Raw genomic sequence first — 288358 nt, forward strand, 5'->3', positions numbered from 1 at the left:
TATGCAGTATAGTCTTAGAAAACAGTGCAAACAATGTATAGTTACAATAGGATGCAAAGGGGACACATAGGGATAGGGTCAACACAAACCATATACTCCAAAAGTGGAATGCGAACCACAAATGGACCCCAAACCTATGTGACCTTGTAGAGGGTCGCTGGGACTATTAGAAAATAGTGAGGGTTAGAAAAATAGTCCACCCCAAGACCCTGAAAAGTGAGTGCAAAGTGCACTGAAGTTCCCCAAAGGACAAAGAAGTCGTGATAGGGGAATACTGCAGGAAAGACACAAACCAGCAATGCAACAACGATGGATTTACAGTCAAGGGTACCTGTGGAACAAGGGGACCAAGTCCAAAAGTCACAAGCAAGTCGGAGATGGGCAGATGCCCAGGAAATGCCAGCTGTGGGTGCAAAGAAGCTTCTACTGAACAGGAGAAGCTTAGGTTTCTGCAGGAACGACAAGGGATAGAGACTTCCCCTTTGGAGGACGCATCTCTCACGCCGTGGAGAGTCGTGCAGAAGTGTTTTCCCGCCGAAATACTGCCAACAAGCCTTGCTAGCTGCAAATTGTGCTGTTAATGTTTTTGGATGCTGCTGTAGCCCAGGAGGGACCAGGATGTCGCAAATTATGTCAGGAGACAGAGGGGACGTTGAGCAAGAAAAGGAGCCATCTCAGCAGCAGGTAGGACCCAGAGAAGTGCCATAAACAGGCACTACGAGGATGCGTGAAACAGTGCTCACCCGAAGTTGCACAAAGGAGTCCCACGTCGCCGGAGACCAACTTAGAAAGTCGTGCAATGCAGGTTAGAGTGCCATGGACCCAGGCTTGGCTGTGCACAAAGGATTTCTGCCGGAAGTGCACGGAGGCCAGAGTAGCTGCAAAAGTCGCGGTTCCCAGCAATGTACCCTGGCGTGGGGAGGCAAGGACTTACCTCCACCAAACTTGGACTGAAGAGTCACTGGACTGTGGGAGTCACTTGGACAGAGTTGCTGGATTCAAGGGACCTCGCTCATAATGCTGAGAGGAGACCCAGGGGACCGGTGATGCAGTTCTTTGGTGCCTGCGGTTGCAGGGGGACGATTCCGTCGACCCACGGGAGATTTCTTCGAAGCTTCTAGTGCAGAGAGGAGGCAGACTACCCCCACAGCATGCACCACAAGTAAAACAGTCGAGAAGCCGGCAGGATCAGCGTTACAGAGTTGCAGTAGTCGTCTTAGCTACTTTGTTGCAGTTTTGCAGGCTTCCAGCGCGGTCAGCAGTCGATTCCTTGGCAGAAGGTGAAGAGAGAGATGCAGAGGAACTCGGATGAGCTCTTGCATTCGTTATCTAAAGTTTCCCCAGAGACAGAGACCCTAAATAGCCAGAAAAGAGGGTTTGGCTACCTAGGAGAGAGGATAGGCTAGCAACACCTGAAGGAGCCTATCAGAAGGAGTCTCTGACGTCACCTGGTGGCACTGGCCACTCAGAGCAGTCCAGTGTGCCAGCAGCACCTCTGTTTCCAAGATGGCAGAGGTCTGGAGCACACTGGAGGAGCTCTGGACACCTCCCAGGGGAGGTGCAGGTCAGGGGAGTGGTCACTCCCCTTTCCTTTGTCCAGTTTCGCGCCAGAGCAGGGCTAAGGGGTCCCTGAACCGGTGTAGACTGGCTTATTCAGAAATGGGCACCAAATGTGCCCATGAAAGCATTTCCAGAGGCGGGGGGAGGCTACTCCTCCCCTGCCTTCACACCATTTTCCAAAGGGAGAGGGTGTAACACCCTCTCTCAGACGAAGTCCTTTGTTCTGCCATCCTGGGACAAGCCTGGCTTGACCCCAGGAGGGCAGAAACCTGTCTGAGGGGTTGGCAGCAGCAGCAGTTGCAGTGAAACCCCAGGAAAGGCAATTTGGCAGTACCAGGGTCTGTGCTACAGACCACTGGGATCATGGGATTGTGCCAACCATGCCAGGATGGCATAGAGGGGGCAATTCCATGATCATAGACATGTTACATGGCCATATTCGGAGTTACCATTGTGAAGCTACATATAGGTAGTGACCTATATGTAGTGCACGCGTGTAATGGTGTCCCCGCACTCACAAAGTCCGGGGTATTGGCCCTGAACAATGTGGGGGCACCTTGGCTAGTGCCAGGGTGCCCTCACACTAAGTAACTTTGCACCTAACCTTTACCAGGTAAAGGTTAGACATATAGGTGACTTATAAGTTTCTTAAGTGCAGTGTAAAATGGCTGTGAAATAACGTGGACGTTATTTCACTCAGGCTGCAGTGGCAGGCCTGTGTAAGAATTGTCAGACCTCCCTATGGGTGGCAAAAGAAATGCTGCAGCCCATAGGGATCTCCTGGAACCCCAATACCCTGGGTACCTCAGTACCATATACTAGGGAATTATAAGGGTGTTCCAGTAAGCCAATGTAAATTGGTAAAATTGGTCACTAGCCTGTTAGTGACAATTTGAAAGAAATGAGAGAGCATAACCACTGAGGTTCTGATTAGCAGAGCCTCAGTGAGACAGTTAGTCACTACACAGGTAACACATTCAGGCACACTTATGAGAACTGGGACCCTGGATGACAGGGTCCCAGTGACACATACAACTAAAACAACATATATACAGTGAAAAATGGGGGTAACATGCCAGGCAAGATGGTACTTTCCTACAGGTGTTGCATTGTTTCTTCAGTCGCGATGCATCGATCTCCCAGCGGCAGTGCAGGTGGAGCGTCAATTTCAGCTGCAAAGCGGGTTTTGCGTTGTTTAACAGCCACATGGTAGATGGTGCGTTGAAAATTTCCCTGAACGGTGTTCTGTGCGTGGATTTCAGCTCTTGTTCTGCCAACTTCACCTTTCAATGGCCCAGAGAGTGGATAGGGCATCACTTGGCAGGGCATGAGTCCCAGCAGAGAGTACCCGGTGCTGGCAAAGGAAGTCTTTGATGGCCCTGAGACTTCAAAACAGGAGGCACGCTCAGTTCAAGCACTTGGAGATTCTTCTTCAAGCAGGAATACACAACAAAGTCCAGTCTTTGTCCCCTTTGTCTCCTTTCACAGGCAGAAGCAGCAACTGCACGATAGCCCAACAAGGCACAGTCACAGGCAGGGGCGGCACTTCTCCTCAGCTCTTCTCCTTGGCAGAGGGTCCTCTTGGTTCCAGAAGTGATGTAAAGTGTAGGTTGGGTCTACTACTTATATCCCTTTCTGCCTTTAAAGTAGGCAAACTTCAAAGGAAAGTCTCTGTTGTTCACAAGATCCTGCCTTGCCCAGGCCAGGGACCAGACACACTAAGGGGTTTGGAGACTGCCTTGTGTCAGGGCAGGCACAGCCCATTCAGGTGTAATTGACCATTCCTCCCTCCACTCTACCTTAGATGGGTCATCAGGATATGCAGGCTACACCCAAGCTCCCTTTGTGTCACTGTCTAGAGGAGATTCACAAACAGCCCAACTGTCACTCTGACCCAGACAGGAAATCCACAAACAGGCAGTCACAGAATGGTTTAAGCAAGAAAAATGCCTACTTTTTAAAAGGGGCATATTCAAACTAACAATCTAATAACCAACTTCACTAAATTGTGATTTAAGAACTTTTAATGGCAGTCCCCATGTTAACCTATGCGAGAGATAGGCCTTGCAGCAGTAAAAAACAAATCTGTAAGTATTTCACTGTTAGGACATGTAAAACACATAAGTAAATGTTCCACCTTTAACATACATTGCATGCTGCGCATGGGGCTACCTAGGGCCTACCTTAGGGGTGCCTTACATGTATGAAAAGGGAAGGTTTAGGCCTGGCAAGCGGATACACCTGCCAGGTCGAATTGGCAGTTTAAAACTGGACACACAGACACTGCTGTAGCAGGTCTGAGCCATGTTTACAGGGCTACTAATGTGGGTGGCATAGTCAGTACTGCAGGCCCACTAGTAGCATTTGATTTACAGGTCCTGGACACCTCTAATGTACTTTACTAGGACTTACTAGTAAATCATATATGACAGTCATGGAAAAGCCAACTACGCATACACATTACCCAGGAGCACTTGCACTTTAGCACTGGTCAGCAGTGGTGAAGTGCCCAGAGTACCAAAAACAGCAAAAACAGAGTCCAGCACAGTCAAAACATGGGAAGCAGAGGCAAAAAAAGACAGGGGAGACCATTTGTCATCGTGCTGCATGGACCTCTCTTACACCGTCCTTGTCCCCATGCTGAGGGACTCCTGTGCACGCTGCCTGGTCTTCTGTGAGCTCTTTGAGTTGCTGAGAGACCCCTTCGACTCCACCTGGTCCTTCCCAGGCAGCGAATCTTTCCGCTAACTGCGAGCTTTTCGTATGCCAAGGCTTGTAGGCGGACTCCAGCGATGCAAACCAGACTGCAACCCTCCATCCAGTGTGGGACATCACTTGCACCAAACAGGAACCCGGGCCCATCTTCTTGGGTGCAGTAATGACTGTTCTTCTTCATCAGTGGGTTTTCTTTTGCACCTTCATCTGGGTTAGCAGGGGCTCCTGTTCTCACTGGACTCTTCTGTGCTTCTTGGACTTGGTCCACTTCTTCCACAGGTCCTCAGGTCCAGGAATCTACTGTTGGTGTCTTGCAGTCTCTTCTGGTTCTTACATAATCCTTCTTTTCATTTGTGTGTGTGTACTGGGAATGTTAGTTTGTTTTACTCCTACTTTCCTGGGCACTGTGGTCGGATATAATACTTACCTTTGGGGTTCTCTAGTACTCCCAGCTCCCCTCTACACACTACACTTGCCTAGGTGTGAGACTGACTTTCGCATTCCACTTTTAGTATATAGTTTGTGCTCCCCCTAGGCCCATTTCTAACTCTTGTGATTTTCACAAATTGCACTGTTTTCTAACTGTTTTTATACCTATTTCTGCACACTAGTATATACATTACCTCCTAAGGGAGTATAGTATCTATGGTATTTTTGGTAGTTGTGTCACCATAATAAAGTACTTTTATTTTTGTAACACTGAGGCCCATATTTATACTTTTTTAGCGCCGCATTTGTGCCGCTTTTTGACGCAAAAACAGCGCAAACTTGCAAAATACAATTGGATTTTGCAAGTTTGCGCCGTTTTTGCGTAAAAAAGCGGCGCAAATGCGGCGCTAAAAAAGTATAATTATGGGCCTGAGTATTTTCTTTCATGTGTGAGTACTGTGTGACTACAGTGGTATTCCATGGGCTTTGCATGTCTCCTAGATAGGCCGTGGCTGCTCATCCACAGATACCTCTAGAGAGCCTGGCTTCTAGACACTGCCTACATTTCACTAATAAGGGATAACTGGACCTGGGTTAAGGTGTAAGTACCATAGGCACCCACTACAAACCAGGCCATCTTCCATGTACGGGGAGGGTTCTTCCAAGGATCTTGTACCTAGTAGCCCCAATAGTGAAGCTGATAGTGGGAGGCGAAGCCACACAAGGAGGTTTCATTTTACACCCGGAAGACAGGTAGCTAGGGTCACAAAGACTAGGGAAAGATCCACCTCTGCCAATTTCTGTATCACCTCCATGTCTGAGTGGTCACACTCCAAAACCCCAGGGGATGACTCCATAGATAGGGAGCTCAGAAACTTGAGACTGGAGGAGACCAGCCTGAGTCTACAGAGCAAAAGCTAGCCCTAGATAGGGAGGCCTTGGCAGTGGATAGGGAAAGGCAGGGGTTGGGGTTAGCACCCCATGGTGGCAGGAGCAGCAGTTTCAGGGATTATAGTGTCAGGGAGGACCACATAGATTCCAGAAACCTGCACAAAATTGTTCCATCATACAAGGTGGGGGATGAAATATACAAGTGGCTTGATGCACTTGAGAGGGCCTGTAAAATTCAGAGGTCCCTCAAAGGCTGTGGGCTGCTATTCTCTGGTTGTTTTTCTCTGACAAGGAGAGTGATAGACTTCACACTGTCAGAGAAAAGGATGCAGGCAACTACAGTATTTTAACAATTGCCCTTTTAGAAGGTTTTGGTCTCACCACTGAACAATATAGGATCAAGTTCAGGGAGACCAGAAAAGAGGTCTCACAGGATTGGGATGACTTTGTGGACTGTTCTGTTTTAGAAGCTTTAGAAGGCTGGTAACATGGCAGCAAAGTGCCAGACTATGGGGGCTTGTGCAATCTGTTGTTGAGAGAGCATATTTTGAATAACTGTGTGTTTGTCTTGTTGCACCAACACTTGGTAGACTCAGATCTGACCTCTCCCCAAGAATTGGGAAAGAAGGAAGACAAATGGGTCAGAAGAAGAGTGAGTAGAAAAGCTCATATAGGGGGTGGCAAGGGCAAGAATAAGAATGGTAATTTACATGACAAAGGTGGGGACAAAGATAAAACCAAAGAGCCAGATGTATCAAAGAATTTTGCATTTACAAATGGTGCAAATCACCTTTCTGAATGTAAGAAAGGTATTTGCAGTGCAATTTTAATGAATGGCTAAAAATAGCGATTCCTTAAAATTGCGACCCCATTTAGAGAATCGCAAATTGCGATTCTCTAAATAAGAAATCACAAATAAAGAATCCTTATTTGGGATTTCTTAAGCACATGTATGAAGCAATTCCTTAATGCGAATTGGGCATTAAGGAATCGATAATTACCACCAAGTTGAACTTGGTGGTAACCAGGGGAAAATTGAAAAATTTATTTAAAATGACAATTTTGGAAATGCAAAAAATTTGCAGATATGACCCAACAGGCCCATAGCTGCGAATGGGGCCGGTATTGCAATTTGCGATTCGGTAATAGCATTTGCGATTTTTAAGAAATCGCTATTACCAAACCGCAAATGTGATACCAGGTACTTTGCGAGTCAGAAATAGCGATTTCTTAAAAATCGCTATTTCCGAATCGCAAAGGACCATGATGATACATCTGGCCCAAAGAGTCTTCATCAAGCCCACAAAAATCTTTTGGGGGTAGGTCTAAATTCTCTTCTCACAACCATAAGAATAAAAAGCCTTGGTACTATATCTGTAGAAACAAAGGCCATATGGCAGGAGACAGCTCATGCCCTAAGAAAAGCACCAAGCCTCTCACCACCACTACCCCCACTGCTACAACTAGTACCCCTAGCAATAGCAGTGGTAGTGGGAAAAATAATACTACAAATAGTCAGCCCAAGGGTGTAGCAGGGAGCACTCTGGGAAATATAGTGGGGGTTGGTTTAGTTAGGGAACCCAATGAGGCTGTTTTAGTCTCTGATGATGGCGTTGACCTTTCCACCCTTGTTGCTTGTCCCCTTAATATGGATAGTACAAGCAACAACCTATGATAAATGATGTTCAGGTTGAGGCCTACAGGGACCCAGGTGCCAGTGTCACCATAGTGACTGACAAACTGGTGGCCACTGAGCAACACCTACTTGGTCATCAGTACCAAGTGACTGAGGCCCTTAACAACACTTTACGCCACCCCATGGCTGTTGTTGATCTCAACTGGGCGGGGGTTACTGGTCCTAAAAAAGTGGTGGTATCCACAGACCTGCCTGTTGAATGTCTACGAGGGAACTGATTGGAGACTTCAGCTTGGGCTGAAGTGGAGTTGAAGGCCCATGCAGCCATGCTGGGCATTCCTGGGCATATCTTTGTTTTGACTAGAGCTCAGGCCAAGAAACAAAGAGGAGAGGGAAACTTGGATCCTGAAACTATGGGCCAAGAGCTTCCCTAAGCAGGGGTAGAAAGGGTAAAATGTTTTCCACTATCCCTCTCTCCACTGATGGTTCCCCTTTTGAGGAGGAGAAATCAACTCCCTGGAGAGAACCTACACTTGAAGAACTTTAGGCTGATACAACTGAACTCTTAAGTTCAGGGGCCTGCCAGGGAGGAGTTAAGTGTGGCTCAAAAGACTTGTCCCACACTTGAGGGTTTGAGACAGCAAGCTGTCAAAGAAAAGGTAGGGATTATCACTGACACCCACAGGGTGTACTGGGAGAACAACCTCTTGTATGCAGAAGCAAGGGGACCCAAACCTGTTGCCACCAGGAGATTGGTCATCCCTCTGTAATACAGCAAATTTGTGTTAACCTTGCACATGATATTCCCCTTGCTGGACATCTGGGGCAAAGTAAGACCTTGGACAGACTGGTCCTTCACTTTCACTTGCCTCACATGTCGGAAGACACAAAAGAGTTTTGTCGCTCTTGTGTCACTTGCTAAGCCAGTGGTAAGACTGGTGGTACACCAAAGGCCCCTTTAATCCCACTGCCAGTGGCATTAAAGGGGCCTTTTAAAGGGTAGGGGTTGACATAGTTGGCCCCCTTGAGCCTCCTACTGCTTCTGGCAATAGGAGTATCTTGGTGGTAGTGGACCATGCCAATAGATATCCAGAAGCAATACCTCTGAGGACCACTACAGCTCCTGCAGTGGCAAAGGCCATCCTGGGAATCTTGTCCACAGTGGGCTTCCCAAAAGAGGTGGTGTCTGACAGAGGTAGCAACTTTATGTCTGCTTATCTTAAAGCAATGTGGAAAGAGTGTTGGTTAACCTACAAGTTCACCACACCCTACCATCCACAGACAAATGGGTTGGTTGAGAGATTTAATACAACTCTTAAGGGCATGATTATGGGAGTCTCAGAAAAACTCTGAAGGAGATGGGATGTCCTGTTACCATGCCTCTCTTTTGCCTACAGGGAGGTACCCCAGATGGGAGTGGGCTAAAGCCCCTTTGAACTCCTTTTTGGTCACCCTGTTAGGGGTCCATTACCTCCTGTGAAAGAGGGGTGGGAGCAACCCTTGATGCCCCTAAACAAGATATAGTGGACTATGTACTTGACCTAAGATCGAGAATGGATGAGTACATGAAAAAGGTCACTAAAAACCTTCAGGCAAGCCAAGAGTAGCAAGAACAATGACATGACCAGAAGGCTTTCCTGACAGTGTACCAACCAGGATAGAAGGTGTAGGTACTGAAGCCTGTGGCACCAAGCGCACTCCAGGACAAATGGAGTGGTCCAAACCTGATAGTGGAAAAGAAGGGTGAGGTCACTTATTTAGTGGACCAAGGCACTCTCAGGTTTCCACTTAGAGTACTTCATGTGAACCGTCTGAAACCCTACTATGATAGGGCTGACTTTACCCTACTCATGGCCACAGATGAGGGACAGGAAGATGAGATTGACCCTCTCCCTGATCTATTTTCCAACATTGCAGCTGATGGCTCAGTGGAAGGAGTTATTCTTGCAGACTGCCTTTCTGAAGAGCAGAAGGAGGATTGCAGGAACCTCCTAGGACAATTTTCTGAACTTTTCTCTCTGACACCTGGTCAGATCACTTGGTGCGAACACGCCATAGATACTGGAAACAGTTTACCTGTCAAAAGTAAGAATTATAGACAGCCTGACTATGTCAGGGACTGCATTAAGTCAGAGGTTCAGAATATGTTGGACTTAGGAGTGATTGAGAACTCAGATAGCCTGTGGCCAGCCCACTGGTGCGTGTACCCAAACCTCACTCTCAAAATGGGAAAAAGGAGATGAGGTTCTATGTAGTTTATAGAGGGTTCAACACAGTCACAAAGACTGATGCTCCCCCTATCATGGCTAGTCTTATTGTCCTTCGTTTGGGGGGTGGGGGGTTGTGTAGGAAAGTACCATCTTGCCTGGCATGTTACCCCATATTTCACTGCATATATGTTGTTTTAGTCTATGTGTCACTGGGACCCTGCCAGACAGGGCCCCAGTGCTCATAAGTATGTGCCCTGTATGTGTTCCCTGTGTGATGCCTAACTGTCTCATTGAGGTTCTGCTAACCAGAACCTGTGAGAAAGTAGCCTCTTTCTAGCCTTGTTACCCCCACTTTTGTTCTGTTTGTGAGTATATGTCAGGGTGTTTTCACTATCTCACAGGGATCCTGCTAGCCAGGGCCCAGTGCTCATAGTGAAAACCCTACGTTTTCAGTATGTTTGTTATGTGTCACTGGGACCCTGCTAGGCAGGACCCCAGTGCTCATAAGTTTGTGGCCTATATGTATGTGTTCCCTGTGTGATGCCGAACTGTCTCACTGAGGCTCTGCTAATCAGAACCTCAGTGGTTATGCTCTCTCTGCTTTCCAAATTGTCACTAACAGGCTAGTGACCAATTTCACCAATTCACATTGGCATACTGGAACACCCTTATAATTCCCAAGTATATGGTACTGAGGTACCCAGGGTATTGGGGTTCCAGGAGATCCCTACGGGCTGCATCATTTCTTTTGCCACCCATAGGGAGCCCTGACAATTCTTACACAGGCCTGCCACTGCAGCCTGAGTGAAATAACGTCCACGTTATTTCACAGCCATTTACCACTGCACTTAAGTAACTTATAAGTCACCTATATGTCTAACCTTCACCTGGTGAAGGTTGGGTGCAAAGTTACTTAGTGTGTGGGCACCCTGGCACTAGCCAAGGTGCCCCCACATTGTTCAGGGCAAATTCCCCGGACTTTGTGAGTGCGGGGATACCATTTCAAGCATGCACTATACATAGGTCACTACCTACGTATAGCGTCACAATGGTAACTCCGAACATGGCCATGTAACATGTCAAAGATCATAAAATTGTCACCCCAATGCCATTCTGGCATTGGGGAGACAATTCCATGATCCCCCGAGTCTCTAGCACAGACCCGGGTAGTGCCAAACTACCTTTCCCGGGGTTTCACCGCAGCTGCAGCTGCTGCTGCTGCCAACCCCTCAGACAGGTTTCTGCCCTCCTGGGGTCCAGCCAGGCTTGGCCCAGGAAGGCAGAACAAAGGACTTCCTCAGAGAGAGGGTGTTACACCCTCTCCCTTTGGAAAAATGTGTCAGGGCTGGGGAGGAGTAGCTTCCCCCAGCCTCTGGAAATGCTTTGATGGGCACAGATGGTGCCCATCTCTGCATAAGCCAGTCTACACCATTCAAGGATCCCCCAGCCCTGCTCTGGAACGAAACTGGACAAAGGAAAGGGGAGTGACCACTCCCCTGACCTGCACCTCCCAGGGGAGGTGCCCAGAGCTCCTCCAGTGTGCCCCAGACCTCTGCCATCTTGGATTCAGAGGTGTGCTGGGACACTGGACTGCTCTGAGTGACCAGGGCCAGCATGTGACGTCAGAGACTCCTTCTGATAGGCTCTTACCTGTGTTACTAGACTATCCTCCTTCCTAGGTAGCCAAACCTCCTTTTCTGGCTATTAGGGTCTCTGCTTTGGGGAATTCTTCAGATACCGAATGCAAGAGCTCATCAGAGTTCCTCTGCATCTCTCTCTTCACCGTCTGCCAAAGGATCGACCGCTGACTGCTCAGGATGCCTGCAAAACCGCAACAAAGTAGCAAAGACAACTACTGCAACCTTGTATCGCTTATCCTGCCGCCTTCTCGACTGTTTCCTGGTGGTGCATGCTCTGGGGGTAGCCTGCCTCCTTCTTGCATCAGGAGCTCTGAATAAATCTCCCGTGGGACAACGGAATCTTCCTCTGCAACCGCAGGCAACAAAAGACTGCATCACCGGTCCTCTGGGTCCCCTCTCAGCACGACAAGCGTGGTCCCTGGAACTCAGCAACTCTGTCCAAGTGACTCCCACAGTCCAGTGACTCTCCAGTCCAAGTTTGGTGGAGGTAAGTCCTTGCCTCCTCACGCTAGACTGCATTGCTGGGTACCGCGTGATTTGCAGCGGCTCCGGCGCCTGTGCTCTCTTGCAGGATTTCCTTCGTGCACAGCCAAGCCTGGGTCCCCGACAATCTAACATGAAGTGCACAACCTTCTGAGTTGTACTCAGGCATCGTGGGACTCCCTTTTGTGACTTTGTGTGGACTCCGGTTCACTCCTCTTCTAAGTGCCTGTTCCGGGACTTCTGCAGGTGCTGCCTGCTTCTGTGAGGGCTCCCTGACTTGCTGGGAGCCCCCTCCTGGTCCCTCCTGGGCCACAGCAGCATCCAAAAACCCTAACCGTGACCCTTGCAGCTTGCAAGGCTTGTTTACGGTGTTTCTGCATAGGAACACCTCTGCAAGCTTCTTCACGACGTGGGACATCCATCCTCCAAAGGGGAAGTTACTAGTCCTCTTCGTTCTTGCAAAACAACAGCCTTCTTCCATCCTGTGGCAACTTCCTTGCACCCTCAGCTGGCATTTCCTGGGCTCCTGCACACTCTCGACACTGTTGCGACTCTTGGACTTGTTCCCCTTGTCTTACCGGTACTCAGGTCCGGAAATCCACTGTTGTTGCATTGCTGGTGTTGGCTTTCCTTGCAGAATCCCCCTATCATGACTTCTGTGCTCTCTGGGGGTTGTAGGTGCACTTTGCACCTACCTTACAGGGTCTGGGGTGGGCTATTTTTCTAACCCTCACTGTTTTCTTACAGTCCCTGTGACCCTCTACAAGCTCACATAGGTTTGGGGTACATTCGTGGTTCGCATTCCACTTTTGGAGTATATGGTTTGTGTTGCCCCTATACCTATGTGCTCCTATTGCAATCTACTGTAACTTTACATTGCTTGCATTACTTCCTTTTGCTATTACCTGCATGATTTTGGTTTGTGTACATATATCTTGTGTATATTTCTCATCCTCATACTGAGGATACTCACTGAGATACTTTTATCATATTGTCATTAAAACAAAGTATCTTTATTTTTAGTATATCTGTTTATTGTGTTTTCTTACAATATTGTGCATATGACACCAGTGGTATAGTAGGAGCTTTACATGTCTCCTAGTTCAGCCTAAGCTGCTTTGCCATAGCTACCTTCTATCATCCTAAGCTGCTAGAAACACCTCTTCTACACTAATAAGGGATAACTGGACCTGGCACAAGGTGTAAGTACCTCTGGTACCCACTACAAGCCAAGCCAGCCTCCTACAATGTATCAACCTTCTGCTGATAAAAGCAACTGGTTGATCCTGGCCCTTAGAATTCAGTTGTGATAAGACAGCCCCTACCCCTAATTCAGATGCATCAGTTTTAACAATGAATTCTTGGAGTAACATGGGCTTTTTAGGACAAGTGCAAAGCACATGGCCTGTTTGAGCTCCTCAAAAGCTTTCTGACAGCGAGCTTTCCACAATACCTTTTTAGGCATCTTCTTACTTGTGAGATCATTAAGAGGGGCTGCTATGGAGCCATAGGGGGTCATTCTGACCCCCGCCAGCGGCGGAAGCCGCCCGTCTGGCGGGAACCGGCAGAAGACCGTACCGCGGTCAAAAGACCGCGGCGGTCATTCTGACTTTCCCGCTGGGCTGGCGGGCGACCGCCAAAAGGCTGCCCGCCCGTCCAGCGGGAAAGCACCAGCAACGATGAAGCCGGCTCCGAATGGAGCCGGCGGAGTTGCTGGTGTGCGACGGGTGCAGTGGCACCCGTCGCGATTTTCAGTGTCTGCTAGGCAGACACTGAAAATCAATGTGGGTCCCTGTTAGGGAGCCCCTGCAGTGCCCATGCCATTGGCATGGGCACTGCAGGGGCCCCCAGGGGCCCCACGACACCCGTTACCGCCATCCTGTTCCTGGCGGTGAAAACCGCCAGGAACAGGATGGCGGTAAGGGGGTCGGAATCCCCATGGCGGCGCTGCAAGCAGCGCCGCCATGGAGGATTCCCTGGGCCAGGGGTAAACCGGCGGGAAACCGCCGGTTGCCCTTTTCTGACAGCGGCTTTACCGCCGCGGTCAGAATGGCCCCGGAAGCACCACCAGCCTGTTGACGGTGCTTCCGTCATTTTAGCCCTGGCGGTCGCCGACCGCCAGGGTTAGAATGACCCCCATAGTGTTTAATGAATCTCCTATAATTCCCAGTGAGGCCTAAGAAGGCTCTCACCTGGGTCTGTGTTGTAGGGTGAACCTAATCCATGATTGTTTGGATTTTCCCCTTAAGTGGTGCAATCTGTTCTCCACCTACCGAGGTGTCCCAGATAAACCACCTTTCCCTGCTCTATCTGGCACTTTGAGGCATTCCTTCCACATTGCCTTCAAGTGTGCAGACATGAAGTTCCTACCCCTGTCTGATGCACCCTCTTTAGGGAAACCCACCCTGGAAAAGATTCCCAGGAGGGCCTTTGCCACTGCATGTGCTGTAGTGGTCCTTATAGGAATTGCTTCAGGATTTCTTGGCGGCATGGTCCACAACCACCAAGATAAACCTATTGCCTGAAGCAGTAGGAGGGTCAAGGGGGCCAGCTATGTCAACCCCTACCCTTTCAAAGGGTACCCCAACAACAGGTAGTAGAATGAGGGGAGCCTTTGGGGTGCCACCAGTCTTGCCACTGGCTTGGCAGGTCACACAAGACTTGCAAAAATCTTTTGTGTCCTCTGACATCCTAGGCCAGTGAAACAGGGGGACAAGCCTTTCCCATGTTTTGATCTGGCCCAAATGCCTAGCCAAAGGAATGTCATGTGCAAGAGTTAGGGGGAACTCTCTGTACTGCAGGGGAATGACCAATCTCCTGGCTGCTCCAGGTTTTGGGTCCCTTGCCTCGGTGTACAAGAGGTTGTCCTCCCAGTAAACTCTATGTAAGTCACTGACATCCCCATTTTGCTGTTTGACAGCTTGTGGTCTGAGACCCTCTAATGTGGGACAGGTTTGCTGTGCCACACTCAGCTGTTCCCTGGCAGGCCCCCCTCCACCCAAAAGCTCAGCAGTGTCTGCTGCCAGCTCATCTGGTGAAGGTTCTGCACAGGGAGGAAATTCTTCTTCCTCAGAAGGAGAATCATCTGTAGAGGGAGGGATAGTGGGTAGGGATTTACCCTTGCTACCCCTAGCTTTAAGGAGCACTTGGTCCATTGTTTCAGGATCCAAGTTACCCTGTCCTTTTTGCTTTTTGGCCTTAGCCCTTGTCAAAGCAAAAAATATGCCCAGGAATGCCCAGCATTGCTGCATGAGCCTCCAACTCCACTTCTGCCCAAGCTGATGTCTCTAAATCGTTCCCTAGTAGACAGTCTACAGGTAAATGAGAGGCAACCACAACTTTCTTTGGACCAGTAACCCCCCCCACCCCAGTTGAGATTCACAACAGCCATGGGGTGGCTAAGAGTGTTGTTATGAGCGTCTGTCACTTGAAACTGCTGACCAAGTAGGTGTTGTTCAGGGTGCACCAGTTTCTCTATCACCATGGTAACACTGGCACCTGTGTCCCAGTAGGCCTGAACCTCAACACCATTTATTAGGGAAAGTTGCTTGTACTTATCCATATTAAGGGGCCAAGCAACCAAGATGGCCAAATCAATGGCACCTTCAGAGACTAACACAGCCTCTGTGGTCTCCGTAACAAGACCAACCACAACTAAATTACAAAAAGTGAGCCCAGCTACTCCCTTAGATTGGCCATTAGTAGGTTTGCTCCCACCACCACTGCTACTACTAGGGTACTGTAAATTGCAGTAGGGGTTGTGGTAGTGGGAGGTTTGGTGTTTTTCTTTGGACAACTGGCATCAGTTGTCCAATGGCCTTTGACTTTACACAAATAACACCAAGGCTTTCAAGGTTGATTTGAAGAGGATTTGGACCCACCACCCCGACCAGAGGATTTTTGTGTACCTGATGAAGACTCAGTTTTACTTTTGTCCCCACCATTGTCAGAAGACTTACCATCCTTCTTCTTGCCTTCCTTGTCACCCCCTGTATGAACTTTTGTGTTCACTCTTGTTTGGACCCATTTGTCTGCCTTCTTACCCAATTCTTGGGGAGAGGTCAGATCTGAGTCCACTAGATATTGGTGTAACAAGTCAGACAGAAAGTTATTCAGAATATGCTCTCTCAGAATAAGATTATACAGGCTTTCATAGTCAGAAACTCTACTGCCATGTAACCACCCCTCCAAGGCCTTCACTAAACAGTCTACAAAGTCTGTCCAGTCTTGTAAGGACTCTTTTCTGGTGTCTCTGAACTTAATCCTGTATTGTTCAGTGGTTAAGCCAAATCCATCCAAGACTGCATCCTTCAAAACTGCAAAATTGTTAGCATCACTTTCTCTAACGGTAAGGAGCCTACCCTGCCCTTTCCAGGGAAAGATAGCCACAATATAGCAGCCTACTGCCTTTGAGGGACCCCCTGTACCATACAGGCCCTCTCAAGTGCAGCAAACCACTTGTTGATGTCATCCCCATCCTTGTAAGGGGGGACTATCTTGTGCAGATTCCTGGAATCATGCTCTCTAACAGGATTACTATCAGGAATACTGCTGCTGCCACCATGGGATCCAAACCCCAATCTCTGTCTTTCCTTCTCCAGGTCTAGGGATTTCCTATCTAAGGCCAGCTGTCGCTATTTAAGCTTCAGTCTGGTCTCTTCAACCCTCAAATTTTTGAGTTCCCTTTCTAACATGTTGTCTTCAGGATGGGTGGGTTGGGAATGCTTGGACACAGAAGATAAATTGGAAACAACAGAGGGGGATCTGTCCCTAACTGAGTGAACCCTAGCAATTTGGCATCTAGGAATAAAGACTTCCAACTGTGATGGGAACCTCCATTACTACCAACATTACTGGGTGTCTTGTTAGAGGGATAATCCAGATCAGAACCCTCCCTACCTGTCTCAAGGAGATCCCCTGAGTCAGAGTGGGAACCTTCTATTAACCTCTCATTTGAAGTACCTGCTTGGGACTCATCATTCACAATAAGCATGTTAAATAGAAATTATTTGGTAGGGTTCTTTCCTATCACTAAACCTCTCTCTAAGCAGAGACTCATTAGGCTCTTATAATTCAAATTGTCATAAGTAGTATTGACCATTTTAAGAGTAAAATCTTCTGTAGACATAATAGTAAATGGTCTAGAAATAGTGAGAAGGAAGAAAAAGTTTCAGAACTTTTTAAAGAAAAGAAAAACACGTTTTCTAACTTTTTAGAAACTTTTAGAAGTTTAGAGAAACTTTTCAGAACTTTGTAAAAAGTTTAAGAGGAGAAAAGCAAAACCTTTTTTGGTTAGCTGTAAATACACTGAACTTGTTTTGTATATTATTCTCTTATGAAAAGTACACAATGACGAAGTGGTAAGTAGTTACAAGTACTTATCCCACCGCTGCACAACCAATGTAGGAGGCTGGCCTGGCATATTGTCATAAAAATAAAGTACCTTTATTTTGAGTAATTCTGTGTATTGTGTTTTATCATGATATTGTGCATATGACACCAGTGGTATAGTAGGAGCTTTACATGTCTCCTAGTTCAGCCTAAGCAGCTTTGCCATAGCTACCTTCTATCAGCCTAAGCTGCTAGAAACACCTCTTCTACATTAATAAGGGATAACTGGACCTGGTACAAGGTGTAAGTACCTCTGGTACCCACTACAAGCCAGGCAAGCCTCCTACACAATAGCTCTAACTCAAGAAAATGCAAATGCTTGTTTATTTTTGAGGGCTGTAGTTTGCTGCCAGACTGCTCCGCACACAAAGAAAATGTCAGTCATGTCAGACTGCTGACATGCACATATATAGTGCCAAATAAGCATGCATTCATCATTACGCATGTGTGGGCTAGTAGAATGATGTGGCAGCCAGGAGCAGAGCATCACTGTGCCTCTTTTTTTTTGCCAATGCTGCATAGCATCTGCAAGTGCTTTCTACTGATGTTGTATAGTCAAATGTTTGACTAGGCAAGACCTGTTAGCTTTTCCAATCTTTGTTGAACAGTGGAAGAAATTATAATGGAGATCAAAGATCTCCTCGACAGACACAATGTCATACACTGTCTGATGTCTCATAAGCATGAGGTAAATCATATATTCTGTGGGACAGATGCCCTTGCCAAGGTGACAGCAGCCGTGAATCAACAGCATCACCCATTCCAGTAAACAGCACCAACTGCAACTGCAGCTAGTGAACCAGTGGAACACTTAATCATGTGTGTTTCCAAGCGCTATTGAGTGGTAGGCAGAGGTACAGCCTGGTCCTGTAAGACAGGACTGAGCCTGGGACAGAGAGGCTAATGGTGGTGCCAGCTGACTGATCATTCATGTAATCGTTCAGACACTGGCACAGAACAGCCACAAACAGCGCTCCTCGACCCACCAATAGTGCCTTAGCTGATTAAACCTGAAAAGAAGGAGCAGAAATCCCCAAATATCAAATATACAACCAACCTGGGGGGGGGGGGACAAGAACTAAAGGACAGGAATTTCAGCCAATCTATTTTAGCCAGCAGCACGCCACCAAACCAATTGTGTCCTTCAAATGGGCCAATTTGTGAAGCCAGACTTTCCATGATCCCGCAGCACCTCATCTTTTTATAGGTTAAGCATTCACTGTGAACAAGGACAGGAAAAGAAATGTGAGCATACAGTAGGTTAGTAGAGACTGGTCTTCAGCAGAGAGGGTTGAAGCGTCTACATCAGGGGAATTTGTGTGACACCTTTCGTAGAAAAATCTAAATCCTCTATACTATTCCAACCAGAACTTCTCGACCCAACCTTAGTCTCGCAGGTCACAGGTCTCTTGCCTGGCTCCTTCGACCTTGTTGATTGTACCTGGAATATTTCTGCTTGTCACATGCTCGTCTCCATAATGCTCTGTAATGTCCACTCACATGAGTATGCCTTCAGAACTAAAGAATTATTGACAAAGCTCAAATGTTTTTGCCTGCCAGTTTACACCCAGAACAGAATATGGGAGCACTTTTCCATCCTGAAAAAATATTAGGCAAGAAGGAGGGTCTGACTGCTAACACTGTATTGAGCCAAGCATGTGAAAGACTTGAATGTGTTTGGATTTAAAACCCAGAAAAGGTTCTGTTTTATAGTGAACAAACTTTATTTCTAGTACAATGAGGCTCTCCAGCTTTCGCTTGTAGTCTCAAAAGGAGTGATGGCAAAAGATTGCTAAAGGAACAAAAACTGCCAGAGGAATAAAAGATTGCCAAAGGCAAAAAATAATTAAAAGGAACGATTGGGCCACAAACCATGGGAAAAAACACTTGGAGCAAGTGGCAGAAGTAGGCTGAACCACTGCCCCATGTTGCTTACTGTGGTGGGCGGACACAAAGAGTGGAAGACAACGGAGCAGAGCACCAGCTGAAGTGGTTTGACAAAAAGTATCCATTATGTTTTATTTCCTAAAACAGTAGTCTGAGAAGACAACTAAAGCTCTATCAAAGGCCAGACCTAAAAAGTGGGAGTCTGCTACACACCACTGCCTGCAGGATTGCAATGTGTATCTGTGAAGAATTTGGTGGTGATTTCTGTGTACCCGTACATCAAAGGCCAGGTTTATCCTACATGGTTTGTGTGAAGTGAGGGGGCCCACTGTGTAACTACCCAGAGGGAAGTGGTTACTGGAGTGGCCATCACCAACACCTCCTGTTGACCTTCTACAGGAAGAACAGGAGCTAAGAGCACACGTCACTGACCAGAGCTACAGCTGAAAACCTTCAGTGGTCTTGGAGAGTAACTCACCTCTCCCTGACCATGATCAAGGATTGAGGGAGGAGCCTCGTACAGAATCCTAATGCTAAAATGATGTAAGTCTGGAAGGGGTCAATGAACTACTTTACTCATGGGTGAGCTCTCCCATACAATATCCATGATAACACCACAATTCTGGTTGCCACAGTGTTCCCACGGTGCCCTTACCTGACAATGATAGCTGAGTATATCACTAATGTCATAAGTGCGATCCACTCTGCTCAAGCTTGGTGCGCTGAGAGGATTTCACAAGTTTGGACAATTGTCCTTGCACTGGTCTAGCTTGCTTTTGTCATAGATTGAGGCTCATGGGCCAGGGGTAACAACCAAGTCATGCGCCGAACTTTTTTCCAAACACATGACCTCCATCAGCTTCCGATAGGCTTATAGCGATTATGTTTAATTCATTCAATATTCAATACAGGCCTCTTAATTACAGCACGTCAGTGAGCATGGAACATGTCCTAATTGTAGATTGGTCAATGTTCTATCATAGCCTGCTTTTGAGCAGTTACTGCTGCATGGCATCTGCCTGTAGCATAAGGTGGCCGCAGGCCAATGCCTTCCACAGTAACCCAGACTATGTGTCATGGTGCATCCCAGGGAGTCCTCCACATATTATGGAAGAAGAACCAATGCATCACTCAAGTGTGCGGGCTTCCATGATGGGCAGCCAAAGGGTGAATTTAGCAGAGGCAAACTTATTGAAGGTGTAGGTGGCCTGGAATCCCTTCAGGATCTCTAATGCATCACTCTGAAACTAGAGTAGCAGGGACCTCCCAGTGGAGGTCACCACTGGGACTATTGTAGATCCACAGTATTTGCCCACAATGGGGGAGGTGGTCCTGGCACCATTGGAAATAGACAAGGAGTCAAAATAGCAGTTTACGTCATCCTCAATGTCAAAAGAGGTGTACGTCAAAAATACCTATGTGTGACATAAAGAAGAAATATGTTAGCTCTCCATGTCAATCTCTGTCAATGTATTTCCTGCCAGCGGCTACACGGTGACAAAAGCATTAAGAAGCATGTGATGGATTGTGAAAACCATTCCTGTCCTGCCAGCAGAAGGTGGTGGAACACATGGAAGAAGCACAGTGCGTCAACCTTCTCCGCTCAACTGTGCCCTGCCAACAGTGGGTCCTACAAAGAGTTCAGGGCCAGGCCACTTTTGGTATCAACAGTAGTTTGTTTGGTTTTGATGGTATTTCACTGGTAGTATTGGCACACCCACAGCGAAGTCATACATCAGCGCCTTCCTTTGAAGGCATCTGAAAGGTACCCTATTCATTACTCCCACTACGACTGATCTAGCATGCAGGTGATACTGCCATTGCCAAATGCCTGTGTTCATACTTGTTGTATGTATCTAAAATTTAAATTCAAAGGCATCCCAGAGCTGTAGAGAGTGGGGGTGTGTGCTAGTTTACTCTGTGCTCTTCTGTGTGTGCAGTTAGTAAAGTGGTTTGTAAGTTGGATGCTCTTGGGAGGGAGTTGCACATTTTGTGTTCAGTTATTGAAGATCTCCTTACCCCACCACAGCCTTATGGTAGCTGAGATTAATACTGTGATCTGCTCTCTGTATCCCATGGGTTTGTATAGTTTTACCATACTTTAATGAGAAAGAACCAAATGGCGGTGCTGCTTTGAATCTGATGTTTGAGTCACATTAAAAGCAATGCAGTTGTATACTTATGAGAATGTATGGACAAACGTGCTGGTACAACCCGAGCATCCAACAATGGGAGCCTCATTTTAACAGCTGCCTTAGGCAGGCGTTAAAAATGATACTAGAAATGGCACAGTGGAATCTCATAGATTCCACTGCTCCATTTTTCTGGGCCTCCTAACGCCGGAACGCCCCCATTTGCACACATTATGCCTGGCGCAGGCATAATATGACGCAAGGGTTTACAAAGTGGTGCAATGCGTGATTGCGCCACTTTGTAAATATGGCTTCGCATTTTTGCCAACCGATCACATTAGCGTCAGAAAAATGATGCTAATGTTGCGCAAGCTGGCACAAGGGGCTTCTAAATCTGGCCCAAAATACCTGTGTTGCTACTGTATCCCTCCAGTAACATTTCTCATTCTCATGTCTTTTTTAGTTCCTATGAAACCAGATGAAGAGAACATACACATTTCCAACACCATTATTGAGAAGATATAGAGTAACTGTTCAAGAAAAGTTCTGGAAAGTTCTAAGGTGCCTCTGAGTATGGATGCTCACTGGATTATTGTGGTGTGCCGCTTCTCAGTGCAGGATTAAACCTTGCTAGTGGGAGATCCGTCTGGAGCAATGATGTAGCAGCCGCAGTTTATATTGTCTGAGTAATTATTAGAGAAATTTGGAGATGAGACGGTTCCCGGAGAACTGGTAAATGTGTAGCCGCAGAGCTCTGAGAAATAAACAAAAACATCATGTGAAGGAACTGGTGGTTTGAGTTACTACACAAAACTGTAAAAAACCACACATCACTTCATTACTACCCAAAAATTGACCCTTCCTCTGGCACTTGGCCAGCCTAACTTAGCACCATCAATGCTCACAATAGAGAATACCCCTGCTGCCTTTCACTAGTCTGTCTCACCAATATCACTGCTCATTACGGATTAAATGTCATTTACCCATACCTGGCCTATCTCTGCTTGACCATTGTCCAGAATAGGATATCCTATGCCCATGATTGCAACCCTATTCCAATTCCATCACTGCTCCAATAATTGGAGATTTCCCTCTTGCCCACTGCGCTCAACTTGATAATTGCTCAAAAAAGAAAATCTACATGTTGCCAATTACTAGGCAGCTCAATCATTGCTTAAAATAGGGGACTTGTTTGTTTCTATGAATAGCCTTCTCAGTTTTATCACCACTCAAAATCAGGGATTGTTCGGGACCCATCAGACTCTCATAACATTATGGGACCAGTCTCGGAGTGACCAATAACTAGAATACAGGATCTACCTGTCAGTAGCATGAGTTAGTCCACTTTTTTAGTAGTGTTCCCTCCCATTTGTTGTTTTTGATCTCTGCAGTGGCTGAGGCCTGATGAGTAAGTCTCAAAACATATGCTGTATTTCATAATCATCATAAAATCTGCCAAATTATGACCATAAAAGAGAGTTCAAAACTGTGTAAAAGAAACAATTTTCAGAAAAAGCTTGTAGCTGAGTCAGCTCTAATTCATAATTACACATTATAGCAGCATTATTCATCACTACCATATTTACAAGAAGACTGGCAACAGATCTGGGCAAGCGAATGTATTAAGGCCCATATTTATATTTTTTGACGCAAACCTTTGCTAGCACAGATTGCGCCAAAAAGTATAACGCCGGCTACCGCCATTTCAACGCGCCAGCCGGGTGTCATATTTATGGAATGACGGTAGCCAGCACTGTGGCCTGGTTAGCGTCAAAATAAATTACGCTAACCGGGCAGCGGAGGTGTAGGGAAGATGGGGATTGTGCGTGAAAGAATGGTGCAAGTCAGGTTAGAGTAAAAAATGTTGACTCTAACCTGACTAGCGTCATTTTTTGACGCACAACCCCCATGGAAATGACTCCTGTCTTAAAGACAGGAGTCATGCCCCTCTGCCCAATGAACATGCCCAAGTTAGACCTCCCATGCCACTTTAAAAAATAAAATAAAAAATACATACCTCTACTTACCTGTACTTACCGTAGATGGGTCCACCCATCCATGGGTGTCCTCCAGGGGTGAGCGAGGGTGGCAGGGGGTGTCCCTGGGGGCAGGGAAGGGCACCTGTGGAGTTCTTCCATGGTCTCCCACCATGGAAATGAGCCCACAGGTCCTCTAACGCCTGCCCTGACCCAGGCGTTAAAAATGACTCTAATCCGGTTTAGCACCATTTTTTAAGGCCCTCCCCCTCCTGTGCGCCATTATGACACGGGAGTATAAATAAGGCGCAAATGCCTTTGAGTCATTTTTTGCCCGGGAACACCTACCTTGCATGTCATTAACGCAAAGTAGGTTTCCACAGTAAAAAAATTACTCTAATTCCATAAATTTGGCGCTAGACGCGTCTAGCGCCACAGTATAAATATGGAGTTAAGTTTGCGCTGAATTTGCATAAAAACAAATTACGCAAATCCGGTGCAAATAGAGTACAAATATGCCCCTAAATATGCAAATGTTAAGATAAACATACATAAAATTGGCTAATAGATTCGTCATTTCATAAAACCACCAGCAAATACTTTTAACAAATTCTGTTGACAGACAGCATAAAATGCTCTATTTAAAAGGGCAGCTGTGTTTTGTCTAAAGTTGCCATACCTGCTACTATGGTCATTAGTTGAAAGTGAGCAGACGTGTGCAAATGCTTTACACATTTTTACAAGTGCAGAAATGGAGTGTTTGATTGAAGGAAAACCTATAACGTACTATGGGCCTCATTTACAAAAATATGACGCATTGGAGAGTTGGATTGCTAGCGCTGGCCTGCGCTCCCCTAACAACACCTTGGATGCGCTGTATTACAATACAGAGCTCCATGGCGAACATTTTCACAGATGCAACAGAAATTCTATTGCTAAAGTCGCACATTGCTGGACTAGCATCAAAAAAATGATGCAAATCCAGCCATACCCGGAAGGCTCCCATGTTAAAAAGCCCTAGGTCAGTTTAACGCCTTGTTAGAAATGGGGTTTCTGGTTGGCTAAGGTATGCACCTATGCCAGGCAGAACCCACCCACTCAAGTCAGGGTAAGAGAGTTACACACCCAAGATAACCCCTGCTCACCCCCTTGGTAGCTTGGCATGAGCAGTCAGGCCTATCCATGTGTAAAGCGTTTGCACAACACACGTGACACACGTGACACACTATCCCCACCACAAAGGAAACACAACACCAAGTTATATAAAAATAAACTGTATTGTACACAACATTATTAGACAAAACACATGTCAGTAATACCCTGCTACGCAAGCAGTTGTCAGAACGTTGCTAATACAGTTACTCTGCAGAGATCAGCAGTAGTCACACCTAACACACAGGTTACTTATTATTCTGCAACATAAGCAGTAGTCAGGAAAACATTACTACAGAAATGCACTTGTCATAAAAATATCATATTGCCCTGTACCAGGCACATTAGAAAACATATGGCAAGTCATAAAAACATATTAGCATAGAATGCCCATAAAAGGAACATTAGTAAATATATGGTGCATCATACCAAAAACAGGTTAGTATAACTGTCCCAGCAAGCCCATAAAAGGAACATCAGGAAAAGACAGGCAACACCTGAGCAGCAGCCATATCCCTGTAAATGCTTCCAAAAGTACCTGTTCTTATGATGTAAAGGCACCTCTAGTGCCACGATGTAACAAGGGGGCCCCCGGCACTCCTCTGTGCCAAACGGAGCCACTCTGGTGATTGGGGGGAGGGGGTGGCAAGCACCTCCTCCACTTCTTATATTGGGGCCACTCCTGGGACCCCCGATCTCTGGGGCCCCCCGGGCCACGTTATTTAACAGCCATTTACCACTACACTTAAGTAACTTATAAGTCACCTATATGTCTAACCTTTACCTGGTAAAGGTTGGGTGCTAAGTAACTTAGTGTGTGGGCACCCTGGCACTAGCCAGGGTGCCCCCACATCGTTCAGGGCAAATTCCCCGGACTTTGTGAGTGCGGGGACACCATTACACGTGTGCACTCTACATAGGTCACTACCTATGTACAGCGTCACAATGGTAACTCCAAACATGGCCATGTAACATGTCTAACGTTGGGAGGCAAGGACTTACCTCCACCAAACTTGGACTGAAGAGTCACTGGACTGTGGGATTCACTTGGACAGAGTTGCTGAGTTCCAGAGACCATGCTCATTGTGCTGAGAGGGGACCCAGAGGACCGGTGATGCAGTCTTTTGTTGCCTGCGGTTGCAGGGGGAAGATTCCGTCGACCCACGGGAGATTTCTTCAGAGCTCCTGGTGGAAGAAGGAGGCAGGCTACCCCCAGAGCATGCACCACCAGGAAACAGGTGAGAAAGCCGGCAGGATGAAGCGATACAAGGTTGCAGTAGTCATCTTTGCAATTTTGTTGCGGTTTTGCAGGCATCCTGATCAGTCAGCGGTCGATCCTTTGGCAGAAGGTGGAGAGGGAGATGCAGAGGAACTCTGGTGAGCTCTTGCATTCGGTATCTGAAGAATTCCCCAAAGCAGAGACCCTAAATTGCCAGAAAAGGAGGTTTGGCTACCTAGGAAGGAGGATAGGCTAGTAACACAGGTAAGAGCCTATCAGAACGAGTCTCTGACGTCACCTGCTGGCCCTGGCCACTCAGAGCAGTCCAGTGTGCCAGCACACCTCTGAATCCAAGATGGCAGAGGTCTGGGGCACACTGGAGGAGCTCTGTGCACCTCCCCTGGGAGGTGCAGGTCAGGGGAGTGGTCACTCCCCTTTCCTTTGTCCAGTTTCGTGCCAGAGCAGGGCTGGGAGATCCCTGAACCAGTGCAGACTGGCTTATGCAGAGATGGGCACCATCTGTGCCCATCAAAGCATTTCCAGAGGCTGGGGGAGGCTACTCCTCCCAGCCCTAACACCTTTTTCCAAAGGGAGAGGGTGTAACACCCTCTCTCTGAGGTTGTCCTTTGTTCTGCCTTCCTGAGTCAAGCTAATAGCCTTATATGTTACTGTGGTCGACTGCTGCTAAGAATGAGCAATTTTTGTGACACCACTTGGCGGGGTATCTCGCCTTGACTACATCAAAGCATATAGGATTGTTCTCTATCATACTTATATCTCTTCACAAAATTGTAAAAGAAGCCCTAGATTTTGGTCTTTCAGATCATAAAATGTTGCTTTCATGCATCTTCTAGAAAAGTTCACCCGGTCTCCAACAAATTTCTGTTCTGCTCAATATGCGCTAATGTAACTTTATATGCTCCGCATCTTATACTTAACCTTCTGAGCCACGCTAATTGCCTTTTTATAAATGCTCGAGATTTCCCATGCACACACACAAATACATTCACTTTATAAATGTATGGCTCATGACAGTTAAAAAGTTTATATGTGTGGGCATGTGTGTGTGTGTGCGTATTATGTGAGTGTGGGTCTCGGTGTGTATGTGCCGGTGTCAGCATATGCATGTCTGGATCCTGGGTGTGTGTTTGTTTGTGTGTGCCAAATCTTGATCACCGATAAAACAAGCAATGGCAAACCCAAGGAATCTTGCCTTTGTGATCCATTGGTTGTGCCCATGGTTTTTAGCCATGCCTCACAGCATCATGTATGAAGTTAAAGAAAAAAAAACAAAAGTCTTTGATGCACCTGTCTATATCACTCTGAAGTTCCTCAACCGACATGAGTTGATTGGTAACTATAAAGGAAATACAACAGCCAAAATGGGCAGCCCAGTCCTAGGAAGGCAGAACAAAGGATTTCCTCTGAGAGAGGGTGTTACACCCTCTCCCTTTGGAAATAGGTGTGAAGGGCTGGGGAGGAGTAGCCTCCCCCAGCCTCTGGAAATGCTTTGATGGGCACAGATGGTACCCTCCATGCATAAGCCAGTCTACAACAGTTAAGGTATCCCCCCAGCCCTGAACTGGCGTGAAACTGGACAAAGTAAACGGGAGTGACCACTCCCCTGGCCAGCACCATGTGCCAGAGCTCCTCCAGTGTGTCCCAGATTTCTGCCATCTTGGATGCAGAGGTGTGAGGGCACAATGGACAGCTCTGAGTGGCCAGTGCCAGCGGGTGACATCAGAGACCCCTCCTGATAGGTGCTTACCTTTCTCTGTAGCCAATCCTCCTCTGAGGGAAATATCTGGAGAGTCCATCTGCAGTGGAGTGGGTACCCCCAGGTCTATGTTACACTGTATAGTCCTTTCCCTGTAGGGATATGGAGCACCTCAAGAATTTAGGGTTTTCCCCTTTCATTTGTTTTAGCCAAAGTAGAGGTTTGTGGTCTGTCTGAACAATAAAGTGAGTACTAAACAGATATGGTCTCAACTTTTTCCGTACCCAGACCACAGCAAAGCCCTCCCTCTCTATGGCAGACCAACGCTTTTCTCTAGGGGTCAACCTCCTGCTGATAAAAGCAACAGGATGATCCTGGCCCTCGGTATTCAGCTGTTATAGCACTTCCCCTACCCCTAATTCAGAAGCATCAGTTTGTACAATGAATTTCTTGGAGTAAAAAGGGCTTTTTAGGACAGGTGCAGAGCACATGGCCTGTTTACTCCTCAAAAGCTTTTTGACAGCTAGCTGTCCACAATACCTTCTTAGGCATCTTTTTGCTAGTGAGATCATTAAGAGAGGCTGCTATGGAGCCATCATTCTTGATGGATCTCCTATAGTACCCTGTGAGGCCTAAAAAGGCTCTCACATGGGTTTGAGTTGTAGGGGGAGCCCAGTCTATGATAGTCTGGATCTTCCCCTATAGTGGTGCAGTCTGCTCTCCACCTACCAGGTGGCCCAGATAAACCACTTTCCCCTGCCCTATCGGGCATTTTGAGGCCTTGATAGTGAGGCCCTCCTTTTGCAGGGCCTCCAAAACTTTCCACAGGTGGACCAGGTGATCATCCCAGGTTGAGCTAAATACAGCTATATCATCTAGATATGCTGCACTAAAAAGCTTCCAACCCTTGCAGGACTGTGTTCACCAACCTTTGAAAAGTGGCAGGTGCATTTTTCAAACCAAAGGACATTTCTGTGAATTGATAGTGCACTCCAATGGTTGAAAATGCAGTCTTTGGTTTAGCATCTTCTGATAACCTAATCTGCCAATACCCTGCAGTTAGTTCAAAAGTGCTTAGATACTTGGCAGAAACCAGTATATCAATGAGCTCATCTGCCCTGGGTATAAGGTGAGCATCTGTATTTGTTACTTGGTTGAGCCCTCTATAATCAACACAAAACCTCATCTCTCTTTTTCCATCATTGGTGTGAGGTTTTGGGCCAAGCACAACTGGGCTAGCCCAGGGGCTTTCTGAAGGTTCAATCACCCCTAAGTACAACATTTTCTGTAATTCTTGTTTAATGCAGTCCCTGACATGGTCAGGCTGCCTATAAATCTTACTTTTGACAGGCAGGCTGTCTCCAGTATCAATTGTATGTTCACACCAAGTAGTAGTACCTGGTATAAGTGAAAAGAGTTCAGAAAACTGACTTAGGAGATTAACACAGTTGTCTTTCTGTTCAGCAGTAAGACAATCTGCTAAAACTACTGCCTCCACTAAGCCATCAGCTTCAGTGGTGGAGAAGAGATCAGGGAGAGGGTCACTCTCTTCTTCCTTTCCCTCATCTGTTGCCATGAGCAGGGTGAGATCAGCCCTGTCATAGTAGGGTTTTAGGCGATTGACATGGATTACCCTAAGGGGACTCCTAGCAGTGCCAAGGTCTACCAAATAGGTAACCTCACCCTTCTTTTCAACAATTTGATGGGGTCCACTCCATTTGTCCTGGAGTGCTCTTGGTGCCACAGGCTCCAATACCCACACCTTCTGTCCTGGGTGGTACTGAGTCAGTACAGCCTTCTGGTCAGGCCATTGCTTTGCAGGTCCTGGCTGGCCTGAAGGTTTTTACTGGCCTTTTTCAAATACTCAGCCATTCTTGATCTTAGGCCAAGTGCATAGTCCACTATGTCTTGTCCCATTATCATACCTTTGAGAGTTTATTAAACATCTCAACCAGACCATTTGTTTGTGGATGATAAGGAGTTGTGAACTTGTAAGTTACACCACACTCCTTCCACATTGCTTTGAGGGGTGCAGACATGAAGTTACAACCTCTGTCTGACACCGCTTCCTTAGGGAAACCCCCTTTGGAAAAGATTCCCAGGAAGGCCTTTGCCACTGCAGGAGCTGTAGTGGTCCTTAAGGGGATGGCTTCAGGGTACCTAGTTGCATGGTCCACTACCATAAGGATAAACCTATTGCCTGAAGCTGTTGGAGGGTCAAGGGGGGCAACTATGTCAACCCCTACCCTTTCAAAGGGCACCCCAACCACTGGAAGTGGAATTAAGGGGGCCTTTGGAGTGCCACCAGTCTTGCCACTGGCTTGGCAGGTCGCCCAAGTTTTCGTCTGGCCCAAATGCCCAGCCAAAGGAATGTCATGTGCCAGGGTAACAAGAAACTCTCAGTACTGCAAGGGAATGACCAATCTCCTGGCAGCTCCAGGTTTTGGGTCCCTTAACTCTGTGTACAAGAGGTTGTCTTCCCAATACACCCTATGGCTATCACTGACATCCCCATTCTGCTGTTTGACAGCTTGCTGTCTTAAACCCTCTATTGTGGGACAGGTCTGCTGTGCCACACTCAGCTCTTCCCTAGCAGGCCCCCTGCAGCCAAAAGCTCAGCAGTGTCTGCTGCCAGCTCCTCTGGTATAGGTTCTGCACAGGGAGAGGATTCCTCTTCCTCAAAAGGGGAATCTTCTGGAGAGGGAGGGATACTGGGCAAGGATTTACCATTCGTCCATTGTGCCAGAATCCAAGTTACCCTGTCCTTTTTGCTTTTTGGCCTGAGCCCTTGTTAAAGCAAAAATATGCCCAGGAATGCCCAGCATTGCTGCATGAGCCTCCAACTCCATTTCTGCCCAAGCTGATGTTTCCAAATCAGTGTCTAGTAAGCAATCTACAGGTAATTCAGTGGCTACCACAACTTTCTTTGGACCAGTAACCCCCCTCACCCCAGTTGAGATTCACAACAGCTATGGGGTGGCTAAGAGTGTTGTTATGAGCATCAGTCACTTGGCACTGCTGACCAAGTAGGTGTTGATCAGGGTGGACCAGTTTTTCTATCACCATATTTACACTGGCTCGAGTGTCCCTGTAGGCCTCAACCTCAACACCATTGATTAGGGGTAGTTGCTTGTACTTATCCATATTAAGGGGACAAGCAACCAAGGTGGCAATGTCAATGCCACCAGCAGAGACTAAAACAGCCTCTGTGGTCTCCCTAACAAGACCAACCCCAACTACATTGCCAATAGTGAGCCCAGCTACACCCTTGGATTGGCTATTTGTAGTAGACTTCCCACCACCACTGCTATTACTAGGGGCACTAGAGGTTGCAGTTGGGGTTGTGGTGGTGGGAGCTTTGGTGTTTTTCTTTGGACAAGTGAAATCACTTGCCCAATGGCCTTTTACTTTACATAAATAACACCAAGGCTTTTTCTGAATGTTTGAAGAGGATTTGGACCCACCACCCCCAGAGGATTTTTGTGGGCCTGATGAAGACTCAGAATGTTTACTTTTGTCCCCACCGTTGTCAGAAGACTTACCATCCTTCTTCTTGCCATACTTGTTGTAGGAGGCTGGACTGGCTTGTAGTGAGTACCAAGGGGTACTTGCACCTTGCACCAGGCCCAGTTATCCCTCATTAGTGTATAGGGTGTCTAGCAGCATAGGATCATAGATAATGGTAGCTTAGCAGAGCAGCTTAGGCTGAACTAGGAGACGAGTGAAGCTCCTACAGTACCCCTAGTGTCACTTGCACAATATCATAAGAAAACACAATACACAGTTATACTAAAAATAAAGGTACTTTATTTTTATGACAATATGCCAAAGTATCTCAGAGTGTACCCTCAGTATGAGGATAGCAAATATACACAAGATATATGTACACAATACCAAAAATATGCAGTATAGTCTTAGAAAACAGTGCAAACAATGTATAGTTACAATAGGATGCAATGGGAACACATAGGGATAGGGGCAACACAAAGCATATACTCCAAAAGTGTAATGCGAAACACGAATGGACCCCAAACCTTTGTGACCTTGTAGAGGATCGCTGGGACTATTAGAAAATAGTAAGGGTTAGAAAAATAGCCCACCCCAAGACCCTCAAAAGTGAGTGCAAAGTGCACTAAAGTTCCCCAAAGGACTTAGAAGACGTGATAGGGGAATTCTGCAGGAACGACACAAACCAGCAATGCAACAATTATGGATTTACAGTCGAGGGTACCTGTGGAACAAGGGGACCAAGTCCAAAAGTCACAAGCAAGTCGGAGATGGGCAGCTGCCCAGGAAATGCCAGCTGTGGGTGCAAAGAAGCTGCTACTGGACAGTAGAAGCTGAGGATTCTGCAGGAACGACAATGGCTAGAGACATCCCCTTTGAAGGATGGATCCCCCACGCCGTGGAGACTCGTGCAGAAGTGTTTTCCCGACGAAAGACCGCCAACAAGCCTTGCTAGCTGCAAATCGTGCGGTTAGGGATTTTGGATGCTGCTGTGGCCCAGGAGGGACCAGGATGTCGCCAATTGCGTCTGGGGACAGAGGGGGCATAGAGCAAGACAAGAAGCCCTCTCAAAAGGAGGCAGCACCCGCAGAAGTGCCAGAACAGACACTACGAAGAAGAGTAAAACGGTGCTCACCCAAAGTTGCACAAAGGAGTCCCACGTCGCCGGAGACCAAGTTAGAAAGTCGTGCAATGCAGGTTAGAGTGCCGTGGACCCAGGCTTGGCTGTGCACAAAGGATTTCCGCTGGGAGTGCACGGAAGCCGGAGTAGCTGCAAAAGACGCGGTTCCCAGCAATGCAGTCTGGCGTGGGGAGGCAAGGACTTACCTCCACCAAACTTGGACTGAAGAGTCACTGGACTGTAGGAGTTACTTGGACAGAGTTGCTGGAATCAAGGGACCTCGCTCGTCGTGCTGAGAGGAGACCCAGAGTACCGGTAATGCAGTTCTTTGGTGCCTGCGGTTGCAGGGGGAAGATTCCGTCGACCCACGGGAGATTTCTTCGGAGCTTCTAGTGCAGAGAGGAGGCAGACTACCCCCACAGCATGCACCACCAGGAAAACAGTCGAGAAGGCGGCAGGATCAGCGTTACAGAGTTGCAGTAGTCGTCTTTGCTACTTTGTTGCAGTTTTGAAGGCTTCCAGCGTGGTCAGCAGTCGATTCCTTGGCAGAAGGTGAAGAGAGAGATGCAGAGGAACTCTGATGAGCTTTTGCATTTGTTATCTAAGGAAATCCCCAAAGCAGAGACCCTAAATAGCCAGAAAAGAGGGTTTGGCTACTTAGGAGAGACGATAGGCTAGCAACACCTGAAGGAGCCTATCAGAAGGAGTCTCTGACGTCACCTGCTGGCCCTGGCCACTCAGAGCAGTCCAGTGTGCCAGCAGCACCTCTGTTTCCAAGATGGCAGAGGTCTGGAGCACACTGGAGGAGCTCTGGACACCTCCCAGGGGAGGTGCAGGTCAGGGGAGTGGTCACTCCCCTTTCCTTTGTCCAGTTTCGCGCCAGAGCAGGGCTAAGGGGTCCCTGAACCGGTGTAGACTGGCTTATGCAGAAATGGGCACATCTGTGCCCATGAAAGCATTTCCAGAGGCTGGGGGAGGCTACTCCTCCCCTGCCTTCACACCATTTTCCAAAGGGAGAGGGTGTAACACCCTCTCTCAGAGGAAGTCCTTTGTTCTGCCATCCTGGGACAAGCTTGGCTTGACCCCAGGGGGGGCAGAAACCTGTCTGAGGGGTTGGCAGCAGCAGCAGCTGCAGTGAAACCCCTGAAAAGGCAGTTTGGCAGTACCAGGGTCTGTGCTACAGACCACTGGGATCATGGGATTGTGCCAACTATGCCAGGATGGCATAGAGGGGGTAATTCCATGATCATAGACATGTTACATGGCCATATTCGGAGTTACCATTGTGAAGCTACACATAGGTAGTGACCTTATAATTCCCTAGTATATGGTACTGAGGTACACAGGGTATTGGGGTTCCAGGAGATCCCTATGGGCTGCAGCATTTCTTTTGCCACCCATAGGGAGCTCTGACAATTCTTACACAGGCCTGCCACTGCAGCCTGAGTGAAATAATGCACACATTATTTCACAGCCATTTTCACTGCACTTAAGTAACTTATAAGTCACCTATATGTCTAACCTTTACCTGGTAAAGGTTAGGTGCAAAGTTACTTAGTGTGTGGGCACCCTGGCACTAGCCAAGGTGCCCGCACATTGTTCAGGGCAAATTCTCCGGACTTTGTGAGTGCGGGGACACCATTACACGCGTGCACTACACATAGGTCAATACCTATGTGTAGCTTCACAATGGTAACTCCCAATATGGCCATGTAACATGTCTAAGATCATGGAATTGCCCCCTCTCGGTTGTCCCCTGAATATGGATAAGTACAAGCAACTACCCCTAATAAATGGTGTTGAGGTTCAGGCCTACAGGGACACTGGTGCCAGTGTCACAATGATGATAGAGAAACTGGTCCACCCTAAACAAACACCTACTTGGTCACCAGTACCAAGTAACCGATGCTCACAACAACACCCTTAGCCACCCCATGGCTGTTGTAAATCTCAACTGGGGGGGGGGTTACTGGCCCAAAGAAAGTTGTGGTTGCCTCAGATTTACCGGTAGACTGTCTATTAGGGAATGATTTAGAGACATCAGCTTGGGCAGAAGTGGAGTTGGAGGCTCATGCAGCAATGCTGGGCATTCCAGGGCATATTTTTGCTTTGACCAGGGCTCAGGCCAAAAAGCAAAAAGGACAGGGAAGTTTGGATCCTGGAACAATGGACCAAGTGCTCCCTAAAGCTAGGGCTAGTAGAAGTAAAGCACTACCTACTATCCCTCCCTCTACAGTGGATTCAACTTCAGAGGAAGAAGAATTCCCACCCTGTGTAGAACCTTCACCAGAGGAGCTGGAAGCAGACACTGCTGAGCTTTTGGGTGAAGGGGGGCCTGCCAGGGAGGAGCTGAGTGTGGCACAGCAGACCTGTCCCACACTAGAGGGTCTAAGACAGCAAGCTGTCAAACAAGCTAATGGGGATGTTTGTGACTCCCACAGAGTTTACTGGGAGGGCAACCTCTTGTACACTGAGGCAAGGGATCCTAAACCTGGAGCTGCCAGGAGATTAGTGATTCCTCAGGAGTACAGAAAGTTCCTCCTAACTCTTGCACACGACATTCCCCTAGCTGGACATTTGGGGCAGATGAAAACTTGGGACAGGCTTGTTCCCTTGTTTCATTGGCCTAGAATGTCTGAGGACACAAAGGAATTTTGTAAGTCCTGTGAAACCTGTCAAGCCAGTGGCAAGACAGGTGGCACCCCAAAGGCACCCCTTATTCCACTGCCTGTGGTTGGGGTTCCCTTTGAAAGGGTAGGGGTTGACATAGTTGGCCCCCTTGACCCTCCTACTGCTTCAGGCAATAGGTTTATTTTGGTGGTAGTGGACCATGCCACCAGATATCCTGAAGCAATTCCTCTAAGGACCACTACAGCTCCTGCAGTGGCAAAGGCCCTCCTGGGAATCTTTTCCAGGGTGGGCTTCCCAAATGAGGTGGTATCAGACAGGGGAAGCAATTTCATGTCTGCTTACTTACTTAAAGGTAGGTCGCTCCCCCTGCCGCTGCAGCTCCTCCAGGTTCCTGAGTTCCTGAGTTCCTGAGACCCACCTCACAGTAAATACCCCCCCTCCCAGCCCCTCGCTCTGCCCCGCGGTACTCACCCTCTCTCCTGCTCCTGCTTCTTTTCTTCTTTTCTTCTTCTCTGTTCTTCTGTTCTTCCTCCTCGCTCCTCGTCTGTAATCTTCTTATGTACTCTTCTTTCTCCCGTCTTCACTCTTCTTCTCTTCTTCCTCATCTTCTTCTGTGGTCTTCTGCCCTCTGTTCTTCGTTTTCTGTATCTTCTTCTGTGTTCATCTGTGTTCTTCTGTGTTCTTCTGTGTTCTTCTGTTCTTCCGGTCTTCCTTTCTTCTCTCCTTCCGGTCTTCTGGTCTGCCTTTCTTCTCTCCTTCCGCTCTTCTGTTCTTCTGTTCTTCTGTTCTTCTGTTCTTCTTGTCTTCTGTCTTCTATCTTCTGCCTTCGGCTCTTCTGCCTCCTCCGTCCTCCTCTCCCCCCGCCTGCCCTTCTGCTCCTGCCTCATCCCCCTCCCTCACTCGCATCCCCCTCTCTATCTCCCCTATCTAACCCGTTCACTATCTACCTCCCTCACTCCTCCTATCTACCTATCTCTCTATCCCACTATCTAACTCCCTCACTCTCCACCTCCTCCTATCTTCCTATCTCTCTATCTATTTCCCTATCTATCGATTTCCCTATCTATCTATTTTCTCTATCTATTTTCTCTATCTCTCCCCCCCTCCCGCCACCCCCTCTATTACCTATCTTCCTATCCTCTCACTCTACCTCTCACCCTCACCCACCTCTTCAACCCCCCCTCCCCTATCTTCTCAACCCTACTCCTATCTTTCTCCCTTATCTCCTAAACCTCCTAACACTCACCCCCCTCCACCCTTAAACCCCCCTCCCCCAGCTCTTCTCACTCTACCTCTCCCCCCCTCCCTCGCGCTTTCCCGCCGCGAACTCCTGCACGCCCCCAGCTCCCATTTGCCCCCAGCTGACCCCTCCCCCCCTCCTACCTCATATGGCAGCCGCTGCGCGACAGAGGTAGCGACCCTTGACCCAAGGGTAGGTCGCTCCCCCTGCCGCTGCAGCTCCTCCAGGTTCCTGAGTTCCTGAGTTCCTGAGACCCACCTCACAGTAAGTACCCCCCCCATCCCAGCCCCTCGCTCTGCCCCGCGCTACTCACCCTCTCTCCTGCTCCTGCTTCTTTTCTTCTTTTCTTCTTCTCTGTTCTTCTGTTCTTCCTCCTCGCTCCTCGTCTGTAATCTTCTTCTGTACTCTTCTTTCCCCCGTCTTCACTCTTCTTCTCTTGTTCCTCATCTTCTTCTGTGGTCTTCTGCCCTCTGTTCTTCGTTTTCTGTATCTTCTTCTGTGTTCTTCTGTGTTCATCTGTGTTCTTCTGTGTTCTTCTGTGTTCTTCTGTTCTTCCGGTCTTCCTTTCTTCTCTCCTTCCGGTCTTCTGGTCTTCCTTTCTTCTCTCCTTCCGGTCTTCTGTTCTTCTGTTCTTCTGTTCTTCTGTTATTCTTGTCTTCTGTCTTCTATCTTCTGCCTTCGGCTCTTCTGCCTCCTCCGTCCTCCTCTCCCCCCGCCTGCCCTCCTGCTCCTGCCTCATCCCCCTCCCTCACTCGCATCCCCCTCTCTATCTCCCCTATCTAACCCGTTCACTATCTACCTCCCTCACTCCTCCTATCTACCTATCTCTCTATCCCACTATCTAACTCCCTCACTCTCCACCTCCTCCTATCTTCCTATCTCTCTATCTATTTCCCTATCTATCGATTTCCCTATCTATCTATTTTCTCTATCTATTTTCTCTATCTCTCCCCCCTCCCGCCACCCCCTCTATTACCTATCTTCCTATCCTCTCACTCTACCTCTCACCCTCACCCACCTGTACAACCACCCCTCCCCTATCTTCTCAACCCTACTCCTATCTTTCTCCCTTATCTCCTAAACCTCCTAACACTCACCCCCCTCCACCCTTAAACCCCCCTCCCCCAGCTCTTCTCACTCTACCTGTTCCACCCCCTCCCTCGCGCTTTCCCGCCGCGACCTCCTGCACGCCCCCGCCCCCCAGCTCCCATTCGCCCCCAGCTGACGCCATCCCCCCCCTACATTATATGGCGGCCGCTGCGCGACAGTGGTAGCGACCCTTGACCCAAGGGTAGGTCGCTCCCCCTGCCGCTGCAGCTCCTCCAGGTTCCTGAGTTCATGAGTTCCTGAGACCCACCTCACAGTAAGTTCCCCCCCCCTCCCAGCCCCTCGCTCTGCCCCGCGCTACTCACCCTCTCTCCTGCTCCTGCTTCTTTTCTTCTTTTCTTCTTCTCTGTTCTTCTGTTCTTCCTCCTCGCTCCTCGTCTGTAATCTTCTTCTGTACTCTTCTTTCCCCCGTCTTCACTCTTCTTCTCTTCTTCCTCATCTTCTTCTGTGGTCTTCTGCCCTCTGTTCTTCGTTTTCTGTATCTTCTTCTGTGTTCTTCTGTGTTCTTCTGTGTTCTTCTGTTCTTCCGGTCTTCCTTTCTTCTCTCCTTCCGGTCTTCTGGGCTTCCTTTCTTCTCTCCTTCCGGTCTTCTGTTCTTCTGTTCTTCTGTTCTTCTGTTCTTCTGTTCTTCTTGTCTTCTGTCTTCTATCTTCTGCCTTCGGCTCTTCTGCCTCCTCCGTCCTCCTCTCCCCCCGCCTGCCCTCCTGCTCCTGCCTCATCCCCCTCCCTCACTCGCATCCCCCTCTCTATCTCCCCTATCTAACCCGTTCACTATCTACCTCCCTCACTCCTCCTATCTACCTCTCTCTCTATCCCACTATCTAACTCCCTCACTCTCCACCTCCTCCTATCTTCCTATCTTCCTATCTCTCTATCTATTTCCCTATCTATCGATTTCCCTATCTATCTATTTTCTCTATCTATTTTCTCTATCTCTCCCCCCCTCCCGCCACCCCCTCTATTACCTATCTTCCTATCCTCTCACTCTACCTCTCACCCTCACCCACCTCTACAACCCCCCCTCCCCTATCTTCTCAACCCTACTCCTATCTTTCTCCCTTATCTCCTAAACCTCCTAACACTCACCCCCCTCCACCCTTAAATCCCCCTCCCCCAGCTCTTCTCACTCTACCTGTCCCCCCCCTCCCTCGCGCTTTCCTGCCGCGACCTCCTGCACGCCCCGCCCCCCAGCTCCCATTCGCCCCCAGCTGACCCCCCCCCTCCTACCTCATATGGCGGCCGCTGCGCGACAGTGATAGCGGCCCTTGACCCAAGGGTAGGTCGCTCCCCCTGCCGCTGCAGCTCCTCCAGGTTCCTGAGTTCCTGAGACCCACCTCACAGTAAGTACCAGCCCCTCGCTCTGCCCCGAGCTACTCACCCTCTCTCCTGCTCCTGCTTCTTTTCTTCTTTTCTTCTTCTCTGTTCTTCTGTTCTTCCTCCTCGCTCCTCGTCTGTAATCTTCTTCTGTACTCTTCTTTCCCCCGACTTCACTCTTCTTCTCTTCTTCCTCATCTTCTTCTGTGGTCTTCTGCCCTCTGTTCTTCGTTTTCTGTATCTTCTTCTGTGTTCTTCTGTGTTCTTCTGTTCTTCCGGTCTTCCTTTCTTCTCTCCTTCCGGTCTTCTGGTCTTCCTTTCTTCTCTCCTTCCGGACTTCTGTTCTTCTGTTCTTCTGTTCTTCTTGTCTTCTGCCTTCTATCTTCTGCCTTCGGCTCTTCTGCCTCCTCCGTCCTCCTCTCCCCCCGCCTGCCCTCCTGCTCCTGCCTCATCCCCCTCCCTCACTCGCATCCCCCTCTCTATCTCCCCTATCTAACCTGTTCACTATCTACCTCCCTCACTCCTCCTATCTACCTATCTCTCTATCCCACTATCTAACTCCCTCACTCTCCACCTCCTCCTATCTTCCTATCTCTCTATCTATTTCCCTATCTATCGATTTCCCTATCTATCTATTTTCTCTATCTATTTTCTCTATCAATCCCCCCTCCCGCCACCCCCTCTATTACCTATCTTCCTATCCTCTCACTCTACCTCTCACCCTCACCCACCTGTACAACCCCCCCTCCCCTATCTTCTCAACCCTACTCCTATCTTTCTCCCTTATCTCCTAAACCTCCTAACACTCACCCCCCTCCACCCTTAAACCCCCCTCCCCCAGCTCTTCTCACTCTACCTGTTCCACCCCCTCCCTCGCGCTTTCCCGCCGGACCTCCTGCACGCCCCCGCCCCCCAGCTCCCATTCGCCCCCAGCTGACCCCATCCCCCCCCCTACATCATATGGCGGCTGCTGTGCGACAGTGGTAGCGACCCTTGACCCAAGGGTAGGTCGCTCCCCCTGCCGCTGCAGCTCCTCCAGGTTCCTGAGTTCCTGAGTTCCTGAGACCCACCTCACAGTAAGTTCCCCCCCCTCCCAGCCCCTCGCTCTGCCCCGCGCTACTCACCCTCTCTCCTGCTCCTGCTTCTTTTCTTCTTTTCTTCTTCTCTGTTCTTCTGTTCTTCCTCCTCGCTCCTCGTCTGTAATCTTCTTCTGTACTCTTCTTTCCCCCGTCTTCACTCTTCTTCTCTTCTTCCTCATCTTCTTCTGTGGTCTTCTGCCCTCTGTTCTTCGTTTTCTGTATCTTCTTCTGTGTTCTTCTGTGTTCTTCTGTGTTCTTCTGTTCTTCCGGTCTTCCTTTCTTCTCTCCTTCTGGTCTTCTGGTCTTCCTTTCTTCTCTCCTTCCGGTCTTCTGTTCTTCTGTTCTTCTGTTCTTCTTGTCTTCTGTCTTCTATCTTCTGGCTTCGGCTCTTCTGCCTCCTCCGTCCTCCTCTCCCCCCGCCTGCCCTCCTGCTCCTGCCTCATCCCCCTCCCTCACTCGCATCCCCCTCTCTATCTCCCCTATCTAACCCGTTCACTATCTACCTCCCTCACTCCTCCTATCTACCTCTCTCTCTATCCCACTATCTAACTCCCTCACTCTCCACCTCCTCCTATCTTCCTATCTCTCTATCTATTTCCCTATCTATCGATTTCCCTATCTATCTATTTTCTCTATCTCTCCCCCCCCCTCCCGCCACCCCCTCTATTACCTATCTTCCTATCCTCTCACTCTACCTCTCACCCTCACCCACCTCTACAACCCCCCCTCCCCTATCTTCTCAACCCTACTCCTATCTTTCTCCCTTATCTCCTAAACCTCCTAACACTCACCCCCCTCCACCCTTAAACCCCCCTCCCCCAGCTCTTCTCACTCTACCTGTCCCCCCCTCCCTCGCGCTTTCCCGCCGCGACCTCCTGCACGCCCCTCCCCCCAGCTCCCATTCGCCCCCAGCTGACCCCCCCCCCCCCCTACCTCATATGGCGGCCGCTGCGCGACAGTGGTAGCGGCCCTTGACCCAAGGGTAGGTCGCTCCCCCTGCCGCTGCAGCTCCTCCAGGTTCCTGAGTTCCTGAGACCCACCTCACAGTAAGTACCAGCCCCTCGCTCTGCCCCGAGCTACTCACCCTCTCTCCTGCTCCTGCTTCTTTTCTTCTTTTCTTCTTCTCTGTTCTTCTGTTCTTCCTCCTCGCTCCTCGTCTGTAATCTTCTTCTGTACTCTTCTTTCCCCCGACTTCACTCTTCTTCCTCATCTTCTTCTGTGGTCTTCTGCCCTCTGTTCTTCGTTTTCTGTATCTTCTTCTGTGTTATTCTGTGTTCTTCTGTTCTTCCGGTCTTCCTTTCTTCTCTCCTTCCGGTCTTCTGGTCTTCCTTTCTTCTCTCCTTCCGGACTTCTGTTCTTCTGTTCTTCTGTTCTTCTGTTCTTCTGTTCTTCTTGTCTTCTGCCTTCTATCTTCTGCCTTCGGCTCTTCTGCCTCCTCCGTCCTCCTCTCCCCCCGCCTGCCCTCCTGCTCCTGCCTCATCCCCCTCCCTCACTCGCATCCCCCTCTCTATCTCCCCTATCTAACCCGTTCACTATCTACCTCCCTCACTCCTCCTATCTACCTATCTCTCTATCCCACTATCTAACTCCCTCACTCTCCACCTCCTCCTATCTTCCTATCTCTCTATCTATTTCCCTATCTATCGATTTCCCTATCTATCTATTTTCTCTATCTATTTTCTCTATCTCTCCCCCCTCCCGCCACCCCCTCTATTACCTATCTTCCTATCCTCTCACTCTACCTCTCACCCTCACCCACCTGTACAACCACCCCTCCCCTATCTTCTCAACCCTACTCCTATCTTTCTCCCTTATCTCCTAAACCTCCTAACACTCACCCCCCTCCACCCTTAAACCCCCCTCCCCCAGCTCTTCTCACTCTACCTGTTCCACCCCCTCCCTCGCGCTTTCCCGCCGCGACCTCCTGCACGCCCCCGCCCCCCAGCTCCCATTCGCCCCCAGCTGACGCCATCCTCCCCCTACATTATATGGCGGCCGCTGCGCGACAGTGGTAGCGACCCTTGACCCAAGGGTAGGTCGCTCCCCCTGCCGCTGCAGCTCCTCCAGGTTCCTGAGTTCATGAGTTCCTGAGACCCACCTCACAGTAAGTTCCCCCCCCCTCCCAGCCCCTCGCTCTGCCCCGCGCTACTCACCCTCTCTCCTGCTCCTGCTTCTTTTCTTCTTTTCTTCTTCTCTGTTCTTCTGTTCTTCCTCCTCGCTCCTCGTCTGTAATCTTCTTCTGTACTCTTCTTTCCCCCGTCTTCACTCTTCTTCTCTTCTTCCTCATCTTCTTCTGTGGTCTTCTGCCCTCTGTTCTTCGTTTTCTGTATCTTCTTCTGTGTTCTTCTGTGTTCATCTGTGTTCTTCTGTGTTCTTCTGTGTTCTTCTGTTCTTCCGGTCTTCCTTTCTTCTCTCCTTCCGGTCTTCTGGTCTTCCTTTCTTCTCTCCTTCCGGTCTTCTGTTCTTCTGTTCTTCTGTTCTTCTGTTATTCTTGTCTTCTGTCTTCTATCTTCTGCCTTCGGCTCTTCTGCCTCCTCCGTCCTCCTCTCCCCCCGCCTGCCCTCCTGCTCCTGCCTCATCCCCCTCCCTCACTCGCATCCCCCTCTCTATCTCCCCTATCTAACCCGTTCACTATCTACCTCCCTCACTCCTCCTATCTACCTATCTCTCTATCCCACTATCTAACTCCCTCACTCTCCACCTCCTCCTATCTTCCTATCTCTCTATCTATTTCCCTATCTATCGATTTCCCTATCTATCTATTTTCTCTATCTATTTTCTCTATCTCTCCCCCCTCCCGCCACCCCCTCTATTACCTATCTTCCTATCCTCTCACTCTACCTCTCACCCTCACCCACCTGTACAACCACCCCTCCCCTATCTTCTCAACCCTACTCCTATCTTTCTCCCTTATCTCCTAAACCTCCTAACACTCACCCCCCTCCACCCTTAAACCCCCCTCCCCCAGCTCTTCTCACTCTACCTGTTCCACCCCCTCCCTCGCGCTTTCCCGCCGCGACCTCCTGCACGCCCCCGCCCCCCAGCTCCCATTCGCCCCCAGCTGACGCCATCCCCCCCCTACATTATATGGCGGCCGCTGCGCGACAGTGGTAGCGACCCTTGACCCAAGGGTAGGTCGCTCCCCCTGCCGCTGCAGCTCCTCCAGGTTCCTGAGTTCATGAGTTCCTGAGACCCACCTCACAGTAAGTTCCCCCCCCCTCCCAGCCCCTCGCTCTGCCCCGCGCTACTCACCCTCTCTCCTGCTCCTGCTTCTTTTCTTCTTTTCTTCTTCTCTGTTCTTCTGTTCTTCCTCCTCGCTCCTCGTCTGTAATCTTCTTCTGTACTCTTCTTTCCCCCGTCTTCACTCTTCTTCTCTTCTTCCTCATCTTCTTCTGTGGTCTTCTGCCCTCTGTTCTTCGTTTTCTGTATCTTCTTCTGTGTTCTTCTGTGTTCATCTGTGTTCTTCTGTGTTCTTCTGTTCTTCCGGTCTTCCTTTCTTCTCTCCTTCCGGTCTTCTGGTCTTTCTTTCTTCTCTCCTTCTGGTCTTCTGTTCTTCTGTTCTTCTGTTCTTCTGTTCTTCTTGTCTTCTGTCTTCTATCTTCTGCCTTCGGCTCTTCTGCCTCCTCCGTCCTCCTCTCCCCCCGCCTGCCCTCCTGCCTCATCCCCCTCCCTCACTCGCATCCCCCTCTCTATCTCCCCTATCTAACCCGTTCACTATCTACCTCCCTCACTCCTCCTATCTACCTATCTCTCTATCCCACTATCTAACTCCCTCACTCTCCACCTCCTCCTATCTTCCTATCTCTCTATCTATTTCCCTATCTATCGATTTCCCTATCTATCTATTTTCTCTTTCTATTTTCTCTATCTATCCTCCCTCCTGCCACCCCCTCTATTACCTATCTTCCTATCCTCTCACTCTACCTCTCACCCTCACCCACCTCGACAACCCCCCCTCCCCTATCTTCTCAACCCTACTCCTATCTTTCTCCCTTATCTCCTAAACCTCCTAACACTCACCCCCCTCCACCCTTAAACCCCCCTCCCTCAGCTCTTCTCACTCTACCTGTCCCCCCCTCCCTCGCGCTTTCCCACCGCGACCTCCTGCACGCCCCCGCCCCCGCCCCCCAGCTCCCATTCGCCCCCAGCTGACCCCTACCCCCCTCCTACCTCATATGGCGGCCGCTGCGCAACTGCGCAGCGGGCGCGCCGCTGGCGCGCCAGAGGCGCACCAGAGGCAAGCCCGTCTGCGCCCGTCCGTGCCTGTCCCGCGCCCAGCGCCACGACCCCTGGTCCCCAGCCCTCCCAAGCCCCGCTGTCCCGCTACGACCCCACCACCCTCCACGCCCTCAACCCAGGACGCTCCAACACCTGCTTCCAAGCTCACCCCAAACGCACCCATGGACCCTTCACCTGCAACTCCTGCAAACGCATCTTCCACCACGCAACAACCACGACCACAAGCCCACGCGCCATCAACCACCTCAAGTGCATCCTAGTCAACGCTCGCTCCGTCCACAAACACGCCGTTGAACTCTGGGACCTCCTGGACTCCATAGCACCGGACGTCGCCTTCATCACGGAGAGCTGGATGAACGCCTCCTCGGCCCCTGACATCGCCACTGCCATCCCCGAAGGCTACAAGAGCTCCAGAAAAGACCGCACCAACCAAGTAGGAGGAGGTATCGCCATCGTCTTCAAAGACTCCATCAGCGTCACCACCTCCACCGAAGACACCCCTCTTGCCGCTGAACACCTGCATTTTCAGATTCGCACCGACCTGAGGACCACCCTCAGAGGATCCCTAGTCTACCGTCCTCCCGGGCCATGCGCCCCTTTCAGCGACGCCATCGCCGACTTCATCTCCCCGCACGCCCTCGCCTCTTCGGACTACATCCTCCTAGGCGACCTCTACTTCCATCTGGAACAAAACAACGACCCCAACACCACCACCCTGCTCGACAACCTCGCCAACCTTGGCCTCAAACAACTGGTGAACACCGCCACCCACATCGCCGGACACACGCTTGACCCCATCTTCTCCGCCAGCAAACACGTCTTCTTCAGCCACGCCTCCGCCCTACACTGGACCGACCACAGCTGCGTCCACTTCACATTCCGACGCGAGACCCGCCACCTCCGCACCCAACCCATCCCTCGTCGACAGTGGAACAAGATCCCCGAAGAGCAACTCTTCTCCGCACTCGCCGCCAACCAACCCACCCTCACCACCGACCCCAACGACGCAGCCCTCAACCTCACAAACTGGATCTCCAACTGCGCAGACATCCTTGCTCCCCTCAAACTCACGCATCGACTGACCAACACCAAAAAACCTCTCTGGTTCTCTGACACCCTCAAAGAATCAAAGAAAACTTGTCGCGCCCTTGAGAAAGCCTGGCGCAAGGACCACACCGCTGACAACATGACCGCCCTCAAGAACGCTACCCGTGAACACCACCACCTGATCCGCGCTGCCAACAGGAACTTTTTCACCCACAGACTGGACAAAAACAGACACAACAGCAGAGAACTCTTCAGCATCGTCAAGGAGTTCTCCAACCCCAGCGCCAACGCCAACGCCGTCACGCCCTCACAGGATTTGTGCGAATCCCTCGCCACTTTCTTCCATCGCAAGATTAACGACCTCCACGACAGCTTCGGACACCAGACCCAACCAAACACAACCGAACCGGCATCCACGGCCATCACCCTCAACAACTGGACCCACATCAACACGGAAGAAACCAAATCCATCATGAACTCTATCCACTCCGGCGCCCCTTCGGACCCCTGCCCGCACTTCATCTTTAACAAAGCCGACGACATCATCGCCCCGCACCTCCAGACCGTCATCAACTCTTCTTTTTCTTCTGCTACATTCCCCGAATGCTGGAAACACGCCGAAGTCAACGCCCTACTAAAGAAACCTATGGCTGACCCGAGAGACCTGAAAAACTTCTGCCCCATCTCTCTTCTGCCTTTCCCAGCCAAAGTAATAGAGAAGACCGTCAACAAACAGCTGACCACCTTCCTGGAAGACAACAACCTGCTCGACCCCTCACAAACCGGATTCCGAACCAACCACAGCACTGAAACCGCCCTCATCTCAGTCACTGATGACATCAGAACCCTGATGGACAACGGTGAAACAGTCGCCCTCATTCTGCTCGACCTCTCGGCTGCCTTTGACACCGTCTGTCACCGCAACCTAATCACCCGCCTCCGCTCCACCGGGATCCAAGGCCAGGCCCTGGACTGGATCGTCTCCTTCCTCGCAAACCGTTCCCAAAGAGTTTACCTCCCTCTGTTTCGCTCAGAACCCATTGAGATCATCTGCGGCGTACCCCAAGGCTCATCACTCAGCCCGACACTCTTCAATGTCTACATGAGCCCCCTCGCCAACATCGTACGCAAGCACGACATCATCATCACCTCCTACGCCGACGACACCCAACTTATACTCTCCCTCACCAAGGACCCCGCCAGCGCCAAGACCAACCTACAAGAGGGTATGAAGGACGTCGCAGATTGGATGAGGCTCAGCTGCCTAAAGCTGAACTCTGAAAAAACGGAAATCCTCATCCTCGGCAACACCCCGTCCGCCTGGGACGACTCCTGGTGGCCCACGGCCCTCGGCACCGCATCGACCCCCACAGACCACGCCCGCAACCTCAGCTTCATCTTGGACCCTCTTCTCACCATGACCAAGCAAGTCAACGCTGTGTCCTCCGCCTGCTTCCTCACCCTCCGCATGCTCAGCAAGATCTTCCGCTGGATCCCCGCCGACACCAGAAAAACCGTGACCCATGCCCTCGTCACGAGCCGCCTGGACTACGGCAACACCCTCTACGCCGGGACCACAGCCAAACTCCAAAATCGCCTGCAACGCATTCAAAACGCCTCGGCCCGCCTCATCCTCGACATACCCCGCAGCAGCCACATCTCCGCACACCTGAGACACCTGCATTGGCTCCCAGTCAGTAAAAGGATCACCTTCCGACTTCTCACCCACGCACACAAAGCCCTCCACGACAAGGGACCGGAATACCTCAACAGACGCCTCAGCTTCTACGTCCCCACCCGCCTCCTCCGCTCCTCTGGCCTCGCACTCGCTGCTGTCCCTCGCATCCGCCGCTCCACGGCGGGTGGGAGATCTTTCTCCTTCCTGGCGGCCAAGACCTGGAAGTCCCTCCCCACCAGCCTCAGGACCACCCTGGACCACTCCGCTTTCCGGAGACTCCTAAAGACCTGGCTGTTCGAGCAGCGATAACCCCCCCTTTTTCCCCTAGCGCCTTGAGACCCGCACGGGTGAGTAGCGGGCTTTATAAATGTTAATGATTTGATTTGATTTGATTTACTTAAAGGCCATGTGGAAGGAGTGTGGTGTGACTTACAAGTTCACTACACCCTATCATCCACAAACAAATGGACTGGTGGAGAGATTTAACAAAACTCTCAAAGGCATGATTATGGGTCTCCCTGAAAAACTCCGCAGGAGATGGGATATCCTGTTACCATCCCTCCTTTTTGCCTACAGGGAGGTACCCCAGAAAGGAGTGGGCTTTAGCCCCTTTGAACTTCTTTTTGGACACCCTGTTAGGGGTCCCCTCACACTTGTTAAGGAGGGTTGGTAACAACCTTTAAAAGCTCCAAAACAAGATATTGTGGATTATGTACTTGGCCTCAGATCAAGGATGGCTGAGTACATGAAAAAGGCCAGTAAAAATCTTCAGGCCAGCCAAGAGCTCCAGAAGCAATGGCATGATCAGAAGGCTGTTTTGGTTCAGTACCAACCAGGGCAGAAAGTGTGGGTCTTGGAGCCTGTGGCCCCAAGAGCACTCCAAGATAAATGGAGTGGACCCCACACAATTGTTGAGAAAAAGGGTGAAGTCACCTACTTGGTTGACTTAGGCACTGCCAGGAGTCCCCTTAGGGTGCTCCATGTCAACCGCCTGAAACCCTACTATGACAGGGCAACTGATGAGGGACAAGAAGAAGACAGTGATCCTCTACCTGATCTCTTCCCTTCCACAGAACAAGATGCTCTAGTGGAAGGGGTAGTTTTGGCTGATTGTCTTACTGCTGAGCAGAAAGACCATTGCATAAATCTACTGGGTCAGTTTTCTGAACTCTTCTATACTGTGCCAGGTACCACTTCTTGGTGTGAGCACACTATAGATACTGGAGACAGCTTGCCTGTCAAAAGTAAAATCTATAGGCAGCCTGACCATGTCAGAGACTGCATAAAACAAGAGGTGCAGAAAATGCTTGAACTAGGAGTGGTTGAGCACTCTGAAAGTCCATGGGCTTCTCCTGTGGTACTTGTACCAAAACCCCATTCCAAAGATGGAAAGAAGGAAATGTGGTTTTGTGTAGACTACAGAGGTCTCAACCAGATAACCAAAACTGATGCTCACCCTATACCCAGGGCAGATGAGCTCATAGATACACTGGCATCTGCCAAGTATCTAAGCACTTTTGATTTGACTGCAGGGTATTGGCAGATCAAATTATCAGAAGATGCTAAACCTAAAACTGTATTTTCAACCATTGGAGGCCATTACCAGTTCACAGTAATGCCTTTTGGATTGAAAAATGCCCCTGCCACTTTTCAGAGGTTGGCGAACACAGTCCTGCAAGGGCTGGAAGCTTTCAGTGCAGCATATTTGGACGATATAGCTGTCTTTAGCTCCAGCTGGGATGATCACCTGGTCCACCTATGGAAAGTTTTGGAGGCCCTGCAAAAGGCAGGCCTCACTATCAAGGCTTCAAAGTGCCAGATAGGGCAGGGTAAGGTGGTTTATCTGGGACACCTTGTTGGTGGGGAACAGATTGCACCACTTCAGGGGAAAATCCAAACAATTATTGATTGGGTTCCCCCTACTACTCAGACTCAAGTGAGAGCCTTCCTAGGCCTCACTGGGTATTACAGGAGGTTCATTAAGAACTATGGCTCCATTGCAGCCCCTCTTAATGACCTCACATCCAAGAAAATGCCTAAAAAGGTATTATGGACAGCAAACTGTCAGAAAGCTTTTGAGGAGCTGAAGCAGGCCATGTGCTCTGCACCTGTCCTGAAAAGCCCTTGTTACTCTAAAAAATTCTATGTCCAAACTGATGCATCTGAATTAGGAGTAGGGGCAGTCCTATCACAACTTAATTCTGAGGGCCAGGATCAACCTGTTGCTTTTATTAGTAGGAGGTTGACCCCTAGAGAAAAGCGTTGGTCTGCCATTGAGAGGGAGGCCTTTGCTGTGGTCTGGGCACTGAAGAAGATGAGGCCATACCTGTTTGGCACTCACTTCATTGTTCAGACAGACCACAAACCTCTACTTTGGCTAAAACAAATGAAAGGTGAAAATCGTAAATTGTTGAGGTGGTCCATATCCCTACAGGGAATGGACTATACAGTGGAACATAGACCTGGGAGTAGCCACTCCAATGCAGATGGACTCTCCAGATATTTCCACTTAGACAATGAAGACCCATCAGGGAATGACTAGTCTTATTGTCCTTCGTTTGGGGGGGGGGGTTGTGTAGGAAAGTACCATCTTGCCTGGCATGTTACCCCCATTTTTCACTGTATATATGTTGTTTTAGTTGTATGTGTCACTGGGACCCTGCCAGCCAGGGCCACAGTGCTCATAAGTGTGCCTGACTGTGTTACCTGTGTAGTGACTAACTGTCTCACTGAGGCTCTGCTATCCAGAACCTCAGTGGTTATGCTCTCTCATTTCTTTCAAATTGTCACTAACAGGCTAGTGACCAATTTTACCAAGTCACATTGGCATACTGGAACACCCTTATAATTCCCTAGTATATGGTACTGAGGTACCCAGGGTATTGGGGTTCCAGGAGATCCCTATGGGGTGCAGCATTTCTTTTGCCACCTATAGGGAGCTCTGACAATTCTTACACAGGCCTGCCACTGCAGCCTGAGTGAAATAATGCACACATTATTTCACAGCCATTTTCACTGCACTTAAGTAACTTATAAGTCACCTATATGTCTAACCTTTACCTGGTAAAGGTTAGGTGCAAAGTTACTTAGTGTGTGGGCACCCTGGCACTAGCCAAGGTGCCCCCACATTGTTCAGGGCAAATTCCCCGGATTTTGTGAGTGCGGGGACACCATTACACACGTGCACTACACATAGGTCAATACCTATGTGTAGCTTCACAATGGTAACTCCGAATATGGACATGTAACATGTCTAAGATCATGGAATTGCCCCCTCTATGCCATCTTGGCATTGTTGGCACAATCCCATGATCCCAGTGGTCTGTAGCACAGACCCTGGTACTGCCAAACTGCCTTTTCAGGGGTTTCACTGCAGCTGCTGCTGCTGCCAACCCCTCAGACAGGTTTCTGCCCCCCTGGGGTCAAGCCAGGCTTGTCCCAGGATGGCAGAACAAAGGACTTCCTCTGAGAGAGGGTGTTACACCCTCTCCCTTTGGAAAAAGGTGTTAAGGCAGGGGAGGAGTAGCCTCCCCCAGCCTCTGGAAATGCTTTCATGGGCACAGATGGTGCCCATTTCTGCATAAGCCAGTCTACACCGATTCAGGGACCCCTCAGCCCTGCTCTGGCGCGAAACTGGACAAAGGAAAGGGGAGTGACCACTCCCCTGACCTGCACCTCCCCTGGGTGCCCAGAGCTCCTCCAGTGTGCTCCAGACCTCTGCCATCTTGGAAACAGAGGTGCTGCTGGCACACTGGACTGCTCTGAGTGGCCAGGGCCAGCAGGTGACGTCAGAGACTCCTTCTGATAGGCTCCTTCAGGTGTTGCTAGCCTATCCTTTCTCCTAAGTAGCCAAACCCTCTTTTCTGGCTATTTAGGGTCTCTGCTTTGGGGAATTCCTTAGATAACGAATGCAAGAGATCATCAGAGTTCCTCTGCATCTCTCTCTTCACCTTCTGCCAAGGAATCGACTGCTGACCGCGCTGGAAGCCTGCAAAACTGCAACAAAGTAGCAAAGACGACTACTGCAACTCTGTAACGCTGATCCTGCTGCCTTCTCAACTGTTTTCCTGGTGGTGCATGCTTTGAGGGTAGTCTGCCTCCTCTCTGCACTAGAAGCTCTGAAGAAATCTCCCGTGGGTCGACGGAATCTTCCCCCTGCTACCGCAGGCACCAAAGAACTGCATCACCGGTCCCCTGGGTCTCCTCTCAGCACAACGAGCGAGGTCCCTTGAATCCAGCAACTCTGTCCAATTGACTCGCACAGTACAGTGACTCTTCAGTCCAAGTTTGGTGGAGGTAAGTCCTTGCCTCCCCACGCCAGACTGCATTGCTGGGAACCGCGTCTTTTGCAGCTACTCCGGCCTCTGTACACTTCCGGCGGAAATCCTTTGTGCACAGCCAAGCCTGGGTCCTCTGCACTCTAACCTGCATTGCACGACTTTCTAAGTGGCCCTCTGGCGACGTGGGACTCCTTTGTGCAACTTCGGGTGAGCACCATTTCACTCCTCTTCGTAGTGCCTTTTCTGGCACTTCTGTGGGATCTGCCTGCTTCTGAGAGGGCTCCTTGTCTTGCTTGATGCTCCCTCTGTCCCCAGACACAATTGGCGACATCCTGGTCCCTCCTGGACCACAGCAGCATCCAAAAACCTTAACCGCATGATTTGCAGCTAGCAAGGCTTGTTGGCAGTCTTTTGACGGGAAAATACTTCTGCACAACTCTCCACGGCCTGTGGGATCCATCTTCCAAAGGAGAAGTCTCTAGCCCTTGTCGTTCCTGCAGAATCTTCAGCTTCTACTGTCCAGTAGCAGCTTCTTTGCACCCACAGCTGGCATTTCCTGGGCATCTGCCCATCTCCGACTTGCTTGTGACTTTTGGACTTGGTCCCCTTGTTCCACAGGTACCCTCGACTGGAAATCCATCGTTGTTGCATAGCTGGTTTGTGTCTTTCCTGCAGAATTCCCCTATCACGACTTCTGTGCTCTTTGTGGAACTTTAGTGCACTTTGCACTCACTTTTCAGGGTCTTGGGGTGGGCTATTTTTCTAACCCTCACTGTTTTCTTACAGTCCCAGCGACCCTCTACAAGGTCACATAGGTTTGGGGTCCATTCGTGGTTCGCATTCCACTTTTGGAGTATATGGTTTGTGTTGCCCCTATCCCTATGTGTCCCCATTGCATCCTATTGTAACTATACATTGTTTGCACTGTTTTCTAAGACTATACTACATATTTTTGGTATTGTGTATATATATCTTGTGTATATTTGCTATCCTCATACTGAGGGTACACTCTGAGATACTTTGGCATATTGTCATAAAAATAAAGTACCTTTATTTTTAGTATATCTTTGTATTGTGTTTTCTTATGATATTGTGCAAGTGACACTAGTGGTACTGTAGGAGCTTCACTCGTCTCCTAGTTCAGCCTAAGCTGCTCTGCTAAGCTACCATTATCTATCAGCCTAAAGCTGCTAGACACCCTATACACTAATAAGGGATACCTGGGCCTGGTGCACGGTGTAAGTACCCCTTGGTTCTCACTACAAGCCAGTCCAGCTTCCTACAAGATGCAATTCCTGGGATATGGCCTACATGGCTATGGTGGACATCTGCACGCATGGATGCCACAGGGGCATGTATACCTGTACTTGGCCCTCTATTGAGGTGGGGTGGAGTGGCACATGGCCTGCATTACGGAGGGGCCTAGCCTACGTAAGTTGCCCTGGCTTAGGGAAACCCACAGCCCTCCTCCCACACCCGCACCCCTCCACTGCGCGCAAAGTCGCCGCACTTCATCATTGGCTCCTGGGACCCATAGGGTCCAATGTTAACCAAAGCAGCATTGCGCTGCGGTCTACGACCGCCTACCGCGACGGTGTACAATGCCAGCGCAGATACCTCACATCCCATTGTCCCAGTTTAGAGGTGAGGCAGCCACCATTTCAGGGGCCCACATGGCTTCATTTACTACTGCGTCACACATACCTACGCCTACACTCGACACACATACAGGAAGAGTTTTGTCTTTGGTGTCGTGTTCTGTGTATCTGTAGGTACATACCTGGGATTTTGTTGACTCTGTGGCCGCTGTTGTCCTTCCTAGGCACCGTCAGCTGGGACATGTGAGAAGATGGCGGAATCCTCCGGTGTACCGACCGCTGGTGGACCTGTTGACAATGGAAGAGCGACATTTAATCATCACGTACAGGTTTGACCGTAACACTATCCAGGAACTATGTACCCAGTTGGAGCCAGGCCTGATGTCACCAATCCGTCATCCCACTGGAATCACCCCTGACGTGCAGGTGCTGTCAGTGCTCCATTTCCTTGCAAGTGGGTCTTTTCAGACAACATTGGCCATGGCATCAGGGATGTCCCAGCCTATGTTTTCCAACGTGTTGTCCAGAGTGTTGTCTGCCCTGCGTAAGGAGCTACGTCGTTTTCCCTCAGGTGGAGGATTTGGCTTCAGTGAAAGGTGACTTCTATGCCCTTGGACATATCCCCAACGTCATAGGTGCTATTGATGGGACCCACGTAGCTCTGGTCCCCCCCCACAGGAGTGAACAGGTGTACAGGAACCGGAAGAGTTATCATTCCATGAATGTACAGATGGTATGTTTGGCAGACCAGTACATCTCCCAGGTAAATGCTATGTTGCCTGGCTCTGTGCATGACGCCTACATCCTGCGGAATAGCAGCATCCCTTATATGATGGGTCAACTCCAGAGGCACCGTGTGTGGCTAATAGGGGACTCTGGTTAACCCAACCTGTCCTGGCTATTAACCCCAGTGAGGAATCCCAGGACCAGGGCAGAGGAAGGCTACAATGAGGCCCATGGGCGGACTAGGAGGGTGGTCGAACGCACCTTCGGCCTCCTGAAGGCCAGGTTCAGGTGCCTCCATATGACAGGTGGTTCCCTATTCTACTAACCGAAGAAGGTGTGCCAGATCATCATCGCCTGCCTGATGCTTCACAATCTTGCTTTGCAACGCCAGGTGCCTTTTCTGCAGGAGGATGGTCCAGATGGCGGTGTTGTGGCAGCTGTGGAGCCTGTGGACAGTAATGAGGAGGAAGCTGAGGAAGAAGACATAGACAACAGGGAGTCAGTCATACAGCAATATTTCCAGTGACACACAGGTGAGAACATTTTTTTTACTATTACATTCACTTTCACACTTCTACCTCTATCCTGTCTGTCATTTAATAGCAGTATTTGGTCACTGAGTTGTACCTTTCCATTACGGTTTCACAGGTGTGGTTACCAACATGTGTCATCTGCTTGCATCCTTCAAGGACTTGTGATGTGTGACATTGGTATGTTGGCTTTGCAATTGAGAACGCATTTTGACACTGTCATTGATGATACAAATTTAACAAATCACAGACTGACTCCAGATTGTTTTGTGGTTCAAGGGTGTTTATTTAAATGCTCAAAAATGGAGGGGGGTTGTCATATGGTGATGGGGGACGGTGGAGGAATGTCCATGGCAGAGTCCAGTCAATTGGTCACACAGGTGCACTGCCCATATGGGCATGGGAAGTGGAGCTGGGGCAGTTTAAGTATGGACAGGGTAACAAAGTGGGACAGTGGGAGGACAATCAGGGTAGTCTCATTTCCTGGCGGGGGTCTTGCCATCTTGCTCTGTCCTGTTCCTGGATCTCAGGGACCGCTTGCGTGGTGGTTGTCCGTCTGCAAGGGGTGGGGTGCTGGTGTGGTGGTCCTGTGGCGGTGCCTCCTGTCCACTACCGCCGGCAGAGGTGGTGGGCAGTTCATCGTCCAGGCTAGTGTCAGGGGCCCCTTGGAGTGCCACGGTGTCCCTCATTGTCTTTTGTATGTCCTTCAGCACCCCTACGATGGTGCACAGGGCGGAGCTGATGGTTCTGAGCTCCTCCCTGAACCCCAAATACTGCTCCTCCTGCAGGCGCTGGGTCTCCTGAAACTTGGCCAGGACCGTCGCCATTGTCTCCTGCGAGTGGTGGTATGCTCCCATGATGGAGGAGAGGGCATTGTGGAGGGTGGGTTCCCTTGACCTGTCCGCCCCCTGTCGTACAGCAGCCCTCCCAGTTCCCCTGTGTTCCTGTGCCTCCGTCCCCCGGAACGTGTGCCCACTACCACTCCCCCCAGGTCCCTGTTGATGTTGGGGTGGTGGGTTATCCTGGGTTCCCTGTAGTGGTGGACACACCGCTGATTGACGTGTCCTGGGTACGGAGGTATGGGCCCGCTGGGTGGGTGCTGTGCTGGTTTTACCAGAGGGTGGAAGGTCAGTGTTGGGCTGTGCCTGTGCGAGAGGAACTGACTGTCCCGAGGCCCACGATGGTCCAGTCTGGTCATCAGGATCCAGTAGGGCAGAGCTGCTGTCGTCACTGTGGGCCTATCTGTGGGTGGAGTGGAGATGTCTGGACCCCCCGGTGTGGTGACGTTCCTTAGTGGTCCTGCAGGGATATAAGAGCATGATTATTGCATGTATGTGTGTAATGGTGTGCAATGGGTGGGTGTTTGTGTACCCCAGTGCAAGCATTCCTGTGTGTGGGTTTGTGTGATGATGGTTAGGGGGTTGTTCTGGGTATGTGCAGTGAGCATGCTTTGGTGAGGGGTGAGCATGATTAGTTGTGTCATGCAGGGCTTGGTGTTGGGATGAGTGGTTTGTGTTAATAGTACATTAGTGAGGAGTTTGAGTGATGGGGGAGGGGGTGAGGGTGGGGGAGTGTGATGGCATGCAGGTAGGGTGGGGTATATGATAGTTAAGATTTGACTTACCAGTGTCCATTCCTCCACCGACTCCTCCGAGGCCCTCTGGATGCATGACGGTCAAGACTTGCTCCTCCCATGTTGTTAGTTGTGGGGGAGGAGGTGGGGATCCGCCGCCAGTCCGCTGTACCGCGATGTTGTGCCTGGAGACAACTGAACGCACCTTCCCCCGTAGGTCGTTCCACCTCTTCCTGATGTCCTCCCGATTTCTTGGATGCTGTCCAACAGCGTTGACCCTGTCAGCGATTCTGCGCCATAGCTCCATCTTCCTGGCTATGGAGGTGAGCTGCACCTGTGAGCCAAATAGCTGTGGCTCTACCCGTAGGATTTCCTCTACCATGACCCTGAGCACCTCCTCGGAAAACCGTGGGTGTGTTTTGCGTGACATGGGGTGGTGTGGGTGATGTGTGGGGTGGTGTAAGTGTAGATGTGTGTGGTGATGTGTAGTGGTGTGTGGTGTTTTGTGCATGGAATGTTGTATGGGTGATGGTGTTGTGTGCCTGTAGGAGGCTGGACTGGCTTGTAGTGAGTACCAAGGGGTACTTGCACCTTGCACCAGGCCCAGTTATCCCTTATTAGTGTATAGGGTGTCTAGCAGCATAGGCTGATAGATAATGGTAGCTTAGCAGAGCAGCTTAGGCTGAACTAGGAGACGAGTGAAGCTCCTACAGTACCACTAGTGTCACTTGCACAATATCATAAGAAAACACAATACACAGATATAGTAAAAATAAAGGTACTTTATTTTTATGACAATATGCCAAAGTATCTCAGAGTGTACCCTCAGTATGAGAATAGCAAATATACACAAGATATATATACACAATACCAAAAATATGCAGTATAGTCTTAGAAAACAGTGCAAACAATGTATAGTTACAATAGGATGCAATGGGGACACATAGGGATAGGGGCAACACAAACCATATACTCCAAAAGTGGAATGCGAACCGCGAATGGACCCCAAACCTATGTGACCTTGTAGAGGGTCGCTGGGACTATTAGAAAATAGTGAGGGTTAGAAAAATAGCCCACCCCAAGACCCTGAAAAGTGAGTGCAAAGTGCACTAAAGTTCCCCAAAGAGCACAGAAGTCGTGATAGGGGAATTCTGCAGGAAAGACACAAACCAGCAATGCAACAACGATGGATTTCCAGTCGAGGGTACCTGTGGAACAAGGGGACCAAGTCCAAAAGTCACAAGCAAGTCAGAGATGGGCAGATGCCCAGGAAATGCCAGCTGTGGGTGCAAAGAAGCTGCTACTGGACAGTAGAAGCTGAGGATTCTGCAGGAACGACAAGGGCTAGAGACTTCCCCTTTGGAGGATGGATCCCGCACGCCGTGGAGAGTCGTGCAGAAGTGTTTTGCCGCCGAAATACCGCCAACAAGAATTGCTAGCTGCAAATCGTGCTGTAAGGGTTTTTGGATGCTGCTGTGGCCCAGGAGGGACCAGAATGTCGCCAATTGCGTCTGGGGACAGAAGGGGCATCGAGCAAGACAAGGAGCACTCTCATCAGCAGGCAGCTCCCACAGAAGTGCCAGAAACAGGCACTACAAGGATGCGTGAAATGGTGCTCACCCGAAGTTGCACAAAGGAGTCCCACGTCGCCGGAGGACAACTTAGGAAGTCGTGCAATGCAGGTTAGAGTGCCGAGGACCCAGGCTGGAGTGCGCACAAAGGATTTACGCCGAAAGTGCACGGAGGCCGGAGTAGCTCCAAAAGTCGCGGTTCCCAGCAATGCAGTCTGGCGTGGGGAGGCAAGGACTTACCTCCACCAAACTTGGACTGAAGAGTCACTGGACTGTGGGAGTCACTTGGACAGAGTTGATGGATTCAAGGGAACTCGCTCGTCATGCTGAGAGGAGACCCAGGGGACAGGTAATGCAGTTCTTTGGTGGTTACAGGTGGAAGATTCCGTCGACCCACGGGAGAGTTCTTCTGAGCTTCTAGTGCAGAGAGGAGGCAGACTACCCCCACAGCATGCACCACCAGGAAAACAGTCGAGAAGGCAGCAGTGTAGGAGGCTGGACTGGCTTGTAGTGAGTACCAAGGGGTACTTGCACCTTGCACCAGGCCCAGTTATCCCTTAGTGTATAGGGTGTCTAGCAGCTTAGGCTGATAGATAATGGTAGCTTAGCAGAGCAGCTTAGGCTGAACTAGGAGACGTGTGAAGCTACTACAGTACCACAAGTGTCACTTGCACAATACCATAAGAAAACACAATACACAGTTATAATAAAAATAAAGGTACTTTATTTTTATGACAATATGCCAAAGTATCTTAGAGTGTACCCTCAGAGTGAGGATAGCAAATATACACAAGTTATATGTACACAGTACAAAAAATATACAGCATAGTCTTAGAAAACAGTGCAAACAATGTATAGTTACAATAGGATGCAATGGGGACACATAGGGATAGGGGCAACAAAAACCATATACTCCAAAAGTGGAATGCGAACCACGAATGGACCCCAAACCTATGTGACCTTGTAGAGGGTCGCTGGGACTATTAGAAAATAGTGAGAGTTAGAACATTAGCCCTCCCCAAGACCCTGAAAAGTGAGTGCAAAGTCCACTAAAGTTCCCCAAAAGACAAAGAAGTCATGATAGAGGAATAATGCAGGAAAGACACAAACCAACAGTGCAACAACGATGGATTTTCAATCTAGGGTACCTGTGGAACAAGGGGACCAAGTCCAAAAGTCACAAGCAAGTCGGAGATGGGCATATGCCCAGGAAATGCCAGCTGTGGATGCAAAGAAGCTTCTACTGGACAGAAGAAGCTGAGGTTTCTGCAGGAACGAAAAGGGCTAGAGACTTCCCCTTAGGTGGACGGATCCCTCTCGCCGTGGAAAGTCGTGCAGAAGTGTTTTCTTGCCGAAAAAACGCCAACAAGCCGTGCTAGCTGCAAATCGTGCGGTTAGCGTTTTTGGATGCTGCTGTGGCCCAGGAGGGACCAGGAGGTCGCAAATTGGACCAGGAGGTAGAGGGGACGTCGAGCAAGACAAGGAGCCCTCTTAGCAGCAGGTAGCACCCACACAAGTGCCAGAAACAGGCACTACAAGGATGCATGAAACAGTGCTCACCCGAAGTTACACAAAGGAGTCCCACGTCGCCGGAGACCAACTTAGAAAGTCGTGCAATGCAGGTTAGAGTGCTGTGGACACAGGCTTGGCTGTGCACAAAGGATTTCCGCCGGAAGGGCACAGGGGCCGGAGTAGCTGCAAAAGTCGCGGTTCCCAGCAATGCAGTCTAGCGAGGTGAGGCAAGGACTTACCTCCACCAAACTTGGACTGAAGAGTCACTGGACTGTAGTGGCTACTTGGACACAGTTGCTGGATTCGAGGGACCTCGCTCGTCGTGCTGAGAGGAGACCCAAGGGACTGGTAATGCAGCTTTTTGGTGCCTGCGGTTGCAGGGGGAAGATTCCGTCGACCCACAGGAGATTTCTTCGGAGCTTCTAGTGCAGAGAGGAGGCAGACTACCCCCACAGCATGCACCACCAGGAAAACAGTCGAGAAGGCGGCAGGATCAGCGTTACAGAGTTGCAGTAGTCGTCTTTGCTACTTTGTTGCAGTGTTGCAGGCTTCCAGCGCGGTCAGCAGTCGATTCCTTGGCAGAAGGTGAAGATAGAGATGCAGAGGAACTCTGATGAGCTCTTGCATTCGTTATCTAAAGTTTCCCCAGAGACAGAGACCCTAAATAGCCAGAAAAGAGGGTTTGGCTACTTAGGAGAGAGGATAGGCTACTAACACCTGAAGGAGCCTATCAGAAGGAGTCTCTGATGTCACCTGGTGGCACTGGCCACTCAGAGCAGTCCAGTGTGCCAGCAGCACCTCTGTTTCCAAGATGGCAGAGGTCTGGAGCACACTGGAGGAGCTCTGGACACCTCCCAGGGGAGGTGCAGGTCAAGGGAGTGCTCACTCCCCTTTCCTTTGTCCAGTTTCGCGCCAGAGCAGGGCTAAGGGGTCCCTGAACCAGTGTAGACTGGCTTATGCAGAATTGGGCACATCTGTGCCCAAGAAAGCATTTCCAGAGGCTGGGGGAGGCTACTCCTCCCCTGCCTTCACACCATTTTCCAAAGGGAGAGGGTGTAACACCCTCTCTCAGAGGAAGTCCTTTGTTCTGCCATCCTGGGACAAGCCTGGCTTGACCCCAGGGGGGCAGAAACCTGTCTGAGGGGTTGGCAGCAGCAGCAGCTGCAGTGAAACCCTAGAAAAGGCAGTTTGGCAGTACCAGGGTCTGTGCTACAGACCACTGGGATCATCGAATTGTGCCAACAATGCCAGGATGGCATAGAGGGGGCAATTCCATGATCTTAGACATGTTACATGGCCATATTCGGAGTTACCATTGTGAAGCTACATATAGGTATTGACCTATATGTAGTGCACGCGTGTAATGGTGTCCCCGCACTCACAAAGTTCAGGGAATTGGCTCTGAACAATGTGGGGGCACCTTGGCTAGTGCCAGGGTGCCCTCACACTAAGTAACTTTGCAGCTAACCTTTACCAGGTAAAGGTTAGACATATAGGTGACTTATAAGTTACTTAAGTGCAGTGTAAAATGGCTGTGAAATACCGTGGACGTTATTTCACTCAGGCTGCAGTGGCAGGCCTGTGTAAGAATTGTCAGAGCTTCCTATGGGTGGCAAAAGAAATGCTGCAGCCCATAGGGATCTCCTGGAACCCCAATACCCTGGGTACCTCAGTACCATATACTAGGGAATTATAAGGGTGTTCCAGTAAGCCAATGTAAATTGGTAAAATTGGTCACTAGCCTGTTAGTGACAATTTAGAAAGAAATGAGAGAGCATAACCACTGAGGTTCTGATTAGCAAAGCCTCAGTGAGACAGTTACTCACTACAAAGGTAACACATTCAGGCACACTCATGAGCACTGGGGCCCTGGTGAACAGGGTCCCAGTGACACATACAACTAAAACAACATATATACAGTGAAAAATGGGGGTAATATGCCAGGCAAGATGGTACTTTCCTACACAACCCCCCCCCCCAAACGAAGGACAATAAGACTAGCCATGACCTGATGAGTCTTCATTGTCTAAGTGGAAATATCTGGAGAGTCCATCTGCATTGGAGTGGCTACTCCCAGGTCTATGTTCCACTGTATAGTCCATTCCCTGTAGGGATATGGACCACCTCAACAATTTAGGATTTTCACCTTTCATTTGTTTTAGCCAAAGTAGAGGTTTGTGGTCTGTCTGAACAATGAAGTGAGTGCCAAAGAGGTATGGCCTCAACTTCTTCAGTGCCCAGACCACAGCAAAGGCCTCCCTCTCTATGGCAGACTAACGCTTTTCTCTAGGGGTCAACCTCCTACTAATAAAAGCAACAGGTTGATCCTGGCCCTCAGAATTAAGTTGTGATAGGACTGCCCCTACTCCTAATTCAGATGCATCAGTTTGGACATAGAATTTTTTAGAGTAACAAGGGCTTTTCAGGACAGGTGCAGAGCACATGGCCTGCTTCAGCTCCTCAAAAGCTTTCTGACAGTTTGCTGTCCATAATACCTTTTTAGGCATCTTCTTGGAAGTGAGGTCATTAAGAGGGGCTGCAATGGAGCCATAGTTCTTAATGAACCTCCTGTAATACCCAGTGAGGCCTAGGAAGGCTCTCACCCGAGTCTGTGTAGTAGGGGGAACCCAATCAATAATTGTTTGGATTTTCCCCTGTAGTGGTGCAATCTGTTCCCCACCAACAAGGTGTCCCAGATAAACCACCTTACCCTGCCCTATCTGGCACTTTGAAGCCTTGATAGTGAGGCCTGCCTTTTGCAGGGCCTCCAAAACTTTCCATAGGTGGACCAGGTGATCATCCCAGCTGGAGCTAAAGACAGCTATATCGTCTAAATATGCTGCACTGAAAACGTCTAGCCCTTGCAGGACTGTATTCACCAACCTCTGAAAAGTGGCAGGTGCATTTTTCAAACCAAAAGGCATTACAGTAAACTGGGAATGTCCTCCAATGGTTGAAAATGCTGTTTTAGGTTTAGCATCTTCTGACAATTTGATCTGCCAATACCCTGCAGTCAAGTCAAAAGTGCTTAGATACACTGGCAGATGCCAGTGTATCTATGAGCTCATCTGCCCTGGGTATAGGGTGAGCATCAGTTTTGGTTACAAGGTTGAGACCTCTATAGTCTACACAAAACCGCATTTCCTTCTTTCCATCTTTGGAATGGGGTTTTGGTACAAGTACCACAGGAGAAGCCCATGGACTTTCAGAGTGCTCAACCACTCCTAGTTCTAACATTTTCTGGACCTCTTGCTTTATGCAGTCCCTGACATGGTCAGGCTGCCTATAGATCTTACTTTTGACAGGCAAGCTGTCTCCAGTATCTATAGTGTGCTCACACCAAGAAGTGGTACCTGGCACAGTAGAGAAGAGTTCAGAGAATTGATCTAGGAGATTTATGCAATTATCTTTCTGCTCTGCAGTAAGACAATCAGCCAAAACTACACCTTCCACAAGAGCATCTTGTTCTGTGGAAGAGAAGAGATCAGGTAGAGGATCACTGTCTTCTTCCTGTCCTTCATCAGTTGCCATGAGCAGGGTGAGATCAGCCCTGTCCTAGTAGGGTTTCAGGTGGTTTACATGGAGTACCCTAAGGGGACTCCTTGCAGTGCCTAAGTCAACCAAATAGGTGACTTCACCCTTTTTCTCAACAATTGTGTGGGGTCCACTCCATTTATCTTGGAGTGCTCTTGGGGCCACAGGCCCCAAGACCCACACTTTCTGCCCTGGTTGGTACTGAACCAAAACAGCCTTCTGATCATGCCATTGCTTCTGGAGCTCTTGGCTGGCCTGAAGGTTTTTACTGGCCTTTTTCATATACTCAGCCATCCTTGATCTGAGGCCAAGAACATAATCCACAATATCCTGCTTAGGAGCTTTTAAAGGTTGTTCCCAACCCTCCTTTACAAGTGTGAGTGGACCCCTAACAGGGTGTCCAAAAAGAAGTTCAAAGGGGCTGAAGCCCACTCCTTTCTGGGGTACCTCCCTGTAGGCAAAAAGGAGGCATGGTAGAAGGATATCCCATCTCCTGCGGAGTTTTTCTGGGAGACCCATAATCATGCCTTTGAGAGTTTTGTTAAATCTCTCCACCAGTCCATTTGTTTGTGGATGAAAGGGTGTTGTGAACTTATAAGTTACACCACACTCCTTCCACATGGCCTTTAAGTATGCAGACATGAAATTGCTTCCCCTGTCTGATACTACTTCCTTTGGGAAGCCCACCCTGGAAAATATTCCTAGGAGGGCCTTTGCCACTGCAGGAGCTGTAGTGGTCCTTAAAGGAATAGCTTCAGGATATCTTGTGGCATGGTCCACTACCACCAAGATGAATCTATTGCCTGAAGCAGTAGGAGGGTCAAGGGGGCCAACTATGTCAACCCCTACCCTTTCAAAGGGAACCCCAACCACAGGCAGTGGAATAAGGGGTGCCTTTGGAGTGCCACCTGTCTTGCCACTGGCTTGACAGGTTTCACAGTACTTACAAACATATTTTGTGTTCTCAGACATCCTAGGCCAATGAAACAAGGGAACAAGCCTGTCCCAAGTTTTCATTTGTTCTAGATGCCCAGCTAGGGGAATGTCGTGGGCAAGAGTTAGGAGGAACTTTCTGTACTCCTGAGGAATCACTAATCTCCTGGCAGCTCCAGGTTTAGGATCCCTATGCTCAGTGTACAAGAGGTTGTCCTCCCAGTAAACTCTGTGAGAGTCACTGACATCCCCATTAGCCTGTTTGACAGCTTGCTGTCTTAGAACCTCTAATGTGGGACAGGTTTGCTGTGCCACACTCAGCTCCTCTCTGGCAGGCCCCCCTTCACCCAAAAGCTCAGCAGTATCTGCTTCAAGCTCCTCTGGTGTAGTTTCTGCACAGGGAGGGAATTTTTCTTCCGCTGAAGTAGAATCCACTGTAGAGGGAGGGATAGTAGGAAGTGGTTTGCTTCTACTAGCCCTAGCTTTAGGGAGCACTTGGTCCATTGTTCCAGGATCCAAGCTTCCCTGTCCTTTTTGCTTTTTGGCCTGAGCCCTGGTTAAAGCAACAATATGCCCTGGGATGCCCAGCATTGCTGCATGGGCCTCCAACTCCACATCTGACCAAGCTGATGTCTCCAAATCATTTCCTAGTAGACACTCTACAGGTAAATCTGTGGCTACCACAACTTTCTTTGGACCAGTAACCCCCCCCCCAGTTGAGATTAACAACAGCCATGGGGTGGCTAAGTGTGTTGTTGTGAGCATCGGTTACTTGGTACTGGTGACCAAGTAGGTGTTGTTCAGGGTGGACCAGTTTCTCTATGACCATAGTCACACTGGCACCAATGTCCCTGTAGGCCTGAACCTCAACACCATTTATTAGGGGTAGCTGCTTGTACTTATCCATATTAAGGGGACAAGCAGCTAAGGTGGCTAAATCAATAGCCCCCTCAGAGACTAACACAGCCTCTGTGGCCTCCCTAACAAGGCCAACCCCAACTAAGTTACCAATAGTGAGCCCAGCTACTCCCTTGGATTGGCTATTAGTAGGTTTGCTCCCACCACCACTGCTATTAGTAGGGACACTAGGTGTAGCAGTAGGGGTTGTAGTGGTAGGAGGCTTGGTGCTTTTCTTTGGGCAACTGAGATCTGTTGCCCAATGGCCTTTTACTTTACAAAAATAGCACCATGGTTTCTTTTCCTTGTTCTGATTAAAAGAGGATTTGGGCCCACCACCCCCACCAGAGTGTTTTTGTGGGCCTGATGAAGACTCATTTTTAGATTTGTCCCCACCCTTGTCAGAAGACTTACCATCCTTCTTTTTGTTGCCATCTTTGTCACCCCCTGTATGAACTTTTCTGTTCACCCTTGTTCTGACCCATTTGTCTGCCTTCTTTCCCAATTCTTGGGGAGAGGTCAGATCAGAGTCCACCAAGTACTGGTGCAACAAATCAGACACACAATTATTAAGAATATGCTCTCTCAGGATCAAGTTATACAGGCTTTCAAAGTCAGTGACCTTACTGCCATTTAACCACCCCTCCAAGGCCTTCACTGAATGGTCAATGAAATCAACCCAGTCTTGTGAAGACTCCTTTTTGGTCTCTCTGAACTTTATCCTGTATTGTTCAGTGGTTAAGCCATAACCATCCAGGAGTGCATTCTTAAGAACTTGGAAATTATTGGCATCACTTTCTTTCACCGTAAGGAGCCTATCCCTACCTTTTCCACTAAATGATAGCCAAAGGATAGCAGCCCACTGCGTTTGAGGGACATCCTGTACAACACAGGCCCTCTCAAGTGCAGCAAACCACTTGTTAATGTCATCCCCCTCCTTATAAGGGGGAACTATCTTGTGCAGATTCCTGGAATCATGCTCTTTTACAGGATGACTATGGGGAATACTGCTGCTGCCACCATGGGTTTCAAAACCCAATTTCTGTCTTTCCCTCTCTATTTCTAAAGACTGTCTATCCAAATCCAGCTGTTGCTTTTTAAGCTTCAGTCTGGTTTGTTCCACCCTCAACTTATTGAGTTCCCTTTCTAACAATCTGTCATCAGGGCTGGTGGGAGGGACATTTCTAGATACAGAGGTATGATGGGAATGAACAGAAGGAGACCTGTCCCTTACAGAGGCCACCCTAACAGCTTGGCTGACAGTGTAATGTGAGAGCACATCATCTGTATGATGTGACTCCACCTCAGTACCAACTATGCTAGACTGTCTAGTAATGGGAAGGCTAAGAAGTTTCTTTCCTGAACCTTTTCCTGGGGGAGTCCCAGGATCAGATTGAGAACCATTAGCTACTTTTTCCACAGATGGGGCACTTATGACCTTATCTTGTTCTCTAAGCATGTTAATTAACAGTTCTAAGGAAGGATTCTTCCCTACACTCAAACCTCTCTCTATGCAGAGACTCCTTGCTCCTTTCTAGCTAAGGTGATCATATGCAAGTTTGGACAGCTCAACATTTTGGCCTGTGCCAGACATTTTTAGAGAGAGTTAAAGTGATAGAAAAAGAGAAAAAAAAAGTTTTCAGAACTTTTTAGAAAGACAGAAAAAAAACTTTTTAAACTTTTAAGAATTTTTTGAAAGTTTAGAAGTACTTTTCAGCACTTAGAAAACAGTGAAAAGAGGAAATGCAAAACTTTTTAGCTATGTGTACACACACTGAACTTGTTTTGTATATTTTTCTCTTATGAAAAGTACAATGACAAGAGTGGTAAGCAGTCTCAAAGCACTTATCCCACCGCTGCACAACCAATGTAGGTGGCTGGACTGGCTTGTAGTGAGTACCAAGGGGTACTTGCACCTTGCACCAGGCCCAGTTATCCCTTATTAGTGTATAGGGTGTCTAGCAGCTTAGGCTGATAGATAATGGTAGCTTAGCAGAGCAGCTTAGGCTGAACTAGGAGACGTGTGAAGCTACTACAGTACCACAAGTGTCACTTGCACAATATCATAAGAAAACACAATACACAGTTATACTAAAAATAAAGGTACTTTATTTTTATGACAATATGCCAAAGTATCTTAGAGTGTACCCTCAGTGAGAGGATAGGAAATAAACACAAGTTATATGTACACAATACCAAAAATATGCAGTATAGTCTTAGAAAACAGTGCAAACAATGTATAGTTACAATAGGATGCAATGGGGACACATAGGGAGAGGGGCAACACAAACCATATACTCCAAAAGTGGAATGCGAACCACGAATGGACCCCAAACCTATGTGACCTTGTAGAGGGTCGCTGGGACTATTAGAAAATAGTGAGAGTTAGAAAAATAGCCCTCCCCAAGACCCTGAAAAGTGAGTGCAAAGTGCACTGAAGTTCCCCCAAAGACAAAGAAGTTGTGATAGAGGAATAATGCAAGAAAGACACAAACCAACAATGCAACAACTGTGGATTTCCAATCTAGGGTACCTGTGGAACAAGGGGACCAAGTCCAAAAGTCACAAGCAAGTCGGAGATGGGCATATGCCCAGGAAATGCCAGCTGTGGATGCAAAGAAGCTTCTACTGGACAGAAGAAGCTGAGGTTTCTGCAGGAACGAAAAGGGCTAGAGACTTCCCCTTTGGTGGACTGATCTTTCTCGCCGTGGAGAGTCGTGCAGAAGTGTTTTCCCGCCGAACAATGCCAACAAGCGTTGCTAGCTGCAAATCGTGCGGTTAGCGTTTTTGGACGCTGCTGTGGCCCAGGAGAGACCAGGACGTCGTAAATTGGACCAGGAGGTAGAGGGGACGTCGAGCAAGACAAGGAGCCCTCTCAGCAGCAGGTAGCTCCCGGAGAAGTGCCAGAAACAGGCACTACGAGGATGTGTGAAACGGTGCTCACCCGAAGTTACACAAAGGAGTCCCACGTCGCCGGAGACCAACTTAGAAAGTCGTGCAATGCAGGTTAAAGTGCTGTGGACCCAGGCTTGGCTGTGCACAAAGGATTTCTGCCGGAAGTGCACAGGGGCCGGAGTAGCTGCAAAAGTCGCGTTTCCCAGCAATGCAGTCTAGCAAGGTGAGGCAAGGACTTACCTCCACCAAACTTGGATTGAACAGTCACTGGACTGGGGGAGTCACTTGGACAGAGTTGCTGGATTCGAGGGACCTCGCTCGTCATGCTGAGAGGAGACCCAAGGGACCGGTAATGCAGCTTTTTGGTGCCTGCGGTTGCAGGGGGAAGATTCCGTCAACCCACGGGAGATTTCTTCGGAGCTTCTAGTGCAGAGAGGAGGCAGACTACCCCCACAGCATGCACCACCAGGAAAACAGTCGAGAAGGCGGCAGGATCAGCGTTACAGAGTTGCAGTAGTCGTCTTTGCTACTTTGTTGCAGTGTTACAGGCTTCCAGCGCGGTCAGCAGTCGATTCCTTTGCAGAAGGTGAAGAGAGAGATGCAGAGGAACTCTGATGAGCTCTTGCATTTGTTATCTAAAGTTTCCCCAGAGACAGAGACCCTAAATAGCCAGAAAAGAGGGTTTGGCTACTTAGGAGAGAGGATAGGCTACTAACACCTGAAGGAGCCTATCAGAAGGAGTCTCTGACGTCACCTGGTGGCACTGGGCACTCAGAGCAAGATGAGATGTTTCCAAGATGGCAGAGGTCTGGAGCACACTGGAGGAGCTCTGGACACCTCCAGGGGAGGTGCAGGTCAGGGGAGTGGTCAATCCCCTTTCCTTTGTCCAGTTTCGCGCCAGAGCAGGGCTAAGGGGTCCCTGAACCGGTGTAGACTGGCTTATGCAGAATTGGGCACATCTGTGCCCAAGAAAGCATTTCCAGAGGCTGGGGGAGGCTACTCCTCCCCTGCCTTCACACCATTTTCCAAAGGGAGAGGGTGTAACACCCTCTCTCAGAGGAAGTCCTTTGTTCTGCCATCCTGGGACAAGCCTGGCTTGACCCCAGGGGGGCAGAAACCTGTCTGAGGGGTTGGCAGCAGCAGCAGCTGCAGTGAAATCCCAGAAAAGGCAGTTTGGCAGTACCAGGGTCTGTGCTACAGACCACTGGGATCATCGAATTGTGCCAACAATGCCAGGATGGCATAGAGGGGACAATTCCATGATCTTAGACATGTTACATGGCCATATTCGGAGTTTGTAGGAGGCTGGACTGGCTTGTAGTGAGTACCAAGGGGTACTTGCACCTTGCACCAGGCCCAGTTATCCCTTATTAGTGTATAGGGTGTCTAGCAGCTTAGGCTGATAGATAATGGTAGCTTAGCAGAGCAGCTTAGGCTGAACTAGGAGACGTGTGAAGCTACTACAGTACCACTTAGTGTCATATGCACAATATCATAAGAAAACACAATACACAGTTATACTAAAAATAAAGGTACTTTATTTTTATGACAATATGCCAAAGTATCTTAGAGTGTACCCTCAGTGAGAGGATAGGAAATATACACAAGATATTTTTACACAATAGCAAAAATATGCAGTATAGTCTTAGAAAACAGTGCAAACAATGTATAGTTACAATAGGATGCAATGGGGAAACATAGAGATAGGGGCAACACAAACCATATACTCCAAAAGTGGAATGCGAACCACGAATGGACCCCAAACCGATGTGACCTTGTAGAGGGTCGCTGGGACTATTAGAAAATAGTGAGAGTTAGAAAAATAACCCTCCCCAAGACCCTGAAAAGTGAGTGCAAAATGCACTAAAGTTCCCCTAAGGACAAAAGAGTCGTGTTAGAGGAATAATGCAGGAAAGACACAAACCAGCAATGCAACAACTGTGGATTTCCAATCTAGGTTACCTGTGGAACAAGGGGACCAAGTCCAAAAGTCACAAGCAAGTCGGAGATGGGCAGATGCCCAGGAAATGCCAGCTGCGGGTGCAAAGAAGCTTCGACTGGACAGAAGAAGCTGAGGTTTCTGCAGGTACAAAAAGGGCTAGAGACTTCCCCTTTGGTGGACGGATCCCTCTCGCCTTGTAAAGTCGTGCAGAAGTGTTTTCCCGCCGGAAGGACGCCAACAAGCCTTGCTACACGCAAATCGTGCGTTTGGCGTTTTTGGACGCTGCTGGGGCCCAGGAGGGACCAGGAGGTCGCAAATTGGACTTGCAGAGAGAAGGGACGTCGAGCAAGACAAAGAGCCCTCACTGAAGCAGGTAGCTCCCGGAGAAGTGCCAGAAACAGGCACTACGAGGATGTGTGAAACGGTGCTCGCCGAAGTTGCACAAAGGAGTCCCACGTCGCCGGAGACCAACTTAGAAAGTCGTGCAATGCAGGTTAGAGTGCCGTGGACCCAGGCTTGGCTGTGCATGAATGATTTCTGCCGGAAGTGCACAGGGGCCGGAGTAGCTGCAAAGTCGCGGTTCCCAGCAATGCAGCCCAGCGAGGTGAGGCAAGGACTTACCTCCACCAAACTTGGGCTGAAGAGTCACTGGACTGTGGGGGTCACTTGGACGGAGTCGCTGGATTCGAGGGACCTCGCTCGTCGTGCTGAGAGGAGACCCAAGGGACCGGTAATGCAGCTTTTTGGTGCCTGCGGTTGCAGGGGGAAGATTCCGTCGACCCACGGGAGATTTCTTCGGAGCTTCTGGTGCAGAGAGGAGGCAGGCTACCCCCACAGCATGCACAAGCAGGAAAACAGTCGAGAAGGCGGCAGGATCAGCGTTACAGAGTTGCAGTAGTCGTCTTTGCTACTATGTTGCAGGTTTGCAGGCTTCCAGCGCGGTCAGCGGTCGTTTCCTTATCAGAAGGTAATCGCCATCGCACACAAAAGCTCCATCAGCATCTCGACCCACACCGACAACTCACTTCCCAACGCCGAACACCTCCACTTCGCGATCCACATCGACCCCAAGACAACCCTAAGAGGCACCCTCATGTACAGACCACCAGGACCCCGCACCAAGTTCAGCGAAGACATCGCAGACTTCGTCAACCCCCACGCACTCTCATCCACCGACTACATCCTCCTAGGAGACCTCAACTTTCACCTGGAGAACCACACCGACAACAACACCACCGCCGTTCTAGACAACCTCGCCAACCTGGGACTGAAACAACTGGTCAACACCCCCACCCACTACGCCGGACACACGCTCGACCCCATCTTCTCCTCAAGCAAACACATCACCTTCAGCCACACCACCGAACTCACATGGTCGGACCACAGCTGCGTCCACTTCAGCTTCAAGAAAACCACCGTGCATCACCACACCAGGCAACCACCAAAAAGACACTGGAACCGAATCACCACAGAACAACTCGCAGCAACGCTTTCCCTGAACCAACCCACCAGCACCAGCAACCCCAACGAGGCCGCCAACAACCTCACCAACTGGATCTCCGACTGCGCCAACCTCCTGGCCCCTCTGAAGATCCAAACCAACACCAACAACCACAAGAAAAGCTCCTGGTTCACCACCGAACTCAAAAACTCCAAGAAAGAATGCCGCCTCCGCGAGAAGACATGGCGCCTCAACCCGACAGAGGAAAACCTGACAGCTCTCAAGGACACCACCCGCCAACACCACCAACGCCTCCGCACCGCACGAAAAACAGCCTACCAGAACAGACTTGACAACAACGCCCACAACAGCAAGGAACTATTTGGCATCGTCAAAGAGCTCTCCAACCCGGACGCAGAAACCAACCCCATCCCTCCCTCTCAGGACCTCTGCGACTCCCTCGCGACCTTCTTCCACCGCAAGATCGCCGACATCTACAACAGCTTCACGACCACCAACATGAACCCGCCCCCGGAAGCCGCAAACGACATCTCCACCATCCTCGCCTGGAACCCTACCACCACCGAGGAAACCACCCGCGTCATGAACTCGATCCACTCGGGATCACCCTCCGACCCCTGTCCTCACCACATTTACAACAAGGCCGACAACATCATCGCACCCCACCTCCGAGACGTCATCAACGCCTCCCTCACCACTGCCACCTTCCTTGAAAGCTGGAAACACGCAGAACTCAACGCCCTCTTAAAGAAACCTACAGCAGACCCCACCGAACTCAAAAACTTCCGGCCTATCTCCCTCCTACCGTTCCCCGCCAAAGTGATTGAGAAAATCGTCAACGCTCAACTCACCGCCGCCCTGGAAACCTCCGACTCCCTCGACTCCACTCAGTTCGGATTCAGGGCCAACCACAGCACCGAAACCGCCCTCATCGCAGCCACGGACGACATCCGAGCCCTGACCGACAAGGGTGAAACCGTGGCCCTCATTCTCCTGGATCTCTCTGCAGCCTTCGACACGGTCTGCCACCGCACCCTGATAGACCGCCTCTGCAGCGCCGGCATCAGAGGCAAGGCCCTGGAATGGGTTATCTCCTTCCTCTCCGGAAGGACCCAGAGAGTCCGCCTCCCCCCCTTCAGATCCGCAGCCACGGAGATCATCTGCGGCGTACCCCAAGGATCCTCCCTCAGCCCCACCCTATTCAACGTCTACATGACCCCCCTGGCAAACATCGCACGCAAACACGGACTCGACATCATATCCTACGCCGACGACACCCAGCTCATCTTATCCCTCACCAACAACCCCACATCAGCAAGGACCAGACTGCACGACGGCATGAAGGAAGTAGCGACCTGGATGACAGACAGCCGACTGAAACTGAACACAGAAAAAACGGAGGTCCTCATCCTCGGCCCTACCCCCTCCGCATGGGACGACTCCTGGTGGCCCCCCGCCCTAGGCAGCACTCCCCAACCGACCAACCACGCACGCAACCTCGGCTTCATCCTGGACTCCTCCCTCTCGATGACCAGACAGGTCAACTCGGTGACCTCAGCGTGCTTCAACACCCTCCGCATGCTCCGCAAGATCTTCCGCTGGATCCCCATCGACACCAGGAAGACCGTCACCCACGCCCTCGTCACCAGCCGCCTGGACTACGGGAACACTCTGTACGCCGGCATCACCACCAAGCTGCAGAGGAAACTTCAACGGATCCAGAACGCCGCAGCACGACTCATCCTGGACATACCTCGCCACCACCACATCTCCGGACACCTGAGAAAACTCCATTGGCTCCCGGTCAACAAGAGGATCACCTTCAGACTCCTCACCCACGCACACAAAGCCCTCTACAACCTCGGACCCAAACTCATCAACTCCCGCGTCTCCTTCTACACTCCTCCGCGCACTCTGCGCTCCACCGGCCAGGCCTTGGCAGCCGTTCCCCGCATCCGCAAAACCACCGCCGGAGGAAAATCCTTCTCTTTTCTGGCAGCGAAGACCTGGAACTCCCTGCCCAGTCACCTTCGCGCCATACCCGAACACCTCCCCTTCAGAAGGCAGCTCAAGACCTGGCTCTTCGAGCACTGACCCCCTCCCCCCCAGCGCCTTGAGACCCTTATGGGTGAGTAGCGCGCTTTATAAATGTGATTGATTGATTGATTGATTGATTGAAGGTGAAGAGAGAGATGCAGAGGAACTCGGCTGAGCTCATGCATTCGTTATCTAAAGTTTCCCCAGAGACAGAGACCCTAAATAGCCAGAAAAGAGGGTTTGGCTACCTAGGAGAGAGGAAAGGCTACTAACACCTGAAGGAGCCTATCAGCAGGAGTCTCTGACGTCACCTGGTGGCACTGGCCACTCAGAGCAGTCCAGTGTGCCAGCAGCACCTCTGTTTCCAAGATGGCAGAGGTCTGGAGCACACTGGAGGAGCTCTGGACACCTCCCAGGGGAGGTGCAGGTCAGGGGAGTGGTCACTCCCCTTTCCTTTGTCCAGTTTCGTGCCAGAGCAGGGGCTAAGGGGTCCCTGAACCGGTGTAGACTGGCTTATGCAGAATTGGGCACATCTGTGCCCAACAAAGCATTTCCAGAGGCTGGGGGAGGCTACTCCTCCCCTGCCTTCACACCATTTTCCAAAGGGAGAGGGTGTCACACCCTCTCTCAGAGGAAGTTCTTTGTTCTGCCATCCTGGGCCAGGCCTGGCTGGACCCCAGGAGGGCAGCTACCTGTCTGAGGGGTTGGCAGCAGCAGCAGCTGCAGTGAAACCCCAGGAAGGGCAGTCTGGCAGTACCAGGGTCTGTGCTACAGAACACTGGGATCATGGAATTGTACCAACAATGCCAGGATGGCATAGAGGGGGCAATTCCATGATCATAGACATGTTACATGGCCATATTCGGAGTTACCATGGTGAAGCTACATATAGGTAGTGACCTATGTGTAGTGCACGCGTGTAATGGTGTCCCCGCACTCACAAAGTTCAGGGAATTGGCTCTGAACAATGTGGGGGCACCTTGGCTAGTGCCAGGGTGCCCTCACACTAAGTAACTTTGCACCTAACCTTTACCAGGTAAAGGTTAGACATATAGGTGACTTATAAGTTACTTAAGAGTAGTGTAAAATGGCTGTGAAATAACGTGGACGTTATTTCACTCAGGCTGCAGTGGCAGGCCTGTGTAAGAATTGTCAGAGCTCCCTATGGGTGACAAAAGAAATGCTGCAGCCCATAGGGATCTCCTGGAACCCCAATACCCTGGGTACCTCAGTACCATATACTAGGGAATTATAAGGGTGTTCCAGTAAGCCAATGTAAATTGGTAAAAATGGTCACTAGCCTGTTAGTGACAATTTGAAAGTAATGAGAGAGCATAACCACTGAGGTTCTGGTTAGCAGAGCCTCAGTGAGACAGTTAGGCACCACACAGGGAACATATACATGCACACCTATGAGCACTGGGGCCCTGTGTGACAGGGTCCCAGTGACACATACATATAGGCCACAAACCTATGAGCACTGGGGTCCTGACCAGCAGGATCCCAGTGACACATAACAAACATACTGAAACCATAGTGTTTTCACTATGAGCACTGAGGCCTGGCTATCAGGATCCCAGTGAAAACAGTGACAAACACCCTGACATACACTCACAAACAGGCCAAAAGTGGGGGTAACAAGGCTAGAAAGAGGCTACCTTCTCACACAACCCCCCCCCCAAACGAAGGACAATAAGGCTAACCTTGGCCAGTTGAGACTTTATTGTCTAAGTGGTGATAAGTAGAGAGTAGCTCTGCAATAGACTGGTTACTCCCTTTATCATCCACTATACGGTTACTTCCCTGTGGGGATGTAAACCACCCTGTTTGAAGTTTTTTAGCTAAGCAACAATGTGAAGATGTATTTTCAGAGTTTCTATCAGTAAGTTTTAGTTTAGAGCAGTGGGAATTGTCCACTGAACCTATTTGTAGTGAAGGAAATGCCAGACAGGGATGCTGTCTCAGAAAAGCCATAGCTGGGCAAAAACTTTGTCCATATGGCTGGAAGAGAGAACAGGGATGCTGTTTCTCTTGGGTTGGAGCAGGGCAGGGATGCTGTCCTATCAGCTCCACACTAGGGCAGGGATGCTGTCCTAAGTGTTGTGAGGCAGTGCAGAGTTTCTGCACTAAAGTTTCTCTGGGAGGGTTGGAGGGATGCTCCATGTTAACTAAAATGGTGCTCTTTTTCTCACCAATGTTAGTTATCCCACAGAGAGGTACTTCCACCTCAGGGAGTCCAGCTTTGCCAGCTGATGATTCCCTTGGAACAGGTGCCACCCCAGGAGAGGTTTCTCCCACCACAGGAATAGTATCCTGAATGGTAGGGTGGTTAGGGGATACTGTGATACCCTTTTTACCTGTTGATGGAGAGGGATCCTGAGTTTTCAGGCCTTCTCTCCTTTGCTTTTTCATTTCACTTGAAATGAGAGGGAACAATTCCTCAGGGATGCCCAGCATGGCTGCATGGGCATAAAACTCTACATCAGCCCAACCTGAGGCCTCTAGGTCATTACCTAAGAGACAGTCTACAGGTAAGCTAGGTGATACCACCACCTGCTTAGGGCCAGTAACTCCACCCCAACTAAACTGAATTATAGCTAAGGGAAGAAACTTAGTGGAGTTATGGACATCAATAATCTTATACTGTTGTCCAATGATGTGTTGTTCAGGAGGCACTAAGTTTTCAGTCACCAAAGTGAAACTGGCACCTGTGTCCCTGTAGGCCAAGGCCTCAACACCATTTATTGTAACTGTCTGCCTGTACTTATCCATTGTAAGGGGACAAGCAGCCAGTGTGGCAAGGCCAATGCCACTAGGTGTGACAGAAACTGTCTTGGGACTGATGACATCAGTTTTCACTATGGACCCATAAGTGAACCCAACTACACCCTTTGCTTGACTGTTGCCAGCAGTCCCACCACTAGTACCACTACTGCTAGGGGCACTAGAGCTTGATGTATTAGTGGTGGTAGGCTCCGGGGGTTTACCTGGACAGGACTTATCCCCTGGCCTATGGCCTCTGTTTTTACACACAAAGCACCAAGGCTTTTTAATGTGTGCAGGTTGGGAAGAAGAGGAAGAATTTGTTTTATCCCCACCCTCTGAAGAGTGTTTAAGATTTGAAGTGGGATCTTTGGTTTTACCCTTATCCCCATGCTTATCTTGAGATTTTTCACCATCTTTCTTCTTATTGCCATCTTTGTCACCCCCTGTATGAACTTTTCTGTTCACCCTTGTTCTGACCCATTTGTCTGCCTTCTTTCCCAATTCTTGGGGAGAGGTCAGATCAGAGTCTACCAGGTACTGGTGCAACAAATCAGACACACAATTATTAAGTATATGCTCTCTCAGGATTGTGTTATACAGGCTTTCATAATCAGTAACTTTACTGCCATGTAACCACCCCTCCAAGGCCTTCACTGAATGGTCAATGAAATCAACCCAGTCTTGTGAAGACTCCTTTTTGGTCTCTCTGAACTTTATCCTGTACTGTTCAGTGGTTAAGCCATAACCATCCAGGAGTGCATTCTTAAGAACTGTAAAATTATTGGCATCACTTTCTTTCACAGTAAGGAGTCTATCCCTACCCTTTCCACTAAATGATAGCCATAGGATAGCAGCCCACTGCTTTTGAGGGACATCCTGTACAGCACAGGCCCTCTCAAGTGCAGCAAACCACTTGTTAATGTCATCCCCCTCCTTATAAGGGGGAACTATCTTGTGCAGATTCCTGGAATCATGCTCTTTTGCAGGATGACTATGGGGAATACTGCTGCTGCCACCATGGGTATCTAAACCCAACTTCTGTCTTTCCCTCTCTATTTCTAAAGACTGTCTATCCAAATCCAGCTGTTGCTTCTTGAGCTTCAGTCTGGTTTGTTCCACTCTCAATCTATTGAGCTCCCTTTCTAACAATCTGTCATCAGGGTGGGTGGGAGGGACATTTCTAGATACAGAGGTATGATGGGAATGAACAGAAGGAGACCTGTCCCTTACAGAGGGCACCCTAACAGCTTGGCTACCAGTATAATGTGAGAGCACACCATTAGTATGGTGTGATTCAACCTCTGTACCAACTATGCTAGACTGTCTAGTAATGGGCAGGCTGAGAAGTTTCTTTCCTGAACCTTTTCCTGGGGGAGTCCCTGGATCAGATTGAGAACCATTAGCTACTTTTTCTACAGATTGGGCACTTATGGCCTTATCCTGTACTCTAAGCATATTAATTAACAGTTCTAAAGAAGGATTCTTCCCTACACTCAAACCTCTCTCTATGCAGAGACTCCTTGCTCCTTTCCAGCTAAGGTGATCATATGCAAGTTTGGACAGTTCAACATTTTTTCCTGTGCCAGACATTTTTAGAGAGAGTTAAAGTGATAGTAAAAGATAAAAAGTTTGTCAGAGCTTTTAAAAAGACAGAGAAAAAAACTTTTAAAACTTTTTAGAACTTTTTAGAAAGTTTAGAAGTACTTTTCAGCACTTAGAAAAGAGTGAAAAGAGGAAATGCAAAACTTTTTGGCTATGTGTATATACACTGACCTTGTTTTGTATATTTTTCTCTTATGAAAAGTACAATGACAAGAGTGGTAAGTAGTCTCAAGCACTTATCCCACCACTGCACAACCAATGTAGGAGGCTGGACTGGCTTGTAGTGAGTACCAAGGGGTACTTGCACCTTGCACCAGGCCCAGTTATCCCTTATTAGTGTATAGGGTGTCTAGCAGCTTAGGCTGATAGATAATGGTAGCTTAGCAGAGCAGCTTAGGCTGAACTAGGAGACGTGTGAAGCTACTACAGTACCACTTAGTGTCATATGCACAATATCATAAGAAAACACAATACACAGTTATACTAAAAATAAAGGTACTTTATTTTTATGACAATATGCCAAAGTATCTTAGAGTGTACCCTCAGTGAGAGGATAGGAAATATACACAAGATATATATACACAATAGCAAAAATATGCAGTATAGTCTTAGAAAACAGTGCAAACAATGTATAGTTACAATAGGATGCAATGGGGAAACATAGAGATAGGGGCAACACAAACCATATACTCCAAAAGTGGAATGCGAACCACGAATGGACCCCAAACCTATGTGACCTTGTAGAGGGTCGCTGGGACTATTAGAAAATAGTGAGAGTTAGAAAAATAACCCTCCCCAAGACCCTGAAAAGTGAGTGCAAAGTGCACTAAAGTTCCCCTAAGGACAAAAGAGTCGTGTTAGAGGAATAATGCAGGAAAGACACAAACCAGCAATGCAACAACTGTGGATTTCCAATCTAGGGTACCTCTGGAACAAGGGGACCAAGTCCAAAAGTCACAAGCAAGTCGGAGATGGGCAGATGCCCAGGAAATGCCAGCTGCGGGTGCAAAGAAGCTTCGACTGGACAGAAGAAGCTGAGGTTTCTGCAGGAACAAAAAGGGCTAGAGACTTCCCCTTTGGTGGACGGATCCCACTCGCCTTGGAGAGTCGTGCAGAAGTGTTTTCCCGCCGGAAGGACGCCAACAAGCCTTGCTACACGCAAATCGTGCGTTTGGCGTTTTGGGACGCTGCTGGGGCCCAGGAGGGACCAGGAGGTCGCAAATTGGACCTGCAGAGAGAGGGGACGTCGAGCAAGACAACGAGCCCTCACTGAAGCAGGTAGCACCCGGAGAAGTGCGAGAAACAGGCACTACGAGGATGCGTGAAACGGTGCTCGCCGAAGTTGCACAAAGGAGTCCCACGTCGCCGGAGACCAACTTAGAAAGTCGTGCAATGCAGGTTAGAGTGCCGTGGACCCAGGCTTGGCTGTGCACGAAGGATTTCTGCCGGAAGTGCACAGGGGCCGGAGTAGCTGCAAAGTCGCGGTTCCCAGCAATGCAGCCCAGCGAGGTGAGGCAAGGACTTACTGTAGGAAAGTACCATCTTGCCTGGCATGTTACCCCCATTTTTCACTGTATATATGTTGTTTTAGTTGTATGTGTCACTGGGACCCTGGTAACCCAGGGCCCCAGTGCTCATAAGTGTGCCTGAATGTGTTACCTGTGTAGTGACTAACTGTCTCACTGAGGCTCTGCTAATCAGAACCTCAGTGGTTATGCTCTCTCATTTCTTTCCAAATTGTCACCGACAGGCTAGTGACCATTTTTACCAATTTACATTGGCTTACTGGAACACCCTTATAATTCCCTAGTATATGGTACTGAGGTACCCAGGGTATTGGGGTTCCAGGAGATCCCTATGGGCTGCAGCATTTCTTTTGCCACCCATAGGGAGCTCTGACAATTCTTACACAGGCCTGCCACTGCAGCCTGAGTGAAATAACGTCCACGTTATTTCACAGCCATTTTACACTGCACTTAAGTAACTTATAAGTCACCTATATGTCTAACCTTTACCTGGTAAAGGTTAGGTGCAAAGTTACTTAGTGTGAGGGCACCCTGGCACTAGCCAAGGTGCCCCCACATTGTTCAGAGCCAATTCCCTGAACTTTGTGAGTGCGAGGACACCATTACACGCGTGCACTACATATAGGTCACTACCTATATGTAGCTTCACCATGGTAACTCCGAATATGGCCATGTAACATGTCTATGATCATGGAATTGCCCCCTCTATGCCATCCTGGCATTGTTGGTACAATTCCATGATCCCAGTGGTCTGTAGCACAGACCCTGGTACTGCCAAACTGCCCTTCCTGGGGTTTCACTGCAGCTGCTGCTGCTGCCAACCCCTCAGACAGGCATCTGCCCTCCTGGGGTCCAGCCAGGCCTGGCCCAGGATGGCAGAACAAAGAACTTCCTCTGAGAGAGGGTGTGACACCCTCTCCCTTTGGAAAATGGTGTGAAGGCAGGGGAGGAGTAGCCTCCCCCAGCCTCTGGAAATGCTTTGTTGGGCACAGAGGTGCCCAATTCTGCATAAGCCAGTCTACACCGGTTCAGGGACCCCTTAGCCCCTGCTCTGGCGCGAAACTGGACAAAGGAAAGGGGAGTGACCACTCCCCTGACCTGCACCTCCCCTGGGAGGTGTCCAGAGCTCCTCCAGTGTGCTCCAGACCTCTGCCATCTTGGAAACAGAGGTGCTGCTGGCACACTGGACTGCTCTGAGTGGCCAGTGCCACCAGGTGACGTCAGAGACTCCTTGTGATAGGCTCCTTCAGGTGTTAGTAGCCTTTCCTCTCTCCTAGGTAGCCAAACCCTCTTTTCTGGCTATTTAGGGTCTCTGTCTCTGGGGAAACTTCAGATAACGAATGCATGAGCTCAGCCGAGTTCCTCTGCATCTCCCTCTTCACCTTCTGATAAGGAATCGACCGCTGACCGCGCTGGAAGCCTGCAAACCTGCAACATAGTAGCAAAGACGACTACTGCAACTCTGTAACGCTGATCCTGCCGCCTTCTCGACTGTTTTCCTGCTTGTGCATGCTGTGGGGGTAGTCTGCCTCCTCTCTGCACCAGAAGCTCCGAAGAAATCTCCTGTGGGTCGACGGAATCTTCCCCCTGCAACCGCAGGCACCAAAAAGCTGCATCTCCGGTCCCTTGGGTCTCCTCTCAGCACGACGAGCGAGGTCCCTCGAATCCAGCGACACCGTCCAAGTGACCCCCACAGTCCAGTGACTCTTCAGCCCAAGTTTGGTGGAGGTAAGTCCTTGCCTCACCTCGCTGGGCTGCATTGCTGGGAACCGCGACTTTGCAAGCTTCTCCGGCCCCTGTGCACTTCCGGCGGAAATCCTGTGTGCACAGCCAAGCCTGGGTCCACGGCACTCTAACCTGCATTGCACGACTTTCTAAGTTGGTCTCCGGCGACGTGGGACTCCTTTGTGCAACTTCGGCGAGCACCGTTTCACGCATCCTCGTAGTGCCTGTTTCTGGCACTTCTCCGGGTGCTACCTGCTTCAGTGAGGGCTCTTTGTCTCGCTCGACGTCCCCTCTCTCTGCAGGTTCAATTTGCGACCTCCTGGTCCCTCCTGGGCCCCAGCAGCGTCCAAAAACGCCAAACGTACGATTTGCGTGTAGCAAGGCTTGTTGGCGTCCATCCGGCGGGAAAATACTTCTGCACGACTCTCCAAGGCGTGTCGGATCCATCCTCAAAAGGGGAAGTCTCTAGCCCTTGTCGTTCCTGCAGTATTCACAGTTCTTCAGCCTAGTAAGAGCTTCTTTGCAATAACCGCTGGCATTTCTTGGGCATCTGCCCATCTCCGAGCTGCTTGTGACTTTTGGACTTGGTCCCCTTGTTCCACAGGTACCTTCAGACAGGAATCCATCGTTGTTGCATTGCTGATTTGTGTTCTCCTTACATTCTCCCTCTAACACGACTATTTTGTCCTTAGGGGAACTTTAGTGCACTTTGCACTCACTTTTCAGGGTCTTGGGGTGGGTTATTTTGCTAACTCTCACTATTTTCTAATAGTCCCAGCGACCCTCTACAAGGTCACCTAGGTTTGGGATCCATTCGTGGTTCGCATTCCACTTCTGGAGTATATGGTTTGTGTTGCCCCTATCCCTATGTTTCCCCATTGCATCCTATTGTAACTATACATTGTTTGCACTGTTTTCTAAGACTATACTGCATATTTTTGCTATTGTGTATATATATCTTGTGTATATTTCCTATCCTCTCACTGAGGGTACACTCTAAGATACTTTGGCATATTGTCATAAAAATAAAGTACCTTTATTTTTAGTATAACTGTGTATTGTGTTTTCTTATGATATTGTGCATATGACACTAAGTGGTACTGTAGTAGCTTCACACGTCTCCTAGTTCAGCCTGAGCTGCTTTGCTAAGCTACCATTATCTATCAGCCTAAGCTACTAGACACCCTATACACTAATAAGGGATAACTGGGCCTGGTGCAAGGTGCAAGTACCCGTTGGTACTCACTACAAGCCAGTCCAGCCTCCTACATTGGTTGTGCAGCGGTGGGATAAGTGCTTTGAGACTACTTACCACTCTTGTCATTGTACTTTTCATAAGAGAAAAATATACAAAACAAGGTCAGTGTATATACACATAGCCAAAAAGTTTTGCATTTCCTCTTTTCACTCTTTTCTAAGTGCTGAAAAGTACTTCTAAACTTTCAAAAAGTTGAACTGTCCAAACTTGCATATGATCACCTTAGCTGGAAAGGAGCAAGGAGTCTCTGCATAGAGAGAGGTTTGAGTGTAGGGAAGAATCCTTCCTTAGAACTGTTAATTAATATGCTTAGAGTACAGGATAAGGCCATAAGTGCCCAATCTGTAGAAAAAGTAGCTAATGGTTCTCAATCTGATCCAGGGACTCCCCCAGGAAAAGGTTCAGGAAAGAAACTTCTCAGCCTGCCCATTACTAGACAGTCTAGCATAGTTGGTGCAGAGGTTGAATCACATCATACTGATGATGTGCTCTCACATTATACTGGTAGCCAAGCTGTTAGGGTGCCCTCTGTAAGGGACAAGTCTCCTTCTGTTCATTCCCATCATACCTCTGTATCTAGAAATGTCCCTCCCACCCACCCTGATGACAGATTGTTAGAAAGGGAGCTCAATAGATTGAGAGTGGAACAAACCAGACTGAAGCTCAAGAAGCAACAGCTGGATTTGGATAGACAGTCTTTAGAAGTAGAGAGGGAAAGACAGAAGTTGGGTTTAGATACCCATGGTGGCAGCAGCAGTATTCCCCATAGTCATCCTGCAAAAGAGCATGATTCCAGGAATCTGCACAAGATAGTTCCCCCTTATAAGGAGGGGGATGACATTAACAAGTGGTTTGCTGCACTTGAGAGGGCATGTGCTGTACAGGATGTCCCTCAAAAGCAGTGGGCTGCTATCCTATGGCTATCATTTACTGGAAAAGGTAGGGATAGGCTCCTTACTGTAAAAGAAAATGATGCTAACAATTTCCAAGTTCTTAAGAATGCACTCCTGGATGGTTATGGCTTAACCACTGAACAGTACAGGATAAAGTTCAGAGATACCAAAAAGGAGTCTTCACAAGACTGGGTTGATTTCATTGACCAGGCAATGAAGGCCTTGGAGGGGTGGTTACATGGCAGTAAAGTTACTGATTATGACAGCCTGTATAACTTGATCCTGAGAGAGCATATTCTTAATAATTGTATGTCTGATTTGTTGCACCAGTACTTGGTGGACTCTGATCTGACCTCTCCCCAAGAATTGGGAAAGAAGGCAGACAAATGGGTCAGAACAAGAGTGAACAGAAAAGTTCATACAGGGGGTGACAAAGATGGCAACAAAAAGAAGGATGGTAAGTCTTCTGACAAGGGTGGGGACAAATCTAAAAATGAGTCTTCATCAGGCCCACAAAAACACTCTGGTGGGGGTGGTGGGCCCAAATCCTCCTTTAATCAGAACAAGGAAAAGAAACCATGGTGCTATTTATGTAAAATAAAAGGCCATTGGACAACAGATCCCAGTTGTCCAAAGAAAGGCACCACAGCTCCTACCACTACAACCCCTACTGCTAAACCTAGTGTCCCTACTAATAGCAGTGGTGGTGGGAGCAAAACTACTAATAGCCAATCCAAGGGAGTAGCTGGGCTCACTTTTGGTAATTTAGTTGGGGTTGGTCTGATTAGGGAGACCACAGAGGCTACTTTAGTCTCTGAAGGGGCTATTGACTTAGCCACTTTGGTTGCTTGCCCCCATAACTTGGAGAAGTACAAGCAACTAACCCTAATAAATGGTGTTGAGGTCCAGGCCTACAGGGACACAGGTGCCAGTGTCACAATGGTGATTGAGAAACTGGTGCACCCTGAACAACACATACTTGGACACCAGTACCAAGTAACCGATGCTCACAACATAACACAAAGCCACCCCATGGCTGTTGTAAATCTCAACTGGGGGGGGGTATCTGGTCCAAAGAAAGTTGTGGTAGCTTCAGATTTACCTGTAGACTGTCTATTAGGGAATGATTTGGAGACATCAGCTTGGTCAGATGTGGAGTTGGAGGCCCATGCAGCAATGCTGGGCATCCCAGGGCATATTTTTGCTTTGACAAGGGCTCAGGCCAAAAAGCAAAAAGGACAGGGAAGCTTGGATCCTGGAACAATGGACCAAGTGCTCCCTAAAGCTAGGGCTAGTAGAAGCAAACCACTTCCTACTATCCCTCCCTCTACAGTGGATTCTACTTCTGAGGAAGAAGAATTCCCTCCCTGTGCAGAACCTACACCAGAGGAGCTGGAAGCAGACACTGCTGAGCTTTTGGGTGAAGGGGGGCCTGCCAGAGAGGAGCTGAGTGTGGCACAGCAAACCTGTCCCACATTAGAGGGTCTCAGACAGCAAGCTGTCAAACAGGCTAATGGGGATGTCAGTGACTCACACAGAGTTTACTGGGAGGACAACCTCTTGTACACTGAGCATAGGGATCCTAAACCTGGAGCTGCCAGGAGATTAGTGATTCCTCAGGAGTACAGAAAGTTCCTCCTAACACTGGCACATGACATTCCCTTAGCTGGGCACCTGGGTCAAATGAAAACTTGGGACAGATTGGTACCACTGTTTCATTGGCCTAGGATGTCTGAGGACACAAAAGAATTTTGTAAGTCCTGTGAAACCTGTCAAGCCAGTGGCAAGACAGGTGGCACTCCAAAGGCACCCCTTATCCCACTGCCTGTGGTTGGGGTTCCCTTTGAAAGGGTAGGGGTTGACATAGTTGGCCCCCTTGACCCTCCTACTGCTTCAGGCAATAGGTTTATCTTGGTGGTAGTGGACCATGCCACAAGATATCCTGAAGCAATTCCTTTAAGGACCACTACAGCTCCTGCAGTGGCAAAGGCCCTCCTGGGAATATTTTCAAGGGTGGGCTTCCCAAAGGAAGTAGTATCAGACAGAGGAAGCAATTTCATGTCTGCATACTTAAAGGCCATGTGGAAGGAGTGTGGTGTAACTTACAAGTTCACAACACCCTATCATCCACAAACAAATGGACTGGTGGAGAGATTTAATAAAACTCTCAAAGGCATGATTATGGGACTCCCTGAAAAACTCCGCAGGAGATGGGATATCCTTCTACCATGCCTCCTTTTTGCCTACAGGGAGGTACCCCAGAAAGGAGTGGGCTTCAGCCCCTTTGAACTTCTTTTTGGACACCCTGTTAGGGGTCCACTCACACTTGTAAAGGAGGGTTGGGAACAACCTTTAAAAGCTCCAAAGCAGGATATTGTGGACTATGTACTTGGCCTCAGATCAAGGATGGCTGAGTACATGAAAAAGGCCAGTAAAAACCTTCAGGCCAGCCAAGAGCTCCAGAAGCAATGGCATGATCAGAAGGCTGTTTTGGTTCAGTACCAACCAGGGCAGAAAGTGTGGGTCTTGGAGCCTGTGGCCCCAAGAGCACTCCAAGATAAATGGAGTGGTCCACACACAATTGTTGAAAAGAAGGGTGAAGTCACCTACTTGGTTGACTTAGGCACTGCCAGGAGTCCCCTTAGGGTGCTCCATGTCAACCGCCTGAAACCCTACTATGACAGGGCTGATCTCACCCTGCTCATGGCAACAGATGAGGGACAGGAAGAAGACAGTGATCCTCTACCTGATCTCTTCTCTTCCACAGAACAAGATGCTCTTGTGGAAGGTGTAGTTTTGGCTGATTGTCTTACTGCTGAGCAGAAAGATAATTGCATAAATCTCCTAGGACAATTTTCAGAACTCTTCTCCATTGTGCCAGGCACCACTTCTTGGTGTGAGCACACTATAGATACTGGAGACAGTTTACCTGTCAAAAGTAAGATCTATAGGCAGCCTGACCATGTCAGGGACTGCATAAAGCAAGAAGTTCAGAAGATGTTGGAACTAGGAGTGGTTGAGCACTCTGACAGTCCATGGGCTTCTCCTGTGGTACTGGTACCAAAACCCAATTCTAAAGATGGAAAGAAGGAAATGAGGTTTTGTGTAGACTATAGAGGTCTCAACTTGGTAACCAAAACAGATGCTCACCCTATACCCAGGGCAGATGAGCTAATAGATACAATGGCATCTGCCAAGTATCTAAGCACTTTTGATTTGACTGCAGGGTATTGGCAGATCAAAATGTCAGAAGATGCTAAACCTAAGACTGCATTTTCTACCATTGGAGGACATTACCAGTTTACTGTAATGCCTTTTGGTTTGAAAAATGCACCTGCCACTTTTCAGAGGTTGGTGAACACAGTCCTGCAAGGGCTGGAAGCTTTCAGTGCAGCATATTTGGATGATATAGCTGTCTTTAGCTCCAGCTGGGATGATCACCTGGTCCACCTTTGGAAAGTTTTGGAGGCCCTGCAAAAGGCAGGCCTCACTATCAAGGCTTCAAAGTGCCAGATAGGGCAGGGTAAGGTGGTTTATCTGGGACACCTTGTTGGTGGGGAACAGATTGCACCACTTCAGGGGAAAATCCAAACTATCATTGATTGGATTCCCCCTACCACTCAGACTCAGGTGAGAGCCTTCCTAGGCCTCACTGGGTATTACAGGAGGTTCATTAAGAACTATGGCTCCATTGCAGCCCCTCTTAATGACCTCACATCAAAGAAAATGCCTAAAAAGGTATTATGGACAGCAAACTGTCAGAAAGCTTTTGAGGAGCTGAAGCAGGCCATGTGCTCTGCACCTGTCCTGAAAAGCCCTTGTTACTCTAAAAAATTCTATGTCCAAACTGATGCATCTGAATTAGGAGTAGGGGCAGTCCTATCACAACTTAATTCTGAGGGCCAGGATCAACCTGTTGCTTTTATTAGTAGAAGGTTGACCCCTAGAGAAAAGCGTTGGTCTGCCATTGAGAGGGAGGCCTTTGCTGTGGTCTGGGCTCTGAAGAAGTTGAGGCCATACCTGTTTGGCACTCACTTCATTGTTCAGACAGACCACAAACCTCTACTTTGGCTAAAACAAATGAAAGGTGAAAATCCTAAATTGTTGAGGTGGTCCATATCCCTACAGGGAATGGACTATACAGTGGAACATAGACCTGGGAGTAGCCACTCCAATGCAGATGGACTCTCCAGATATTTCCACTTAGACAATGAAGACTCATCAGGTAATGGCTAGTCTTATTGTCCTTCGTTTGGGGGGGGGGTTGTGTAGGAAAGTACCATCCTGCCTGGCATGTTACCCCCATTTTTCACTGTATATATGTTGTTTTAGTTGTATGTGTCACTGGGACCCTGGTAACCCAGGGCCCCAGTGCTCATAAGTGTGCCTGAATGTGTTACCTGTGTAGTGACTAACTGTCTCACTGAGGCTCTGCTAATCAGAACCTCAGTGGTTATGCTCTCTCATTTCTTTCCAAATTGTCACCGACAGGCTAGTGACCATTTTTACCAATTTACATTGGCTTACTGGAACACCCTTATAATTCCCTAGTATATGGTACTGAGGTACCCAGGGTATTGGGGTTCCAGGAGATCCCTATGGGCTGCAGCATTTCTTTTGCCACCCATAGGGAGCTCTGACAATTCTTACACAGGCCTGCCACTGCAGCCTGAGTGAAATAACGTCCACGTTATTTCACAGCCATTTTACACTGCACTTAAGTAACTTATAAGTCACCTATATGTCTAACCTTTACCTGGTAAAGGTTAGGTGCAAAGTTACTTAGTGTGAGGGCACCCTGGCACTAGCCAAGGTGCCCCCACATTGTTCAGAGCCAATTCCCTGAACTTTGTGAGTGCGGGGGACACCATTACACGCGTGCACTACATATAGGTCACTACCTATATGTAGCTTCACCATGGTAACTCCGAATATGGCCATGTAACATGTCTATGATCATGGAATTGCCCCCTCTATGCCATCCTGGCATTGTTGGTACAATTCCATGATCCCAGTGGTCTGTAGCACAGACCCTGGTACTGCCAAACTGCCCTTCCTGGGGTTTCACTGCAGCTGCTGCTGCTGCCAACCCCTCAGACAGGCATCTGCCCTCCTGGGGTCCAGCCAGGCCTGGCCCAGGATGGCAGAACAAAGAACTTCCTCTGAGAGAGGGTGTGACACCCTCTCCCTTTGGAAAATGGTGTGAAGGCAGGGGAGGAGTAGCCTCCCCCAGCCTCTGGAAATGCTTTGTTGGGCACAGAGGTGCCCAATTCTGCATAAGCCAGTCTACACCGGTTCAGGGACCCCTTAGCCCCTGCTCTGGCGCGAAACTGGACAAAGGAAAGGGGAGTGACCACTCCCCTGACCTGCACCTCCCCTGGGAGGTGTCCAGAGCTCCTCCAGTGTGCTCCAGACCTCTGCCATCTTGGAAACAGAGGTGCTGCTGGCACACTGGACTGCTCTGAGTGGCCAGTGCCACCAGGTGACGTCAGAGACTCCTTGTGATAGGCTCCTTCAGGTGTTAGTAGCCTTTCCTCTCTCCTAGGTAGCCAAACCCTCTTTTCTGGCTATTTAGGGTCTCTGTCTCTGGGGAAACTTCAGATAACGAATGCATGAGCTCAGCCGAGTTCCTCTGCATCTCCCTCTTCACCTTCTGATAAGGAATCGACCGCTGACCGCGCTGGAAGCCTGCAAACCTGCAACATAGTAGCAAAGACGACTACTGCAACTCTGTAACGCTGATCCTGCCGCCTTCTCGACTGTTTTCCTGCTTGTGCATGCTGTGGGGGTAGTCTGCCTCCTCTCTGCACCAGAAGCTCCGAAGAAATCTCCTGTGGGTCGACGGAATCTTCCCCCTGCAACCGCAGGCACCAAAAAGCTGCATCTCCGGTCCCTTGGGTCTCCTCTCAGCACGACGAGCGAGGTCCCTCGAATCCAGCGACACCGTCCAAGTGACCCACACAGTCCAGTGACTCTTCAGCCCAAGTTTGGTGGAGGTAAGTCCTTGCCTCACCTCGCTGGGCTGCATTGCTGGGAACCGCGACTTTGCAAGCTTCTCCGGCCCCTGTGCACTTCCGGCGGAAATCCTGTGTGCACAGCCAAGCCTGGGTCCACGGCACTCTAACCTGCATTGCACGACTTTCTAAGTTGGTCTCCGGCGACGTGGGACTCCTTTGTGCAACTTCGGCGAGCACCGTTTCACGCATCCTCGTAATGCCTGTTTCTGGCACTTCTCCGGGTGCTACCTGCTTCAGTGAGGGCTCTTTGTCTCGCTCGACGTCCCCTCTCTCTGCAGGTCCAATTTGCGACCTCCTGGTCCCTCCTGGGCCCCAGCAGCGTCCAAAAACGCCAAACGCACGATTTGCGTGTAGCAAGGCTTGTTGGCGTCCTTCCGGCGGGAAAACACTTCTGCACGACTCTCCAAGGCGTGCGGGATCCATCCTCAAAAGGGGAAGTCTCTAGCCCTTGTCGTTCCTGCAGTATTCACAGTTCTTCAGCCTAGTAAGAGCTTCTTTGCACCAACCGCTGGCATTTCTTGGGCATCTGCCCATCTCCGAGCTGCTTGTGACTTTTGGACTTGGTCCCCTTGTTCCACAGGTACCTTCAGACAGGAATCCATCGTTGTTGCATTGCTGATTTGTGTTCTCCTTGCATTCTCCCTCTAACACGACTATTTTGTCCTTAGGGGAACTTTGGTGCACTTTGCACTCACTTTTCAGGGTCTTGGGGTGGGTTATTTTGCTAACTCTCACTATTTTCTAATAGTCCCAGCGACCCTCTACAAGGTCACCTAGGTTTGGGGTCCATTCGTGGTTCGCATTCCACTTCTGGAGTATATGGTTTGTGTTGCCCCCTCCCTATGTTTCCCCATTGCATCCTATTGTAACTATACATTGTTTGCACTGTTTTCTAAGACTATACTGCATATTTTTGCTATTGTGTATATATATCTTGTGTATATTTCCTATCCTCTCACTGAGGGTACACTCTAAGATACTTTGGCATATTGTCATAAAAATAAAGTACCTTTATTTTTAGTATAACTGTGTATTGTGTTTTCTTATGATGTTGTGCATATGACACTAAGTGGTACTGTAGTAGCTTCACACGTCTCCTAGTTCAGCCTGAGCTGCTTTGCTAAGCTATCATTATCTATCAGCCTAAGCTGCTAGACACCCTATACACTAATAAGGGATAACTGGGCCTGGTGCAAGGTGCAAGTACCCCTTGGTACTCACTACAAGCCAGTCCAGCCTCCTACACTTACCTCCACCAAACTTGGGCTGAAGAGTCACTGGACTGTGGGGGTCACTTGGACAGAGTCGCTGGATTCGAGGGACCTCGCTCGTCGTGCTGAGAGGAGACCCAAGGGACCGGTAATGCAGCTTTTTGGTGCCTGCGGTTGCAGGGGGAAGATTCCGTCGACCCACGGGAGATTTCTTCGGAGCTTCTGGTGCAGAGAGGAGGCAGGCTACCCCCACAGCATGCACAAGCAGGAAAACAGTCGAGAAGGCGGCAGGATCAGCGTTACAGAGTTGCAGTAGTCGTCTTTGCTACTATGTTGCAGGTTTGCAGGCTTCCAGCGCGGTCAGCGGTCGTTTCCTTATCAGAAGGTGAAGAGAGAGATGCAGAGGAACTCGGCTGAGCTCATGCATTCGTTATCTAAAGTTTCCCCAGAGACAGAGACCCTAAATAGCCAGAAAAGAGGGTTTGGCTACCTAGGAGAGAGGAAAGGCTACTAACACCTGAAGGAGCCTATCAGCAGGAGTCTCTGACGTCACCTGGTGGCACTGGCCACTCAGAGCAGTCCAGTGTGCCAGCAGCACCTCTGTTTCCAAGATGGCAGAGGTCTGGAGCACACTGGAGGAGCTCTGGACACCTCCCAGGGGAGGTGCAGGTCAGGGGAGTGGTCACTCCCCTTTCCTTTGTCCAGTTTCGTGCCAGAGCAGGGGCTAAGGGGTCCCTGAACCGGTGTAGACTGGCTTATGCAGAATTGGCCACATCTGTGCCCAACAAAGCATTTCCAGAGGCTGGGGGAGGCTACTCCTCCCCTGCCTTCACACCATTTTCCAAAGGGAGAGGGTGTCACACCCTCTCTCAGAGGAAGTTCTTTGTTCTGCCATCCTGGGCCAGGCCTGGCTGGACCCCAGGAGGGCAGCTGCCTGTCTGAGGGGTTGGCAGCAGCAGCAGCTGCAGTGAAACCCCAGGAAGGGCAGTCTGGCAGTACCAGGGTCTGTGCTACAGACCACTGGGATCATGGAATTGTACCAACAATGCCAGGATGGCATAGAGGGGGCAATTCCATGATCATAGACATGTTACATGGCCATATTCGGAGTTACCATGGTGAAGCTACTTATAGGTAGTGACCTATGTGTAGTGCACGCGTGTAATGGTGTCCCCGCACTCACAAAGTTCAGGGAATTGGCTCTGAACAATGTGGGGGCACCTTGGCTAGTGCCAGGGTGCCCTCACACTAAGTAACTTTGCACCTAACCTTTACCAGGTAAAGGTTAGACATATAGGTGACTTATAAGTTACTTAAGTGCAGTGTAAAATGGCTGTGAAATAACGTGGACGTTATTTCACTCAGGCTGCAGTGGCAGGCCTGTGTAAGAATTGTCAGAGCTCCCTATGGGTGGCAAAAGAAATGCTGCAGCCCATAGGGATCTCCTGGAACCCCAATACCCTGGGTACCTCAGTACCATATACTAGGGAATTATAAGGGTTTTCCAGTAAGCCAATGTAAATTGGTAAAAATGGTCACTAGCCTGTTAGTGACAATTTGAAAGTAATGAGAGAGCATAACCACTGAGGTTCTGGTTAGCAGAGCCTCAGTGAGACAGTTAGGCACCACACAGGGAACATATACATGCACACCTATGAGCACTGGGGCCCTGTGTGACAGGGTCCCAGTGACACATACATATAGGCCACAAACCTATGAGCACTGGGGTCCTGACCAGCAGGATCCCAGTGACACATAACAAACATACTGAAACCATAGTGTTTTCACTATGAGCACTGAGGCCTGGCTATCAGGATCCCAGTGAAAACAGTGACAAACACCCTGACATACACTCACAAACAGGCCAAAAGTGGGGGTAACAAGGCTAGAAAGAGGCTACCTTCTCACACAACCCCCCCCCCCCAAACGAAGGACAATAAGGCTAACCTTGGCCAGTTGAGACTTTATTGTCTAAGTGGTGATAAGTAGAGAGTAGCTCTGCAATAGACTGGTTACTCCCTTTATCATCCACTATACGGTTACTTCCCTGTGGGGATGTAAACCACCCTGTTTGAAGTTTTTTAGCTAAGCAACAATGTGAAGATGTATTTTCAGAGTTATCTATCAGTAAGTTTTAGTTTAGAGCAGTGGGAATTGTCCACTGAACCTATTTGTAGTGAAGGAAATGCCAGACAGGGATGCTGTCTCAGAAAAGCCATAGCTGGGCAAAAACTTTGTCCATATGGCTGGAAGAGAGAACAGGGATGCTGTTTCTCTTGGGTTGGAGCAGGGCAGGGATGCTGTCCTATCAGCTCCACACTAGGGCAGGGATGCTGTCCTAAGTGTTGTGAGGCAGTGCAGAGTTTCTGCACTAAAGTTTCTCTGGGAGGGTTGGAGGGATGCTCCATGTTAACTAAAATGGTGCTCTTTTTCTCACCAATGTTAGTTATCCCACAGAGAGGTACTTCCACCTCAGGGAGTCCAGCTTTGCCAGCTGATGATTCCCTTGGAACAGGTGCCACCCCAGGAGAGGTTTCTCCCACCACAGGAATAGTATCCTGAATGGTAGGGTGGTTAGGGGATACTGTGATACCCTTTTTACCTGTTGATGGAGAGGGATCCTGAGTTTTCAGGCCTTCTCTCCTTTGCTTTTTCATTTCACTTGAAATGAGAGGGAACAATTCCTCAGGGATGCCCAGCATGGCTGCATGGGCATAAAACTCTACATCAGCCCAACCTGAGGCCTCTAGGTCATTACCTAAGAGACAGTCTACAGGTAAGCTAGGTGATACCACCACCTGCTTAGGGCCAGTAACTCCACCCCAACTAAACTGAATTATAGCTAAGGGAAGAAACTTAGTGGAGTTATGGACATCAATAATCTTATACTGTTGTCCAATGATGTGTTGTTCAGGAGGCACTAAGTTTTCAGTCACCAAAGTGAAACTGGCACCTGTGTCCCTGTAGGCCAAGGCCTCAACACCATTTATTGTAACTGTCTGCCTGTACTTATCCATTGTAAGGGGACAAGCAGCCAGTGTGGCAAGGCCAATGCCACTAGGTGTGACAGAAACTGTCTTGGGACTGATGACATCAGTTTTCACTATGGACCCATAAGTGAACCCAACTACACCCTTTGCTTGACTGTTGCCAGCAGTCCCACCACTAGTACCACTACTGCTAGGGGCACTAGAGCTTGATGTATTAGTGGTGGTAGGCTCCGGGGGTTTACCTGGACAGGACTTATCCCCTGGCCTATGGCCTCTGTTTTTACACACAAAGCACCAAGGCTTTTTAATGTGTGCAGGTTGGGAAGAAGAGGAAGAATTTGTTTTATCCCCACCCTCTGAAGAGTGTTTAAGATTTGAAGTGGGATCTTTGGTTTTACCCTTATCCCCATGCTTATCTTGAGATTTTTCACCATCTTTCTTCTTATTGCCATCTTTGTCACCCCCTGTATGAACTTTTCTGTTCACCCTTGTTCTGACCCATTTGTCTGCCTTCTTTCCCAATTCTTGGGGAGAGGTCAGATCAGAGTCTACCAGGTACTGGTGCAACAAATCAGACACACAATTATTAAGTATATGCTCTCTCAGGATTGTGTTATACAGGCTTTCCTAATCAGTAACTTTACTGCCATGTAACCACCCCTCCAAGGCCTTCACTGAATGGTCAATGAAATCAACCCAGTCTTGTGAAGACTCCTTTTTGGTCTCTCTGAACTTTATCCAGTACTGTTCAGTGGTTAAGCCATAACCATCCAGGAGTGCATTCTTAAGAACTGTAAAATTATTGGCATCACTTTCTTTCACAGTAAGGAGTCTATCCCTACCCTTTCCACTAAATGATAGCCATAGGATAGCAGCCCACTGCTTTTGAGGGACATCCTGTACAGCACAGGCCCTCTCAAGTGCAGCAAACCACTTGTTAATGTCATCCCCCTCCTTATAAGGGGGAACTATCTTGTGCAGATTCCTGGAATCATGCTCTTTTGCAGGATGACTATGGGGAATACTGCTGCTGCCACCATGGGTATCTAAACCCAACTTCTGTCTTTCCCTCTCTATTTCTAAAGACTGTCTATCCAAATCCAGCTGTTGCTTCTTGAGCTTCAGTCTGGTTTGTTCCACTCTCAATCTATTGAGCTCCCTTTCTAACAATCTGTCATCAGGGTGGGTGGGAGGGACATTTCTAGATACAGAGGTATGATGGGAATGAACAGAAGGAGACCTGTCCCTTACAGAGGGCACCCTAACAGCTTGGCTACCAGTATAATGTGAGAGCACACCATTAGTATGGTGTGATTCAACCTCTGTACCAACTATGCTAGACTGTCTAGTAATGGGCAGGCTGAGAAGTTTCTTTCCTGAACCTTTTCCTGGGGGAGTCCCTGGATCAGATTGAGAACCATTAGCTACTTTTTCTACAGATTGGGCACTTATGGCCTTATCCTGTACTCTAAGCATATTAATTAACAGTTCTAAAGAAGGATTCTTCCCTACACTCAAACTTCTCTCTATGCAGAGACTCCTTGCTCCTTTCCAGCTAAGGTGATCATATGCAAGTTTGGACAGTTCAACATTTTTTCCTGTGCCAGACATTTTTAGAGAGAGTTAAAGTGATAGTAAAAGATAAAAAGTTTGTCAGAGCTTTTAAAAAGACAGAGAAAAAAACTTTTTAAACTTTTTAGAACTTTTTAGAAAGTTTAGAAGTACTTTTCAGCACTTAGAAAAGAGTGAAAAGAGGAAATGCAAAACTTTTTGGCTATGTGTATATACATTGACCTTGTTTTGTATATTTTTCTCTTATGAAAAGTACAATGACAAGAGTGGTAAGTAGTCTCAAGCACTTATCCCACCACTGCACAACCAATGTAGGAGGCTGGACTGGCTTGTAGTGAGTACCAAGGGGTACTTGCACCTTGCACCAGGCCCAGTTATCCCTTATTAGTGTATAGGGTGTCTAGCAGCTTAGGCTGATAGATAATGGTAGCTTAGCAGAGCAGCTTAGGCTGAACTAGGAGACGTGTGAAGCTACTACAGTACCACTTAGTGTCATATGCACAATATCATAAGAAAACACAATACACAGTTATACTAAAAATAAAGGTACTTTATTTTTATGACAATATGCCAAAGTATCTTAGAGTGTACCCTCAGTGAGAGGATAGGAAATATACACAAGATATATATACACAATAGCAAAAATATGCAGTATAGTCTTAGAAAACAGTGCAAACAATGTATAGTTACAATAGGATGCAATGGGGAAACATAGAGATAGGGGCAACACAAACCATATACTCCAAAAGTGGAATGCGAACCACGAATGGACCCCAAACCTATGTGACCTTGTAGAGGGTCGCTGGGACTATTAGAAAATAGTGAGAGTTAGAAAAATAACCCTCCCCAAGACCCTGAAAAGTGAGTGCAAAGTGCACTAAAGTTCCCCTAAGGACAAAAGAGTCGTGTTAGAGGAATAATGCAGGAAAGACACAAACCAGCAATGCAACAACTGTGGATTTCCAATCTAGGGTACCTGTGGAACAAGGGGACCAAGTCCAAAAGTCACAAGCAAGTCGGAGATGGGCAGATGCCCAGGAAATGCCAGCTGCGGGTGCAAAGAAGCTTCAACTGGACAGAAGAAGCTGAGGTTTCTGCAGGAACAAAAAGGGCTAGAGACTTCCCCTTTAGTGGACGGATCCCGCTCGCCTTGGAGAGTCGTGCAGAAGTGTTTTCCCGCCGGAAGGACGCTAACAAGCCTTGCTACACGCAAATCGTGCGTTTGGCGTTTTGGGACGCTGCTGGGGCCCAGGAGGGACCAGGAGGTCGCAAATTGGACCTGCAGAGAGAGGGGACGTCGAGCAAGAGAAAGAGCCCTCAATGAAGCAGGTAGCACCCGGAGAAGTGCCAGAAACAGGCACTACGAGGATGCGTGAAACGGTGCTCGCCGAAGTTGCACAAAGGAGTCCCACGTCGCCGGAGACCAACTTAGAAAGTCGTGCAATGCAGGTTAGAGTGCCGTGGACCCAGGCTTGGCTGTGCACGAAGGATTTCCGTCGGAAGTGCACAGGGGCCGGAGTAGCTGCAAAGTCGCGGTTCCCAGCAATGCAGCCCAGCGAGGTGAGGCAAGGACTTACCTCCACCAAACTTGGGCTGAAGAGTCACTGGACTGTGGGGGTCACTTGGACAGAGTCGCTGGATTCGAGGGACCTCGCTTGTCGTGCTGAGAGGAGACCCAAGGGACCGGTAATGCAGCTTTTTGGTGCCTGCGGTTGCAGGGGGAAGATTCCGTCGACCCACGGGAGATTTCTTCGGAGCTTCTGGTGCAGAGAGGAGGCAGGCTACCCCCACATCATGCACAAGCAGGAAAACAGTCGAGAAGGCGGCAGGATCAGCGTTACAGAGTTGCAGTAGTCGTCTTTGCTACTATGTTGCAGGTTTGCAGGCTTCCAGCGCAGTCAGCGGTCGTTTCCTTATCAGAAGGTGAAGAGAGAGATGCAGAGGAACTCGGCTGAGCTCATGCATTCGTTATCTAAAGTTTCCCCAGAGACAGAGACCCTAAATAGCCAGAAAAGAGGGTTTGGCTACCTAGGAGAGAGGAAAGGCTACTAACACCTGAAGGAGCCTATCAGCAGGAGTCTCTGACGTCACCTGGTGGCACTGGCCACTCAGAGCAGTCCAGTGTGCCAGCAGCACCTCTGTTTCCAAGATGGCAGAGGTCTGGAGCACACTGGAGGAGCTCTGGACACCTCCCAGGGGAGGTGCCGGTCAGGGGAGTGGTCACTCCCCTTTCCTTTGTCCAGTTTCGCGCCAGAGCAGGGGCTAAGGGGTCCCTGAACCGGTGTAGACTGGCTTATGCAGAATTGGGCACATCTGTGCCCAACAAAGCATTTCCAGAGGCTGGGGGAGGCTACTCCTCCCCTGCCTTCACACCATTTTCCAAATGGAGAGGGTGTCACACCCTCTCTCAGAGGAAGTTCTTTGTTCTGCCATCCTGGGCCAGGCCTGGCTGGACCCCAGGAGGGCAGCTGCCTGTCTGAGGGGTTGGCAGCAGCAGCAGCTGCAGTGAAACCCCAGGAAGGGCAGTCTGGCAGTACCAGGGTCTGTGCTACAGACCACTGGGATCATGGAATTGTACCAACAATGCCAGGATGGCATAGAGGGGGCAATTCCATGATCATAGACATGTTACATGGCCATATTCGGAGTTACCATGGTGAAGCTACATATAGGTAGTGACCTATGTGTAGTGCACGCGTGTAATGGTGTCCCCGCACTCACAAAGTTCAGGGAATTGGCTCTGAACAATGTGGGGGCACCTTGGCTAGTGCCAGGGTGCCCTCACACTAAGTAACTTTGCACCTAACCTTTACCAGGTAAAGGTTAGACATATAGGTGACTTATAAGTTACTTAAGTGCAGTGTAAAATGGCTGTGAAATAACGTGGACGTTATTTCACTCAGGCTGCAGTGGCAGGCCTGTGTAAGAATTGTCAGAGCTCCCTATGGGTGGCAAAAGAAATGCTGCAGCCCATAGGGATCTCCTGGAACCCCAATACCCTGGGTACCTCAGTACCATATACTAGGGAATTATAAGGGTGTTCCAGTAAGCCAATGTAAATTGGTAAAAATGGTCACTAGCCTGTTAGTGACAATTTGAAAGTAATGAGAGAGCATAACCACTGAGGTTCTGGTTAGCAGAGCCTCAGTGAGACAGTTAGGCACCACACAGGGAACATATACATGCACACCTATGAGCACTGGGGCCCTGTGTGACAGGGTCCCAGTGACACATACATATAGGCCACAAACCTATGAGCACTGGGGTCCTGACCAGCAGGATCCCAGTGACACATAACAAACATACTGAACCCATAGTGTTTTCACTATGAGCACTGAGGCCTGGCTATCAGGATCCCAGTGAAAACAGTGACAAACACCCTGACATACACTCACAAACAGGCCAAAAGTGGGGGTAACAAGGCTAGAAAGAGGCTACCTTCTCACAGAGTTACCATTGTGAAGCTACATATAGGTATTGACCTATATGTAGTGCACGCGTGTAATGGTGTCCCCGCACTCACAAAGTTCTGGGAATTGGCTCTGAACAATGTGGGGGCACCTTGGCTAGTGCCAGGGTGCCCTCACATTAAGTAACTTTGCACCTAACCTTTACCAGGTAAAGGTTAGACATATAGGTGACGTATAAGTTACTTAAGTGCAGTGTAAAATGGCTGTGAAATAACGTGGACGTTATTTCACTCAGGCTGCAGTGGCAGGCCTGTGTAAGAATTGTCAGAGCTTCCTATGGGTGGCAAAAGAAATGCTGCAGCCCATAGGGATCTCCTGGAACCCCAATACCCTGGGTACCTCAGTACCATATACTAGGGAATTATAAGGGTGTTCCAGTAAGCCAATGTAAATTGGTAAAATTGGTCACTAGCCTGTTAGTGACAATTTAGAAAGAAATGAGAGAGCATAACCACTGAGGTTCTGATTAGCAGAGCCTCAGTGAGACAGTTAGTCACTACACAGGTAACACATTCAGGCACACTTATGAGCACTGGGGCCCTGGTGAACAGGGTCCCAGTGACACATACAACTAAAACAACATATATACAGTGAAAAATGGGGGTAACATGCCAGGCAAGATGATACTTTCCTACAGCAACCCACCCACTGTAGAGACTTGAGAGACTGTGGCTTTGCACTCCCCAGGATGGTACAGTGGGCAATCCACCCACTGTAGAGACTTGATAGACTGTGGCTTTGCACTCCCCAGGATGGTACAGTGGGCAAGCCACCCACTGTAGAGACTTGAGAGACTGTGGCTTTGCACTCCCCAGGATACATCAATGGGCATGGAGCCCCGTCGTGGATCTGGTGTGGTGCTGTAATCCGGCTGAGGTGCCCCCCCCTTTCCTTCCCCCTTAGGTGCCTGTTGTATTTCTATCTGATGCCCCTGCAGTGTTCTCTCCGTTTGTGGACATGTATCTAGTGTGGGCCTCGCCCATGGATTTTTGGACCAGTGGTGCACGGACATTGATATGTGCATACCTGCACTACTTCTCGTAATGTATATAATTTTGAATGTGTATATATATCTGTATATATTTGGTAACTGTATTTTGATACATTACAATGTTTGAACTGATTTCCTTTTGTCTTTGCATTCTTCCGGGGGGGTTTGTGGGTTGTTACTGTGATGTTTGGAAATGCATTGGTGTGTGTGTTGTAATGTGCGAGGGTGGGGGTAGGGGTGTTGCGTGTGTGTCCCCCTGACTTTTGCCTCCCCCCTCCCCTATGTCGTAGGTGCAGTACTCGCCGTTGTCTTCGCCGCCGCCGTTGCTGGTGTTCGTAGATGAGCAGGAAAACAAGGGCAGTGAGTATTTGTAATTCCGGCTCCATGGTGTCCTCCTTCCTCGTGGAGTGTGTTAAGGTGAGCGTTTTCCCATTACAAAAGCTGTTTCTGCCGTGTTTTTATCCACTGTGAATCTGCCCCGGAAAAGGTGGTGGATTGGCGGGTTGTGATACCGTGGGCGGTACATTGTCTCCCGCCTGTCTGTTGGCGGTGACCGCCTCGCTGCTTGTCTGTACCGCCGCGGAGGTCGGAGTGTTAAAGTGGCTGTCTATGTTGGCGGTTTCCGCCATGGTCATAATTCCCTTTTTTTGTCCGCAGGCCTGTTTGCGGTATTACCGCACCTTTAACACTGTCCACCAGGGTTGTAATGACCACCATAGTTGTTAGAAAGGGTTTAGGACAGAGAGAGAAAAGTTTTAGAAACTTTTTAGAGAAAAGAAAAAAACTTTTCAAACTTTTCAAAACTTTTCAAAACTTTTTAGAAACTTTTTAGACAGTTTTTAGAAAGAGAGTTAAACTGTTTAGTTTAACTGTGTATATTTTTAAGTATTTGGAATATGTTTTTCTTATAAAAAACGCCAATGACAAAGTGGTAAAGCAGTTACAAGTACTTATCCCACCGCTGCACCACCAATGTAGGAGGCTTGTCTGGCTTATAGTTATCCCTTATGAGTAGATTAGTAGTGTTCTTGCAGCTTAGGCTGATAGAGATAACTATAGCAGAGCAGCTTAGGCTGAACTAGGAGACATGCACAACTCCTACTATACCACTTATATCATATAGCACTATATCAAAAGAATCACAATACTCAGAGTTACTAAAAATAAAGGTACTTTATTTTAGTGACAATGTGCCAAAAATATATCAGAGGATAAACTCTCTTAGGAGGTAAGTAGAACACACAAAATATACATGTAAACCAAAATCAGGTAAGTAAACAGTTAGAAAAGTAGTGCAAACACTGTACAACACCATAGAATGCAATAGGCCTAGGGGCAACACAAACCATATACTAAGAAAGTGGAATCCGAACCACTTAGGGACCCCAGGCCTAGTGTAGTGTCTGAAGAGTCACTGGGAGTGTAAGAAAACACTAAGGGTGTCCAAGATACCCCATCCCAAGACCCTGAAAAGTAGGAGTAAAGTTACCCTACTTTCCCAGAAACACACTAAAGTTGTGATAGGAGATTCTGCAAAGACCACAACTGACTGCAAAGTACTGAAGATGGATTACTGGACCTGAGGACCTGCAAAGGAAGGAGACCAAGTCCAAGAGTTACAAAAGTGTCCGGGGGGCAGGAGCCCACTAAATCCCAGATGAAGGTGCAAAATGGCTGCCTCAGGGTGGAAGAAGCTGAAGATTCTGCAATAATGGAAGATGTCAGGAACTTCTCCTTTGCACAGAAAATGTCCTACGGCATGCTGGAGGATGCAGAGTTGCTTCCTCACAGAAAGACATCAAACAAGTCTTGCTTGCTGCAAAGGTTGTGGTTAAATAAAATGGGTGCTGCCCGGGCCCAGGAAGGAACAGGAGGTCGCCCCTTGGAAGAGGAGACAGAGGGGGTGCTCAGCAACAGAGAGAGCCTATGCAGAAGCAGGCAGCACCTGCAGAAGTACTTGAACATGGGTTGAAGAAAACTGAGCATGGTGATCATCTCAACACTACAAAAGAGGGTCCCACGAAGCCGGTGGTCAAGTCAGTGAGTTGAGCAATGCAGGACACAGTGCTGGGGACCTTGGCTGTGCTGTGCATGAAGGATTCCTTGCAAAAGTGCACAGAAGCCCTAGCAGCTGCAGTTCACACTGTACACAGGATTACTGTCTGACGTGGGGAGGCAAGAACTTACCTCCACCAAATTTGGACAGAAGGACCACTGGACTGTCATGGTCACTTAGATCCAGCTCCTGTGTTCCAGGGACCACGCTCATCGCGATGAGAGGGGACCCAGAGGATGGGTAAAGCAGACGTTTGGTGCCTGCATTAGCAGGGGGAAGATTCCGTTGACCCACTGAAGATTTCTTCTTGGCTTCTAGTGCAGGGTGAAGGCAGACAGCCCTCAGAGCATGCACCACCAGGAAACAGTCGAGAAAGTCGGCAGGATTAGGAGCTACAATGTCGCTGGTAGTCTTCTTGCTACTTTCTTGCAGTTTTGCAGGCGTGCTGGAGCAGTCAACAGTCGATCCTTGGCAGAAGTCGAAGAGGGAGATGCAGAGGAACTCTGGTGAATTCTTGCATTCATTATCTGAAGAGAAGCCCACAGGAGAGACCTTAAGTAGCCCTCCGAGGAGGATTGACCACCTAGTCAGTTAAGCACCTATCAGGAGGGGTCTCTGACGTCACCTGCTGGCACTGGCCACTCAGAGGCCTCCATTGTGCCATCACACATCTGCATTCAAGATGGCAGAGGTCTGGGACACACTGGAGGAGCTCTGTGAACCACCCCTAGGGTGGTGATGGACAGGGGAGTGGTCACTCCCCTATCCTTTGTCCAGTTTCCTGCCAGAGCAGGGGCTAGGGGATCCCTGAACTGGTGTAGACTGGCTTATGCAAGGAGGGCACCACCTGTGCCCTTCATAGCATTTCCAGAGGCTGGGGGAGGCTACTTCTCCCCAGCCTTTAACACCTATTTCCAAGGGGAGAATGTATAACACACCGGATAGTGCATACAAGTATATATTAGTCGCTGTTGATTCTTTCTCCCAATTTTTATGGGTGTGGCCACAACGCTCGGCTGACGCTCGGACTGTTATTAAAGATTTGCAAGTCTTTATCGGTACATATGCGGTTGCGGCTTTCCACTCGGACCATGGCCCTGCTTTCACCTCAGGGGCATTCAGGGACGCCGTGGGTTCATCGGGGGTCCAACTCCAGTACTTGTCTCCATTTCATCCCGAGGGAAATAGTGTTGTAGATCGATTAAATCATGATTTAAAGCAATCCTTAACAGCCCGAGTCTTAGGTACGGGTCGTAGTTGGCTTAATCACCTGTATGGAGTTCAGAGAGCACTTATTAATCCGCCTATAAGGTCCCTGGGGGGTCATACTTCATATGAGTGCCTGTTCAGAACTCAAATGTTTGTTCCAGATCTTGATGGTCCTGGCGTGGAGGCTGCAGAAACACCTTTTGACAAAAATGAACGTGTCACTGTCTTACAGGAATTGAAACAGTTCTGTGATGATAATTATTCTATCAGTGCTGCCTCCATAGGAATCAAGGCCGTACCTGTAATGCCTACCGGCTGGATTTCCAGAGTCAGGGATCTTATACGTGAAAAAGTTGCTGTGAAAAAGGAATTTGGCCCTTACTATCGAGCACCAGTCCCAGTTTTGGGGATACACGGTACCAGAACTGTAACTCTATCACCGTTGGCAGGTGCCAATGAAAATCATTTTGTCTTCATCGACAATGTCAAACTACACCATGTGGCCGATCCTGCACAGCAGACCAAGAGGAACATCCAGTAGTTCCCTCAAAAGTCCCTCTACAAGTTGTTAACAGCAACCCTGACACCTCTTTGAGCTTGGGGAGGGTGGAAAATGATCTTGCATTGGTTCCGCTAACATCGAACAATACAGAAATGATTAACTGATTTGACTCAACTTCAACACAAACAGTTGGTGCTATTTATTGTGTACCACCACGGGAAACACCAACTCCACCAATGACCACAGCTCCAGCTTTTGCAACTGAATTGTCAAAACACGTAAGCTAACGAACTGGCTTAAAAACACATATTTTATTTTTCCATGGAACTATCTATGGCTTTCCTTGTCTGTCCTAGCTTTCCTACTTTGGATTGGTTTTGTTATTACTTTTTTATTGTCAATACATGGTCATTTTCTCCCTGAAAAATCAACAGTTGAATTGGTGGAGGAGGTCTTAAAACCACATTTTTCATCACACAAGGACCGAAGAGACTTATCCTTTATGAACATTTCCGCAGTTCCAATTCCTGACGGGATTGTTTGGGATAAAGTAATATTTTATATATACGGTCCCACAGAAGTTATTCAAATACCATATGTGTTCAAACTATCAATGAATGATATACTAATACCAGGCATTGTTGCTGATGATTGGGATGTAAAAACAGTTGACTCTATGATGACTGAATTGCAGTATTTGAAAACGAAGATGTTTATCAATCTAAAGAAAATTATGGTGATGAGTTTTGCTTTAATTACTATGGGCACCATTTCATACACAGAGCTAGCAGCCCGAAAAATACTTTTAATTTTACACAATGGGAACATTGTCCGACTCCACCACAAGGGAGTTCGAAAACATATTCTGAAAAGTTTACATATTTTTCTGGGCACAATGTAAGTATAGCTGAGCTGTATTACTTTAAATTGCCACATACTAAAGATATACGTATAGGGGGTTATTACAACTTTGGAGGAGGTGTTAATCCGTCCCAAAAGTGACGGTAAAGTGACAGATATACCACCAGCCATATTACGAGTCCATTATATCCTATGGAACTCGTACTACGGCTGGTGGTATATCCGTCACTTTACCATCACTTTTGGGACGGATTAACACCTCCTTCAAAGTTGTAATAACCCCCATACTGTTGACAAATACAAAATGTATATATTCGGAATCCTTTGTTTCCCGGTTGTCTATAGAAGGCTATGAATGTTGGCTGAAGTCAACTGACTTGAAAAGTGTTTGGAGAACTAGACATTGGCAAATTAGGGGAAAGGAAGCTTTATTTAGAGCATGCCTGATACCTGTACAATTTATATTCATAAATGAAACAGTAGAACAAACAAGGTGTTTAAGCTAAGATAAGAATAAGGAATTAAACATGCCCAGTATACCTGACCCTGCAAAGTTTTATAAATAGCAAAAATATACAAATGCAAATGAAGATCAGCTCGACGAATCAGTCCAGAATGCTACATTTAGGGGGTCATTACAACATTGGTGGTAAAAGCCGCTTACCGCCGTGAAGAAGACCGCCAATACACCGCCATGGCCACGGAATTCCGCCACAGCTATTATGACCCACATCTCGGAATCCGCCGCAATTCAGAAACCCACACAAGTCCACCACAACAAAGGTCAGTGATAAACTGGCGAAAACAAAACCTCCACCGTCACGCCAACAGAAACACACCCATGCTATCACAACCCACGAATCCACGTGGCGGTCTTTCAACCGCGGTATTCCATTGGGGGTACACACCGCCGTGCTCAAAATACACACACATCTCCAAAACACCGCCATATTGGACAATTCCAAATACACACACCTGATACACATACAAACACCACTCCCACACACCCAACACAATATAAAACACACATCCACAAACCCCTATGACCAAAAACTGAAGACGAAGGCGACAGACAGAGACTACAGCAATAGACAACCCCACCACACAGAGGCACACAACACCATCACCCATACAACATCCACGCTCAAAACACCCCACACCACCACACATCACCACACTCATCAACACATACACCACCCCACACATCACCTACACCACCCCATGTCACACCAAAGACACCCCAGCTTTTCCGAGGAGGAGCTCAGGGTCATGGTGGAGGAAATCTTACGGGTAGAGCCACAGCTATTTGGAGCACAGGTGCAGCACACCTCCATAGCCAAGAAGATGGAGCTATGGCGAAGAATCGTCAACAGGGTCAACGCTGTGGGACTGCATCCAAGAAATCGGGAGGACATCAGAAAGAGGTGGAATGACCTACGGGGGAAGGTGCGTTCCGTGGTCTCCAGGCACAGCGGACTGGCGGCGGACCCCCACCTCCTCCCCCACAACTAACAATATGGGAGGAACAGGTCTTGACCATCATGCATCCAGAGGGCCTCGGAGGAGTCGGTGGAGGAATGGACACTGGTAAGTCAAATCTTAACTATCATATCCCCCACCCTACCTGCATGCTATAACACACCCCCACCCTCACCCCCTCCCCTTCCCCTATCACTACAACTCCTCACTAATGTACTAATTACACAAACCACACATCCTAACAACAAGCCCTTGTAGGAGGCTGGACTGGCTTGTAGTGAGTACCAAGGGGTACTTACACCTTGCACCAGACCCAGGTATCCCTTATTAGTGTATAGGGTGTCTAGCAGCTTAGGCTGATAGATAATGGTAGCTTAGCAGAGCAGCTTAGGCTGAACTAGGAGACGAGTGAAGCTCCTACAGTACCACTAGTGTCACTTGCACAATATCATAAGAAAACACAATACACAGATATACTAAAAATAAGGGTACTTTATTTTATGACAATATGCCAAAGTATCTCAGAGTGTACCCTCAGTATGAGGATAGCAAATATACACAAGATATATATACACAATACCAAAAATATGCAGTATAGTCTTAGAAAACAGTGCAAACAATGTATAGTTACAATAGGATGCAATGGGGACACATAGGGATAGGGGCAACACAAACCATGTACTCCAAAAGTGGAATGCGAACCACGAATGGACCCCAAACCTATGTGACCTTGTAGAGGGTCGCTGGGACTATTAGAAAATAGTTAGGGTTCGAAAAATAGCCCACCCCAAGACCCTGAAAAGTGAGTGCAATGTGCACTAAAGTTCCCCAAAGGACATAGAAGTCGTGATAGGGGAATTCTGCAGGAAAGACACAAACCAGCAATGCAACAATGATGGATTTCCAGTCGAGGGTACCTGTGGAACAAGGGGACCAAGTCCAAAAGTCACAAGCAAGTCGGAGATGGGCAGATGCCCAGGAAATGCCAGCTGTGGGTGCAAAGAAGCTGCTACTGGACAGTAGAAGCTGAGGATTCTGCAGGAACAACAAAGGCTAGAGACTTTCCCTTTGGAGGATGGATCGCCCACGTCGTGGAGAGTCGTGCAGAAGTGTTTTCCCGCCGAAAGACCACCAACAAGCCTTGCTAGCTGCAAATCAAGCTGTTAGAGTTTTTGGATGCTGCTGTGGCCCAGGAGGGACCAGGATGTCGCCAATTGCGTCTGGGGACAGAGGGGACGTCGAGCAAGATAAGGAGTCCTCTCAGAAGCAGGCAGCACCCGCAGAAGTGCTGGAAAAGGCACTACGAAGAAGAGTGAAACAGTGCTCACCCGAAGTTGCACAAAGGAGTCCCACGTCGCCGGAGACCAACTTAGAAAGTTGTGCAATGCAGGTTAGAGTGCCGTGGACCCAGGCTTGGCTGTGCACGAAGGATTTCTGCCGGAAGTGCACAGAGGCCGGAGTAGCTGCAAAAGATGCGGTTCCCAGCAAAGCAGTCTGGCGTGGGGAGGCAAGGACTTACCTCCACCAAACTTGGACTGAAGAGTCACTGGACTGTGGGAGTCACTTGGACAGAGTTGCTGGAATCAAGGGACCTCGCTCGTTGTGCTGAGAGGAGACCCACAGTACAGGTGATGCAGTTCTTTGGTGCCTGCGGTTGCAGGGGAAAGATTCCGTCGACCCACGGGAGATTTCTTCGGAGCTTCTAGTGCAGAGAGGAGGCAGACTACCCCCACAGCATGCACCACCAGGAAAACAGTCGAGAAGGTGGCAGGATCAGCGTTACAGAGTTGCAGTAGTCGTCTTAGCTACTTTGTTGCAGTTTTGCAGGCTTCCAGCGCGGTCAGCAGTCGATTCCTTGGCAGAAGGTGAAGAGAGAGATGCAGAGGAACTCTGATGAGCTCTTGCATTCGTTATCTAAAGAATCCCCAGAGACAGAGACCCTAAATAGCCAGAAAAGAGGGTTTGGCTACCTAGGAGAGAGGATAGGCTAGCAACACCTGAAGGAGCCTATCAGAAGGAGTCTCTGACGTCACCTGGTGGCACTGGCCACTCAGAGCAGTCCAGTGTGCCAGCAGCACCTCTGTTTCCAAGATGGCAGAGGTCTGGAGAACACTGAAGGAGCTCTGGACACCTCCCAGGGGAGTTTTCACTCCCCTTTCCTTTGTCCAGTTTCGCGCCAGAGCAGGGCTAAGGGGTCCCCTGAACCGGTGTCGACTGGTTTATGCAGAATTGGGCACATCTGTGCCCAAGAAAGCATTTCCAGAGGCTGGGGGAGGCTACTCCTCCCCTGCCTTCACACCATTTTCCAAAGGGAGAGGGTGTAACACCCTCTCTCAGAGGAAGTCCTTTGTTCTGCCATCCTGGGACAAGCCTGGTTTGACCCCAGGAGGGCAGAAACCTGTCTGAAGGGTTGGCAGCAGCAGCAGCTGCAGTGAAACCCCAGGAAAGGCAGTTTGGCAGTACCAGGGTCTGTGCTACAGACCACTGGGATCATGGGATTGTGCCAACTATGCCAGGATGGCATAGAGGGGGCAATTCCATGATCATAGACATGTTACATGGCCATATTCGGAGTTACCATTGTGAAGCTACATATAGGTAGTGACCTATATGTAGTGCACGCATGTAATGTTGTCCCCGCACTCACAAAGTCCGGGGAATTGGCCCTGAACAATGTGGGGGCACCTTGGCTAGTGCCAGGGTGCCCTCACACTAAGTAACTTTGCACCTAACCTTTACCAGGTAAAGGTTAGACATATAGGTGACTTATAAGTTACTTAAGTGCAGTGGTAAATGGCTGTGAAATAACGTGGACGTTATTTCACTCAGGCTGCAGTGGCAGGCCTGTGTGAGAATTGTCAGAGCTCCCTATGGGTGGCAAAAGAAATGCTGCAGCCCATAGGGATCTCCTGGAACCCTAATACCCTGGGTACCTCAGTACCATATACTAGGGAATTATAAGGGTGTTCCAGTAAGCCAATGTAAATTGGTAAAATTGGTCACTAGCCTGTTAGTGACAATTTGAAAGAAATGAGAGAGCATAACCACTGAGGTTCTGGTTAGCAGAGCCTCAGTGAGACAGTTAGGCACCACACAGGGAACCCATACACATAGGCCACAAACTTATGAGCACTGGGGTCTTGACTAGCAGGGTCCCAGTGACACATTACAAACATACTAAAAAACATAGGGTTTTCACTATGAGCACTGGGCCCTGGCTAGCAGGATCCCAGTGAGACAGTGAAAACACCCTGACATACACTCACAAACAGGCCAAAAGTGGGGGTACCAAGGCTAGAAAGAGGCTACTTTCTCACAGCCCTGCATGACACAACTAAGCATGGACACCCATCACTAAAGCATGCTGTAGGAGGCTGGACTGGCTTGTAGTGAGTACCAAGGGGTACTTGCACCTTGCACCAGGCCCAGTTATCCCTTATTAGTGTATAGGGTGTCTAGCAGCTTAGGCTGATAGATAATGGTAGCTTAGCAGAGCAGCTTAGGCTGAACTAGGAGACGTGTGAAGCTACTACAGTACCACAAGTGTCACTTGCACAATATCATAAGAAAACACAATACACAGTTATACTAAAAATAAAGGTACTTTATTTTTATGACAATATGCCAAAGTATCTCAGAGTGTACCCTCAGAGTGAGGATAGCAAATATACACAAGTTATATGTACACAGTACTAAAAATATGCAGTATAGTCTTAGAAAACAGTGCAAACAATGTATAGTTACAATAGGATGCAATGGGGACACATGGGGATAGGGGCAACACAAACCATATACTCCAAAAGTGGAATGCGAACCACGAATGGACCCCAAACCTATGTGACCTTGTAGAGGGTCGCTGGGACTATTAGAAAATAGTGAGAGTTAGAAAATTAGTCCACCCCAAGACCCTGAAAAGTGAGTGCAAAGTGCACTAAAGTTCCCCAAAAGACAAAGAAGTCGTGATAGAGGAATAATGCAGGAAAGACACAAACCAACAATGCAACAACTGTGGATTTCCAATCTAGGGTACCTGTGGAACAAGGGGACCAAGTCCAAAAGTCACAAGCAAGTCGGAGATGTGCATATGCCCAGGAAATGCCAGCTGTGGATGCAAAGAAGCTTCTACTGGACAGAAGATGCTGAGGTTTCTGTAGGAACAAAAAGGGCTAGAGACTTCCCCTTTGGTGGACGGATCTCTCTCGCCGTGGAGAGTCGTGCAGAAGTGCTTTCCCGCCGAAAGAACGCCAAGAAGCCTTGCTAGTTACAAAACATGCGGGTAGCGTTTTTGGACGCTGCTGTGGCCCAGGAGGGACCAGGAGGTCGTAAATTGGACCAGGAGAGAGAAGGGACGTCGAGCAAGAAAAGGAGCCCTCTCAGGAGCAGGTAGCACCCGGAGTAGTGCCAGAAACAGGCACTACGAGGATGCGTGAAATGGTGCTCACCCGAAGTTACACAAAGGAGTCCCACGTCGCCGGAGACCAACTTAGAAAGTCGTGCAATGCAGGTTAGAGTGCCGTGGACCCAGGCTTGGCTGTGCACAAAGGATTTCCGCCGGAAGTGCACAGGGGCCGGAGTAGCTGCAAAAGTCGCGGTTCTCAGCAATGCATTCTAGCGAGGTGAGGCAAGGACTTACCTTCACCAAACTTGGACTGAAGAGTCACTGGACTGTGGGGGCCACTTGGACAAAGTTGCTGGATTCGAGGGACCTCGCTCGTCGTGCTGAGAGGAGGCCCAAGGGACCGGTAATGCAGCTTTTTGGTGCCTGCGGTTGCAGGGGGAAGATTCCGTCGACCCACGGGAGATTTCTTCGGAGCTTCTAGTGCAGAGAGGAGGCAGACTACCCCCACAGCATGCACCACCAGGAAAACAGTCGAGAAGGCGGCAGGATCAGCGTTACAGAGTTGCAGTAGTCGTCTTTGCTACTTTGTTGCAGTGTTGCAGGCTTCCAGCGCGGTCAGCAGTCGATTCCTTGGCAGAAGGTGAAGAGAGAGATGCAGAGGAACTCTGATGAGATCTTGCATTCGTTATCTAAAGTTTCCCCAGAGACAGAGACCCTAAATAGCCAGAAAAGAGGGTTTGGCTACCGGGGAGAGAGTATAGGCTACTAACACCTGAAGGAGCCTATCAGAAGGAGTCTCTGACGTCACCTGGTGGCACTGGCCACTCAGAGCAGTCCAGTGTGCCAGCAGCACCTCTGTTTCCAAGATGGCAGAGGTCTAGAGCACACTGGAGGAGCTCTGGACACCTCCCAGGGGAGGTGCAGGTCAGGGGAGTGGTCACTCCCCTTTCCTTTGTCCAGTTTCGCACCAGAGCAGGGGCTAAGGGGTCCCTGAACCGGTGTAGACTGGCTTATGCAGAATTGGGCACATCTGTGCCCAAGAAAGCATTTCCAGAGGCTGGGGAGGCTACTCCTCCCCGCCTTCACACCATTTTCCAAAGGGAGAGGGTGTAACTACCTGTCTCAGAGGAAGTCCTTTGTTCTGCCATCCTGGGACAAGCCTGGCTTGACCCCAGGGGGGCAGAAACCTGTCTGAGGGGTTGGCAGCAGCAGCAGCTGCAGTGAAACCCCAGGAAAGGCAGTTTGGCAGTACCAGGGTCTGTGCTACAGACCACTGGGATCATCGAATTGTGCCAACAATGCCAGGATGGCATAGAGGGGGCAATTCCATGATCTTAGACATGTTACATGGCCATATTCGGAGTTACCATTGTGAAGCTACATATAGGTATTGACCTATATGTAGTGCACACGTGTAATGGTGTCCCCGCACTCACAAAGTTCAGGGAATTGGCTCTGAACAATGTGGGGGCACCTTGGCTAGTGCCAGGGTGCCCTCACACTAAGTAACTTGGCACCTAACCTTTACCAGGTAAAGGTTAGACATATAGGTGACTTATAAGTTACTTAAGTGCAGTGTAAAATGGCTGTGAAATAACGTGGACGTTATTTCACTCAGGCTGCAGTGGCAGGCCTGTGTAAGAATTGTCAGAGCTCCCTATGGGTGGCAAAAGAAATGCTGCAGCCCATAGGGATCTCCTGGAACCCCAATACCCTGGGTACCTCAGTACCATATACTAGGGAATTATAAGGGTGTTCCAGTAAGCCAATGTAAATTGGTAAAATTGGTCACTAGCCTGTTAGTGACAATTTGAAAGAAATGAGAGAGCATAACCACTGAGGTTCTGATTAGCAGAGCCTCAGTGAGACAGTTAGTCACTACACAGGTAACACATTCAGGCACACTTATGAGCACTGGGGCCCTGGAGAACAGGGTCCCAGTGACACATACAACTAAAACAACATATATACAGTGAAAAATGGGGGTAACATGCCAGGCAAGATGGTACTTTCCTACACATGCCCACTTCACATACCCAGAACAACCCCCAACCATCATCACACAAGCCCCCACACAGGAATGCTTGCACTGGGGTACACGCACACCCACCCATTGCACACCATGACACACACACATGCAATAATCATGCTCTTATACCCCTGAAGGACCACTACGTAACGTCACCACACAGGAGGGTCCAGACATCTCAACTCCACCCACAGAAGAGGCCCACATTGATGACAGCAGCTCTGTCAAACTGGATCCAGATGACCAGCCCGGACCATCGTGGGCCTCGGGACAGTTGGTTCCCCTGCACAGGCACAGCCCAATACTGACCTTCCACCCTCTGGTAACACTGGCACAGCACCCACCCAGCTGGCCCATACCTCCGTACCCAGGACACGTCAATCAGCTGTGTGTCCACCACTACAGGGAACCCAGGATAACCCACCACCCCAACAACAACAGGGACCTGCGGGCAGTGGTAGTGGGCACACGGTCCAGGGGACGGAGGCACAGGAACACAGGGGAACTGGGAGAGCTGCTGTGCGACAGGGGGCGGACAGGCCAAGGGAACCCACTCTCCACGAGGCCCTCTCCTCCATCATGGGAGCCTTCCACCACTCCCAGGAGACGATGGCCACGGTCCTGGCCAAGTTTCAGGAGACCCAGCGCCTGCAGGACAAACAGTATTTGGGGTTGAGGGAGGAGCTCAGAACCATCAGCTCCGCCCTGGGCACCATCGTAGGGGTCCTGAAGGACATACAAAAGACAATGAGGGACACCGTGGCACTCCAAGGTGCCCCTGGCACTAGCCTAGACGATGAACTGCCCACCACCTCTGCCGGCGCTAGTGGACAGGACGCCCCGCCACAGGACTACCACACCAGCACCCCACCCCCTGCAGATGGACAACCACCCTGCAAGCGTTCCCTGAGATCCAGGAACAGGACAGAGCACGATGGCAAGACCCTTGCCAGGAAATGAGACCACCATGATTGTCATCCCACTGTCTCACTTTGTTACCCTGTCCAGATTGGAACTGCCCCAGCTCCACTTCTTATGCCCATATGGGCAGTGCACCTGTGAGACTAATAGACTGGACTCTGCCATGGACATTCCTCCTCCATCACACATCACCATTTTACCACCCCCTCCAATAATTAGCACTTAAATAAACACCCTTGAACCACAAAACAATCTGGAGTCAGTCTGTGGTTTTTAAAATGTGTATTACCAATTACAGTGACAAAATGCGTTTTCAAATGTAATGCCAACATACCTATGTCACACATCACAAGTCCATGAAGGATGCAAGCAGATGACACACGTTGGTAACCACACCTGTGAAACCGTAATGGAAATGTACAACTCAGTTACCAAATACTGCTTCTAATTGACAGACAGGATAGAGGTAGAAGTGTGAAAGTGAATGTAATAGTAAAAAAAATTGTTCTCACCTGTGTGTCACTGGAAATATTGCTGTATGAATGACTCCCTGTTGTCTATGTCTTCTTCCTCAGCTTCCTCCTCATCACTGTCCACAGGCTCCAAAGCTCCCACAACACCGTCATCTGGACCATCCTCCTGCAGAAAAGGCACAAGCAAGATTGTGAAGCATCAAGCAGGCGATGATGATCTTGTACACTTTCCTTGGTGAGTAGAATAGGGAACCACCGGTCATATGGAGGCACCTGAACCTGGCCTTCAGGAGGCCGAAGGTGCGTTCGATCACCCTCCTAGTCCGCCCATGGGCCTCATTGTAGCGTTCCTCTGCCCTGGTCCTGGGATTCCTCACTAGGGTCAATAGCCATGACAGGTTGGGGTAACCAGAGTCCCCTAATAGCCACGCACGGTGCCTCTGGAGTTGACCCATCACATAAGGGATGCTGCTATTCCGCAGGATGTAGGCGTCATGCACAGAGCCAGGGAACATAGCATTTACCTGCGAGATGTACTGGTCTGCCAAACATACCATCTGTACATTCATCGAATGATAACTCTTCCGGTTCCTGTACACCTGTTCACTCCTGCGTGGGGGGACCAGAGCTACATGGGTCCCATCAATTGCACCTATGATGTTAGGGATATGTCCCAGGGCATAGAAGTCACCTTTAACTGTAGCCAAATCCTCCACCTGAGGGAAAACGATGTTGCTCCTAACGTGTTTCAGCAGGGCAGACAACACTCTGGACAACACGTTGGAAAACATAGGCTGGGACATCCCTGATGCCATGGCCACTGTTGTTTGAAATGATCCACTTGCAAGGAAATGGAGCACTGATAGTACCTGCACTTCAGGGGGGATTCCTGTGGGATGGCGGATTGGTGAGATCAGGTCTGGCTGCAACTGGGTACACAGTTCATGGATTGTGGCACGGTCAAACCTGTAGGTGATGATCAAATGTCGCTCCTCCATTGTTAACAGGTCCACCAGCGGTCGGTACAAGAGAGGATTCTGCCATCTCCTCAAATTTCCCAGCTGACGGTGCCTAAGAAGGACAACAGCGAGCACAGAGTCAACAAATTCTCAGGTATGTACCCACAGCTACACAGAACACGACACCAAATACAAAACTCTTCCTGTATGTGTGTTGAGCCAAGGCCTAGGTATGTGTGACGCAGTAGTAAATGAAGCCATGTGGGCCCCTGAAATGGCGGCTGCCTGATCTCTAAACTGGGACAATGGGATGTGAGGTATCTGCGCTGGTGTTCCGTCAAAGTAGGCGGCCCAATGCTGCATTGGTTAACATTGGACCCTATGGGTCCCAGGAGCCAATGATGAAGTGTGCCGGCATTGATGATACGCACCGCCGCGGACGTCACCGCCGCGGACGTCACCGCCATTTTCTATCTGTTTAATCACTCGATACCTGATCTTCGACAGGAGAGGACCTACACTGCAAGTGCTGCTGTGACCTCGGTCTGGAAGAGACAATGGCTGCTGCGTCTGGGGAAAGGGCCCCTGCATTCACTGCTCAGGAGTAGGAGAAGCTCGTGGACGGGGTCCTCCCCCAGTACACACTACTCTACGGTCCTCCAGACCAACAGGTAAGTACACAGGGAGCAGGTTGTATGGGCCATGCTGGGTGGAGAGGGCTGGATGTCAGTAGGAAGGGGGCAGAGTTCTGCTATCATGAAGGACTGTGAATGCATGTGCCACATGGCAAGGGTCGGGATGGGGGCCACTCACTTCAACGGTGCAGTTGCTAATGACTTGTCTTCTTCCCCTGTACATGTCATGTAGGTCAGCGCCCACCAGAAGAAGGACATTTGGCGTGCCATCGCCAAGGACGTCCGGACCCTGGGGGTCCACCAGAGACGGGGCACCCACTGCCATAAAAGATGGGAGGACATTTGCCGCTGGAGCAAGAAGACGGCAGAGGCTCAGCTGGGGATGGCCTCCCAACGTGGGAGGGGTGCCCATCGCACCATGACCCCCCTGATGTTCTGGATCCTGGCGGTGGCCTACCCTGAGTTGGATGGGCGCTTGAGGGCATCACAGCAGACACAAGGGGGTGAGTACACTCTCATTCTCATGACTTTGCGCGCAGTGGAGGGGTCTGGGTGGGGGAGGAGGGCTGTGAGTTTCCCTAGGCCAGGGCGAGTTACGTAAGTTAGGCCCCTTCGTAAGGCATGGCCCTGTGGCCCTCCACCCCACCTCTGTAGAGTGCCAAGTACAGGTATACATACCCCTGTGTCATCTATGTGGACAGATGACACTCATAGCCATGTAGGCCATATCCCAGGAATTGCATCTGTAGAGGCGAAGAGCACGGCGTAGTGCAGGGGGCTGCTGTGTCTGTATTGTCCACCAACGGTAGCGGTAAGCCATGCACTCAACCTGTCTTTCTTCTGTCGTCCCCCACCCTTTTTGTGTTCTCCCTGTTCGCTTGTGCATCAGCATCATCAGGCGGAGGTACAGTGGCACCGGAGCACGAGGGAGCTGCATCCCACATGGCCATGAAAGGCCACACCACAGACTCCGAATACACCAGTGGGACTGAGGGTGAGGGGAGCTTCACGTCAGTCACCGGATCAGCAAACAGTGACACGGACTCGTCCGCCGATGGGAGCTCCCTTGTGGTGGCAGCACCATCTGTGCCCCCCACTTCTACAGGTACAGCTGCCACCCCCCCTACCAGCACCGCCCTCCCAGCAGCCCCTCAGCCTTCGCTCCGTGCCCGCTCACCCAGGAGGGTGGGCATCACCTTCGCCCCAGGCACCTCAGCCCCTGCCCCTGTCACCTCTGCTGCCCTCAGTGAGGAGGCCATTGACCTCCTCAGGTCACTCACTGTTGGGCAGTCTACCATTGTGAATGCCATCTAGGGTGTAGAAAGGGAGTTGCAACACACTAATGCATTCCTGGAGGGCATTCATTCTGGTCAGGCTGCCCATCATCGAACCCTGCAATCTGTGGCCTCAGCACTGATGGCAGCCATTGTCCCTGTGTCTAGCCTCCCCCCTCCAACTTCCTCCACCCAGACCCAATCCCCTGTACCCCAGCCTATCCCAACCACACCATCAGACAAGCATGCACACACCTCAACACACAAAAGTAGCTCAGGCAAACATAGGCACCACACATCCCACAGGCACTCACACAAGCATCACCCACATACAGACACAGCATCATCCACTGCCTCCACTGTGTCCCCCTCCTCGTCATCTCCCTCCTCCCTCCCAGTGTCTTCTACACTCTCACCTGCATGGACTACATCTACAGGCACTAGGACTTGCACCAGAACACCCAGCACCACACCCTGCTCACCTGCACTCACCACTACCATTTAAATGTCCCCTGTGTCCACTCCCAGTGTGTCTGTGACGCCCCCTCCCAAAGTACAAAACGCGGGCACCCACTCACCCAACATCCATCCACCTCACGACAGCCTCCAGTACCTGCACCTGCACCCAAATCACCTAAAGTTACACCTCCTACAACCATCTCCTCTTCCTCCACTCCCAGACCCCCTCCAGCTACCCGTCCCAGTGTTCGTCAGAAACTCTTCCTCAGCAACGTTGACCTCTTTCCCACCACCCCCACCCCTCCAATTCATAGGTCCCGTAGTAGCACCTCAGCCAAAAAAAGTCAGGTACCAGTAGTGCGTGTTAAAGGTGTGTGGAGTGCACCGGCCACCAGGGCAGCCAGTGTGACACGGAGCCAAAGCACTGCCAGTCCACCCCCTGTAAAACACCTTAATTTGGAAAGTGGCCGACGGGAGAGGGTGAAGACTCCTGCTGGGAAAACAGCTCACAAGGGTCCCGGGGGGAGTGCAGAGTCAGCTGTGACTCCTCCCAAGGTGGTGAAGGGGCAGAAGAAGTCTCCAAAGTCTGGTAAGAGCAGCACGGCGGAGAAGGCCGCCATCCTCCCCACCGGCCGGGACGCCACTGCCAGCACTGTTGTCACTGGTCCGGAGACCACCGCCAGAGTCAGTGCCCTGGAGGGCAGCAGTATCGTCACTGGTCCGGAGACCACCACCAAAGTCAGTGCCCTGGAGGGCAGCAGTATCACCAGAGTAAGTGCCCTGGAGGGCAGCAGTATCGTCACTGGTCCGGAGACCACCGCCAGAGTCAGTGCCCTGGAGGGCAGCAGTATCGTCACTGGTCCGGAGACCACCGCCAGAGTCAGTGCCCTGGAGGGCAGCAGTATCGTCACTGGTCCGGAGACCACCGCCAGAGACAGTGCCCTGGAGGGCAGCAGTATCGTCACTGGTCCAGAGACCACCGCCAGTGTCAGTGGCCTGGAGGGCAGCAGTATCGTCACTGGTCTGGAGACCACCGCCAGAATCAGTGCCCTGGAGGGCAGCACTGTCGTCACTGGTCCGGAGACCACCACCAGAGTCAGTGACCTGGAGGGCCCCGGCAGCCACAGCCCCGCTGGGCACTGAGGGACCGTCTGTGAGAAGGTAGCCTCTTTCTAGCCTTGTTACCCCCACTTTTGGCCTGTTTGTGAGTGTATGTCAGGGTGTTTGTCACTGTTTTCACTGTCTCACTGGGATCCTGATAGCCAGGCCTCAGTGCTCATAGTGAAAACACCATGTTTTCAGTATGGTTGTTATGTGTCACTGGGATCCTGCTGGTCAGGACCCCAGTGCTCATAGGTTTGTGGCCTATATGTATGTGTCACTGGGACCCTGTCACACAGGGCCCCAGTGCTCATAGGTGTGCATGTGTATGTTCCCTGTGTGGTGCCTAACTGTCTCACTGAGGCTCTGCTAACCAGAACCTCAGTGGTTATGCTCTCTCATTTCTTTCCAAATTGTCACTGACAGGCTAGTGACCATTTTTACCAATTTACATTGGCTTACTGGAACACCCTTATAATTCCCTAGTATATGGTACTGAGGTACCCAGGGTATTGGGGTTCCAGGAGATCCCTATGGGCTGCAGCATTTCTTTTGCCACCCATAGGGAGCTCTGACAATTCTTACACAGGCCTGCCACTGCAGCCTGAGTGAAATAACGTCCACGTTATTTCACAGCCATTTTACACTGCACTTAAGTAACTTATAAGTCACCTATATGTCTAACCTTTACCTGGTAAAGGTTAGGTGCAAAGTTACTTAGTGTGAGGGCACCCTGGCACTAGCCAAGGTGCCCCCACATTGTTCAGAGCCAATTCACTGAACTTTGTGAGTGCGGGGACACCAGTACACGCGTGCACTACATATAGGTCACTACCTATATGTAGCTTCACCATGGTAACTCCGAATATGGCCATGTAACATGTCTATGATCATGGAATTGCCCCCTCTATGCCATCCTGGCATTGTTGGTACAATTCCATGATCCCAGTGGTCTGTAGCACAGACCCTGGTACTGCCAGACTGCCCTTCCTGGGGTTTCTCTGCAGCTGCTGCTGCTGCCAACCCCTCAGACAGGCAGCTGCCCTCCTGGGGTCCAGCCAGGCCTGGCCCAGGATGGCAGAACAAAGAACTTCCTCTGAGAGAGGGTGTGACACCCTCTCCCTTTGGAAAATGGTGTGAAGGCAGGGGAGGAGTAGCCTCCCCCAGCCTCTGGAAATGCTTTGTTGGGCACAGGTGTGCCCAATTCTGCATAAGCCAGTCTACACCGGTTCAGGGACCCCTTAGCCCCTGCTCTGGCGCGAAACTGGACAAAGGAAAGGGGAGTGACCACTCCCCTGACCTGCACCTCCCCTGGGAGGTGTCCAGAGCTCCTCCAGTGTGCTCCAGACCTCTGCCATCTTGGAAACAGAGGTGCTGCTGGCACACTGGACTGCTCTGAGTGGCCAGTGCCACCAGGTGACGTCAGAGACTCCTTGTGATAGGCTCCTTCAGGTGTTAGTAGCCTTTCCTCTCTCCTAGGTAGCCAAACCCTCTTTTCTGGCTATTTAGGGTCTCTGTCTCTGGGGAAACTGGAGATAACGAATGCATGAGCTCAGCCGAGTTCCTCTGCATCTCCCTCTTCACCTTCTGATAAGGAATCGACCGCTGACCGCGCTGGAAGCCTGCAAACCTGCAACATAGTAGCAAAGACGACTACTGCAACTCTGTAACGCTGATCCTGCCGCCTTCTCGACTGTTTTCCTGCTTGTGCATGCTGTGGGGGTAGTCTGCCTCCTCTCTGCACCAGAAGCTCCGAAGAAATCTCCCGTGGGTCGACGGAATCTTCCCCCTGCAACCGCAGGCACCAAAAAGCTGCATCTCCGGTCCCTTGGGTCTCCTCTCAGCACGACGAGCGAGGTCCCTCGAATCCAGCGACACCGTCCAAGTGACCCCCATAGTCCAGTGACTCTTCAGCCCAAGTTTGGTGGAGGTAAGTCCTTGCCTCACCTCGCTGGGCTGCATTGCTGGGAACCGCGACTTTGCAAGCTTCTCCGGCCCCTGTGCACTTCCGGCGGAAATCCTTCGTGCACAGCCAAGCCTGGGTCCACGGCACTCTAACCTGCATTGCACGACTTTCTAAGTTGGTCTCCGGCGACGTGGGACTCCTTTGTGCAACTTCGGCGAGCACCGTTTCACGCATCCTCGTAGTGCCTGTTTCTGGCACTTCTCCGGGTGCTACCTGCTTCAGTGAGGGCTCCTTGTCTTGCTCGACGTCCCCTCTCTCTGCAGGTCCAATTTGCGACCTCCTGGTCCCTCCTGGGCCCCAGCAGCGTCCAAAAACGCCAAACGCACGATTTGCGTGTAGCAAGGCTTGTTGGCGTCCATCCGGCGGGAAAACACTTCTGCACGACTCTCCAAGGCGTGGGGGATCCATCCTCCAAAGGGGAAGTCTCTAGCCCTTGTCGTTCCTGCAGTATTCACAGTTCTTCAGCCTAGTAAGAGCTTCTTTGCACCAACCGCTGGCATTTCTTGGGCATCTGCCCATCTCCGAGCTGCTTGTGACTTTTGGACTTGGTCCCCTTGCTCCACAGGTACCTTCAGACAGGAATCCATCGTTGTTGCATTGCTGATTTGTGTTTTCCTTGCATTCTCCCTCTAACACGACTATTTTGTCCTTAGGGGAACTTTGGTGCACTTTGCACTCACTTTTCAGGGTCTTGGGGAGGGTTATTTTTCTAACTCTCACTATTTTCTAATAGTCCCAGCGACCCTCTACAAGGTCACATAGGTTTGGGGTCCATTCGTGGTTCGCATTCCACTTCTGGAGTATATGGTTTGTGTTGCCCCTATCCCTATGTTTCCCCATTGCATCCTATTGTAACTATACATTGTTTGCACTGTTTTCTAAGACTATACTGCATATTTTTGCTATTGTGTATATATATCTTGTGTATATTTCCTATCCTCTCACTGAGGGTACACTCTAAGATACTTTGGCATATTGTCATAAAAATAAAGTACCTTTATTTTTAGTATAACTGTGTATTGTGTTTTCTTATGATATTGTGCATATGACACTAAGTGGTACTGTAGTAGCTTCACACGTCTCCTAGTTCAGCCTGAGCTGCTTTGCTAAGCTACCATTATCTATCAGCCTAAGCTGCTAGACACCCTATACACTAATAAGGGATAACTGGGCCTGGTGCAAGGTGCAAGTACCCCTTGGTACTCACTACAAGCCAGTCCAGCCTCCTACATTGGTTGTGCAGTGGTGGGATAAGTGCTTGAGACTACTTACCACTCTTGTCATTGTACTTTTCATAAGAGAAAAATATACAAAACAAGGTCAGTGTATATACACATAGCCAAAAAGTTTTGCATTTCCTCTTTTCACTCTTTTCTAAGTGCTGAAAAGTACTACTAAACTTTCAAAAAGTTCTTAAAAGTTTAAAAAGTTTTTTTCTGTCTTTCCAAAAAGTTCTGAAAACTTTTTTCTCTTTGTCTATCACTTTAACTCTCTCTAAAAATGTCTGGCACAGGCCAAAATGTTGAACTGTCCAAACTTGCATATGATCACCTTAGCTGGAAAGGAGCAAGGAGTCTCTGCATAGAGAGAGGTTTGAGTGTAGGGAAGAATCCTTCCTTAGAACTGTTAATTAATATGCTTAGAGTACAGGATAAGGCCATAAGTGCCCAATCTGTAGAAAAAGTAGCTAATGGTTCTCAATCTGATCCAGGGACTCCCCCAGGAAAAGGTTCAGGAAAGAAACTTCTCAGCCTGCCCATTACTAGACAGTCTAGCATAGTTGGTACAGAGGTTGAATCACACCATACTGATGATGTGATCTCACATTATGCTGGTAGCCAAGCTGTTAGGGTGCCCTCTGTAAGGGACAGGTCTCCTTCTGTTCATTCCCATCATACCTCTGTATCTAGAAATGTCCCTCCCACCCACCCTGATGACAGATTGTTAGAAAGGGAGCTCAATAGATTGAGAGTGGAACAAACCAGACTGAAGCTCAAGAAGCAACAGCTGGATTTGGATAGACAGTCTTTAGAAATAGAGAGGGAAAGACAGAAGTTGGGTTTAGATACCCATGGTGGCAGCAGCAGTATTCCCCATAGTCATCCTGCAAAAGAGCATGATTCCAGGAATCTGCACAAGATAGTTCCCCCTTATAAGGAGGGGGATGACATTAACAAGTGGTTTGCTGCACTTGAGAGGGCCTGTGCTGTACAGGATGTCCCTCAAAGGCAGTGGGCTGCTATCCTATGGCTATCATTTAGTGGAAAAGGTAGGGATAGGCTCCTTACTGTGAAAGAAAATGATGCCAATAATTTTACAGTTCTTAAGAATGCACTCCTGGATGGTTATGGCTTAACCACTGAACAGTACAGGATAAAGTTCAGAGAGACCAAAAAGGAGTCTTCACAAGACTGGGTTGATTTCATTGACCATTCAGTGAAGGCCTTGGAGGGGTGGTTACATGGCAGTAAAGTTACTGATTATGAAAGCCTGTATAACACAATCCTGAGAGAGCATATACTTAATAATTGTGTGTCTGATTTGTTGCACCAGTACCTGGTAGACTCTGATCTGACCTCTCCCCATGAATTGGGAAAGAAGGCAGACAAATGGGTCAGAACAAGGGTGAACAGAAAAGTTCATACAGGGGGTGACAAAGATGGCAATAAGAAGAAAGATGGTGAAAAATCTCAAGATAAGCATGGGGATAAGGGTAAAACCAAAGATCCCACTTCAAATCTTAAACACTCTTCAGAGGGTGGGGATAAAACAAATTCTTCCTCTTCTTCCCAACCTGCACACATTAAAAAGCCTTGGTGCTTTGTGTGTAAAAACAGAGGCCATAGGCCAGGGGATAAGTCCTGTCCAGGTAAACCCCCTGAGCCTACCACCACTAATACATCAAGCTCTAGTGCCCCTAGCAGTAGTGGTACTAGTGGTGGGACTGCTGGCAACAGTCAAGCAAAGGGTGTAGTTGGGTTCACTTATGGGTCCATAGTGGAAACTGATGTAATCAGTCCCAAGACAGTTTCTGTCACACCTAGTGGCATTGGCCTTGCCACACTGGCTGCTTGTCCCCTTACAATGGATAAGTACAGGCAGACAGTTTCAATAAATGGTGTTGAGGCCTTGGCCTACAGGGACACAGGTGCCAGTTTCACTTTGGTGACTGAAAACCTAGTGCCTCCTGAACAACACATCATTGGACAACAGTATAAGATTATTGATGTCCATAACTCCACTAAGTTTCTTCCCTTAGCTATAATTCAGTTTAGTTGGGGTGGAGTTACTGGCCCTAAGCAGGTGGTGGTATCACCTAGCTTACCTGTAGACTGTCTCTTAGGTAATGACCTAGAGGCCTCAGGTTGGGCTGATGTAGAGTTTTATGCCCATGCAGCCATGCTGGGCATCCCTGAGGAATTGTTCCCTCTCATTTCAAGTGAAATGAAAAAGCAAAGGAGAGAAGGCCTGAAAACTCAGGATCCCTCTCCATCAACAGGTAAAAAGGGTATCACAGTATCCCCTAACCACCCTACCATTCAGGATACTATTCCTGTGGTGGGAGAAACCTCTCCTGGGGTGGCACCTGTTCTAAGGGAATCATCAGCTGGCAAAGCTGGACTCCCTGAGGTGGAAGTACCTCTCTGTGGGATAACTAACATTGGTGAGAAAAACAGCACCATTTTAGTTAACATGGAGCATCCCTCCAACCCTTCCAGAGAAACTTTAGTGCAGAAACCCTGCACTACCTCACAACACTTAGGACAGCATCCCTGCCCTAGTGTGGAGCTCATAGGACAGCATCCCTGCCCTGCTCCAACTCAAGAGAAACAGCATCCCTGTTCTCTCTTCCAGCCAGATGGACAAAGTTTTTGCCCAGCTATGGCTTTTCTGAGACAGCATCCCTGTCTGGCATTTCCATCACTACAAATAGGTTCAGTGGACAATTCCCACTGCTCTAAACTAAAACTTACTGATAGAAACTCTGAAAATACATCTTCACATTGTTGCTTAGCTAAAAAACTTCAAACAGGGTGGTTTACATCCCCACAGGGAAGTAACCATATAGTGGATGATAAAGGGAGTAACCAGTCTATTGCAGAGCTACTCTCTACTTATCACCACTTAGACAATAAAGTCTCAACTGGCCAAGGTTAGCCTTATTGTCCTTCGTTTGGGGGGGGGTTGTGTGAGAAGGTAGCCTCTTTCTAGCCTTGTTACCCCCACTTTTGGCCTGTTTGTGAGTGTATGTCAGGGTGTTTGTCACTGTTTTCACTGTCTCACTGGGATCCTGATAGCCAGGCCTCAGTGCTCATAGTGAAAACACCATGTTTTCAGTATGGTTGTTATGTGTCACTGGGATCCTGCTGGTCAGGACCCCAGTGCTCATAGGTTTGTGGCCTATATGTATGTGTCACTGGGACCCTGTCACACAGGGCCCCAGTGCTCATAGGTGTGCATGTGTATGTTCCCTGTGTGGTGCCTAACTGTCTCACTGAGGCTCTGCTAACCAGAACCTCAGTGGTTATGCTCTCTCATTTCTTTCCAAATTGTCACTGACAGGCTAGTGACCATTTTTACCAATTTACATTGGCTTACTGGAACACCCTTATAATTCCCTAGTATATGGTACTGAGGTACCCAGGGTATTGGGGTTCCAGGAGATCCCTATGGGCTGCAGCATTTCTTTTGCCACCCATAGGGAGCTCTGACAATTCTTACACAGGCCTGCCACTGCAGCCTGAGTGAAATAACGTCCACGTTATTTCACAGCCATTTTACACTGCACTTAAGTAACTTATAAGTCACCTATATGTCTAACCTTTACCTGGTAAAGGTTAGGTGCAAAGTTACTTAGTGTGAGGGCACCCTGGCACTAGCCAAGGTGCCCCCACATTGTTCAGAGCCAATTCACTGAACTTTGTGAGTGCGGGGACACCAGTACACACGTGCACTACATATAGGTCACTACCTATATGTAGCTTCACCATGGTAACTCCGAATATGGCCATGTAACATGTCTATGATCATGGAATTGCCCCCTCTATGCCATCCTGGCATTGTTGGTACAATTCCATGATCCCAGTGGTCTGTAGCACAGACCCTGGTACTGCCAGACTGCCCTTCCTGGGGTTTCTCTGCAGCTGCTGCTGCTGCCAACCCCTCAGACAGGCAGCTGCCCTCCTGGGGTCCAGCCAGGCCTGGCCCAGGATGGCAGAACAAAGAACTTCCTCTGAGAGAGGGTGTGACACCCTCTCCCTTTGGAAAATGGTGTGAAGGCAGGGGAGGAGTAGCCTCCCCCAGCCTCTGGAAATGCTTTGTTGGGCACAGGTGTGCCCAATTCTGCATAAGCCAGTCTACACCGGTTCAGGGACCCCTTAGCCCCTGCTCTGGCGCGAAACTGGACAAAGGAAAGGGGAGTGACCACTCCCCTGACCTGCACCTCCCCTGGGAGGTGTCCAGAGCTCCTCCAGTGTGCTCCAGACCTCTGCCATCTTGGAAACAGAGGTGCTGCTGGCACACTGGACTGCTCTGAGTGGCCAGTGCCACCAGGTGACGTCAGAGACTCCTTGTGATAGGCTCCTTCAGGTGTTAGTAGCCTTTCCTCTCTCCTAGGTAGCCAAACCCTCTTTTCTGGCTATTTAGGGTCTCTGTCTCTGGGGAAACTGGAGATAACGAATGCATGAGCTCAGCCGAGTTCCTCTGCATCTCCCTCTTCACCTTCTGATAAGGAATCGACCGCTGACCGCGCTGGAAGCCTGCAAACCTGCAACATAGTAGCAAAGACGACTACTGCAACTCTGTAACGCTGATCCTGCCGCCTTCTCGACTGTTTTCCTGCTTGTGCATGCTGTGGGGGTAGTCTGCCTCCTCTCTGCACCAGAAGCTCCGAAGAAATCTCCCGTGGGTCGACGGAATCTTCCCCCTGCAACCGCAGGCACCAAAAAGCTGCATCTCCGGTCCCTTGGGTCTCCTCTCAGCACGACGAGCGAGGTCCCTCGAATCCAGCGACACCGTCCAAGTGACCCCCATAGTCCAGTGACTCTTCAGCCCAAGTTTGGTGGAGGTAAGTCCTTGCCTCACCTCGCTGGGCTGCATTGCTGGGAACCGCAACTTTGCAAGCTTCTCCGGCCCCTGTGCACTTCCGGCGGAAATCCTTCGTGCACAGCCAAGCCTGGGTCCACGGCACTCTAACCTGCATTGCACGACTTTCTAAGTTGGTCTCCGGCGACGTGGGACTCCTTTGTGCAACTTCGGCGAGCACCGTTTCACGCATCCTCGTAGTGCCTGTTTCTGGCACTTCTCCGGGTGCTACCTGCTTCAGTGAGGGCTCCTTGTCTTGCTCGACGTCCCCTCTCTCTGCAGGTCCAATTTGCGACCTCCTGGTCCCTCCTGGGCCCCAGCAGCGTCCAAAAACGCCAAACGCACGATTTGCGTGTAGCAAGGCTTGTTGGCGTCCATCCGGCGGGAAAACACTTCTGCACGACTCTCCAAGGCGTGGGGGATCCATCCTCCAAAGGGGAAGTCTCTAGCCCTTGTCGTTCCTGCAGTATTCACAGTTCTTCAGCCTAGTAAGAGCTTCTTTGCACCAACCGCTGGCATTTCTTGGGCATCTGCCCATCTCCGAGCTGCTTGTGACTTTTGGACTTGGTCCCCTTGCTCCACAGGTACCTTCAGACAGGAATCCATCGTTGTTGCATTGCTGATTTGTGTTTTCCTTGCATTCTCCCTCTAACACGACTATTTTGTCCTTAGGGGAACTTTGGTGCACTTTGCACTCACTTTTCAGGGTCTTGGGGAGGGTTATTTTTCTAACTCTCACTATTTTCTAATAGTCCCAGCGACCCTCTACAAGGTCACATAGGTTTGGGGTCCATTCGTGGTTCGCATTCCACTTCTGGAGTATATGGTTTGTGTTGCCCCTATCCCTATGTTTCCCCATTGCATCCTATTGTAACTATACATTGTTTGCACTGTTTTCTAAGACTATACTGCATATTTTTGCTATTGTGTATATATATCTTGTGTATATTTCCTATCCTCTCACTGAGGGTACACTCTAAGATACTTTGGCATATTGTCATAAAAATAAAGTACCTTTATTTTTAGTATAACTGTGTATTGTGTTTTCTTATGATATTGTGCATATGACACTAAGTGGTACTGTAGTAGCTTCACACGTCTCCTAGTTCAGCCTGAGCTGCTTTGCTAAGCTACCATTATCTATCAGCCTAAGCTGCTAGACACCCTATACACTAATAAGGGATAACTGGGCCTGGTGCAAGGTGCAAGTACCCCTTGGTACTCACTACAAGCCAGTCCAGCCTCCTACACCGTCATGCCACACACCGCTGCACAGGTCAGACACAGCAAAGGCACGCACCGTTGAACAGGGCAAAGGGCGCCATGGTGAAGACCGATGAACAGGGCAAAGACCGCCATGGTGAAGACCGCTGAACAGGGCAAAGACCGTCATGGTGAAGACCGCTGAACAGGGCAAAGACCGCCATGTCAAGGCACCACTGAACAGGTCAGACACAGCAAAGGCAAGCACCGCTGAACAGGGCAAAGACCGCCATGGCAAGGCACCGCTGAACAGGTCAGACACAGCAAAGGCAAGCACCGCTGAACAGGTCAGACACAGCAAAGGCAAGCACCGCTGAACAGGGCAAAGACCGCCATGGCAAAGCACCGCTGAACAGGTCAGACACAGCAAAGGCAAGCACCGCTGAACAGGGCAAAGACCGCCATGGCAAGGCACCGCTGAACAGGTCAGACACAGCAAAGGCAAGCAACGCTGAACAGGTCACACACAGCAAAGGCACGCACCGCTGAACAAGGCAAAGACCGCCATGGCAAAGCACCGCTGAACAGGTCAGACACAGCAAAGGCAAGCACCGCTGAACAGGTCAGACACAGCAAAGGCACGCACCGCTGAACAGGGCAAAGGGCGCCATGGTGAAGACCGCTGAACAGGGCAAAGACCACCATGGTGAAGACCGCTGAACAGGGCAAAGACCGCCAAATCAAGCATCGTTAGCCCATGTGCAGCTGGGACAGTGACGGAACTGGGACCGTCACGGGGAGCGTGATGCACTCTGGGCACCATTCCCCCTCCAGAACCAGTGGAGACCTGCATCCACTCTGTCTGTCCTTCACAGGATGAAGCACTCTGGGCACCAGTCCCCCTCCAGAACCAGTGGAGACTGTTATCCACTTGAGAGACTGTGGCTTTGAACTCCCCAGGATGGTACAGTGGGCAAACCACCCACTGTAGAGACTTGAGAGACTGTGGCTTTCCACTCCCCAGGATGGTACAGTAGGCAAACCACCCACTGTAGAGACTTGAGAGACTGTGGCTTTGCACTCCCCAGGATGGTACAGTGGGCAAACCACCCACTGTAGAGATTTGAGAGACTGTGGCTTTGCACTCCCCAGGATGGTACAGTGGGCAAACCACCCACTGTAGAGACTTGAGAGACTGTGGCTTTGCACTCCCCAGGATGGTACAGTGGGCAACCCACCCACTGTAGAGACTTGAGAGACTGCGGCTTTGCACTCCCCAGGATGGTACAGTAGGCAACCCACCCACTGTAGAGACTTGAAAGACTGTGGCTTTGCACTCCCCAGGATACATCAATGGGCATGGAGCCCCGTCGTGGATCTGGCATGGTGCTGTAATCCGGCTGAGGTGCCGCCCCTTCCCTTCCCACTGAGGTGCCTGTTCTATTTCTATCTGATGCCCCTGCAGTGTTCTCTCCGTTTGTGGACAGGTATCTAGTGTGGGCCTCGCCCATGCATTGTGGGCCCAGTGGTCCACGGACATTGATATGTGCATACCTGCAGTACTAATCGTGATGTACGATTTTCGATTGTTTTTATATATCTGTATAAATTTGGTTACTGTATTTTGATACATTACAATGGTTGAACTAATTTCCTTTTGTCTTTGCATTCTTCCGGGCGGGTTGGGGGTTGTTACTGTGGTGTTTGGAAATGCATTGGTGTGTGTGTTGTAGAGGGTGAGGGTGGGGTTGGGGGTGTTGCGTGTGTGTGTCCGTGACTTTTGCCTCCCCCCTCCCCTATGTCATAGGTGCATTACTCACTGTTGTCTTCGTCGCCTACGTTGCTGGTGTTCGTAGAGGAGCAGGAAGACAAGTGCAGGGAGTATTTGTAGTTCGGGCTCCATGGTGGCCTCCTTCCTCGTGGAGTATGTTTTCCCATTGCAAAAGCTGTTTCCGCCGTGTTTTTATCCACAGTGAATCCGCCCCGGAAAAGGTGGCGGATTGGCGGGTTGTGATACTGTGGGCGTTACATTTTCTTCCGCCTGTCTGTTGGCGGTGACTGCCGCGCTGCTTGTCTGTACCGCCGTGGCGGTCGGAGTGTTAAATTGGCTGTCTATGTTGGCGTTTTCCGCCACAATCATAATTTCCTTTTTTTGTCCGCCGGCCTGTTTGCGGTATTACCGCAGCTTTAACACCGTCCGCCAGAGTTGTAATGACCACCTTAATGTTTCACTGACACGTCCTGGTGGGTGGTTATTGTGGCCAATAGATACCAATGGGTGTCAACAACGTTTTATCAACTCCCCAGGGGGTTTTAGGACTAGTAGGCCAGACCCTCGCTATATATCATCCGAACATGCGGGTATAGTTACAACATATAGGTGGTCATTACAACCCTGGCGGTCGGTGTTGAAGCGGCGGTAAGACCGCCTACAGGCTGGCAGTAAAAAAAATGGAGTTACGATCGTGGCGGAAACCGCCAACATGGACAGTCACTTTAACACTCCGACCGCCACAGCGGTACAAACAAACACAGCGACGGTCACCGCCAACAGACAGGGAGAGGACAATGTACCGCCCACAGAATTACAACCTACCAATCCAGCACCTTTTCCGGGGTGGATTCACCGTGAACAAAAACACGGCGGAAACAGGACTTCGAAGGGAAAACGCTCATCTCTGCACACCCCACAAGGAACCAGGACGCCATGGAACCAGAGCTCCACATTTTACCAGCCTTTATCTTCTTGCTCCTCTACCAGGAGCACGAACGCCGGCGGCGAAGACCACAGTGAGAACTGCACCTACCACACGGGGGGGGAAACAGTGACACACACATGCAAGACGCAACACCCCCACCCTCACCCACGACAACACACACACTAATACAGCATGATACATTACAGTTACAGCCCCCAACCCCCCCGGAAGAATGCAAAGACAAAAGGAATTGAGGTAAATGATTGTAATATATTAAAATTCAGTATTAAAAAAATATACATACACTATTTACAAATATATACACCAATAATATTAGTCCAAGGTATTCCACCATTAAAGTCCGTGAACCACTGGGCCCAAAATGCATGGGCGAGGCCCACACAAGATACCTAAACAAGACGGAGAAAACACTGCAGGGGCATCATATAGAAATAAAACAGGTACCTCAGGGGGAAGGGAAAGGCTGGGCACCTCAGCCGGTTGAGTGCATGACACCAAATCCACGAGGGGGCTCCATGCCCACTGTTCAATCCTGGGGAGTGCAAAGCACAGTCTCATAAGTCTCTACAGTGGGTGGTTTGCCCACTGTTCAATCCTGGGGAGTGCAAAGCCACAGTCTCTCAAGTCTCTCCAGTGGGTGGGTTGCCCACTGTTCAATCCTGGGGAGTGCAAAGCCACAGTCTCTCAAGTCTCCAGACTTGTGCCCAGAGTGCTTCATCCTGCCAAGGACAGAGGTAGTGGACGTCTTTCTCCACTGGTTCTGGAGGGGGCATTGTGCCCAGAGCGTTTCATCCTGCCAAGGACAGAGGTAGTGGACGTCTTTCTCCACTGATTCTGGAGGGGGCCTTGTGCCAAGAGTGCTTTATCCTGCCAAGGACAGAGGTAGTGGATGTCTTTCTCCACTGGTTCTGGAGGGGGCCTTGTGCCCAGAGTGCTTCATCCTGCTCGTGGCGGCTTCAGTAGCGTCAGAGCTTTTGCCGCTCATGGGCCTGCGGTGCTTGTGGCAGCGGTGTCTTTGGCAGCGGTGCTTGTGGCGGTGGTGTCTTTGGCAGCAGTGCTTGTGGCGGCGGTGTCCTTGGCAGCGGTGCTTGTGGTGGCGGTGTCTTTGGCAGTGGTGCCCTTGGCAGCGGTGCTTGTGGCAGCGGTGTCTTTGGCAGCAGTGCTTGTGGCGGCAGTGTCTTTGGCAGCGGTTCAGCTGCTGGTGGTCCTGTCTTGGGCAGCGGGCTGCTGCTGGCAGTCCTGTCCTGGACAGCGGGGCTGCTGCTGGCGGTCCTGTCTTGGGCAGAGGGGCTGCTGCTGGCGGTCAGCTCCTTGGCAGCGGGGCTGCTGCTGGCGGTCCTGTCTTGGGCAGCGGGGCTGCTGCTGGTTGTCGGCTCCTTGGCAGCGGGGCTGCTGCTGGCGGTCCTGTCTTGGTCATTGGGCTGCTGCTGGCGGTCGGCTCCTTGGCAGCGGGGCTGCTGCTGCCGGTCCTGTCTTGGACAGCGGGATTGCTGCTGGCGGTCCTGTCCTGGGCAGCGGGGCTGCTACTGGTGGTCCTGTCTTGGGCAGTGGGGCTGCTCCTGGCCGGCTCCTTGGCAGCGGGGTGCTGGTGGTCCTGTCTTGGGCAGAGGGGCTGCTGCTGGAGGTCCTGTCTGGGGCAGTGGGGCTGCTGGAGGTTGGCTCCTTGGCAGCGGGGCTGATGGTGGTCTTCTCCTCCGTGCTGATCTTTCCAAACTTGCTGGTTTTCTTGTGCCTCTTCCCCACCTTGGAAGGTGTCACAGCTGACCACACTCCCACCTGTACCCCTGGGAGCGGCTTTGGTGGCTGGCGTCTTCCCCCTCTCCAGCTGGGCACTGGCCAACTTTTGATGCTTGACTGGTGGGGGACTGTCCGTGCTGTGACTCCTTGCCACACTGGCTGCCCTGCTGCCTTGTGCACTCCATAATCCGGTAACTACTGGCACCACTGGTCCCACCGATATTGTGGCTGAGGTGCTAGGTTGGGACCTGGAGAGTCGGGCCATAGGAGACTGACGGGGTGGGGGAGGTGAGGGAAAGAGGTCAAGGCTGGCCAGGAAAAGTTTCTTAGGAACACTGGGACGGGTAGATGGAGGGGGTTTGGGAGTGGAGGAAGAGATAGTGGTCGTACGAGGTGTCCGTTTGCTGACTTTGGGTGAAGGTGCATGGGCTGGAGGCTGTCGTGAGGTGGATGGCTGTTGGGTGGGTGTGTGGCTGCGATTGTGTACCTTGGGAGGTGGGCTCACAGACACACTGGGAGAGGACACAGGGGATGTGTGAATGGTAGTGGGGGTGGTGACTACACGTGAGCGGGGTGTGGTGGTGGGTGTGCTGGTGATAGACGTAGTGGACTGAAGATGTAGTGCATGCAGGTGTGAGTGGAGACGAGACTGGGAGGGATGAGGGAGATGAGGAGGAGGGGGACACAGTGAAGGCAGTGGATGTTGGTATGTCTGCATGTGTGTGATGCTTGCATGAGTGCCTGTGGGATGTGTCGTGCTTATGTTTGCCAGAGCTTCCTTTGTGTGTTGAGGTGTGTGCATGCTGGTCTGAAGGTGTGCTTGGGATAGGCTGAGGTACAGGGGTGTGGGTCTGGGTGGAGGAAGTTGGAGGGGGGAGGCTAGAGACAGGGACAATTGCTGCCATCAGTGCTGAGGCCAGAGTCTGAAAAGCTCGCTGAAGGGCTGCCTGACCAGAATGAGAGCCCTCCAGGAATGCATTGGTTTGTTGCAACTGCCTCTCTACACCCTGGATGGCATTCAAAATGGTAGACTGCCCAACAGTGAGGGACCTGAGGAGGTCAATGGCCTCCTCACTGAGGGCAGCAGGGGTTACTGGGCAGGGCCTGAGGTGCTTGGGGCGAAGGTGATGCCCACCCTCCTGGGTGAGCGGGCACGGGGCAAAGGCTGGGAGGGCGGTGCTGGAGGGGGTGGTGGCGGCTGTACCTGTAGATGCGGGGGGCACAGATGGGCCCGCCACCGCAAGGGAGCTCCCATCACAGGACAAGTCCATATCACTGGTGTCAGCTCCTCTCCCCGCCGTGGAGCTCCCCTCGCCCGCCGTCACACTGGTGAAATCGGAGTCCGTAGTCTCAACCTCCAGGGCCATGTGGGATGCAGCTCACTCCTGCTCCGGTGCCACTGCTCCTCCGCCTGATGGTGCTAATGCACACAAGTACAGGGAGACCACAAAAAGGGGGGGGTGTAGGAAAGTACCATCTTGCCTGGCATGTTACACCCATATTTCACTGTATAATGTTGTTTTAGTCTATGTGTCACTGGGACCCTGCCAGGCAGGGCCCCAGTGCTCAGAAGTATGTGCCCTGTATGTGTTCCTTGTGTGATGCTTAACTGTTTCACTGAGGCTCTGCTAACCAGAACCTCAGTGGTTATGCTCTCTCTACTTTCCAAATTTGTCACTAACAGGCTAGTGACCAATTTCACCATTTCACATTGGCATACTGGTACACCCATATAATTCCCTAGTATATGGTGCTAAGGTACCCAGGGTATTGGGGTTCCAGGAGATCCCTATGGGCTGCAGCATTTCTTTTGCCACCCATAGGGAGATCTGACAATTCTTACACAGGCCTGCCAGTGCAGCCTGAGTGAAATTACGTCCACGTTATTTCACAGCCATATATCACTGAACTTAAGTAACTTATAAGTTACCTATATGTCTAACCATCACCTGGTGAAGGTTGGGTGCAAAGTTACTTAGTGTGTGGGCACCCTGGGACTAGCCAAGGTGCCCCCACATCGTTCAGGGCAAATTCCCCGGACTTTGTGAGTGCGGGACACCATTACCCATGTGCACTATACAAAGGTCACTACCTATGTATAGAGTCTCAATGGTAACTCCGAACATGGCCATGTAACATGTCAAAGATCATGGAATTGTCACCCCAATACCATTCTGGTATTGGGGGGACAATTCCATGATCCCCCGGGTCTCTAGCACAGTACCCGGGTACTGCCAAACTGCCTTTCCGGGGTCTCCACTGCAGCTGCTTCTGCTGCCAACCCCTCAGACAGGTTTCTGCCCTCCTGGGGTCCAGGCAGCCGTTGCCCAGGAAGGCAGAACAAAGGATTTCCTCTGTGAGAGGGTGTTACACCCTCTCCCTTTGGAAAAAGGTGTCAGGGCTGGGGAGGAGTAGCCTCCCCCAGCCTCTGGAAATGCTTTGATGGGCACAGATGGTGCCCATCTCTGCATAAGCCAGTCTACACCGGTTCAGGGATCGCCCAGCCCTGCTCTGGCACACAACTGGACAAAGAAAAGGGGAGTGACCACTCCCCTGACCTGCACCTCCCCTGGGAGGTGCCCAGAGCTCCTCCAGTGTGTCCCAGACCTCTGCCATCTTGGAAACAGAGGTGTTGGGGGCACACTGGACTGCTCTGAGTGGCCAGTGCCAGCAGGTGATGTCAGAGGCTCCTTCTGATAGGCTCTTACTTCTCTTGGTAGCAAATCCTCTTTCCTTGGTTGCCAAACCTCCTTTTCTGGCTATTTAGGGTCTCTGCTTTGTGGAATTCTTCAGATAACGAATGCAAGAGCTCACCAGAGTTCCTCTGCATCTCCCTCTTCACCTTCTACCAAAGGATCGACCGCTGACTGCTCAGGACTCCTGCAAAACCACAACAAAGTAGCAAGACGACTACCAGCAACATTGTAGCACCTTATCCTGCCGGCTTTCTCGACTCTTTCCAGGTGGTGCATGCTCTGGGGGTAGCATGCCTTCACCCTGCACCAGGAGCTCTGAAGAAATCTCCCGTGGGTCGACGGAATCTTCCCCCTACTAACGCAGGCACCTAAAGACTGCATCACTGGTCCTCTGGGTCCCCTCTCATCCTGACGAGCGTGGTCCCTGGAACTCAGCAACTCTGTCCAAGTGACTCCCACAGTCCAGTGACTCTTCAGTCCAAGTTTGGTGGAGGTAAGTCCTTGCCTCCCCACGCTAGACTGCATTGCTTGGTACCGTATGATTTGCAGCTGCTCCGGCTCCTGTGCACTCTTCCAGGATTTCCTTTGTGCACAGCCAACCATGTGTCCCCAGCACTCTTTCCTGCAGTGCACAACCTTCTGAGTTGTCCTCCGGCGTCGTGGGACTCCCTTTTGTGACTTCGCATGGACTCCAGTTCAATTTCCTTCCAAGTGCCTGTTTAGGTACTTTTGTTGGTGCTGCCTGCTTCTGTGAGGGCTCCCTGAGTTGCTGTCCGCCCCCTCTGTCTCCTCCTCCAAGTGGCAACATCCTGGTCCCTTCTGGGCCACAGCAGCACCCAAAAACCTCTACCGCAACCCATGCAGCTAGCAAGGCTTGTTTGTGGTCTTTCTGCGTGTGAACAACTCTGCAAGCTTCATCGCGTCATGGGACATCCACCTATCAAAGGATAAGTTCCTAGTCCTCTTCTTTCTTGCAGAACTCCAAGCTTCTTCCAACCGGTGGCAGCTTCCTTGCACCCTCAGCTGGCATTTCCTGGGCTCCTGCCCACTCTCGACACTGTCGCGACTATTGGACTTGGTCCCATTTGTCTCACAGGTACTCAGGTCTGGAAATCCACTGTTGTTGCATTGCTGGTGTCTGTTCTTCCTGAAGAATCTCCCTATCACGACTTCTGTGCTCTCTGGGGGTAGTAGGTGCACTTTACACCTACCTTTCAGGGTCTTGGGTGTGCTATTTTTCTAACCCTCACTGTTTTCTTACAGTCCCAGCGAACCTCTACAAGCTCACATAGGTTTGGAGTCCATTCGTGGTTCGCATTCCACTTTTGGAGTATATGGTTATTGTTGCCCCTATACCTATGTGCTCTCATTGTAATCTATTGTGACTGTACATTGCTTGCATTGCTTGCATTGCTTTCTATTGCTATTACTGCATATTGTTGATATTGTGTACATATATCTTGTGTATATTTTCTATCCTCATACTGAGGGTACTCACTGAGATACTTTTGGCATATTGTCATAAAAATAAAGTACCTTTATTTTTAGTATATCTGTATATTGTGTTTTCTTATGATATTGTGCATATGACACCAGTGGTATAGTAGGAGCTTTGCATGTCTCCTAGTTCAGCCTAAGCTGCTCTGCTAAGCTACCTTTTCTATCAGCCAAAGCTGCTATTCACCTCTTCTACACTAATAAGGGATACCTGGACCTGGTGCAGAGTGTAAGTACCCCTTGGTACCCACTACAAACCAGGCCAGCCTCCTACACCGTAGAGTAGCGTGTACTGGGGGAGGACCCCATCTACGAGTTTCTCCAACTCCTCCGTGCTGAAGGCAGGGGCCCTTTCCCCAGACGCACAAGCCATTGTCTCTTCCAGACTGAGGTCACAGCAGCACTTGCAGTGTAGGTCCTCTCCTGTCGAAGATCAGGTATCAAGTGATTGAACAGAGAGAAAATGGCGGTCACATCCGCGGCGGTGCATACCGTCACCGCTGGCGTACATCGTCATTGGCTCCTGGGACCCATAGGGTCCAATGTTAACCAATGCAGAATTGCGCCGCGGTCTTCGACCGCCTACCGCGATGGTGTACAACACCAGCGCAGTTACCTCATATCCCATTGTCCCACTTTACAGGTCAGGCAGCTGCCATTTCAGGGGCCCATATGGCTTTATTTTTAACTGTGTCACACATACCTAGGCCTTGGCTCAACACTCATACAGGCAATTTTCGGATTATGAATAGTTTTCTGAGTAAGCTGTGTTTAAGTACCTCTGAATTGGTTGACTGTGCTCACTGTTGTCCTCCATAGGCACCGTCCGCTGGGACATGTGAGGAGATGGCGGCATCCTCCGGTGTACAGAGCGCTGGTGGACCTGTTGACAATGGAAAAAAGACATGTAATCATCACCTACAGGCTTGATCATGCCACAATCCTGGAACTGTGTGCCCAATTGGAGCAAGACCTGATGTCAGCTATCCGCCATCCCACAGGAATCCCCCCTCAAGTGCAGGTGCTCTCAGTACTCCATTTCCTTGCAAGTGGGTCATTTCAAACAACAGTGGCCATAGCATCAGGGATGTCCCAGCCTATGTTTTCCAACGTGTTGTCCAGAGTGTTGTCTGCCCTGCTGAAACACATACGGAGCTACATCGTTTTCCCTCAGGTGGAGGATTTGCCAACAGTGAAAGGTGGCTTCTATGCCCTGGGACATATCCCCAACATCATAGGTGCCATTGATGGGACACATGTGGCCTTGGTCTCCCCCTGCAGGAGTGAACAGGTGTACAGAAACCAGAAGAGTTACCATTCGATGAATGTGCAGATGGTGTGTTTGGCAGACCAATACATCTCCCATGTTAATGCCAAATTCCCTGGCTCAGTGCATGACGCTTACATCCTGCGGAATAGCAGCATCTCTTATGTGATGGGGCAACTAGAGAGGCACCGTGTGTGGCTAGTAGGTGAGCACCTGGAACCAAATCAGTGGGAATAGTTGTCTGGGTCTCGGGATATCCCTAAGAGTTAGTGTGTGTCTAACAGTTGGCCCTCGCCATTTGCAGGTGATTCTGGTTACCCCAACCTGTCATGGCTACTGACCCCAGTGAGGAATCCCAGGACAAGGGCAGAGGAGTGCTAAAATGAGGCCCATGGGCGAACTAGGAGGATTATAGAGCGAACCTTCAGCCTCCTGAAGGCTCCGGTGCCTACATATGACAGGTGGTTCCCTATTCTACTCACCAAAGAAGGTGTGCCTGATCATCGTGGCCTGCTGTATGCTTCACAACTTGGCTTTGCGACAACATGTGCATTTTTCTGCAGGAGGATGGCCCAGATGGAGGTGTTGTGGCAGCTGTGGAGCCTGTGGACAGTGAAGAGGAGGAAGCAGAAGAAGAGGACATCGAAAACAGGAACTCTGTTATCCTGCAATACTTCCAATGTGACACAGGTAAGAAGACAAACCTACCTACTACATGTACTTTAACACTACTACCTCTCTACTGTCTGTCCTTTTCAACCCGTGTGTGGTCCCTGAGTTTTCACTTTCTCTTACGATTTCACAGGTGTGGGTCACACTGTGTGACATCTGCTTAGTTTCCTCATGGACTAGAGCTGTGTGACATAGGTATGTTGACATTACAATTGAAAGAGCATTTTGTCACTATAATTGTTAATACACTAATTCGAAATCACAAACAGACTCCAGATTGTTTTGTGCTTTAAGGGTGTTTATTTAAGTGCTCAATATTGGAGGGGGTTGTTAAATGGTGAGGGGTGATGGTGGAGGAATGTCCATGGCAGAGTCCAAGCTATTAGTCTCACAGGTGCATTGTGCAAAGGGGCATAGGAAGTGGAGCTGGGGCAGTTTGAGGATGGACAGGGTGACAAGGTGGGACAAAAAGATGACAATCAGGGTGGTCTCATTTCTTGGCGGGGGTCTTGGCATCGTTCTCTGTCTTTGTCCTGGATCTCAGGGACCGTTTGCGGGGTGGTTCTCCATCTGCAGGGGATAGGGTGCTGGTGTGGTGGTCCTGTGGCGGTGCCTCCTGTCCACTAGTGCCGGCGGAGGTGGTGGGCAGTTCATCATCCAGGCTAGTGTCAGGGACCCCTTGTTGTGCCACAGTGTCCCTCCTGGTGTTCAGGAATCCTTCAGCACCCCCACGATGGTGCCCAGGGTGGAATTGATGGATCTGAGTTCCTCCCTAAAGCACACATACTGTTCCTCCTGCAGCCGCTGGGTGTCCTGAAACTTGGCCAGAACCGTTGCCATCGTCTCCTGGGAATGATGGTAGGCTCCCACGATGTTGGAGAGGACCTCGTGGAGAGCGGGTTCCCTGGGCCTGTCCTCCCCCTGTCGCACAGCAGCCCTCCCAGTTCCCCTGTTTCCCTGGGCCTCTGTCTCCTGAACCATGTGCCCACTGCCACTGCCCCCAGGTCCCTGTTGTTGTTGGGGTGGTGGGTCAGCCTGGGTTCCCTGTAGTGGTGGAGACACTGCTGATTCACGTGTCCTGGGGACAGAGGTATGGGCCCGCTGGGTGGGTGCTGTGCTGGTGTTTCCAGAGTGGGGAAGCTCTGTGGTGGCCTGTGACTGTGTGAGGGGAACCGACTGTCCCGAGGTCCCAGATGGGCCGGGCTGGTCGTCTAGATCCAGTTGGACAGAGCTGCTGTCATCACTTTGGGCCTCTTCTGTTGGTGGTGTGGACATGTCTGGGCCCTCCTGTCCAGTGACGTTGGGTAGGGGTCCTGCAGGGGTGTAAAAGCATGATTATTGCATCTGTGTGTGCCATGGTGTGCAATGGGTGGGTGATCGTGTACCCCAGTGCTTGCATTCCTGTGTGGGGACTTGTGTGATGATGGTTTAGGGGGGTGTATGGGTGTGTGCAGTGGCCATGCTTTGGAGATGGGTGTCCATGCTTTGTTGTGGCATGCAGGGCTTGGTGTTGGGATGTGTGGTTTATGATATTGAAACATTTGTGAGGAGTTGGAGAAATGGGGTGAGGACGAGGGTGGGGTTATGTGATGGCATGCAGGTAGGGTGGGGGATATAATGTGGAAACTGGCTAAGGAATCCATTTTATTATCCCCCCAGGCCTGACCTCATCCTGTGATACTCAATGATGTACAGGCCTGAAAAACATATGCAGAAGGTTGAATGACCTTTAGTACATTATCCCTGACAGGCAGCTTGTAATGCAAGGATTGCTTAAAAGAGACAGCTCATGCGACATGCATTGCTTCATTCGCCCAGCAACAGATAGACATCTCGATGTCCACATAGGTCTGAGGACAGGTTATGAGGAAGCTGGATTCGTGACGCCTTGGAAAGTCCCAACTGTCTGAGAAATGTGAAGGTCACGCTTGTGGTCATCTTGTATCACGCTGCTACCATGAAATGTTATTCTGCTGTGATTGGATAGATGCCTAATATATTTGTAATACCATGCATCTCCTGATCAACATCACACCATGTACTTGATGAAGAAATTATCTTTCAGTTGTTCTGAATGGATGATGTATTTTCACCCTTTTGTGGTTTTCATGCATAAAAGATTGTATTGGAATTCAGACTGCTTGGCATTGGCCTTTCAAGCCACAGTCTCCATGCACGTATTATTAAATATTTCTGCTTGTACCTTAGGGCTGGCTGGTCTCTGGTTTGTTCCTGAGGGCAGATAGAAAAGGACACTTCAACAATAGTATTAAAGATTTGACTTCAAGAATCCATTCCTCCAGCTACTCCTGCGAGGCCCTCAGGATGCAGAATAGCCAAGACTTGCTCCTCCCATGTTGTTAGTTGTGGGGGAGGAGGTGGGGGTCTGCTGCCAGTCCTCTGAACCGCAATGTGGTGTCTGGAGACCACGGAACGCACCTTCCCCCGTAGGTCGTTCCACCTCTTCTTGATGTCATCCCTATTTCTTGGGTGCTGTCCCACTGCGTTGACCCTGTCCACTATTCTTCGCCATAGCTCCATCTTCCTAGCTATGGAGGTGTGCTGCACCTGTGATCCGAATAGCTGTTGCTCTACCCTGATGATTTCCTGAACCATGACCCTGAGCTCCTCCTCAGAGAACCTGGGGTGTCTTTGCTGTGCCATGGGGTGGTGTGGGTGATGTGTGGGGTGGTGTGTGTTGTGATATGTGGGGTGATATTTAGTGGTGTCTTGTGTGAGGTGCGTTGATGTTAGGGGTCTGTGGGTGATGTGGGTGTGTGTTTTATATTGTATCGGGTGTGTGGGAGTGGTGTGTGTATGTTTATCAGGTGTGTGTATTTGGAATTGTCCAATGTGGTAGTGTTTTGTAAGTGTGTGTGTATTTTGAGCGCAACGGTGTGTACCGCCAATGGAATACAGCGTTGAAAGACCGCTGTGTGGATTCATGGGTCGTGATACTGTGGGCGTATTCCTGTTGGTGTGAAGGTGGAGGTTTTGTTATCGCCAGTTTATCACTGACCTTTGGAGTGGCGGACTTGTGTGGGTGTCTAAATTTGGGCGGATTCCGGGCTTTGGGTCATAATGACCGTGGCGGAATTCCGCTGCTGCAATGGTGTGTTGGCGGTCTTTTGCATGGCGGTAAGCGGCCTTTACCACCAATGTTGTAATGACCCCCATAGTATAGGGAAACTATGCCAGCAATGGTTAAGAACTTTCTCACTTGATGCGGTTAGAGAACACCTCAATCTCTTGTCTAATAATACTGATTTACAGGACTTCCTGTTAGGCCCCAGAAAACACAGCAGAAAGTGTTTCTTATATGAAGTCTATAATGAAATTTGGAAGCTTTCCCAACAAGAAGCAGCTGCCCGGTTAAGGCAAATAGACCAGGAAAATCTGAAAAAGGCATTAGCTGTTGTGGATAATGGGATTAATACCTTGTCCGACCGGATATACACTTTAAATAACATCATCTCTTCTGTTATAGACATCATACAAACAGATACGTCTTATTTACACCAAGGACAGAGTCAGCTAAGGTCCATTATGCAGTTGGCTTGGACACTTCAAACATTGACGGCGGGTCACGTTCCCTGGCAGCGTGTCAGTGCAAAGGAGATATTTTCTTCCTTTAATTTAACACAACAACAACAACTAAGTCCTCATAATTTGCCTAAATAGGAGGGGGGGTTCTGTGTTCATGATTTTTCTCTTCCTTCCTTCTAGGAATGTCTAAGTATGGCAATTTAAGGTTGAAATTCCTCTCCTGGAATGTGAACTGTTTAAGGGTGCTAGGTAGGAGGAGGAAGATTTTTGAATATTTACGATTGGCGGAGGAGGAGATCATTATATTGCAAGAAACCCATCTTCAACAAAATGAGTGGGAGAGCTGGCTTAAACGGTTGAATTGGGTTTCATTCAGTGTATGCTCTTCCCAAACTAGCACGATAAAAGGTGTGGCAGTCCTGATTAAAAAATCCACAAGGTTTAAGGTAGGAGTGGTGCAAGTCGACTCTAGGGGAAGATGGGTGGTGGTAGAACTGTGTGTATGCGGTTACTGGGTCACAGTGGCAGGTTACTACGGGCCAAATCTAGATGATCCAACGCCATTTCAAGATCTATTTAATATCCTACTTTTAGCTAGGTATCCAGTGGTATTAGGTGGGGATTTTAACATACTGTTAGATCCTGCTCATGATAAGTCAACCCCTCGGGGTATGGTTAACTCACCTAAAACGAGGGCACTGGTGAAACAAGCCATGCAGGATTTAGGTCTGGTAGATATATGGCATTGGAGATGGGGCGAAGGAGATAGATACACATTTTACAATAAAAAATATGGGCATAGATCTAGAATAGATGTTTTTCTAATACATAAAAGTTTATGCCCAGAGGTGAGAAAGGTAGCCCACAACATAGCACACCTTTCAGATCATTCAGCAGTGAAACTACACTTGGACATCAGGGTCATAAGTAAGGGTATTAGGAGTACAATGAATCGCGTTTTATTCCTAGACGACTCAATAGCAGAAGTTTTAAAAAAAGATACAAGAGATTTTTTCCACTTGAATCAAGGAACAGCAAGTTTATGGTGTGTTTGGGATGCGTTTAAGGCCTATACAGTATAAGAGGGAGGCTTGTGAGCCTGGCAATATATAAGTATCGTGAAGGAAGGGAAAAGCTGTGAGATATGGAATCGTCACTAAAAACTCTTCAAGCTTCAGTGCATAATGCACGATTAGAAGGGAAGAACGATCTATTAGAGGAGCTGACACGCCAAGAGGAAAAGGTTCGGATTAGCTTAGATGCTTTTCTGGAGAATCGCAGTAGGTTAAAGTGGGAAAGTAGTCGATATGCACACTATGAATATGGAGAAGGTTGTAGTAAACTATTAGCGTGGAAGGTTAAGTCGGACCTTTCTAAAAGGCATATTTTATCAGTTAAATCTGATCTTATGAACCAGATCTGTATGGAGCAAGAAGAGATTGAGGGGGCATTTGAATATTTTTTTCAGGAAATATATTCAGAAAGCTTGGTTAATTCGGAAGAGTCGGTCAGAGAATTCTTAGATAAAGCGTATCTCCCAGTTTTAGAGGAATCTGAAATGCTCTTATTGAATTGTAAGATAAATGAGGCTGAGCTTGTTGAAGGCATAAAGGTGTTGAAAAAAGGAAAGGCAGTTGGTCCAGATAATCTACCTAATGAATTATATAAGGTTTTGGGGGATGAACTTATTCCATTCTTATTAGAGCTATTCAATTCTATGTTGGTAGAAGGGGCTCAGATACCTAAATCCTGGAGAGAGGCGATAATCTGTTTATTATTAAAGCCAGGTAAGGACTCATCGTCTTGTTCATCCTATAGGCCCATCTCCTTGTTGAATGCGGATTACAAACTCTATACAGGGATTTTAGCTAGGAGATTGGGGAGGGCCATAGGCAATCTGATTCACTTGGATCAAAAGGGTTTTATGAAGGGGAGGCAACTTCATGAGGTAACTCACGAGTTATTTGCTGCAGTAGACCTTGCGGAACAAGAAAAGGCTCCATTGGCGATCTTGACTTTTGATGCAGCAAAGGCCTTTGATCGTGTTAATTGGTCTTTCTTAAGGGCCGTGTTGGAAAAAGGGGGCTTGGGAATTCCTTTTGTTAGGGTGGTAGGGGAATTGTATAGATGCCCCTCAGCGAGAGTCCTGGTCAATGGCCAATTATCACAGGAATTCAGGATTTGGCGGGGTACGCGACAGGGGTGCCCCTTATCTCCCTTGCTTTTCAATTTATACATTGAACCCTTGGCATCTTTACTTCGGTCTTGTAAGGACATTACCCCATTTCGAATTGGGGGTTGGGAAAAAAAAGTAGCGTTATATGCAGACGATCTTATGATATACACGAGTGATGTCAGGTCTACTTTACCTAGGGTCAATAACTTGATGGAACAATTTGGTAGATTTTCCGGTTACAGTATAAACACAGAAAAGACGGAAATAATGTGTTGGAATTTGACTTATGCTTCTCCCTTAGTTAAACATGAGATCAGATACTTGGGTATTCGATTAACAACTGATCTTAATGAGGTAGCTAAATTAAATTTTGACATAACGTATAGGGAAACCAAAAAACTGCTAAAGGCATGGGCCGTTCTTCCTCTTTCGATAATTGGAAGATCTAATATTTTGAAGATGTGCATTCTCCCAAAATTTACCTTTTTATTTAATACTATTCCACTAGAGTTTAAGAAGAGCTGGTTTAAAAAACTACAGGGGGATTTATCCTCATTTGTATGGGCCTCTAAGGGAGTAAGGATTTTGTGGAAAAAGATGAGTAGAAAAAAGAGTGGGGGGGTATTGCGTCTCCAGACTTGTTTAGGTATTATTTGGCTTTTCAACTAAAAAATATTAGAATTTTATTGAATAAGAAGTCAGAATATGATTTAGTCTGGAGAGCTTTAACAGCACATCTTGAGGAAGGAGCAGACCATTTCTTACATAAATTTGGACAACCTAAGTACTTTAAGAAGGTATGTTTGAAGCTCCCCAGACATGCATGTAATGTTTGGATGTATTTTCGGAGGGCGTTAGAGATACCTTATTTTTGTAGTTCTGCTCCCATCTGGGACTCACCTGGTACTCCTGATTGCCTTATCGACAAATTATCAATTCCCTTGAGAGTGAGTGGGATGGTAAGATGGGGTCAGATAATAGAAGGATTGGAATTGTTAAGTTGGTCTGCATTCCAGGAAGGTACTGGAGGGACAGTTTCCAGATTTAAGTATTTTCAGATATCTAGTTGGGTGAAATCTCGACTAACAGGAGAAATAGGGAGGAGCGTATGGGAAGGGAAATTAAACCAGAAAATCATTAATAAAGAAGTTGCATTGTGGTATCATGCTTTGTTGGAATCAGCAGAGGATGGTGCATCCCTTCCCTTGTCGAAGTGGGGGGGATTTTTCCAACCCTAGATGTTATAGCATTGTGGCAAAGGTCCTGTTCAGAACTGTGGTTTACTACTAAACCGGCAGGGTTGAAGAAAAATCATTTGTTCACACTCCACAGGGTTTATTGGACACCGGCTAGATTAACAGCTATTGGGAAAATTCTGAAAAACTGTCCAAGATGTGGGGAAGACAAGGCAGATGATATTCACATGTTTTGGAAATGTTCAAGGTTGTTGAATTATTGGGGGGATATAGGAAACATCCTAAAGGTAATCTTTAACGTTAACTTAAAATTAAATCTTTCTATGGTGGTGTTTGGGGTTTGTGAACAGGGTATAAATTACCAGAGATGGTCAGTACATCAGGAGCATTTGCTGTTCATATTAATGCTTTTAGCTAGACGAGAAATATGTCGTAAATGGATTGAACCTCTTCCTCCCCGTGTTCTGGACTGGCAAACATCTGTAAATCGAATGTGTAAACTGGAACAACGAGGTCCCCTTTCTAGAAGAGACAATTTTTGGATGTACTGGGAAAATGTTTATCAATAGTGTATTCATTTGTGTTTTATAGGTTTTTTGTTTGGTCTCCTCCTCTTGAAATCTCAAGTCCAATGATTAGAACTCCCCTTACCCTTTCGGGTGCTGCTTTGGTTATGATCAGGTCGCAATGAAAATAATAATACTTGGTCGATGGCATACGATTGGGAAAAGAACAATAAGTAGAACAGGTGGGACGACTCAACAGAGGTATAGATCATATACCTGGAGGCATGCTACTGTTCGCCGTGACCTGTGCTTTTCCCCCTTATCCAAAGCGTGGGTGACGAAATGAGGACAAAAAAAAAAGAAAAAAAAACAACAACAACAACAACTAATGGCTAAGAAAGAAGAGACTTATGTCATTCTAAACATAGAGAAATTAGAAAAGTTGCCTTTTACTGTAGCAGAAATACCATCTGCTGAGTGGCTAATACAAGGGGTCATCAATCTGCCTATTTCTACACTCCAATTCACCTCTTGTTTAAAACACATTCCGGTATGCAGATACGAAAGGCTGGGAGATAGTTACATTCATGAGGTGTGGGAGCTTCCCTTCTCATACAAATGTCTCAATGGCATGAAAGAAGTCTTTCTTAGTGGTAGTGAATGCAAGACTTAAGTCAGCCATTCGATGGTTTGTAAACAGCTGTCCTTGCATGGGGCGTGTAATGCTTCTGCAGTGAACTTAACTTGTTATCTGAAGGGAGTTCCAGTCCTGTTGATGAGACCTACGTTCCAGGTGCTTTCAAACGGCAGCAACGTCCTCCTCAATGGCGAAGGCTGTTGTGGGATGCGAGCCGGGATAGTTTATGTTGTCTCGGTCTCTAAGGTCGTTACATGCTGTGGGAACGTATTTTTTTCCCCCACTAAAATTAAAGAGGTAGCTGACATTTGCCCCCCATTGCTACTTCAAATGTGAACTTTGACAAGTTGGGCAGACTCAAGGCTCTATTGTTTCAAAAGCATGTGGCCCTTACATCTGCACTCGAGACCTACGCACTTCAGGTGGCAAGGTCGTCAGCAAAAATACAGTCCCTTTTAAATACAAACTTTCCTAGACACTTTGGTGAACTCGTGGGATGGATGTTTAATGCATCCAGTACAACTGGAATTGCACATTTCTTTAAAGCTGTTGGTTCTGGTTTCATTCACACCTTCTCCTCCATATTCGGTTTAATACCAACAGCAATCCACTCAATTTTTTCTAGTATTTTGGGGGGATTTCCAATAACTTTGACTTTATTAGCTGGCATTCTGTTGTTGCTATTGTTTATGTGCAATGGCTGTCCCACCGCAACAAGGAGGAATGAAAGCGCTCCTATCAGAGCAGCTGTGTCGTAAACGCATGATGCAGTATTTTGGAGCAACACTCCTAGAGCATTGGAGTGTGGCTGGTCTTTGTTATTCAGACCGTTTTTTGCATTGTGTGCAGCCCGTGTTTCGGTGCCTCTGATGCTCTTTCTGGAAGTCTGTCTTTCTATGCAGCGATTGCTTTCATTGGACACTGATCTGTTGATGTTCTTGCTGAGGGCTCATTACCAGACATGCGCGATGAGGTTGCGTTTGCTACGGGAAGCTACTTATGAGTTGCCCTACCTGGAGGATGTGGCTCCTGATTCATCATTGGGCACACCACTGGATGCTGCCTTGGCTGAGGCTATGGAACAAGATTGCTCCTTGATCCTTCTTGGAGATGACATTCCAACTTTAACATCTGCCGAAGTGGAAGATTTCCTGTCTTCTATTGTAGCGGAATCGATTGGAACTTTAAAAAAATAACCTTGCCTTTTGAAATTTGTTTTTATTCCACATGTTCATGTTTTTAAATTGTCCTTTTTACATGCTCACGTGCCCCTTCGACTTGTCATAATTGATATTGTTTATACGTGTATATCTTAGGTTGAGCTTTTAGTAGCGATTTTATTTGCTCTTAGATTTTGAACCACCTTCAACCGACAAGGGGATGGTGTTGTGTAGCCTTTTTAGCCATAGCTCCATGCACGTTATTTTAACACACTAGGCCAAGCCGCTGTGCACCTTAATCTAGATATATTTTATTCAGCTTCATTTTATTATTGTTACAGTAGCCAACTTTCATGGTCTTGTTTTATTTTCTGTTTATCTAACTGTTTTCGCCTGGGCCAGCACTCTGTTCTGAAACAAGACATTCTTGATCACTCTGTGCTTTTTCCAAGGCTACAGCACAATACATTTCCGGTGAACGTGGTAGAAGTTTAGTCTCCAACATTCGTAGAAAAAAACATCTTAGGTAGGGACATTCTCCTAGAACATCAGCTGTGTTGTTATAAAAACACTTCCTTGTCCCTTATATGTTAGAAGGAGACTCCAGCCAGAGAACCACGACTGTATGCTGATTGTCGAATGCTTCGCTACAGATGCTAATGCAGACCGCAGGCCTTTGCTCAGGTATGGGGGATGATGTCTTCCCAGGGGGGCCTGAAGGGCAGAATTAGAGCTTAACATGCTGTGCTCTGTCATAGCCTAGGAAGGAGTTAGTCTATCGACCATAGTAACAACATGATAGCATTATTTCTATGCTTCACTCTCCTAGTCACAATTTTAATATTGTTATGTTGTGTCGTTCTAGTTATTGCAGCTCACGCTTTGCTGTCTAAGATGCAGTTGTTTTATTAAACTCATTCTTGAAACATATACTGCTTCTGTTTGTCATTTATATATGAGACTGAATTATAAATGAGAGAAACGGATGAGACCTGAGTGACCACGACTTCCGTGAGAAGCCAAGTATGTCATGCGCTTGGCTGCCCAGTCATCCCTCTCTTCGGATAGAGATGAGACACTGCTAGTTAGCCGAAGCAAAACCCAGATTGGAGCGACAGGTGTCACCCGCAGTGGGTTAGACTTAGTCCCCCACACCGCATGCGATTCTGCCGCTTAAAATCCAGTAGTCTCATTAGAATAATGAGAGCCTACGCAACAACTTGTGTAGGTAGGCCTGCTGCCCACGAAAGAAAACGCAACTTGGACACATCACATTTTTACATTGAAATCTGACGTGTTTTCTGGAAAGTGCCTAGCTGTGGATTTTGGCCTCTAGCTCAGCCGGCACCTAGGGAAACCTACAAAACCTGTGCGTGTTTGAAAACTAGACACCGAGGGGAATCCAGGATGGGGTGACTTGTGGGACTCTCACCAGGTTCTGTTACCCAGAATCCTTTGCAAACCTCAACATTTGGCAAAAACAATACTTTTCCCTCACATTTCGGTGCTGCAAAGTTCTGGAATCTGAGAGGAGCCACAAACTTCCTTCCACGCAGCGTTCCTCCAAGTCTCCCAATAAAAATGGTTCCTCACTTGTGTGGGTAGGCCTAGTGCATGCAACAGCAAATGCCCCAAAACACAACGTGGCACATCACATTTTCCTAAAGAAAACAATGTGTTTTTGGGAAGTGCCTAGCTGTGGATTTTTGCCTCTAGCTCAGGCGGCACCTAGGGAAACCTAGCAAACCTATACATTTTAAAAAACTAGACATCTAGGGAAATTCAGGATGGGGTGACTTGTGAGGCTTCCACCAGGTCCTGTTACCCAGAAGCCTTTGCAAACCTCAACATGTGTAAAAAAACACTTTTTCCTCACATTTGGTGATAGAAAATTTTGGAATCTGGAAGGAGCCACAAATTTCCTTCCACCCAGCATTCCCTCAAGTCTCCTGATAAAAATTGTACCTCACTTGTGTGGGTAGGCCTAGTGCCCGTGTCAGTAATGGATCACACAACCGTCAATGTTAGTCTTTACATTAGGGCAAGTGATGACCCTGGTGTGATCCATTCCTGACGCAGGCACTAGGTACAGGCACTCAAGTGTGGTAGCGTTTTCATCAGGACAGATGGGGAAAGACTGGGTGGTAGGTATTTTGTGGATCCCAGCATATTCCTGTAGTTTGCAAGAAAAATATAGTTTTTATTCAACATTTCACATTTACAAGGTATTCTGGGTAAGAAAACTCTGGGGAATCTACACAAGTCACACCTCAGTGGACTCCTCCGGGTCTCTAGTTACCAGAAATGTCCGGGTTTGGTAGGTTTCCCTATATGGCCACCGAGCTCAGGACCAAAAACTTAGGTGCTTGCCTTACAAAACCAGGTTGTTTTGTGATAGATAATTTTGATGTCTCCACAATACGATTTAGGGGTGGAATTTGGGTCTGAACTAAATTGGGGAGCTCCCAAGAGAGCATTCTCTCTGTACTTGCCGTCACATGCACCTGCTCTCTGGGTTGGGCTAACCCGCTATTGTCCCGTTGCACAGACTATACTTGCGAAGGGACAGCAGTTCTGTCCTCATCACCTCCCTCAGAATCACTGGAAGAGGAGTTGTCAGAAAAATCACTCCCATAGTCTGCACCAGTGGTTCCCAAACTGTAGTCCGGGGACCCCTGGGGGTCAGCGAAGCCTTCTCACGAGGTCCGCGAAAGCCTAGAAAATTAAAAAATATTAACAAATATTGACAAATTAGGTCCCCAGCTTCCAGTAATGACTCAGGCGGGTGTCGCCGGATTCCCATGATGATTCAGTGGGGGTCCCTGGGTTCCATTCATGTTAAAGTGGGGGTCCACAGAAATCAAAAGGTTGGGAACCACGGGTCTGCACCATTGTCTTATCCGTCAGATGCTGTCTCAGTATCTGCTGCCTCAGTCTCTGATCCTAAGTCAGAGCTGTCCTCTATAACCCGAGTTAGGGCTTGAGCAGCACTCATCCAACGAGACGCCATTTCTGCTACTGGCTAAACAGTAGACAGTCACAAAATTGCTTGTGTGTGTGTGTTATGCGTGCAACAGTAAAGGTCAGTCACCGTACCTTTGCTTCTTCCCTCAATCAGTATGTTCACTCAAGACACTCCAAAAAAAAAGAAGACACACTATTACTTCACCGTGTCACATACCAATCGTCACAGTCTTGAGCGCCTCTGGCGTCCAGTCCAACAATCATTATTGGTGCTTGAAGAAAAGTACCATCTTGCCTGGCATGTTACCCCCATATTTCACTGTATATATGTTGTTTTAGTGTATGTGTCACTGGGACCCTGTCAGCCAGGGCCCCAGTGCTCATAAGTGTGCCCTGTATGTGTTCCCTGTGTGATGACTAACTGTCTCACTGAGGATCTGCTAACCAGAACCTCATTGGTTATGCTCTCTCTGCTTTCTAAATTGTCACTAACAGGCTAGTGACCAATTTCACCAATTCAAATTGGCATACTGGAACACCCTTATAATTTCCTAGTATATGGTACTGAGGTACCCAGGGTATTGGGGTTCGAGGAGATCCCTATGGGCTGCAGCATTTCTTTTGCCACCCATAGGGAGATCTGACAGTTCTTACACAGGCCTGCCAGTGCAGCCTGAGTGAAATAACGTCCACGTTATTTCACAGCCATTTACCACTGCACTTAAGTAACTTATAAGTCACCTATATGTCTAACCTTTACCTGGTAAAGGTTAGGTGCAAAGTTACTTAGTGTGTGGGCACCCTGGCACTAGCCAAGGTGCCCCCACATCATTCAGGGCAAATTCCCCGGACTTTGTGAGTGCGGGGACACCATTACACGCGTGCACTCTACATAGGTCTCTACTGTAGGAGGCTGGACTAGCTTGTAGTGAGTACCAAGGGGTACTTACACCTTGCACCAGGCCCAGGTATCCCTTATTAGTGTATAGGGGTGTCTAGCAGCTTAGGCTGATAGATAATGGTAGCTTAGCAGAGCAGCTTAAGCTGAACTAGGAGACGAGTGAAGCTCCTACAGTACCACTAGTGTCACTTGCACAATATCATAAGAAAACACAATACACAGATATACTAAAAATAAAGGTGCTTTATTTTTATGACAATATGCCAAAGTATCTCAGTGAGTACCCTCAGTATGAGGATAGCAAATATACACAAGATATATGTACACAATACCAAAAATATGCAGTATAGCAATAGAAAACAGTGCAAACAATGTATAGTTACAATAGGATGCAATGGGAGCACATAGGGATAGGGGCAACACAAACCATATACTCCAAAAGTGGAATGCGAACCACGAATGGACCCCAAACCTATGTGACCTTGTAGAGGGTCGCTGGGACTGTAAGAAAACAGTGAGGGTTAGAAAAATAGCCCACCCCAAGACCCTGAAAAGTGAGTGCAAAGTGCACTAAAGTTCGCCAAAGAGCACAGAAGTAGTGATAGGGGAATACTGCAGGAAAGACCAACACCAGCAATGCAACAACGATGGATTTCGAGACTAGAGTACCTGTGGAACAAGGGGACAAAGTCCAAAAGTCACGATCAAGTCGAGAGTGGGCAGATGCCCAGGAAATGCCAGCTGTGGGTGGAAAGAAGCTGCTACTAGGAAGTAGAAGCTGAGGATTCTGCAGGAACGACAAGGGCTAGAAACTTTCCCTTTGGAGGATGGATGTCCCACGTTGTGAAGAGTCGAACAGAAGTGTTTTCCCGCCAAAAGACCGCAAAAAAGCCTTGCTAGCTGCAAGCTCGCTGTTTAGGTTTTTGGATGCTGCTGTGGCCCAGGAGGGACCAGGATGTTGCCAATTGCGTGAGGAGACAGAGGGGGCATTCAGCAAGACAAGGAGCCCTCTCAGAAGCAGACAGCACCCAGAGAAGTGCCAGAACAGGCACTACAAAGTGTCATGAAACGGTGCTCACCCGAAGTTGCACAAGAGAGTCCCACGCCGCCGGAGGACAACTCAGGAGGTCATGCAATGCAGGTTAGAGTGCCATGGACCCAGGCTTGGCTGTGCACAAAGGAAATCCTGGAAAAGTGCACAGGAGCCGGAGCAGCTGCAAAAGACTCGGTTCCCAGCAATGCAGTCTGGCGTGGGGAGGCAAGGACTTACCTCCACCAAACTTGGACTGAAGAGTCACTGGACTGTCGGAGTCATTTAGACAGAGTTGCGGGATTCAAGGGACCTCGCTCGTCATGCTGAGAGGAGACCCAGGGGACCGGTGATGCAGTTCATTGGTGCCTGCGGTTGCAGGGGGACGATTCAGTCGACCCACGGGAGATTTCTTCGGAGCTTCTAGTGCAGAGAGGAGGCAGACTACCCCCACAGCATGCACCACCAGGAAAACAGTCGAGAAGGCGGCAGGATCAGCGTTACAGAGTTGCAGTAGTCGTCTTCGCTACTTTGTTGCAGTTCTGCAGGCTTCCAGCGCGGTCAGCAGTCGATTCCTTGGCAGAAGGTAAAGAGAGAGATGCAGAGGAACTCTGATGAGCTCTTGCATTCGTTATCTAAGGAATTCCCCAAAGCAGAGACCCTAAATAGCCAGAAAAGAGGGTTTGGCTACTTAGGAGAGAGGATAGGTTAGCAACACCTGAAGGAGCCTATCAGAAGGAGTCTCTGACGTCACCTGCTGGCCCTGGCCACTCAGAGCAATCCAGTGTGCCAGCAGCACCTCTGTTTCCAAGATGGCAGGGGTCTGGAGCACACTGGAGGAGCTCTGGGCACCTCCCAGGGGAGGTGCAGGTCAGGGGAGTGCTCACTCCCCTTTCCTTTGTCCAGTTTCGCGCCAGAGCAGGGCTGAGGGGTCCCTGAACCGGGGTAGACTGGCTTATGCAGAAATGGGCACCATCTGTGCCCATGAAAGCATTTCCAGAGGCTGGGGGAGGCTACTCCTCCCCTGCCTTAACACCTTTTTCCAAAGGGAGAGGGTGTAACACCCCCTCTCTGAGGAAGTCCTTTGTTCTGCCTTCCTGGGCCAAGCCTGGCTGGACCCAAGGAGGGCACAAACCTGTCTGAGGGGTTGGCAGCAGCAGCAGCTGCAGTGAAACCCCTGAAAAGGCTGTTTGGCAGTACCCGGGTCTGTGCTAGAGACCCGAGGGATCATGGGATTGTGCCAACAATGCCAGGATGGCATAGAGGGGGCAATTCCATGATCATAGACATGTTACATGGCCATATTCGGAGTTACCATTGTGAAGCTACACATATAGTGACCTATGGACAGTGCACGCGTGTAATGGTGTCCACGCACTCACAAAGTCCGGGGAATTTGCCCTTAACGATGTGGGGGCACCTTGGCTAGTGCCAGGGTGCTCACACACTAAGTAACTTAGCACCCAACCTTTACCAGGTAAAGGTTAGACATATAGGTGACTTATAAGTTACTTAAGTGCAGTGGTAAATGGCTGTGAAATAACGTGGACGTTATTTCACTCAGGCTGCAGTGGCAGGCCTGTGTAAGAATTGTCAGAGCTCCCTATGGGTGGCAAAAGAAATGCTGCAGCCCATAGGGATCTCCTGGAACCCCAATACCCTGGGTACCTCAGTACCATATACTAGGGAATTATAAGGGGGTTCCAGTATGCCAATGTGAATTGGTGAAATTGGTCACTAGCCTGTTAGTAACAATTTGGAAAGCAAAGAGAGAGCATAACCACTGAGGTTCTGGTTAATAGAGCCTCAGTGAGACAGTTAGTCGTCACACAGGGAACACATACAGGGCACACTTATGAGCACTGGGGCCCTGGCTGGCAGGGTCCCAGTGACACATTGTAGGAGGCTGGACTGGCTTGTAGTGAGTACCAAGGGGTACTTACACCTTGCACCAGGCCCAGGTATCCCTTATTAGTGTATAGGGTGTCTAGCAGCTTAGGCTGATAGATAATGGTAGCTTAGCAGAGCAGCTTAGGCTGAACTAGGAGACGAGTGAAGCTCCTACAGTACCACTAGTGTCACTTGCACAATATCATAAGAAAACACAATACACAGATATACTAAAAATAAAGGTACTTTATTTTTATGGCAATATGCCAAAGTATCTCTGTGGGTAGCCTCAGTATGAGGATAGCAAATATACACAAGATATATGTACACAATACCAAAAATATGCAGTATAGCAGTAGAAAACAGTGCAAACAATGTATAGTTACAATAGGATGCAATGGGATGCAAGGGGAGCACATAGGGATAGGGGCAACACAAACCATATACTCCAAAAGTGGATTGCGAACCACGAATGGACCCCAAACCTATGTGACCTTGTAGAGGGTCGCTGGGACTGTAAGAAAACAGTGAGGGTTAGAAAAATAGCCCACCCCAAGACCCTGAAAAGTGAGTGCAAAGTGCACTAAAGTTCCCCAAAGAGTACAGAAGTCGTGATAGGGAAACACTGCAGGAAAGACCAACACCAGCAATGCAACAACGATGGATTTCCAGACTAGAGTACCTGTGGAACAAGGGGACCAAGTCCAAAAGTCACGATCAAGTCGAGAGTGGGCAGATGCCCAGGAAATGCCAGCTGTGGGTGCAAGGAAGCTGCTACTAGGAAGTAGAAGCTGAGGATTCTGCAAGAACGACAAGGGATAGAAACTTCCCCTTTAGAGGATGAATGTCTCACGTCTTGAAAAGTCGCGCAGAAGTGTTTTCCCGCCGCAAGACTGCAAACAAGCCTTGCTAGCTGCTGTGGCCCAGGAGGGATCAGGATGTCGCCAATTGCGTGAGGAGACAGAGGGGGCATTCAGCAAGACAAGGAGTCCTCTCAGAAGCAGGCAGCACACGGAGAAGTTCCGGAAGAGGCACTACGAAGTGGCGTGAAACGGTGCTCACCCGAAGTTGCACAAGAGAGTCCTACGCCACCGGAGGACAACTCAGGAGGTCTTGCAATGCAGGTTAGAGTGCCGTGGACCCAGGCTTGGCTGTGCACAAAGGGAATCCTGGAAAAGTGCACAGGAGCCAGAGCAGCTGCAAAAGACGCGGTTCCCAGCAATGCAGTCTGGCGTGGGGAGGCAAGGATGTACCTCCACCAAACTTGGACTGAAGAGTCACTGGACTGTCGGAGTTACTTGGACAGAGTTGCTGGATTCAAGGGACCTCGCTCGTCGTGCTGAGAGGAGACTCACGGGACCGGTGATGCAGTTCTTAGGTGCCTGCGGTTGCAGGGGGACGATTCCGTCGACCCACGGGAGATTTCTTCGGAGCTTCTAGTGCAGAGAGGAGGCAGACTACCCCCACAGCATGCACCACCAGGAAAACAGTCGAGAAGGCGGCAGGATCAGCGTTACAGAGTTGCAGTAGTCGTCTTTGCTACTTTGTTGCAGTTTTGCAAGCTTCCAGCGCGGTCAGCAGTCGATTCCTTGGCAGAAGGTGAAGAGAGAGATGCAGAGGAACTCTGATGAGCTCTTGCATTCGTTATCTAAAGAATTCCCCAAAGCAGAGACCCTAAATAGCCAGAAAAGGAGGTTTGGCTACCTAGGTGAGAGGATAGGCTAGCAACACAGGTAAGAGCCTATGAGAAGGAGTCTCTGACGTCACCTGCTGGCCCTGGCCACTCAGAGCAGTCCAGTGTGCCAGCAGCACCTCTGTTTCCAAGATGGCAGAGGTCTGGAGCACACTGGAGGAGCTCTGGGCACCTCCCAGGGGAGGTGCAGGTCAGGGGAGTGGTCACTCCCCTTTCCTTTGTCCAGTTTCGCGCCAGAGCAGGGCTGGGGATCCCAGAACTGGTGTAGACTGGCTTATGCAGAAATGGGCACCATCTGTGCCCATGAAAGCATTTCCAGAGGCTGGGGGAGGCTACTCCTCCCCAGCCCTAACACCTTTTTCCAAAGTGAGAGGGTGTAACACTCTCTCTCTGAGGAAGTCCTTTGTTCTGTCTTCCTGGGCCAAGCCTGGCTGGACCCCAGGAGGGCAGAAACCTGTCAGAGGGGTTGCAGCAGCTGCAGTGAAATCCCTGAAAAGGCAGTTTGGCAGTACCTGGGTCTGTGCTAGAAACCCGGTGAATCATGGGATTGTCTCCCCAATATCAGGATGGCATTGGGGGGGCAATTCCATGATCTTAGACATGTTACATGGCCATATTCGGAGTTACCATTGTGAAGCTACACATAGGTAGTGACCTATGAGTAGTGCACGCGTGTAATGGTGTCCCCGCACTCACAAAGTCCGGGGAATTTGCCCTGAACAATGTGGGGGCACCTTGGCTAGTGCCAGGGTGCCCACACACTAAGTAACTTAGCACCCAACCTTTACCAGGTAAAGGTTAGACATATAGGTGACTTATAAGTTACTTAAGTGCAGTGGTAAATGGTTGTGAAATAACGTGGACGTTATTTCGCTCAGGCTGCAGTGGCAGGCCTGTGTAAGAATTGTAAGATCTCCCTATGGGTGGCAAAAGAAATGATGAAGCCCATAGGGATCTCCTGGAACCCCAATACCCTGGGTACCTCAGTACCATATACTAGGGAATTATAAGGGTGTTCCAGTATGCCAATGTAAATTGGTGAAATTGGTCACTAGCCTGTTAGTGACAATTTGGAAAGAAATGAGAGAGCATAACCACTGAGGTTCTGATTAGCAGAGCCTCAGTGAGACAGTTAGTCATCACACAGGTAACACATACAGGGCACACTTATGAGCACTGGGGACCTGGCTGGCAGGGTCCCAGTGACACATACAACCAAAACAACATATATACAGTGAAATATGGGGGTAACATGCCAGGCAAGATGGTACTTTCCTACACAACCCCCCCCAAACGAAGGACAATAAGACTAGCCATGACCTGATGAGTCTTCATTGTCTAAGTGGAAATATCTGGAGAGTCCATCTGCATTGGAGTGGGTACTCCCAGGTCTATGTTCCACTGTATAGTTCATCCCCTGTAGAGATATGGACCACCTCAATAATTTAGGGGTTTCACCTTTCATTTGTCTTAGCCAAAGTAGAGGTTTGTGGTCTGTCTGAACAATGAAGTGAGTGCCAAACAGGTATGGCCTCAACTTCTTCAGTGCCCAGACCACAGCAAAGGCCTCCCTCTCTATGGCAGACAAACGCTTTTCTCTAGGGGTCAACCTCCTGCTGATAAAAGCAACAGGTTGATCCTGGCCCTCAGAATTAAGTTGTGATAAGACTGCCCCTAACCCTAATTCAGATGCATCAGTTTGGACAATGAATTTTTGGAGTAACAGGGGCTTTTCAGGACAGGTGCAGAGCACATGGCCTGCTTCAGCTCCTCTAAAGCTTTCTGACAGTTAGCTGTCCACAATACCTTTTTAGGCATTTTCTTTGATGTGAGGTCATTAAGAGGGTCTGCAATGGAGCCATAGTTCTTTATGAACCTCCTGTAATACCCAGTGAGGCCTAAGAAGGCTCTCACCTGGGTCTGAGTTGTAGGGGGAACCCAATCTATAATAGTTTGGATTTTCCCCTGAAGTGGTGCCATCTGTTCTCCACCTACCAGGTGTCCCAGATAAACCACGTTGCCCTGCCCTATCTGGCACTTTGAAGCCTTGATAGTGAGGCCTGCCTTTTGCAGGGCCTCTAAAACTTTCCAAAAGTGGACCAGGTGATCATCCCAACTGGAGCTAAAGATAGCTATATCGCCTTTGTCTACACAAAACCGCATTTCCTTCTTTCCATCCTTGGAATGAGGTTTTGGTACAAGTACCACAGGAGAGGCCCATGGACTTTCAGAGTGCTCAACCACTCCTAGTTCAAGCATTTTCTGCACCTCTTGTTTTATGCAATCTCTGACATGGTCAGGCTGCCTATAGATCTTACTATTGACAGGCAAGCTGTCTCCAGTATCTATAGTGTGCTCACACCAAGAAGTGGTGCCTGGCACAATAGAAAAGAGTTCAGAAAACAGACCCAGGAGATTTATGCAGTGGCCTTTCTGCTCAGCAGTAAGACAATCTGCCAGTACTACACCTTCCACTAGAGCATCTTGTTCTGTGGAAGAGAAGAGATCAGGGAGAGGGTCAATCTCTTCTTCCTGTCCCTCATCTGTTGCCATGAGCAGGGTGAGATCAGCCCTGTCATAGTAGGGTTTCAGGCGGTTGACATGGAGCACCCTAAGGGGACTCCTGGCAGTGCCTAAGTCAACTAAGTAGGTGACTTCACCCTTTTTTTCAACAATTATGTGGGGTCCACTCCATTTGTCTTGGAGTGCTCTTGGGACCACAGGCTCCAAGACCCACACTTTCGGCCCTGGTTGGTACTGAACCAAAACAGCCTTCTGGTCATGCCATTGCTTTTGGAGCTCTTGGCTGGCCTGAAGGTTTTTACTGGCCTTTTTCATGTACTCAGCCATCCTAGATCTTAGGCCAAGTACATAGTCCACTGTGTCTTGCTTTGGAGCTTTTAAAGGTTGTTCCCAACCCTCCTTAACAAGTGTTAGAGGACCTCTCACAGGGTGTCCAAATAGGAGTTCAAAGGGGCTGAAGCCCACTCCTTTTTGGGGTACCTCCCTGTAAGCAAAAAGGAGGCAAGGTAACAGGATATCCCATCTCCTACAGAGTTTTTCAGAGAGTCCCATAATTATGCCTTTGAGAGTTTTGTTAAATCTCTCCACCGGTCCATTTGTTTGTGGATGATAGGGTGTGGTGAACTTGTATGTCACACCACATTCCTTCCACATGGCCTTTAAGTAAGCAGACATGAAATTGCTTCCCCTGTCTGATACCACTTCTTTTGGGAAGCCCACCCTGGAAAATATTCCCAGGAGGGCCTTTGCCACTGCAGGAGCTGTAGTGGTCCTTAGAGGAATTGCTTCAGGGTATCTGGTGGCATGGTCCACTACCACCAAGATAAACCTATTGCCTGAAGCAGTAGGAGGGTCAAGGGGGGCAACTATGTCAACCCCTACCCTTTCAAAGGGAACCCCAACCACAGGCAGTGGAATAAGGGGTGCCTTTGGAGTGCCACCTGTCTTGCCACTGGCTTGACAGGTTTCACAGGACTTACAAAATGCCATTGTGTCCTCTGACATTCTAGGCCAATGAAACAAGGGAACAAGCCTGTCCCAAGTTTTCATTTGCCCCAAATGTCCAGCTAAGGGAATGTCATGGGCTAGAGTTAGGAGGAACTTTCTGTACTCCTGAGGAATCACCAATCTCCTGGCAGTTCCAGGTTTTGGATCCCTTGCTTCAGTGTACAAGAGGTTGTCCTCCCAGTAAACTCTGTGAGAGTCACTGACATCCCCATTTGCTTGTTTGACAGCTTGCTGCTTTAGACCCTCTAGTGTGGGACAGGTATGCTGTGCCACACTCAGCTCCTCCCTGGCAGGCCCCACTTCACCCAAAAGCTCAGCAATGTCTGCTTCCAGCTCCTCTGGTGTAGGTTCTGCACAGGGTGGAAATTCTTCTTCCTCAGAAGTATAATCCACTATAGAGGGAGGGATAGTAGGTAGTTTTTTACCTTTACTACCCCTAGCTTTAGGGAGCACTTGGTCCATTCTTCCAGGCTCCAAGTCACCCTGTCCTTTTTGCTTTTTGGCCTGAGCCCTTGTTAAAGCAAAAATATGCCCTGGAATGCCCAGCATTGCTGCATGAGCCTCCAACTCCACATCTGACTAAGCTGATGTCTCTAAATCATTCCCTAGTAGACAGTCTACAGGTAAATCTGAGGCAACCACAACTTTCTTTGGACCAGTAACCACCACCCCAGTTGAGATTTACAACAGCCATGGGGTGGCTAAGTGTGTTGTTGTGAGCATCGGTTACTTGGTACTGGTGCCCAAGTAGGTGTTGTTCAGGGTGGACCAGTTTCTCTATTACCATTGTAACACTGGCACCTGTGTCCCTGTAGGCCTGAACCTCAACACCATTTATTAGGGGTAGTTGCTTGTACTTATCAATGTTAAGGGGACAAGCAACCAAGGTGGCTAAATCAATAGCCCCCTCAGAGACTAACACAGCCTCTGTGGTCTAACTAATCAGACCAACCCCAACTAAGTTACCAAAAGTGAGCCCAGCTACTCCCTTGGATTGGCTATTAGTAGGTTTGCTCCCACCACCACTGCTATTACTAGGGGCACTAGGTGTAGCAGCAGGGGTTGTAGTGGTAGGAGGCTTGGTGCTTTTCTTTGGACAACTGGGATCTGTTGTCCAATGGCCTTTTATTTTACATAAATAGCACCATGGTTTCTTTTCTTTGTTTTGATTTGAAGAGGATTTGGGCCCACCACCCCCACCAGAGTGTTTTTGTGGGCCTGATGAAGACTCATTTTTGGATTTGTCCCCACCCTTGTCAGAAGACTTACCATCCTTCTTCTTGCCATCCTTGTCACCCCCTGTATGAACTTTTCTGTTCTCCCTTATTCTGACCCATTTGTCTGCCTTCTTTCCCAATTCTTGGGGCGAGGTCAGATCAGAGTCTACCAGGTACTGGTGTAATAAATCAGACACACAATTATTAAGTATATGCTCTCTCAGGATTAAGTTATACAGGCTTTCATAGTCAGAAACTTTAGTGCCATGTAACCACCCCTCCAAGGCCTTCTCTGAATGGTCAATGAAGTCTACCCAGTCTTGTGAAGACTCCGTTTTGGTTTCTCTGAACTTGATCCTGTACTGTTCAGTGGTTAAGCCATAACCATCTAGGAGTGCATTCTTAAGAACTGTAAAATTATTGGCATCACTTTCCTTTACAGTAAGGAGCCTATCCCTACCCTTTCCACTGAACGATAGCCATATGATAGCAGCCCACAGCCTTTGAGGGACCCCCTGTACAACACAGGCCCTCTCAAGTGCAGCAAACCACTTGTTAATGTCATCCCCCTCCTTATAAGGGGGAACTTTCTTGTGCAGATTCCTAGAATCATGCTCTTTCACAGGATCACTATCTGTAAAACTGCTGCTGCCACTATGGGGTCCAAACCCCAACCTCTGTCTTTCTTTTTCTAAGTCAAATGCTTCCCTGTCTAGATCCAGCTGTTGCTTTTTAAGCTTCAGCCTGGACTCCTCCACTCTCAATCTATAGAGTTCCCTTTCTAACATTCTGTCTTCAGGGAGGGTGGGTTGGGCATGCCTTGACACAGAAGAATGGTGTGAATAGACAGAGGGAGACCTGTTCCTAACAGATGGCACTCTAACATACTGGCCTACAGAAGTAACACTCCTACTGTGATGAGAACTCACATTAGTACCAGCCATACTAGGTGGCCTGCTAAGGGGCAGGTTGGGAAGGTTCCCTTCTAACACTTTTACTGGGGCTACCCCAGAATCAGAGTGTGAACCATCAGCTAATTTCTCACCAGATATGCCAACTATGGTCTTATCCTGTTCTATGAGCATATTAACTAACAGTTCTCTTGAGGGATTCTTCCCTACCCCTAAACCTCTTTCACTGCAGATACTCCTTGCTCCTTTCCAGCTAAGGTGATCATAAGCAATTTTGGTCAGATCAACAGTTTGACCTGTACCAGACATGATACAAAAGGTTTAACCCCTTCGCTGCCAGGCCTTTTCCCCCTCAGGTGCCAAGCCTTTTTTTGGCTATTTGGGAAGTTCGCGCTTAGGCCCTCATAACTTTTTGTCCACATAAGCTACCCATGCCAAATTTGCGTCCTTTTTTTCCAACATCCTAGGGATTCTAGAGGTACCCAGACTTTGTGGGTTCCCCAGAAGGAGGCCAAGAAATTAGCCAAATTATAGTGAAAATCTCGTTTTTTTCAAAAAAATGGGAAAAAGGGGCTGCAGAAGAAGGATTGTGTTTTTTTCCCTGAAAAGGGCATCAACAAAGGGTTTGCAGTGCTAAAATAACCAGCTTCCCAGCTTTCAGGAACATGCAGACTTGAATCAGAAAACCCAACTTTTCAACAAAATTTTGGCATTTTACTGGGACATACCCCATTTTTACGATTTTTTGTGCTTTCAGCCTCCTTCCAGTCAGTGACTGAAATGGGCATGAAACCAACGCTGGATCCCAGAAACCGCAACATTTCTGGAAAGTAGACAAAATTCTGAATTCAGCAAGGGGTAATTTGTGTAGATCCTACAAGGGTTTCCTACAGAAAACATCAACTGAAAAAGAAAAATATTGAAATTGAGGTGAAAAAACATCAATTTTTCTCTACGTTTTACTCTGTAACTGTAGGAGGCTGGACTGGCTTGTAGTGAGTACCAAGGGGTACTTGCACCTTGCACCAGGCCCAGTTATCCCTTATTAGTGTATAGGGTGTCTAGCAGCTTAGGCTGATAGATAATGGTAGCTTAGCAGAGCAGCTTAGGCTGAACTAGGAGACGTGTGAAGCTACTACAGTACCACTTAGTGTCATATGCACAATATCATAAGAAAACACAATACACAGTTATACTAAAAATAAAGGTACTTTATTTTTATGACAATATGCCAAAGTATCTTAGAGTGTACCCTCAGTGAGAGGATAGGAAATATACACAAGATATATATACACAATAGCAAAAATATGCAGTATAGTCTTAGAAAACAGTGCAAACAATGTATAGTTACAATAGGATGCAATGGGGAAACATAGGGATAGGGGCAACACAAACCATATACTCCAAAAGTGGAATGCGAACCACGAATGAACCCCAAACCTATGTGACCTTGTAGAGGGTCGCTGGGACTATTAGAAAATAGTGAGAGTTAGAAAAATAACCCTCCCAAGACCCTGAAAAGTGAGTGCAAAGTGCACTAAAGTTCCCCTAAGGACAAAGAAGTCGTGTTAGAGGAATAATGCAGGAAAGACACAAACCAACAATGCAACAACTGTGGATTTCCAATCTAGGGTACCTGTGGAACAAGGGGACCAAGTCCAAAAGTCACAAGCAAGTCGGAGATGGGCAGATGCCCAGGAAATGCCAGCTGCGGGTGCAAAGAAGCTTCTACTGGACAGAAGAAGCTGCAGTTTCTGCAGGAACGAAAAGGGCTAGAGACTTCCTCTTTGGTGGACAGATCCCTCTTGCCGTGGAGAGTTGTTCAGAAGTGTTTTCCCGCCGAAAGAATGCCAACAAGCCTTGCTAGCTGCAAATCGTGCTTTTAGCGTTTTTGGAAACTGCTGTGGCCCTGGAGGGACAAGGAGGTCGCAAATTGGACCAGGAGAGAGAGGGGACGTCGAGCAAGACAAAAAGCCCTCTCAGCAGCAGGTAGCACCCTGAGAAGTGCCAGAAACAGGCACTACAAGGATGCGTAAAACGGTGCTCTCCCGAAGTCGCACAAAGGAGTCCCACGTCGCCGGAGACCAACTTAGAAAGTCGTGCAATGCTGGTTAGAGTGGCGTGGACCCAGGCTTGGCTATGCACAAAGGATTTCCGCCGGAAGTGCACAGGGGCCGGAGTAGCTGCAAAAGTCGCGGTTCCCAGCAATGCAGCCCAGCGAGGTGAGGTAAGGACTTACCTCCACCAAACTTGGACTGAAGAGTCACTGGACTGTGGGGGTCACTTGGACAGAGTTGCTGGATTCGAGGGACCTCGCTCGTCGTGCTGAGAGGAGACCCAAGGGACCGGTAATGCAGCTTTTTGGTGCCTGCGGTTGCAGGGGGAAGATTCCGTCGACCCACGGGAGATTTCTTCGGAGCTTCTGGTGCAGAGAGGAGGCAGACTACCCCCACAGCATGCACAAGCAGGAAAACAGTCGAGAAGGCGGCAGGATCAGCGTTACAGAGTTGCAGTAGTCGTCTTTGCTACTATGTTGCAGGTTTGCAGGCTTCCAGCGCGGTCAGCAGTCGATTCCTTGGCAGAAGGTGAAGAGAGAGATGCAGAGGAACTCGGATGAGCTCTTGCATTCGTTATCTAAAGTTTCCCCAGAGACAGAGACCCTAAATAGCCAGAAAAGAGGGTTTGGCTACCTAGGAGAGAGGATAGGCTAGCAACACCTGAAGGAGCCTATCACAAGGAGTCTCTGACGTCACCTGGTGGCACTGGCCACTCAGAGCAGTCCAGTGTGCCAGCAGCACCTCTGTTTCCAAGATGGCAGAGGTCTGGAGCACACTGGAGGAGCTCTGGACACCTCCCAGGGGAGGTGCAGGTCAGGGGAGTGGTCACTCCCCTTTCCTTTGTCCAGTTTCGCGCCAGAGCAGGGCTAAGGGGTCCCCTGAACCGGTGTAGACTGGCTTATGCAGAATTGGGCACATCTGTGCCCAACAAAGCATTTCCAGAGGCTGGGGGAGGCTACTCCTCCCCTGCCTTCACACCATTTTCCAAAGGGAGAGGGTGTCACACCCTCTCTCAGAGGAAGGTCTTTGTTCTGCCATCCTGGGCCAGGCCTGGCTGGACCCCAGGAGGGCAGATGCCTGTCTGAGGGGTTGGCAGCAGCAGCAGCTGCAGTGAAACCCCAGGAAGGGCAGTTTGGCAGTACCAGGGTCTGTGCTACAGACCACTGGGATCATGGGATTGTGCCAACTATGCCAGGATGGCATAGAGGGGGCAATTCCATGATCATAGACATGTTACATGGCCATATTCGGAGTTACCATTGTGAAGCTACATATAGGTAGTGACCCATATGTAGTGCACGCGTGTAATGGTGTCCCCGCACTCACAAAGTCCGGGGAATTGGCCCTGAACAATGTGGGGGCACCTTGGCTAGTGCCAGGGTGCCCTCACACTAAGTAACTTTGCACCTAACCTTTACCAGGTAAAGGTTAGACATATAGGTGACTTATAAGTTACTTAAGTGCAGTGAAAAATGGCTGTGAAATAACGTGGACGTTATTTCACTCAGGCTGCAGTGGCAGGCCTGTGTAAGAATTGTCAGAGCTCCCTATGGGTGGCAAAAGAAATGCTGCAGCCCATAGAGATCTCCTGGAACCCCAATACCCTGGGTACCTCAGTACCATATACTAGGGAATTATAAGGGTGTTCCAGTAAGCCAATGTAAATTGGTAAAAATGGTCACTAGCCTGTTAGTGACAATTTGGAAAGAAATGAGAGAGCATAACCACTGAGGTTCTGATTAGCAGAGCCTCAGAGAGACAGTTAGTCACTACACAGGTAACACATTCAGGCACACTTATGAGCACAGGGGTCCTGGGTTACCAGAGTCCCAGTGACACATACAACTAAAACAACATATATACAGTGAAAAATGGGGGTAACATGCCAGGCAAGATGGTACTTTCCTACACTAAGTCAACCAAATAGGTGACTTCACCCTTTTTCTCAACAATTGTGTGGGGACCACTCCATTTATCTTGGAGTGCTCTTGGGGCCACAGGCTCCAAGACCCACACTTTCTGCCCTGGTTGGTACTGAACCAAAACAGCCTTCTGATCATGCCATTGCTTCTGGAGCTCTTGGCTGGCCTGAAGGTTTTTACTGGCCTTTTTCATGTACTCAGCCATCCTTGATCTGAGGCCAAGTACATAGTCCACAATATCCTGCTTAGGAGCTTTTAAAGGTTGTTCCCAACCCTCCTTTACAAGTGTGAGTGGACCCCTAACAGGGTGTCCAAAAAGAAGTTCAAAGGGGCTGAAGCCCACTCCTTTCTGGGGTACCTCCCTGTAGGCAAAAAGGAGGCATGGTAGAAGGATATCCCATCTCCTGCGGAGTTTTTCTGGGAGACCCATAATCATGCCTTTGAGAGTTTTGTTAAATCTCTCTACCAGTCCATTTGTTTGTGGATGATAGGGTGTAGTGAATTTATAAGTTACACCACACTCCTTCCACATGGCCTTTAAGTATGCAGACATGAAATTGCTTCCCCTGTCTGATACTACTTCCTTTGGGAAGCCCACCCTTGAAAATATTCCCAGGAGGGCCTTTGCCACTGCAGGAGCTGTAGTGGTCCTTAAAGGAATAGCTTCAGGATATCTTGTGGCATGGTCCACTACCACCAAGATGAATCTATTGCCTGAAGCAGTAGGAGGGTCAAGGGGGCCAACTGTGTCAACCCCTACCCTTTCAAAGGGAACCCCAACCACAGGCAGTGGAATAAGGGGTGCCTTTGGGGTGCCACCTGTCTTGCCACTGGCTTGACAGGTTTCACAGGACTTACAAAACTCTTTTGTGTCCTCAGACATCCTAGGCCAATGAAACAAGGGAACAAGCCTGTCCCAAGTTTTCATTTGTCCCAGGTGCCCAGCTAGGGGAATGTTGTGTGCCAGAGTTAGGAGAAACTTTCTGTACTCCTGAGGAATCACTAATCTCCTGGCAGCTCCAGGTTTAGGATCCCTATGCTCAGTGTACAAGAGGTTGTCCTCCCAGTAAACTCTGTGAGAGTCACTGACATCCCCATTAGCCTCTTTGACAGCTTGCTGTCTTAGACCCTCTAATGTGGGACAGGTTTGCTGTGCCACACTCAGCTCCTCTCTGGCAGGCCCCCCTTCACCCAAAAGCTCAGCAGTATCTGCTTCAAGCTCCTCTGGTGTAGGTTCTGCACAGGGAGGGAATTCTTCATCCTCTGAAGTTGAATCCACTGTAGAGGGAGGGATAGTATGAAGTGGTTTGCTTCTACTAGCCCTAGCTTTAGGGAGCACTTGGTCCATTGTTCCAGGATCCAAGCTTCCCTGTCCTTTTTGCTTCTTGGCCTGAGCCCTTGTCAAAGCAAAAATATGCCCTGGGATGCCCAGCATTGCTGCATGGGCCTCAAACTCCACATCTGACCAAGCTGATGTCTCCAAATCATTTCCTAGTAGACAGTCTACAGGTAAATCTGTGGCTACCACAACTTTCTTTGGACCAGTAACCCCCCCCCCAGTTGAGATTAACAACAGCCATGGGGTGGCTAAGTGTGTTGTTGTGAGCATCGGTTACTTGGTACTGGTGACCAAGTAGGTGTTGTTCAGGGTGGACCAGTTTCTCTATGACCATAGTCACACTGGCACCAGTGTCCCTGTAGGCCTGAACCTCAACACCATTTATTAGGGGTAGCTGCTTGTACTTATCCATATTAAGGGGACAAGCAGCTAAGGTGGCTAAATCAATAGCCCCCTCAGAGACTAACACAGCCTCTGTGGCCTCCCTAACAAGGCCAACCCCAACTAAGTTACCAATAGTGAGCCCAGCTACTCCCTTGGATTGGCTATTAGTAGGTTTGCTTCCACCACCACTGCTATTAGTAGGGACACTAGGTGTAGCAGTAGGGGTTGTGGTGGTAGGAGGCTTGGTGCTTTCCTTTGGACAACTGAGATCTGTTGCCCAATGGCCTTTTTCTTTACAAAAATAGCACCATGGTTTCTTTTCCTTGTTCTGATTAAAGGAGGATTTGGGCCCACCACCCCCACCAGAGTGTTTTTGTGGGCGTGATGAAGACTCATTTTTAGATTTGTCCCCACCTTTGTCAGAAGACTTACCATCCTTCTTTTTGTTGCCATCTTTGTCACCCCCTGTATGAACTTTTCTGTTCACTCTTGTTCTGACCCATTTGTCTGCCTTCTTTCCCAATTCTTGGGGAGAGGTCAGATCAGAGTCCACCAAGTACTGGTGCAACAAATCAGACACACAATTATTAAGAATATGCTCTCTCAGGATCAAGTTATACAGGCTTTCAAAGTCAGTCACTTTACTGCCATTTAACCACCCCTCCAGGCCTTCACTGAATGGTCAATGAAATCAACCCAGTCTTGTGAAGACTCCTTTTTGGTCTCTCTGAACTTTATCCTGTATTGTTCAGTGGTTAAGCCATAACCATCCAGGAGTGCATTCTTAAGAACTTGGAAATTATTGGCATCATTTTCTTTCACAGTAAGGAGCCTATCCCTACCTTTTCCACTAAATGATAGCCATAGGATAGCAGCCCACTGCCTTTGAGGGACATCCTGTACAACACAGGCCCTCTCAAGTGCAGCAAACCACTTGTTAATGTCATCCCCCTCCTTGTAAGGGGGAACTATCTTGTGCAGATTCCTGGAATCATGCTCTTTTGCAGGATGACTATGGGGAATACTGCTGCTGCCACCATGGGTTTCTAAACCCAGTTTCTGTCTCTCCTTCTCTACTTCTAAAGTCTGTCTATCCAAATCCAGCTGTTGCTTCTTGAGCTTCAGTCTGGTTTGTTTCAATCTATTGAGCTCCCTTTCTATCAATCTGTCATCAGGGTGGGTGGGAGGGACATGCCTTGAAACAGAAGTATGGTGAGAATGGACAGAAGGAGACCTGTCCCTTACAGAGGCCACCCTAACAGCTTGGCTAACAGAAACATCACTACCAGTATGGTGAGAATAAATGCTTTTGCTATGATGTGAGACAACACTATTTATATGGTGTGGCTCTTCACCATTACCAACTATGCTAGACTGTCTAGTAATATGCAGGCTAGGAAGTTTCTTTCCAGAATCTTTTCCTGGGGGAGTCCCTGGATCAGATTGAGAACCATTAGCTACTTTTTCAACAGATGGGGCACTTCTAGCCTTATCCTGTTCTCTAAGCATGTTAAGTAACAGTTCCAAGGAAGGATTCTTCCCTACACTCAAACCTCTCTCTACACAGAGACTCCTTGCTCCTTTCCAGCTAAGGTGGTCATATGCAAGTTTGGACAGATCAACATTTTGGCCTGTGCCAGACATTTTTAGAGAGAGTTAAAGTGATAGTAAAAGATAAAAAGTTTGTCAGAGCTTTTAGAAAGACAGAGAAAAAAACTTTTAAAACTTTTTAGAACTTTTTAGAAAGCTAGAAGTACTTTTCAGCACTTAGAAAAGAGTGAAAAGAGGAAATGCAAAACTTTTTGGCTATGTGTATATACACTGACCTTGTATTGTATATTTTTCTCTTATGAAAAGTACAATGAGAAGAGTGGTAAGTAGTCTCAAAGCACTTATCCCACCGCTGCACAACCAATGTAGGAGGCTGGACTGGCTTGTAGTGAGTACCAAGGGGTACTTGCACCTTGCACCAGGCCCAGTTATCCCTTATTAGTGTATAGGGTGTCTAGCAGCTTAGGCTGATAGATAATGGTAGCTTAGCAGAGCAGCTTAGGCTGAACTAGGAGACGTGTGAAGCTACTACAGTACCACTTAGTGTCATATGCACAATATCATAAGAAAACACAATACACAGTTATACTAAAAATAAAGGTACTTTATTTTTATGACAATATGCCAAAGTATCTTAGAGTGTACCCTCAGTGAGAGGATAGGAAATATACACAAGATATATATACACAATAGCAAAAATATGCAGTATAGTCTTAGAAAACAGTGCAAACAATGTATAGTTACAATAGGATGCAATGGGGAAACATAGGGATAGGGGCAACACAAACCATATACTCCAAAAGTGGAATGCGAACCACGAATGGACCCCAAACCTATGTGACCTTGTAGAGGGTCGCTGGGACTATTAGAAAATAGTGAGAGTTAGAAAAATAACCCTCCCCAAGACCCTGAAAAGTGAGTGCAAAGTGCACTAAAGTTCCCCTAAGGACAAAAAAGTCGTGTTAGAGGAATAATGCAGGAAAGACACAAACCAACAATGCAGCAACTGTGGATTTCCAATCTAGGGTACCTGTGGAACAAGGGGACCAAGTCCAAAAGTCACAAGCAAGTCGGAGATGGGCAGATGCCCAGGAAATGCCAGCTGCGGGTGCAAAGAATCTTCTACTGGACAGAAGAAGCTGCGGTTTCTGCAGGAACGAAAAGGGCTAGAGACTTCCTCTTTGGTGGACGGATCCCTCTCTCCGTGGAGAGTCGTGCAAAAGTGTTTTCCCGCCGAAAGAACGCCAACAAGACTTGCTAGCTGCAAATCGTGCTTTTAGCGTTTTTGGACACTGCTGTGGCCCTGGAGGGACCAGGAGGTCGCAAATTGGACCAGGGGAGAGAGGGGACGTCGAGCAAGACAAGAAGCCCTCTCAGCAGCAGGTAGCACCCGGAGAAGTGCCAGAAACAGGCACTACAAGGATGCGTAAAACGGTGCTCACCCGAAGTCGCACAAAGGAGTCCCACGTCGCCAGAGACCAACTTAGAAAGTCGTGCAATGCAGGTTAGAGTGCCGTGGACCCAGGCTTGGCTATGCACAAAGGATTTCCGCCGGAAGTGCACAGGGGCCGGAGTAGCTGCAAAAGTCACGGTTCCCAGCAATGCAGCCCAGCGAGGTGAGGCAAGGACTTGCCTCCACCAAACTTGGACTGAAGAGTCACTGGACTGTGGCGGTTACTTGGACAGAGTTGCTGGATTCGAGGGACCTCGCTCGTCGTGCTGAGAGGAGACCCAAGGGACCGGTAATGCAGCTTTTTGGTGCCTGCGGTTGCAGGGGGAAGATTCCGTCGACCCACGGGAGATTTCTTCGGAGCTTCTGGTGCAGAGAGGAGGCAGACTACCCCCACAGCATGCACAAGCAGGAAAACAGTCGAGAAGGCGGCAGGATCAGCGTTACAGAGTTGCAGTAGTCGTCTTTGCTACTATGTTGCAGGTTTGCAGGCTTCCAGCGCGGTCAGCAGTCGATTCCTTGGCAGAAGGTGAAGAGAGAGATGCAGAGGAACTCGGATGAGCTCTTGCATTCGTTATCTAAAGTTTCCCCAGAGACAGAGACCCTAAATAGCCAGAAAAGAGGGTTTGGCTACCTAGGAGAGAGGATAGGCTAGCAACACCTGAAGGAGCCTATCACAAGGAGTCTCTGACGTCACCTGGTGGCACTGGCCACTCAGAGCAGTCCAGTGTGCCAGCAGCACCTCTGTTTCCAAGATGGCAGAGGTCTGGAGCACACTGGAGGAGCTCTGGACACCTCCCAGGGGAGGTGCAGGTCAGGGGAGTGGTCACTCCCCTTTCCTTTGTCCAGTTTCGCGCCAGAGCAGGGCTAAGGGGTCCCCTGAACCGGTGTAGACTGGCTTATGCAGAATTGGGCACATCTGTGCCCAACAAAGCATTTCCAGACGCTGGGGGAGGCTACTCCTCCCCTGCCTTCACACCATTTTCCAAAGGGATAGGGTGTCACACCCTCTCTCAGAGGAAGGTCTTTGTTCTGCCATCCTGGGCCAGGCCTGGCTGGACCCCAGGAGGGCAGATGCCTGTCTGAGGGGTTGGCAGCAGCAGCAGCTGCAGTGAAACCCCAGGAAGGGCAGTTTGGCAGTACCAGGGTCTGTGCTACAGACCACTGGGATCATGGGATTGTGCCAACTATGCCAGGATGGCATAGAGGGGGCAATTCCATGATCATAGACATGTTACATGGCCATATTCGGAGTTACAATTGTGAAGCTACATATAGGTAGTGACCCATATGTAGTGCACGCGTGTAATGGTGTCCCCGCACTCACAAAGTCCGGGGAATTGGCCCTGAACAATGTGGGGGCACCTTGGCTAGTGCCAGGGTGCCCTCACACTAAGTAACTTTGCACCTAACCTTTACCAGGTAAAGGTTAGACATATAGGTGACTTATAAGTTACTTAAGTGCAGTGAAAAATGGCTGTGAAATAACGTGGACGTTATTTCACTCAGGCTGCAGTGGCAGGCCTGTGTAAGAATTGTCAGAGCTCCCTATGGGTGGCAAAAGAAATGCTGCAGCCCATAGAGATCTCCTGGAACCCCAATACCCTGGGTACCTCAGTACCATATACTAGGGAATTATAAGGGTGTTCCAGTAAGCCAATGTAAATTGGTAAAAATGGTCACTAGCCTGTTAGTGACAATTTGGAAAGAAATGAGAGAGCATAACCACTGAGGTTCTGATTAGCAGAGCCTCAGAGAGACAGTTAGTCACTACACAGGTAACACATTCAGGCACACTTATGAGCACTGGGGTCCTGGGTTACCAGGGTCCCAGTGACACATACAACTAAAACAACATATATACAGTGAAAAATGGGGGTAACATGCCAGGCAAGATGGTACTTTCCTACACTAAGTCAACCAAATAGGTGACTTCACCCTTTTTCTCAACAATTGTGTGGGGACCACTCCATTTATCTTGGAGTGCTCTTGGGGCCACAGGCTCCAAGACCCACACTTTCTGCCCTGGTTGGTACTGAACCAAAACAGCCTTCTGATCATGCCATTGCTTCTGGAGCTCTTGGCTGGCCTGAAGGTTTTTACTGGCCTTTTTCATGTACTCAGCCATCCTTGATCTGAGGCCAAGTACATAATCCACAAAATCCTGCTCAGGAGCTTTTAAAGGTTGTTCCCAACCCTCCTTTACAAGTGTGAGTGGACCCCTAACAGGGTGTCCAAAAAGAAGTTCAAAGGGGCTGAAGCCCACTCCTTTCTTGGGTACCTCCCTGTAGGCAAAAAGGAGGCATGGTAGAAGGATATCCCATCTCCTGCGGAGTTTTTCAGGGAGACCCATAATCATGCCTTTGAGAGTTTTGTTAAATCTCTCTACCAGTCCATTTGTTTGTGGATGATAGGGTGTAGTGAATTTATAAGTTACACCACACTCCTTCCACATGGCCTTTAAGTATGCAGACATGAAATTGCTTCCCCTGTCTGATACTACTTCCTTTGGGAAGCCCACCCTTGAAAATATTCCCAGGAGGGCCTTTGCCACTGCAGGAGCTGTAGTGGTCCTTAAAGGAATAGCTTCAGGATATCTTGTGGCATGGTCCACTACCACCAAGATGAATCTATTGCCTGAAGCAGTAGGAGGGTCAAGGGGGCCAACTGTGTCAACCCCTACCCTTTCAAAGGGAACCCCAACCACAGGCAGTGGAATAAGGGGTGCCTTTGGGGAGCCACCTGTCTTGCCACTGGCTTGACAGGTTTCACAGGACTTACAAAACTCTTTTGTGTCCTCACACATCCTAGGCCAATGAAACAAGGGAACAGGCCTGTCCCAAGTTTTCATTTGTCCCAGGTGCCCAGCTAGGGGAATGTCGTGTGCCAGAGTTAGGAGGAACTTTCTGTACTCCTGAGGAATCACTAATCTCCTGGCAGCTCCAGGTTTAGGATCCCTATGCTCAGTGTACAAGAGGTTGTCCTCCCAGTAAACTCTGTGAGAGTCACTGACATCCCCATTAGCCTCTTTGACAGCTTGCTGTCTTAGACCCTCTAATGTGGGACAGGTTTGCTGTGCCACACTCAGCTCCTCTCTGGCAGGCCCCCCTTCACCCAAAAGCTCAGCAGTATCTGCTTCAAGCTCCTCTGGTGTAGGTTCTGCACAGGGAGGGAATTCTTCATCCTCTGAAGTTGAATCCACTGTAGTGGGAGGGATAGTATGAAGTGGTTTGCTTCTACTAGCCCTAGCTTTAGGGAGCACTTGGTCCATTGTTCCAGGATCCAAGCTTCCCTGTCCTTTTTGCTTCTTGGCCTGAGCCCTTGTCAAAGCAAAAATATGCCCTGGAATGCCCAGCATTGCTGCATGGGCCTCAAACTCCACATCTGACCAAGCTGATGTCTCCAAATCATTTCCTAGTAGACAGTCTACAGGTAAATCTGTGGCTACCACAACTTTCTTTGGACCAGTAACCCCCCCCCAGTTGAGATTAACAACAGCCATGGGGTGGCTAAGTGTGTTGTTGTGAGCATCGGTTACTTGGTACTGGTGACCAAGTAGGTGTTGTTCAGGGTGGACCAGTTTCTCTATGACCATAGTCACACTGGCACCAGTGTCCCTGTAGGCCTGAACCTCAACACCATTTATTAGGGGTAGCTGCTTGTACTTATCCATATTAATGGGACAAGCAGCTAAGGTGGCTAAATCAATAGCCCCCTCAGAGACTAACACAGCCTCTGTGGCCTCCCTAACAAGGCCAACCCCAACTAAGTTACCAATAGTGAGCCCAGCTACTCCCTTGGATTGGCTATTAGTAGGTTTGCTTCCACCACCACTGCTATTAGTAGGGACACTAGGTGTAGCAGTAGGGGTTGTGGTGGTAGGAGGCTTGTTGCTTTCCTTTGGACAACTGAGATCTGTTGCCCAATGGCCTTTTTCTTTACAAAAATAGCACCATGGTTTCTTTTCCTTGTTCTGATTAAAGGAGGATTTGGGCCCACCACCCCCACCAGAGTGTTTTTGTGGGCCTGATGAAGACTCATTTTTAGATTTGTCCCCACCTTTGTCAGAAGACTTACCATCCTTCTTTTTGTTGCCATCTTTGTCACCCCCTGTATGAACTTTTCTGTTCACTCTTGTTCTGACCCATTTGTCTGCCTTCTTTCCCAATTCTTGGGGAGAGGTCAGATCAGAGTCCACCAAGTACTGGTGCAACAAATCAGACACACAATTATTAAGAATATGCTCTCTCAGGATCAAGTTATACAGGCTTTCAAAGTCAGTCACTTTACTGCCATTTAACCACCCCTCCAGGCCTTCACTGAATGGTCAATGAAATCAACCCAGTCTTGTGAAGACTCCTTTTTGGTCTCTCTGAACTTTATCCTGTATTGTTCAGTGGTTAAGCCATAACCATCCAGGAGTGCATTCTTAAGAACTTGGAAATTATTGGCATCATTTTCTTTCACAGTAAGGAGCCTATCCCTACCTTTTCCACTAAATGATAGCCATAGGATAGCAGCCCACTGCCTTTGAGGGACATCCTGTACAACACAGGCCCTCTCAAGTGCAGCAAACCACTTGTTAATGTCATCCCCCTCCTTGTAAGGGGGAACTATCTTGTGCAGATTCCTGGAATCATGCTCTTTTTCAGGATGACTATGGGGAATACTGCTGCTGCCACCATGGGTTTCTAAACCCAGTTTCTGTCTCTCCTTCTCTACTTCTAAAGTCTGTCTATCCAAATCCAGCTGTTGCTTCTTGAGCTTCAGTCTGGTTTGTTCCACTCTCAATCTATTGAGCTCCCTTTCTATCAATCTGTCATCAGGGTGGGTGGGAGGGACATGCCTTGAAACAGAAGTATGGTGAGAATGGACAGAAGGAGACCTGTCCCTTACAGAGGCCACCCTAACAGCTTGGCTAACAGAAACATCACTACCAGTATGGTGAGAATAAATGCTTTTGCTATGATGTGAGACAACACTATTTATATGGTGTGGCTCTTCATCATTACCAACTATGCTAGACTGTCTAGTAATGGGCAGGCTAGGAAGTTTCTTTCCAGAATCTTCTCCTGGGGGAGTCCCTGGATCAGATTGAGAACCATTAGCTACTTTTTCAACAGATGGGGCACTTCTAGCCTTATCCTGTTCTCTAAGCATGTTAAGTAACAGTTCCAAGGAAGGATTCTTCCCTACACTCAAAACTCTATCTACACAGAGACTCCTTGCTCCTTTCCAGCTAAGGTGGTCATATGCAAGTTTGGACAGATCAACATTTTGGCCTGTGCCAGACATTTTTAGAGAGAGTTAAAGTGATAGTAAAAGATAAAAAGTTTGTCAGAGCTTTTAGAAAGACAGAGAAAAAAACTTTTAAAACTTTTTAGAACTTTTTAGAAAGCTAGAAGTACTTTTCAGCACTTAGAAAAGAGTGAAAAGAGGAAATGCAAAACTTTTTGGCTATGTGTATATACACTGACCTTGTTTTGTATATTTTTCTCTTATGAAAAGTACAATGACAAGAGTGGTAAGTAGTCTCAAAGCACTTATCCCACCGCTGCACAACCAATGTAGGAGGCTGGACTGGCTTGTAGTGAGTACCAAGGGGTACTTGCACCTTGCACCAGGCCCAGTTATCCTTTATTAGTGTATAGGGTGTCTAGCAGCTTAGGCTGATAGATAATGGTAGCTTAGCAGAGCAGCTTAGGCTGAACTAGGAGACGTGTGAAGCTACTACAGTACCACTTAGTGTCATATGCACAATATCATAAGAAAACACAATACACAGTTATACTAAAAATAAAGGTACTTTATTTTTATGACAATATGCCAAAGTATCTTAGAGTGTACCCTCAGTGAGAGGATAGGAAATATACACAAGATATATATACACAATAGCAAAAATATGCAGTATAGTCTTAGAAAACAGTGCAAACAATGTATAGTTACAATAGGATGCAATGGGGAAACATAGGGATAGGGGCAACACAAACCATATACTCCAAAAGTGGAATGCGAACCACGAATGGACCCCAAACCTATGTGACCTTGTAGAGGGTCGCTGGGACTATTAGAAAATAGTGAGAGTTAGAAAAATAACCCTCCCCAAGACCCTGAAAAGTGAGTGCAAAGTGCACTAAAGTTCCCCTAAGGACAAAAAAGTCGTGTTAGAGGAATAATGCAGGAAAGACACAAACCAACAATGCAACAACTGTGGATTTCCAATCTAGGGTACCTGTGGAACAAGGGGACCAAGTCCAAAAGTCACAAGCAAGTCGGAGATGGGCAGATGCCCAGGAAATGCCAGCTGCGGGTGCAAAGAAGCTTCTACTGGACAGAAGAAGCTGCGGTTTCTGCAGGAACAAAAAGGGCTAGAGACTTACTCTTTGGTGGACGGATCCCGCTTGCCATGGAGAGTTGTGCAGAAGTGTTTTCCCGCCGAAAGAACGCCAACAAGCCTTGCTAGCTGCAAATCGTGCGGTTAGCGTTTTTGGACACTGCTGTGGCCTTGGAGGGACCAGGAGGTCGCAAATTGGACCAGGAGAGAGAGGGGACGTCGAGCAAGACAAGAAGCCCTCTCATCAGCAGGTAGCACCCGGAGAAGTGCCAGAAACAGGCACTACAAGGATGAGTAAAACGGTGCTCACCCGAAGTCGCACAAAGGAGTCCCACGTCGCCGGAGACCAACTTAGAAAGTCGTGCAATGCAGGTTAGAGTGCCGTGGACCCAGGCTTGGCTATGCACAAAGGATTTCCGCCGGAAGTGCACAGGGGCCGGAGTAGCTGCAAAAGTCGCGGTTCCCAGCAATGCAGCCCAGCGAGGTGAGGCAAGGACTTACCTCCACCAAACTTAGACTGAAGAGTCACTGGACTGTGGGGGTCACTTGGACAGAGTTGCTGGATTCGAGGGACCTCGCTCGTCGTGCTGAGAGGAGACCCAAGGGACCGGTAATGCAGCTTTTTGGTGCCTGCGGTTGCAGGGGGAAGATTCCGTCGACCCACGGGAGATTTCTTCGGAGCTTCTGGTGCAGAGAGGAGGCAGACTACCCCCACAGCATGCACAAGCAGGAAAACAGTCGAGAAGGCGGCAGGATCAGCGTTACAGAGTTGCAGTAGTCGTCTTTGCTACTATGTTGCAGGTTTGCAGGCTTCCAGCGCGGTCAGCAGTCGATTCCTTGGCAGAAGGTGAAGAGAGAGATGCAGAGGAACTCGGATGAGCTCTTGCATTCGTTATCTAAAGTTTCCCCAGAGACAGAGACCCTAAATAGCCAGAAAAGAGGGTTTGGCTACCTAGGAGAGAGGATAGGCTAGCAACACCTGAAGGAGCCTATCACAAGGAGTCTCTGACGTCACCTGGTGGCACTGGCCACTCAGAGCAGTCCAGTGTGCCAGCAGCACCTCTGTTTCCAAGATGGCAGAGGTCTGGAGCACACTGGAGGAGCTCTGGACACCTCCCAGGGGAGGTGCAGGTCAGGGGAGTGGTGACTCACCTTTCCTTTGTCCAGTTTCACGCCAGAGCAGGGCTAAGGGGTCCCCTGAACCGGTGTAGACTGGCTTATGCAGAATTGGGCACATCTGTGCCCAACAAAGCATTTCCAGAGGCTGGGGGAGGCTACTCCTCCCCTGCCTTCACACCATTTTCCAAAGGGAGAGGGTGTCACACCCTCTCTCAGAGGAAGGTCTTTGTTCTGCCATCCTGGGCCAGGCCTGGCTGGACCCCAGGAGGGCAGATGCCTGTCTGAGGGGTTGGCAGCAGCAGCAGCTGCAGTGAAATCCCAGGAAGGGCAGTTTGGCAGTACCAGGGTCTGTGCTACAGACCACTGGGATCATGGGATTGTGCCAACTATGCCAGGATGGCATAGAGGGGGCAATTCCATGATCATAGACATGTTACATGGCCATATTCAGAGTTACCATTGTGAAGCTACATATAGGTAGTGACCTATATGTAATGGACGCGTGTAATGGTGTCCCCGCACTCACAAAGTCCGGGGAATTGGCCCTGAACAATGTGGGGGCACCTTGGCTAGTGCCAGGGTGCCCTCACACTAAGTAACTTTGCACCTAACCTTTACCAGGTAAAGGTTAGACATATAGGTGACTTATAAGTTACTTAAGTGCAGTGAAAAATGGCTGTGAAATAACGTGGACGTTATTTCACTCAGGCTGCAGTGGCAGGCCTGTGTAAGAATTGTCAGAGCTCCCTATGGGTGGCAAAAGAAATGCTGCAGCCCATAGAGATCTCCTGGAACCCCAATACCCTGGGTACCTCAGTACCATATACTAGGGAATTATAAGGGTGTTCCAGTAAGCCAATGTAAATTGGTAAAAATGGTCACTAGCCTGTTAGTGACAATTTGGAAAGAAATGAGAGAGCATAACCACTGAGGTTCTGATTAGCAGAGCCCCAGAGAGACAGTTAGTCACTACACAGGTAACACATTCAGGCACACTTATGAGCACTGGGGTCCTGGGTTACCAGGGTCCCAGTGACACATACAACTAAAACAACATATATACAGTGAAAAATGGGGGTAACATGCCAGGCAAGATGGTACTTTCCTACACTAAGTCAACCAAATAGGTGACTTCACCCTTTTTCTCAACAATTGTGTGGGGACCACTCCATTTATCTTGGAGTGCTCTTGGGGCCACAGGCTCCAAGACCCACACTTTCTGCCCTGGTTGGTACTGAACCAAAACAGCCTTCTGATCATGCCATTGCTTCTGGAGCTCTTGGCTGGCCTGAAGGTTTTTACTGGCCTTTTTCATGTACTCAGCCATCCTTGATCTGAGGCCAAGTACGTAATCCACAATATCCTGCTCAGGAGCTTTTAAAGGTTGTTCCCAACCCTCCTTTACAAGTGTGAGTGGACCCCTAACAGGGTGTCCAAAAAGAAGTTCAAAGGGGCTGAAGCCCACTCCTTTCTGGGGTACCTCCCTGTAGGCAAAAAGGAGGCATGGTAGAAGGATATCCCATCTCCTGCGGAGTTTTTCAGGGAGACCCATAATCATGCCTTTGAGAGTTTTGTTAAATCTCTCTACCAGTCCATTTGTTTGTGGATGATAGGGTGTAGTGAATTTATAAGTTACACCACACTCCTTCCACATGGCCTTTAAGTATGCAGACATGAAATTGCTTCCCCTGTCTGATACTACTTCCTTTGGGAAGCCCACCCTTGAAAATATTCCCAGGAGGGCCTTTGCCACTGCAGGAGCTGTAGTGGTCCTTAAAGGAATAGCTTCAGGATATCTTGTGGCATGGTCCACTACCACCAAGATGAATCTATTGGCTGAAGCAGTAGGAGGGTCAAGGGGGCCAACTGTGTCAACCCCTACCCTTTCAAAGGGAACCCCAACCACAGGCAGTGGAATAAGGGGTGCCTTTGGGGTGCCACCTGTCTTGCCACTGGCTTGACAGGTTTCACAGGACTTACAAAACTCTTTTGTGTCCTCAGACATCCTAGGCCAATGAAACAAGGGAGCAAGCCTGTCCCAAGTTTTCATTTGTCCCAGGTGCCCAGCTAGGGGAATGTCGTGTGCCAGAGTTAGGAGGAACTTTCTGTACTCCTGAGGAATCACTAATCTCCTGGCAGCTCCAGGTTTAGGATCCCTATGCTCAGTGTACAAGAGGTTGTCCTCCCAGTAAACTCTGTAAGAGTCACTGACATCCCCATTAGCCTCTTTGACAGCTTGCTGTCTTAGACCCTCTAATGTGGGACAGGTTTGCTGTGCCACACTCAGCTCCTCTCTGGCAGGCCCCCCTTCACCCAAAAGCTCAGCAGTATCTGCTTCAAGCTCCTCTGGTGTAGGTTCTGCACAGGGAGGGAATTCTTCATCCTCTGAAGTTGAATCCACTGTAGAGGGAGGGATAGTATGAAGTGGTTTGCTTCTACTAGCCCTAGCTTTAGGGAGCACTTGGTCCATTGTTCCAGGATCCAAGCTTCCCTGTCCTTTTTGCTTCTTGGCCTGAGCCCTTGTCAAAGCAAAAATATGCCCTGGAATGCCCAGCATTGCTGCATGGGCCTCAAACTCCACATCTGACCAAGCTGATGTCTCCAAATCATTTCCTAGTAGACAGTCTACAGGTAAATCTGTGGCTACCACAACTTTCTTTGGACCAGTAACCCCACCCCAATTGAGATTAACAACAGCCATGGGGTGGCTAAGTGTGTTGTTGTGAGCATTGGTTACTTGGTACTGGTGACCAAGTAGGTGTTGTTCAGGGTGGACCAGTTTCTCTATGACCATAGTCACACTGGCACCAGTGTCCCTGTAGGCCTGAACCTCAACACCATTTATTAGGGGTAGCTGCTTGTACTTATCCATATTAAGGGGACAAGCAGCTAAGGTGGCTATATCAATAGCCCCCTCAGAGACTAACACAGCCTCTGTGGCCTCCCTAACAAGGCCAACCCCAACTAAGTTACCAATAGTGAGCCCAGCTACTCCCTTGGATTGGCTATTAGTAGGTTTGCTTCCACCACCACTGCTATTAGTAGGGACACTAGGAGTAGCAGTAGGGGTTGTGGTGGTAGGAGGCTTGGTGCTTTTCTTTGGACAACTGAGATCTGTTGCCCAATGGCCTTTTTCTTTACAAAAATAGCACCATGGTTTCTTTTCCTTGTTCTGATTAAAGGAGGGTTTGGGCCCACCACCCCCACCAGAGTGTTTTTGTGGGCCTGATGAAGACTCATTTTTAGATTTGTCCCCACCTTTGTCAGAAGACTTATCATCCTTCTTTTTGTTGCCATCTTTGTCACCCCCTGTATGAACTTTTCTGTTCACTCTTGTTCTGACCCATTTGTCTGCCTTCTTTCCCAATTCTTGGGGAGAGGTCAGATCAGAGTCCACCAAGTACTGGTGCAACAAATCAGACACACAATTATTAAGAATATGCTCTCTCAGGATCAAGTTATACAGGCTTTCAAAGTCAGTCACTTTACTGCCATTTAACCACCCCTCCAGGCCTTCACTGAATGGTCAATGAAATCAACCCAGTCTTGTGAAGACTCCTTTTTGGTCTCTCTGAACTTTATCCTGTATTGTTCAGTGGTTAAGCCATAACCATCCAGGAGTGCATTCTTAAGAACTTGGAAATTATTGGCATCATTTTCTTTCACATTAAGGAGCCTATCCCTACCTTTTCCACTAAATGATAGCCATAGGATAGCAGCCCACTGCCTTTGAGGGACATCCTGTACAACACAGGCCCTCTCAAGTGCAGCAAACCACTTGTTAATGTCATCCCCCTCCTTGTAAGGGGGAACTATCTTGTGCAGATTCCTGGAATCATGCTCTTTTGCAGGATGACTATGGGGAATACTGCTGCTGCCACCATGGGTTTCTAAACCCAGTTTCTGTCTCTCCTTCTCTACTTCTAAAGTCTGTCTATCCAAATCCAGCTGTTGCTTCTTGAGCTTCAGTCTGGTTTGTTCCACTCTCAATCTATTGAGCTCCCTTTCTATCAATCTGTCATCAGGGTGGGTGGGAGGGACATGCCTTGAAACAGAAGTATGGTGAGAATGGACAGAAGGAGACCTGTCCCTTACAGAGGCCAGCCTAACAGCTTGGCTAACAGAAACATCACTACCAGTATGGTGAGAATAAATGCTTTTGCTATGATGTGAGACAACACTATTTATATGGTGTGGCTCTTCATCATTACCAACTATGCTAGACTGTCTAGTAATGGGCAGGCTAGGAAGTTTCTTATCAGAATCTTTTCCTGGGGGAGTCCCTGGATCAGATTGAGAACCATTAGCTACTTTTTCAACAGATGGGGCACTTCTAGCCTTATCCTGTTCTCTAAGCATGTTAAGTAACAGTTCCAAGGAAGGATTCTTCCCTACACTCAAACCTCTCTCTACATAGAGACTCCTTGCTCCTTTCCAGCTAAGGTGGTCATATGCAAGTTTGGACAGATCAACATTTTGGCCTGTGCCAGACATTTTTAGAGAGAGTTAAAGTGATAGTAAAAGATAAAAAGTTTGTCAGAGCTTTTAGAAAGACAGAGAAAAAAACTTTTTTAACTTTTAAGAACTTTTTAGAAAGCTAGAAGTACATTTCAGCACTTAGAAAAGAGTGAAAAGAGGAAATGCAAAACTTTTTGGCTATGTGTATATACACTGACCTTGTTTTGTATATTTTTCTCTTATGAAAAGTACAATGACAAGAGTGGTAAGTAGTCTCAAAGCACTTATCCCACCGCTGCACAACCAATGTAGTAGGCTGGACTGGCTTGTAGTGAGTACCAAGGGGTACTTGCACCTTGCACCAGGCCCAGTTATCCCTTATTAGTGTATAGGGTGTCTAGCAGCTTAGGCTGATAGATAATGGTAGCTTAGCAGAGCAGCTTAGGCTGAACTAGGAGACGTGTGAAGCTACTACAGTACCACTTAGTGTCATATGCACAATATCATAAGAAAACACAATACACAGTTATACTAAAAATAAAGGTACTTTATTTTTATGACAATATGCCAAAGTATCTTAGAGTGTACCCTCAGTGAGAGGATAGGAAATATACACAAGATATATATACACAATAGCAAAAATATGCAGTATAGTCTTAGAAAACAGTGCAAACAATGTATAGTTACAATAGGATGCAATGGGGAAACATAGGGATAGGGGCAACACAAACCATATACTCCAAAAGTGGAATGCGAACCACGAATGGACCCCAAACCTATGTGACCTTGTAGAGGGTCGCTGGGACTATTAGAAAATAGTGAGAGTTAGAAAAATAACCCTCCCCAAGACCCTGAAAAGTGAGTGCAAAGTGCACTAAAGTTCACCTAAGGACAAAGAAGTCGTGTTAGAGGAATAATGCAGGAAAGACACAAACCAACAATGCAACAACTGTGGATTTCCAATCTAGGGTACCTGTGGAACAAGGGGACCAAGTCCAAAAGTCACAAGCAAGTCGGAGATGGGCAGATGCCCAGGAAATGCCAGCTGCGGGTGCAAAGAAGCTTCTACTGGACAGAAGAAGCTGCGGTTTCTGCAGGAACGAAAAGGGGTAGAGACTTCCTCTTTGGTGGACGGATCCTGCTCGTCGTGGAGAGTCGTGCAGAAGTGTTTTCCCGCCGAAAGAATGCCAACAAGCCTTGCTACCTGCAAATCGTGCGGTTAGCGTTTTTGGACACTGCTGTGGCCTTGGAGGGACCAGGAGGTCGCAAATTGGACCAGGAGAGAGAGGGGACGTCGAGCAAGACAAGAAGCCCTCTCAGCAGCAGGTAGCACCCGGAGAAGTGCCAGAAACAGGCACTACAAGGATGCGTAAAACAGTGCTCACCCGAAGTCGCACAAAGGAGTCCCACGTCGCCGGAGACCAACTTAGAAAGTCGTGCAATGCAGGTTAGAGTGCCGTGGACCCAGGCTTGGCAATGCACAAAGGATTTCCACCGGAAGTGCACAGGGGCCGGAGTAGCTGCAAAAGTCGCGGTTCCCAGCAATGCAGCCCAGCGAGGTGAGGCAAGGACTTACCTCCACCAAACTTGGACTGAAGAGTCACTGGACTGTGGGGGTCACTTGGACAGAGTTGCTGGATTCGAGGGACCTCGCTCGTTGTGCTGAGAGGAGACCCAAGGGACCGGTAATGCAGCTTTTTGGTGCCTGCGGTTGCAGGGGGAAGATTCCGTCGACCCACGGGAGATTTCTTCGGAGCTTCTGGTGCAGAGAGAAGGCAGACTACCCCCACAGCATGCACAAGCAGGAAAACAGTCGAGAAGGTGGCAGGATCAGCGTTACAGAGTTGCAGTAGTCGTCTTTACTACTATGTTGCAGGTTTGCAGGCTTCCAGCGCGGTCAGCAGTCGATTCCTTGGCAGAAGGTGAAGAGAGAGATGCAGAGGAACTCGGATGAGCTCTTGCATTCGTTATCTAAAGTTTCCCCAGAGACAGAGACCCTAAATAGCCAGAAAAGAGTGTTTGGCTACCTAGGAGAGAGGATAGGCTAGCAACACCTGAAGGAGCCTATCACAAGGAGTCTCTGACGTCACCTGGTGGCACTGGCCACTCAGAGCAGTCCAGTGTGCCAGCAGGACCTCTGTTTCCAAGATGGCAGAGGTCTGGAGCACACTGGAGGAGCTCTGGACACCTCACAGGGGAGGTGCAGGTCAGGGGAGTGGTCACTCCCCTTTCCTTTGTCCAGTTTCGCGCCAGAGCAGGGCTAAGGGGTCCCCTGAACCGGTGTAGACTGGCTTATGCAGAATTGGGCACATCTGTGCCCAACAAAGCATTTCCAGAGGCTGGGGGAGGCTACTCCTCCCCTGCCTTCACACCATTTTCCAAAGGGAGAGGGTGTCACACCCTCTCTCAGAGGAAGTTCTTTGTTCTGCCATCCTGGGCCAGGCCTGGCTGGACCCTAGGAGGGCAGATGCCTGTCTGAGGGGTTGGCGGCAGCAGCAGCTGCAGTGAAACCCCAGGAAGGGCAGTTTGGCAGTACCAGGGTCTGTGCTACAGACCACTGGGATCATGGGATTGTGCCAACTATGCCAGGATGGCATAGAGGGGGCAATTCCATGATCATAGACATGTTACATGGCCATATTCGGAGTTACCATTGTGAAGCTACATATAGGTAGTGACCTATATATAGTGCACGCGTGTAATGGTGTCCCCGCACTCACAAAGTCCGGGGAATTGGCCCTGAACAATGTGGGGGCACCTTGGCTAGTGCCAGGGTGCCCTCACACTAAGTAACTTTGCACCTAACCTTTACCAGGTAAAGGTTAGACATATAGGTGACTTATAAGTTACTTAAGTGCAGTGAAAAATGGCTGTGAAATAACGTGGACGTTATTTCACTCAGGCTGCAGTGGCAGGCCTGTGTAAGAATTGTCAGAGCTCCCTATGGGTGGCAAAAGAAATGCTGCAGCCCATAGAGATCTCCTGGAACCCCAATACCCTGGGTACCTCAGTACCATATACTAGGGAATTATAAGGGTGTTCCAGTAAGCCAATGTAAATTGGTAAAAATGGTCACTAGCCTGTTAGTGACAATTTGGAAAGAAATGAGAGAGCATAACCACTGAGGTTCTGATTCGCAGAGCCTCAGAGAGACAGTTAGTCACTACACAGGTAACACATTCAGGCACACTTATGAGCACTGGGGTCCTGGGTTACCAGGGTCCCAGTGACACATACAACTAAAACAACATATATACAGTGAAAAATGGGGGTAACATGCCAGGCAAGATGGTACTTTCCTACACTAAGTCAACCAAATAGGTGACTTCACCCTTTTTCTCAACAATTGTGTGGGGACCACTCCATTTATCTTGGAGTGCTCTTGGGTCCACAGGCTCCAAGACCCACACTTTCTGCCCTGGTTGGTACTGAACCAAAACAGCCTTCTGATCATGCCATTGCTTCTGGAGCTCTTGGCTGGCCTGAAGGTTTTTACTGGCCTTTTTCATGTACTCAGCCATCCTTGATCTGAGGCCAAGTACATAATCCACAATATCCTGCTCAGGAGCTTTTAAAGGTTGTTCCCAACCCTCCTTTACAAGTGTGAGTGGACCCCTAACAGGGTGTCCAAAAAGAAGTTCAAAGGGGCTGAAGCCCACTCCTTTCTGGGGTACCTCCCTGTAGGCAAAAAGGAGGCATGGTAGAAGGATATCCCATCTCCTGCGGAGTTTTTCAGGGAGACCCATAATCATGCCTTTGAGAGTTTTGTTAAATCTCTCTACCAGTCCATTTGTTTGTGGATGATAGGGTGTAGTGAATTTATAAGTTACACCACACTCCTTCCACATGGCCTTTAAGTATGCAGACATGAAATTGCTTCCCCTGTCTGATACTACTTCCTTTGGGAAGCCCACCCTTGAAAATATTCCCAGGAGGGCCTTTGCCACTGCAGGAGCTGTAGTGGTCCTTAAAGGAATAGCTTCAGGATATCTTGTGGCATGGTCCACTACCACCAAGATGAATCTATTGCCTGAAGCAGTAGGAGGGTCAAGGGGCCAACTGTGTCAACCCCTACCCTTTCAAAGGGAACCCCAACCACAGGCAGTGGAATAAGGGGTGCCTTTGGGGTGCCACCTGTCTTGCCACTGGCTTGACAGGTGTCACAGGACTTACAAAATTCCTTTGTGTCTTCAGACATTCTAGGCCAATGAAACAGGGGAACAAGCCTGTCCCAAGTTTTCATTTGTCCCAGGTGCCCAGCTAGGGGAATGTCGTGTGCCAGAGTTAGGAGGAACTTTCTGTACTCCTGAGGAATCACTAATCTCCTGGCAGCTCCAGGTTTAGGATCCCTATGCTCAGTGTACAAGAGGTTGTCCTCCCAGTAAACTCTGTGAGAGTCACTGACATCCCCATTAGCCTGTTTGACAGCTTGCTGTCTGAGACCCTCTAATGTGGGACAGGTTTGCTGTGCCACACTCAGCTCCTCCCTGGCAGGCCCCCTTTCACCCAAAAGCTCAGCAGTGTCTGCTTCCAGCTCCTCTGGTGTAGGTTCTGCACAGGGAGGGAATTCTTCTTCCTCAGAAGTTGAATCCACTGTAGAGGGAGGGATAGTAGGAAGTGGTTTGCTTCTACTAGCCCTAGCTTTAGGGAGCACTTGGTCCATTGTTCCAGGATCCAAGCTTCCCTGTCCTTTTTGCTTTTTGGCTTGAGCCCTTGTCAAAGCAAAAATATGCCCTGGGATGCCCAGCATTGCTGCATGGGCCTCCAACTCCACATCTGACCAAGCTGATGTCTCCAAATCATTCCCTAATAGACAGTCTACAGGTATATCTGAAGCTACCACAACTTTCTTTGGACCAGTAACCCCCCCCCAGTTGAGATTAACAACAGCCATGGGGTGGCTAAGTGTGTTGTTGTGAGCATCGGTTACTTGGTACTGGTGCCCAAGTAGGTGTTGTTCAGGGTGGACCAGTTTCTCTATGACCATAGTCACACTGGCACCAGTGTCCCTGTAGGCCTGAACCTCAACACCATTTATTAGGGGTAGCTGCTTGTACTTATCCATATTAAGGGGACAAGCAACTAAGGTGGCTAAATCAATAGCCCCCTCAGAGACTAACACACCCTCTGTGGCCTCCCTAACAAGGCCAACCCCAACTAAGTTACCAATAGTGAGCCCAGCTACTCCCTTGGATTGGCTATTAGTAGGTTTGCTCCCACCACCACTGCTATTAGTAGGGACACTAGGTGTAGCAGTAGGGGTTGTAGTGGTAGGAGGCTTGGTGCTTTTCTTTGGACAACTGAGATCTGTTGTCCAATGGCCTTTTACTTTACATAAATAGCACCATGGTTTCTTTTCTTTGTTTTGATTAAAGGAGGATTTGGACCCACCACCCCCACCAGAGTGTTTTTGTGGGCCTGATGAAGACTCATTTTTAGATTTGTCCCCACCCTTGTCAGAAGACTTACCATCCTTCTTTTTGTTGCCATCTTTGTCACCCCCTGTATGAACTTTTCTGTTCACCCTTGTTCTGACCCATTTGTCTGCCTTCTTTCCCAATTCTTGGGGAGAGGTCAGATCAGAGTCCACCAAGTACTGGTGCAACAAATCAGACACACAATTATTAAGAATATGCTCTCTCAGGATCAAGTTATACAGGCTGTCATAATCAGTAACTTTACTGCCATGTAACCACCCCTCCAAGGCCTTCACTGAATGGTCAATGAAATCAACCCAGTCTTGTGAAGACTCCTTTTTGGTCTCTCTGAACTTTATCCTGTACTGTTCAGTGGTTAAGCCATAACCATCCAGGAGTGCATTCTTAAGAACTTGGAAATTATTAGCATCATTTTCTTTCACAGTAAGGAGCCTATCCCTACCTTTTCCACTAAATGATAGCGATAGGATAGCAGCCCACTGCCTTTGAGGGACATCTTGTACAACACAGGCCCTCTCAAGTGCAGCAAACCACTTGTTAATGTCATCCCCCTCCTTATAAGGGGGAACTATCTTATGCAGATTCCTGGAATCATGCTCTTTTGCAGGATGACTATGTGGAATACTGCTGCTGCCACCATGGGTATCTAAACCCAACTTCTGTCTTTCTTTCTCTAGTTCAAAAGACTGTCTATCCAAATCCAGCTGTTGCTTTTTAAGCTTCAGTCTGGTTTGTTCCACTCTCAACTTATTGAGTTCCCTCTCTAACATTCTGTCATCACGGTTGGTGGGAGGGACATTCTTAGACACAGAAGAATGAACAGAAGGAGACCTGTCCCTTACAGAAGCCACCCTAACAGCTTGGCTAACAGAAACATCACTACCAGTATGGTGAGAATAAATGCTTTTGCTATGATGTGAGACAACACTATTTCTATGGTGAGGCTCTCCATCATTACCAACTATGCTAGACTTTCTATTAATGGGCAGGCTAGGAAGTTTCTTTCCTGAATCTTTTCCTGGGGGAGTCCCTGGATCAGATTGGGAACCATTTGCTACTTTTTCAACAGATGTGGCCCCTATGGCCTTATCTTGTTCTCTAAGCATGTTAAGCAATAATTCCAAAGAAGGATTCTTCCCTACACTCAAACCTCTCTCTACACAGAGACTCCTTGCTCCTTTCCAGCTAAGGTGGTCATATGCAAGTTTGGACAGATCAATATTTTTGCCTGTGCCAGACATTTTTAGAGAGAGTTAAAGTGATAGAAAAAGAGAAAAAAGTTTTCAGAACTTTTTAGAAAGACAGAAAAAAACTTTTTAAACTTTTAAGAACTTTTTGAAAGTTTAGAAGTACTTTTCAGCACTTAGAAAAGAGTGAAAAGAGGAAATGCAAAACTTTTTGGCTATGTGTATATACACTGACCTTGTTTTGTATATTTTTCTCTTATGAAAAGTACAATGACAAGAGTGGTAAGTAGTCTCAAAGCACTTATCCCACCGCTGCACAACCAATGTAGGAAGCTGGACTGGCTTGTAGTGAGTACCAAGGGGTACTTGCACCTTGCACCAGGCCCAGTTATCCCTTATTAGTGTATAGGGTGTCTAGCAGCTTAGGCTGATAGATAATGGTAGCTTAGCAGAGCAGCTTAGGCTGAACTAGGAGACGTGTGAAGCTACTACAGTACCACTTAGTGTCATATGCACAAGATCATAAGAAAACACAATACACAGTTATACTAAAAATAAAGGTACTTTATTTTTATGACAATATGCCAAAGTATCTTAGAATGTACCCTCAGTGAGAGGATAGGAAATATACACAAGATATATATACACAATAGCAAAAATATGCAGTATAGTCTTAGAAAACAGTGCAAACAATGTATAGTTACAATAGGATGCAATGGGGAAACATAGGGATAGGGGCAACACAAACCATATACTCCAAAAGTGGAATGCGAACCACGAATGGACCCCAAACCTATGTGACCTTGTAGAGGGTCGCTGGGACTATTAGAAAATAGTGAGAGTTAGAAAAATAACCCTCCCCAAGACCCTGAAAAGTGAGTGCAAAGTGCACTAAAGTTCCCCTAAGGACAAAGAAGTCGTGTTAGAGGAATAATGCAGGAAAGACACAAAGCAACGATGCAACAACTGTGGATTTCCAATCTAGGGTACCTGTGGAACAAGGGGACCAAGTCCAAAAGTCACAAGCAAGTCGGAGATGGGCAAATGCCCAGGAAATGACAGCTGCGGGTGCAAAGAAGCTTCTACTGGACAGAAGAAGCTGAGGTTTCTGCAGGAACGAAAAGGGCTAGAGACTTCCCCTTTGGTGGACACATCTTTCTCGCCGTGGAGAGCCGTGCAGAAGTATTTTCCCGCCGAAAGACCGCCAACAAGCCTTGCTAGCTGCAAATCGTGCGGTTAGCGTTTTTGGACGCTGCTGTGACCCTGGAGGGACCAGGAGGTCGCAAATTGGACCAGGAGATAGAGGGGACGTCGAGCAAGACAAGGAGCCCTCTCAATTGCAGATAGCACCCAGAAAAGTGCCAGAAACAGGCACTACGAGGAAGCGTGAAACAGTGCTCACCCGAAGTCGCACAAAGGAGTCCCACGTCGCCGGAGACCAACTTAGAAAGTCGTGCAATACAGGTTAGAGTGCCGTGGACCCAGGCTTGGCTGTGCACAAAGGATTTCCGCCGGAAGTGCACAGGGGCCGGAGTAGCTGCAAAAGTCGCGGTTCCCAGCAATGCAGTCCAGCGAGGTGAGGCAAGGACTTACCTCCACCAAACTTGGACTGAAGAGTCACTGGACTGTGGGGGTCACTTGGACAGAGTCGCTGGATTCGAGGGACCTCGCTCGTCATGCTGAGAGGAGACCCAAGGGACCGGTAATGCAGCTTTTTGGTGCCTGCGGTTGCAGGGGGAAGATTCCGTCGACCCACGGGAGATTTCTTCGGAGCTTCTGGTGCAGAGAGGAGGCGGACTACCCCCACAGCATGCACAGACAGGAAAACAGTCGAGAAGGCGGCAGGATCAGCGTTACAGAGTTGCAGTAGTCGTCTTTGCTACTATGTTGCATGTTTGCAGGCTTCCAGCGCGGTCAGCAGTCGATTCCTTATCAGAAGGTGAAGAGAGAGATGCAGAGGAACTCGGCTGAGCTCTTGCATTCGTTATCTAAAGTTTCCCCAGAGACAGAGACCCTAAATAGCCAGAAAAGAGGGTTTGGCTACCTAGGTGAGAGGATAGGCTACTAACACCTGAAGGAGCCTATCAGAAGGAGTCTCTGACGTCACCTGGTGGCACTGGCCACTCAGAGCAGTCCAGTGTGCCAGCAGCACCTCTGTTTCCAAGATGGCAGAGGTCTGGAGCACACTGGAGGAGCTCTGGACACCTCCCAGGGGAGGTGCAGGTCAGGGGAGTGGTCACTCCCCTTTCCTTTGTCCAGTTTCGCGCCAGAGCAGGGCTAAGGGGTCCCCTGAACCGGTGTAGACTGGCTTATGCAGAATTGGGCAAATCTGTGCCCAACAAAGCATTTCCAGAGGCTGGGGGAGGCTACTCCTCCCCTGCCTTCACACCATTTTCCAAAGGGAGAGGGTGTCACACCCTCTCTCAGAGGAAGTTCTTTGTTCTGCCATCCTGGGCCAGGCCTGGCTGGACCCCAGGAGGGCAGATGCCTGTCTGAGGGGTTGGCAGCAGCAGCAGCTGCAGTGAAACCCCAGGAAGGGCAGTTTGGCAGTACCAGGGTCTGTGCTACAGACCACTGGGATCATGGGATTGTGCCAACTATGCCAGGATGGCATAGAGGGGGCAATTCCATGATCATAGACATGTTACATGGCCATATTCGGAGTTACCATTGTGAAGCTGTAGGAGGCTGGACTGGCTTGTAGTGAGTACCAAGGGGTACTTGCACCTTGCACCAGGCCCAGTTATCCCTTATTAGTGTATAGGGTGTCTAGCAGCTTAGGCTGATAGATAATGGTAGCTTAGCAGAGCAGCTTAGGCTGAACTAGGAGACGTGTGAAGCTACTACAGTACCACTCAGTGTCATATGCACAATATCATAAGAAAACACAATACACAGTTATACTAAAAATAAAGGTACTTTATTTTTATGACAATATGCCAAAGTATCTTAGAGTGTACCCTCAGTGAGAGGATAGGAAATATACACAAGATATATATACACAATAGCAAAAATATGCAGTATAGTCTTAGAAAACAGTGCAAACAATGTATAGTTACAATAGGATGCAATGGGGAAACATAGGGATAGGGGCAACACAAACCATATACTCCAGAAGTGGAATGCGAACCACGAATGGACCCCAAACCTATGTGACCTTCTAGAGGGTCGCTGGGACTATTAGAAAATAGTGAGAGTTAGTAAAATAACCCACCCCAAGACCCTGAAAAGTGAGTGCAAAGTGCACCAAAGTTCCCCTAAGGACAAAATAGTCGTGTTAGAGGGAGAATGCAAGGAAAACACAAATCAGCAATGCAACAACGATGGATTCCTGTCTGAAGGTACCTGTGGAACAAGGGGACCAAGTCCAAAAGTCACAAGCAGCTCGGAGATGGGCAGATGCCCAAGAAATGCCAGCGGTTGGTGCAAAGAAGCTCTTACTAGGCTGAAGAACTGTGAATACTGCAGGAACGACAAGGGCTAGAGACTTCCCCTTTGGAGGATGGATCCCCCACGCCTTGGAGAGTCGTGCAGAAGTGTTTTCCCGCCGGATGGACGCCAACAAGCCTTGCTACACGCAAATCGTGCGTTTGGCGTTTTTGGACGCTGCTGGGGCCCAGGAGGGACCAGGAGGTCGCAAATTGGACCTGCAGAGAGAGGGGACGTCGAGCAAGACAAAGAGCCCTCACTGAAGCAGGTAGCACCCGGAGAAGTGCCAGAAACAGGCACTACGAGGATGCGTGAAACGGTGCTCGCCGAAGTTGCACAAAGGAGTCCCACGTCGCCGGAGACCAACTTAGAAAGTCGTGCAATGCAGGTTAGAGTGCCGTGGACCCAGGCTTGGCTGTGCACGAAGGATTTCCGCCGGAAGTGCACAGGGGCCGGAGTAGCTTGCAAAGTCGCGGTTCCCAGCAATGCAGCCCAGCGAGGTGAGGCAAGGACTTACCTCCACCAAACTTGGGCTGAAGAGTCACTGGACTGTGGGGGTCACTTGGACGGTGTCGCTGGATTCGAGGGACCTCGCTCGTCGTGCTGAGAGGAGACCCAAGGGACCGGTAATGCAGCTTTTTGGTGTCTGCGGTTGCAGGGGGAAGATTCCGTCGACCCACGGGAGATTTCTTCGGAGCTTCTGGTGCAGAGAGGAGGCAGACTACCCCCACAGCATGCACAAGCAGGAAAACAGTCGAGAAGGCGGCAGGATCAGCGTTACAGAGGTGCAGTAGTCGTCTTTGCTACTATGTTGCAGGTTTGCAGGCTTCCAGCGCGGTCAGCGGTCGATTCCTTATCAGAAGGTGAAGAGAGAGATGCAGAGGAACTCGGCTGAGCTCATGCATTCGTTATCTAAAGTTTCCCCAGAGACAGAGACCCTAAATAGCCAGAAAAGAGGGTTTGGCTACCTAGGAGAGAGGAAAGGCTACTAACACCTGAAGGAGCCTATCACAAGGAGTCTCTGACGTCACCTGGTGGCACTGGCCACTCAGAGCAGTCCAGTGTGCCAGCAGCACCTCTGTTTCCAAGATGGCAGAGGTCTGGAGCACACTGGAGGAGCTCTGGACACCTCCCAGGGGAGGTGCAGGTCAGGGGAGTGGTCACTCCCCTTTCCTTTGTCCAGTTTCGCGCCAGAGCAGGGGCTAAGGGGTCCCTGAACCGGTGTAGACTGGCTTATGCAGAATTGGGCACATCTGTGCCCAACAAAGCATTTCCAGAGGCTGGGGGAGGCTACTCCTCCCCTGCCTTCACACCATTTTCCAAAGGGAGAGGGTGTCACACCCTCTCTCAGAGGAAGTTCTTTGTTCTGCCATCCTGGGCCAGGCCTGGCTGGACCCCAGGAGGGCAGATGCCTGTCTGAGGGGTTGGCAGCAGCAGCAGCTGCAGAGAAACCCCAGGAAGGGCAGTCTGGCAGTACCAGGGTCTGTGCTACAGACCACTGGGATCATGGAATTGTACCAACAATGCCAGGATGGCATAGAGGGGGCAATTCCATGATCATAGACATGTTACATGGCCATATTCGGAGTTACCATGGTGAAGCTACATATACGTAGTGACCTATATGTAGTGCACGCGTGTAATGGTGTCCCCGCACTCACAAAGTTCAGTGAATTGGCTCTGAACAATGTGGGGGCACCTTGGCTAGTGCCAGGGTGCCCTCACACTAAGTAACTTTGCACCTAACCTTTACCAGGTAAAGGTTAGACATATAGGTGACTTATAAGTTACTTAAGTGCAGTGTAAAATGGCTGTGAAATAACGTGGACGTTATTTCACTCAGGCTGCAGTGGCAGGCCTGTGTAAGAATTGTCAGAGCTCTCTATGGGTGGCAAAAGAAATGCTGCAGCCCATAGGGATCTCCTGGAACCCCAATACCCTGGGTACCTCAGTACCATATACTAGGGGATTATAAGGGTGTTCCAGTAAGCCAATGTAAATTGGTAAAAATGGTCACTAGCCTGTCAGTGACAATTTGGAAAGAAATGAGAGAGCATAACCACTGAGGTTCTGATTAGCAGAGCCTCAGTGAGACAGTTAGTCACTACACAGGTAACACATACAGGCACACTTATGAGCACTGGGGCCCTGGGTTACCAGGGTCCCAGTGACACATACAACTAAAACAACATATGTACAGTGAAAAATGGGGGTAACATGCCAGGCAAGATGGTACTTTCCTACACAACCCCCCCCCAAACGAAGGACAATAAGACTAGCCATTACCTGATGAGTCTTCATTGTCTAAGTGGAAATATCTGGAGAGTCCATCTGCATTGGAGTGGCTACTCCCAGGTCTATGTTCCACTGTATAGTCCATTCCCTGTAGGGATATGGACCACCTCAACAATTTAGGATTTTCACCTTTCATTTGTTTTAGCCAAAGTAGAGGTTTGTGGTCTGTCTGAACAATGAAGTGAGTGCCAAACAGGTATGGCCTCAACTTCTTCAGAGCCCAGACCACAGCAAAGGCCTCCCTCTCAATGGCAGACCAACGCTTTTCTCTAGGGGTCAACCTTCTTTTTGGAAAGACAGAAAAAAAACTTTTTAAACTTTTAAGAACTTTTTGAAAGTTTAGAAGTACTTTTCAGCACTTAGAAAAGAGTGAAAAGAGGAAATGCAAAAGTTTTTGGCTATGTGTATATACACTGACCTTGTTTTGTATATTTTTCTCTTATGAAAAGTACAATGACAAGAGTGGTAAGTAGTCTCAAAGCACTTATCCCACCGCTGCCACCAATGTAGGAGGCTGGACTGGCTTGTAGTGAGTACCAAGGGGTACTTGCACCTTGCACCAGGCCCAGTTATCCCTTATTAGTGTATAGGGTGTCTAGCAGCTTAGGCTGATAGATAATGGTAGCTTAGCAGAGCAGCTTAGGCTGAACTAGGAGACGTGTGAAGCTACTACAGTACCACTCAGTGTCATATGCACAATATCATAAGAAAACACAATACACAGTTATACTAAAAATAAAGGTACTTTATTTTTATGACAATATGCCAAAGTATCTTAGAGTGTACCCTCAGTGAGAGGATAGGAAATATACACAAGATATATATACACAATAGCAAAAATATGCAGTATAGTCTTAGAAAACAGTGCAAACAATGTATAGTTACAATAGTATGCAATGGGGAAACATAGGGATAGGGGCAACACAAACCATATACTCCAGAAGTGGAATGCGAACCACGAATGGACCCCAAACCTATGTGACCTTGTAGAGGGTCGCTGGGACTATTAGAAAATAGTGAGAGTTAGTAAAATAACCCACCCCAAGACCCTGAAAAGTGAGTGCAAAGTGCACCAAAGTTCCCCTAAGGACAAAATAGTCGTGTTAGAGGGAGAATGCAAGGAAAACACAAATCAGCAATGCAACAACGATGGATTCCTGTCTGAAGGTACCTGTGGAACAAGGGGACCAAGTCCAAAAGTCACAAGCAGCTCGGAGATGGGCAGATGCCCAAGAAATGCCAGCGGTTGGTGCAAAGAAGCTCTTACTAGGCTGAAGAACTGTGAATACTGCAGGAACGACAAGGGCTAGAGACTTCCCCTTTGGAGGATGGATCCCCCACGCCTTGGAGAGTCGTGCAGAAGTGTTTTCCCGCCGGATGGACGCCAACAAGCCTTGCTACACGCAAATCGTGCGTTTGGCGTTTTTGGACGCTGCTGGGGCCCAGGAGGGACCAGGAGGTCGCAAATTGGACCTGCAGAGAGAGGGGACGTCGAGCAAGACAAAGAGCCCTCACTGAAGCAGGTAGCACCCGGAGAAGTGCCAGAAACAGGCACTACGAGGATGCGTGAAACGGTGCTCGCCGAAGTTGCTCAAAGGAGTCCCACGTCGCCGGAGACCAACTTAGAAAGTCGTGCAATGCAGGTTAGAGTGCCGTGGACCCAGGCTTGGATGTGCACGAAGGATTTCCGCCGGAAGTGCACAGGGGCCGGAGTAGCTTGCAAAGTCACGGTTCCCAGCAATGCAGCCCAGCGAGGTGAGGCAAGGACTTACCTCCACCAAACTTGGGCTGAAGAGTCACTGGACTGTGGGGGTCACTTGGACGGTGTCGCTGGATTCGAGGGACCTCGCTCGTCGTGCTGAGAGGAGACCCAAGGGACCGGTAATGCAGCTTTTTGGTGCCTGCGGTTGCAGGGGGAAGATTCCGTCGACCCACGGGAGATTTCTTCGGAGCTTCTGGTGCAGAGAGGAGGCAGACTACCCCCACAGCATGCACAAGCAGGAAAACAGTCGAGAAGGCGGCAGGATCAGCGTTACAGAGGTGCAGTAGTCGTCTTTGCTACTATGTTGCAGGTTTGCAGGCTTCCAGCGCGGTCAGCGGTCGATTCCTTATCAGAAGGTGAAGAGAGAGATGCAGAGGAACTCGGCTGAGCTCATGCATTCGTTATCTAAAGTTTCCCCAGAGACAGAGACCCTAAATAGCCAGAAAAGAGGGTTTGGCTACCTAGGAGAGAGGAAAGGCTACTAACACCTGAAGGAGCCTATCACAAGGAGTCTCTGACGTCACCTGGTGGCACTGGCCACTCAGAGCAGTCCAGTGTGCCAGCAGCACCTCTGTTTCCAAGATGGCAGAGGTCTGGAGCACACTGGAGGAGCTCTGGACACCTCCCAGGGGAGGTGCAGGTCAGGGGAGTGGTCACTCCCCTTTCCTTTGTCCAGTTTCGCGCCAGAGCAGGGGCTAAGGGGTCCCTGAACCGGTGTAGACTGGCTTATGCAGAATTGGGCACATCTGTGCCCAACAAAGCATTTCCAGAGGCTGGGGGAGGCTACTCCTCCCCTGCCTTCACACCATTTTCCAAAGGGAGAGGGTGTCACACCCTCTCTCAGAGGAAGTTCTTTGTTCTGCCATCCTGGGCCAGGCCTGGCTGGACCCCAGGAGGGCAGATGCCTGTCTGAGGGGTTGGCAGCAGCAGCAGCTGCAGAGAAACCCCAGGAAGGGCAGTCTGGCAGTACCAGGGTCTGTGCTACAGACCACTGGGATCATGGAATTGTACCAACAATGCCAGGATGGCATAGAGGGGGCAATTCCATGATCATAGACATGTTACATGGCCATATTCGGAGTTACCATGGTGAAGCTACATATAGGTAGTGACCTATATGTAGTGCACGCGTGTAATGGTGTCCCCGCACTCACAAAGTTCAGTGAATTGGCTCTGAACAATGTGGGGGCACCTTGGCTAGTGCCAGGGTGCCCTCACACTAAGTAACTTTGCACCTAACCTTTACCAGGTAAAGGTTAGACATATAGGTGACTTATAAGTTACTTAAGTGCAGTGTAAAATGGCTGTGAAATAACGTGGACGTTATTTCACTCAGGCTGCAGTGGCAGGCCTGTGTAAGAATTGTCAGAGCTCTCTATGGGTGGCAAAAGAAATGCTGCAGCCCATAGGGATCTCCTGGAACCCCAATACCCTGGGTACCTCAGTACCATATACTAGGGGATTATAAGGGTGTTCCAGTAAGCCAATGTAAATTGGTAAAAATGGTCACTAGCCTGTCAGTGACAATTTGGAAAGAAATGAGAGAGCATAACCACTGAGGTTCTGATTAGCAGAGCCTCAGTGAGACAGTTAGTCACTACACAGGTAACACATACAGGCACACTTATGAGCACTGGGGCCCTGGGTTACCAGGGTCCCAGTGACACATACAACTAAAACAACATATGTACAGTGAAAAATGGGGGTAACATGCCAGGCAAGATGGTACTTTCCTACAGAAGCTACATATAGGTAGTGACCTATCTGTAGTGCACGCGTGTAATGGTGTCCCCGCACTCACAAAGTTCAGGGAATTGGCTCTGAACAATGTGGGGGCACCTTGGCTAGTGCCAGGGTGCCCTCACACTAAGTAACTTTGCACCTAACCTTTACCAGGTAATGGTTAGACATATAGGTGACTTATAAGTTACTTAAGTGCAGTGTAAAATGGCTGTGAAATAACGTGGACGTTATTTCACTCCGGCTGCAGTGGCAGGCCTGTGTACGAATTGTTAGAGCTCCCTATGGGTGGCAAAAGAAATGCTGCAGCCCATAGGGATCTCCTGGAACCCCAATACCCTGGGTACCTCAGACCATATACTAGGGAATTATAAGGGTGTTCCAGTAAGCCAATGTAAATTGGTAAAACTGGTCACTAGCCTGTTAGTGACAATTTGGAAAGAAATGAGATAGCATAACCACTGAGGTTCTGATTAGCAGATCCTCAGTGAGACAGTTAGTCACTACACAGGTAACACATTCAGGCACACTTATGAGCACTGGGGCCCTGGGTTACCAGGGTCCCAGTGACACATACAACTAAAACAACATATATACAGTGAAAAATGGGGGTAACATGCCAGGCAAGATGGTACTTTCCTACAGACATGTCTTGAAACAGAGGTATGATGAGAATGAACAGAAGGAGACCTGTCCCTTACAGAAGGCACCCTAAGAGCATGGCTAACAGTGTAATGTGAGAGCACACCATCTGTATGGTGTGACTCTACCTCTGTACCAACTATGCTAGACTGTCTAGTAATGGGCAGGCTGAGAAGTTTCTTTCCTGAATCTTTTCCTGGGGGAGTCCCTGGATCAGATTGGGAACCATTTGCTACTTTTTTAACAGATGTGGCCCCTTTGGCCTTATCTTGTTCTCTAAGCATGTTAAGCAATAATTCCAAAGAAGGATTCTTCCCTACACTCAAACCTCTTTCTATGCAGAGACTCCTTGCTCCTTTCCAGCTAAGGTGATCATATGCAATTTTGGACAGATCAACATTTTGGCCTGTGCCAGACATTTTTAGAAAGAGTTTAAGTGATAGAAAAAGAGAAAAAAGTTTTCAGAACTTTTAGAAAGACAGAAAAAAAAACTTTTTAAACTTTTAAGAACTTTTTAGAAAGTTTAGAAGTACTTTTCAGCACTTAGAAAAGAGTGAAAAGAGGAGATGCAAAACTTTTTAGTTATGTGTACACATGTAGGAAAGTACCATCTTGCCTGGCATGTTACCCCCATTTTTCACTGTATATATGTTGTTTTAGTTGTATGTGTCACTGGGACCCTGGTAACCCAGAGCCCCAGTGCTCATAAGTGTGCCTGAATGTGTTACCTGTGTAGTGACTAACTGTCTCACTGAGGCTCTGCTAATCAGAACCTCAGTGGTTATGCTCTCTCATTTCTTTCCAAATTGTCACTAACTGGCTAGTGACCATTTTTACCAATTTACATTGGCTTACTGGAACACCCTTATAATTCCCTAGTATATGGTACTGAGGTACCCAGGGTATTGGGGTTCCAGGAGATCCCTATGGGCTGCAGCATTTCTTTTGCCACCCATAGGGAGCTCTGACAATTCTTACACAGGCCTGCCACTGCAGACTGAGTGAAATAACGTCCACGTTATTTCACAGCCATTTTACACTGCACTTAAGTAACTTATAAGTCACCTATATGTCTAACCTTTACCTGTTAAAGGCTAGGTGCAAAGTTACTTAGTGTGAGGGCACCCTGGCACTAGCCAAGGTGCCCCCACATTGTTCAGAGCCAATTCCCTGAACTTTGTGAGTGCGGGGACACCATTACACGCGTGCACTACATATAGGTCACTACCTATATGTAGCTTCACAATGGTAACTCCGAATATGGCCATGTAACATGTCTATGATCATGGAATTGCCCCCTCTATGCCATCCTGGCATATTTGGCACAATCCCATGATCCCAGTGGTCTGTAGCACAGACCCTGGTACTGCCAAACTGCCCTTCCTGGGGTTTCACTGCAGCTGCTGCTGCTGCCAACCCCTCAGACAGGCATCTGCCCTCCTGGGGTCCAGCCAGGCCTGGCCCAGGATGGCAGAACAAAGAACTTCCTCTGAGAGAGGGTGTGACACCCTCTCGCTTTGGAAAATGGTGTGAAGGCAGGGGAGGAGTAGCCTCCCCCAGCCTCTGGAAATGCTTTGTTGGGCACAGATGTGCCCAATTCTGCATAAGCCAGTCTACACCGGTTCAGGGACCCCTTAGCCCCTGCTCTGGCGCGAAACTGGACAAAGGAAAGGGGAGTGACCACTCCCCTGACCTGCACCTCCCCTGGGAGGTGTCCAGAGCTCCTCCAGTGTGCTCCAGACCTCTGCCATCTTGGAAACAGAGGTGCTGCTGGCACACTGGGCTGCTCTGAGTGGCCAGTGCCACCAGGTGACGTCAGAGACTCCTGCTGATAGGCTCCTTCAGGTGTTAGTAGCCTATCCTCTCTCCTAGGTAGACAAACCCTCTTTTCTGGCTATTTAGGGTCTCTGTCTCTGGGGAAACTTTAGATAACGAATGCAAGAGCTCATCCGAGTTCCTCTGCATCTCTCTCTTCACCTTCTGCCAAGGAATCGACTGCTGACCGCGCTGGAAGCCTGCAAACCTGCAACATAGTAGCAAAGGCGACTACTGCAACTCTGTAACGCTGATCCTGCCGCCTTCTCGACTGTTTTCCTGCTTGTGCATGCTGTGGGGGTAGTCTGCCTCCTCTCTGCACCAGAAGCTCCGAAGAAATCTCCCGTGGGTCGACGGAATCTTCCCCCTGCAACCGCAGGCACCAAAAAGCTGCATTACCGGTCCCTTGGGTCTCCTCTCAGCACGACGAGCGAGGTCCCTCGAATCCAGCGACTCTGTCCAAGTGACCCCCACAGTCCAGTGACTCTTCAGTCCAAGTTTGGTGGAGGTAAGTCCTTGCCTCACCTCGCTGGGCTGCATTGCTGGGAACCGCGACTTTTGCAGCTACTCCGGCCCCTGTGCACTTCCGGCGGAAATCCTTTGTGCACAGCCAAGCCTGGGTCCACGGCACTCTATCCTGCATTGCACGACTTTCTAAGTTGGTCTCCGGCGACGTGGGACTCCTTTGTGCGACTTCGGGTGAGCACCGTTTCACGCATCCTTGTAGTGCCTGTTTCTGGCACTTCTCCGGGTGCTACCTGCTGCTGAGAGGGCTCTTTATCTTGCTCGACACATCCTCTCTCTCCTGGTCCAATTTGCTACCTCCTGGTCCCTCCAGGGCCACAGCAGCGTCCAAAAACGCTAACCGTACGATTTGCAGCTAGCAAGGCTTGTTTGCGTTCTTTCGGCGGGAAAACACTTCTGCACGACTCTCCACTGCGAGTTGGATCCGTCCACCAAAGGGGAAGTCTCTAGCCCTTTTCGTTCCTGCAGAAACCTCAGCTTCTTCTGTCCTGTAGAAGCTTCTTTGCATCCACAGCTGGCATTTCCTGGGCATATGCCCATCTCCGACTTGCTTGTGACTTTTGGACTTGGTCCCCTTGTTCCACAGGTACCCTAGATTGGAAATCCACAGTTGTTGCATTGTTGGTTTGTGTCTTTCCTGCATTATTCCTCTAACACGACTTCTTTGTCCTTAGGGGAACTTTAGTGCACTTTGCACTCACTTTTCAGGGTCTTGGGGAGGGTTATTTTTCTAACTCTCACTATTTTCTAATAGTCCCAGCGACCCTCTACAAGGTCACATAGGTTTTGGGTCCATTCGTGGTTCGCATTCCACTTTTGGAGTATATGGTTTGTGTTGCCCCTATCCCTATGTTTCCCCATTGCATCCTATTGTAACTATACATTGTTTGCACTGTTTTCTAAGACTATACTGCATATGTTTGCTATTGTGTATATATATCTTGTGTATATTTCCTATCCTCTCACTGAGGGTACACTCTAAGATACTTTGGCATATTGTCATAAAAATAAAGTACCTTTATTTTTAGTATAACTGTGTATTGTGTTTCCTTGTGATATTGTGCATATGACACTAAGTGGTACTGTAGTAGCTTCACACGTCTCCTAGTTCAGCCTAAGCTGCTCTGCTAAGCTACCATTATCTATCAGCCTAAGCTGCTAGACACCCTATACACTAATCAGGGATAACTGGACCTGGTGCAAGGTGCAAGTACCCCTTGGTACTCACTACAAGCCAGTCCAGCCTCCTACATTGGAAGCAGCGACGGGATGAGTGCTTTGAGACTACTTACCACTCTTGTCATTGTACTTTTCATAAGAGAAAAATATACAAAACAAGGTCAGTGTATATACACATAGCCAAAAAGTTTTGCATTTCCTCTTTTCACTCTTTTCTAAGTGCTGAAAAGTACTCCTAACTTTCTAAAAAGTTCTAAAAAGTTTTAAAAGTTTTTTTTCTCTGTCTTTCTAAAAGCTCTGACAAACTTTTTATCTTTTACTATCACTTTAACTCTCTCTAAAAATGTCTGGCACAGGCCAAAATGTTGATCTGTCCAAACTTGCATATGATCACCTTAGCTGGAAAGGAGCAAGGAGTCTCTGCATAGAGAGAGGTTTGAGTGTAGGGAAGAATCCTTCCTTAGAACTGTTAATTAACATGCTTAGAGTACAGGATAAGGCCATAAGTGCCCCATCTGTTGAAAAAGTAGCTAATGGTTCTCAATCTGACCCAGGGACTCCCCCAGGAAAAGATTCAGGAAAGAAACTTCCTAGCCTGCCCATTACTAGACAGTCTAGCATAGTTGGTAATGATGATGAGCCACACCATATAAATAGTGTTGTCTCACATCATAGCAAAAGCATTTATTCTCACCATACTGGTAGTGATGTTTCTGTTAGCCAAGCTGTTAGGGTGGCTTCTGTAAGGGACAGGTCTCCTTCTGTCCATTCTCACCATACTTCTGTTTCAAGGCATGTCCCTCCCACCCACCCTGATGACAGATTGTTAGAAAGGGAGCTCAATAGATTGAGAGTGGAACAAACCAGACTGAAGCTCAAGAAGCAACAGCTGGATTTGGATAGACAGACTTTAGAAGTAGAGAAGGAGAGACAGAAACTGGGTTTAGAAACCCATGGTGGCAGCAGCAGTATTCCCCATAGTCATCCTGTAAAAGAGCATGATTCCAGGAATCTGCACAAGATAGTTCCCCCTTACAAGGAGGGGGATGACATTAACAAGTGGTTTGCTGCACTTGAGAGGGCCTGTGTTGTACAGGATGTCCCTCAAAGGCAGTGGGCTGCTATCCTATGGCTATCATTTAGTGGAAAAGGTAGTGATAGGCTCCTTACTGTGAAAGAAAATGATGCTAATAATTTCCAAGTTCTTAAGAATGCACTCCTGGATGGTTATGGCTTGACCACTGAACAATACAGGATAAAGTTCAGAGAGACCAAAAAGGAGTCTTCACAAGACTGGGTTGATTTCATTGACCATTCAGTGAAGGCCTTGGAGGGGTGGTTACATGGCAGTAAAGTTACTGATTATGACAGCCTGTATAACTTGATCCTGAGAGAGCATATTCTTAATAATTGTGTGTCTGATTTGTTGCACCAGTACTTGGTGGACTCTGATCTGACCTCTCACCAAGAATTGGGAAAGAAGGCAGACAAATGGGTCAGAACAAGGGTGAACAGAAAAGTCCATACAGGGGGTGACAAAGATGGCAACAAAAAGAAGTATGGTAAGTCTTCTGACAAGGGTGGGGACAAATCTAAAAATGAGTCTTCATCAGGCCCACAAAAACACTCTGGTGGGGGTGGTGGGCCCAAATCCTCTTTTAATCAGAACAAGGAAAAGAAACCATGGTGCTATTTATGTAAAATAAAAGGCCATTGGACAACAGATCCCAGTTGTCCAAAGAAAGGCACCAAGCCTCCTACCACTACAACCCCTACTGCTACACCTAGTGTCCCTACTAATAGCAGTGGTGGTGGGAGCAAACCTACTAATAGCCAATCCAAGGGAGAAGCTGGGCTCACTATTGGTAACTTAGTTGGGGTTGGCCTTGTTAGGGAGGCCACAGAGGCTGTGTTAGTCTCTGAGGGGGCTATTGATTTAGCCACCTTAGTTGCTTGTCCCCTTAATATGGATATGTACAAGCAGCTACCCCTAATAAATGGTGTTGAGGTTCAGGCCTACAGGGACACTGGTGCCAGTGTGACTATGGTCATAGAGAAACTGGTCCACCCTGAACAACACCTACTTGGTCACCAGTACCAAGTAACCGATGCTCACAACAACACACTTAGCCACCCCATGGCTGTTGTAAATCTCAACTGGGGGGGGTTACTGGTCCAAAGAAAGTTGTGGTAGCTTCAGATTTACCTGTAGACTGTCTATTAGGGAATGATTTGGAGACATCAGCTTGGTCAGATGTGGAGTTGGAGGCCCATGCAGCAATGCTGGGCATCCCAGGGCATATTTTTGCTTTGACAAGGGCTCAGGCCAAAAAGCAAAAAGGACAGGGAAGCTTGGATCCTGGAACAATGGACCAAGTGCTCCCTAAAGCTAGGGCTAGTAGAAGCAAACCACTTCCTACTATCCCTCCCTCTACAGTGGATTCTACTTCTGAGGAAGAAGAATTCCCTCCCTGTGCAGAACCTACACCAGAGGAGCTGGAAGCAGACACTGCTGAGCTTTTGGGTGAAGGGGGGCCTGCCAGAGAGGAGCTGAGTGTGGCACAGCAAACCTGTCCCACATTAGAGGGTCTCAGAAAGCAAGCTGTCAAACAGGCTAATGGGGATGTCAGTGACTCTCACAGAGTTTACTGGGAGGACAACCTCTTGTACACTGAGCATAGGGATCCTAAACCTGGAGCTGCCAGGAGATTAGTGATTCCTCAGGAGTACAGAAAGTTCCTCCTAACCCTGGCACATGACATTCCCCTAGCTGGGCACCTGGGTCAAATGAAAACTTGGGACAGACTGGTTCCATTGTTTCATTGGCCTAGGATGTCTGAGGACACAAAGGAATTTTGTAAGTCCTGTGAAACCTGTCAAGCCAGTGTCAAGACAGGTGGCACTCCAAAGGCACCCCTTATTCCACTGCCTGTGGTTGGGGTTCCCTTTGAAAGGGTAGGGGTTGACATAGTTGGCCCCCCTGACCCTCCTACTGCTTCAGGCAATAGATTTATCTTGGTGGTAGTGGACCATGCCACAAGATATCCTGAAGCTATTCCTTTAAGGACCACTACAGCACCTGCAGTGGCAAAGGCCCTCCTGGGAATATTTTCCAGGGTGGGCTTCCCAAAGGAAGTAGTATCAGAAAGGGGAAGCAATTTCATGTCTGCATACTTAAAGGCCATGTGGAAGGAGTGTGGTGTAACTTACAAGTTCACAACACCCTATCATCCACAAACAAATGGACTGGTGGAGAGATTTAATAAAACTCTCAAAGGCATGATTATGGGTCTCCCTGAAAAACTCCGCAGGAGATGGGATATCCTTCTACCATGCCTCCTTTTTGCCTACAGGGAGGTACCCCAGAAAGGAGTGGGCTTCAGCCCCTTTGAACTTCTTTTTGGACACCCTGTTAGGGGTCCACTCACACTTGTAAAGGAGGGTTGGGAACAACCTTTAAAAGCTCCTAAGCAGGATATTGTGGATTATGTACTTGGCCTCAGATCAAGGATGGCTGAGTACATGAAAAAAGGCCAGTAAAAACCTTCAGGCCAGCCAAGAGCTCCAGAAGCAATGGCATGATCAGAAGGCTGTTTTGGTTCAGTACCAACCAGGGCAGAAAGTGTGGGTCTTGGAGCCTGTGACCCCAAGAGCACTCCAAGATAAATGGAGTGGTCCCCACACAATTGTTGAAAAGAAGGGAGAAGTCACCTATTTAGTTGACTTAGGCACTGCCAGGAGTCCCCTTAGGGTGCTCCATGTCAACCGCCTGAAACCCTACTATGACAGGGCTGATCTCACCCTGCTCATGGCAACTGATGAGGGACAGGAAGAAGACAGTGATCCTCTACCTGATCTCTTCTATTCCACAGAACAAGATGCTCTGGTGGAAGGTGTAGTTTTGGCTGATTGTCTTACTGCTGAGCAGAAAGACAATTGCATAAATCTCCTAGATCAATTCTCTGAACTCTTCTCTACTGTGCCAGGTACCACTTCTTGGTGTGAGCACACTATAGATACTGGAGACAGCTTGCCTGTCAAAAGTAAGATCTATAGGCAGCCTGACCATGTCAGGGACTGCATAAAGCAAGAGGTCCAGAAAATGTTAGAACTAGGAGTGGTTGAGCACTCTGACAGTCCATGGGCTTCTCCTGTGGTACTGGTACCAAAACCCCATTCCAAAGATGGAAAGAAGGAAATGCGGTTTTGTGTAGACTATAGAGGTCTCAACTTGGTAACCAAAACTGATGCTCACCCTATACCCAGGGCAGATGAGCTCATAGATACACTGGCATCTGCCAAGTGTCTAAGCACTTTTGACTTGACTGCAGGGTATTGGCAGATCAAATTGTCAGAAGATGCTAAACCTAAGACTGCATTATCAACCATTGGAGGACATTACCAGTTTACTGTAATGCCTTTTGGTTTGAAAAATGCACCTGCCACTTTTCAGAGGTTGGTGAACACAGTCCTGCAAGGGCTGGAAGCTTTCAGTGCAGCATATTTGGACGATATAGCTGTCTTTAGCTCCAGCTGGGATGATCACCTGGTCCACCTATGGAAAGTTTTGGAGGTCCTGCAAAAGGCAGGCCTCACTATCAAGGCTTCAAAGTGCCAGATAGGGCAGGGTAAGGTGGTTTATCTGGGACACCTTGTTGGTGGGGAACAGATTGCTCCACTTCAGGGGAAAATCCAAACAATTATTGATTGGGTTTCCCCTACCACTCAGACTCAGGTGAGAGCCTTCCTAGGCCTCACTGGGTATTACAGGAGGTTCATTAAGAACTATGGCTCCATTGCAGCCCCTCTTAATGACCTCAAATCAAAGAAAATGCCTAAAAAGGTATTATGGACAGCAAACTGTCAGAAAGCTTTTGAGGAGCTGAAGCAGGCCATGTGCTCTGCACCTGTCCTGAAAAGCCCTTGTTACTCTAAAAAATTCTATGTCCAAACTGATGCATCTGAATTAGGAGTAGGGGCAGTCCTATCACAACTTAATTCTGAGGGCCAGGATCAACCTGTTGCTTTTATTAGTAGGAGGTTGACCCCTAGAGAAAAGCGTTGGTCTGCCATTGAGAGGGAGGCCTTTGCTGTGGTCTGGGCTCTGAAGAAGTTGAGGCCATACCTGTTTGGCACTCACTTCATTGTTCAGACAGACCACAAACCTCTACTTTGGCTAAAACAAATGAAAGGTGAAAACCCTAAATTGTTGAGGTGGTCCATATCCCTACAGGGAATGGACTATACAGTGGAACATAGACCTGGGAGTAGCCACTCCAATGCAGATGGACTCTCCAGATATTTCCACTTAGACAATGAAGACTCATCAGGTCATGGCTAGTCTTATTGTCCTTCGTTTGGGGGGGGGGGTTGTGTAGGAAAGTACCATCTTGCCTGGCATGTTACCGCCATTTTTCACTGTATATATGTTGTTTTAGTGGTATGTGTCACTGGGACCCTGGTAACCCAGGCCCCAGTGCTCATAAGTGTGCCTGAATGTGTTACCTGTGTAGTGACTAACTGTCTCACTGAGGCTCTGCTAATCAGAACCTCAGTGGTTATGCTCTCTCATTTCTTTCCAAATTGTCACTAACAGGCTAGTGACCATTTTTACCAATTTAAATTGGCTTACTGGAACACCCTTATAATTCCCTAGTATATAGTACTGAGGTACCCAGGGTATTGGGGTTCCAGGAGATCCCTATGGGCTGCAGCATTTCTTTTGCCACCCATAGGGAGCTCTGACAATTCTTACACATGCCTGCCACTGCAGCCTGAGTGAAATAACGTCCACGTTATTTCACAGCCATTTTACACTGCACTTAAGTAACTTATAAGTCACCTACATGTCTAACCTTTACCTGGTAAAGGTTAGGTGCAAAGTTACTTAGTGTGAGGGCACCCTGGCACTAGCCAAGGTGCCCCCACATTGTTCAGAGCCAATTCCCTGAACTTTGTGAGTGCGGGGACACCATTACACGCGTGCACTACATATAGGTCACTACCTATATGTAGCTTCACAATGGTAACTCCGAATATGGCCATGTAACATGTCTATGATCATGGAATTGCCCCCTCTATGCCATCCTGGCATAGTTGGCACAATCCCATGATCCCAGTGGTCTGTAGCACAGACCCTGGTACTGCCAAACTGCCCTTCCTGGGGTTTCACTGCAGCTGCTGCTGCTGCCAACCCCTCAGACAGGCATCTGCCCTCCTGGGGTCCAGCCAGGCCTGGCCCAGGATGGCAGAACAAAGAACTTCCTCTGAGAGAGGGTGTGACACCCTCTCCCTTTGGAAAATGGTGTGAAGGCAGGGGAGGAGTAGCCTCCCCCAGCCTCTGGAAATGCTTTGTTGGGCACAGATGTGCCCAATTCTGCATAAGCCAGTCTACACCGGTTCAGGGACCCCTTAGCCCCTGCTCTGGCGCGAAACTGGACAAAGGAAAGGGGAGTGACCACTCCCCTGACCTGCACCTCCCCTGGGAGGTGTCCAGAGCTCCTCCAGTGTGCTCCAGACCTCTGCCATCTTGGAAACAGAGGTGCTGCTGGCACACTGGGCTGCTCTGAGTGGCCAGTGCCACCAGGTGACGTCAGAGACTCCTGCTGATAGGCTCCTTCAGGTGTTAGTAGCCTATCCTCTCTCCTAGGTAGCCAAACCCTCTTTTCTGGCTATTTAGGGTCTCTGTCTCTGGGGAAACTTTAGCTAACGAATGCAAGAGCTCATCCGAGTTCCTCTGCATCTCTCTCTTCACCTTCTGCCAAGGAATCGACTGCTGACCGCGCTGGAAGCCTGCAAACCTGCAACATAGTAGCAAAGATGACTACTGCAACTCTGTAACGCTGATCCTGCCGCCTTCTCGACTGTTTTCCTGCTTGTGCATGCTCTGGGGGTAGTCTGCCTCCTCTCTGCACCAGAAGCTTTGAAGAAATCTCCCGTGGGTCGACGGAATCTTCCCCCTGCAACCGCAGGCACCAAAAAGCTGCATTACCGGTCCCTTGGGTCTCCTCTCAGCACGACGAGCGAGGTCCCTCGAATCCAGCGACTCTGTCCAAGTGACCCCCACAGTCCAGTGACTCTTCAGTCCAAGTTTGGTGGAGGTAAGTCCTTGCCTCACCTCGCTGGGCTGCATTGCTGGGAACCGCGACTTTTGCAGCTACTCCGGCCCCTGTGCACTTCCGGCGGAAATCCTTTGTGCACCGCCAAGCCTGGGTCCACTGCACTCTAACCTGCATTGCACGACTTTCTAAGTTGGTCTCCGGCGACGTGGGACTCCTTTGTGCGACTTCGGGTGAGAACCGTTTCACGCATCCTTGTAGTTCCTGTTTCTGGCACTTCTCCGGGTGAAACCTGCTGCTGAGAGGGCTCCTTGTCTTGCTAGACGTCCCCTCTATCTCCTGGTCCAATTTGCGATCTCCTGGTCCCTCTAGGGCCACAGCAGCGTCCAAAAATGCTAACAGCACGATTTGCAGCTAGCATGGCTTGTTGGCATTCTTTTGGCGAGAAAACACTTCTGCACGACTCTCCACGGCGAGAGGGATCCGTCCACCAAAGGGGAAGTCTCTAGCCCTTTTCGTTCCTGCAGAAACCTCAGCTTCTTCTGTCCAGTAGAAGCTTCTTTGCATCCACAGCTGGCATTTCCTGGGCATATGCCCATCTCCGACTTGCTTGTGACTTTTGGACTTGGTTCCCTTGTTCCACAGGTACCCTAGATTGGAAATCCACAGTTGTTGCATTGTTGGTTTGTGTCTTTCCTGCATTATTCCTCTAACACGACTTCTTTGTCCTTAGGGGAACTTTAGTGCACTTTGCACTCACTTTTCAGGGTCTTGGGGAGGGTTATTTTTCTAACTCTCACTATTTTCTAATAGTCCCAGCGACCCTCTACAAGGTCACATAGGTTTGGGGTCCATTCATGGTTCGCATTCCACTTTTGGAGTATATGGTTTGTGTTGCCCCTATCCCTATGTTTCCCCATTGCATCCTATTGTAACTATACATTGTTTGCACTGTTTTCTAAGACTATACTGCATATTTTTGCTATTGTGTATATATATCTTGTGTATATTTCCTATCCTCTCACTGAGGGTACACTCTAAGATACTTTGGCATATTGTCATAAAAATAAAGTACCTTTATTTTTAGTATAACTGTGTATTGTGTTTCCTTGTGATATTGTGCATATGACACTAAGTGGTACTGTAGTAGCTTCACACGTCTCCTAGTTCAGCCTAAGCTGCTCTGCTAAGCTACCATTATCTATCAGCCTAAGCTGCTAGACACCCTATACACTAATCAGGGATAACTGGACCTGGTGCAAGGTGCAAGTACCCCTTGGTACTCACTACAAGCCAGTCCAGCCTCCTACAACACACAGTGAACTTGTTTTGTATATTTTTCTCTTATGAAAAGTACAATGACAAGAATGGTAAGTAGTCTCAAAGCACTTATCCCACCGCTGCCACCAACGTAGGTTATGGCTTAACCCCACCTGGTAGAACGCAATGGCAAAAGGAAATGAGTTGAACGATTGTAATCAATAAAAATCCATTAGTCAAAACTTGAAATACAGTATTAACAATTATGTACACCAAATATGCAAGTCTGGATAGTGCACAATTCATATTCTGTGGACCACTGGGCCCAAAATGCATGGGCGAGGCCCACACTCGATACCAGGCTCCAAACCGAGAGAACACTGCTGGGGCATCAGATCGAAATGAAACAGGCACCTCAGGGAGAAGGGAAGGGGGGGGCACCTCAGCCGGATGAGTGCACAACGTCAGCTCCACGAGGGGGCTCCATGCCCATTGATGTATCCTGGGGAGTGCAAAGCCACAGTCTCTCAAGTCTCTCCACTGGGTGGTTTGCCCACTGCGTTATCCTGGGGAGTGCAAAGCCACAGTCTCTCAAGTCTCTCCAGTGGGTGGTTTGCCCACTGCTTTATCCTGGGGAGTGCAAAGCCACAGTCTCTCAAGTGGATGCCTTTCTCCACTGGTTCTGGAGGGGGCTTTGTGCCCAGAGTGCTTCATCCTGCCAAGGACTGAGGTAGTGGATGTGATACTCCACTGGTTCTGGAGGGGGCTTTGTGCCCAGAGTGCTTCATCCTGCCAAGGACTGAGGTAGTGGATGTATCTCTCCACTGCTTCTGGAGGGGGCTTTGTGCCCAGAGTACTTCATCCTGCCAAGGACTGAGATAGTGGATGTATCTTTCCACTGGTTCTGGAGGGGGCTTTGTGCCCAGAGTGCTTTATCCTGCCAAGGACTGAGGTAGTGGATGTGACACTCCACTGACGGTGGTGCAACATGCAAGCTGCCCAGGCTCCTGGAACTGACCACCAGCCTCGGACGACTGACCACTGGGGATGGCAGCCATGTCTGCGGTGGTGCCACTGGCTCAGGATGTCGTGGTGCTGCTGGCGATGCTGGCGGCGCTGTCAGTCGCGGCGGTGCTTGCGGCAGACTCTGTGGCATCGGTGCTGGCGGCGGTGTCAGTAGCGGCGGTGCTTGCGGCGGACTCTGTGGCATCGGTGCTGGTGGCGGGCTCTGTGGCATCGGTGCTGGCGGCGGTGTCAGTAGCGGCGGTGCTTGCGGTGGACTCTGTGTCATCGGTGCTGGCGGTGGCCTCTGTGGAATCGGTGCTGCCGGCCGTCTTTGTGGCTGCGGGGCTAGTGGCGGGCTCAGTGACTGCGGTGCTGGTGGCGGGCTCAGTGACTGCGGTGCTGGTGGCGGACTCAGTGACTGTGGTGCTGGTGGCTGGCTCACTGTCAGCGGTGCTGGCGGCAGTCTCTGTGGCGGCGGTGCAAGTGGCGGTGCTGGTGGCGTTCTTGCCCGCCATGCAGGTTGGCGTCGACGTGGACCTGCCCTTGATTTTCTGGCCCATCCCCACCTTGGATGGTGGTACAGTTGTCTTCCCACTTTCTACTTTTGTTTAGCCTGAGAACTTTGTGGCAGGTGTTTTCGACTTCTCCCTCTGGGATGTGGGCAACTTTTTGACTTTTGGACGTGGCGGAATGTCCTTGCCCTCGCTCCGTGGGACACTGGCAGCCCTGTTACTTGGCACACTCCAAAATCCCGCTATTGCTGGCACCACTGTGCCCGGTGATGTGGTGGCTGAGGTGCTGGTTTGGGACCTGGAAAGGCGGGCCCTAGGGGATGGATGGGGGGGAAGGTGTGGGGAAGACGTCAACATTTGATAGGAAAAGCTTTTTAGACACACTAGGATGGGTAGATGGAGGGGGTTTGGGAGTGGAGGAAGAGGTAGTGGATGTAGGAGGTGTACGTTTGCTGACTTTGGGTGAAGGTGCATGGGCTGGAGGCTGTTGTGAGGTGGATGGCTGTTGGGTGTGTGTGTGGCTGCATTTGTGTACTTTGGGAGGAGGGCTCACAGACACACTGGTAGAGGACACACAGGATGTGTGAATGGTAGTGGGGGTGGTGAGTGCACATGAGCGGTGTGTGGTGATGGGTGTGCTGGTGGTGGAGGTAGTGGCTGAAGATGTAGTGCATGCAGGTGTGAGTGGAGACGAGACAGGGAGGGAGGAGGGAGACGTGGAGGAGGGGGACACAGTGGAGGCAGTGGATGTTGGTATGTGTGCATGGGTATGATGCTTGTGTGAGTGCCTGTGGGATGTGAGGTGCTTCTGTTTGCCTGAGCCACCCTTGTGTGTTGATGTGTGTGCATGCTGGTATGATGGTGTGCTTGGGATAGGCTGAGGTACAGGGGATTGGGTCTGGGTGGAGGAAGTTGGAGGGAAGAGGCTAGACACAGGGACAATGGCTACCATCAGTGCAGGGGCCAGAGCCTGAAATGCTTGCTGTTGGGCTGCCTGGCCAGAATGAATGCCCTCCAGGTATGCATTTGTTTGTTGCAACTGCCTCTCTACACCCTGGATGGCATTTAGAATGGTAGACTGCCCAACAGTGAGGGATCTCAGGAGGTCAATAGCCTCCTCACTGAGGGCAGCAGGGCTGACTGGGGCAGGGCCTGAGGTGCCTGGGGCGAAGGAGATGCCCTCCCTCCTGGGTGAGCGGCCACGGGACACACGCTGAGTGGCTGCTGGGAGGGCAGTGCTGGTAGGGGGGATGGCAGCTCTACCTGTTGATGCGGGGGGCACAGAGGGGCCCTGCCACCACAAGGGAGCTCCCATCAGAGGAGGAGTCCCTGTCGCTGATGTCACCTCCTGTCCCTGCTGTGGAGCTCCCCCACCCTCCGTCCCACTGGTGGCTTTAGACTCCGTTGTCTCACCCTCCAGGGCCATGTGGGATGCAGCTCCCTCATGCTCCAGTGGCACTGCTCCTCCTCCTGATGATGCTAATGCACACAAGAACAGGGAGACCACAAAAAGTGTGGGGGGGGAGACAGAAGAAAGACATGTTCAGTGCATGCAATACCGCTACCGTTGGCGGACACTACAGACACAGCAGCCCTCTGCACTACGCAATGCACTTGGAGTTCTCTACTTAATCATAGGGCCATGGGGTACAAGGCCTATGCCCGATTGCTGCAGACCTGGAAGACACAGGGGCCTGACTAGGTGTAGATGGCTCTTACCACTGGTGGGGTTGGAGTGCCACATAGCCTTCCATCATGAAGGGACCTTGCCTACAAAACTCGCCCTGGCCTAGGGGAACCCACAGCCCACCTCCCCCACCAAGACCCCTCGTAATGCGCGCAGAGTCAGATGGATGTCAGTGTACTCACCCCCTTGTGGCTGCTGTGATGCCCTCAAGCACCCATCCAACTCCGGATACGCCACCGCCAGGATCCGGAACATCAGGGGGGTCATGGTGCGACTGGCACCCCTCCCACATTGGGAGGCCATCCCCAGCTGGGCCTCCGCCATCTTCTTGCTCCAGCGGCGAATGTCCTCCCATCTTTTCCGGCAGTGGGTGCTCCATCTGTGGTGGACCTCCAGGGTCCGTACGTCCTTGGCGATTGCACGCCAAATATCCTTCTTCTGGTGGGCGCTGACCTACAGGAACAGTACAGGAGAAAAGGAAAATCTTTTACCGTCCGAACCGTCACAGTCATTGACCCACGTTCCCACCCTTGCCCTGGCGCACATAAGCTCACCGTCCGCTCATGCAGGGCTAAGTCCCCCCGTATCTTCCATCCACACCACTCCAAACAGGCATTACCCATACAGCATGCTCACAGTGCGCTCACCTGTTTGTCTGGAGGACCGTAGAGTAGCGTGTACTGGGGAGGACACCATCCACTAATTTCTCCAACTCCTCTGAAGTGAAGACAGGGGCCCTTTCCCCAGACACATGAGCCATCGTCGCTTCCAGACTGAGGTCACAGCAGCACTAGCAGTGAAGGTCCTTTCCAGTCGAAGGTCAGGTATCAAGTGAGTGAACAGAGAGAAAATGGCGGTCACGTCCGCGGCGGTGCGTACCGTCACCTCCGGCGTACATCATCATTGGCTCCTGGGACCCATAGGGTCCAATGTTAGCCAATGCAGGATTGCGCCGTGGTCTTCGACCGCCTACCGCAACGGTGTACAACGCCAGTGCAGTTACCTCATATCCCGTTGTCCCACATGACAGATCAGGCAGCCGCCATTTCAGGGGGCCACATGGCATTCATTTTAAATGTGTCACACCTATCTAGACCTTGCATACACACAGTGACAGGCACATTGCAGATTGACAAATGTGTGCAATAAATTATTTTTTTAATACATCAGTGTTGGCTGACTCTGTGCTCGCTGTTCTCGTCCATAGGGCACGTACGCTGGGGCAGGTGAGGAGATGGCGGCATCCTCTGGTGTACAGACCGCTGGTGGACCTGTCGACAATGGAAGACAGACACATCATTATCACTAACAGACTTGATCGTGCCACAATCCAGGAACTGTGTGCCCAGTTGGAACCAGACCTGATTTCAGCTATCCGCCATCCCACAGGAATCCCCCTCTAGTGCAGGTCCTGTCAGTACTCTATTTACTGGCAAGTGGGTCATTTCAAACAACAGTGGCCATTGCATCAGGGATGTCCCAGCCTATGTTCTCAAACGTGTTGTCCAGAGTGTTGTCTGCCCTGCTGAAACACATGCGCAGCTACATCGTTTTCCCTCAGGTGGAGGACTTGCCCACAGTGAAAGGTGACTTCTATGCCCTGGGACATATCCCCAACATCATAGGTGCCATTGATGGGACACATGTGGCATTCGTACCCCCCGCAGGAGTGAACAGGTATACAGAAACAGGAAGAGCTACCATTCAATGAACGTGCAGATGGTGTGTTTGGCCGACCAGTACATCTCCCATGTGAATGCCAAGTTTCCTGTCTCAGTGCATGACGCTTACATTTTGAGGAATAGCAGCATCCCTTATCTGTTGGGGGAACTCCAGGGGCAGCGTGTGTGGCTAATAGGTGAGCACAAGGACCCTATACTGTGCGAATGATTTTCTGGGTCTGGGGTTGTCCCTAAGGGTTAGTGTGTGTCGACATTTGCAGGTGACTCTGGGTACCCCAACCTGTCATGGCTACTGACCCCAGTGAGAAATCCCAGGACAAGGGCAGAGGAATGCTACAATGAGGCACATGGGTGAACTAGGAGAGTGATCGAAAGGACCTTCGGCCTCCTGAAGGCCAGATTCCGGTGCCTCCATATGACAGGTGGTTCTCTCTACTACTCACTAAAGAAGGTGTGCCAGATCATCGTGGCCTGCTGTATGATTCACAACCTGGCTTTGTGATGACAGGGGCCTTTTCTGCAGGAGGAATGTCCAGAAGGAGGGCAGTTTAAGGATGGACAGGGTGACGAAGTGGGACAGAAGGATGACATTCAGGGTGATCTCATTTCTTGGCGGGGGTCTTAGTATTGTTCTCTGTCTTTGTCCTGGATCTCAGGGACCGTTTGCGGGGTGGTTCTCCATCTGTAGGGGATGGGGTGTTGGTGTCATGGTCCTGTGACATTGCCTCCTGTCCACTAGCACCGGCAGAGGTGGTGGCCAGTTCATCATCCAGGCTAGTGTCAGGGGCCTCTTGTTGTGCCACAGTGTCCCTACTGGTGTTCACAAGGTCCTTCAGCACCCCTACAATGGTGACCTGGGTGGTGTTGATGAACTTGAGTTCCTCCCTGATCCCCAAATACTGTTCCTCCTGCAGCCGCTGGGTGTCCTGAAACTTGGCCAGTACCGTTGCCATTGTCTCCTGGGAATGATGGTACACTCCCATGATGTTGGAGAGGGCCTCGTGGAGAGTGGTTTCCGTGGGCCTGTCCCCCCCGTCGCACAGCAGTCCTCCCAGTTCCCCGGTTTTCCTGTTCCTCTGTCCCCTGAACCGTGTGCCCACTGCCCCCAGGTCCCTGATGTTCTTGGGTTGGTAGGTTTGCCTGGGTTCCCTGTAGTGGTGGACACACTGCTGCTTGACGTGTCCTGGGGACAGAGGTATGGGCCCGCTAGGTGGGTGCTCTGCTGGTGTTTCCTGAGGGGGGAGGCTCTGTGGTGGCATGTGCCAGTGTGTGGGGAACCGACTGTCCCGAGCTCCCAGATGGGCCAGGCTGGTCATCTAGATCCAGTTGGACAGAGCTGTTGTCATCACTGTGGACCTTTTCTGTGGGGGGTGTGGACATGTCTGGAACCTCCTGTCCTTTGACGTTGGGTAGGGGTCCTGCAGGGGTGGAAAGGCATGATTATTGCATCTGTGTGTGCCATCGTGTGCAATGGGTGGGTGACCATGTACTCCTGTGCTTACATTCTTCTCTAGGACCTTGTGTGATATTTGGTTTGGGGATCTGTGTGGGTATCTGTAGTGGACATGCTTTGGTGATGGGTGTCCATGCTTTGGTGTTGCATGCAGGGCTTGGTATTGGGATGTGTGGGTTGTGATAGTGGGTCATTTGTGAGGTGTTGGAGTGATGGGGTGAGGGTGAGGGTGGGGATGTGATAGCATGCAGGTAGGGTGGGGGATGTAATAGTTAAGATTTGACTAACCAGAGTCTATTCCTCCTGCTACTCCGGCGTGGCCCTCAGGATACAGTATAGCCAAGACGTGCTCCTCCCATGTTGTTAGTTGTGGGGGAGGAGGTGGGGATCCTCCGCCAGTCCTCTGAACTGCAATCTGGTGTCTTGAGACCATGGAATGCACCTTGACCTGTCTACGATTCTGCGCCATAGCTCCATCTTCCTGGCTATGGAGGTGTCCTCCACCATGACCCTGAGCTCGTCCTCAGAGAACCTGGGGTGTCTTTGCGTTGCCATGGTGTGGTGTGGGTGATGTGTGAGGTGGTGTGTGTTGTGATATGTGAGGGGATGTGTTTGTGTGTGTTGTGTGAGGTGCGTGGATGTTGTGTGAGTGATGGTGTTGTGTGCCTGTGGATGCTAGCTTGTTGATGGTGGTGTCTCTCTCTGTGCTTCATTCTCAATTTTTGTTGTAGGGGTTTGTGGGTGATGTGGGTGTGTGTTTTATATTATATTGGGTGTGTGGGAGTGATGTGTGTATGTGTATCAGGTGTGTGTATTTCGAATTGTCCAATTTGGTTGTATTTGGTAAAAGTGTGTGTATTTTGAGCACGGCGGTGTGTACCGCCAATGGAATACCGACGCGTGGATTCGTGGGTCGTGATAGTGTGGGCATATTCCTGTTGGCGTGATGGTGTCGGTTTTGTTATCGCCAGTTTATCACTGACCTTTGGTTTGGCGGACTTGTGTGGGTGTCAGGATTTTGGCAGATTCCGGCCTGTGGGTCGTAATAGCTGTAGCGGAATTCGGCCACCGCAGCGGTGTGTTGGCGGTCTTCTGCACGGCGGTAAGTGGGATTTAGCGCCAATGTTGTGATGAGGGCCATAGTATCCTGGGTATAATCATCCCAGGAGACCCCTCTGTATGACTTCTATCTCATAGTTGTAGGGAAGTACCATCCTGCCTGGCATGTTACCTCAATTTTTTACTTATATGTATGTTTGTTTTTGCCTGTGTCACTGGGATCCTGCTAGCCAGGACCCCAGTGCTCATAAATTGTTCCCCGTATGTGTTCCCTGTGTGGTGCCTAACTGTATCACTGAGGCTCTGCTAACCAGGATCTCAGTGGTTTTGTTCTCTCTACTTTTAAAATTGTCACTGCAGGCTAGTGACTAATTTTACCAATCTGATTGGCACAATGGAACACCCTTATAATTATTGGGGTTTTGGGAGATCCCTTTGTGTTGCAGCATTTCTGTTGCCACCCATATGGAGCTCAGACAATTCTTACACAGGACTGCCACTGCAGCCTGAGTGAAATAAAGTCCACGTTATTTCACAGCCATTTTACACTGCACTTAAGTAACTTATAAGTCATCTATATGTCTCACCCTCACTTAGTGAAGATTAGGTGCAAAGTTACTAAGTGTGAGGGCACCCTGGCACTAGTCAAGGTGCCCCCACATTGTTCAGGGCAATTTCCCCGGACTTTGTAAGTGCGGGGACACCATTACACGTGTGAACTACATATAGGTCAATACCTATATGTAGCGTCGCAATGGTAACTCCTGACATGGCCATGTAACATGTTTAGGATCATGGAATTGTCGCCCCAATACCATTCTGGTATTGGGGGGACAATTCCATGCATACCCGGGGCTCCAGCATAGAGCCCGGGTACTGCCAAACTAACTATCTGGGGTTTTCTCTACAGCTACCGCTGTTGCCAACCCCCAGACAGGTTTCTGCCTACCTGGGGCCTGGGCAGCCCAGTCCTAGGAAGGCAGAACAAAGGATTTCCTCTGAGAGAGGGTAGCCTCTCCTGGCCTCTGGAAATGCTTTGAAATGCACAAATTGTGCCCTCCTTGCATAAGCCAGTCTACACCTGTTCATGGATCCCCCTAACCCTGCTCTGGCGCGAAACTGGACAAAGCAAAGGGGAGTGACCACTCCTCTGATCAGCACCTCCCCAGGGGACGTGCCCAGAGTTCTTCCAGTGTGTCCCAGACCTCAGCCATCTTGAATGCAGGTGCAAGACCTCTGAGTGGCCAGTGCCAGCAGGTGACATCAGAGACCCCTCCTGATAGGTGTGTACCTCTCTCTGTAGCCAATGCTCCTCTGAGGACTATTTAGGGTCTCTCCTGGGGGTTTCTCATCAGATAGCGAATGCAAGAGCTCACCAGAGTTCCTCTGCACTTCTCTCTTCGACTTCTGCCAAGGATCGACCGCTGACTGCTCCAGGATGCCTGCAAAACCACAACAAAGTAGCAAGAAGACTACCAGCAACATTGTAGCACCTAATCCTGCCGGCTTTCTCAACTGTTTCCTGGTGGTGCATGCTGTGAGGGCTGTCTGCCTTCACCCTGCACTGGAAGCCAAGAAGAAATCTCCCGTTGGTCGACGGAATCTTCCCCCTGCTAACACAGGCACCAAACTTCAGCTTCACCGGTCCCTGGGTCCCCTCTCAACATGATGAGTGTGGTCCCTGGAACACAGGTGCTAGATCCAAGTGATCCCGACAGTCCAGTGGTCCATCTGTCCAAATTTGGAGGAGGTAAGTCCTTGCCTCACCTCGCCAGACAGTAATCCTGTGTACTGCATGAACTGCAGCTGCTAGGGCTTCTGTGCATTTTTGCAAGGAATACTTAATGCACAGTATAGCCCAGGGCCCCAGCACTCTGTCCTGCATTGCTCAACTCGCTGAGTTGACCACCAGCTTCGTGGGACCCTCTTTTGTAGTGTTGAGACGACTGCTGTGCTCAGATTTCTTGAAGGCCTGTTCAAGTACTTCTGCGGGTGCTGCCTGCTTCTGCGTGGGCTCTCTGTGCTGCTGAGCGCCCCCTCTGTCTCCTCCTCCAAGGAGCGACCTCCTGGTCCTTCCTGGGCCCAGCCTCACCCATTTTTTTCAACCACGACTCTTGCAGCTAGCAAGACTTGTTTGCAGTCTTTCTGCGTGGAAACAACTCTGCATCCTCTAGCACACCGTGGGACTTCTTCTGTGCAAAGGAGAAGTTCTTGGCATCTTCCATTGTGGCAGAATCCTCAGCTTCTTCCACCCAGAGGCAGCCCTTTTGCACCTTCATCCAGAGTTTAGTGGGCTCCTGTTCCCCCTGGACACTTGCGTGACTCTTGGACTCGGTCCCCTTCCTTTAAAGGTCTTCAGGTCCAGGAATCCGTCTTCAGTGCTTTGCAGTCTGTTGTGGTCTTTGCAGAATCTCCTATCACAACTCAGTGTGTTTCTAGGGAAGTAGGGTCACTTTACTCCTACTTTTCAGGGTCTTGGGGTGGGGTATTTTGGACACCCTTAGTGCTTTCTTACACTCCCAGCGACGATCTACATACCTCACTAGGCCAGGGGTCCCTAAGTGGTTCGCACTGCACTTTCTTAGTATATGGTTTGTGTTGCCCCTAGGCCTATTGCATCCTATTGTATTCTACAGGTTTTGCACTACTTTTCTAACTGTTTACTAACCTGATTTTGGTTTGTGCATATATTTTGTGTCTTTTTCTTACCTCCTACGGGAGTATATCCTCTGAGATATTTCTGACACATTGTCACTAAAATAAAGTACCTTTGTTTTTAGTAACTCTGAGTATTGTGATTCTTATGATATAGTGCTATATGATATGAGTGGTATAGTAGCAGCTTTGCATGTCTCCTAGTTCAGCCTAAGCTGCTCTGCTATAGCTACCTCTATCAGCCTAAGCTGCTAGAACACTACTAATCTACTAATAAAGGATAACTGGACCTGCCACAAGGTGTAAGTGCCATCAGGTACCCACTATAAGCCAGGCCAGAGAGAGGATTCTTGCTTCATTGACTCCTGAAAAATAAAAATAAATCATCAGTGATATGTCTCATGCATGCACCCCCAGCACAGATAACCTCACTGCTAATTATCATAAAGAATATGTAGAAGCAATGCCCTCTCACATCAAAATACAGCTTGAAAGTGAGACAATGAAAATAAGAAGAACTACAGCTATTAATGTTAGGAATCTCTTTGCAGTGATCTTACAATGAGATCCTGATACACATGCAGCAGCATTTTCTGGACACAATTCAGAAATTAGCTTGGTCTAAAATTGAACTGGGACACGTTCCTTCTTTTGCTATTGACTGCAACCACAGCCTTGCTGCAGGAAATTACCAGATTTTGCACTGAGTACCCCCAGACTTTTACCCTATCTGCTTTTGCTGGCTATAGAACTTTTTGCACTTTAGTGCTGCTCATGAGTAGTAAATTCCCTGCACTTCCCTTTTGAATATGGCTAAATTGCCATAACCCTTACTGGCTAACTATCCTCTTGAGGTATGGAGAGGTCAGACATGCAATGACCACATTGTCCTCGGCCTATTATCCTACTCCTACTGCCCTTAAATTGAAGTGGGAAGTGAACAGAAAATAAATAGAGAGAGCATTGAGTATTGTGGTATGTCAAGATGTAATTATATTAATTATTCCATTGTTAATTTGATTTTAATGTTTTTAAGTAATTGTACATTAAAATTCTTTGATTTTGATTTGTCAGTAGAGTGACTAGAAAACAACACTTCAAATACATGAGGTTTAACTGCACCAAACATATCGAGGTCCTGCAAGGAATGATCAATGCCATAGATGTAAACCTCCAGGGCCTTAATTCTATTGCATGGAAATGTGGTAGAATACATTTATATTGGGAAGGGTTCATTAAAATGATAGCTGAAGTAACAGGACGCAACAGATGTGTTCACCATCAGTCTGTCTGTTGTGCTTAATGACCCACACTTTTTAAAGAATAAACAGATACGTAAATTCAATGACCTTGCTTTAGCAAGTACAATGAACCGGAAAGCTGATGGGTCACCAGACTTGAAATCAAGGCAATCAGGCTTCATCAAGTGGACTAAGGCATAAATAACTGCTTGATAAAGAGCATACATGAGACAATGCAAGTTACTCAGACTGAGATGCAATTCAGTTACAAATAATGGTTAAAGTGGATACCAGGCCCTCATTAACCCCCAGGTAATATGATTAAGGATTATGTGATATAAAACATGGCACTGTGCATTTGAAAAGGCATGTAAGTGAACACGGATATCCATGTAATGGAAACAGCCAATAAACCCTTGGTGATGCATGTGTACATTTGATATACTGGATGCAGCAGGAACTTGTCCGCACCTCAAATCTAGGGTCCAATAATATGTGAGAATCATTTGATCACCACAAACATTACAATAAAGAGCTATTAACAAAAGAACCCTAATCGGCATATAACTTTGCTATGACATGGTGTACACATGGTCTGTAAGGTAAATGCACAAGTGGACTGCAGCATCTATTGTGCCATGAAGACAGTGGCAGGGTAAACATGTCTTCAGGCCTGCCATTGCAGCCTGACTGGAGCAGAGTAAAAACTGCACATCGACCTGTCAAAATAAACTCTTGTGACAGGTCTAAATGCTCCTTTATATTTTTATCAGTCATGCCTAACTAAGACTTTGTCCCTTAGAATCATTCTGATAAAGTAGAGAAACCATGTGGGAGTGCTGTCAATAAGGATTCAACTTGAGAGAACATAAATACCTATCGATATTGTGTTGAACTAAAAAGCTGCTACTGTGTTGTTGATGTTTGACTCTAGCATTTGATTAAAGAGCTGGCAGGATTAGGAAGAAGCAAATTGAAATTCTTAGGCAAGAAATATGCAAGATCAGCAGATAAATATTCATGACCTGTTTTCTGTTACTGACCCTGTGGGAAGCACATTATCATATATAAGATTCTAAGAGCTTGACGCCTTAGCCACCACAATTTCCTGTGCGTCTGAAGCTACGTACCTCTCAAAAACATTTAAAAGCTTCACAATTATGGGTGTGGGCATTTCCTCATTTGCTCCATGTAGCATCCTCCATAGCCTTGGTAACCGCCAAAGAAAATGCCACACACAGAGCTATAAAATGTGCATCTTTCTTCTTCAGCATGTAACCGCGAATTCAACATTTTAAACCTGTATTCACTGCACTACATTCTCACACTTACGTTATCGTGCTATGAAGTCCATAAGGATCCAAAAAGGTTCCATCATACATATTCATAAGACACGATTCTCCATTCTGAAAGTCGCATGCCAAAGCATGTCAAACGATCATGGTGGGTGGGTGTGTGTGTCTGTGTGTGTGCGTGGATGTGTGTGTGTGTGGGAGTTTGTGTGTGAGTGTGTTTCCATGAGTGTGTGTCTGTCTGTCTGGCTGTGTGCCTTTGTGAGTGTGAGTGTGAATCACCAGCAGAACACCAGGTGGTGCAGTGAGCCTTGAGGCCAAAAGTGAACAACTGACAGCTGCAGCCTTCACACACTGAAGAAGTGCACATTTTATGCAGGTTGTGGGTCTGGTCTCCTCTTTTAGATATCTTTGGATCCTCAAATTCTGTACGTGTTCCTGTACTTCTAACCTGAGGTATATAATCTGTTGGAGAGTGGCTTATTGATAGGTGCAGGTAGGTACCTACAGCTAGTAATCACACCACAATCACAAATAAGGTCCAGTCAAGTTCTCAATAAATTAATCCTTGCTCAACCCTTGGCAGCTTAGATGCAAGCAGCCAGGCATAAATTAGAAGACGGATGTGTAAAGCATTTAAAAACACCATTACAGTAAATAGGTAAGATAAAGCTCACAATAAAAATGCAACACCAATATATATAAATATGGAATACTTTTATGATTAAAATGACACCAAAACTACCAAAAGTCAATCCATAACAGCTGTCAAGGGCTCAGAAGCACTGATTTGCTTCTTGGAGATTTGGGACTATAATTCCCACTATGCACCTCGTCAAATCCTTTAAACTCCAGGTGAAGCTGGTCAGCCTGGCTTGTCTTGATGGAGTTGATACAGGTTGTAGGAGGCTGGACTGGCTTGTAGTGAGTACCAAGGGGTACTTACACCTTGCACCAGGCCCAGGTATCCCTTATTAGTGTATAGGGTGTCTAGCAGCTTAGGCTGATAGATAATGGTAGCTTAGCAGAGCAGCTTAGGCTGAACTAGGAGACGAGTGAAGCTCCTACAGTACCACTAGTGTCACTTGCACAATATCATAAGAAAACACAATACACAGATATACTAAAAATAAAGGTACTTTATTTTTATGACAATATGCCAAAGTATCTCAGAGTGTATCCTCAGTATAAGGATAGCAAATATACACAAGATATATATACACAATACCAAAAATATGCAGTATAGTCTTAGAAAACAGTGCAAACAATGTATAGTTACAATAGGATGCAATGGGGACACATAGGGATAGGGGCAACACAAACCATATACTCCAAAAGTGGAATGCGAACCACGAATGGAACCCAAACCTATGTGACCTTGTAGAGGGTCGCTGGGACTATTAGAAAATAGTAAGGGTTAGAAAAATAGCCCACCCCAAGACCCTGAAAAGTGAGTGCAAAGTGCAGAGGCTGGACTGGCTTGTAGTGAGTACCAAGGGGTACTTGCACCTTGCACCAGGCCCAGTTATCCCTTATTAGTGTATAGGGTGTCTAGCAGCTTAGGCTGATAGATAATGGTAGCTTAGCAGAGCAGCTTAGGCTGAACTAGGAGACGTGTGAAGCTACTACAGTACCACTTAGTGTCATATGCACAATATCATAAGAAAACACAATACACAGTTATACTAAAAATAAAGGTACTTTATTTTTATGACAATATGCCAAAGTATCTTAGAGTGTACCCTCAGTGAGAGGATAGGAAATATACACAAGATATATATACACAATAGCAAAAATATGCAGTATAGTCTTAGAAAACAGTGCAAACAATGTATAGTTACAATAGGATGCAATGGGGAAACATAGGGATAGGGGCAACACAAACCATATACTCCAGAAGTGGAATGCGAACCACGAATGGACCCCAAACCTATGTGACCTTGTAGAGGGTCGCTGGGACTATTAGAAAATAGTGAGAGTTAGAAAAATAACCCTCCCCAAGACCCTGAAAAGTGAGTGCAAAGTGCACTAAAGTTCCCCTAAGGACACAATAGTCGTGTTAGAGGGAAAATGCAAAGAAAACACAAATCAGCAATGCAACAACGATGGATTCCTGACTGAGGGTACCTGTGGAACAAGGGGACCAAGTCCAAAAGTCACAAGCAGCTCGGAGATGGGCAGATGCCCAAGAAATGCCAGCGGTTGGTGCAAAGAAGCTCTTACTAGGCTGAAGAACTGTGAATACTGCAGGAACGACAAGGGCTAGAGACTTCCCCTTTGGAGGATGGATCCATCACGCCTTGGAGAGTCGTGCAGAAGTGTTTTCCCGCCGGATGGACGCCAACAAGCCTTGCTACACGCAAATCGTGTGTTTGGCGTTTTTGGACGCTGCTGGGGCCCAGGAGGGACCAGGAGGTCGCAAATTGGACCTGCAGAGAAAGGGGACGTCGAGCAAGACAAAGAGCCCTCACTGAAGCAGGTAGCACCCGGAGAAGTGCCAGAAACAGGCACTACGAGGATGCGTGAAACGGTGCTCGCCGAAGTTGCACAAAGGAGTCCCACGTCGCCGGAGACCAACTTAGAAAGTCGTGCAATGCAGGTTAGAGTGCCGTGGACCCAGGCTTGGCTGTGCACGAAGGATTTCCGCCGGAAGTGCACAGGGGCCGGAGAAGCTTGCAAAGTCGCGGTTCCCAGCAATGCAGCCCAGCGAGGTGAGGCAAGGACTTACCTCCACCAAACTCGGGCTGAAGAGTCACTGGACTGTGGGAGTCACTTGGACGGTGTCGCTGGATTCGAGGGACCTCGCTCGTCGTGCTGAGAGGAGACCCAAGGGACCGGAGATGCAGCTTTTTGGTGCCTGCGGTTGCAGGGGGAAGATTCCGTCGACCCACGGGAGATTTCTTCGGAGCTTCTGGTGCAGAGAGGAGGCAGACTACCCCCACAGCATGCACAAGCAGGAAAACAGTCGAGAAGGCGGCAGGATCAGTGTTACAGAGTTGCAGTAGTCGTCTTTGCTACTATGTTGCAGGTTTGCAGGCTTCCAGCGCGGTCAGCGGTCGATTCCTTATCAGAAGGTGAAGAGGGAGATGCAGAGGAACTCGGCTGAGCTCATGCATTCGTTATCTAAAGTTTCCCCAGAGACAGAGACCCTAAATAGCCAGAAAAGAGGGTTTGGCTACCTAGGAGAGAGGAAAGGCTACTAACACCTGAAGGAGCCTATCAGCAGGAGTCTCTGACGTCACCTGGTGGCACTGGCCACTCAGAGCAGTCCAGTGTGCCAGCAGCACCTCTGTTTCCAAGATGGCAGAGGTCTGGAGCACACTGGAGGAGCTCTGGACACCTCCCAGGGGAGGTGCAGGTCAGGGGAGTGGTCACTCTCCTTTCCTTTGTCCAGTTTCGCGCCAGAGCAGGGGCTAAGGGGTCCCTGAACCGGTGTAGACTGGCTTATGCAGAATTGGGCACATCTGTGCCCAACAAAGCATTTCCAGAGGCTGGGGGAGGCTACTCCTCCCCTGCCTTCACACCATTTTCCAAAGGGAGAGGGTGTCACACCCTCTCTCAGAGGAAGTTCTTTGTTCTGCCATCCTGGGCCAGGCCTGGCTGGACCCCAGGAGGGCAGCTGCCTGTCTGAGGGGTTGGCAGCAGCAGCAGCTGCAGAGAAACCCCAGGAAGGGCAGTCTGGCAGTACCAGGGTCTGTGCTACAGACCACTGGGATCATGAAATTGTACCAACAATGCCAGGATGGCATAGAGGGGGCAATTCCATGATCATAGACATGTTACATGGCCATATTCGGAGTTACCATGGTGAAGCTACATATAGGTAGTGACCTATATGTAGTGCACGCGTGTAATGGTGTCCCCGCACTCACAAAGTTCAGTGAATTGGCTCTGAACAATGTGGGGGCACCTTGGCTAGTGCCAGGGTGCCCTCACACTAAGTAACTTTGCACCTAACCTTTACCAGGTAAAGGTTAGACATATAGGTGACTTATAAGTTACTTAAGTGCAGTGTAAAATGGCTGTGAAATAACGTGGACGTTATTTCACTCAGGCTGCAGTGGCAGGCCTGTGTAAGAATTGTCAGAGCTCCCTATGGGTGGCAAAAGAAATGCTGCAGCCCATAGGGATCTCCTGGAACCCCAATACCCTGGGTACCTCAGTACCATATACTAGGGAATTATAAGGGTGTTCCAGTAAGCCAATGTAAATTGGTAAAATTGGTCACTAGCCTGTTAGTGACAATTTGAAAGTAATGAGAGAGCATAACCACTGAGGTTCTGGTTAGCAGAGCCTCAGTGAGACAGTTATGCACCACACAGGGAACATATACATGCACACCTATGAGCACTGGGGCCCTGTGTGACAGGGTCCCAGTGACACATACATATAGGCCACAAACCTATGAGCACTGGGGTCCTGACTAGCAGGATCCCAGTGACACATAACAACCATACTGAAAACATGGTGTTTTCACTATGAGCACTGAGGCCTGGCTATCAGGATCCCAGTGAGACAGTGAAAACAGTGACAAACACCCTGACATACACTCACAAACAGGCCAAAAGTGGGGGTAACAAGGCTAGAAAGAGGCTACCTTCTCACACAACCCCCCCCAAACGAAGGACAATAAGGCTAACCTTGGCCAGTTGAGACTTTATTGTCTAAGTGGTGATAAGTAGAGAGTAGCTCTGCAATAGACTGGTTACTCCCTTTATCATCCACTATATGGTTACTTCCCTGTGGGGATGTAAACCACCCTGTTTGAAGTTTTTTAGCTAAGCAACAATGTGAAGATGTATTTTCAGAGTTTCTATCAGTAAGTTTTAGTTTAGAGCAGTGGGAATTGTCCACTGAACCTATTTGTAGTGATGGAAATGCCAGACAGGGATGCTGTCTCAGAAAAGCCATGGCTGGGCAAAAACTTTGTCCATTTGGCTGGAAGAGAGAACAGGGATGCTGTTTCTCTTGAGTTGGAGCAGGGCAGGGATGCTGTCCTATGAGCTCCACACTAGGGCAGGGATGCTGTCCTAAGTGTTGTGAGGCAGTACAGGGTTTCTGCACTAAAGTTTCTCTGGGAGGGTTGGAGGGATGCTCCATGTTAACTAAAATGGTGCTCTTTTTGTCACCAATGTTAGTTATCCCACAGAGATGTACTTCTACCTCAGGGAGTCCAGCTATGCCAGCTGATGATTCCCTTGGAACAGGTGCCACCCCAGGAGAGGTTTCTCCCACCACAGGAATGGTATCCTGAATGGTAGGGTGGTTAGGGGATACTGTGATACCCTTTTTACCTGTTGATGGAGAGGGATCCTGAGTTTTCAGGCCTTCTCTCCTTTGCTTTTTCATTTCAGTAGAAATGAGAGGGAACAATTCCTCAGGGATGCCCAGCATGGCTGCATGGGCATAAAACTCTACATCAGCCCAACCTGAGGCCTCTAGGTCATTACCTAAGAGACAGTCTACAGGTAAGCTAGGTGATACCACCACCTGCTTAGGGCCAGTAACTCCACCCCAACTAAACTGAATTATAGCTAAGGGAAGAAACTTAGTGGAGTTTTGGTCATCAATAATCTTATACTGTTGTCCAATGATGTGTTGTTCAGGAGGCACTAGGTTTTCAGTCACCAAAGTGAAACTGGCACCTGTGTCCCTGTAGGCCAAGGCCTCAACACCATTTATTGAAACTGTCTGCCTGTACTTATCCATTGTAAGGGGACAAGCAGCCAGTGTGGCAAGGCCAATGCCACTAGGTGTGACAGAAACTGTCTTGGGACTGATTACATCAGTTTCCACTATGGACCCATAAGTGAACCCAACTACACCCTTTGCTTGACTGTTGCCAGCAGTCCCACCACTAGTACCACTACTGCTAGGGGCACTAGAGCTTGATGTATTAGTGGTGGTAGGCTCAGGGGGTTTACCTGGACAGGACTTATCCCCTGGCCTATGGCCTCTGTTTTTACACACAAAGCACCAAGGCTTTTTAATGTGTGCAGGTTGGGAAGAAGAGGAAGAATTTGTTTTATCCCCACCCTCTGAAGAGTGTTTAAGATTTGAAGTGGGATCTTTGGTTTTACCCTTATCCCCATGCTTATCTTGAGATTTTTCACCATCTTTCTTCTTATTGCCATCTTTGTCACCCCCTGTATGAACTTTTCTGTTCACCCTTGTTCTGACCCATTTGTCTGCCTTCTTTCCCAATTCTTGGGGAGAGGTCAGATCAGAGTCTACCAGGTACTGGTGCAACAAATCAGACACACAATTATTAAGTATATGCTCTCTCAGGATTGTGTTATACAGGCTTTCATAATCAGTAACTTTACTGCCATGTAACCACCCCTCCAAGGCCTTCACTGAATGGTCAATGAAATCAACCCAGTCTTGTGAAGACTCCTTTTTGGTCTCTCTGAACTTTATCCTGTACTGTTCAGTGGTTAAGCCATAACCATCCAGGAGTGCATTCTTAAGAACTTGGAAATTATTAGCATAATTTTCTTTTACAGTAAGGAGCCTATCCCTACCTTTTCCAGTAAATGATAGCCATAGGATAGCAGCCCACTGCTTTTGAGGGACATCCTGTACAGCACAGGCCCTCTCAAGTGCAGCAAACCACTTGTTAATGTCATCCCCCTCCTTGTAAGGGGGAACTATCTTATGCAGATTCCTGGAATCATGCTCTTTTGCAGGATGACTATGGGGAATACTGCTGCTGCCACCATGGGTATCTAAACCCATCTTCTGTCTTTCCCTCTCTATTTCTAAAGACTGTCTATCCAAATCCAGCTGTTGCTTCTTGAGCTTCAGTCTGGTTTGCTCCACTCTCAATCTATTGAGCTCCCTTTCTAACAATCTGTCATCAGGGTGGGTGGGAGGGACATTTCTAGATACAGAGGTATGATGGGAATGAACAGAAGGAGACCTGTCCCTTACAGAGGGCACCCTAACAGCTTGGCTACCAGTATAATGTGAGAGCACACCATCAGTATGGTGTGATTCAACCTCTGTACCAACTATGCTAGACTGTCTAGTAATGGGCAGGCTGAGAAGTTTCTTTCCTGAACCTTTTCCTGGGGGAGTCCCTGGATCAGATTGAGAACCATTAGCTACTTTTTCTACAGATTGGGCACTTATGGCCTTATCCTGTACTCTAAGCATATTAATTATCAGTTCTAAGGAAGGATTCTTCCCTACACTCAAACCTCTCTCTATGCAGAGACTCCTTGCTCCTTTCCAGCTAAGGTGATCATATGCAAGTTTGGACAGTTCAACTTTTTGGCCTGTGCCAGACATTTTTTAGAGAGAGTTAAAGTGATAGACAAAGAGAAAAAAAGTTTTCAGAACTTTTTGGAAAGACAGAAAAAACTTTTTAAACTTTTAAGAACTTTTTGAAAGTTTAGAAGTACTTTTCAGCACTTAGAAAAGAGTGAAAAGAGGAAATGCAAAACTTTTTGGCTATGTGTATATACACTGACCTTGTTTTGTATATTTTTCTCTTATGAAAAGTACAATGACAAGAGTGGTAAGTAGTCTCAAAGCACTTATCCCACCGCTGCACAACCAATGTAGGAGGCTGGACTGGCTTGTAGTGAGTACCAAGGGGTACTTGCACCTTGCACCAGGCCCAGTTATCCCTTATTAGTGTATAGGGTGTCTAGCAGCTTAGGCTGATAGATAATGGTAGCTTAGCAGAGCAGCTTAGGCTGAACTAGGAGACGTGTGAAGCTACTACAGTACCACTTAGTGTCATATGCACAATATCATAAGAAAACACAATACACAGTTATACTAAAAATAAAGGTACTTTATTTTTATGACAATATGCCAAAGTATCTTAGAGTGTACCCTCAGTGAGAGGATAGGAAATATACACAAGATATATATACACAATAGCAAAAATATGCAGTATAGTCTTAGAAAACAGTGCAAACAATGTATAGTTACAATAGGATGCAATGGGGAAACATAGGGATAGGGGCAACACAAACCATATACTCCAGAAGTGGAATGCGAACCACGAATGGACCCCAAACCTATGTGACCTTGTAGAGGGTCGCTGGGACTATTAGAAAATAGTGAGAGTTAGAAAAATAACCCTCCCCAAGACCCTGAAAAGTGAGTGCAAAGTGCACTAAAGTTCCCCTAAGGACAAAATAGTCGTGTTAGAGGGAAAATGCAAAGAAAACACAAATCAGCAATGCAACAACGATGGATTCCTGACTGAGGGTACCTGTGGAACAAGGGGACCAAGTCCAAAAGTCACAAGCAGCTCGGAGATGGGCAGATGCCCAAGAAATGCCAGCGGTTGGTGCAAAGAAGCTCTTACTAGGCTGAAGAACTGTGAATACTGCAGGAACGACAAGGGCTAGAGACTTCCCCTTTGGAGGATGGATTCGCCACGCCTAGGAGAGTCGTGCAGAAGTGTTTTCCCGCCGGATGGACGCCAACAAGCCTTGCTACACGCAAATCGTGCGTTTGGCGTTTTTGGACGCTGCTGGGGCCCAGGAGGGACCAGGAGGTCGCAAATTGGACCTGCCGAGAGAGGGGACGTCGAGCAAGACAAAGAGCCCACACTGAAGCAGGTAGCACCCGGAGAAGTGCCAGAAACAGGCACTACGAGGATGCGTGAAACGGTGCTCGCCGAAGTTGCACAAAGGAGTCCCACGTCGCCGGAGACCAACTTAGAAAGTCGTGCAATGCAGGTTAGAGTGCCGTGGACCCAGGCTTGGCTGTGCACGAAGGATTTCCGCCAGAAGTGCACAGGGGCCGGAGTAGCTTGCAAAGTCGCTGTTCCCAGCAATGCAGCCCAGCGAGGTGAGGCAAGGACTTACCTCCACCAAACTTGGGCTGAAGAGTCACTGGACTGTGGGGGTCACTTGGACGGTGTCGCTGGATTCGAGGGACCTCGCTCGTCGTGCTGAGAGGAGACCCAAGGGACCGGTAATGCAGCTTTTTGGTGCCTGCGGTTGCAGGGGGACGATTCCGTCGACCCACGGGAGATTTCTTCGGAGCTTCTGGTGCAGAGAGGAGGCAGACTACCCCCACAGCATGCACAAGCAGGAAAACAGTCGAGAAGGCGGCAGGATCAGCGTTACAGAGTTGCAGTAGTCGTCTTTGCTACTATGTTGCAGGTTTGCAGGCTTCCAGCGCGGTCAGCGGTCGATTCCTTATCAGAAGGTGAAGAGGGAGATGCAGAGGAACTCGGCTGAGCTCATGCATTCGTTATCTAAAGTTTCCCCAGAGACAGAGACCCTAAATAGCCAGAAAAGAGGGTTTGGCTACCTAGGAGAGAGGAAAGGCTACTAACACCTGAAGGAGCCTATCAGCAGGAGTCTCTGACGTCACCTGGTGGCACTGGCCACTCAGAGCAGTCCAGTGTGCCAGCAGCACCTCTGTTTCCAAGATGGCAGAGGTCTGGAGCACACTGGAGGAGCTCTGGACACCTCCCAGGGGAGGTGCAGGTCAGGGGAGTGGTCACTCCCCTTTCCTTTGTCCAGTTTCGCGCCAGAGCAGGGGCTAAGGGGTCCCTGAACCGGTGTAGACTGGCTTATGCAGAATTGGGCACATCTGTGCCCAACAAAGCATTTCCAGAGGCTGGGGGAGGCTACTCCTCCCCTGCCTTCACACCATTTTCCAAAGGGAGAGGGTGTCACACCCTCTCTCAGAGGAAGTTCTTTGTTCTGCCATCCTGGGCCAGGCCTGGCTGGACCCCAGGAGGGCAGCTGCCTGTCTGAGGGGTTGGCAGCAGCAGCAGCTGCAGAGAAACCCCAGGAAGGGCAGTCTGGCAGTACCAGGGTCTGTGCTACAGACCACTGGGATCATGGAATTGTACCAACAATGCCAGGATGGCATAGAGGGGGCAATTCCATGATCATAGACATGTTACATGGCCATATTCGGAGTTACCATGGTGAAGCTTCATATAGGTAGTGACCTATATGTAGTGCACGCGTGTAATGGTGTCCCCGCACTCACAAAGTTCAGTGAATTGGCTCTGAACAATGTGGGGGCACCTTGGCTAGTGCCAGGGTGCCCTCACACTAAGTAACTTTGCACCTAACCTTTACCAGGTAAAGGTTAGACATATAGGTGACTTATAAGTTACTTAAGTGCAGTGTAAAATGGCTGTGAAATAACGTGGACGTTATTTCACTCAGGCTGCAGTGGCAGGCCTGTGTAAGAATTGTCAGAGCTCCCTATGGGTGGCAAAAGAAATGCTGCAGCCCATAGGGATCTCCTGGAACCCCAATACCCTGGGTACCTCAGTACCATATACTAGGGAATTATAAGGGTGTTCCAGTAAGCCAATGTAAATTGGTAAAAATGGTCACTAGCCTGTCAGTGACAATTTGGAAAGAAATGAGAGAGCATAACCACTGAGGTTCTGATTAGCAGAGCCTCAGTGAGACAGTTAGTCACTACACAGGTAACACATTCAGGCACACTTATGAGCACTGGGGCCCTGGGTTACCAGGGTCCCAGTGACACATACAACTAAAACAACATATATACAGTGAAAAATGGGGGTAACATGCCAGGCAAGATGGTACTTTCCTACACAACCCCACCCCAAACGAAGGACAATAAGACTAGCCATTACCTGATGAGTCTTCATTGTCTAAGTGGAAATATCTGGAGAGTCCATCTGCATTGGAGTGGCTACTCCCAGGTCTATGTTCCACTGTATAGTCCATTCCCTGTAGGAATATGGACCACCTCAACAATTTAGGATTTTCACCTTTCATTTGTTTTAGCCAAAGTAGAGGTTTGTGGTCTGTCTGAACAATGAAGTGAGTGCCAAACAGGTATGGCCTCAACTTCTTCAGAGCCCAGACCACAGCAAAGGCCTCCCTCTCAATGGCAGACCAACGCTTTTCTCTAGGGGTCAACCTTCTACTAATAAAAGCAACAGGTTGATCCTGGCCCTCAGAATTAAGTTGTGATAGGACTGCCCCTACTCCTAATTCAGATGCATCAGTTTGGACATAGAATTTTTTAGAGTAACAAGGGCTTTTCAGGACAGGTGCAGAGCACATGGCCTGCTTCAGCTCCTCAAAAGCTTTCTGACAGTTTGCTGTCCATAATACCTTTTTAGGCATTTTCTTGGATGTGAGGTCATTAAGAGGGGCTGCAATGGAGCCATAGTTCTTAATGAACCTCCTGTAATACCCAGTGAGGCCTAGGAAGGCTCTCACCTGAGTCTGAGTGGTAGGGGGAATCCAATCAATAATAGTTTGGATTTTCCCCTGAAGTGGTGCAATCTGTTCCCCACCAACAAGGTGTCCCAGATAAACCACCTTACCCTGCCCTATCTGGCACTTTGAAGCCTTGATAGTGAGGCCTGCCTTTTGCAGGGCCTCCAAAACTTTCCAAAGGTGGACCAGGTGATCATCCCAGCTGGAGCTAAAGACAGCTATATCATCCAAATATGCTGCACTGAAAGCTTCCAGCCCTTGCAGGACTGTGTTCACCAACCTCTGAAAAGTGGCAGGTGCATTTTTCAGACCAAAAGGCATTACAGTAAACTGGTAATGTCCTCCAATGGTAGAAAATGCAGTCTTAGATTTAGCATCTTCTGACAATTTGATCTGCCAATACCCTGCAGTCAAATCAAAAGTGCTTAGATACTTGGCAGATGCCAGTGTATCTATGAGCTCATCTGCCCTGGGTATAGGGTGAGCATCAGTTTTGGTTACCAAGGTGAGACCTCTATAGTCGACACAAAACCTCATTTCCTTCTTTCCATCTTTAGAATTGGGTTTTGGTACCAGTACCACAGGAGAAGCCCATGGACTGTCAGAGTGCTCAACCACTCCTAGTTCCAACATTTTCTGAACTTCTTGCTTTATGCAGTCCCTGACATGGTCAGGCTGCCTATAGATCTTACTTTTGACAGGTAAACTGTCTCCAGTATCTATAGTGTGCTCACACCAAGAAGTGGTGCCTGGCACAATGGAGAAGAGTTCTGAAAATTGTCCTAGGAGATTTATGCAATTATGTTTCTGCTCAGCAGTAAGACAATCAGCCAAAACTACACCTTCCACAAGAGCATCTTGTTCTGTGGAAGAGAAGAGATCAGGTAGAGGATCACTGTCTTCTTCCTGTCCCTCATCTGTTGCCATGAGCAGGGTGAGATCAGCCCTGTCATAGTAGGGTTTCAGGCGGTTGACATGGAGCACCCTAAGGGGACTCCTGGCAGTGCCTAAGTCAACCAAGTAGGTGACTTCACCCTTCTTTTCAACAATTGTGTGGGGTCCACTCCATTTATCTTGGAGTGCTCTTGGGGCCACAGGCTCCAAGACCCACACTTTCTGCCCTGGTTGGTACTGAACCAAAACAGCCTTCTGATCATGCCATTGCTTCTGGAGCTCTTGGCTGGCCTGAAGGTTTTTACTGGCCTTTTTCATGTACTCAGCCATCCTTGATCTGAGGCCAAGTACATAATCCACAATATCCTGCTTAGGAGCTTTTAAAGGTTGTTCCCAACCCTCCTTTACAAGTGTGAGTGGACCCCTAACAGGGTGTCCAAAAAGAAGTTCAAAGGGGCTGAAGCCCACTCCTTTCTGGGGTACCTCCCTGTAGGCAAAAAGGAGGCATGGTAGAAGGATATCCCATCTCCTGCGGAGTTTTTCAGGGAGTCCCATAATCATGCCTTTGAGAGTTTTATTAAATCTCTCCACTAGTCCATTTGTTTGTGGATGATAGGGTGTTGTGAACTTGTAAGTTACACCACACTCCTTCCACATGGCCTTTACGTATGCAGACATGAAATTGCTTCCTCTGTCTGATACTACTTCCTTTGGGAAGCCCACCCTGGAAAATATTCCCAGGAGGGCCTTTGCCACTGCAGGAGCTGTAGTGGTCCTTAAAGGAATAGCTTCAGGATATCTTGTGGCATGGTCCACTACCACTAAGATAAACCTATTGCCTGAAGCAGTAGGAGGGTCAAGGGGGCCAACTATGTCAACCCCTACCCTTTCAAAGGGAACCCCAACCACAGGCAGTGGGATAAGGGATGCCTTTGGAGTGCCACCTGTCTTGCCACTGGCTTGACAGGTTTCACAGGACTTACAAAATTCCTTTGTGTCCTCAGACATCCTAGGCCAATGAAATAATGGTACCAATCTGTCCCAAGTTTTCATTTGACCCAGGTGCCCAGCTAAGGGAATGTCATGTGCCAGTGTTAGGAGGAACTTTCTGTACTCCTGAGGAATCACTAATCTCCTGGCAGCTCCAGGTTTAGGATCCCTATGCTCAGTGTACAAGAGGTTGTCCTCCCAGTAAACTCTGTGAGAGTCACTGACATCCCCATTAGCCTGTTTGACAGCTTGCTGTCTGAGACCCTCTAATGTGGGACAGGTTTGCTGTGCCACACTCAGCTCCTCTCTGGCAGGCCCCCCTTCACCCAAAAGCTCAGCAGTGTCTGCTTCCAGCTCCTCTGGTGTAGGTTCTGCACAGGGAGGGAATTCTTCTTCCTCAGAAGTAGAATCCACTGTAGAGGGAGGGATAGTAGGAAGTGGTTTGCTTCTACTAGCCCTAGCTTTAGGGAGCACTTGGTCCATTGTTCCAGGATCCAAGCTTCCCTGTCCTTTTTGCTTTTTGGCCTGAGCCCTTGTCAAAGCAAAAATATGCCCTGGAATGCCCAGCATTGCTGCATGGGCCTCCAACTCCACATCTGACCAAGCTGATGTCTCCAAATCATTCCCTAATAGACAGTCTACAGGTAAATCTGAAGCTACCACAACTTTCTTTGGACCAGTTACCCCCCCCCCAGTTGAGATTTACAACAGCCATGGGGTGGCTTTGTGTTATGTTGTGAGCATCGGTTACTTGGTACTGGTGTCCAAGTATGTGTTGTTCAGGGTGCACCAGTTTCTCAATCACCATTGTGACACTGGCACCTGTGTCCCTGTAGGCCTGGACCTCAACACCATTTATTAGGGTTAGTTGCTTGTACTTCTCCAAGTTATGGGGGCAAGCAACCAAAGTGGCTAAATCAATAGCCCCTTCAGAGACTAAAGTAGCCTCTGTGGTCTCCCTAATCAGACCAACCCCGACTAAATTACCAAAAGTGAGCCCAGCTACTCCCTTGGATTGGCTATTAGTAGGTTTGCTCCCACCACCACTGCTATTAGTAGGGACACTAGGTGTAGCAGTAGGGGTTGTAGTGGTAGGAGCTGTGGTGCCTTTCTTTGGACAACTGGGATCTGTTGTCCAATGGCCTTTTATTTTACATAAATAGCACCATGGTTTCTTTTCCTTGTTCTGATTAAAGGAGGATTTGGACCCACCACCCCCACCAGAGTGTTTTTGTGGGCCTGATGAAGACTCATTTTTAGATTTGTCCCCACCCTTGTCAGAAGACTTACCATCCTTCTTTTTGTTGCCATCTTTGTCACCCCCTGTATGAACTTTTCTGTTCACTCTTGTTCTGACCCATTTGTCTGCCTTCTTTCCCAATTCTTGGGGAGAGGTCAGATCAGTGTCCACCAAGTACTGGTGCAACAAATCAGACACACAATTATTAAGAATATGCTCTCTCAGGATCAAGTTATACAGGCTGTCATAATCAGTAACTTTACTGCCATGTAACCACCCCTCCAAGGCCTTCACTGCCTGGTCAATGAAATCAACCCAGTCTTGTGAAGACTCCTTTTTGGTATCTCTGAACTTTATCCTGTACTGTTCAGTGGTTAAGCCATAACCATCCAGGAGTGCATTCTTAAGAACTTGGAAATTGTTAGCATCATTTTCTTTTACAGTAAGGAGCCTATCCCTACCTTTTCCAGTAAATGATAGCCATAGGATAGCAGCCCACTGCTTTTGAGGGACATCCTGTACAGCACAGGCCCTCTCAAGTGCAGCAAACCACTTGTTAATGTCATCCCCCTCCTTATAAGGGGGAACTATCTTATGCAGATTCCTGGAATCATGCTCTTTTGCAGGATGACTATGGGGAATACTGCTGCTGCCACCATGGGTATCTAAACCCATCTTCTGTCTTTCCCTCTCTATTTCTAAAGACTGTCTATCCAAATCCAGCTGTTGCTTCTTGAGCTTCAGTCTGGTTTGTTCCACTCTCAATCTATTGAGCTCCCTTTCTAACAATCTGTCATCAGGGTGGGTGGGAGGGACATTTCTAGATACAGAGGTATGATGGGAATGAACAGAAGGAGACCTGTCCCTTACAAGGGGCACCCTAACAGCTTGGCTACCAGCATAATGTGAGAGCACATCATCAGTATGATGTGATTCAACCTCTGTACCAACTATGCTAGACTGTCTAGTAATGGGCAGGCTGAGAAGTTTCTTTCCTGAACCTTTTCCTGGGGGAGTCCCTGGATCAGATTGAGAACCATTAGCTACTTTTTCTACAGATTGGGCACTTATGGCCTTATCCTGTACTCTAAGCATATTAATTAACAGTTCTAAGGAAGGATTCTTCCCTACACTCAAACCTCTCTCTATGCAGAGACTCCTTGCTCCTTTCCAGCTAAGGTGATCATATGCAAGTTTGGACAGTTCAACTTTTTGGCCTGTGCCAGACATTTTTAGAGAGAGTTAAAGTGATAGGCAAAGAGAAAAACGTTTTCAGAACTTTTTGGAAAGACAGAAAAAACTTTTTAAACTTTTAAGAACTTTTTGAAAGTTTAGAAGTACTTTTCAGCACTTAGAAAAGAGTGAAAAGAGGAAATGCAAAACTTTTTGGCTATGTGTATATACACTGACCTTGTTTTGTATATTTTTCTCTTATGAAAAGTACAATGACAAGAGTGGTAAGTAGTCTCAAAGCACTAATCCCACCGCTGCACAACCAATGTAGGAGGCTGGACTGGCTTGTAGTGAGTACCAAGGGGTACTTGCACCTTGCACCAGGCCCAGTTATCCCTTATTAGTGTATAGGGTGTCTAGCAGCTTAGGCTGATAGATAATGGTAGCTTAGCAGAGCAGCTTAGGCTGAACTAGGAGACGTGTGAAGCTACTACAGTACCACTTAGTGTCATATGCACAATATCATAAGAAAACACAATACACAGTTATACTAAAAATAAAGGTACTTTATTTTTATGACAATATGCCAAAGTATCTCAGAGTGTACCCTCAGTGAGAGGATAGGAAATATACACAAGATATATATACACAATAGAAAAAATATGCAGTATAGTCTTAGAAAACAGTGCAAACAATGTATAGTTACAATAGGATGCAATGGGGAAACATAGGGATAGGGGCAACACAAACCATATACTCCAAAAGTGGAATGTGAACCACGAATGGACCCCAAACCTATGTGACCTTGTAGAGGGTCGCTGGGACTATTAGAAAATAGTGAGAGTTAGAAAAATAACCCTCCCCAAGACCCTGAAGAGTGAGTGCAAAGTGCACTAAAGTTCCCCTAAGGACAAAGAAGTCGTGTTAGAGGAATAATGCAGGAAAGACACAAACCAACAATGCAACAACTGTGGATTTCCAATCTAGGGTACCTGTGGAACAAGGGGACCAAGTCCAAAAGTCACAAGCAAGTCGGAGATGGGCAGATGCCCAGGAAATGCCAGCTGCGGGTGCAAAGAAGCTTCTACTGGACAGAAGAAGCTGAGGTTTCTGCAGGAACGAAAAGGGCTAGAGACTTTCCCTTTGGTGGACGGATCCCACTCGACGTGGAGAGTCGTGCAGAAGGAGACCTGTCCCTTACAAGGGGCACCCTAACAGCTTGGCTACCAGCATAATGTGAGAGCACATCATCAGTATGATGTGATTCAACCTCTGTACCAACTATGCTAGACTGTCTAGTAATGGGCAGGCTGAGAAGTTTCTTTCCTGAACCTTTTCCTGGGGGAGTCCCTGGATCAGATTGAGAACCATTAGCTACTTTTTCTACAGATTGGGCACTTATGGCCTTATCCTGTACTCTAAGCATATTAATTAACAGTTCTAAGGAAGGATTCTTCCCTACACTCAAACCTCTCTCTATGCAGAGACTCCTTGCTCCTTTCCAGCTAAGGTGATCATATGCAAGTTTGGACAGTTCAACTTTTTGGCCTGTGCCAGACATTTTTAGAGAGAGTTAAAGTGATAGGCAAAGAGAAAAACGTTTTCAGAACTTTTTGGAAAGACAGAAAAAACTTTTTAAACTTTTAAGAACTTTTTGAAAGTTTAGAAGTACTTTTCAGCACTTAGAAAAGAGTGAAAAGAGGAAATGCAAAACTTTTTGGCTATGTGTATATACACTGACCTTGTTTTGTATATTTTTCTCTTATGAAAAGTACAATGACAAGAGTGGTAAGTAGTCTCAAAGCACTTATCCCACCGCTGCACAACCAATGTAGGAGGCTGGACTGGCTTGTAGTGAGTACCAAGGGGTACTTGCACCTTGCACCAGGCCCAGTTATCCCTTATTAGTGTATAGGGTGTCTAGCAGCTTAGGCTGATAGATAATGGTAGCTTAGCAGAGCAGCTTAGGCTGAACTAGGAGACGTGTGAAGCTACTACAGTACCACTTAGTGTCATATGCACAATATCATAAGAAAACACAATACACAGTTATACTAAAAATAAAGGTACTTTATTTTTATGACAATATGCCAAAGTATCTTAGAGTGTACCCTCAGTGAGAGGATAGGAAATATACACAAGATATATATACACAATAGCAAAAATATGCAGTATAGTCTTAGAAAACAGTGCAAACAATGTATAGTTACAATAGGATGCAATGGGGAAACATAGGGATAGGGGCAACACAAACCATATACTCCAGAAGTGGAATGCGAACCACGAATGGACCCCAAACCTATGTGACCTTGTAGAGGGTCGCTGGGACTATTAGAAAATAGTGAGAGTTAGAAAAATAACCCTCCTCAAGACCCTGAAAAGTGAGTGCAAAGTGCACTAAAGTTCCCCTAAGGACAAAATAGTCGTGTTAGAGGGAAAATGCAAGGAAAACACAAATCAGCAATGCAACAACGATGGATTCCTGACTGAGGGTACCTGTGGAACAAGGGGACCAAGTCCAAAAGTCACAAGCAGCTCGGAGATGGGCAGATGCCCAAGAAATGCCAGCGGTTGGTGCAAAGAAGCTCTTACTAGGCTGAAGAACTGTGAATACTGCAGGAACGACAAGGGCTAGAGACTTCCCCTTTGGAGGATGGATCCCACATGCCTTGGAAAGTCGTGCAGAAGTGTTTTCCCGCCGGATGGACACCAACAAGCCTTGCTACACGCAAATCGTGCGTTTGGCGTTTTTGGACGCTGCTGGGGCCCAGGAGGGACCAGGAGGTCGCAAATTGGACCTGCAGAGAGAAAGGACGTCGAGCAAGACAAAGAGCCCTCACTGAAGCAGGTAGCACCCGGAGAAGTGCCAGAAACAGGCACTACGAGGATGCGTGAAACGGTGCTCGCCGAAGTTGCACAAAGGAGTCCCACGTCGCCGGAGACCAACTTAGAAAGTCGTGCAATGCAGGTTAGAGTGCCGTGGACCCAGGCTTGGCTGTGCACGAAGGATTTCTGCCGGAAGTGCACAGGGGCCGGAGTAGCTTGCAAAGTCGCGGTTCCCAGCAATGCAGCCCAGCGAGGTGAGGCAAGGACTTACCTCCACCAAACTTGGGCTGAAGAGTCACTGGACTGTGGGGGTCACTTGGACGGTGTCGCTGGATTCGAGGGACCTCGCTCGTCGTGCTGAGAGGAGACCCAAGGGACCGGTAATGCAGCTTTTTGGTGCCTGCGGTTGCAGGGGGACGATTCCGTCGACCCACGGGAGATTTCTTCGGAGCTTCTGGTGCAGAGAGGAGGCAGACTACCCCCACAGCATGCACAAGCAGGAAAACAGTCGAGAAGGCGGCAGGATCAGCGTTACAGAGTTGCAGTAGTTGTCTTTGCTACTATGTTGCAGGTTTGCAGGCTTCCAGCGCGGTCAGCGGTCGATTCCTTATCAGAAGGTGAAGAGGGAGATGCAGAGGAACTCGGCTGAGCTCATGCATTCGTTATCTAAAGTTTCCCCAGAGACAGAGACCCTAAATAGCCAGAAAAGAGGGTTTGGCTACCTAGGAGAGAGGAAAGGCTACTAACACCTGAAGGAGCCTATCAGCAGGAGTCTCTGACGTCACCTGGTGGCACTGGCCACTCAGAGCAGTCCAGTGTGCCAGCAGCACCTCTGTTTCCCAAGATGGGTTACCAGGGTCCCAGTGACACATACAACTAAAACAACATATATACAGTGAAAAATGGGGGTAACATGCCAGGCAAGATGGTACTTTCCTACACCCTGGCAGGCCCCCCTTCACCCAAAAGCTCAGCAGTGTCTGCTTCCAGCTCCTCTGGTGAAGGTTCTGCACAGGGTGGGAATTCTTCTTCCTCAGAAGTAGAATCCACTGTAGAGGGAGGGATAGTAGGTAGTGATTTACCTTTGCTACCCCTAGCTTTAGGGAGCACTTGGTCCATTCTTCCAGGATCCAAGTCACCCTGTCCTTTTTGCTTTTTGGCCTGAGCCCTCGTCAAAGCAAAAATATGCCCTGGAATGCCCAGCATTGCTGCATGAGCCTCCAACTCCACTTCTGCCCAAGCTGATGTCTCTAAATCATTCCCTTAGACAGTCTACAGGTAAATCTGAGGCAACCACAACTTTCTTTGGGCCAGTAACCCCCCCCCCAGTTGAGATTTACAACAGCCATGGGGTGGCTAAGGGTGTTGTTGTGAGCATCGGTTACTTGGTACTGGTGACCAAGTAGGTGTTGTTCAGGGTGGACCAGTTTCTCTATCACCATTGTGACACTGGCACCTGTGTCCCTGTAGGCCTGAACCTCAACACCATTTATTAGGGGTAGTTGCTTGTACTTATCCATGTTAAGGGGACCAGCAACCAAGGTGGCTAAATCAATAGCCCCCTCAGAGACTAACACAGCCTCTGTGGTCTCCCTAATCAGACCACCCCCAACTAAGTTACCAAAGGTGAGCCCAGCTACTCCCATAGATTGGCTATTAGTAGGTTTGCTCCCACCACCACTGCTATTAGTAGGGACACTAGGTGTAGCAGTAGGGGTTGTAGTGGTAGGAGGCTAGGTGCTTTTCTTTGGACAACTGGGATCTGTTGTCCAATGGCCTTTTATTTTACATAAATAGCACCATGGTTTCTTTTCTTTGTTTTGATTGGGAGAGGATTTGGGCCCACCCCCCCCACCAGAGTGTTTTTGTGGGCCTGATGAAGACTCATTTTTAGATTTGTCCCCACCCTTGTCAGAAGACTTACCATCCTTCTTCTTATTGCCATCTTTGTCACCCCCTGTATGAACTTTTCTGTTCACCCTTGTTCTGACCCATTTGTCTGCCTTCTTTCCCAATTCTTGGGGAGAGGTCAGATCAGAGTCCACCAAGTACTGGTGCAACAAATCAGACACACAATTATTAAGAATATGCTCTCTCAGGATCAAGTTATACAGGCTGTCATAATCAGTAACTTTACTGCCATGTAACCACCCTTCCAAGGCCTTCACTGAATGGTCAATGAAATCAACCCAGTCTTGTGAAGACTCCTTTTTGGTCTCTCTGAACTTTATCCTGTATTGTTCAGTGGTTAAGCCATAACCATCCAGGAGTGCATTCTTAAGAACTTTGTAATCATTGGCTTCAATTTCTTTCACAGTAAGGAGCCTATCCCTACCTTTTGCACTAAATGATAGCCATAGGATAGCAGCCCACTGCCTTTGAGGGACATCCTGTACAGCACAGGCCCTCTCAAGTGCAGCAAACCACTTGTTAATGTCATCCCCCTCCTTATAAGAGGGAACTATCTTGTGCAGATTCCTGGAATCATGCTCTTTTGCAGGATGACTATGGGGAATACTGCTGCTGCCACCATGGGTTTCTAAACCCAGTTTCTGTCTTTCCTTCTCTACTTCTAAGGTCTTTCTATCCAAATCCAGCTGTTGCTTCTTGAGCTTCAGTCTGGTTTGTTCCACTCTCAATCTATTGAGCTCTCTTTCTAACATTCTGTCATCAGGGTGGGTGGGAGGGACATGCCTTGAAATAGAAGTATGGTGAGAATGGACAGAAGGAGACCTGTCCCTTACAGAAGGCACCCTAACAGCTTGGTTAACAGAAACATCACTTCTACTGTGGTCAGAAGGAATACTCTTGCTATGATGTGAGACACCACCATCTGTGTGGTGTGACTCTACATCAGTACCAACTATGCTAGACTGTCTAGTAATGGGCAGGCTATGAAGTTTCTTTCCTGAATCTTTTCCTTGGGGAGTCCCTGGATCAGATTGGGAACCATTAGCTACTTTTTCAACAGATGGAGCCCTTTTGGCCTTATCTTGTTCTCTAAGCATGTTAAGCAAAAATTCCAAGGAAGGATTCTTCCCTACACTCAAACCTCTTTCTACACAGAGACTCCTTGCTCCTTTCCAGCTAAGGTGATCATATGCAAGTTTGGACAGATCAACATTTTGGCCTGTGCCAGACATTTTTAGAAAGAGTTTAAGTGATAAAAAAAGTGAAGAAAAAGTTTTTCAGAACTTTTGGAAAGATGGAAAAAAAAACTTTTAAAACTTTTTAAGAACTTTAAGAAAGTTTAGAGGTACTTTTCAGCACTTAGAAAAGAGTGAAAAGAGGAAATGTAAAACTTTTTAGCTATGTGTACACACACTGAACTTGTTTTGTATATTTTTCTCTTATGAAAAGTACAATGACAAGAGTGGTAAGTAGTCTCAAAGCACTTATCCCACCGCTGCACAACCAATGTAGGAGGCTGGACTGGCTTGTAGTGAGTACCAAGGGGTACTTATACCTTGCACCAGGCCCAGGTATCCCTTATTAGTGTATAGGGTGTCTAGCAGCTTAGGCTGATAGATAATGGTAGCTTAGCAGAGCAGCTTAGGCTGAACTAGGAGACGAGTGAAGCTCCTACAGTACCACTAGTGTCACTTGCACAATATCATAAGAAAACACAATACACAGATATACTAAAAATAAAGGTACCTTATTTTTATGACAATATGCCAAAGTATCTCAGAGTGTATCCTCAGTATGAGGATAGCAAATATACACACAATATATATACACAATACCAAAAATATGCAGTATAGTCTTAGAAAACAGTGCAAACAATGTATAGTTACAATAGGATGCAATGGGGACACATAGGGATAGGGGCAACACAAACCATATACTCCAAAAGTGGAATGCGAACCACGAATGGACCCCAAACCTATGTGACCTTGTAGAGGGTCGCTGGGACTATTAGAAAATAGTAAGGGTTAGAAAAATAGCCCACCCCAAGACCCTGAAAAGTGAGTGCAAAGTGCACTAAAGTTCCCCAAAGGACATAGAAGTAGTGATAGGGGAATTCTGCAGGAAAGACACAAACCAGCAATGCAACAACAATGGATTTCCAGTCGAGGGTACCTGTAGAACAAAGGGATCAAGTCCAAAAGTCACAAGCAAGTCGGAGATGGGCAGATGCCCAGGAAATGCCAGCTGTGGGCGCAAAGAAGCTGATACTGGACAGTAGAAGCTGAGGATTCAGCAGGAAATACAAGGGCTAGAGACTTTCCCTTTGAAGGATGGATCCCTGCTCGCTGTGGAGAGTCGTGCAGAAGTGTTTTCCCGCCGAAAGACCGCCAACAAGCCTTGATAACTGCAAATCATGCGGTTAGAGTTTTTTTATGCTGCTGTGGCCGAGGAGGGACCAGGATGTCGCCAGTTGCGTCTGACGACAGAGGGGGTGTCGAGCAAGACAAGGAGCCCTCTCACAAGCAGGCAGCACCCACAGAAGTGCCAGAACAGGCACTACAAAGAGGAGTGAAATTGTGCTCACCTGAAGTTGCACAAAGAAGTCCCACGCCGCCGGAGGAGAACTTAGAAAGTCGTGCAATGCAGGTTAGAGTGCCGTGGACCCAGGCTTGGCTGTGCACAAAGGATTTCTGGCGAAAGTGCACAGAGGCCGGAGTAGCTGCAAAAGACGTGGTTCCCAGCAATGTAGTCTGGCGTGGGGAGGCAAGGACTTACTTCCACCAAACTTGGACTGAAGAGTCACTGGACTGTGGGAGTCACTTGGACAGAGTTGCTGGAATCAAGGGACCTCGCTCGTCGTGCTGAGAGGAGACCCAGAGTACCGGTAATGTAGTTCTTTGGTGCCTGCGGTTGCAGGGGGAAGATTCCGTCAACCCACGGGAGATTTCTTCTGAGCTTCTAGTGCAGAGAGGAGGCAGACTACCCCCACAGCATGTACCACCAGGAAAACAGTCAAGAAGGCGGCAGGATCAGCGTTACAGAGTTGCAGTAGTCGTCTTTGCTACTTTGTTGCAGTTTTGCAGGCTTCCAGCGCGGTCAGCAGTCGATTCCTTGTCAGAAGGTGAAGAGAGAGATGCAGAGGAACTCTGATGAGCTCTTGCATTCGTTATCTAAGGAATTCCCCAAAGCAGAGACCCTAAATAGCCAGAAAAGAGGGTTTGGCTACTTAGGAGAGAGGATAGGCTAGCAACACCTGGAGGAGCCTATCAGAAGGAGTCTCTGACGTCACCTGCTGGCCCTGGCCACTCAGAGCAGTTCAGTGTGCCAGCAGCACCTCTGTTTCCAAGATGGCAGAGGTCTGGAGCACAGTGGATGAGCTCTGGGCACCTCCCAGGGGAGGTGCAGGTCAGGGGAGTGGTCACTCCCCTTTCCTTTGTCCAGTTTCGTGCCAGAGCAGGGCTATGGGGTCCCTGAACCGGTGTAGACTGGCTTATGCAGAAATGGGCACCATCTGTACCCATGAAAGCATTTCCAGAGGCTGGGGGAGGCTACTCCTCCCCTGCCTTAACACCTTTTTCCAAAGGGAGAGGGTGTAACACCCTCTCTCTGAGGAAGTCCTTTGTTCTGCCTTCCTGGGCCAAGCCTGGCTGGACCCCAGGAGGGCAGAAACCTGTCTGAGGGGTTGGCAGCAGCAGCAGCTGCAGTGAAACCCCTGAAAAGGCAGATTGTGCCAACAATGCCAGGATGGCATAGAGGGGGCAATTCCATGATCTTAGACATGTTACATGGCCATATTCGGAGTTACCATTGTGAAGCTACACATAGGTATTGACCTATGTGTAGTGCACGCATGTAATGGTGTCCCCGCACTCACAAAGGTCGGGGAATTTGCCCTGAACTATGTGGGAGCACCTTGGCTTTGCACCTAACCTTTACCTGGTAAAGGTTAGACATATAGGTGACTTATAAGTTACTTAAGTGCAGTGAAAATGGCTGTGAAATAATGTGTGCATTATTTCACTCAGGCTGCAGTGGCAGGCCTGTGTAAGAATTGTCAGAGCTCCCTATGGGTGGCAAAAGAAATGCTGCAGCCCATAGGGATCTTCTGGAAGCCCAATACCTGGGTACCTCAGTACCATATACTAGGGAATTATAAGGGTGTTCCAGTATGCCAATGTGAATTGGTGAAATTGGTCACTAGCCTGTTAGTGACAATTTGGAAAGAAATGAGAGAGCATAACCACTGAGGTTCTGGTTAGCAGAGCCTCAGTGAGACAGTTAGGCATCACACAGGGAACACATACATATAGGTCACAAACTTATGAACACTGGGGTCCAGACTAGCAGGGTCCCAGTGACACATAACAAACATACTGAAAACAAAGGGTTTTCTCTATGAGCACTGGGCCCTGGCTGGCAGGATCCCAGTGAGACAGTGAAAACACCCTGACATACACTCACAAATAGGTCAAAAGTGGGGGTAACAAGGCTAGAAAGAGGCTACTTTCTCACACAGGTGACTTCTTGAACTGGGCACTCGTCATTACGAGTTATTCAGCTACACAATGGCTTCACTGAATATACTGGTGTTTGGTATCAAACATCTCTTCTTAATAAATCCATACTGATTCCAGTATCAGATTTATTCTGGCATGCACCAAGACGGCAACTTAGAGGTTCCCCTGAAAACAAACTAGCCCTGTGGTGTGCTGGCTGACTGTTATAGTCCAGCCTGCCACTACAGACAGGTTTCTGACTCCCTTCATGGGAACGCCTGATCTCTTAGAGGCCAGAAACAATGCCTGCTCGGCAGAAGGCGCCATCGCCGCCTCCAACAGGATGGTTAGCAATTTACATATCTGTGCCAGAGGCTCTCTAAGCAGCTGACAACCTTTGATATGCAATCCTGGTTTCCTCCAGACCTGGGGAATACCAACCCCTGCCCTGAGGCACATTTGGCACCAGATCAGGTGGAAAATTAGAGATGCAGAAAGCGTGTCACTCTGATAGGGTAGGCATACCCCTAATGGTGACCACCTGAAGTGGACAGTTTAGGAAGGGTTTCACCATCTTCTTTTTGGTGAAACTAGGAATTCTGGAGCAGGTTTATGCCCACTCCCCACAGGAAGTGGTCATATAGGGGATGTAGTCATCCCACAGGGCCCAATGGCTACTACCATCCACTCCCCTAAATGCCCCAAATGTGGGTATTTAGGGTCCCCCTGACACTAGAGACCAAAAGGAGTAGTCACAGTGAGAAGTGAGGACTTACAGTGGACTTTGCTCCAAACCCTGCCTTACTGCTGGAACCTTGAGAATTGCACTGACCTGACTCATCCAAAAGCTGTACATCTTCCCAACATCCTCCCAAACCCTTGTAGAACTGTCCAGTGCTTCACCAACCAGCTAGCATCTCCCTTGTGGTGCAAGAGCCATCCCTCTGCATTTGCAGGCACTGTCCACATTTGTCTGGGACACTGCTTTGCTGGCCATCAGGCCCACTGAGGAAGCATCACACCAGGAGGATATTTTTGTGGCTCTAGTAGGTCGGCCCCATCTCTCTACTGAGTTTCAAGATTGTTGGAGTGTGTCTTTTAAAAGCAATATTAACATGAAAAGCTTGCAATATATTGTGTGGTGAAGCTGCATAGAAAATGTGTTAACATAGAAAATAATGCACACTTTTGAAATGTGCCCGCAGGGATTGGCTACCAATGTATATGAAGACTAAATGAAAGCTGTTAATTCTGAATTATGTACTAATGTTTTGAATTGTATTAGCATACAATAATTAGAGTTATGTATTAGGAGTTGCTAATTAAGTTAGAAGGCCTTAGCTTAGCGAGGGTCTGGGCCTAGCGGCCTGGTCTCATATTAAAATGCATTTTTCTAACGTGCAAGGTGCTGTTTTTCTGAAGGACACGAAGCTGTACTTTTCCAGAAGTTATGTGTGTGTAGCCGTAGTAAATTCTTTCTCATGAGAACCGAGGTGCTCAAGGAGACGTTCTTGCTGAATGCAACAGTGTAGTTTGTAACAGGTGCAAGGTTAACTGGAGTAGGAGAAAACAATGGAGACACTGACTGGAGCGCAAAGTGTAACTTTTCTTACCTGACATTCCAACCATTGAAGACGTCGATAACATGGACCAATCCATGACATGAGAACTGTGGTTTGTGGAAAATTCTGGCAAGATGCATGAAGATGTATTGGACATAGATAACAATGCACCAATTATTATCCATTGAGGAGTTAATGGCAAATTAGGCAGTTTTGATTTAACCGCATGACCCAAGGAGAAATCATTCCATTCCTTTCATGTTGAGCCATTCTTTTGAGACTTTGCAGTTTATTCTTCCTGATACTTTAAACCATCCTCTACCACGTCTTTGCCCGATGTTAACTTCTCCTCCATATGAGGGAGATCCTATTCCTTAGCTATGCTATATCGAGACTTTGCCCCGTCCTATCTCTGCTGATGGTGAATCGACTGATGTCCTGAGGACGAAGACTGATGCTGTTTTCTGATCTGATGGATTGGTAACTATCTGATGCAAAATTGTACTTATCTGTTTTCCTTTCTTTCTAGGTACCAACTGCTATTCTGATAGAGGCCTTAGTGTAGATGTTTTCCAAATTCGTGTTTGCTAAAATGTTTTGCATGAAGCCCAACATGCTAATGCTAATTTGAGGTTAGTTAATGCGTTCACAAATAAATTGGTGCAAATAGACAAATGACTGAGTTCTCGCTTTGTTGAATTATGTATTACTGAGACTTTGTTAAGTTGCTTCACATAAATGACGTGCCTAAATACTGAATGAATATTCTCTATGCATTGATTGGTTGCAATCTAATTGCTAATTAGTTGAGTTCCTAATGAGATTAATTGCTAATGATATTAACAGAAATGACTTTAGATTGTAACCAATAGGGAAATAAATATCCTAACACTTAAATAAATTGGTGTGGTTATTCATGGCTGAAGAGTCATGGTGTGTTCAACTTCTTGATTTTTATTAAATGTTATTGAATAGCTTGTTGATTAGTTACTGTGATCATTGATTGGGTTATTGATCTATTGATTTGTTATGCCAAAAAGACATCTCATACTGGGAAGTCCCCGAACGTGGTCCAAAGGTTCATCGACCTAAAACGCGTCTCCTTGTAAGTTTACTTATTAAGGCTTGGACGCGCTAACAAGATGCAGGACCCTTCAGAATGCCCTCTGTACCAATACCAGGGATACCAGAGCACTTGCATCACCCAACGCTTGTGGAGTGTCCAGTCCAGACACCACCGAGGTAAAATTGACCTGCATGACGTGAAAATTCAGGAACAATGAGGCTGCGCCAAGAGTGTCCCTACTGTCCTGTTTTCATCCCCTCTGCAGGTCAACCCAAGAACTGTGAGAGCTTCCAACACAGAGGACCAGCCAGACAAACACCACTGCACCCAAGCTCCACCGCTCAGGTTCATGCCAACCAACTATTCAACCTTGCTCTTAAAACCCTTACGAGTTGAGCCCCCTTTAGGATTCTGCCGGACTTGGCTGCTATTCCTCCTTTGCAGCCGGTGTTCACAGGTGTAAACATGTCTACTACTACTGTAACTTTTGAGGCTACCGATCCGAACAGCACCTCTGCACCCGGACACTCCAGGGCAGGTAAACCCAAGCTGATGGTAGTTCTTTGGCATTTGGCCCCCAGCACCATAAGTTCTGAAGGGTACCCCCAAACTCAACTCACAAGTACCACAATACAGTAGATGTTGTTGCTACCATAGGAAAACAATACCACATTCAAGTCGCTTACCTCAAAACTGTCATAGATGCATTTTTCTGTGTTTATTTGAAAACAATAATATTGAAGGGTACTTTTCTGTTTTTGATGATCTTGATGTCTAAAATAATTTAAGATTCTGTGTTATTTTTATAAATTGGTCACGGATTTCTTTCTTGAGTGCAACACATGCTTAACACTCCCATCTGATCAGCCTAACTGGCTCGTCCACACAACCACAAAAAGAGAACTTGGGATTATTAAAGAAAACCTTGCAAAACCAAATAGGGTTCGTCTTGACTTTTTGCATGGTGTGCCCTTACATTGGCTTAACATAAAAAAACAGCTTTGTACAGTCCCCTTCCCATTCCTGCTCTGAATTGGCTATTATTCCAGTCTTTAGTGGTAGTATTTTACGTGCATTTCCATGGTAATAAAGAGCCTGGAAAACATTTGCAAATAATCACATCATTTTGCAGGGCCACACTCCCAGAGCCTGTGCTCTGGCTACCTTGTTTATGAGTTTATGAGTGGCAAATATAAAACCAACATGTAAAATGTGTATGTGCACATAACAAATATCGATCCTGTAATTGGGATGTGGACATATAATTCACAAACAGCAATTTTGAACAACTAAGGAACAGATTTCCAAGGCCCTAACGCCCCTTAGCGCCCCCCTAGTGCCATACTAGCGTCTTTTTTTCACATTAATGTGGTGTTAAGGAGGCCATTCTCCTTTGCCATAATTACAAAGTGGTGCAAGGCTAGCATTGTGCCACTTTGTAACCCCTTGCGCCACATTATACCTGCGCCAGGTATAATGTATGCAAGGGAGGGCATTCCCACGCAGGGAGGCTGCAAAAAATGGTGCAGTGAAATCTAGAAAATGTCACTCCAATTTTTTTACATCATTTTTAACACTTGCTCAGACAGGCATTAAAGTGACCGTCCCAGGGTAGCCTATGGGCCTCCCGAATGCTTTGTTGCTTAGCACCATAATTTGTGGCTCTAATCCAGCAAAGCACCACAATGGCATCATAAATGATGATGCTAGTGTGGAATCGAGCTCCATGGAGCACCGTATTGTAAATACGGCGCACACATGGAGTCATTGAGGGGGCGCATGGGGGCACAAGAAGAGTGGAGCATCAAAGCTGATGCACCACTTTCTTGTAGATCTGGCCCTAAGTGAGCAAAAACCTTTTGTGCAACTGAAAGGTTTTTGTAAAGGTTTTATGTAAACTCAAAATGTTACTGTTGGAAATTGGTTTATTTGTGTGGCCAGCAAGTAATATTTTCTCAGTTGTCCTCAGTGTGACCCCATTGTAGCACTTGACTCTCACAGTGAAGCGAGGTGGAGCAGTCTAAGGCCTACTGAAGGGAGGTGGTGTGGGCTGGGAATCACCAATCAATGGCTCACAATAATAACACTCAATAAATGATTGTCCAGTCCATACTTCCTCTTTAGAAAAAAGAGAAGTACATTTATTATGCACACAGTACTAAATCCTATGCAGTGATTTACAAATATACATTGGCAGATGATGCATACCGTACATGACATTGATTTAATAACTGGTGACCCCCTAGAGGGGTCACCCAAACATATTACGTGAGTTCCAACAGTCAGCATGTAATCAGAAGATATTTACTTGGACATGAATTATTGTCATGATAGTGATAATACTGTACAAATAAACCATATGCAGTCATCATGAAAAACCCAGTAAAAATGTAGCAGTGATTAACTAATATTTGACATTAGACTGTAATGGTCAGAACATCCCCAAGAGGGCACCACAATAGAAATAGCATATTGAAAAGAAGCATTTGAGTGTGGCCATATAGAGGGCATAACCACTTGAAATTCCATTATATTATAATCACATTAAGAAGCATTATAATGTAACCATACATTCAACACCTAGAGAGTCCAGTGCATTACACATTTTAAGGCCTTACACGTCTTCTAAATTGTCACCATACACAAAGTCCCTAAAGAACAAACTACTTCCATCTATAAAGCAAAAGCTCTAACCATGGGAGTGCTTGAAAATACCTTGAAAAGTGGGAAAGGTGATGATTTTGCCCCCCACCCCAACATAGGGGGAGGACACAGAAGATAATATAGCGAGAAAGAGCTCCTCGTGCTGAGTACTTTGGTGGTGGTCCTATCATCCTAAGACCACCACCATAACTGAAGAAATGGGAAAAAAATTTGTTTGGAACAGGAGACCCCCACAAGCCATTATGGGGCGAGGTTCCTGAGTGGAGTTAATTTTATATAGCAGCTCTCCCGCTGTGCTGGGGAGAGCTCAGCTGAGATTTTTCTTTGTTTTCGACTTAGAATATGGCCTTGCTCCACGTTTTTTAAAAGCGTTTTCATGGTGGGGGTACCCGGTCCCACAAGGCACCCCAGAGATTGCCACTTTTGGAGGGCAGCTCAGGGAGCCAGCGCCCAGCTTCTCTCAAAGGCTCATCATGCAGGCAGCTGAGTGAAATTGGGGCTGCCTTCCAGGGCCCACGGAGGAGTCATGGGCCCCTCCTGCCTCGTCATTGGGAAATGCAATGGTTTTTCACCCCCAATTACAGTACACAGGATCGGGATTAGGTCCTGGCTCCTGCAGGGCTAATCCCCCTAGGGATGAGTCCCTTGGGTGAGTTAGGTATATGGGAAGGGGGCCCCATGCACGTACTCTCGAACAGCAAAATAGATCGAGCTTCCTTGCACCATCTCCCGGGCCCTGGCCCACCCCAGGAGAATTTACTAGACCTGCAGCGGAGCCCCACATGGTCGGTGGCAGTAAAGGTCAAAGGTTGCCAAACTTTAAAATACCATAACTCGGGCCCGGGGGCCTGATTTGGATGATGCTGGCCTCATTCCACTCCTGGTGGCGAGCTCTAGCCACCAGCCACATCTGAAACAACTCTTCCCACCTCCAGAGTGGTACAGTCCTCCAAAAGCTTATTCTCCTGGCTCCCTGCAACAGTTCTCCTTCGTGGCTTTATTGATGGGCCCATAAAAGTGCAGGGCTTCCCCCAACCGTCTTCAAGGGGAGTAACAGGGCCAGACTCACTGGACCTTGGAGAGAACCACTGGTCCTGGGGTCAACAGGGCAGAGTCCTGGGTCCTGAGTGGAGGGTTACTGGGGTACTCCTTCTACTTCTCCATTGCAATTCCAGGATCCAGCAGTTCAGTAGTTGGAAAATCTGCAGGCAAGAAGAGAGTCTTACCCTTGGGCAAGAGTTGTTAACGGGAGAGGAAGGCTTCAGAAGATAAGCACTCATAACCAATCCTGAGGTGCCACATCAACCCTCTACCCCTGTCCCACCCCTCCTCCATAGGCATGTTGGGACAATCCAAAATGGCATATTCAAGGAGCCACTGGTCACATCAGCTCCTGTGGCCTCAGCCCCACCCATAAGTGCCAGGGACATACACACTAGAATTTCAAAGGCAGTCCCCTGGTGGTCTGGCTCCAGTGGTCTGGGCACTCTCCTTTGTTCAGTGACCTTGGGCAGCCGAATCCCTGGTGCAATGTGACAACTGGGTGATTGATACAGGTCATTCTGCCCCACCCCTTCACTCCTTAGGAGCAAGCAGAATTAGTGTTCACTGCTCCCTTTTGTCTGGGACGGCCTTTGTTCCTGCTGCTGGAGAAAATATAATTACTGGACCCAGCAGGGTGATCACAGGCCTGGGCTCTGATACTGAGCTGAGCCAGGAAAATATGAAAACTCCGAATGACCCACAAGATTTACAGTTATCATTTTGGATGTGGCAAATGTGATTTTCTTGCACAGGTTACACACAGGTTACACACTAATTCAATGATCTCTGTAGGCCAAGGAGGAGGGAAACTACAGTCTAAGGCAGTCCCTCCCTATGTGTGTTATGGGGTGGCACTATAGTTAAAACAATAAAGCACACTGACTTTCCCTAATAGTTTACCAGGTGAATACCTATCCCTACAGGGTTTCCATTGCGCCAAGCTACCTGTGCGCTGTTACCGGGCTGGACACATGTACCAATGTGTGTGCGCCCGTGTTCACGTGTAACCGGCTAAGTGTCCCTTACCCTTGCTGCGACGCAGCAGCCTTTTCTTCAAAGGCAGACACTAGCGGTAAACATAGGCAGTCTGTTTACTGTGTGATTACCATGGGTGAGACACCAGTAGTGAGGCTCACCCAGAGTAAAAAGTCCAAAAACCGGGTGATCAAAAGAAGTAAAAAATCCAGGTGTACTGCTGGGACAGAACCATTCCAACAGTTAATCACACTCAAGGATGTGCAGCTTTTGGCTAATGCATGTTATTTTTACAGTGTACTCTTTTTATTGATTCCATTAATATTTGGAAAGGTATCTTTAGCTTAATTTAATATTGTATGCTCACTCGAAGACGTTTTTTTGCCTGGGAGTTTCAGGAGATATTAAATTTTTTTACTTTTGTACGTCCTTTAATAACAAACCAGTGGCAATGTTATGATACCAGTACCATTTCTATAATAAATGAGACATTTGATTTCTCTTTTAGACATGGAAAGCTGCCTGCAATGCTCAGATGACCAGTGGCCCAATAAGCAGAAGGACGGATACATTCAGAAGGATGTGGTTTATCTTTCATATATTGATAGCCTCGTTGCCAGTTTAGTCTCCATATCTATTTATTTCATAATCACAGCTGAAGTGTTGGGAATCTTTCGAAGATACTTGCACACGCCAATAGTCAAAGCTAATAACCGACAACTCAGCTACACTCTCCTTGTCTCTCTAATGTTAGCCTTTCTCTGCTCCCTCCTATTCATTGGGCGCCCTACGCCATTGAACTGTTTGACCCAACAAGGTGCATTTGGGATTATTTTTACTGTTGCTGTCTCTTGTGTATTGGGAAAAACCATCACTGTTCTCTTTGCCTTCAATGCTACAAAGACAGGGAGCAGGTTAGGCAGATGGCTGGGACCTCGGGTATCTGTCTCTGTGGTCATCTTGTGCACAATGGGTGAAGTAGTAATTTGTGTCACTTGGCTGCTCACCTATCCACCTCATCCAGACACAGACACACAATCTAAAACTGGCAAGATGATCCTGCTGTGTGCCCAGGGCTCTACCACTGCCTTCTACAGTATGATTGGTTACATGGGCCTGTTGGCCTTTATAAGCTTTACTGTGGCCTTCCTATCCAGGGACCTGCCTGATAGATTCAATGAGGCCAAATTCATCACATTCAGCATGCTAGTGTTCTGCACAGTCTGGGTGTCCTTCATCCCAACCTACCTCATCACCAAAGGCAGGTACATGGTGGCCATGGAGATCTTTGCTATGTTGGCTTCCAGTGTCGGTTTTCTTGGCTCTATATTCATTCCCAAGTGTTACATCATTCTGCTCCGGCCCGATTTAAACACAAGAAAATCTAGTGGATAGGCACAATGTATAGTCAGAGACATTGGGGCTCATTTACAAGCACCACTGGTGCGTACCTTTCAGTGACGCTCCGGTGGAGCTGTGCCCGTTTCCATATTTACAAGGCGGCACTAAGCCACTTTGTGTGTCTTAATGCCACCTTGTAAATATGGGCCCGACATAGTTATCAGTGGCAGAGGGGCATGCACTGGTTGTTGCTGTGAGCATTTTCACATAACACCCATTGTTTTTGACACTGCCCCAGATTTACGAGGAATCTCAAACCTGAGGCAGCGCCAAAAACTAATGCCACCCCAGGGGTGACGTTAGAGTGGTGCAACAAGGAGAAATACTTTTATTTCTCCTCGTCCTTGCTTTTTCTATGTGTCCTGCATTCTGCTGCACACATAGAAAGAGCAAAACGCCATTAATGATTAATGAGGTGTCCCTTACTGCACATAAACAATCATTAAAAATTGACGATCTGCTACTTTGGAATGTTAGGTTGGTGTGCACGAGTGCGAGAAATCGCTAAGTTGGCGAGCCCAAGCAAAATTTCTGAACGCGAGCGGTTGAGGTAGGTCATGACCGCTCGCGATAAGAAAGTTGCTGCTTGCTTTGAGAAAGCTGCTGCTCAAGTAGAAAATCTACTTGAGCGGCAAAAAAGAAGTTAGCGCCTTCTGGCACTCTGTGTGATGCCGTTTGCACTGATTTTTTAGCACAGGAGAAACTCTGGTGCTGAAAATCAGTGCCAACAGCACACCTTACCCAAACTCTGCAGCTCATGGAATTCCGTGTAGTGCTGCAGAGTTTTTTTGGTACTTCGTGGAGTTCTACATAGCAGAACTCCACAAAATTCGCCCAGGCCTAGGAAATATGCCCAAAGGTCTTTAGCTGACAAGAGTTGTTTGGAGTAAATCAATGAAACACATAACATTTGTATGGCTTTTGTTATGACCATGTTTGTGAGTCAATGTTTTTAACACAACAGTTCATGCCATGAAATGTTACAAAGTAGAAATAACATCCTCATGAAGAAGGATGCAAATGCATTAAGGTGTTCGTGAGAGAATCAGGAAAATTATTACTGAAGGGAAATTACTTGTTGTACTAAAGGATATTCTCTATCTTAAATTCTTTGCTTGAACCATGCTGAAAGCACTACTAAGGAAGGGTGTCGAGGATACCACATTCTGTATTCCCGAAATCTCTTAAAAACCATCTTGGAGTATTGAGACTGTGCTCTGTCATACTCATTGTCTCAATAGTGCAGTGAAAAGTAATCCTGCAAAGCCCTGGTAGCAAATGGCCTGAACAGGACACTGAAGTAAAGCAGTTAGGCCTTCTGGTGGCTCCTTCCCTGCCCAATCACAGCAGTGTTTGATACATAACTAAATTCACTTGGAAACATACTGTTTTTGTGCTGCTTTCTACTGATATGGGTTATCAAATTAAATAAATTGTCACTGATACTAAATTTAGAGTTCTTATAAACATGTAGAATTGTGTTTCATCTAAGAACAAGACTGCACAATGCCTCCTCTTCCTTTTAAGGGTGAGGAGGTGGGAAGAATGCACATAACTGAAATGTTTAACAAACGGTGGATCTCACTTACAAACTGGGCTGGTTCACTTGCATTGTCACTTTGTTTCTGAAAACTGCTAAGGGTGGAGAAGTTTACTGAGCTTGTAATTCACCCACTGCTCGGTATTTCATCAATTGTGACAAGGAAAGCAAAGTTCTTTGTTGAATATTTTAAGGAGCAACTGTATAAGGAAGAGATTGAAAGAAGCCTATGGAAAATGAAAGAAATCAATTATAGGGACTGAAAAGTCACCTGTGTATAATTGGCTTCATAATCTCCTGAGACAACTAGCTACTACACCTACAGACAAAAGCCATTCCTAGTCTTTTTTAAAAAATGAAACAATGCAATCTGAAATAGCCAAAGGTTAATACCTCTCAAGACGTAAGTTGAGACTTCTTCCACCAGATAAACAGCAAACAATAGGATATCTAGAACTCTACATGACAAAGGATACAAAGATTGAATACCACACCACCACATCACCTAGCAAAAACTAGAAATCTACTAAAGAGTGTGAGAAAGTAGCCTCTTTCTAGCCTTGTTACCCCCACTTTTGGCCTGTTTGTGAGTGTATGTCAGGGTGTTTTCACTGTCTCACTGGGATCCTGCTAGCCTGGGGCCAGTGCTCATAGTGAAAACCCTATGTTTTCAGTATGTTTGTTATGTGTCACTGGGACCCTGCTAGTCAGGACCCCAGTGCTCATAAGTTTGTGGCCTATATGTATGTGTTCCCTGTGTGGTGCCTAACTGTCTCACTGAGGCTCTGCTAACCAGAACCTCAGTGGTTATGCTCTCTCATTTATTTCAAATTGTCACTAACAGGCTAGTGACCAATTTTACCAATTTACATTGGCTTACTGGAACACCCTTATAATTCCCTAGTATATGGTACTGAGGTACCCAGGGTATTGGAGTTCCAGGAGATCCCTATGGGCTGCAGCATTTCTTTTGCCACCCATAGGGAGCTCTGACAATTCTTACACAGGCCTGCCACTGCAGCCTGAGTGAAATAACGTCCACGTTATTTCACAGCCATTTTACACTGCACTTAAGTAACTTATAAGTCACCTATATGTCTAACCTTTACCTGGTAAAGGTTAGGTGCAAAGTTACTTAGTGTGAGGGCACCCTGGCACTAGCCAAGGTGCCCCCACATTGTTCAGGGCCAATTCCCTGAACTTTGTGAGTGCGGGGACACCCTTACACGAGTGCACTACATATAGGTCACTACCTATATGTAGCTTCACAAGGGTAACTCCGAATATGGCCATGTAACATGTCTAAGATCATGGAATTGCCCCCTCTATGCCATCCTGGCATTGTTGGCACAATTCCATGATCCCAGTGGTCTGTAGCACAGACCCTGGTACTGCCAAACTGCCCTTCCTGGGGTTTCACTGCAGCTGCTGCTGCTGCCAACCCCTCAGACAGGCATCTGCCCTCCTGGGGTCCAGCCAGGCCTGGCCCAGGATGGCAGAACAAAGAACTTCCTCTGAGAGAGGGTGTGACACCCTCTCCCTTTGGAAAATGGTGGGAAGGCAGGGGAGGAGTAGACTCCCCCAGCCTCTGGAAATGCTTTGTTGGGCACAGATGTGCCCAATTCTGCATAAGCCAGTCTACACCGGTTCAGGGGACCCCTTAGCCCTGCTCTGGCGCGAAACTGGACAAAGGAAAGGGGAGTGACCACTCCCCTGACCTGCACCTCCCCTGGGAGGTGTCCAGAGCTCCTCCAGTGTGCTCCAGACCTCTGCCATCTTGGAAACAGAGGTGCTGCTGGCACACTGGACTGCTCTGAGTGGCCAGTGCCACCAGGTGACGTCAGAGACTCCTTCTGATAGGCTCCTTCAGGTGTTAGTAGCCTATCCTCTCTCCTAGATAGCCAAACCCTCTTTTCTGGCTATTTAGGGTCTCTGTCTAAGGGGAAACTTTAGATAACGAATGCAAGAGCTCATCCGAGTTCCTCTGCATCTCTCTCTTCACCTTCTGCCAAGGAATCGACTGCTGACCGCGCTGGAAGCCTGCAAACCTGCAACATAGTAGCAAAGACGACTACTGCAACTCTGTAACGCTGATCCTGCCGCCTTCTCGACTGTTTTCCTGCTTGTGCATGCTGTGGGGGTAGTCTGCCTCCTCTCTGCACCAGAAGCTCCGAAGAAATCTCCCGTGGGTCGACGGAATCTTCCCCCTGCAACCGCAGGCACCAAAAAGCTGCATTACCTGTCCCTTGGGTCTCCTCTCAGCACGACGAGCGAGGTCCCTCGAATCCAGCTACTCTTTCCAAGTGACCCCCACAGTCCAGTGACTCTTCAGTCCAAGTTTGGTGGAGGTAAGTCCTTGCCTCACCTCGCTGGGCTGCATTGCTGGGAACAGCAACATTTGCAGCTACTCCGGCCCCTGTGCACTTCCGGCAGAAATCCTTTGTGGTCAGCCAAGCCTGGGTCCACGGCACTCTAACCTGCATTGCACGACTTTCTAAGTTGGTCTCCGGCGACGTGGGACTCCTTTGTGCAACTTCGGCGAGCACCGTTTCACGCATCCTCGTAGTGCCTGTTTCTGGCACTTCTCCGGGTGCTACCTGCTTCAAAGAGGGTTCTTTGTCTTGCACGACGTCCCCTCTCTCTCCTGGTCCAATTTGCGACCTCCTGGTCCCTCCAGGGCCAAAGCAGCGTCCAAAAACGCTAACCTCACGATTTGCAGCTAGCAAGGCTTGTTGGCGTTCTTTCGGCGGGAAAACACTTCTGCACAACTCTCCACGGTGAGAGGGATCTGTCCACCAAAGGGGAAGTCTCTAGCCCTTTTCGTTCCTGCAGAAACCTCAGCTTCTTCTGTCCAGTAGAAGCTTCTTTGCTCCCGCAGCTGGCATTTCCTGGGCATCTGCCCATCTCCGACTTGCTTGTGACTTTTGGACTTGGTCCCCTTGTTCCACAGGTACCCTAGATTGGAAATCCACAGTTGTTGCATTGTTGGTTTGTGTCTTTCCTGCATTATTCCTCTAACACGACTTCTTTGTCCTTAGGGGAACTTTAGTGCACTTTGCACTCACTCTTCAGGGTCTTGGGAAGGGTTATTTTTCTAACTCTCACTATTTTCTAATAGTCCCAGCAACCCTCTACAAGGTCACATAGGTTTGGGGTCCATTCGTGGTTCACATTCCACTTTTGGAGTATATGGTTTGTGTTGCCCCTATCCCTATGTTTCCCCATTGCATCCTATTGTAACTATACATTGTTTGCACTGTTTTCTAAGACTATACTGCATATTTTTTCTATTGTGTATATATATCTTGTGTATATTTCCTATCCTCTCACTGAGGGTACACTCTGAGATACTTTGGCATATTGTCATAAAAATAAAGTACCTTTATTTTTAGTATAACTGTGTATTGTGTTTTCTTATGATATTGTGCATATGACACTAAGTGGTACTGTAGTAGCTTCACACGTCTCCTAGTTCAGCCTAAGCTGCTCTGCTAAGCTACCATTATCTATCAGCCTAAGCTGCTAGACACCCTATACACTAATAAGGGATAACTGGGCCTGGTGCAAGGTGCAAGTACCCCTTGGTACTCACTACAAGCCAGTCCAGCCTCCTACAGTGGTTGTGCAGCGGTGGGATAAGTGCTTTGAGACTACTTACCACTCTTGTCATTGTACTTTTCATAAGAGAAAAATATACAAAACAAGGTCAGTGTATATACACATAGCCAAAAAGTTTTGCATTTCCTCTTTTCACTCTTTTCTAAATGCTGAAAAGTACTTCTAACTTTCTAAAAAGTTCGAAAAAGTTTAAAAAGTTTTTTTTCTCTGTCTTTCTACAAGCTCTGACAAACTTTTTTCTCTTTTTCTATCACTTTAACTCTCTCTAAAATGTCTGGCACAGGCCAAAATGTTGATCTGTCCAAACTTGCATATGATCACCTTAGCTGGAAAGGAGCAAGGAGTCTCTGCATAGAGAGAGGTTTGAGTGTAGGGAAGAATCCTTCTTTGGAATTATTGCTTAACATGCTTATAGAACAAGATAAGGCCATAGGGGCCACATCTGTTGAAAAAGTAGCAAATGGTTCCCAATCTGATCCAGGGACTCCCCCAGGAAAAGATTCAGGAAAGAAACTTCCTAGCCTGCCCATTACTAGACAGTCTAGCATAGTTGGTACAGAGGTTGAATCACACCATACTGATGGTGTGCTCTCACATTATTCTGTTAGCCAAGCTGTTAGGGTGCCCTCTGTAAGGGACAGGTCTCCTTCTGTTCATTCCCATCATACCTCTGTATCTAGAAATGTCCCTCCCACCCACCCTTATGACAGATTGTTAGAAAGGGAGCTCAATAGATTGAGAGTGGAACAAACCAGACTGAAGCTTAAAAATCAACAGCTGGATTTGGATAGACAGTCTTTAGAATTAGAGAAGGTAAGACAGAAGTTGGGTTTAGAAATCCATGGTGGCAGCAGCAGTATTCCCCATAGTCATCCTGCAAAAGAGCATGATTCCAGGAATCTGCACAAGATAGTTCCCCCTTATAAGGAGGGGGGATGACATTAACAAGTGGTTTGCTGCACTTGAGAGGGCCTGTGTTGTACAGGATGTCCCTCAAAGGCAGTGGGCTGCTATCCTATGGCTATCATTTAGTGGAAAAGGTAGGGATAGGCTCCTTACTGTGAAAGAAAGTGATGCCAATAATTTTACAGTTCTTAAGAATGCACTCCTGGATGGTTATGGCTTAACCACTGAACAATACAGGATAAAGTTCAGAGAGACCAAAAAGGAGTCTTCACAAGACTGGGTTGATTTCATTGACCATTCAGTGAAGGCCTTGGAGGGGTGGTTACATGGCAGTAAAGTTACTGATTATGAAAGCCTGTATAACACAATCCTGAGAGAGCATATACTTAATAATTGTGTGTCTGATTTGTTGCACCAGTACCTGGTAGACTCTGATCTGACCTCTCCCCAAGAATTGGGAAAGAAGGCAGACAAATGGGTCAGAACAAGGGTGAACAGAAAAGTTCATACAGGGGGTGACAAAGATGGCAATAAGAAGAAAGATGGTGAAAAATCTCAAGATAAGCATGGGGATAAGGGTAAAACCAAAGATCCCACTTCAAATCTTAAACACTCTTCAGGGGGTGGGGATAAAACAAATTCTTCCTCTTCTTCTGAACCTACACAAGTTAAAAAGCCTTGGTGCTTTGTGTGTAAAAATAGAGGCCATAGGCCAGGGGATAAGTCCTGTCCAGGTAAACCCCCTGAGCCTACCACCACTAATACATCAAGCTCTAGTGCCCCTAGCAGTAGTGGTACTAGTGGTGGGACTGCTGGCAACAGTCAAGTTAAGGGTGTAGTTGGGTTCACTTTTGGGTCCATAGTAGAAACTGGGGTAGTCAGTCCCAAGACAGTTTCTGTCACACCTAGTGGCATTGGCCTTGCCACACTGGCTGCTTGTCCCCTTACAATGGATAAGTACAGGCAGACAGTTTCAATAAATGGTGTTGAGGCCTTGGCCGACAGGGACACAGGTGCCAGTATCACTTTGGTGACTGAAAACCTAGTGCACCCTGATCAACACATCATTGGACAACAGTATAAGATTATTGATGTCCATAACTCCACTAAGTTTCTTCCCTTAGCTATAATTCAGTTTAGTTGGGGTGGAGTTACTGGCCCTAAGCAGGTGGTGGTATCACCTAGCTTACCTGTAGACTGTCTCTTAGGTAATGACCTAGAGGCCTCAGGTTGGGCTGATGTAGAGTTTTATGCCCATGCAGCCATGCTGGGCAGCCCTGAGGAATTGTTCCCTCTCATTTCTACTGAAATGAAAAAGCAAAGGAGAGAAGGCCTGAAAACTCAGGATCCCTCTCCATCAACAGGTAAAAAGGGTATCACAGTATCCCCTAACCACCCTACCATTCAGGATACCATTCCTGTGGTGGGAGAAACCTCTCCTGGGGTGGCACCTGTTCCAAGGGAATCATCAGCTGGCAAAGCTGGACTCCCTGAGGTAGAAGTACCTCTCTGTGAGATAACTAACATTGGTGACAAAAAGAGCACCATTTTAGTTAACATGGAGCATCCCTCCAACCCTCCCAGAGAAACTTTAGTGCAGAAACCCTGCACTGCCTCACAACACTTAGGACAGCATCCCTGCCCTAGTGTGGAGCTCATAGGACAGCATCCCTGCCCTGCTCCAACCCAAGAGAAACAGCATCCCTGTTCTCTCTTCCAGCCATATGGACAACGTTTTTGCCCAGCTATGGCTTTTCTGAGACAGCATCCCTGTCTGGCATTTCCAACACTACAAATAGGTTCAGTGGACAATTCCCACTGCTCTAAACTAAAACTTACTGATAGAAACTCTGAAAATACATCTTCACATTGTTGCTTAGCTAAAAAACTTCAAACAGGGTGGTTTACATCCCCACAGGGAAGTAACCATAGAGTGGATGATAAAGGGAGTAACCAGTCTATTGCAGAGCTACTCTCTACTTATCACCACTTAGACAATAAAGTCTCAACTGGCCAAGGTTAGCCTTATTGTCCTTCGTTTGGGGGGGGGGGGTTGTGTGAGAAAGTAGCCTCTTTCTAGCCTTGTTACCCCCACTTTTGGCCTGTTTGTGAGTGTATGTCAGGGTGTTTTCACTGTCTCACTGGGATCCTGCTAGCCAGGGCCCAGTGCTCATAGTGAAAACCCTATGTTTTCAGTATGTTTGTTATGTGTCACTGGGACCCTGCTAGTCAGGACCCCAGTGCTCATAAGTTTGTGGCCTATATGTATGTGTTCCCTGTGTGGTGCCTAACTGTCTCACTGAGGCTCTGCTAACCAGAACCTCAGTGGTTATGCTCTCTCATTTATTTCAAATTGTCACTAATAGGCTAGTGACCAATTTTACCAATTTACATTGGCTTACTGGAACACCCTTATAATTCCCTAGTATATGGTACTGAGGTACCTAGTGTATTGGGGTTCCAGGAGATCCCTATGGGCTGCAGCATTTCTTTTGCCACCCATAGGGAGCTCTGACAATTCTTACACAGGCCTGCCACTGCAGCCTGAGTGAAATAACGTCCACGTTATTTCACAGCCATTTTACACTGCACTTAAGTAACTTATAAGTCACCTATATGTCTAACCTTTACCTGGTAAAGGTTAGGTGCAAAGTTACTTAGAGTGAGGGCACCCTGGCACTAGCCAAGGTGCCCCCACATTGTTCAGGGCCAATTCCCTGAACTTTGTGAGTGCGGGGACACCCTTACACGCGTGCACTACATATAGGTCACTACCTATATGTAGCTTCACAAGGGTAACTCCGAATATGGCCATGTAACATGTCTAAGATCATGGAATTGCCCCCTCTATGCCATCCTGGCATTGTTGGCACAATTCCATGATCCCAGTGGTCTGTAGCACAGACCCTGGTACTGCCAAACTGCCCTTCCTGGGGTTTCACTGCAGCTGCTGCTGCTGCCAACCCCTCAGACAGGCATCTGCCCTCCTGGGGTCCAGCCAGGCCTGGCCCAGGATGGCAGAACAAAGAACTTCCTCTGAGAGAGGGTGTGACACCCTCTCCCTTTGGAAAATGGTGTGAAGGCAGGGGAGTAGTAGCCTCCCCCAGCCTCTGGAAATGCTTTGTTGGGCACAGATGTGCCCAATTCTGCATAAGCCAGTCTACACCGGTTCAGGGGACCCCTTAGCCCTGCTCTGGCGCGAAACTGGACAAAGGAAAGGGGAGTGACCACTCCCCTGACCTGCACCTCCCCTGGGAGGTGTCCAGAGCTCCTCCAGTGTGCTCCAGACCTCTGCCATCTTGGAAACAGAGGTGCTGCTGGCACACTGGACTGCTCTGAGTGGCCAGTGCCACCAGGTGACGTCAGAGACTCCTTCTGATAGGCTCCTTCAGGTGTTAGTAGCCTATCCTCTCTCCTAGGTAGCCAAACCCTCTTTTCTGGCTATTTAGGGTCTCTGTCTCTGGGGAAACTTTAGATAACGAATGCAAGAGCTCATCCGAGTTCCTCTGCATCTCTCTCTTCACCTTCTGCCAAGGAATCGACTGCTGACCGCGCTGGAAGCCTGCAAACCTGCAACATAGTAGCAAAGACGACTACTGCAACTCTGTAACGCTGATCCTGCTGCCTTCTCGACTGTTTTCCTGCTTGTGCATGCTGTGGGGGTAGTCTGCCTCCTCTCTGCACCAGAAGCTCCGAAGAAATCTCCCGTGGGTCGACGGAATCTTCCCCCTGCAACCGCAGGCACCAAAAAGCTGCATTACCGGTCCCTTGGATCTCCTCTCAGCACGACGAGCGAGGTCCCTCGAATCCAGCGACTCTGTCCAAGTGACCCCCACGGTCCATTGACTTTTCAGTCCAAGTTTGGTGGAGGTAAGTCCTTGCCTCACCTCGCTGGGCTGCATTGCTGGGAACAGCGAAATTTGCAGCTACTCCGGCCCCTGTGCACTTCCGGCAGAAATCCTTTGTGCTCTGCCAAGCCTGGGTCCACGGCACTCTAACCTGCATTGCACGACTTTCTAAGTTGGTCTCCGGCGACGTGGGACTCCTTTGTGCAACTTCGGCGAGCACCGTTTCACGCATCTTCGTAGTGCCTGTTTCTGGCAATTCTCCGGGTGCTACCTGCTTCAAAGAGGGTTCTTTGTCTTGCACGACGTCCCCTCTCTCTCCTGGTCCAATTTGCGACCTCCTGGTCCCTCCAGGGCCAAAGCAGCGTCCAAAAACGTTAACCGCACGATTTGCAGCTAGCAAGGCTTGTTGGCATTCTTTCGGCGGGAAAACACTTCTGCACGACTCTCCACGTCGAGTGGGATCCGTCCACCAAAGGGAAAGTCTCTAGCCCTTTTCGTTCCTGCAGAAACCTCAGCTTCTTCTGTCCAGTAGAAGCTTCTTTGCACCCGCAGCTGGCATTTCCTGGGCATCTGCCCATCTCCGACTTGCTTGTGACTTTTGGACTTGGTCCCCTTGTTCCACAGGTACCCTAGATTGGAAATCCACAGTTGTTGCATTGTTGGTTTGTGTCTTTCCTGCATTATTCCTCTAACACAACTTCTTTGTCCTTAGGGGAACTTTAGTGCACTTTGCACTCACTCTTCAGGGTCTTGGGGAGGGTTATTTTTCTAACTCTCACTATTTTCTAATAGTCCCAGCGACCCTCTACAAGGTCACATAAGTTTGGGGTCCATTCGTGGTTCACATTCCACTTTTGGAGTATATGGTTTGTGTTGCCCCTATCCCTATGTTTCCCCATTGCATCCTATTGTAACTATACATTGTTTGCACTGTTTTCTAAGACTATACTGCATATTTTTTCTATTGTGTATATATATCTTGTGTATATTTCCTATCCTCTCACTGAGGGTACACTCTGAGATACTTTGGCATATTGTCATAAAAATAAAGTACCTTTATTTTTAGTATAACTGTGTATTGTGTTTTCTTATGATATTGTGCATATGACACTAAGTGGTACTGTAGTAGCTTCACACATCTCCTAGTTCAGCCTAAGCTGCTCTGCTAAGCTACCATTATCTATCAGCCTAAGCTGCTAGACACCCTATACACTAATAAGGGATAACTGGGCCTGGTGCAAGGTGCAAGTACCCCTTGGTACTCACTACAAGCCAGTCCAGCCTCCTACAAAGAGGATATGAGGTAGGGTTTCTGGCACTAGGAAGGCATCAATGACCCCTTCACTAACTCTCTCCCACACACAATGGCCTTGTACATTTTCTTACAGTTTTACACACAGATGCCTTCATTCCTTATCAGTTTCACCTGATATTAAAATGTTCTACATTCTCAGGATACCGGATCAACTGATCAGAAATTGAGGTATTACCTATCACTGAAGTACCTGTTTGCTTTGATATCTGAAAACACATGTCCCTAGTTTGAAAAGACGTTGGTGGACTTTCTCCACTGAATGAAATGTAATCCATCGCCATGAAGCTGATTACAGGTAGTGTAAATGAACATTTTCGGTCTGAAACTTTTGAAACTCTACTAACTCCTGTCTGACATGGATAACAAGAACAGCCGCTTGCTTGGGATAAAGACAAACCACAACGTAGTGCCTCAAAACATTATCCAACATAACGGACTACACATATGTGTTTTTAATACACAACATACCAACAGGCATGTGTTGTCAATGTGACCCACTGAAGTGAAAATACAGTTTTGGATACTATGGGAGAGTGCAGTTTTGTCCTCTGTAAATGATATGGAACTCCTCTACTGGTAATGCTTTAAGGCTAGAAAAGCTGCCATTCATTAATTACCTGTTTCCATATTGTTCCAAGTACATTTTTTTCACTGAAAGAAATTGTATGTTAAGGGTGTGGATGTTAAAGGAAATTTGCTTCATGATTGATTCATTTGTATTCATTAACACATTTGATGCTTTGTTGATTCTAGTATATATACACATTTTAAAGTAGTAAGGCCCATATTTATACTTTTTGACGCTAAACTGCGGTAACGCAGTTTAGCGTCAAAAAATTTAGCGCCGTCTAACGCCATTCTGAAGCGCCATGCGGGCGCCGTATTTATGGAATGGCGTTAGCCGGCGCAAGCGGACCGGCGCCGCCTGGTGTGCGTGGAATAAAACCACGTAGACCAGGCAGCGCCGGCGTAGGGGGAAAATGGCGTTAGGGCGTCTTAAAATGGGGCAAGTCAGGTTGAGGCAAAAAAATCGCCTCAACCCGATTTGCGCCATTTTTTTGCGACGCCCAGACGCCATTTAAATGACTCCTGTCTTAGTAAAGACAGGAGTCATGCCCCCTTGCCCAATGGCCATGCCCAGGGGACTTCTGTCCCCTGGGCATGGTCATTGGGCATAGTGGCATGTAGGGGGGCACAAATAAGGCCCCCCTATGCCACCAAAAAAAATAAAAAAAAATAAAAAATTATACTTACCTGAACTTACCTGTACTTCACTGGGATGGGTCCCTCCATCCTTGGGGGTCCTCCTGGGGTGGGCAAGGGTGGCAGGGGGGGTCCCTGGGGGCAGGGGAGGGCACCTCTGGGCTCATTTTGAGCCCACAGGCCCCTTAACGCCTGCCCTGACCCAGGCGTTAAAAAGTGGCGCAAATGCGGGGTTTTTTGACCCGCCCACTCCCGGGCGTGATTTTTGCCCGGGAGTATAAATACCACGCATTTGCGTCGCCGTCATTTTTTAAGACGGGAACGCCTTCCTTGCATCTCATTAACGCAAGGAAGGCGTTCACGCCAAAAAATGACGCTATTTGCCCATACTTTGGCGCTAGACGCGTCTAACGCCAAAGTATAAATATGGCATTAGTTTTGCGCCGAATTTGCGTCGAAAAAAACGATGCAAATTCGGCGCAAACGAAGTATAAATACGGGCCTAAATGTATACAACGTAAGTATAATTCAAGGCAAATAAAATGTAATTATTTTAATATTATATATATGTATATAAACATATTTATATAAACACACATAACTATGTATGTGTGTTTATAAAAATATATATTGTATATATACATACATACATGTGTCTATACATAATAACTAATAAACGTTAGACCTGACAGCCTTAGGATGGTCTTCCCTCCAACATTTTGCCTAACTCCTTCATATTTCTGACCTTGTTTCTGCTGGATTTAGGGCTCTGAGCTCTTTACCACTGCTAATCAATGCTAAAGTGCTTGCGCTCTCTCCCATAAGTATGGTAATACGACTGAGTCCGTCCCATGCTATGCTACGCTGTCGGCCTAGCTCCTGGCACACAGAAATGTGGGAAAAAATTGATTTTTTAGCTAAATTTATGGTTTGCTGAAGATTCTGGGTTAGAAAACATTGGGGGATCCACGCAAGTCACACCTCCCTGGACTCCCTCGAGTGTCTAGTCTTCAGAAATGTCTGGGTTTAGTAGGTTTCCCTAGATGGCTGCTGAGCCCAGGACCAAAAACGCAGGTGCCTCCCCCCTACAAAAACAGGTAGTTTTGTATTTGATAATTTTGATGTGTCCAGATAGTGTTTTGGGGCATTTCCCCACAAGTCACCCAATCCTGGGTTCCCCTAGGTATCTAATTTTTTAAAATGCACACGTTTCGTAGGCTTCCCTAGGTGCCGGCTGAGCTACAGGCCAAAACCCACTGCTTGGCACTTTGCAAAAAAACAGCTCTGTTTTCTTTGGGAAAGTGTGATGTGTCCAGATAGTGTTTTGGGGCATTTCCTGTTGCAGGCACTAGGCCTACACACACAAGCGAGGTACCTTTTTTATAGGGAGACTTGGGGAAACGCTGGGTGGAAGGAAATTTGTGGCTCCTCTCAGATTCCAGAACTTTCTGTCATGAAAATAAGAGGAAAGAGTGTTTTTTGGGCCAAATTTGGAGGTTTGCAAAGGATTCTGGGTAACAGAACCTGGTGAGAGCCACACAAGTCACCCCATGTTGGATTCCCCTAGGTGTCTAGTTTTAAAAAATGCACAGGTTTGGTAGGTTTCCTTAGGTGCCTGCCGGCTGAGCTAGAGGCCAAAATCCACAGCTAGGCACTTTGCAAAAAACAGGTCTGTTTTCCTTGGGAAAATGTGATGTGTCCACATTGTGTTTTGGGACATTTCCTGTCGCGGGCGCCAGGCCTACCTACACAAGTGAGCATCATTTTCATTGGGAGACTTGGGGGAATTGGGGGAACGCTGGGCGGAAGGAAATGTGTGGCTCCTCTCAGACTCCAGAACTTTCTGTCTCCGAAATGTGAAGAAAAAGTGTTTTTGTTGGCCAAATTTTGAGGTTTGCCAAGGATTTTGGGTAACAGAACCTCGTGAGAGCCCCACAAGTCACCACATCTTGGGCTTCCCTAGGTGTCTAGTTTTAAAAAATGCTCAGGTTTGGTAGATCTCCCTAGGTGCCGGCTGAGCTAGAGGCCAAAATCTAAAGCTAGGCACAACAAACACACACGTCAGATTTCAATGTAAAAATGAGATGCGCCCATGTTGCGTTTCCTGGATTAGGCCTACCCATGCAAGTGAGGTACCGTTTTTATTGGGAGACTTGGGGGAACACAGAATAGCAAAACAAATGTTATTGCCCCTTGTCTTTCTCTAGATTTTTTCCTTCCATATGTAAGACAGTGTGTAAAAAAGAAGTCTATTTGAGAAATGCCCTGTAATTCACATGCTAGTATGGGCACCCCGGAATTCAGAAATGTGCAAATAACCACTGCTTCTCAACACCTTATCTTGTGCCCATTTTGGAAATACAAAGGTTTTCTTGATACTTATTTTTCACTCTTTATATTTCAGCAAATGAATTGCTGTATACCTGGTATAGAATGAAAACCCGTTGCAAGGTACAGCTCATTCATTGGCTCTGGGTACCTAGGGTTCTTGATGAACCTACAAGCCCTATACGTCCCCACAATCAGAAGAGTCCAGCAGACATATAATGGTATATTTCTTTAAAAAATCTGACATCGCGGAAAAAGTTACAGATTAAAACATGGAGAAAAATGGCCGTTCTTTTCACCTCTTATGTGGACAAAAAGTTATGAAGGTCTAAGCGCGAACTGCCCTAAACAGGAAAAAAAAAAAGGGTTGCCACCTGAGGGAGAAAAGGCCTGACAGCGAAGGGGTTAAACAAGCTTCCCAATGATCCATGCTATGCTACAAAATAACCACTAGGTGGCAGTGCTCACATGTTGATCTGTGTGTTAAGGCATTCTCAAGCCTTAATACTATGAAGTCAGTCATCAAAAAATATAAAGTTTTGTTTTTCATAAAACAATTTGAGAAATGCTGTTAAGCAATAACAATAAAACTTTTTATTTTATGTTTCAAAAATGTGTGTTAAAACATGCAAAAGATATGTGGGAAAAAAAAGATAAAAAACGTAAATCAAAGAAAATTTTAAACCCATGCATTAGGTAATGAGCAAGAGTTTTTCCTGAGTCTCTGGCGTTGCTGCCTGATTTTTTGTTGACCGTGCTGCACATTTGAAACTAGGTTCACTTCTCTGATTGGTGCTCATTGTTGCATTATTCTGTATTTATGGACCTTCATGGCAAATTAATTTAACACATTTCAATGAGATTACTACTACATTTGTTTTTTCAATTTTCTGCATTGCACTTTTAAACCCTTATAAACCTCTATGGTTTTTCTAATATTTTTGTTTTATCACAAACTCCCTTTTTAATAAAAAGTCTCCATCCATATGATCTCCAATTCAGCTGTAAATAATGAAATACCGATCGTTTTATGAACAAGTAATTGACAATCACTGTTGTGGAAAGGACTAAGCGAGCCCTGAACCATGTCCAGTTGAACGTTGGCCATACACTGCACTTTCTAGGAGGGTGGTACTTTGACTTCACTCCTTTATATTATAAATGGTTTTATTTTCTTTATACAGGTCAGTTTTTTTGGAACTGATGCACTCTGATTTTATAGACTTTTATACAGTGTCATTACAATCGATTGCACTGATTATTATAAGCATTCCCCGTGGGTTCTGCAGGAGCGTGTTACTTCCTATAAAGCTCGTCAATGCCTCGTCAGGGGCAGTAAATGCTACATAAATGAAATTACAATTACAATGACTATAAAAAGAGCTGTGACTTTTTCTGCACTGGATGGCCCCTATAAACAGAGATGCATGTCATGCTACCAAATGGCCACTAGATGGCAGTGCTCGCATGTTAATTTGCGTGCCAAACACATTCTCATGCTTTAATCCTATGAAGTTATACATAGTTGATGTCATATCTTTTAGAATGCTTCTAACACATATTTGACTCAATGCGGATGTATTACTTCAGTCAGTGCTATAACTCAGTGCCCGACAGACTGATGAACAGAAGAAGTGAAAACACTTTGTTCCAGGACATGATTCAGAGAGATCTCTGTAGAGAAGATAAGAGAACACACAGCTCTGTTCATTTATTAACTGGCACTCTTATCAAACATAGGAAACACACAACTACCAGCATCAGTTAGTAAACACTGACCTGGTAACTCTGTTCAGAGGACAGGCAGTGGGGCAGGGACACATTCGACAGGGACACTCAGGAGACACAGACACCTGGGAAGGGAGACCTCAGACTTGGACACTGTAGACACATAGACACTGGGACAGGAGACCTCAGACAAAGACACTGTAGAGACACAGACACCGGGGAAGGGAGACCACAGACAAAGACACTGTAGAGACACAGACACTGGGACAGAGACCTTGGACAATGACACAGTGTAGAGACACAGACACAGGACAGGGAGACCTCAGACTTGGACACTGTAGAGACACAGACACCGGGGAAGGGAGACCTCAGACAAAGACACTGTAGAGACACAGACACTAGGACAGAGAGACCTCCAACAAGGACAACACAGTAGAGACACAACGATGGGGCAGGGAGACCCCACACAAAAACACTGCTAGAGAAACACCGACACTGTGACAGATTCGCCTCATACAAAGACACTGTAGAGACAGAGACACTGGGGCACGGAGACCACAGACTAGAACACAGTAGAGACACAGACACTGGGACAGGGAGACCTTGGACATTGACACTGTAGAGACACAGACACTAGGCCAGGGAGACCTCAGACGTGGACACTGTTGAGACAGACACTGGGACATAGAGACCTCAGACAAAGACACTGTAGAGACAGAGACACTGGGGCACGGAGACCACAGACTAGGACACAGTAGAGACATTGACAGTGGGACAGGGAGACCTCAGACTTGGACACTGTTGAGACAGACACTGGTACAGGGAGACGTCAGACAAAGACACTGTAGAGACACAGACAGTGGGTCAGGGAGACCTTAGACTGGGACACTGTAGACAGACCGACACTGGGACAGGGAGACCTCAAAGACACTGTAGAGGCACAGACACTAGGACAGGGAGACCTTGTGCTCAGACACTGTAGACACACCGGCACTGGGGCAGGGAGACCTTAAACAAGGCCACTGTTGAGACACAGACATTGGGACAGAGAGACCTCAGACCACGACACTAAAGAGACACAAACGCTAGGTCAGGAGACCTCAGATAAAGACATAGTGCAGAGAAACAGAGGCACGGAGGCAGGGAGACCTGAGGCAAGGTCGCTGTGAAGGGAGACACAGAACTGGGACAGGGAGACCTCAGACGAAGACACTGTAGAGACACAGGCGCTAGGGCAGGAGACCTCAGATAAAGACACTTTAGAGACACATACACGAGGTCAGGAGACCTCAGACAAAGACACTGTAGAGACACAGACACTGGGGAAGGGAGACTTCAGACACAGACACCCTAGAGACACACACACTGGAAGAGAAAGACCTAGGAAAAAGACACTATAGAGACACCGACACTGCATCACAGAGACCTCAGACAAAGAAACTGTCAAGACACAGACACTGGGACAGGGAGACCTTGGACATTGACACTGTAGAGACAGAGACACTAGGACAGGGAGACCTCAGACGTGGACACAGTAGAGACATAGACACTGGGACAGGGACTCTGGAGGAAAGTACCCTCTTTCATGGCATAGTTACCCCCTTTTCTGCCTGATGTCAGTGTGTTTGACTGTGTTCACTGGGTGACTTGTATATCTGTGCATTGTGTTTTCTTATGATACTGTGCATATGACACCAGTGGAATAGTAGGAGCTTTGCATGTCTCCTAGTTCAGCCTAAGCTGCTCTGCTATAGCTACCTTCTATCAGCCTAAGCTGCTAGAAACACCTCTTGTACACTAATAAGGGATAACTGGACCTGGTACAGAGTGTAAGTACCCTTGGTACCCACTACAAGCCAGGTCAGCCTCCTACAACCGGTTCATGCAGACTGAATGGCAGGACTGTAGAACCCTTTGCATGGGCTCCCTTTTGGTGGTTAATTAACGGCTGCAGCCCATAGGGGTCCCCTGGAACCCCAATGCCCTGTGTACCTAGGTACCATATACTTGGGACTTATATGGGGGCACCAGCATGATAATTGTGGGATGAATACAGAGTGTTGGGAGACATAATCACCGGGGTCCTGGTTAGCAGGAACCCAGTGACGACTCCCCTGACCTGCACCTCCCAGGGGAGGTGCCCAGAGCTCCTCCAGTGTGACCCAGACCTCTGACATCTTGGAAACAGAGGTGCTGCTGCCACACTGGACTGCTCTGAGTGGCCAGTGCCAGCAGATGACATCAGAGACTCCTTCTGATAGGCTCTTACCTGTGTTACTAGCCTATCCTCCTTCCTAGGTAGCCAAACCTCCTTTTCTGGCTATTTAGGGTCTCTGCGTTGGGGAATTCTTCAGATAACGAATGCAAGTGCTCATCAGAGTTCCTCTGCCCCTCTCTCTTCACCTTCTGCCAAAAGATCGACCGCTGACTGCTCAGGACGCCTGCAAAACTGCAACAAATTAGCAAAGACGACTACTGCAACTCTGGAACGCTGATCCTGCCGCCTTCTCGACTGTTTCCTGGTGGTGCATGCTCTGGGGGTAGCCTGCCTCCTCTCTGCAACAGGAGCTCTGAAGAAATCTCCTGTGGGTCGACGGAATCTTCCCCCTGCTACCGCAGGCACCAAAGAACTGCATCACCGGTCCCCTGGGTCTCCTCTCAGCACGACGAGCGAGGTCCCTTGAATCCAGAAACTCTGTCCAAGTGACTAACACAGTCCAGTGACTCTTCAGTCCAAGTTTCGTGGAGGTAAGTCCTTGCCTCCCCACGCCAGACTGCATTGCTGGGAACCTCGTCATTTGCAGCTACTCCGGCCTCTGTGCACTTCCCGCGGAAATCCTTTGTGCACAGCCAAGCCTGGGTCCACGGCACTCTAACCTGCATTGCACGACTTCCTAAGTTGTCCTCCGGCGGCGTGGGACTCCTTTGTGCAACTTCGGGTGAGCACCGTTTCACTCCTCTTCGTAGTGCCTGTTCCGGCACTTCTGCAGGTGCTGCCTGCTTCTGAGAGGGCTCCTTGTCTTGCTGGGCGCCCCCTCTGTTATCTGATGCAATTGGCGACATCCTGGTCCCTCCTGGGCCACAGCAGCATCCAAAAACCCTAACTGCACGATTTACAGTTAGCAAGGCTTGTTGGCGGTCTTTCGGCGTGAAAATACTTCTGCACGACTCTTCACGACGAGGGACATCCATCCTCAAAAGGGGAAATTTCTAGCCCTTGTCGTTCCTGCAGAATCCACAGCTTCTACTGCCTAGTAGCAGCTCCTTTGCACCCACAGCTGGCATTTCCTGGGCATCTGCCCATCTCCAATTTGCTTGTGACTTTTGGACTTGGTCCCCTTGTTCCACAGGTACCCTCGACTGGAAATCCATTGTTGTTTCATTGCTGGTTTGTGTCTTTCCTGCAGAATTCCCCTATCACGACTTCTATGTCCTTTGGGGAACTTTAGTGCACTTTGCACTCACTTTTCAGGGTCTTGGGGTGGGCTATTTTTCTAACCCTCACTGTTTCCTTACAGTCCCAGCGACCCTCTGTAGGAGGCTGGACTGGCTTGTAGTGAGTACCAAGGGGTACTTACAACTTGCACCATGCCCAGGTTTCCCTTATTAGTGTCTAGCAGTTTAGGCTGATAGATAATGGTAGCTTAGCAGAGCTGCTTAGGCTGAACTAGGAGACGAGTGAAGCTCCTGCAGTACCACTAGTGTCACTTGCACAATATCATAGGAAAACACAATACACAGATATACTAAAAATAAAGGTACTTTATTTTTATGACAATATGCCAAAGTATCTCAGAGTGTACCCTCAGTATGAGGATAGCAAATATACACAAGATATATGTACACAATACCAAAAAAATGCAGTATAGTCTTAGAAAACAGTGCAAACAATGTATAGTTACAATAGGATGCAAAGGGGACACATAGGGATAGGCGCAACACAAACCATATACTCCAAAAGTGGAATGCGAACCACGAATGGACCCCAAACCTATGTGACCTTGTAGAGGGTGTAGGAAAGTACCATCTTGCCTGGCATGTTACCCCCATATTTCACTGTATATATGTTGTTTTAGTTGTATGTGTCACTGGGACTCTGCCAGCCAGGGCCCCAATGCTCATAGGTATGCCCTGTATGTGTTACCTGTGTTATGACTAACTGTCTCACTGAGGCTCTGCTAACCAGAACCTCAGTGGCTATGCTGTCTCATTTCTTTCCAAATTGTCACTAACAGGCTAGTGACCAATTTCACCAATTTCCATTGGCATACTGGAACACCCTTATAATTCCCTAGTATATGGTACTGAGGTACCCAGGGTATAGGGGTTCAAGGAGATCCCCATGGGCTGCAGCATTTCTTTTGCCACCCATGGGGAGCTCTGACAATTCTTACACAGGCCTGCCATTGCAGCCTGAGTGAAATAACGTCCACGTTATTTCACAGCCATTTACCACTGCACTTAAGTAACTTATAAGTCACCTATATGTCTAACCTTTACCTGGTAAAGGTTGGGTGCTAAGTTACTTAGTGTGTGGGCACCCTGGCACTAGCCAAGGTGCCCCCACATTGTTCAGGGCAAATTCCCCGGACTTTGTGAGTGCGGGGACACCATTACACTTGTGCACTATACATATGTTACTATATATGTATAGCCTCACAATGGCAACTCCGAACATGGCCACGTAACATGTCTAAGATCATGAAATCGTCACCCCAATGCCATTCTGGCATTGTTGGCACAATTCCATGATCCCCTGAGTCTCTAGCACAGACCTGTATACTTGTCGCGTGGGCTCTCATTATTCTAAATGAGACTACTGGATTTCTAGACAGCAGGATCGATAACGATGTGGGGGACTGAGTCTGACCCACGTGTAAGAAACTCTGTCACCCTAAATCCGGTTGTTGCTCCGGCTAACTAGCAGTGCCTCATTTCTCCCACGGGGAAGAAATGATTGGGCAGCCGAGCGCATGACATCTTAGGAACTTCTCAGGGAAGTCGTGGTCACTCAGATCCAAACCAACTCTCTCATTCACAATAAGGTCTCATATACAAATGACAAAGACAGTATAAGTTTTATATAATGTTTTAATAAAACGACTGTATTTTAGATATTAAGGCGTGAGCCGCAATAACCAGAACAATACAACATAGTAGGATTGATATAGTAACCAGGAGAGTAAAACATAGAAATAAAGCTATCATAATTCCTAACCGTTTCTACTCTACCTCTGCTTGTTCTATTTAGAGCACAGCATGTTAAGCTTTCAGCTTGCCTTTCTGTATCACTAGGGAGACGGACACACTCATACCTGAGCAAAGGCCTGTGATCTGGTTCAGCATCTGCAACGAGGCAGTCAGCGTCTAGTTGTGGTTCCCTGGTCGGAATCTCCCTCTTGCATGTATTGGGACAAGGAAGTGATTTTATAACTAACATGTCATTGTGATCACAAAATGTTCCTACGCAGGAATGGCAAGTCTAGACTCCTACCACGTCTATCGGCAATGTACCAGACTGTATCCTTGACTAAAGCACAGAGTGAATATGTTATGAAGAACTCCAGTGCTGAAGTAGGCAAAACAGTGTGATATGAATAAAAAACAACACCGTAGAACTGGCTATTCTGTAAAATAACAGTACGAAGCCTAATAAAAAGCATTTAGAGCAAAGTGCACAGAGGCTCTAAGCTGTTAGCAAATGAATAAAATATATTTAGGGCAAAGTGCACAGAGGCCTAAGGCCTGAAGCTAATGCGCAAAATATACGTAAAACTGACCACACTACACCCTCCCCTTGTCGGTAGCAAGTGGTTCCAACAACATAGTAAAAAAAAACATGACCTAAATTTAAACCCAACATTTCGACAAGATGAGAAGACAACAAAGTCATAAATTTAGGAAACATGTGACGATAGAGCGAATTGCAATATAGTGTCAATTTAGTCGGGAGAGAGAGAAAAAAAATCCAATTGTCAAACAGAAGCAATAGAACGTAGAAGCTCCTCCACTTCGAGATATGTCAATATCGGAAGATCCACGCCACAAATTACCATGGAGCAGGTGTGTTCCAAAGCCCCAAAACCATTCAGGGCGGCACCCCGTGTAGTGCCATGGAAAGAGACAAAACCATCTTCCTCCAGGAAGGGAATCTCATAATCCGCTTCACGAAGCAAACGCAACCGCAGTGCACAAGTCTGGGAATGAGCCCTAATCGGGAACATCAACAGATCAAGATCAACCACTGGAGAGCGCTGCAGTGAGAGACAGAAAGCCAGTGCATGTTCAAACGAGCACCAAAGGCATCGAAACACGGGTTGCACACAATCCAAAACCGGTCGGAACGACAAAGACCAGTCACACTCCAAATGAGCCAGGAGTGTTGCTCCAAAACACTGCATCATGCGTTCACGACACAGCTGCGCTGACGGGAGCAGCAACACAGGATCTCGTTGCGGCGGGGCAGCCATTGCGAAAAAATAGCAACAATAGCAAAACTCCAGCCAATAAAGCCAAAGTAATTGGGAAACCCCCAAAAATGCTTCCGAAAATAGAGTGTATAGCCGAAGGTATCAAACCGAATATGGAAGAGAAGGTGTGAACGAAACCAACACCAACGGCTTTGAAAAAATGAGCAATACCAGCAGTGCTGGATGCATTAAATATACGTCCCACAAGTTCACCGAAGTGACTCGGAAAGTTAGTATTCAAAAGGGACTGTATCTCCGCCGATGACCTTGCCACTCGGAGTGCGTAGGTCTCGCTAGCAGATGTAAGGGCCACATGCTTTTGAAACAATAAAGCTTTCAGCCGACTCAACTTGTCGAAATCAACCTTGGAAGTAGCAATATGAGGCCAGATGTCCGCTACCTCCCTAAATTCAGTAGGGGGAAACAACACATTCCCGCAGCACGTAACGGCCTTGTTGACGACAACGACGTAAACTATTCCGGCACGCATGCCACAGCAGCGTTCGCTGTTAAGAACAATGTAACTGCCGTTAGAAAGCACCTGGAAAGTGTTTTTAATTACCGGGACTGGAACTCCCTTCAGATAACAAGCTAAGTTAGCAATCGAAGCATTACACGCTCCGTGCAAGGACAGCTGTTTACAAACCATGGAATGGCTAACAGAAGCTTCGCATTCGCTACCGCTAAGAAAAACTTCCCGCAAACCATTAACACATCTGTACTGAAAAGGAAGCTCCCACACCTTGTGTATGTAACTGTCACCCAATAGTTCATATCTACCCACCGGAATGTGCTTCAAACAAGAAGTAAATTGCAGAGTGGAGATAGGCAAATTAATAACCCCATGAATCAACCACTCAGCTGACGGAATCTCAGCCACCGTAAAAGGCAGTTTCTCCAACTTTTCAATATTTAACATAACATACATCGCTTCCTTCTTAGCCATCAATTGTTGAGACGAGTTAAATTAAAGGAGATAAAGATCTCTCTGGCACAAATGTGCTGCCATGGAACGCGACCCGCCTTCAAGGTCTGAAGAGTCCAACCCAGCTGCATGATAGATCGTGTCTGACTCTGCCCATGATATAAAGAAGACATGTCTGATTTAATAATGTCAATAGCAGAAGAGACAATGCTGTCAATCGTGTAAACACGGTCAGAAAGGGTATGCATGCCATTATCAACAACAGACAAAGGCCCTCATTCTGACCTTGGCGGTCTTTTCGCGAGACCGCCGAGTTACCGCCGCGGTGAAGACCGCCGACCGTGGTGGTATGCCGCTGTGCGCATTCCGACCGCTGGGAGCGTTCCGCCGGGAAACCGCCAGCAGCCACACTGGCGGTCGGCGGAAAAGTGGAGACTGGTCCACCTCCACCGCCACGCCAGCAGAACACCGCCCACAGAATTCCGACCCACATATCTGTGTGGCGGTCTTCTGTTGGCGGTGTTCTGTTGGCGGTCACCTCCCCATGGCTCCCGTCGCCTCCCGGAGGACCAACGCACAAGGTAAGTTGACCGTCCGTGAGGGGAGGGGGGGGGGGGGTGTTGTGTGATGTGGGCGTGCATGGGGGTGTGCGTGTGAGTGTGTAGAGGGGGTGTGTGAGTGCGTGTATGCGGGCGGGGGGTGCTGCTGTGTCTATGGGTAATGTGTGCTGTTCGGCAGGTGCGCATGTCTGCATGTATGTGTGCGGGTATGTGTCCCCGTTGTGTATGTGTGTGTAGGGGGTGTGTATATGTGCATGTTGGGGGTGTGTGCATGTCGGGGTGCATGTATATGCATGTCGGGGTGGGGGTGGGGAGGGGGTTCGTACCACCTCTGGGGGATGGCAGGGGGGTGTAGGGTGTGGGGGGAGGACTCGGGTGGGTAGTGGGGGGTGGGGGAGACCCCTATCAGTGCCAGGGAAGGAATTCCCTGGCCCCGATAGTGCCTACCGCCATGGTTCGCATGGCGGTTCCCGACCGCCAGAAACCGCGGCGGTAGGCAGGGTCATGATACCGTTGGCGGTCTTGGGACGACCGCCGGGCCGGAGTGCGCAAACTCCAGCCCGGCGGTCATGACCGCCGTGGCGGTCGGAGTGGGGAAGTGGCGGTCGATCGCGGCGGTGACCGCCGCGGTCAGAATGCCATTTTTCTGACCGCCGGTCTGTTCGCGGTCCGACCGCCGCCTCTCCGCCGACCGCCAAGGTCAGAATGAGGGCCAAAGTCTGCAGCAGATTTTCTTGATCAATCTGTCTTAACCGGGCTGCAGCCTCCTGCTGGGAAAGTTTCCAAAACTCATTATACACTTCGTATAAGAACCTTTTTCTCCGGGGCACCTTGGGACCTGACAAGAAATCTTGTAAATCAGTACCATTAGACAGTAACTTGAGGTGTGCCTTAACTGCACCCAGCGTTGAGTACATCAACCATTGTTGACAAAGTTTCCCCACACTGTATGTAGTTATTATATCTGCATGTTCTGGTGAAATGTAACGAGGGTCTGCCCTACTAATCCTGAACCCCCCAGAAGAGGTAACAAAACGTTGATGACACTGATTAGTGTCCACAGGCCACAATAACCACCCGCCCGGATGTAACGATGAAGCGTTAAGCGTACCATTCTGGACCCAATGCGTAAATTCACTAAAAGTAGCATTCACATAGTGCTGCCAGTTATTTAATTTAGAAGGGACAGGTATTCTAGGCAAAGTCAATTCTCCAATCGACGCCAAGCCCAAACAACTAGTCTGTTGTACTGTGTCATTGAGGAAAATCATTTGCACAGGGATAATGCATGCTCGAAATAATGTATCTCTGCCTTGCATCTGCCAATTTTTCGTACCCCAAACACTTTTCAAGTCAACAGTCTTCAACCAGTATTCATATCCTTCGACCGAAAGTTTAGATACAAACGAATTAGAATACAGTAATTTAGTATCGTCAACAAAATTTGCTTATTAGAATACGGTGTCACTTTAAAATAGTAAGACTTAGCTTTTCGCTGATCATGCCCAGAAAAATATGCAAATTTATCATTATACGTTTTCGAACTCCCTTGTGGAGGAGTCGAGCAATGTTCCCATTGTACATAATTAAAGATGGACTTAGGGCTACTCGCTTTGTGAATAAAGTGGTGTCCATAATAGGTGTAGCAAAACATATCACCATGATTATCTTTAAATTGGTAAGCATCTTCATCGTCATAGACAGTATAATATTGCAAATCTTTTAGCATAGCATCTACTGTCTTCACATCCCAATCATCAGAAACAATGCCTGGAATAACAATATCATTCATTGATAACTTAAGGACATACGGTATTTGAATCAATTCAGTGGGACCATATATATCAAACATTACTTTATCCCACACAATCCCATACGGAATTGGTATTGCAGAAATGTTCACATTGGATAAGTCTCTTCGAACCATATGAGACGAAAAATGTGGTCTCAACACAGTCTCCACGTGCTCAATGTCTGATCGATCAGGAAGAAAATGACCATGTATTACTAGAAAAAAAGTAACCACAAAACCCAACCATAAAAAAAGAGTCATTACAGCCATAAAAAGCCACAAATAGTTCCAAGGAATAACAAAATATGTACGTTTAAGCCAACTGAGTAGCTTACGTGGACCTTGGATTGAAGACAGCGAAGACGAAGAGCTGGATACAGCCGCATCCGCGTTGTTGAAGCAGCCAGAGGCAGTTCTTGCAAAAGGTGCAACAGTGAACAAGGAAGCTGATGGAGGTTCTCTCCTAGGTACGCTATAAATCACATGTTCAGAAACATCAGTAGAACGTACAGCAACTTGAGCAAAAGAATCGATATCAATCGTTGACTGTGGAACAATCGCAAGATCATCTTCCACCCTCCCCAAGCTCGGAGAGGAAACAGGGTCGGTGCAAATCACCTGCAGCGGGACTTCTTCCCCAGTAGTGAGAGGGATGCCGGAACTACTGGGTGTCCCTCTTGGTCTGCTGTGCAGAATCGGCCACATGTTGTAACTTGACATTATCAATGGAAACAAAACGATTTCCTTTGGCCCCTTGCAGCGGCGGCAAAATCACAGTTCTCGTGCCGCTCACTCCCAACACCGGGACAGGTGCTCGATAAGAAGGACCAAATTCTTTTTTTACTGCGACCTTTTCACGCACTAGATCCCCAATCCTGGGTATCCAACCAGTAGGTGTTACTGGCTCATCCTTAATTCCAGAGGAGGCAGCACTTGCAGAAGAGTTATCTTCACGGAATTGTTGTAAATCCTGCAAAACAGTGACACGATCATTTATGTCAAAGGGCGTATCTGCCGCCTCCACACCAGGACCATCCAGATCAGGAACATACATTCGTGTTCTGAACAGGCACTCATATGAAGTACGACCCCCCAGTGACCTTCTAGGCAAGTTATTAAGTGCTCTCTGTACTCCATACAGGTGGGCTAGCCAAATACGACCCGTACCTATAACCCTGGCTGTTAAGGATTGCTTTAAATCACGATTTAAACGCTCCACGACAGAATTTCCCTCGGGATTAAATGGAGACGAGAATTGGAGTTGGACCCCCAACGAAGCCATGGTGTCCCTGAATGCCTTAGAGGCAAAAGCAGGGCCCTGGTCCGAATGAAAAGTCGCAACTGCAAATGTATCGACAAAGATACGCAAATCTTTAATAACAGTCCGAGCGTCAGCCGAGCGCTGTGGCCAGACCCACACAAATCTGGAGCACGAATCTACAGCAACCAATATGTATTTGTATGCACTATCTGGTGTCAGTGGACCACAATGGTCCAAGTACACACACTGTAATGGTCTATTTGATATCAGAAGAGGAGTCTGCTGCGGGCGTCTAACCGACGATGCTTTAATTTGTTGACAGACGTCACAACAAAGGACATACTGCTTTGTCTCCTTATAGAGACCAGGCCACCAATAACGGGCCTGTAAAAGCGAAATCGTGGCAGCCACACCAGCATGCGCAGATGCCACCCCTTCATGCGCTGCAGAAATTAATCGAGGTCTCTCAATCTTATTCGGTAACTCACGTACACCAACGCCTGGAATATTAACAACAGCATTTAGTGCACCACTCAAGCAGTAACTATATTTAGAAGGGAATCCTTTAGGAAATGGCGTGCCATCAGCCGTAGCCTTTATGGCAGCCGAAATCTCTATGTCTGGTTTTGAACTCGAACGAGTTACCGCGGCTACAGTGGCGATAGCCACTGCCGACTTTGCAGCCTCATCAGCCAAAGTATTCCCAGCAACGTGTATTCCAACGCGCTGGTGTCCAAGTGTATGTACAACATGGACTTTAGGAAGCGTCTCTTTCAGACCCGCAACCTTACCCCACAACAATTTATGTTTAATGGTGTTGCCTTTAGAATCTCTGAACCCATTCATTTTCCAATAATGCAGATATTCATTGAAGGATTGCACACAGTAGTAGGAGTCACAGACTAGCAAGGTCACTATCGCCGGCTCTGCATGCTCCAACGCTAACAAAAGAGCTTTGAGCTCAGCCAGCTGCGCCGTGCAATCTCCCAAAGTTTTAGTATAAGTATGTCGGGGGCAGAAAACTCCCCCCTCCATAGTCCCGCTCACCACCGCACAAGCAGCAGAATACTGTTGTTTAGTCCCAACCGCCGGTTGCGCAGAGCCATCGGTATACATGACCACTTCATATTGGTCAATAGGTAATGTGCCAGCAGGAACCGGGTACTCTATTTCATATTGAAGAAATTCTTGAGTCTGCAGCTTAGGGTCAAATATGTAATCCACATCAGTGGCCGTCAAAGACGTAGCCCATTGTATCCACCGCGGTGTAAAGCTTTCGAATTAGGAACACTCGCTTTCGTAACAGCCTCCAAGGCTGGAATTGGGGAAACGACAATAATGCGTTGGCCCTGGGCTAGCGGTCTTTCTTTGATCACAGCCATCTGTACTGCAGTGAGAATTTTCTCAGTCTGTGCAAAACGTTGTTCAGCAGCAGAATACAAGTGGGACTTGTATGCTATCGGGACTGTCTCCCCTTCATTGAAGGTGACATACGTAAATCCAAGAGCCCCAGGAATCACCATGATGACCAAATGAGTTTTATTGTCCCGCGTGTGTAAATGTTTAACTGCTAAGAGATCATTCTGCAGCTCTCGCAGTATGTGTGTATGCTCAATCGTCCAAAATCTACTTGAAAAATTCGGGCGAATCAGTTCATATAAGGGTTTTATACGTGTAGCATAATCAGGAATGTAAGTTCTGCCAAAATTCAGAAACCCCAACAAAGACTGGAGCTTCCGAACCGTATTAGGAGGCTGCAGTAAAGCACATTTCTCCAAAAAATGTGGCGCCAGGCTCTTGCCCTCACACGATAACTCATATCCCAGGAAAATAACACTGAGGAAGGCAATCTTCGATTTCTTAAAATTAAACTTATAACCAATATCAGCAAAACCCACAACAATGCGCGATACGCGACTGAGATGTTGTAGAATCTCATCGTCCGTCAAATAACTGTCATCAACATATGATAACGCCTCAGGGTCCAACTCGTGCAGAAGTTCAGTCACACGAGCCGAGAACAGTCCTGGGCTATTCTTATACCCCTGAGGTAAACGACAAAACTTTTTCTGAGAGCCAAACGCACTGAAACCGGTATACTCCCGACTTTCGGGTGCTATATTCTGGCAGAAAAATCCATTCGAGATATCCAAGGTTGTTTTGTATTTTTTACGCACTATATTATTCATAAGCGCAGCGCTATGTGAATTCTGTATTGCATATGTGCGTGTATGACTATTCAAATGTCTGTAATCCACCACTATCCTATAGGAATGGTCCGGTTTAGCAACCGGAAATAAGGGATTATTAATCGGCGAGACACAAGGCTCAATCACACCTTGGTACTCCAATTGTGTAAGAATTTTCCGAACCAATGCCCTTGCTTCAAATTTAATAGGATATTGCGGCTGTGGCTGAGGTTCTCCTTTAATGGGAATGACATGATAAAGTGATTGTTTATCCCACCCCACATTATTTCTATATAGGGCGGGGGCTTGTGCTAGAGCCCATGATTTACCATATGACTCCGCTAGTTCTCTCGGAACAAGTGGTGAAAAGGAAGGCGCAATAACCTCCTCCCCAACTGGACAGTTGCGAACAAAGTCAGGTGGCCAATCTTGTTCGGCCAACAGGACATCATATGATTTCACCATATGGTCCCAAAAGATGGCGTGCACAACGAGGTCAATGTCCCCTTCTAATCGTAGAGTCACAAGATATACTTGATCAGGATCAGAGACTCGCATATCCGCTGTCTCGACTTGTATGAAGTCATCAGTTGCTTTCGCCTCCAGATGCTCTAGAAGACTCCGGCGAACTATTGTGACCTCTGCCGCGCTGTCTAACAGCGCTAACGCCCATGTCTTGTTCGTCAAGAGAACTCTCTTCTTGAGCGGCATGTCTAACTGAGACTGCTGCCACTTTCTTCTTTTTAAACTGCTGTTTTTGTTGCAGCGGTTTCTCTTCTTGTTTAATAGAAACCTCCGCTGAGCGTTGTGAATCCTGTCTCGGTTTCACGTACTCCGTCCTCCGCTCTGACCGCCCACCTCTCTCACTTCTTTTCTCCGAGGAGTCCTGAAAGGAACGAGATTGGCGCGTATCAGTATATTGATATCTATCAGGCGTCTTCAAAGTATCCCTATTCCTGAGATTAGACTTATTTTGTGGGGTCTCCGGTTGCGGAGACTGCCCACCATCTTTCTTAGGTGTTTGCTGTTTCTTATCCCAGCGCTTTTTCGCACCCTCAGGTTGCTGTTGCTTAGAATTATCCTTATTATTTTTACCCTGCAATTGTGGTTTCTGCGGTCGAGCCCCTAGGCTATCACGACCAATACTAGAATATGTTTCAGCTATTATTCTCGGAAGTTCCCGCTCCTGATTAATCTGCGGAACGTCCCGAAGACGCATTCGCACTGCTAGTGCTACAGCCTCCCCCTTGAGATTACTCAAAATAATAGAAGAAACCGCGTCAAAATTACCCATCAATTGCATGCCTAAATCTAAGGCAGGGGCAGCCCCATATTCATCCTGAATTTGTTTAAGCACCTCCGGCAAATTAGCCAAAGTCGGTGTACCGTGTGCTGTAGTATAGAGTGCGGCAAACACTGTGCCCCAAATATTACAAAGATCCACCGTAGGAACCATCCCATACGGCAAACACATCGTCAAAATTCTATGCTTATCCTGAGGTCCCGTATGGGGAAATACTGCTTCCAGCGTATTAATTTTTTGCGCCAGCCAAAATGGAGTCTCCTCACGTTTAGCCGGTACCTTGCCCATTACAGAGTGTACAGTGGCCGGATTTATTCCCGGCACCACCGCATGTGGATGAGCTGGAGCAGCACGCGCTGCATTAGTATTTAATGTCTGCATCACAAACTGAACTAATCGTCTGTACGTTGCAGTTAATTCCACATATAAACGATGCACCTCAGCCACTGCCACATTTGCCACTCCAGGATATGGTGTATATGTAGCCAATAAAGGCCAGGTCGGACCATCATTACTCAACGGACCTAACCGTACTGGTGTTACTGAATGTGGGAGGGCGCCATCAAGCCAATTATGGTGTTCTTGATAAGATAAAGGTATTTCTAAGTATGCATAAGCCCTGTATTGTCCAGGGACATTCGCAACAGTATATTCGTGAAAAGTATTTGTACCCCCATCAGCTGCTGGAAATACGACCCAAGAATAAAAAAGTTCTGATCTATAGGCTGCATGGGCGTCCACCACAAAAGTGACCGGACCCCCCTGGACCGTCAGTCCATGTGCTATCAGATGACCCGTGAGCGGAAATCGCATATTAAGCGGTATATCTACTACAACTGGATTCGCCATTAGTATAACAATAATAGCTCTAGGACAGAGAAGGCACAACAATATCGGGGTATTTCCTTTCAAAGTTCAAGCTTGAACAACCAACCACTAAGTAATAGGATGTACCCAACCTGTGGTGGCGGAAACCCTCAGCCCCACGGACGTCTCCGCATACGGAACCGAGGAGTCAAAATATATACGAGACCGAGAGAGTCAGTCGGACCCAAACATTAGAGCCAGACCAAACGTTGGCGGCGCCATGTCGCGTGGGCTCTCATTATTCTAAATGAGACTACTGGATTTCTAGACAGCAGGATCGATAATGATGTGGGGGACTGAGTCTGACCCACGTGTAAGGAACTCTGTCACCCTAAATCCGGTTGTTGCTCCGGCTAACAAGCAGTGCCTCATTTCTCCCACGGGGAAGAAATGATTGGGCAGCCGAGCGCATGACATCTTAGGAACTTCTCAGGGAAGTCGTGGTCACTCAGATCCAAACCAACTCTCTCATTCACAATATGGTCTCATATACAAATGACAAAGACAGTATAAGTTTTATATAATGTTTTAATAAAACAACTGTATTTTAGATATTAAGGCGTGAGCCGCAATAACCAGAACAATACAACATAGTAGGATTGATATAGTAACCAGGAGAGTAAAACATAGAAATAAAGCTATCATAATTCCTAACCGTTTCTACTCTACCTCTGCTTGTTCGATTTAGAGCACAGCATGTTAAGCTTTCAGCTTGCCTTTCTGTATCACTAGGGAGACGGACACACTCATACCTGAGCAAAGGCCTGTGATCTGGTTCAGCATCTGCAACGAGGCAGTCAGCGTCTAGTTGTGGTTCCCTGGTCGGAATCTCTCTCTTGCATGTATTGGGACAAGGAAGTGATTTTATAACTAACATGTCATCGTGATCACAAAATGTTCCTACGCAGGAATGGCAAGTCTAGACTCCTACCACGTCTATCGGCAATGTACCAGACTGTATCCTTGACTAAAGCACAGAGTGAATATGTTATGAAGAACTCCAGTGCTGAAGTAGGCAAAACAGTGTGATATGAATAAAAAACAACACCGTAGAACTGGCTATTCTGTAAAATAACAGTACGAAGCCTAATAAAAAGCATTTAGAGCGAAGTGCACAGAGGCTCTAAGCTGTTAGCAAATGAATAAAATATATTTAGGGCAAAGTGCACAGAGGCCTAAGGCCTGAAGCTAATGCGCAAAATATACGTAAAACTGACCACACTCCATACTGACAAACTGCCTTTCCCGGGGTTTCACTGCAGCTGCTGCTGCTGCCAACCCCTCAGACAGGTTTCTGCCCTCCTGGGGACCAGCCAGGCCTGGCCCAGGAAGGCAGAACAAAGGACTTCCTCAGAGAGAGGGTATTACACCCTCTCCCTTTGGAAAAAGGTGTTAGGGCTGGGGAGGAGTAGCCTCCCCCAGCCTCTGGAAATGCTTTCATGGGCACAGATGGTGCCCATTTCTGCATAAGCCAGTCTACACCAGTTCAGGGATCCCCCAGCCCTGCTCTGGCGCAAAACTGGACAAAGGAAAGGGGAGTGACCACTCCCCTGACCTGCACCTCCCGTGGGAGGTGCCCAGTGCTCCTCCAGTGTGCCCCTGACCTCTGCCATCTTGGAAACAGAGGTGCAGCTGGCACACTGGACTGCTCTGAGTGGCCAGTGCCAGCAGGTGACGTCAGAGACTCCTTCTGATAGGATCCTCCAGGTGTTGCTAGCCTATCCTCTCTCCTAGGTAGCCAAACCTCCTTTTCTGGCTATTTAGGGTCTCTGCTTTGGGGAATTCTTTAGATAACGAATGCAAGAGCTCATCAGAGTTCCTCTGCATCTCTCTCTTCACCTTCTGATAAGGAAACGACCGCTGACCGCGCTGGAAGCCTGCAAAACTGCAACATAGTAGCAAAGACGACTACTGCAACTCTGTAACGCTGATCCTGCCGCCTTCTCGACTGTTTTCCAGCTTGTGCATGCTGTGGGGGTAGCCTGCCTCCTCTCTGCACCAGAAGCTCCGAAGAAATCTCCCGTGGGTCGACGGAATCTTCCCCCTGCAACCGCAGGCACCAAAAAGCTGCATTACCAGTCCCTTAGGTCTCCTCTCAGCACGACGAGTGAGGTCCCTTGAATCCAGCGACTCTGTCCAAGTGACCCCCACAGTCCAGTGACTCTTCAGTCCAAGTTTGGTGGAGGTAAGTCCTTGCCTCACCTCGCTGGGCTGCATTGCTGGGAACCGCGACTTTGCAGCTACTCCGGCCCACTTATGAGCACTGGGGCCCTGGGTTACCAGGGTCCCAGTGACACATACAACTAAAACAACATATATACAGTGAAAAATGGGGGTAACATGCCAGGCAAGATGGTACTTTCCTACACAACCCCCCCCCCCAAACGAAGGACAATAAGACTAGCCTGTAGGGATATGGACCACCTCAACAATTTAGGATTTTCACCTTTCATTTGTTTTAGCCAAAGTAGAGGTTTGTGGTCTGTCTGAACAATGAAGTGAGTGCCAAACAGGTATGGCCTCAACTTCT

The sequence above is a fragment of the Pleurodeles waltl genome, chromosome 1_2 (assembly GCF_031143425.1).
Source record: "Pleurodeles waltl isolate 20211129_DDA chromosome 1_2, aPleWal1.hap1.20221129, whole genome shotgun sequence".
Lineage (NCBI taxonomy): Eukaryota > Metazoa > Chordata > Amphibia > Caudata > Salamandridae > Pleurodeles > Pleurodeles waltl.